Raw genomic sequence first — 288358 nt, 5'->3', positions numbered from 1 at the left:
TCGGGGTCCTGGGATTTGGGTTGGTGTGTCCTTTGTGTATAGTATGCATGTTCTCTCTGTGTTACTGTGAGTTTCGTAGGTTGATTGACTATGATAACTTGTCAGTTCCGTAAAATGTAGGGAACCTCTTTCCTCATTACTCTGAACTTTCGAACATAGCTCCGCAAGACTGCCGACGCCCACATACTGTAGTGCAGAAAAGGTTCTGGGGAGGAAGAAGATTTGTGAGACGTAGTTTTAACATGGTGTATGCTATTACTTCCAATGCCAACAAAAATGCTTATAAACATTGTCTCAAAACAGTGAAGAATACTTGTGACTCATTTTGTTTTTTATTGCTTTATTCTCTGGTGAAATTCAAAATTATAAAACTGAGTTGTCCGAGTTAACTGATTCTGAGCTATTGAGTGCACTCTAAAGTATGATCCCAATCCATACAACATATGCAGGGCAGAAAAAAATAAATGAAAATAAATGTAAATTCTGACCATGAATAATTATCAAACGTTTCTCAATTATTCTTAGGATAATTTTTGAAAATTAAAAAAAATCAGTATACTAATTGTAAAAGTTTTCTCCTGGGGCTTTATAATACTGTATTTAATATACTGTATTTTCTGAATAAAATGACAAGATTCAAATGCATAATCAATCAGTTATCCACTCAGGTCAATCTTCTTTCTTCATATTGAGAAAATGGGCGGGGTGATCAGCATAACTGTCTCACAGATCTAGAGTTTGCACCTACTGTACTCTTATCTGGATGGGTTTTCTCCAGATGCTCTTTCCTACCATACTCCAATACACATCTAACTGACATTTATTCCCCCTATATATTTGTTTGTGATCTCTTTTTCACCTCAGAAATATCGCTAGACTACGCCCTTTGCTATCACTAACTGTGGCTGAAAAGCTGATCAACACATTTGTGTTCTCTCGAATTGTAATGCTCTACTCGCTGGGGTATCTAAATCTACTCTGAACAAACTGCAGTATGTCCAGAATTCAGCAGCCAGAATCCTGACCAGGTCTAGTGCAAGTGTTCACATTACTCCTATCCAGGAGTCCTTGCATTGGCTTCCGGTCAAATTCCGTGTGGACTTTAAAATCCTCATGCTCACCTATAAGGCTCTGCATGGCTTGGCACCTCAGTACCTGTCTGAACTATTATCGCCCTACTCCCCACCTCGCAACCTTCGCTCTTCTAATTCTGCTCTCCTTACTGTCCCCCAAGCCTGTCTACATTGTATGGGTGACAGGGCCTTCTCCTGTTATGCCCCCAAGCTCTGGAACTCTCTCCCCATGGATATCAGAGAGTCACCTTCTCTAAACTCCTTCAAATCCAGACTCAAAACCCTCTTCTTCAGAAAAGCCTTTACTTGACTGGTTTCATTCTTCACTCCTCTGTTTTCCTTAGTACCACCATCCACGGTCTCCTCTGTATATTATAATTATGTTTTATCTTGTGCATTCTTCTTATTTATTGTTGTTGTCATCCTGTAAAGTGCTTTGAGAAGCCACCTTTACAGGCGCTATATAAAATAAAGTTTATTATTATTATTATTTTTATTATTATTATAGCTATTTATTTGTTGGCATGTAATGAGACAGGCATTTTAAAATATGGTTCAGAAATAAAGATACTATATGATTAAAGAATAATAGAAAACAAGATATCTTAAGAAACAGGAAACTATTGTAACATGTGGAGTTCTGTTTTAATTTCCACATGATTTGCATTACTGCCACACTACACTGGGAGCCCCGGTTCAATTGTCAACCAAGACTAGCCAATAGACAGAGGTGCTGTCTGTGTGGAGTGTATACTGTATGTTTTCCCCATGTTCATGTGAGATTCCTCCAGTTGCTCTGGCTTCCCCCCACAGTCCAAAACCATACTGGTACTTTAACTTGCTTCTGGGTAAATTGATTTTTTCAAGAAACAAAAAATGAAAAAATACTGGTATACTAATTAAACAGCTGGAGTAATAATATATAATACATAATAAAGAAATTTGTATGAACTTGTAATTTATAGATATTGATAGTATATTATTTGTAGGTTCATGTTTGAAATGATCATTTGTTTAACATTCAAGTATGGACAGTGTGATTTTAATTATATTTATATTTATTGTTTTATATTTCCTTTATTTGAACTCACAGGTGTGTTAAAATATATTTGGGGGATTATAATCCTGTAGTTTCACATGCATATTTGTGAGACCCTTTTGCATTCCATTTTTGTTGTTGCTTTCTGCTTTTTGTGTGCTGAGTAACAAAGTCTCATGCAGGGGTGCAATGTATAATCTCATTTAAACATATTTGTATTTATTTATTTACTCATTTTTATATTTGTGCATTTATGTTTACTGACATAAATACAGACTCTAAAACACCAGCTGTGTGTGTTCAGAGTTGCGAATAAACCGGCTTCATATTTATTCAAATGTATTCATTTTCACAGTGTAGAAATCTAATTCATTTTCCATAACAGTTTTGAATTTTTACAGATTTGATAATAGATGCAAATGTCTCACCATGCAAGCAGTGAATCTCAGCATTTTTGAATACCTGATTTAAAATTTATTATCTATTGGTTAGTTCCCAAATTATAACTCAGAAAATTGAGAAGAAAGTATTTAAAAAATACTTTGTTTCCTCAGTGGTGTGCAGGTTTTAAACCACTTAATGTCTGTAATTATTGTTGATTTTTCACAATGAATCAAAGTGTATGAGCTCTGATTCGCGTATGATCATTCTTACTGTAGAAGACGAAACAATTTATCAGGGTTAGTTAAATTTGAAGGATAGGAATAATAGGTGCTTAAAAATAAATTAAAATCAAAGAAGTATAATGCTGTTGCATCCCCATGTTTATTTTTAAAGAGACTGTAACACTTCACATACTGTATTTGGGTCGTCAGTAATGAGCATGTATCTGCATGACATACTGGGTCTTTACATAAAGCTCTCAGACAGCCATTCTAAAACCTCTTTAACAATTTGTATTGCTTAACTCTTGAACCCTATTTTTTTTCTTTTATGCATTGCTTCTGACAAGCAAACATTTGTCATCCTGTCAAAATTCCCATTAAACTCCTCTTTCTGAGTAAAATTATCCTGCAGCTCCATTATGATGATTTCATATTACTCCATTAGGGTGCTGTCATGTGATATAAACTCTGCATTGATGTGTAAGGTAACTGTCCAGTGTCATTTTTAACAGTGACAGTCAACCTTGAAACTTGTTGAAACTTGTTTTCACAACATAGGTAAGTAACTTTTATGTCAAGTTTGTTTTTACATTTTTTTTAATAAGAAGTATTCCCAATATGTGTGTTTTCATAATTTATTTATTATATCTGAGATCTGCAATTTCATATTAATACTCTTTAATATCAAACGTTTTATGAAAATTGCAGTTTTTATCTCCACAATTTCTCAAAATTTTCACCAAGCACAAACCACAGAGATTTGACACAAAGGTGTAATGTGCGCATTTAATTTCTTAAAACATCATGAAAACATCACAAAACTTTTTCATTTTTACTATTTTTTATGGTTGTTAGGCCGATACTTACTGTCACGGACACGGACTGAAATCCGTGTCAGGTCTTGTAGTAGACCCTATGCGATGCGGTAAGAGCTGGAGAAAACAGGAGGTGTGGTAAAACGAAACACACAGGGGTTTAATAGTGCACAAAATAATAGTGACAATCCATGAGACAGTGAACGGGGAAGACAAAGAACGGCATCCAAATCCAAACGCGTCCAAAGGCAGGTCAGGGTACAGTCTGAGAGTCCATTAACAAGAAATCCATCCTGGGACATGACAAGGTTAAAATCCCCGGAAGAGGGAACACACGGAGAGACAAGACAAGGAGGTCCAAGGGTGACGGGGCGAGATCCTCCAGACCCCGGGCTCAGGAAGCGGGAGGTGTCGGGGATGTGGCCTATGCCCTCAGGAGACGGACGTAGGGTTTCCTGGTGCCAGGTCGGCCTCGCGACATCCTTACCCTAAAGATGAGCGCCGAGCACTGGAGGAGCTAGTCTTTAAATAATAAAGCTAAGAGGGTACACCTGGGGAGCATAACAATCACAAGGACAATAATGGGAGCCGTGGAGCGTCCTCTAGGGAGGGATGTTGGGCGTGACACTAACATTTCACCCAATACAATATACGCAATAGCAGGACCTATTAGGCAGAAGCCACACCACAGAGCTTGTCCTCAACAATGATGTATCAGTCCATCTATTTAGGGAATAAATCTTTATTTAGGGAAGTGTTGCAGGGAAACCAATATCTATCCTGGTAAGCAGTAGATGCCACTCCAGGACACACACACAGACATAAATACACACACACTCACACCAGGGACAGTTTTTAACAGAAGCCAATTAACCTACAGTACCAGTATGTGTTTTGACAATGGGAGGAGTCTGGAGCACCCAGAGGAAACCCATGGAGAACATACAAACTCCACACAGACAGCTCCCAGGAATTGAACTCAATCCCCAAGTGCAGCAAAGCAGCAATGCTTACCATTGCACCACTGAGTCGCCCTCATTTAAAACCTTTACATATGTACATATAAACCAATGTACACTGTGTGATTGTACTTATATTTGGTTTATTACATAAATAACTATTGGGCTTCTTATGTATCTTAGTCATTTGGGGCTAAAAGCCATTTTTTTTCTTCCTAACACTTATTTTTTCTGGGTTGTTTTTCCTGCTTAGTTTTTTTACTAAATGTTAATAGTGCCTCCAAGTAAAACTCATCTCATCATAATCTGCCTCCAAGTAAAACTCATCATTCATCTTTTTCTAGTGGGGTGGGGTGTCATGAGACTTTTGCCCAGTCTCAATTACAGACATCCATTTATTGTTCTACCTATTCAGATAACCCCAAATACTTCAAACAGCACAGCAATAAATCTGTACCCAGAATTATTTGTTTTCATTGTATTAGGAACGAGCACAAGGCAGATAACTGTTTTCTGAGGGAAAGAAAATCTAATTTTTGCCTGGTTTTGTCTCAGGATAATAACAGTGAGCTGATTTGTCCCATGAAAATTAATGGAAAGCTACTACATGCCTTAGTCGAAACTGGCAGCAGTCACACTTTAGTTAAGTAATCTTTGATGACTGACAGAACTTTTAACGGGGAGTTTAGTATCCTCTGTATCCATGGCAATGAAAAGAAATATTTCTTGGTTGATGTTATTTTAACTGTATTGAACCCAGTAGTATTTAATGGCAGTGGGAACAGTTCAGAACCTGTCCTATGGCATTGTCTAAGGGACGGTTATGATTTAAAATGATTTTCACACTCACATCCTGTTGATGTTGCCATGACATGAGCCTGCTCAGTAGCAAATCAGCTACTGCCACAGTGGCAGCCTCCTTTTGTGGATGAAGCTGTTAGAAGATCAATCTAAGAAAAGTGCAACTTAGAAAAGGCTGGTGTGTGCTTTCTATGAGACATGTACAGTAAATTAACAGACTGCATATGTCTGCTATATTGTGTCCCTGAATTACTGTCATTTTGCATTTGTAAATCTATTGTAAACAATCACGTCCTTACCTTCTAGTGTGGTCGGGTATGCTTTGTCTGAAGGCCATCTTTTTTTTAGATTCCCTTGTACATGGATTGCAGCTTCTAGGCTATTGCTCAAACCATACTGTGGGCTAAGGAGTGACACATGGGTATTTTAATTGGATGACTTGTTTTCATTTGATATGGCCAACACAGGGTATCAAAGGATTTAAACATTCTTGTTTAGTCTATTGGGGGATGGAATAGAGGAATTAAATATATTGGATTGTTGCATATTCCCCAAGACAGTCTTTTCTGAAGGTTAAGCCTGTTAACTGTTTCAAAGTACAGTTATTTAAATTATTTTTCATTTAAGGTTAAGCCTATTTTTATTCAAATCTTTATTCCATTTGGTTTTGTTTTTAATAATTATTTTCTCACTCTTTTGAGATAACATCTGAAATAATTGTCTGTCACTGATTATTCACAGTAAAACAGATGTTATTTTCTTGTAAGAAGTTTCCCCTCCTGGGTTACTGGGGAATCTTTGCAATTGATATTCCCTCCACGCCATCTCTCAGGGATGACATCATATCCAATTTTTTGGCTTATTGAGCCAGCACAATTGTGCACCTCTTTTAAAGCAGTTTGAAAATGGAAGGATGCACTTATTTTTGGTGCCATAATGCCCTTATCTGGAGCAGAAGGAGTGAGAGATCAGCTCCTCGGATCCACCAGTCTCTGATGAGGAGAATGTCACGATCGCAAACCCTTCCTCTTAAGGATGCTCCAGCCCTTCCTTGTTTGTTTCATCTCCCGCACCTGTTCCCTGTTTCAGCCCCTTTTCAGTTCCCCCTTAAAAGCCAGACACTGACGCTAATCTGGGCTCTGCATTGGTTCCTGTATCATGCGAGCCTGGGACCTGGATGCGTCTGGCTCCGTTATGGTTTTAAGTTTCTGTTCCTGTTCCCGTTCCCCCTGCCGTTCCCGACCTGGTTCTGGTTTTTAATCTTCTGTCTCGGATGGATCGCCTGGCCTTGGACTTATGCCCCATTTTTTGATTTCTCTTTGGGCTCATCCCTGGACTGTTTGCCTCACTTACACCTCCCCCGACCACCACCACTCCTTGGACACTCCCCCTTGTTTTTATTCCCGTATTCTGCATGCCTTTTCCCCCAGTGTTTCCTCACTCAACCCTGGATTGTGTCGTCTGCATAGGGTCCGGAAACAACTGTTCCTGACAGAGAAAAGTCTGATGGACAGAAAATTTAAAGGACTGTGCGTATCTGACATTAGAAGCAGAAGGATCTTCACGTGCTTCTGCATTTTCTCCTGCCTCTGCAGCAGGCAACCTATTCCATGTCCAGACAGATGTGTCTCTGCAGGGCATACTGTATACCAATCATACTGTTTAAATTTTTAAGTATTCCTGTTTGCTCTAAAACAATTGTCAAAGAGTCTTGTGTTTTCTTCTTGTTTAATATGAGCTACTCTGTTAAAACAGTAGAGATTAAATACACAAACCAGGTCACTTCAACTTTGCAGAGTCTGGGAGTGATTAAAGTCCCAGTAACAGAAAGGTTTATTGCTTTGTCAAGACTGATGCATTGCTGCCTAGTGGGTCCACAAGTTTACAACACAATGCTATTAGAATTTACAAAGTAAAGAGAAAAGAAGCAAAGATCAAGCCATTATGGAAATAGTGAAATGTCTTCTGACAAAGATAATTATTAAGAAATAATTGTTCAAGAAATAAGGGAAATGGCACTTTTTATTTTACTTCAAGAAAGAGGCATAATACTGTCCTTTTTCCAATGTTTGTTGTAGTTGTACTTATCAAGAAATAAAGGTAGCAAGCACGCATATAAATCAAGAAAATCCTATGAAATCCTATGGATGCAAATTTTATTTTAATATCAAAATGCAATTAAACCTAGGAACTCTAAAGAACAAAAGAGATGGTTTAATCTGTAATACTAAGTTCTTCCCAGTTTTTTCACTCTACCAGTTTTGTCTGTTTTTCTATTAAAGTGTCAAATACTGTACCACCCTGGGACATCTAGCAACATGTAACTGAACAGGGGAGGCAATTATGTTTATTCTTGCTTCAATGGGAAAACACATGATCCAGTTCCCTTTTATTTCTGCAGCATCTATGCAGACAATGTATTATGTACGTGTTAATTTTCACATTGCTTGTGTATTAAATGATTTGCCATAAGTTGTTCATTTAAACACCATTTTATTCTATCCCAAATACAGCTCTTTATATTTAAAGTGTGCTTAAAAATAATGCCAAAAAGTCAATGCAAAAAAAGTTCCAAAATTGTTTTATATTTGAGCCACCAAATGTACCATCTCCTTTAATCATTTTTCTGAGACTACAACTAACTTTGTTCACAGACATTTATAAAGTTGTTCAAATTAACATCTAAAAGGATAAATGTTTAGTTGTGTATTGTTGTACTGTAAGATGGTGGCAGGATCAGACAGGTTCTTTGTAAAGTAGCTGATACACCTATTTTTCATCTCTCTCTTAGGTTTCCACTTGACAAATCAATTAATTTCATGACTGCAATTGTTCCTTTTAATGAGTTGGGTATTCTCAGTAAGGCCGTTTATTGGATTGATTAAATGATTACTGTTTAGATTTGTGGAACCTTGGTGCCTAAAGTGATTTCTTGGGTTTTGGAAATTTAGCATGATGTTAAAAAACAAGTTGTATAAAAATCCACAGCCCGAATTATAAAGAGACAATTCGTGCAAGCAGTATTCACATCCAAAGCTACAGCACAACCTACAGCATTGGCCCCAGAAAAGATGAGAGGCCATCGCCCCTGAGTTTATGTGTATGAAATCTCCAGTCCAGGCTGGAACTGTCCTTTGTAACAAGGCACATCTTACATGGAACACCATTGAACAACCCATGCTTGCCTGGCCCTGACCTTAGGACTGCCTATACTTAATTGTGGGTGTGCCATATGGCATCTGAGATGGCCTACCTTTGCAGTGAAGACAGAAGGTATATGGTAGACCAGCTGCTGTCACACCCTGATAAGCAGGTGCAGGACTGGAAAGTGACATTCCAGGTGATGGAGATTGGCTGTGTTTCCCTAATTAAAATATATGTTTCAACAATTATAATTATTGTAATACAAAAATAAATAATTTACATAGCATTTGCTGTGGCATTACAACATTGGTTTAGCATTTCTGGTCTCAATGAACCTGCATTAACGTTACAGCATACCTTAGATCAGTGGACCCTGATCATTTTGCATGTGTTTTTGAAAGCATCCTGGCAAAAACAAAGCAAAATAATCACTGTGAACCTCAAGGCTGATATTGGCAAAAAAATGTTACAGCAGCAGGTCTCATTCCTTTGTTGTTTGACATTCAGTCTTCACTTAAAATGTTTTATCGGTCTGAATAAAGCCTTTATTCTGTGGCTGCTCAATGCCAGCGTGGGAGGCTATGTTCAAAGCTCTGGTTAGTATCCCTCAAAGTTACAGTTCCAGAGCTCTATTACTGCAGCAGGATGGCTGTGTACTGAGATTTTCCCTAAGATTTAATGTGTAATAAAGGATACAAATTTACTGGAAACTTAAAATATAATTTTGTTTTTTATTGGAAGTAAAACTCGAGTTAATATCTGCGATTGGTTTATTTCTAGAAAGACTAAACACAAATTCAGAGTAATTGGTCTGGACAAATTAACACAGAATCCTCCTCAGTCATGAAAATTATTGCTTGAACATTAGAAATATAACTTTGGGAGGTAGTTTCATCTCTAATGGTTCACATTCCTTAATAATATCAGATAAAAAAAACTGCATTTTCAATGTGCATTTAAGAAATTTCAACTCATCAGAGTTGCCTTCTTTTCATCATGGTATTATTGGCACTGTCTCCATAACCTGCCTTAGACTTCAGCCTATTTAAATTCATTGCCATGAATGATTTAAGAGAAAATGGATTTTCATGTTAACTCCTTCAAAATTACACTAGTAGCATACTCAAATGACAATATTTTTTGCTCTTTTTAAGAGTATACAAGAGGAATAAAGTTATACAGCTGTCCCTTTTTCTGGCTGAAATAAATGCAATTTAATACCCAGTTAGACATTTTTCCCTGCTACTGTGGATATTATAATGGTATTGCCTGTATCTTTGTGGATGCCTAAGACCTGTTTTTTGATACATCCCGTTTTATGAATGATGTCATAATTTGACTGGTAACTGTTTGATTGGCAACTGTCATAATTGAAATGATAACTGTTTGCATTATAAGACACAAATACAGTAATGTTTCTTCATGAAAGATTATTAAACATGAAGAAATGCAATATCAAGATAGCAAGATTACAACCTTTGACCAAACCAAATGAGGTGGAGAATATCTGGAAAGGAGCCCAACACATTCTCAGAATGAGCAAGACTGGATGCAGAGTACATGATCAGATATCTTGCTAGACAACATACGCTCAGCCTGTGGAACACTGTGATACACTGGTCAGTTTTATGTCATCTAATCCCATTCAAGGAAAATAATCATCCTTAACAACTGTACAGTATATGTAGCTTTCATGCACTATATACAAATGCAACAGACTATAGCAATAAACATATTTTCTTAACTTTAGCTGTTGGAGCTACACAAGGAAATAACAAGGCAATCGAGAATCAAGATAATCTAGATTAGAAAACAGCTCCACAATTCAAAATTAAGAAAAAACAAAGGTATTGTTACAAATATGGGTTACAAAAACAGTGAATATCAGGAATGAGCCAAATGGATTAATCAGTAATTAAAATAAATAATCATAGCCCTCAAGGCGCAAAGATAATTTTAGGAATACACCCAAGAAGTTGATATAATTGGAGGCACCTGAGGTCTTTGTTCTCTGACACAGCTTTGTTGAAAATAATTCAGGCACACTGGGTTAAACAAATATTTATAAACAATGACAATACACACACTAAACAACGCACAACATACTATAAACCTCCAACACACGATTTACACTATGTACCAATTTACAGACAAGGCATCCAAGAGGCCTATGTCTTGACCACCCAGAAAACCCAAGACTGCTACCTAGTCTTCAGACTCTTACTGTACATAACACCTATAAAGGCCCAAATAAGATAAAGCTGCCTTCTAAACTAGAGTACAAGCTGTGGTTAAATCTATCTCTGTGTAAATCCAGATGCCACAAAATCTATGGGAATCTACCTCCCTATTCTAAAAATGCACCCACAAATGTGGAGAGGCTGTATTTAACCACAGGATTTTCAAAACAGCAATCCCTAACAACAACAGAATGGCAAACTCTCTTTACAATAATTAATTCCAATCTAGTCTTTCTAGACTCATCTGGACAAGGACCTCTCGCCTTCTGAGAGAATTGGAGATGTTGTCCACCAGCCATGTGCCATCCATCGTAACTGGCCCGGGCAAACAAGTCTGAAGGGTGTTCGTAGGGAAATCCGTGGGGAGGCAAATGTCCTGAGCCGGGTGGTCCATCCTTGACACAGACAAACGAAGTTAAAAGCCGGAGCGGGATCCGGCGAAGGGTCAGGGGAATAAAAGGAGGTAATGGGCCAGGCGCTCCCAGTCCCAGACCTAGATGGTCAGGACGCCGTTGCGAAGCCTATGCCGTCGAGTCCCTCCTGGACACGCTGGTAGGCGGGCTTCTGGGTATCCATGTTCCAAAGCTGAGCCCAGATAGGCAGGAACGTCTGGCTCTTACAGGACGAGGGCAGGAACCGGAGGCAGGTGCAGGAGATCATGAAAACGAGAAAGGGCTGCAGCGTCCTTAAGAGGAGGGGTTTACGAACGTGACATCTACCATTGCTGTTATTAAAAACATCTTCCTATTGACTAGACCAGTGAAGTAAAACAATATTTTATAGAAATCATCTTTAGTAGCAGACACATAAGTTCTTTTGTGTGTAGAATATGTTGTACAGTTTTGGTTACCAGGATACAGGAAAGATATTGTAACTCTGGAATCAGTTCAGAGATGAGATACCCAATACATCCTTTTCAATCATAGTCTGACAGACTAAACGAATCCTTTGTAATCTTTAACATAGATGACTACAAGGTGACCCCATTAAAGTATTCAAAGTCCTCAGAGTCACAAATTCAATTCAGTAATTTTTTCAGAATCAACAATTAAATAATAACAAAGGGACACACATTGCAACAACATGGAATTCCTCATCTTTATTCAGAGTTGAGGGAATATGGAACTAGCTGCAAAGACATTTGGTTGAATCTCATACCCTGGCTTTCTTCAAGAAATGGATAAATGAGATACTGTACCTGTATCAATTATTGATGGAAAAATATAGTTGAGCCAAAATTGACTCCCCCTGTTTCCAGAGTTTCTTATATTCTTTTAAAACACATTCTAATCTTTAGTTTAAAGACTTTTATAACAGCAGATTAAAGCATACAAATGTCAATCCAGACATCACCATCACCATCATCATCATCACTATTTTTTGCTTGGCCTTTCTGTCATTTAGAGAAGCCATACTTCACAGAGACATACAGTACCTACTTGACAGGTTGTAGCGGTAATCTCCTGCCTGTAGCCTTAGGTTCTTACAGTATGAATTCCATAAAAATTTGTTGAGATTGCAAATTAATTAGTTTTTTTTTTTTGCAGAAATGTGTTCAGGATAGTAGTTCTGTTAACCAGACATTAAATTCAATTTACTACCTGCTCTTAATGTTAATGAATCTCAGAGGGTTGTATTCAGATGGTTCCAGAAGGAGAAGCTTTGGTATTTTTAAACAATAGCTCACTTACTTTTTCCACCTTAATTTAATGTACTTATATTAAATATTAATTACATGCAATCTGGAATAGGCCTTTGGATAGTAGTATTGTTTTACCAAAAATGCTGTCAGATCTGGGTTCAGAGGTAGAAGCAGGTAAGAATCGTTTATTACTTTAGTCATAGACCAGCCACCTGCCTGTATATTTTTTTTCTGTGCATTTGCTATTGCCATTTGAACAATTTAAATGTAATAGTCTCTTTTTATTAAATATTGTGACAATCTGCTACCCCCAGCATTGGACTGTACCCATGATATGTTCTCTTTTACCTCAGACTTACCCCTTGTCCATTCCACCGACAAAAACACAGGAGCTTTCATTCCAATATGTTAGGAGCAGGGCATGGATTATTATGGCACCATGCAGGAATAACTAAAATTATTATTTCTATGCCCAAAGTTCAATGTTAAATCGCTGCTACACAACTGGCACTCACCCCCTTTTAAACAACATCAAAACTGCTAAGATATTCCAATTATTTGTGACCAGAATTGCATTGCTACTTGTGTCAGAGTCACTGTTGTAATACAAGAACAAATATCATCATGAAAGCAAGCACTGTTTCTGATGAAACTGGAAAATAAGCAGGAATAATTGAAGGAACATACACAAAGCATCTGCTTTGTTACTCTATCATACATTTGTTTGTGCCCTTAGAGAGTTACTATGTTTATTCATTGTACATTTTTAAGGCAAACACCCAGTTAACACAAGAATGCAGAGAAGTATGGAAGCCTGCCACCACCCAGGGTGTTCAAATTTACACGGGCATCTTTCTCTACTATGTGAGTGAAAGCAGGATGTAGCCGGCCTAGAAAAAAACAGATTTTCCCAAAGGTTCTTAAAGGCAGGTCGGCTCAAAGAATGTTAAAAAGCAGGTCAATCCAAAATTGAAAAATACAAAGTTTTAGAAATGCTTCATTTTATAACTTTCTAAAACAGAAACAAATGGATATCAGTCAGTGCAGCTGGTATCATTGCTTAATTGTCACGGATTTGTCAGTTGCTTTATTGTCACATTTTTATATAGATCATTGTGAAAATACAGTGTAATACAGTGCAACAGAGAGGCATAGCTGATTTCACATGAATGTTCTGCTTTTCTAGTGTGGAGCTCTGTTGTTAGCACATAACATACAGTATGTGATAAAAAAGCAATGACATCTCCAAAATAAATAATCATACATTAGGCTTAAATAAGAACTATCTTATTACATTGGGAGACATGGTCTGGTATTACAGATGTTAGCACTGTTCCCTCACAGCTCTTGAGTACTGGGTATGATTTCAAATTGTGTGGAGTTTGCATGCTCTCCTTGTGAGTGTGTAGGTTTTTGTACAGGACTCTGGTGTGAAAGATGGGCAGTTTGATTTGATTGGCATCTCTAAATTGTGCTATGTGTGCACTGTATGTGTGTCCAGAGTGTACCTTGCCTTGCAAACATTGTCTACTGCATTAATCTCTGCATCATCATAACTCTATATAATAATAATTATTATAATAATAACAACATCACTTTATTAACCCTTTACAATTTCTTGCATTAGGAATTATCTTTTCACATACCCCAGCTTGCTCTCCATGAGACACACAATCACACAGATAGGGAGAGAGCCTGGGGTCAGAGCACAGGGTCAGCCATTGTACAGTGCCCCTGGAGCAGTTGGGGTTAAGGGCCTTGCTCAGGAGCCAAGCAGAGTAGGATTCCTCTGCCGGCTGCAGGATTTGAACCGGCAACCTTCCAGCCACAAGTGCAGATCCTTAGCCACCGCTCCGCCCAACATTAGACTAATATTGTTATTGTTATTGTTATTTAAACATGTTATTTAAACACAATTGTTATTGTTATCGATACATATAGAAAAAATAAAGCTGTTTAAGTAGTTAACATTGTCAATACAGTATGTAGGGACACAAAATGCTATTTTATCATCCTTACTACTTGATCATTAAACTGTAGCAATTAAAAAAATTAATAATTATTAACAATAATAACTCATTAAGTCCTGATTAAGTGATCACTTCAATTACAGGATCCAGGGATGAAAATAGTCAAAAATCTATATGAATGAAGCTTCTAATAATGTTTGTTTTATTCAGTACAGTATATGGGTTATCATAATAAATGAATTACTGGGCAAATGCAGTGGAGAGAAGGTCTGTTCTTGTCAAAAACAAAATTTAAAACATTTCTCAAGTGTGTCATGATATCTACTAAATTGATACACGTTTTCCCAAATTTAATAGGCACTCTGTTTTGAGGCTGCATTTTGAGAAAAAGGTCATGGCACTATCTTGTCAAAATCATAACACTAACCTATACAGTGTTTTGAAACTGAATGTGACAGGTTTCCTTGCAGAAAGGCATCAGATAATTTCATTCATCATCATTCAGTGGAAGCTGTGAGGTGAGCATGTCTGTGCAAAATCTAGTTTCCTTAAACTACAAAATAAACAAGAAAACCTTGATGCTCTGTGCATGTTTTTGATAGGATTTACATAGGATTTAAAGTTTGGTTCAGTTGTTACAAAAAGTACTCATACTGGTAGCCAGAAGGTGTTTCATGAGAACATAAGAAAAGATGTAAAAAAGAGGAGGCTGTCATTTTCTTAATGTTCCTGGGTTTCTGCAATTGGTATTTTAGCACAACAGTGCATATTTTCCTGTATACCACAGACACCATTCGGTCTATCCAACTCATTTAGTATTATAGTGATCAGACGAACTCATTCAGCCATTTCTTGAAAGAAGTCATGGCATCAACTTTAACAAGTTTGGTTAATGTTAAGGTTGCTTGTTGTTCCTACAAAAATGTGTGTACAGTACTTCCTGTTTTCAGTTTCAAATGCACTTTCCTTTATTTTCTACTTGTGTCCTCTGGTTCCATTTTCACCAGTCATGCTGAAGAAGTCCATTGTTAACTTTATCATTATTTTTGTGGATTTTAAAATATTTGAAACATTGCTCAAGTACTCTTCTCAGAGTCTAAAACAATTAACATTTGTTTATTTTAGTTTAGTAATTGAAGGACTCTTCTTTGATTCCAAGAGTGTATCTGTTCATTTTTTATTTAAGTTCTTACCCCTTTGTTTGCCTTTTTTTCTTCCCCTCTTTATCTAGAAAATTATGTAAACAATGATTATGTGTCGCCACGAACATATAAGTCTTTTTATTAAGTAGCTTCTTCAAGCTGGGCATTTCATATTTTGTAGCTTGCATGTTATGATCAGATTACAAAGAGAAGCAGTTACAGTACAGATTCCTGTAGCACTTCACTCCATTGTTCTTACTTGTTCAAAGAACAATGGAGTTCTACAAAGACTTCAAAAAACTAACAAGTTCGTTGAGTAGGGCTATACTTATCTTTTCAGTAGTTCAGTCAGATCCTTACAAATGTGATATAGAGATGAAATTTATTAGAGGTCTGATTGACATAATTTAACGGTCTAAAAGATCTGCATCCTAACCATAAGGATGAGGCTTAAAAAATCCTCACCCCCAATCAGTCCTCACCTTTGCAAGAAATTAGCTACGGAGCTGTTTCAAGGGTGACGATGAGGTGGAGGGATTAATACAAAACACATAACTAAGCATATATAAGAATAGTACAGATCACATGTGAGTAAACATGTACTGTATAGAGCCCTATAATCCAAACATTGTCATTTCAGGTCAGTGCCAATAACTTTCAATACATGCGATCCTCAAGCATAGAAACAAAGAAAGTTACCTGGGATGCACTCAACTTGTAATGCAATTAGCATGTCATGAATTTATACGCAACAATGTCACTTTATTGGTGGTATGATGCGTCAGCATCATGTTTTCTATAACTAGTGAGAGAATGTAAAGAATGTTAGTTAAAAGAGGTTCTATTAAAACTCTAATATGCATATTTGACTCAGAAATATTTAATATCATCAATATATCTTTAAACTGTCTGATGGCATTGAAATGCAATATTTACTGTGTGAACATTTACACATGGATATGGATTTACATAGCTTTTTATTCAAACTCTCAGGAAGGCAAGATATTTTAAAATGAAGCAGATGATAATGTTATGTACATGATATATGTACAACAATATTCCACAAAGCCCAAAAACCAACAGCACATACAGTAGTGTATAATGCAAAGAGCAAACAAAGCAACCAAGCCAGTGAAATCCTGGTCTCCACTGGAGCTCAGTGCCCCCTCAGTGTCTATGCATTGACCCAGACACCTCAAATCTGATTATAGTGATGCATAAGCCACATGAATGTAAAAGCAAGGTTTGTGACAGACATACAATATGTCACACTGAAACATGTAATAATTTACTTTTTAAACACACACACACACATGCAGTGTCAGCCTATCCGTTTCTCTTCACAATGAAAGCTCACAGCACTGTGAAGATAGCAGACTGAGTGCTTCATTCCGACTTAACTCTTCACACAACTTTGTTTGGTTGGGAAGGATGGGAGGGTTAGGATTGGCACTTGCTGATATCATCAGAGTCTTAATTAATGATTTCATGAACATTCAGCTATGCGTCATTTCCCGCAGGTTGAATTGTATATCAATGCAGTTAGCCATTCTATAAATGTCACAGTATGAAAATCCCTAGCAGAAACTGAGTTGTGTAGTCATTATGGTACTGTACCAACTACTGACTTTGCTCAGATACATTTACTGTATACAAGAACAAAAACACAGGCTCAAAAACTCAGAGGTTGTACCATATTTTGTCTGGGAGGATGATTACTTCATAGGATATAACTACGTACTGTAATGTTCCCTCCTATTCTAAAGGATGTGGTATATTCAAATATATTCAAATTGGATTGTAAACTGAACTTTAAGATTCATATCCAGCTTCAATTACTTCCAAAGCCCTCATATGAATTTGGAAGAAATGACAGTAGCACACACAAACTCCAAGAATGCAGTGTCATCCTATGTTGACTTTTTCACACTGAACACCTATACCACAAAATGTCCATGCCTACCACAGGGGGCAGTGATGTGCAGGTTCTAATTATCTGGACCCACTGTACCATCCCCAGCAAAACTTGACCACTGTAGAACACCTCTACGAAGGTCTTGGATTAGTCAACTGACACCTTTATCTGCTTTTGAATGAGCCAGCATTACAAAAGCAGTCAATTTACAATTGACAGTGGTATTTCTGAATTCATTCAGAATAATAATACACTCTTGTCAATTTTGATACCAAGCAGTTATAATGTGGGGCTTTGACATAACCGACATACACTTTCTGGATGAAGGCCAGTTCCAATAACAAATGACAATGCAACAGTTCTAAATTTTAATGGAGTTTTTTAAGGACTGGATGAGAACTGAGTAAAACCTATTCATGGAAAAGCCGTTACGAGACGAAGCATGAAGCGGTCTACTGTACTTCACTTTAGTCAAGGCACTGACAGTTTTTCGGGGTGCACTGAATGCACCCAGGAGCAAAGCATGGTACAGATAATAGGAGGATGGGTTCTAATTATTTTCTACTTATTTTATGCTTAGCTTTCCTTCCGTCTGGATGATGAAGACCCGGTTGCTGCTGCTAGTGTCCCATAAGGTTTCTAAGTGATTTTCATTATTTCCCATTTGTAAAGGCAAGCTGCTTGCATCATTACTATTCTTCTCTCACTTCTGATTTTAACCTAGTGCAATTTAACTCCAGTCACTCATATTTGTGTATGTGTCAGGTGCAGAGGTTCCTACATCAGCTGGGAAATGCCGGCAGTGTAATGAACGACTTGTGATTATCCCAAAGAAAAAAAAATCTCCAGACAAAAAAAGTCACCAGAGATTTCGATTTTCAATTTATTCAGAAGGGCTAAATTCTTACAGAGAATTTGTTTTTTCTTCCCCGTTTTTGTCCTCCATATTCTGTTTACCTTTTGCCTTCTCAGTGTTTTTGATAAGGCATGTTACTCATTTCAAACAACAACAAGGTGCTTCCAGTGATAGTAAAAAAAAGAAAATTAAATATTTACAATAGATGTGTAATTCATAGCTAATCTTTTGAGATTAAACATTGTCAGAAACTTGACTTATTTTGGAGACTGTGGATTTCAGAGTTTGCTGTGACACTAGAAAGCAAAGAGTGCAGTCATTTGACATATTCACAGTATTGTGATTTACAGAGTACTGAAATACAGGATAGAACCGTGTAAGGTTTATTAGACAGGTACTGGCTTTATATTCACACAACCTACTATATACTGTATATCACTGTACATTTTAATTGATATTCCATGCTTGCTGCATTCTGCAGGGGCTGGCAAAATCCACTTTGAGTCTCAAAAATATACAAATGTAATGAACGAAAACAAATGAAAAAAAAATGACTGGCGGCTAGTAGCTAATTAATCCTCAGAATGTCATCCAAACTATTTTTTGAAGGAACGGCAGAGTCCAGTGGAATAATATGTCTCAGTGTTTTGTTCCAGGCCCCCATAGCTCTTTATGTACTGAATTTCCTTTATTGCCACTTATGACATGGAGGCCTTGTTTCATTGTTGAGCTTAAAGTAATCATTTGCACTGTCAATGGCCTTTGAGAATTCTGAATAGTTGAATCATATCAATCTGAAATCTCCTCTTTTCAAAACTGGCAATTCAGTTCAATTATCAGAAATTGATGAACATTTCCAGGGATGCCTAAGAAATTGCAAGGAAGATCCTACAGTAGGTGTCCTCAAGAGTTTCCATCCTCAAAAAAACAGGACAAGAAGTAATGTTTTTATGGAACATATATTAAAAAGAAAATCACCAATTTTAGACCTTTCTAGTAGCACACGTTTGAACATTTCAAGTTCACAGATGTTTGGTAGTTGAATTAAAAAAATAATAATCAGTTTTATTGATCTTTTGTTTTCAGTTACTGTATAGATAATTCACCAGATGATTTCAAAACTTAAAGGTATGCACTAGATTTCTTTTCTGAAATGGAGTTTAAAATAAAGAAATGGTCTTTTCCCGAAACAGACAGAATGGTATTACAATATTTTGTCAAAAGTGTAATTTTTAAATCACCAGAAATCCATCGCTCAAATATATTTTGATTTTAATAAATAATCTATTTTTTCTGTGATCAGATGTTCATTTTAAGAAAGAATATACAATCAGCAAAAATATATTTTGTCCTAGTCTTGTATAGGTATTTACTGTGTCCTCTATTAAGGCAACATTCTGTCACACACAGTTTGTTTGGTTTGATCATGTGTAGCTAAAGAATGTCCGCCATTTCAAACTTCATTGAGATAGCACTGAATTGGCAATGCTGATTACCAATGCTGAGTGTTTTCTCACTATTTGCAAATGATTTCCATAACTGTGTATGCAGAAACAATTACAGCCATAACTATTAAAAGTAGAATTGACATTTAATTTTATTTTGTTTTTTTTTTGTAAACAAAACTCTCTGCATTTGACATATTATGTTGAATAACCCTTATTTTTTAAAAGGTGTACAGTATCAAATTTATTAATGAGTAGAGACATGGTCTTTCAATTCAACAGTAGTGTGTCTATTTTTTACAGCACAATTACTAAGACACTTCATCACCAAATCAAGCTGTATAGAGTAGGTCATGTCTTTTCACTTTCAAAGGAATAAACTTTCTCTAACTGCAGCTACTCAGAAGCTAAACTGAAATCATTAAAATGCATGCAACATCATTAAGTTTAAATAGGTGTATGGGTTCATTCATTTTAGATTTTGCTTTTACTTTTTTGAGTGAAGCTATGCTGCCACAAAAACTGCCTTTTAAGTTTCTGTAATCTTAGAAGGTCTAGCATTTGGTTTTTTTGTTTTAGATATGGTGTAACTTTGTTGTGTCATTCCTTACTGCAGTTATTGATCCCAGTGATAGACTCTAGTGCTACAGTCATTTTGCAAAGAGAGCAAAGCAGCAGACCAATGTGAGACATGAAAAGAAAGATTGCATCATTTGTTAAAGTGAACCTTTATAGTACAGTACATCGTAAACAGACATAGGTGTGTCTTCAATATTTTACAATATTTTAAACATTTAAATCCATAATTAGAATACCGGATGTATAAGAACAAAAATTACAAATAATATTTTAAACAACAAATATTATATCCTGCTTTCAACTTACATAAACATATAACATATATTTATAAACGTATTTTATTCATTTTAATTTTATATTTTGTATTTAATACTGCTGTGCATCAGGGATTTGGACTGGAAATAGAGAAGTCTTTGTTTAGGGTGCTATTTAACAACCTGAGAACAATAAATAGTGATCCAGCAACATAGCAAATATTGCATATTACAGCTCTCGAAGGGAGTCACTGACATTAATCTTTCAGGCATTCTCTACAATAGTCATACTCAGCTTCCCTAGCACCCTTGAACTCCCTGCCAACCCTTTCTAAAATCCAGAACTGAGGCAATATACTCTTAGCTCATTCTGCCTTCTCTCTGACCCTTTACACCTATAGGCAAGACAGCACACATCATAAACACATACACACTATTGCAGCTGTGCTCTAAGTCATATGTCAACAGTGAAGAATGTCTCCTGAAGCTACAAAATACTCCAGGAACCTAAAAAAGCCCTAAATCTACGGGGTAGTCATGACTGCTTAATGTAGACCCATTTCTATGATTGTGTCACAAATACAGGAAATGTACATTCAATATTTACCTTCAGCAAAAGAGTCCTATGTCAACAAAGGTTTCCTATCTCAGGAATGCTTGCTTTCCACTGAGAACTTCGGACAGTGCTGCTTAGGAAAAATGTTTAAGTTCCGTAACATGACTCTCAGACTATCCACACATTTTTTCCTTCACTAACAGTTAGAATTTTGTTGATCTGTACTAGATGTTTTTTAAAAAAAAAAAACAATAGAAATTTATAGAGCTATATTGTATTATCTTTACTTTTTGCACTGTTGAATAGTGAAGCCTTCAAGAATGTAATAGGCTTATGTGATGATCTTAAATCCATTGAAGGTAGATGGGTGAGGTTAACCTTCATCGGTAGACTGGGAAAAGAACTGGAGACAAGGTTGCAGAGGTGAAGAAACCATCAGGCCTTTATCTCAGCTGAAGTTCAGGCATGTTTTTCTCTGACTCTGTCCCACTAGCCAGGTTCCCTTTATAGGCAGGCACAAGCAAGTCTAGCAAAAACCAAAATACAATGGCTACTTCCTCATCTCAATGTATGCAGTTATCCTTCGATTGAAAAGGCAGTTGGAGTGCCTTCTGCTCCCCCTTTTCCTCCTGTCGGACGCTCATAATTTGTAACTGTCAGCAGTCTACATATTATTTACATCAGAATTACACAGACATTTTTTTAACATTAGCAAAATAAATATTAAGTGTAAGTAACTTTTATAGGTACAGTATAAGGACATCAATGCTTCTAGTTAACAGTTTAGGTTACACAGAAGATTTAGGCCTGTTAGCAGTGCTCAGATTACAATTATGTTATATAAAAGATAATCCTTTGCCGTTATTCAGTTAAAGATTACCCAGATACAGGAACCTAAGCTGCATAGCAGGGGGTATATACTTCAGTTCTCAGCAGGTAGGGCACTTGCCTGGGGGGTACTTGAAGAGGCATGTCAAATATCAACTGTAATTAAAAAAATTACTTGTTTTTTGTAATGTTTGGTGTAACTTAAAATTGGAGCCATTCCTACAATTTATAGATGTTCATTAATATCAAGTTGATCTCCATCTGGAAGTGTGACATTTATCTGTGAGACAGCTCACGATGAATTGTTCATATTCTTGATGACATTTTTAGCCAATGTATGTTTTGGGATTTCACGGCTAGCAACTCATTCTGTAGTGTGCAATTTTATCGCAGACTCCTTTCAGCCCTTTATGTCTGCAAGGTGCCGTTGAATACTGTCTTACCCTCTCATCTAGGCTCTGCTCCATTTATTTAAATTCTCACTACAGGAAGTCGAGCTTCTACTGTGTATGACATCCATTCTTCTGTTAAATCAGCACCCTCTCTCCTCACCCTTGTTTTAAGGTATGGGTGACTAGTTTGCTTTTCTGTGTCTGCAGTGACCATGGTTTTGAGCCCCAAATGATCCTTAATAACAGGTGATTAAGCCCATATACAGTAGCCTGTTTGCAGGTTGGTAACTAATTGATCAAAGGATCCCATTCAGGCTTTTCCTGAAAGAAGCCAAGGATGTTGGTTTCAACAACATTGCCAATAAATGTTCCAGACTCCCAAAACCTTTTTAGTTGCAGCGAGTTTTAATCTTCAGCGATCTTCTCATCAAAAGTTTTGTTAGTTTGCATTTTGCTAGTGAAAGCTGTGTCAGGAGGGTTGGATGTTGTTTTTTTTAGTTTCTTCATCTTTGATTTCGTGTGTACCCTTTCACCTTTTTGTATTAGTTCCTTTTTTTTGTTTTGTTCTGTATTTTGTTGGTTGCATAGATATAATCATAATAATTAATAATTTCTTACACTTATATAGTGCTTTTCTGGACACTCCACTCAAAGCACTTTACAGGTAATGGGGACTCCCCTCCACCACCACCAATGTGCAGCATCCACCTGGACGATGCGATGGCAGCCATAGTGCGCCAGAACGCTCACCACACATCAGCTATCAGTGGGGAGGAGAACAGAATAACAAAGCCAATTCATATAGTTGATGGGGATTATTAGGAGGCCATGATTGGTAAGGGCCAATAGGAAATTTGGCCAGGACGCCAGGGTTACACCCCTAATCTTTTCGAGAAACACCCTGGGATTTTTATTGACCACAGAGAGTCAGGACCTCGTTTTTACGTCTCATCTGAAGGACAGCGCCTGTTTACAGTATAGTGTCCCCTTCACCATACTGGGGCATAAGGACCCACATGGATCGCAGAGTAAACACCCCCTGCTGGCCAGCAGCATTATTCCAGCAGCAACCTTGGTTTTTACCAGGCTCACACCTGCCAGTTGTGAGCTGCAAAGTGATATGGCTGCTGGCTAGATATGGTTGATATATACTTATACACAAAAACCCCATATTCATGAATACCTACTGTACTGTAACCAAATGTAAAGGCAAAAATTGGATTAAATTATGGCCAGTCTCAACAAGTCACAAAAATCATCAGCAAAAGTATGTTCATATACTGTACATTAACAGAAATCCAACACACAATAATACTTCATGAATTTTCCTCACATATGCACAGTAAGAGTTTTTTTGTTACAATTAATATAATTGTTTTTTATTCAAATTGGATTTTACTTCTTTTAGGCACTTATCCCTTCAATTGACAAAACTGGTGGCTTTTCTACTCTAACCAACCTGAAGTGTTAGCTGAGATTATCAGTCTCCCCTGGCTGTAGAGCAATGCTCACCTTTTTCCATCTCAATTAATGGGTTTCGAATGTCTTCAAACCTCCAATAATTGCCAAATCTTAATTTAATTTAAAGATGGCTTCAAAAAATCTGTAATGCACCCTGATCTCTAATTGAATGAATACGTTAGGCTTGCTGGTACTAAAATGAAATATACTGTAACTACATCAGTTTTTTGGAAATCACCCTCTACATTTTCTGTGACTATATTATGTATTCTATTCCTTCACTGAAACATACTAGAACCAATATAAACCAATGAGATCAACTTTATTATCAAAAAGCAGTAACTTATTTCTTTGGTGAAAAATGATACATTTCAATCCAACAGAATACAGATAGAGATGTGTCAGGGTATATTATTATTCATCTAATAAAGTTTCTCTACATTATTAGAGGTTATAAAGTTATTCTTCTTTCACATGCTCTGAGGAAATATCAGCTCATTTGTGATTATTTGATTTAAAAAAAACAGTTATCACAAAAACTTTCTATATTAGATTTCTACAATATGAGTGCATTTCTATATGAAAAAGAAAACATAGTCCAACAGCGTTTTCTTCATGGCAAACAAAATGTGACAAACTGAAACCAAGACTGTCTTGAACAATAAAACCAAGTATTTCACCTACTCCCTGACTACACTCCACTTCACAGCTATGAATGCACGCTTACAGAGGTATAGCACCAGCTGTCTAATTTTTATTGAGTACCTTTATCAGTCTTGTGTTTTTAATTAAAAAAACATACTTCCCTTGTAGCTATTCTAGGCTGCCTGATTACTGTTATTGATGATTAACTACTATCATTTAGAACATAAACAGTATGTAGACATTTGCTTGCCACTGTTTAATTTTTTATAAGTTTGTTTTTTGAGGTTCAAGGCATTTTTTTTCCCAAAATGCTATCAACACGATTTTTTGAATAAAACATTGAGTATTTATAAAAGCCTCGATATACATCTTTAATTGTTAGTTTTATCTTGCTATAGCAGCAGGACCCTTTCACATTTCATCAGACAGCTTTGACAGCTCTGAGCTGTCTTCCATGTCTGAATGTGTACTGTGCAGGCTGTCCCAGAAAGGTGTGAGATTGCCTCATGAGTCACTGAAACTCTTCAGTCATCAATTTCATATTTCCCATCACACTCCCTAAAGCTCCTACTAACTAAGCAATGAATCTATTTTCCACTGCCAAAATAATGCTAAAAATATTTATTGAGTTCCAAGTATCTGTTTCAAGATCATATCAAAGTGTCAGCCAGGTGACATTAAACATTCTGTAGGGATTTGTTTTGTACTTGATTTTTTGTTATTATATTTAATGTGGTGTGGTTTATTTCAATTTGTATGTGAGCGAGTCTTTTTGTGTTTTGGCATTTCATTGTGTTGAGTATGCATTAATGTGTGAAATGTTATATCTCACATATTCCTATTCCCGAGCACCAGTAGCCAGGAGTTTGTGTGCTCCTACTAGGTAGAACATCTGCAGCTCGTTCCCTGTGCATCCACAACACAGAGAACAATCACGACCCTGGCACTAGGCAGTCTTTCCTTTCCTGGCGTTTTTCTCCTGCAGTATTTGGTGTTGCAGACAGAGAAGGATTGTGGAGAGCACTGTTTTGTGGTTCTGATTTGTTAGGTTTTTTTTGCAAGCAAATGTATGATGATCACTCATAGTCTTGCTTAATGAAAAAAAGAGGCTTTCAGGGAGTGAGCTGGAGTTCAAAGCTGAGAATACAGTTCCCCTTGAACCGACAGGGAGTAGGAGTTTATGAGATTTAAATTATATTCACTGACGAATTGATTTGAATACATATGATTTTTTTTACCTGTGCATATTTTGTGGTGCACCTGATGCTAATCCTCAGACGTCCTCTTTCCTGTTTCAGTACTGTAGTACTTCTTGATGAGGGAAGATCCTCTGCCGGCTCTAAAGCTGGCAATGGTAAGCAGGTAGGCAGGTCATTGGAGACCAGAGTGAGGAAAAGAAATACTGTCAGGTATACAGCCTGAGTTAAATGGCTGTGGAAGCAACCTCCTTCCTTGAGAGTCCAGGTGGTTGTGGTCAATCATTGAGGGGACTGTTTACCAGCCAGGTTCAGAGGACAATATCTTACAAGAATGTTAGAATGTTTGTGTGTATAAAGGGCTTCACAGTGTTAACTGTGGTTGGAGCATTAGATATCAGTCTGAAGAGGCTGCTGAGTAGTATATCAGCTGCACAATGTCTGCAATAAAGCATGTTGCAACATCTAAACAGCTAAAGGTTCACTGCATGCTGAAAGGTAAACAAAAGAAACACAATGTTTTGGCCGTAGATTCTTCTTCAGGTGTAAGGGAGAGAGGGAAAGTCACAAATAAATAAGGCATAGGAGAACAAAAGACAGAGTAGGTAAGAAGGGCCAGGGGGCAGTGGGGAAATGAGCACAAAGCAGGTGAGAATGAGTGGTCAAACTTGGCAAGAACAAGGAGAAGAGGTGAGTCACCTACGCATGCTGACACAGGTACCTACTCAAATATTACATCCAGTATTGTTCATTATAGGATTTTATGTATTCAGATTCCTTAAGCCAACTTAGTTAAGTGGTCACAAGACAGAGTAAGCCCCAATACCTTCTTACCTTATATTCCAGCTTCCTTGAACATATCAGTTGCAAAGACTCAGTTTACCGGTGTCAGACACCAGCTTGCAATTTGTTTGTGTGCTAGACAGTCATTTGTTCTAAATCTAGTCCAAGAGAAGAGGAAGGGACCAACCACTTTACTTAAAGAAAGGCACAGACTCAACGAGACCTACACAACCTGTACAGCAAATATAAAGATTACATTAATGAGTAAATGATTTAGAGCTGTATTCGGTCTCTATCTGTAATATTTGATATCTGGTTTTTGTAGGAAGTGTGTCCCAGGGACAGCTCTCGAGCCCATTTCTACCTGTAAAAGAGAAAGAGGGAGAGACTAAGGAAGAATGTGAAATAATTGCGATTATCGGGAAAGGTTTGACAAATAATCTGTTCTGTGCCAGCTTTGCTTCTGTTTTATTTGTAGAAATCTTACAATGCCTAACCTCCTGTAACATAGCAGTGTTTGCTAAGTATAAGCTCGGGTTTACAAGGGTGTTGCACAATTTACGAATTTTGTGAAATAATTGCGATTATTATCCGAAGTTCGGGAAAGGTTTGACAACATCAACTGAAAGAAACAGAACTGAAAGAAATGAACAAACATCATGACAGTTGCAGGGAGCCTTTTGAGGTTGGAGAGCTGCTTGTTCAAGAAATTGACCCTGACTTGAAGAAAGCAAACGTGACAAAGGTAAGGTTTTAGCAATGTTGATTGTGAGAGATGCTGGCTTCCAATAAGATAGAGAGCTAGAAAACATATCGTACATGCAGAGTTGTGAAGACCAGGCAAGTATTTATTCATAGGAGAGCAGAAGTGCAAGATTACAATTTGACCTCCTCATGAACTTCTATTTAACAACACCATAAAATGACATGACAGAAATATGAGCTCTAGTTGCACTAGTAAATTGTGCAACACCCTCGTAAACCCGAGCTTATACTTAGCAAACACTGCTATGTTACAAGAGGTTAGGCATTGTAAGATTTCTACAAATAAAACAGAAGCAAAGCTGACACAGAACAGATTATTTGTCAAAGCATAACAATCATCACACTCTGGTCCAGGAGGTCCTCAGAATGTCTTGATTTAAACAGTTGCCCATTAGTACTGGAGCCAGCTTTCTAATACGTTACAATTTGTGAGTAATAAGACTGTGAGCATTTGACACTGCAACTAAAAAAAAAGAGGTATGACACAACACTCCAAACATTTCAATATGAAAAAATGGCAAAAAATAAATTAACAGGTTTTTCTGCCATAATAATAAAAAGGTCATGCCATTATTGGCTTCAAATACATGCAGGTATTTAAAAAAAATATTGCAAGCGCCCTGAGTTTTATTTTATTGTGATGAAATGAGAGAAAGAATAGCCATGTACTCACTTTGATATTAGATGTGATTCCAATTTGGGTTTGATTGAAAAAAATAGACAGAGTCAAATTACTCTTATTCTGCACACTGTCTGGCCTTCGGGCTTCCTGCTGAATACCTCTTTGCTTGATATGAGGCTGGTGCTTGCTGATTTGGTTGTACACAGATCAAATAGCATGCCTTGCATGACGAGCAACTCTTGACTTAATAGCTTTGATTGTAAAGGCAGAACAGTGCCTTAGCATACAGTGCCAGTAAGCTCTTTAAAAAAGCTGCTTGATTTTCCTATTGGGTCGATGACCTCCTTAAAGGTAACAAAAAGGACCGATCTAGCTTGTCTACATTAAAGATTAGATTGGGCACCTAAAGTACAATCCACCTGAAAAATATTATTGCAAGGAGTGCATTCTTAAGCTCAATATGTTATCTTCATATTGTCCAGTTTCACAAGCCACCTACATGACAACTCAATAATGAAAATCATTTTGCACAAGTCAACACTTTATGAATGCTGCTTTAGGTGATCCAGAGAAGATCTCTGGGAAACAAGATGATTAAAAGTCAGTAAAATTGTGTGCAAAAGTTTGCAAAAGAAAACAAATAGAAGTCAGAATTTGTTTTCTTCGCTTAAACTCTGATGTGAATGTGATGTAAGTCATTCCAGTATTTCATTCAAATGTTTCATCCCTGGTACCCTACTAGAGGTCCAAAATTACATTTTGTTCTTGAATATAGAACAATAATTAGGTTAGTAATTTGTGTTTGTGATGTTACCTTTCTACCCACCCCCCTCCCCCCAATCACTAATCATCAATTGTTAATTCTCTCTCACTATGGCCTTCCTATCAGCATGGGTAGTTGGGGGAGGGATTAAGAACCATAAAGGCTTTTTTCCAATACTTGCACCTGTCAGAATGATACATCATTTTACACTGCAAAATCAGCTGGAGGGGTGATGCAGCCCTAACTGTCAACACTGCAAGTTCATGGATTTACAATAAGTTACAAGGGATTTTCTTTCATGTCAAACCAAGGATATCCTTGAGTGCTCAAGCCCACCCAAACCCAGTAATGCTAGACCTGCTGTACAGCATGTCACCACTCAGTTATGATCACATTATTCTATAGCCCAAACACATACTGATGCAACCTGCTGTCTGAACAAACAACTTTGTTGTTTGGGTCTTGTTGAGTGTAAGAAGTATAGTTTTTACCCAATGTAATGTGGAGATGGAAAAACAAAATATTGGTCTCCCTTTTGTTCAGCCTTGAAATATTGTCAAGTGCCTTAGTTCTGTGCAATGTATTTAATATTTAAATTCATTATGTACTAGTAAATAAATGAATTGATAGCGTAATCTGAAACAATTGTGCATAATATACTGCTCTATGGCAGTAGCCCATAAACTAAAAATGAGTAACACCAGCAAATAATGTTCAGACAAAACATGGTGTGTTATCCACAAAAGTATATATTTGCAATTCAATTCTATTCCATTATTTTTAACCTTCAGTTAAAGTTGTGATAAGAATATTATGTCTGTAAGTGGGTGGAATTGTACAGTTTGTTATATTAGTTTTCAATATGATTGAGATCTGTTGTGGCCAAGGAATAAAATTGAAGTCTGCCTTGTGTTACTGAAGCTAACTTTGCACTGCCTGCCACAGCCTATCAAATGAACAAAGAGTTCTTAATTTCTTGGACAGCATAATTCAAATTTGACCACATCAAGCAATCATCTACACAGAAAAAAACAGAAAAAAATAGTTAAGGTCCCGGCATTCTAATTTGAACATGTATTAGACAAATGCAAGTGAAATAATTGGAGTCTATCATTTAGCAGAGAACTCAGGGGGACAAAATGTTAAGTCTTGCAGTGTTTTTTTAGATCTATTCATTTTGCATCAGTTGGACTTTAGATTAGGTTATATTTTAGTGGTTAAGCACTGAAAAGGAGAAAAAAATATTTTTAAAGTACCTTATTCTGTAGTATAATGTTGTTAGAGTATAATAGAACAGTGAAATTGTGTAAATACAGTTAGCACAGAGAGACATGATAAAATATGACAGAAACCATGTGAACCACAGGAAGACAAGTAGATAATTTAAAAACAAATTTACAATGGAAAACCTGCATAAGCTGCCACCACATTAAGAAACGAAGTGTATTCCCTCACATGCAGGTTCATAGAAGCATTAAAGATGAGTCTCAGTCTAACACCAGTAAAAATGTGTTTAAAAATGTACACTAAATCGTCTAATAAATCAGACCTTCTCATAGCTTTACTTTAGACTGGCTATCACAACATAACAGCTCAATAATAACAATCATTTTATCTGGCCTTCTTATTTGAGTTTTTTCATCACAGTTTGGAAAATAAAGTAGACAAAAAATGCTTGCTAGTTTTGTCAGCTTCTGGTAGTTAAACATTTCATATAATGATTTCATACAAATTGCGTTCATTCATTGCACAGCAATATTAAATTAAATCAAATATTTTAATCACAATTTAAATAAGCAAAACTGTACTGAAAGACCAAAGTATCTCACCAAAGCCCATGCACATTAATTCATAAAAGGGAATTATATTTTCATGAATGACTGAGTAACCATCCATCAGCTATGGATCTCAATTTCTTAAACTAAACAACATAAGTAATGAAAGATTACTTTTAAATTTTGTTTCACTCGGATAAGTTTTATAATTTCAGAGGTGCAGAGTGTGACGTTTTGCAAATGTGTCTAACCCTATTTGATGATTAAAAATAAAGTGTTATCTCTACGTCTATCTTAAAAGTGCATAGTAAAAAATCAGTTCACCCAAAGTGCAAACCAGGGCACATAAATAGCATTCAAAGCCCTGCCTAACATGTTAAATTTTTGACCACCTAAGCACTGTCAGATGCCTTTGCATGTGATGCTAAAGGAAAGAGCTTTACCACCATTAATTTTGCTGCCTTAGTGGTAATGATAAATCAATAAAATATAAATAAAGAAAAGATAATGTAGAACTAATATTGTTGAAACATATTTCATTCCCAGCCCAATACTGCACTTATTGGTGTACCTAAAGGAGGAAAGGAAGCATGTCACAGGTATTTGGCATCTTATTTCTCTAGGTGACTGACAGTTATCAAATACATACTGTATTTACAGTATGTGAGTGTTACTATCTGATGCAAAATGTATAGAACTCTTTTAAAAAAAATGAGTGCTAGGTTTACATTCTTAATCCTAGTTTTGATGTATCTTTGTGTAAGAAATACTTTGATGCTGTCAATTCTGACAATTCTGTGTATTGAAGAAAAGCTTGCCATCTCTCCTGACATTGCTGAGCTCCGTCTACATATATTAAAACCTATACATCATTTTTGCATTTAAATTGGAAGTTATCGCATCTGAGATACACCCAAGCTAAGATACACAGTATTTTTAATCCCCTGCACTTTCTTGACTCCTTGTCAAATTAATATTGCCAACTTAATATTAAATTCTCAAGCAGCTGCACTCACAGTTTCATCTGAGCCTCACTTAGTGTCGTCTTATTTCAAATACGTAAATATTTGGCTCAGAGTGTCGCCTTGTTTACCTCAGTAATGAAAATTATTGGCTTACAGCACTGTTGCTCTGAGACAGCATGCATCTCTCTGATGCTGATAATAATATACCTTGCCATAGTCTGCCCCCAGATTTCACATTCCAGGACCCTGTTCAAACATACAGCAGCGGCTGCCTAAGCACAGCGCGAGTTCCATGGGCACAGTGCAGGTGACCTAAAACTGATTAAAGTAACCTTCAGATGCATATCACTGTTGAATGCATTACAATTTCTGGAAACTGGCAAATTGAGACAGACAAAAAAATTCAAGCTTAAAGATTTAACTCCTTGGAGTAGTGTGACTATCTTTCAGGAAGATCATTTCATTCAGATTTAGATATTTGTGTACTGTACCAGCAGTAACAATGATGGCATCCCTACAAAAACTGAAGATGCCTCAGAGACTAACGCTTTAACTCCAACATAAAAATACCGCTTTGTTTGGAACAAATAGGTGCAAATAGGTGAAAGCCAGGATTAAAAAAGAAGCCGATATATGTTAGAAAACAGTTGTCTGGGTTTCCAGTTGAACGCTACAAGGTTAGGAAGGGTTTGAAACAGCCAGGACCTGCATCTTGCCAGACACATGTAAGCTCACAGTTTGTACAGTGTGAGCTGCAAAATTGCTTCTTTCACAGCTAGCTCTTCTCTGGGCACCACAGACTGTGTAAGGAGAAACACAAGTCAGAAAAGTCCTCATCCATCCTCCAGCCTCTACAAGGGTTATAACAGCAATACACATTGATTAATGACTGTCGCAATTAAGAAGAGGAATAAAAATGAGGAGATTTTTTTTAATCTAGAGTATGTTTATTTTCTCAGATTTACATTAAGCTAACCAACAGCATTTACACAAAGGTAAAGTACTTTATATCATGAAATGTAATGTGTAATGTAATGTTCACTGTAAACCACTCCACAGCATAATATTCAGAATTGTGTTACCAGCTTTCTCCACAAATTACAAATACTACCACAATGAGTGACTTTCCACCAATTTCCTTTACTTGGGGATTAAACTTTTGAAAACTGGAAAAACACCAGCTTCCCCAATGAATTCTGTAGTATAAATGAAAGAAAGAAGTACAATAGTAACAAAGGTGGTGCTGAACCTGAAGCACAGGTAGGAACCAGTTCCTGTGGCCTTCAGTCTTCAGCCTTCAGCCATTCACTAGTTACCATTGGCCAGGACCTGTTACTGAAGCAATAATGATTTGATTGAAGGTTGTTATAATTGTTGATCTGCCTATTGTGCAGGTTTCTTTTATAACTGTCCATATACCAATTTCTGACACAGTAGTATAATTATGAGTATATCATAAATATTATAATGTATAGTTTCACAATTAAAATGACTGTGTGTGGTATGATTTAGGATAGGTCAGGATTTGTTACTAGCATCCAAACATATCTGGTGCAAAGGCTGACTATTATCACTATTGTGTCTTTTTTATATTCTATTTATATGCTCTGGATTTATTTCATTTCTAAAATGTTTGTAAATGCCATTTACAACCACAAATCTCATTAATCTCATTAATTTCTTTGTATTCTTATATTGAGGCACCTTTTTTCTAAAATAAAACAACTTTGTGTTTCCTTATTGGACATTCTAAAATTGCCTGAAGCAAATTAGTCACAGCCTGCGTGCAAAGTGTGCTATATAATACACAGAGATTGAAGGTGATTGCCTCTAGGTGAATTGGAAAACAATGAAGAATTAATGAAAGCCCTAAAAATTCCAAATGGAAAGTTATTTCTCCCCTCCAGAATGAAATAAGGGTTCTTTATAGCGTAGTTCAGGTGAATAAATATTGGATTCATCAGGTAATAAAACCCTCTTGAGCTACTTTGGACAAATTGCCCTTTAGATTGTAATTATTCGTATGCTATTATGCTGTAAATACTTTATAGCAGGAGCATGATTTGATGCCAGGGTAAAGCTGAATAATAATTACTGCCCTTTTGTAAGATGGTGCATTTATTACGTTTGTCCATTAAAATAGTTGAAAACCGTTAGATAGTTATCTGTGTAAGAACTAAGGGTTTTGTGATACAGTATAGGAAACAAAAGCAATATACTGTAAGTTTGTGTAGCAAACCCCCTGGGTTCAAAATATTGTAGCTTTGTGTCTTTTTAAGAAAAAGAGTTATGTACAAACAACAATAGTAGTTGTAGTAGCAGTTATAATAATAAAGTGCCTAGGACTATATCAACTTGATGATATATTGAAGGTTGATGAAGGAAGTACAAATGCAAGGAATGATTATTGTAAAGCAGGTTAGAATGTATTTCATTCTCTACAATGGGTGTTTACATTTCCAGTCCAATCCTAGTCTCAAGTGTAATAGAGGCATGATTTGAATAACAGTATTAGGCTTTATTGACATATTCTTGTCATCTCTGAGACTACCTTGTTGAGGCAGAGGCAGAAGCTATGAGCCATACCACACCACCATGAATCAGGGAGCAGCTGCAGGGGAGAAGATGGGGCAGAGAGAGAAGCAAAATGAAACCTGCAACTGAGATAGAAATGTGATACGTACTGTAATTCGGAGGAAGTGGGTGAAAGGGTTGGACCTCATCCCAAACTTTCATTCAAAACTCTATATTGTACAATATGTTCTATACTGTATGTAATAGTATATGACGTGTTGTTACACAAAGCAATCCAGGAAATATTTCCTCTGTTCTTTAAAGTTTGTGCATAGTTTCTAGAATGTCAATGTTACAGTACCTAGATTGTTACCTTTAACACGGCATCCACCTTTGACATTTCCACATCATTGTCATGTCTATGTCTGTACACTAGCTGTTTTTTTCACATTTACAGATGTACTGACAGACCTTATATAGCTGTCTTTCACACAGTAAAGGATACATAACATATATAGTATGAAGAACATGTGTGAGTTATGAGACATACAGACAAGGCTATGATTTCTCAGGAATTGTACAAGTGTCAAGGAAAATGAATGGCAATTTAACCTGGAGAGATTTTCACTGTCTCATGGAAGTGCTCCGAAAATGTGATGTTTGGTTCTTACAGTAGACATCAAACCTATCAATTAATTCTTATTCTGTTTTTTTGTTTGTTTTAATAGTAATAAGCACTTCAGAATATTTTTAATATTTTCAATTAAGGTGTAAAATGGCCTCTTAAATTATTACAGTATCTAGGAAACACTCTCTGCTTTTTAGACCCGCATTCCAGGGTAGAAATGAATAGGGGTGAGCGTGCTTCTTTGTTTAGAATGAGAACATGTGTTTTTCCTATTTTTATGCCATTCTATTTTTAACGCTGCAGAGACTTCTCCAGCTGTTTAACTGCCACTATTCATTGTAAGTGAGAGACAAAGTGCCCTCCAAGGCAGTGGAACACTGTGGTCAGATGTATTACCATGCAGAGTTCTGTTCCCATGAGGGGGGTGCTGGCGGAGTCTGCTCTATGATCCCAGGGCTCCATTCTGGGATGTGCAAGATTTCTGACAAGGCTGCCCATCCACCTGAAGCACTGTACATTGAAACTGGTTAATTGCTACTGTGACTTCAGGCCTTCAGTAAATTGAGTGGTGACATTAAGGACAATGACACGTCGGGTCACAGCACTTGAAGTAACGGCCTTCAGAGTGACAGAAACATGAAAGAAGTGGTAGGTGAGTTTGTGCCTTTATTGTACCCAATGTAACAGAACACCTGGGATACGAAGACATAGCAATGTGTAATTATTCTGTTGTTGTGTTAAAAAGATTATATTTTGATTATAAGTGTTATTCTGCCATGCACAATCCAATGTCTATCTTTATCTCACAGTCTATCTTACACTTTTGAAAAACTAATACTGATATGAATACAATTTCCTCTGCACATTTCTAAGAGAGGCGGTTCACCCATAAAAGCTTTAAGTATTAAACACAAACATAGAGGTTCTCTGTAAAAACATAACTTGACCAGTGATTTTTTTTTCCTGTGGGCAAAATGCACATGTGGAACTTTGATCTAAATAATGAAGAAAGTCTAGTTGTCAGATTTAAGTCTGAGACAAGCTGTGTTTGAAATCAAGGATGAAAGTTTAATATGAGTGTTGCTATTTTGCTTTCTCCAAATTATTAGCATAAACTAAAATATTTCTAAACCATGAATGTTGTAGGTGCAAGTGAATTAACATTGATTGTATTATATAGGCTAAAAAACTTCAGAAAAGCAAAAATCAAGACAAAACTGGCTGAGCTTCTGGCTGTGACATCATTTCAACATCTGTAAAATGTTCCAGGCAAGAAAATTGCTGTGGACAATTCTGATACACCTGCACAATTGAACAATATCTCATGTGTCTAACATGAGCTCAAACTCAAGCATTGAAACACACAGTTTTTCTTTTCAGATATTCAAGCACATCAGATGGAAATTTGTGAAAAAATGTTCTGTTAGTGAGTGGTATCTGCAATTGCTGTTCACTACTAAGCAGGAGAAAAAGAGAAAAAAAACATGGATTTCAATGAATATTTTGTTATCCAAATCAGAGTAAAACAACCTGCATTCTGATTAGCATAAATATAATGCATGAAGTCAAACTGGATTGGTTTTACATTTTTGCACATATTTATGGTAATAACATTTTTTTGTTATAACCAGTATTCCTGGGTTATTATTTTAAACAACTCAGCTGAATAATATTCAGCTCAAAAGAGATATCCCCTTCATTCATTCATTATCTTTACAATTTTGAGCCAAATAATCATAAAAATAAAAGGCAGGGGAAAAGATATAGCAATTAACTGGAAAAACACACTATGGATCAACCAGAAAATGGTATCTCTGACCTGAGAAGTGGTAACAATAAAAGAAGTTTTAAAAAAGTATCAATGCATACTGTGTTTTAAACTCACTTTTTCTTAGTCACCTGTTTCTGCATTACTGTTCAAGTATTTGGTTCTCACATGCTGTAACCAACTGCAGCCTCTAGAGGGCCCTATGCTCACTTTCCTGGATTCCACAACATCCTTGTAATTAGAGGTACAGAGAACTGCTGTTTTTGATGCTCACTTCCTGTGTGGAGGGGCATTTAAATACAGTATATATTGTATATATAAAACGTTGTGTATTTAGACTTAATATGTAGCATATACTGCATGAGTAACTGTTTGCCTGTCCTGTCTCCATTTCTTGTTGTCCACATTTTATATGAATATTTCTTCAATGTATTTCATATTTTGCTTGTTATTTTGAGAACAGTCTATAAGGAAAAAAACAAGTAACTTATCTTGAACTAGAACACATTGTTATTGTATTTCAGTATATTACAGTTCCTAAGAAGGTGTAGTTTGGAAAGGAGGTTGCTACAGCAACAGAATAGATATTTTGGTATGGTACATTTATCATTATATTCATGCACTCTTCTTTCATTTGTTTATTATTTCATGTATGTGATGTAGTGATTATAGACAATGGTGAAGATGAAAATCATCACATTTTCTAAAGTGCAACCATGAAAATGGTAACACAAAGGAATCTGATGCATCAGTTAAAAAGAAAAGATTTCTAATCTTGACCGGGTTGAAAACAATTCAAACTCATTAGTCTGAGCTTCACAGTCTAGAGTTATCAAGGCACCCATTTCTGCAGCATTTTGAAGTGGAGAAAATGACACAGATGCCATGGTACTGTATGTCACCCAAACGGGTGTCAATGTGTTTTCCACAATTGTTCACCCAACGTCACACAGCACTGGAAGAGCCACACAGAATAGATTTCATTGCATGTGCATGAACTAATATACATTACTAAAATAAAACAAACCAAATAAATCAATATCACCCACTTCTTCAACATAAGAGGTGGATTCTCATTGAACAAGTACACCTATACTTTAAATCAAGAAATGGAAAGTCATTGATTACTATTATGCTTTTTGTCTGAATATAGGAAAGAATATTAGTAAAAATGATTTACAGTATTCGTCAAATTCTTCTATTATGACACATATTAAATAATTGTGAAGAATTCCACCCCACCATCAATTTTGTATCTGAGCCACACAGGCAAACACAAGAACAATGACATTTCTGAGCAAGCTTTTAAAATTATCTTCCATATACTCTTTCTGTCAGCTCTTTCTGCTGACAGTCATCCTTCCAAAGTTTGGAGCTTTTTTATTCCATATTCCTAGGCTCTTCCACTATCCACAAAAATAACACAGTGCTCTGTGTATTTTTTATTCTGTTGTTATCCTGAAGTTGCAGACAACAAACAATCAACCATTCTCTTTCCTCCATTACCGATTTAGGAATCTACATTTTCTTGAAGGTTTGCTATTACAATGGCTGTAAAAATGCAAAGAAAGTATACAAATAAAATGCTTTAATAATGACCCCAAAAAAAGAAACGTAAACGTATTACATGTGCTTGCATGCATCTGCTTTTCCACTGTTACTGTATATTTTCTCATTGCTGAATTTCCTAATCTGTGCTCTATTCAAACAATTACACCACTAGTTGTCTCTGGTTATAAAAAAAAGTTATTTCAAGGTTGTTCACTAAGATAGAGAAAAATAACTAAATTCATAATCTTAAACCCAACTGGCACAGCCCTGTTAACAGCAGCCTACTGACAATAAACATAATATTTCAATAGTGAAATAGAAATGACAGAGGAAAATTAACAAGAGAAGCTCAATGAGTTGGAAAGATAGTTTATTAAAGATTTTCACCGGCTTCAAAAATGTTTTGAAACAGGTACATTTGAAACACAGGTTTGACTTTGAAAACTGAAAATTGAGTCAGCGAATGATTTCACATGTAATACGTCTGAAAAAGTCAAGGCTGTGTAAGGAACATTTCAATGGGTTTGATTGTGTTTCCCTGGGAACACATTTTTAATCAACATGTTCAATGTTTATGTCTGCATCAAGATAAAAACCTTGATCTCTTTTGTTACTGTCCTGTACATTGAAAGTGGTATTCTGCCACGCACAATTCAAAATCTGTCTTGCAAATGAAATTGAAGACTTGCATTCCAATATAGCTGATGTATTCGCATACGTAAAGGATTCAGAGTTATGAATCATAGTTGAAGTAAACTTGGCAACTTTTTTAACATATGGCTTAATTAAAGTTAGTTTATTTGGATGTCATTTTATCCAAAGTAACATTTATGAATATTTTATATAGATTATATTTAAATGAAATTAAGGCAAGCATCATATTAATATGGTATACATTCTAATAATAAGAAGTTATTTTGGAATACCATCCTAAATTTTTCCTACAATAACAGATTTAAATATTTTTTCCTGATGAACAGAGAATACTGAGAAGAGACCTGACTTATGTACTTCATAAATCTCATAAGCACTGATAAAAGTAAACACTACGGATTTCTTTAGAATCTCCAGCGACACCAAGCCTATTGTAAGTGGAAACTATGTGGAAATGCATTTCAAAATGAGAAAAACAGGTATTTCTTCATTCAAGAACAAGCAACCTAGCCAGATCAATTAACATGCATCAACATCGAAAGGCCAAGTAACCTCCACTTATTTGTAACCTTTCCTAATTTTTATACATGTGGTGGCTCTGTGACTAAGGATCTGCGCCTGTGGCTGGAAGGTTGCTGGTTTGAATCCTATGGCCAGCAGAGGAATCCTACTCCATTGTGCCTCTGAGCATGGCCCTTAACCCCAGCTGCTCTAGGGGTGCTGTATAAATGGCTGACCTTGTGCTTTCTGACCCCAAGCTTCTCTCCCTGTCTGTGTGTCTCATGGAGAGCAAGTTGGGGTATGCGAAAAGTCAAATTCCTAATACAATAAATTGTATATGGCCAATAAAGTGATCTTATCTTACAGATTTTGGTTCCCATTTATACAGTTAGGTTTCCTAGTGCATTTTTCTCATGCATACATCCAAACCAATTCTGATGTTTTGGGACAAGCATTCCTTCAGCTTTCCATATGATATCTTGAATCGCTGCACTCTCCTAGTGCCTGCACGTTTCTTTTTTTGGGGTCCACTTGTTTCTTTTTGGGGACCCAAGTGTCCTTGTTCTATGACCACGGTGCTGCTCCATAACCAACCAGGTTAAGCCAAAAGATATAAAACTTAAAAGCTTTCAATAAATACTTGCAAAAGCATGATTCTTCAAGTAGTCATATAGCACCCATCCATTTTCTAACCACTTCTAGCAATTCAGGGTCACAGGTGCTTATCCCAGCAAGCAAAGGGTGCAAGGCATGGTGCACCCTGGATGGGACTCCATCATAGGGCAGACACACAGACACAAATACACAACAGGACCAATTTCCCCAGAAACCAATTAACCTAACAATATATTTTTGACCTGTGGGTGGAAACCAGAGCACCTGGAGGAAAACCATACAAAACACAGAGAGAAAACACAAACTCCATATAGGTAACTATGTGGACCCAATTCTGGACCCAAAGTCCAAAACTGAACCCAGGGCCCCTGTGCTTAAAGGTAACAAGGCAGCAATGCTGGCCACTGCACCACTCCATTGTCATATACCTTCAAACCTAAATCCTCTCTGGTTTACAATGGGTCCATAATCCCAGATATTTGATTTTTTTTGTGAAGAATTTCATATAACCACCAGTCACTCATCTGAGCCCCACAGGCAAACACTAGAACAATGACATTCCCAAGCAAACTTTTAAAAAGTATCTTCTACATATCCTTTTCTGTTGCTCACTCTACAGAAATAAGGGTTTCTAGCAACTGGACTATTTCAACACCATTGTGATTTTCAGAGCTATTCATTTTCAGTTTAACCAAAGTTTATTTTCATGTGAATTAGAGTATGTTAGAGGTCATGCTGGCAAAGTAGCAGTAAGAATGGTACAGTATTAGCTGAAATATTTCAAACAAAAGAAATATAAATATGCAAATCCATCAAAGTCAAAGTCAAAATACAGTATATTGATTTCTGTTTAAAAATACTGGTAATTATCAATCAAAATACACTACAAAAACAAGCTTGGAGCTGAAGGGAAGAGAAGTAAGCAGTTGCTCCACTCACCACTTAATTGGATTATCAGGCTTTTTCTACATTATATACAGTAACAATTCAAAATGCAAGGGCTACTTTACTGTAATTCTTCAGAATACATTAACCATGCACTTTCCAGTATCAGAGACATATAATCCCAAGGGCTTGTGACAGGACTTTCCGGATGACTCCTGCTTATTGCTTTTAGGGCCTTTTTCAGCTCATATTGATTTCTGAAGCATCACAGCAATATCAAAATGATGGGCTTTGTGCATGAACACTGTAATGAAGATTTTACTCCCTTTTCTTGTGTGGTTTTTCAGCTTTTCTTGTCAATAAAGCAAATTCCAAAGTTTCCCAGTTGGTCTCAGAATAAATGTCTTGCTTGGTGACTTTTAATGAAAACAATCATATGAGAAGGCAGCATCACATTACACAAATGACTAGACAATAAAAGTGACAAAGAAATGGAGTACAGTCTCATTAATCATGGGGGAATTGGGAATTGTAAAACAGTGAAAAGATTTCCACTTGCATCCTCAGGCTTTATTTTTTCTTATTCTATACTAAAAGCTCTTATAATTTAATAAAAAAAAAACCTTCAAAAAAGCTCTGTGTATTTTTTCTTGTCAACAGTTACCAAGGGAGTAGGTTTATAGGTTTTCTGATAAACCCATAGCCATTTGTTTGTTTTGTCTCTCCCTCCTCCCACTTTCAACTAAAAAGTCAAAACTGATATTCTGAGAATAGCATATAAAACTGTCTCTGTATCCATGTAAAATTAGCTCTTAACATCTATTATTGATGCAACCTTTCTAATCAGTGTCTCCACTTTTACAAATTGCTACCCTCTAATGAAAATGAGAAAAACATTCTCTGGAGATAACAGCTACAGGCCTCAGTGAAGGAGTTCTGTGCATATTGTATCTTTTATTTGCCACCATAACTATTCCCTTTTCCTACTGTCTTGTCCCTGTGACACTGGTCAAAGAGGAATCAATTGAGCTTCCAAATGATTGTTTTTCAACGTACAGTATGTGTAATGAATGCTTACGCTCATATTACCCTTGGTGAATATAAAAAGGTTAAACCTAATAAAGTTTGTCTTTTGATATTTAATTAAAATCCCTTTTGGTTTTTGTACTAGCTAGAAAATGCAGAGGATCTGAAAGAATACAAAGTGCCATTTCAGTTGTCTTTTAGTAGCTGACTAATTTTCACCTGAAAAAATGCAACAAGAGTTGTTTAGCCAGTGCACTACAAAATGTAAGCTTCACCAATATACACCACAAAAATATTAATAATAACGTATCTCTAAACCACAAGTTAATACTGCCAAATCAATTCAATGAATGAACTTTCATCTTCAGATTGCAACTAAACTTCCTTCAATGCCAACATTGTTTATTTTAGTGCTGATGTGTCTTAGAACTGACAAATGAAGAGGTCTGTACTGAAAATACAATGAAACAATAGCTCACCTTTAGGCAAATTGTAGTTATTGCCCTTTGAGGAAGTGCCCTCATCACTGCCAAGTACGTATATCAAATTTGTCCAGTTGGACTACATGATGCTGGCTTGATGCTAAAATTAATCATTATTATTTTGCTTCACTGATGCCTTGACACTACATCACCTGAGAGAAATGGAACCTACAGTAGCTAGACACCATTTCTGCTAAGAGTCTTTTTCATCCCTTTCAGAGTTTTCCTGGGTCCCATTCCATCTCTTTCTCTCCCTTTCCCATGATTTCCAGAGTCTAATTAAGACATCAGGATGGATGTGTGGACAAAGGATGCCCTTTTGAGCCCCTACTGCACTTTCTGTAATCTGGCAAGGTCAGAGTCAGATCATAGATTTATGAACCTAAGGTGGTCTCAAGCTTCACTGCAGGATCACACCTTCAAATGTCAAGATAAATTTATTCTCTCTTAAGGCCTGGATGGAGCATCCATCCTCAATGTGGTATTAACATACCCTGGTGTCTAGATAGCTCCTGAGGCTCAAAGCAGATATGTTTTCCTCAACAAGACTTAAACCTCATTTGCATTGTGTGCACACAGCTAAAATAAACAGTAATAAAAAGGAGGGGGAGGATTTTCAGAATGAATATAGAATCACTGCTCCCCTGTTGTCTCTCTGCCACTTCCACCAGGACCTCTTGGACCTCATTGGAGGTTCTTCATCTTAGCCGTAGTTGCTTACAGCTCTTCTTAAAGTGGGGCAGGGCCTGCAAAGGTGGTCTTCCTCTGAGTAGGAATGGTCATAGATGCAGCACAGTCCCCACAACACCCATAATTTGGATGGAATTACTTAAGGAGGTCACCATCAGTCAACTGTCCATGATGTGCTAGTGTATCTGAAGAATGATCCACTTTTGATTTGACACATGACATTGCCGTGTGTTTCTGACTTCCCTAGATGCAGTGGACACCTTTTTCCTCGCTGATTTTTAGATACCAGGTTTCCATTTCCCTGTTCTCCTTTCCTCCCAATAGTGAATGAGAGATCAGTGGTTGAACCTTCATTGCTCAAAGGTGGAAATGAGGCTTGGAGACACTTCTTGGAGTGGCATCTTTTGCTACATGCTCTCAGCACTCATTGTTTTTCATTCATCATGCAGTGGTGGCATATCCATTGGAGGCTCTATTTTTAACTGATTTTCACTCAGCTACTCCATTTCTTCAGGCTTATGAGAATACCTTTAGTAGGGGGGTAAGGACCCTTATGGCACATACCAAAATCTCTGGAGGTGGGCAAAGGTCTTCTTGTGGCCTGGCATTTGAGCAAACTCCTGCAGAGATCTTTAAAAGATATACATGTAAGGTAGCATTCAGTCCCAAGGAAGAAGGCACCACTGCTGCATCACTTCTATGACAACAAGCACTCCACTCCACAGAAAGCATGGGATGTACAGTATCTCTCCTGATTTATGATCCCTGTATCTGAAGTTTGCAGTATTTCTGACCCTCACCACAGCCTGGCAAGTGGTTGACCTCTGTGCATCCGCAGTTAGTGCTTCTCCAGTGTTTTTCCAATCCCAACCTTTCTTCACCCACCGTTTGGTTTAACCAATCTAACAAATCTTTTATGCCCAACATTGCAATAACCTTTCACTTGATTCAACCACTGTGACTGGACAAATTTCCATTTGAATCTGGATGACAGCAGTATCTCCATCTGCCGTATCCCATCAGGATATTCGACCCTTCAGGACATCCAACCTGATCTGTTTTTCATTTAATTTGGGGATGAAGGCCAAGGTGGTAGGTGAAGAGCCTAGAGATGCTATAGCCCTTCCTCTGCAGATACACTTGTTTAAGGTATTGGTTACTCCCTGTGTCTTTTTCCAAAGAGGTTTTAGTAAAGGATATCAGCCTTTGCAACAACATGGGTCTCACTTACCAAGGTTTTCCACTCCTGTAAGAATTATATGGATACTGTCAGGTTAACCTCTGCTGCAAAGCTGTGAAGTGAGCTAGTGTTTACCATGGTTACTGGCAACTTACCTGTCTCTCAATGCTAGTTACCATGGAAACACGTTCCGACAGGATATCTGCATCACATGCAAGAAAATTCCATCCATGCCCATTGCAGGAGGTGCAGAATATTTCAGTAATGCCCTCAGTCTTCTCAGTGCTCAGATGTAGAATCATGCTCTGAGTAAGTCTCAAGTTATCTTGTTCCTTAGTTCCCTGTATGATGCTTGCTTCAGATGCTCAGCCCGGCCTTGTCTCGACTTTGTCTCTTGGATTACCCTCGGTGCTTTGTACTGTTACTCCCCAACTACGAATCCTGCTAAAGTTTTGGTTTACTTCTCTGGACTGTTTCCCTGTTCTTAGCCTGTCTACCCGCTGCCTGGCTACAAACACAGCTATGTTCCAGGACCACTCCCCTGGACTGTGTTTGCCTTTCCATCTGTGTTTGTTATGATATCGCACCTGTCACTGTGTGCACAGCTCTACCTCTGCTGCATCCCAGAGTCTCTAGTAAGCTACAGTACTTTGGCACCTGTGTTCTATACTCATTCTTTTCTCCTGCCAGCTTGCAGCTTTCAGCTTGGCCCTCTGTGCGTGCACTACCGTCTCAGAGTGGGAAACCATGCTCACCCTGTCCATGTGTGTGCAGCTCACTGCAGTCTCCTTAGCCTGTGAGCTGCTGGTTGTTTCCCAGATTCTCCCAGCTATCTCTCATGGCACGTGGTTTCCTTTTACAAGAACATACATTCGCCCCTGTCTGTAGTGGGGACCGACAGATACAGCATGACCCTCTGTGTCCCTTCCACGGCCCTCAATTTCTTCTCCTCAAACATAATGCCTGCATTTTACCTAAAGGAAACACGAGATCATGACCATAATTTAGTATCATACTCAGTAGAGGGATAGTATTGAGGCACCTGACCATGAGGTAATGACTGCATTTCTTTCAGGGAATTTGTGTTATAATGCCAAGCATTCTCAATAGGTGACAGATATAATTCATGTTCTATTACTTATGTCCCATTAAGTACTTTTTAATTTACTTAATTTATTATTCAGAGGCATTTGATGTTTGTGTGAATAATACAAAGCATCATTCTGGGATTTCAATCTTCAAGGGTTTATGTTCTAACCCTGTTCAGTACTACATGCTTTTTAAGTTTTAATTGCAGATTAAGATTTTAGCATTTTTGCTTATAACTTTGTAAACATCAATAACTGTACATTTTCATATCAAACTGCTTTAATTCCACATTCATAACATCATTTAGACCTATAATTTGCATAAATTGGAAATTGGAAAATGCCCAATATCAAGAGGAAGTGTTCAGGGTGTTTAATCAGAACTATGTACTTTTAACAAGGAATGTTCAGAAACATTCAGATATCCGCCTCTTTAAACAAACATGAAGTGTGTACATTAAAAAATAAAGCACTTTAAACACAACTCTTAAAAACATTGTGTGGAATTACTTGGCAATACAAGACTTAAAGAAGGTTCCTAAACGTTTAGTGTTAAATTATCCATCAGCCTCCTTTCTCCAGATTCATTAATTTGAAATAGCTTTGCAACAAATGTAATTCGTCCTCATAGAGCTTTGTGACAGAGCTCCTTCCTGAAAGAGTCATGAATTTCTCATTAGATCAAAAGAACCAGCCAAGCGAGGGGGGAGGGGTATGCTATACAATTGGTTATGCTCATCATCACATTAAAATGTGCACAATTTTTCTGTAATAACTTACATTTGGGTATACCAGTCAAATAATTTGTTTCCGGCTCTGAACATTGGAAAATTGTTGTCTTATTTGTACAGGTGCAGCTGATGCAATTAAAAGAATATGGCAAATGCAATCTCTAGGTATCACTTCTCGGTGCCAGTGATCCATGCGTCGTTACACACAGCATGTCACTGAAAACAGAAAAGGCCACAGTTGTCAGAAGGATTTCTCTGCAGTGACCTGAAGCTCAGTTCAGATCTCTCTGTAATGTATCCCCTTAAGTACACTTAGTGTCAAAACACAGGAGAAAGCTGACAGTAGGTGTTATTAATCTTAATGATTTTTTTCACTGATCTACATATTTTATTCTTCAGTACTGAGCATTTACCCTTTTTTCTTTTCCCTTCATACAACAGCATCTGCCTTCTACTGTGCTGTGAAGTCATTCATACAGGAATGCAACTAAACAGAAAGGTGTTTGCTGTTGCACTTACAAATGCACTCATTCTAAAAGTAACAACAGTAAAAGCAATCAAAAATTACTTTCATATTCCTTACAAAGAAAACTAAGGCAGTTGTGCATGTCATGTGAGCTGTATTTTATGTTTTCTAGGGACTATGCTGTTACGTTGGCTCAGATTATCAGATTATCCTGTTGGTTGTATGTAGTCCATGCAACTAATATAAAATAGTATAAGAAATCATGTATATCTTACACTAATTCATTCCAATATCTGACAGAAACAATTCTGCACCTACCAGTTGATTACTTTGAACCCAAGACATTATCAACCGTGCAACTCTTAAAACATTACTCTAAATGTGGATAAAGCGACAGGCATGTCATGGTTTTAAAATATCTGTTTTTATTAATCCATCTATTTTTTAACCACTTCATCCTGCATGGGACACCAGTCAGCGGACACACACAGACATGCGTACGCAGTCACACCTTGGCCGAGTTTCCCAGAACCCAAGTAACTTACAAAAAGTCCAAAGCAAAGTCTTTGGAATTTGGGAGGAAACCGGAGCACCCAGAAGTAACCCATGTGAACACAGGGAGGACATACAAACATACAAACTTGAATTCAGGGCCCCAGGACTAGAAGGCAGCTAACCACTGTACCACAGTGCCACCCATATTTTTATTGTGCTAATTCAACTGAATTGGCACACAGAAGACTCTTAAAATTGATTTGGTGATTATTCTCTTAACCTGTGTATAATCAATTACATTTAAAGGATATGCTAAAAAAAACACTAGCCTATGTTGGAAACATTTTCTGTTTTACAGCATTTTGTACTGTAGATATCCAAACCTTTTAATATGTTTTAAGTAAATGGAGTCTCTGTGATAAGGAAGCTGCTAAGACAGATTATGAAGTGTTTGTAACCAGGTATATATCATAAGTTAGCCAACATAGATAGCTTTGGCTCCTATAGGATTCCACACATTACCAGTTAAAACACTTCAATAAAATGATTTCTAGACAACTGGATTGTTTTGATTAGACCTACTGTATCTATCAGTCAGGCTCAAAGGTTTACAAGGAAAACCTCAACTTAAAATGCCCAGTGTAACGCTCAGGTTAGGATGTCTGGGTCTGTCTCCTCAACATTAAAGTAACTCAGATGCTGAAACTTGAGGACCTCATTTCCCCAGCTTGTCCACCCAGGCTGAAGGTTGCGTGCAAACAACTCCAGGCATTTTGCTGCAGGATCCACATACTCTTTCAGCACATCTGCAAAGAGGAACAATGAGAAAGACAAAAGAAAATTCAATCACAGCTGCGGAGGGATTTTTTTTAAAGGAATGTTTCATTAAAAATGGCAAAAAGAAAATTAATTTCAAGGATTTCATCAGCCGGGTTTGTTATTTATAATCACAAATCATGAGGAATGGATGCCCTTGAGGATGGGAACAATGCCTCCACAGGCTTCAGTGGCTCTGACAGATCGGTTTCATTTAAAGGCAGGGAACAGAGACCTCGCCGCCCACACAGGTGACTTGCCTGTCTTTTCATGACTTTCATAACCGTGCACATCTTGAGCTTTCACTTAACTTTCTAAACAGCTCAAACTGCTCTAGGTTTTAATAAGCCTCTGCACTCACCAGCCTCTAGACATCCGTGAGAAATAAAAAAAAAACTAAATAGGCCAAATACTGACCTTATGAAAGTACAGAAAGCACTCCCAACGTCTTAACTTGCCAAGTGTAAATGAAGGAATAAAAGATTTTAATTATTCATTTAACTCCAAACTCTTCAGAGAGGCCATGTGCTCTTCAGGCTTTAAAACTTTAACATTAATACGGAGGAAAGCCAAGACAAGATTTTATGACTAAGTGTAAAAAAAGTGATACATCAAAGCTGCAGTATTCTCTACTAGTCTTGATAGTGGCTCTTCAATTCTTTCTGGACCTGGAATGGATTCCAGGTGTTTAACCCAAAGCCTATTTCTCACAAATTTATTATAGAGAGCAACGTTAGGAACTGGTGCTGTACGTGGAGATGGGATTTCTTGCCTGAGATGATTACAGCACAATGATGTGCAATGTGCAGTGGACGACACATCCAATATTAGAGACGGTATTCATTACCATAAGTGAGATGTCAATTAATTTCACTAAATATTTAAAGTAATAGTTTTGTGCTGGAGTGAATTTATCTACAGCAGAGGTTCTGGCTTCATCTTTCCTTTAATACATTTTTATTTAAAAGGTGTATAGAGCATCAAAAATACAGATTAAATTAGTCATCAACAGCCTTCCATGTACAAAGAAATTTAACCTCATTAACATTTAAGGTGAGTACTTTGCCATGACCTTATTAAGATTTCACCAGTGAAGCTTGTTATCACCTCTTTAACAGCTCACATCCAATAAATTATAGAAAACTGAATATGTATTTATGTGTGCACTCCAATTTTTTTTTTCCCCGAGTCACCACCTAGAACTGTAAGAAAATCTCAAAATTGTCTGAATAAACAGCATTTATGGCTTATAATTTGCTTATTATTTTTACATTAAAAGATTCTTACCTTTTGCATACTAGCATACTAGCTTTGGACAGAGAAATCAAACAGACTGTTTTGTCTAACATTAATTTCTCTTTATTCACAAACAGTTTCTTATTACATTAAAAATTTACCTTGATCCATGAAGTTTCAGCGCACCAATTAATAATATTCCTCTCAGGGAAAAATAGAGCTTTAGACATGCTAAATCAAACATTCTTATTCATACTTTCATTTTGTGGATTAATATTCAAAATCTGGTAATTGGTTTAGATTTCTCTAGACTAAAATATACAGATTTATTCTAATTCTTCTGCAATACCCATTACAAAAAAAAAAATTCATAAGCTATAAAACCAAACTGTATACTTGCAAGACTCTGTGCAGTAACAGTTGCTGATGCATAATTCACCACGCGCACGCAGCTTTGGATAACACCTTCTCAAATTATTAACCAGAAGTAGTTTTCTTATTTGAATGATCCTAATGATTTTCACATTAGATTAAACTATTTAGCATAATACACTGTAAGCAGCTTTTATAATCCTGATTTGGAAAGTTTTTTCAACTACTTATAGTGATATAAATTTTGGACACTTTTAGATACAGCTCTGTCTGCCATGCATTAAATGCAGCTTTGCTAGAGTTTTAAGGTTAAGCCAACTCATTGAATAGGGGAATAAACTGTATTTGTGATTGAACTTGATGTACTCTTATTTTCAGTGGTAAGGCTCAGTCTAAATTCTTGACAGCAAGGAAGTGCAAAAGTCACTGTTCTGTCTGTGCTGTAGAAGACATGCATCTCAAATGTAAAACTTCTGACGTCACGCTGGACTCAGCACTGCGTCAGTCAATGTTTGGTGCTTAAGGTCTTCGGCAAAGTGTGTCATTGGGGATGACATCGGTTCTGACACGCACCGACCTGCATAAGCTTGAATCATTTTTTGGGAAGCACAAGACTACTAAATACGGTAGTAAATTCAGGAAAAGGTACTCTGACAAACATGAGATCTGAATACAGAGCTGGAAACAATATGCAGTTGTGAAAAGTTGTGGCACTTTTGATTGTAAATTAATTTGCAACAGTAGTTGCAGGTAATTTAGGTTCAGGTAAATTGGAAGAAGAATGTTTTACAAATTAGTGAAATCCCTGAAACACACGTTTTCTCAAACAATACTGTAACAATCCCTTTTTAAAATAGCAGCAGTGCTATAAGTCCCAAAGACCATGACAAAATATTTCTGGCTACCTAGGCTCATCATACTTAGGTTTTAAGTGGACTCTAAATACTGGAAGGCTTGACTAAAATTAACCATTTGGAACCTTTAGGTCTTAAAGTCACACCACAGATAATCAACAGCACTTCTGTCCCCTTACCATCTTTTTAGCCTGATCTTATCAGAAGCTATGCAAATTTGGAACTACTCAGTAGTACTCAAGAAAAGCTATCTAAGTAGGTCTGTTGGTGGATCAGTAGGTGGCACTCTTGCATAATGACCAGAATTTCCAAAGCAATGCTCTAGTATCGTGTTAAAACGATGCTGTAGGAGTTGTCATCCAGTCGACAAAACATTACACCAAAGTTAGTTAAAGATACCATGGCACTGTTTGCAAGAACAGGGATGTTAGCCCTGCTGCCCTGGCTAAATTGTACTCTGGGCTTCCAAAATCTGACCCCACCCCAGACCTGATTCAAAAGTTCCTCCTCGATTCAGCTGTTTAAGTAAACGATTCACGTTCCTACCTTATTTGTGTTGTAGTGAGGCTACTCCCACAGGTGCATGTTGTACTTCAGTAATGGATGAATCATGATCTCTCCTATATGTAAAGTACTTTGAGAAGCTAAAATAGTTACTTTCACTTCACACGCTTATAAAATTAAAGAAAGGAAATCTAATTTAGTTACATTTAGAATAAAGAACAGCTTATTTATAAATATGAAGTTTACTAAGGTTTTGAGCTCCTTCTCAAAATCAGTGGAAAAGAACTAGCATGTGATGTCTTTTGCACACAAAACAGTGCGTAGGCTGTAATCATCAGTTGGACCGTGGGTCAGGGAATTTTGATCACAGTGCATGTGTGGAAAAGCACTAAAAACTATCATCAGCATCAGTCTGCTTTGGCTGTTTATGAGTCTACCCTAACTACACCAAAATCACTTCCAGGTTCCTCTGTCTTTTTGGAGGATGAGTGTACTCGCATGCTCATGGCCTTATGTCTGGCAGGGATTGCTGGTTGCTTCTTTCTTTTCTAGGAGAAGCTAACATGCTGACTCACTGCATGGCGCACAGAACTCCCACAGAATTTGTACTTGTTTACAGTACAATGTATATGCTGGAGTAGCTGGGAATTTTATGTTCTAGTGTTTTCATTACTGTTGTCTTTCACCTCATTAAGCTACATGAAGGAGCTCATTCCAGATGTGTGCTTGCCTTCACTGAACATAAGTTTTGGTCAGTTATTCTGATTACATTTCAATCACTCACATGTGAGTTCTTTCTTCGATTTGGATCAAACAAATGGCTTAACAATCTGTCAAACTCAAGGAATGTTAAAGAGTAGCAAGGGAGGAAAAAAAAATATTACTTAACAGAAGTGATTCTCACCAAATGTCTGCTGAGACAGTTTTAACTGTTTTGAAAAAAAAATGTGAACTTTGCACAAAAGACTGCAGTTTTGCAACTAATCTTCATATTAAATAAAACATAAGGACTTATGTAGCTCACACTAGTATTTAAAATACTAGATTTGTGAGTCAACAGGTTTGACCAAAATAAAAAACTTGTAAGCCATCACTATCAAACTGAAAATAATTGCACATCCAATGACACAGCAAAAGAAGACTGTACATAATGTTACTAAAGAATTTGTGTCTTATTTTAATATATTTTGTACAACTTCATGAAAAGTAACACTGTGATATAATAAAGTCCATATTGTATAAGCTCTTAATCAGGCAATTCAAAGAAAAATAAACAAGTGGGTTTAATAACAAAGATGGGCTTTGATTAAGTGTCTCTAGACAGATTGCAGTTATTTACAGTAATAAGGCCAAACGAAATGAGGGAATAAAGGCAATCTGTTGTTAATATTCTAAATTTTAATGAAACAGTTTTTTTCCTAAAGAAAAATTAATTGAAAATGCTCAGTGGCCTATCCGATCACAACATCCCATTGGTTTTCGTGTTGCTCCACTGCACTCTACTGGCAAAATCATGTACTGATCTCTTTTTTCTGTCACTAGACTTCACATTCCTTGATTTTTTTTGGTTTACTATTTATCTATGGGTGTCCTGAGTTACAGGGAACTGGTGCTCCTTCCTGATTAAAATAAAAAACCAGTATATGCTGCTGTCAATGTTACTGTGTCGATTCCTTAGCTAGGGTGAGCACAAAGGTGATGCAAGGAAAAAGGCAGTTATCTAAGTTCTATTAACAATAGAACTTCAATTCTTCAAATGGCCTTGTTAATAAAACTTAGCTCCCAAGCCTTTCTTATTCTGTATGATAAGTCTTTTTATTTTAGCAAACAGATGGTAATCAGAAACACAGATTTTTAAAGCATTTAAATCATACTGGCAAAAAGGAGAGATTATATATTAATATAAACCCTCATGTCCATTATATGTGTCTCATTTGTAGCTTCCTGATCTTCATGTAGTTGTGTGTTACAATATGGTTCTTTAAGAAATAAGTATAAAATCAATCTGCTCTGGGATTCTGACCATATGATTCTCTAATACTTCCAAGAGGACCTACGGTAGACCCAATGTTTTGGAAACAGAAAAAAGTATTATACAAGAAAGAACACACCTGACCAAAACTATTTAAGATCTTATAATGCCACTAGTTCCTATGTAATATATTCAGAAACTACTCTTATCATTTGTCATTGTTTAAATTACATTAAATAGGTCATATTATACCCCAGTTAAACTTCAGGTAGCAGTACCAATTAATCTTCCAGGTTAGTTTACTGTAGCGATTTTTACAATTCTATAGATTGCTAATCAGGTCTCTTGTAATAATTTAATTTTTGTATTTTACATGACTTTATCTGTTACATGTATTTTATGATAAAAATGCATACAGCCTTGAAACTTATTTCTGCTAGACTTTAATATCCAACATAAATATTTTCATTGATAAAAAGAGTTTTTTTACTTGAGTATAGAATTAAGATCCTCATTCTTGTACTTTATATAGGCTGAAAGTCTGAAAGTTAACTATGCACGTTAACTTCAAAAACATTAATTATCAGCAAGTTTTGGTAGGTCCTAATCAAAGTGACACATGAGATTAGGAACTAAACTAGTCAATCAATTTATGTTTTGTGCAACTAGCAAAGCTATACACCCAAGACAGACCACTGATAAATAGGACTCATTGGTCACAATGACAGGCACAGCCTTTACTACAGGTACGGAAGCCAGGATGAAGCTTCTTACCCCTGAGGTTGCAACTACAGACACCGTACTTTCCAGATGATTCTTTGGAACTCTTAAGCTCTCTGATGCACAGCTTCAATATTTTGGATATTCTCAGGAGTGACAGAAAACTGAACTCATAGCTAATGTTAAAATTGTCTGCATCATTCTGGGGACTACGCAGTCTCACCTTCAAACTCTCTTCCCTGTTAACAAAGAGTATAAGAATATAAGTGTGTGGACATTATTAAAGTGGCACAGTACCAGAATCACAACAGCATCAAACAACTGAAGAAAGAGATAACATTTAAGTCCTGTTAGATGGAAATGGATGATTCTAATCAAGAAAAACTGCAACAATGAAATTTTGCAGAAACCATAAACCTGCAGGTGTAAACACAGAAACACGACTTACAGGGGAGAAAGGCTAGACATTTGGCCACTCTGAAATGTAATTGTCAGAGTAGATTTCCTAACACACAAAACAAAACAACTTCACTATGACTGATTCTTTTTCATTTTATTGTAGAATACAACGTATTTAATATTACAAAATGTGTTTGTGTGAGCAAGGCAGTGTAGAAAACAGAATAGGAAGTTACCACCATCAAAGGAACAAAAGTAAACTTCCATATGGCTCAAGAGTGGAATATATACAATTAATCTTATGGAAAGGTTTCAGAAACTGAACCCTTACCTAAGCAAAGGACTGTCTGTACCTCTGAAGGCGGTAACAGGCTTGGCTGGGATTAAGTCACTTAAACCTACTGAAAATACCTCCAAATTTAAGCAAGCAGAGCTTTTACACACGCTTATAACTTTGCAGGATATAAAAGCACCTCTTCCTTCTATGCAAAAATGGAAATCTCCTGTCTTAAATGGTATTCCACCCAAGCTGTTGCTGGCAGTAATGGTTGAAGTCAGCCCTTTTATACAAAATTGTGTGAAATCTGACACTTTTCATAAAGTTCAGCAGCCATATCACCCTCCAACTCACAATTGGCAGCCCGCTGAAGCAAAGCAGGTGTGTATAATAATCTATGATTTGGCTTCATCGTTCTTTCTCCTCCCCACTGATAGCTGGTGTGCGGTGAGCGTACTGGTGCACTATGGCTGCCGTGGCATCATCCAGATGGATGCTGCACATTGGTGGTGGTGGAGGGGAGTCCCCATTACCTGTAAAGTGCTTTGAGTGCAGTATGCAGAAATCCGCTATATAAGTGTAAGCAATTATTAATTTTATTATTATTATTATTATTATTATTATTATTCATGTTCAAATACTTTTTCTGCTTTCCATTAGAACTCTATCGCTATTGGTCATTATAGCTGGTAAACAAAAAAAACTATTTACACAGGCTCTTTTTCAGGGGACCAAACAAGTCTTGATTTTCTTCTGATACTGTACAGCATGCCTTCCCCTCACCAACAGCCACTCTTATGGACGGCTTTTTTAGATGTAAAAAAGGGAATTTGATCTCCTAACTTGCCGATGTGCTATGCTACAATGCTTTGGTGCTATCACTATTTTATCAATATCCAATCTATTTCCTATACAATATTGCAAATGCGTTAGTGCAGATGCACTCAACAGGGATGCCCATCATTATAATTATTGTTTGCTCTTTTGTTAGAAGCACTGAAAAAGGTTATGACACAAATATCAGTGACACTCCCACTGACAGTCCAAACATCACATTTCATTCTGTGCCAACAATTTTTCTCCTGTTTCATTCTGATATTTCTAATTCAATCCCACCATGGTCTATATGATTTGATCATAATCTTGGTGACAACTTTGACGGTAACAGCCTACGCATGTTTCAGGATGCGTGGGAGGCTTATTCACTCTGCTCAGCCCCTTACAGGGTACCACGTGTAGCACTTTACCCTCTCATGCCATGGCTAATCCATTTTAACTTCACATGCAGAATGTATGTAATACAATGCTGTTATTTTTACAGTTAAAACCCTACTATGATTTAGTCCTCAAGCAAATTATCAGCAATAATAATCAACATTTTTCTACGAACACATTTCATATACTGCTTTTGAAAATATTTAGTTTTAAATTAATGATTTTAAGTCTGTTTTAAAATGTTTGTTCCAGTACAGGACATTAAATATGCAAATAATTTGTGGCACACTGACTGCTAAACTTGTACCTGCTAATGAAGGCTTGTGTGAATGCAGAGTTGAAGGCACACTGACTATCAGCTTCTGATCTGGGACTGGAATTTCCTGCTTTTCTGAAGACCTTGCAAAGGGGAAATGGAAAAAGAAAAAATGGGGAATTATGACATTATTTAACCAAAAGAATACATGTACCTCATCACCACATGACCTATACATTTTTTACCTTAATGAAGATTCTTTGCCTCCACTGTACCGTCCCAGCACCAAAATTTCATATGGCTTCTTGTGTGGAGAATCAAGTGGAAATACGTACTCCCCAGAGTTTGTTATCTTAAAGAAAGAACAGAAAGTTACATGCTGAGCCACCGCTTCAAAGACAAAAAATCAATCTTGGAGGCGTGATCCACCTCTAATCCCTCAACAGCTAAAGAGAAGGAACCCTGACAAACCCATGTTTAAAAATCCACAGGCTTTTCAGGAAGCTAAATCAGTGATAATTTGAGAGGGGGTAAATTTTGTGAATTTTTGTTAAGATGGGAGAAACAGGCTATAGTTATTTCTGATTATTTTAAAAAATGAAATTATTTTTTCAGTATTTTTTAATGAACAGGGTTCACAGTATAAAAAAATAAGCCTTACAGTGACACTGTTTACCTGGTTTCTCTTTGGTAAAACAATGGCTCAAGGGTATGATAGAAGCTCCAGGGCCTGAGTGGCACTACATACTGTAGGTGTAACAACTCAAGAAAACATTGACAGATGCCAATGTGTAAATAGAACCAATGTAGAGTGACATTACCATAAAAGTTTCATTTTATATTAAGGGCAAAGCTGCTCTTTCGCTTTCAACACTGAAAACTTTATTTTGGATCTTCCCTGGGAATACTGCTCCCAGACAAAGCTAAAGTGGATGATTTTGAGAGAGTATGGACAATATAAGGAATTAAATGAATGTGCAAGACATTGAAAGGTTGCTAATAATACAAAAACAAAAGTCACATGTCAATGGACTTGATGAGTAAAACACAAAGTAATAAAATGTACACTATTTAAAATAAAAACCTTTTTATTTTTAAATGTTGAAATTTTGGGGATTCTTAGAATAGAGCAAAAAGAAAATGGTTTACAGACTAAAGGCATATTGAGTAAGATATTATTCTCTTGAAAGGTTATAGCCCCAGTCCTTTAAAACTGCTTTTACAGAAATGCAGACGTACTATACAGGGCAAGACAATTTGCCAGGAACTGACAGTTATAATTTAAAAATATCTGGTGGCTAATATTCCTTCATGTGTTACATACTTTTGTCAGAAGCCCCTCACCTTTCAGTGCATAACTGCCTTTCAATAACACAGCTGGCTGACCTTACTGAGCTCTGAAAAATGTCTCCAGACCAACAGAATTAAGAGTTAGTCTGTTCCTTAGTTTTCATTCACACTAGGGACTTTTTACCTTCACCCACAGCCACTCTGCAAGCACCTCAACAGTCCAGTGAGGATACAGCTCCTCTCTGATGAACCGCAAATGTTTTTGTCTGTTTGTCACCCACGTGATCACTAGACAGCCAGGGGCCGACAGGCCAGGGACAGGAATCCTCTTGAGCTGAGAAGCCGGAAGAAAGCTGTACCTAAAACAAGTCATTATTACATTTTGAACAGAAATGTTTTTAAAAGATCTCTGATACCTAAATAAAATTAAAAACATACATAACAGGTTAGTAAGTTAAAAATTAAGAATTTCTTCCACGCTATAATTTATTTTTCCTCTTTCACATTTAGATGAACCAAAAGGCACGGTGTTTCTCATGCAAGTCGCAGCATTTTCAGAGTTCAGCTTCCTCTTCAAAGTTCTGCGCTTTTATGCTTACGAGATGATAATATTATTGAAGTACTACAATAAAGTGATTGAGACTTTCTTGTTAATCCTATCATTAGTAGCAAAAGCAAGAGATGAACAAGCAGTGTTACTTGTGCTTTACTTCTAAAGAAATTCTCCAGGTATTACCTCCATTAACTATCATAATAGTTTTACCAGACAAAGAACGTTTCCAGAAAAATAAAATTAAAAATCCAGTCCCTGATGTTTTTCGTAAAAGATGAGTCTGGGTTGTGCCACATGCAGACTGTAGCTGAATGACCAAGGAGGATGTAATAATGTAAGATGGATTCAGCCTCACACAGCCTCTTTAAATCTGAAGACTTTTTGCTCATCAAGCCCGGCTCTGCCATGAAACAGCAACTAAACTGTTTTGTAATACTATTTTGAATTTTGGGTTTTCCAGCACACACAAAACTATCATTATTCCATGCCTTACTTTCCGAAGTGTACCACTTCAACTATCAGTTACCATCAAAACTAATTACTATAGGAAAAAACAGCCATCCCAAAAGGAAAGAATTATCTTCCGCTGCCAGGACATGAAGCAGTCTCCACTCAATAAATGTGCGCCATTTTCAAGCCATTTTTGGATTTATTTTCTAAGGGATCCAGATTACAATACTCACCTGTTGCTCCTTTTGACAGACTTGTTTTCCCATGGAGGATCAAGAACAATGACATCATACTTCTGGTCTGTAGAAATACAGACACAGGTGTTGGAAAGGTTTGAGCAGCTTAAAGAAGTCTTAAGAGCCAAATGCTGTGTTTTTCTTTTTCGTTTTTCCTTCTTTTGTGCATGGCTTTAGCCTTTAATTGATCTTAGGTGCAGGAAAACAAAAGTAGCAAATAATTCCTAACCCTGTTATGGTGTTAACAGAAGGAAGAAATTCTGTAACTCCACAGACCACCTCCACACCAATAAGCCACAAATGAATGTGTACAATGACATCAACAATTTTCTCAAGTTTCAAGCAGTTTCGATTACAACAATTTACTAATACAACTGAGCTTCACACACCTGAAGAAGGCTCCACGGCCAAAACCTTGTGATTTCTTTCTTCTCTTTTCAGCATGGAATAAACCTATTTCTTGTTCCAACTGAGCTTAGGTGTATAGAAATTAATTTATCAAACTATGATTCATATTGATCATAATACCCTAAACTGTGATCGCAACAACTCAAGAAAAACTATATATGAGCTGTCAACATGAAGTGCTGTAGCAGCTCATTTTATTAACCAATCAATGAAGTTTAATTCATCCCATCTACCAGTCAACAATAAATCAATTAGATTTGTGTTCCACATCATTAATCATCACTTGATATTCTTACACATCTATTTTGTAGATTTAAATTTGATGTACTTTATTACCTCCAGGAGAAAAGAATAATGTTGAATATTTATTAGCAGTGTTTTGATATTGCTTACGGAATGAAAACCACTGAACAACTGTTTTACTCATTTTAACCACTAGATGTCAGAGATGCAATTGCAAGAATTTAGTGAATACCAGAGCTAAAGGTTACAGTGAACACTCTTCTCCAAAAAGTTACATATGGCAGCTACAATGTGCTTTCTCTACTGCTTACCCAAGTAGGAAGCAATAATATGTGGTAACATGAAGGGCTCCAAATGAGTCAAAAATGAAATTTAGTCTTTTGTGACAACAATGCACACACTTAAGAATTTTACTTAAACCTACCCATTCATAGGATATTTCCAGTGCAAACCATTAAAGCCATATATATTTTAGGATTTCGAAGCTACTACCCTGGGTGTTTCCACGTAAATATTTTTAATGTTCTGTTATTCATATTTCTAAAACTGCTTTGTGCAGCAGAAAGTCACTGGTTTGCAGATCGGCCTGGAAGGCTCAAGAGAAGGAAGTGAATACTTACAGTTTAAAAGGGGCTGCATTTTTGACATATCAGAAAGCAGGAAACTGCATTGGGGAGGCAGGAGATATTGCTCTCCCATCAGAGTGACCAGTCTTGAGCAGTCCATGTTGTTTTCTGTGACCCGCGTGAAGAGATCAAGGTGTTCTGTGGAGTTCGCTCCTTCGCCGACTGTCTGCACGGACGTTTCCTCATTCTCAGTCGCAAATGGGAGTTCTTTAGCCATTTCACAAAGATCAGCAAGTCGACTGCCAGCACTAGGACGGGAAACACTTTCTGAGCCTTCGTTTGCTTTGTCACTGTAGAAGTAACCGCAGGTGAAGCCTTCATCGAGTAAAGCTCTGGATCCCTCTAAAATGACTTTCCTAACCTAAACAAAAAAGACACTTTAATATTGGCATAAAATTCAAAGGCAATTTAGGAGAAATCTGGTAAAATGTCCTACTACAGCAGGTTGAAAATCTTTGCGAAAAATCTTTTCTTACAGATATTCTTATATCAGTTTAACACTGACAGTATTTCTACACTGTATTTGAAAACTGCTAGCATGATTCTCCCATAGTTTATAGACACACTGGTAAGATAACTCGTGTTTGTGAGTGCCCTACGATGGGCTGGTATTCCTTACAGGGTGTATCCCGACTTGCACCCATTGCTTGCCTTATAAAAATAATGCCTGGAAAAAATAAAGACTAATACCAGACATATGGTCTAAAGAGTTAAAGGCTCCCTGACTTTTGACTAGCACATTCCACTGACCAAAACTGTAGCGTCCATTTAAGGCTAACACACGAATCATCTTATTAATGATCCATCATTAATCACCCAAGTGACAAATCCAGCAACCACCATCCTTGTGTCCTGCACCACTCCCCTTCAAATTAATTCAAACCTCCCACGTAATTCTCACCAGGAAGTACACATCTGCGCGTACAGTGACTTAGGTTTCCTGACTTGTTATCACATATGCATTCATTTATAAATCATTAAAAACTCAGCTTATTATTCATCTGTCAATTTTTAACAACCCAGTTAGCCTTAAAGGGTCAAACTGAGCCAAGGCCTAACCTGGTAGACATGGGGTTCAATGTGGGACCACACCTTGAACAGGACAGTGGTCCACAGCAAGACATGTGCGTAAACACAGGACACCTTAGCGTCACCAATTAGCCTGGACAGCTTACAGAAGGAAATCAGAGTGTCAAGTGAAAACCCATACATACATGGGAAGAATCAAACTCCACACAGAAAACTTAATTAAGCCCAGCACATACAGTAGTGCTGATCACCACAGTATCACCCCCTGCAGTAAACAAATTGAACACAATTACATGATCTCTGAAACTGTACACTTAATATATAAGGATGAAACACAATCGGCAACAGACATAGCTGCAGAACAGTGCCATACACGAACTATCACAGTGGTTAACAAGTGGACATGTCACAAAATGTACAGACATGGTGCTGATATATCTGCTATTTTCATAATAAATTGCGTGTGAACAACAGAGCGGTGTACATGGAAGGTGAACTGCCCCCCCAGCCACCCACTACTTGTAACAGGCAGTTAGGAGGGACAGTTAAGAGAACCAATGTGTATGGGAGTGTGATTCTGGTCAGCTGTGAACAGCCACATGGTGGAGCTGCACAACTAAAGCAGAACTTTACAATATACAATAAGGAACATACATATATAGTTTTCAGAAATGTAAAATCACCATATATTTTTATTAAATAGCAATTTAATTTGGAATTTCCGATTGTGTCTTTACACCGAGACACTCAGAAACAACTCTTATATTCACATGGGAAGAATAAGTACATGTAGACAGACTCCTCTGAACCACCTTCCAAATGGCACATTCATCTTTGGACACCCTGTAACACACAGACAATTCAGTGACGTGTCCCTCATGGACGTCACAGCAAGCCTGCAGGTCCCCCGGAGGGGACAGGAGTCATGCCAATCCCAGCGGCACTGTGCCTGTTATATGCCGCTGCTTAAGGAATCCTGCTTAGTCGGCACATGACTTGGCCAGGCACTAATTCTCATGCGCTTTGAGTGAGCCAATGAGGAGTCATGCAAGCTATTTACACAAAGACCCCCTTGCTTCACAGGGAAACACCACCCTACAGTATGTGTGTGTTTTTGTGAGGCTCTGATCATTTGATCTTCAGGCACTGGAGCTTTCCCACAGATTTGGATTTGTTTTTTAAAACAACGCTGTACCCAAGACGCTCAGACTACATGTTGAGGGTAAAAAAGTCGTTCAGGTGGGTAGCCGCGTCAGCATGTGTAGGCTGCAAAGGAACAAGTAATAGGTTTATTCCATGCTGAAAAGAGAAGAAAGAAAACAGCTTTTTGGCTGTGGAGCCTTTCAAACTGCCCTATCTTCCTTGCACCCAAAGAAGGCTCCACAGCCAAAACGTTGCCTTTACTTTCTACTCCTTTCAGCATGGAATAAACCTATTACTTGTTCCTTAACAATGAAAAACTGTCTTTTCCTTCTGTACGTGAAAATCCAACTGAAAATACTTGCTCACCTTTTCATGGTAGACCTGCAAATCACTCTCGCCTTGGTTCAGCTCCTTGTGCTTACGTTTACGCTTCTTGAACAAAAGAAAATACAAATGTTTATTTTTTCACAAAGTTGTTTCTTAATAACTAACTATATAAGAGTCAATAGATGTGAGGTTGTCAGCAGACCGGTGTGGTTTTCACTGAAATGTGCATGCAAAATGGTACCCACATAGAATAGTAAAACCATTTAATTCCACTGTCTTTCTTTGCGTGTTCTAATGAAACGTGGCTGCACAGGCAGTCTGAAACAAATGCATGTTAATGTAATGAGCCTTGTAATCATAATGCAAAAATCGTTGTTTCCCTTTCACTGAACTCTTAAGTCAATCGATGCATTTCACTTGCACTCTTTAAGCTTTTCGCTGCAAAAAAAAAGAGAATGAAAAGAAATTGGAGGAGTACGCTCAGGACCAGTAGCACTGGAGTGGGAGATACTGGAGGCATTATGAATTCATCAAATAATTTGTGTATAGCTAAGAGCAACAACGTATAAGATTAAATCAGAGTAATTACAATGGGGTGGATTAGGCCCCCTGCAGTTTCAGTTCTGGGTCCATTCACAGCAAGGTGGATCCAACTGACCTCCTAAACTACCTGTTTGATTGATAGTGTGCACTATTTTCTTGAATGCAATTTGTGATTTTTTTCCGCAAGGATGTTACACCACTTTTGACACACGGATCTAAGGATAAAGTCAAACTTGTTGAGAGTTTTGCCCATCTAGTTTTTTACGCGCCTGATAACGGTATTTTCACCAGGTGACAGGGCCACGACTGCAGGCAGAGAACCACTAACGAGATCCTGCCACAAGTGAAGTGTGGGGGTGCTTAGATTCCGGTACAGATGCTTCTAAAGTCTCGGTGTCCTTTCTAATCAACACCAACCCGAAACAATTAACGCCGTTAGTAGAATTATAACGCCTGCGCCGCCAGTAATGGAGGTTCCTTTTTGCAGGTATTGTTTTGCTCTACTTAGTAGTTATCAATCAAGGTTTATTTATCAATGCACGAACATTACAGCATACTGAGGTGTCGAAATGCTTGAAATGTCGTCAATGAAATGCTTTAAGAAAAAAGAGGAGCACGCTGAAAGACTGTCGTGAAGCCAGCAGCCCTAATCTCTCCGTAGTCGACAGGATACGGGAACATCAAGTTAAAAATATTTTCCTCTTACGTTGGCAGGTAGGACCCAATACCTATCTAAATTACTATTATTATCAATAATAAATTAGCTGTCACTAACGTTTTATACATTGTTTTTAAAAAGGAGGGAAATAATAATGTATTACTTTCTGGACCCCGGCATGTCTGGGACTAGCGATCCCACCTTCACTCGGTTGAATGTTAAACTACTAGACGTGAAAGATCTTTACCTTTGTCGTGATCGAAGGCAATTCTTCATCGGACACTTTCTGCGAATTCGCAGTTATTTTTCTTTCTTCTTGTGCGACAGTTTCTGCGCCCCCGAGAGCGAGGCAATCTGAGTTCGTAAGGGACTTCGACAAAATATGAGGTTTTAATATTTCAAAATATTTTCTTTTAAATCTGCACCTTAGGTTCCGTTTCTGTTGTGGGCTGATAAATGACAGGCATTGTTGAAAACTTTTGTTTATATAGGAGCACTGGTCCAACAACCATCCTTTGGTGTTTTTCAAAACTACAGACATATTGCAGCACAATCCGATTACGGGTAAGGGCACGCTTGAGTGTTTTTCATTTATGGAAAGGTGCCAAGAAGGACTCTGAATTTTGCTAAAACTTTGGGTACTCAGAAAATTAAAACAGCACATCCATAGGGCGCAGCCATATTTCTTGCACCCCACGCTTGCGCAGAACACAGCACCACCTTACGTCATCGATGACTTGAATTAACCAATCAAGGAAAAAGCTAAGGACGTTTTAGAATGTCTTGTAATGTACCTTCTGCTGTTTGCAAATATGAAATTTCTAGATTGCTAAAAACAGTTATGGTACGCACCATAAATCTCAAAAGTGATAGGTGTTAAGTATTTTAATTGAAATACCATGCTTTTTAAAACCAAGGAAGCACATTGCTGCCAAGGAAAAAAAATCCCGAGTTTTATATCAGAACTATGAGAAAATTATCTCGCAATGAGATAGTACATTGTCACGTACTTCATATGATCATCACGCGATAGCACAATTGTCATATAATACCTCCATTATCACTTTCAGTTTTAAGCATTTGAATCGATTGCACTAGTCGTTGTTTAAGGATACATCCTCACGGTTATAATTGTGCTCACATTAGGTACAATTTGCAAAATGTAATTATAACTAAGCCCCAGTAGAAAGTACTGAATATTGTCACGAACACTAAACCCACAGTTCAGATGAGCTATGAATAGTAGCTTCTAGGTGCTGTGAATGCACAATGTAACAGGTTGTTCACTCAAATGATCATTGCTAACCCTTAATTATAGGATAACTCAGGATTTTTATTTCCTGGATGGCAGCAATGTGCTTCTGTACTAAACAAAGCAAAAAAAACACATGTATAAGGTATAAGCCTGTTTTGAGAAAGAATAACGGAACAAACGGATCTTTGTTCACTGCACTTCACTAAAATGGTCAGGATGTAACTTGAACTTGTCTGATGGAAATACGGTTGTCAAGGCAACCAGGTCCAGAACTTAAACTACTGACTCACATAGAAGGTGACCTGCTACTGACGTGGGCCTGGCTCTGCTATAGGGTCTACCACAATACAAATCTAGAGTGCAACAGATGAAAAGGAATAAAGGGATGAGCAGGTGTGCAATATGAACATGTAACAGCAACAACTAAATTCATACTGCCCAAACCTTTGTATTGGTCAGCCCAAAGCTGTGGGTAAAATCCAGGGCCAAGTCCAGAATTCCTGGCTGCAAGTCCCTAAGACAGACTCACTACTACAAATTTGTTAGCAATCTCTCCTTTCAACACATACGGATTTCAAATGTTGAATAGCATGAGTTTATACAAAAGGTGCAAAACTCAAAATAAGTAAGTGTTTTAGATTACAGATGAAGAAAAACAGTTCTGTGCATCCTGCAAGCCTATAGTTCAAACATAAGCAAGTGTCACATTTAAAGCTTACTGGGTACTAGTATTCTTTTATCAGACCAAAACATTAACAAACACAGCAAATCTAGAAAGAAAGATCTGGCAAACCAATAAGATTTAATTTCATAAATGAAAGCTTAGCATGTGGGCAATGCATTTCCAACTCTCCTATTCTTCTAGTGTTCAATAGAATTGGGAGATTTTATTAAGTACTGTACATCATACCCACATACTTCACGAGATTGTGTAATCCTTGTTCTTTTTTAAATACTTTTAAAAAAACATGGTTATAACTATTGGTTCCTTTTATTCCAAATAATGTATTCTAAAATCTAATATCAACGTATAATATAGCTCTTAACTGACAGGTATAAGTAGTTATCTGCATCTGTTGTATTCTCAGAACACTATGGATGAGAAGTATCCCCAAAACATGATGCTATCACTATCATGATACTATCAGGGGTGACAGATGGGAATGGATGTAACTGGCTGTCTCATCTGACCATGACATCCTCTACCATGTCTCTGATGTTTATCGTATAAGACTTTAGATGAGTCTTTTTCAGTACAAGCTTCTTTCTTGCCTCTTGCCCACACAGGCCACCTTTTTGTATAGGGCAGCTTATTATTGATGTATTCACAGTGACACCGGATTCAAACACAGAACTTTGAATTTGTTTAAACTCACGTTTGGCTGTACAGTGGTATTCCTAACCAGTTTCTTGCTTGACCATTTGCTCACTTTGGATGGCTGTTCTACACTCATGTCCAGATAGTCAGTGGCATATATTCATTCATTATAAATGGTGAAATGCAATTTTACCATTGGCAAACCTCTTCTGACCTGTGCCTTTCTATTAATTCATCCCTGATCTGTTTTGAGAGCTCCTTGATTTTCATGGTTCATTTAATGTGATTTGTATCTCAAAAACCAATATCTGCCAAAACATTGAGAAACACATTAACTCTGAAGTCAAGTTTAAGAATTCTTATTTCATTCAGAGATACTGTAATTACACCAAATTCTGTGACCTTTTAACCTTTGATTTCACCCTGAACTGATTTAGAACTGCCTTTTCAAAGATGTTGTATATGTATGCAACTGGGAATCTGCTAACTTTCCTTATAAATCTTATTTACATACCATCAGTATTTTTAGTTTTGTCAGTGTAGAGTAGATTGTGTAAATTCCAGATATAAAGTCTTATCTGAAAGTGTCAGAATTGCAAGCCTCAGACATCAACAAAATGTGGAAACTGTGCAGGGGGGATAAATACTTTCACAAAGCACTGTATCTGGCTGAGTGCCAATATATTACCCCAGTTTGAATCAAGGAAAGAGGAATTACCTACAGTATTAGGTCTTTAGGGTTAAGAAAAACAGGTAATGTTTTCTAAGAATTTGCTAATCATTCCATCAAATTCTAGGCTGTAATTAATTGCAGAATTATTGGGCCAAAATGATAAGGCACAACCATAAATTATGTCTTTAAGATAGTGTCTCTGGGTTTAGGGCTATTATGGGACATTATCACTCAAGATACTAAATGGAACATTAGTGCAACTTCTACAGCACTGGGAGAATCAAAAAGATACTGGGTTTCACACCATAGGCTGAGCCTTTAGTGATTACAACCACAGAACAAAACACAGAACATATACTTTGCAGATCATACTAGTTTTCGTATTCTGTACACAGCAAATGCCCATAACAGAAAAATAATACAATGATTGAAATGGATTTTCATAACCGTTTTCTATAGCAAAGCAAAGAATAGCCTAGCTCTGCAAAAATGCAGACAGCTTCCAAAGACAATTGTTGAAAACAACTTAAAATACTGAAACTTAAAAACATGATAGCAAAAGGTGAAAATAATAAGTCGGTGAAACAATTCAGGCTAAGTTAACACAACTCATTAAAAAACTCCCAAGCATACCGGTTCAAGTACAATATTCTCTTCTATTCAGCAGAACGCTCTAGTCTTGACATTACTAAGTTACAAAAGACAGCGTGTAGCGAACAGTGGGAACAGAAAAAATGATATTCTAGTTCCTGTGATCGATCCTTATAAAAATAACAGCACGAACCACTTTTCAGAGTTTTACTTATGGTTTCAAGAAGCAAAAGAGTTGTAATTCTTCCCCTATAAATACACATTTTTTAAATTCTGTTGTGTATTATATTGTGTCATTTTACCGTTTCATTTCAACGGTATTAACAGGGTCGAAGGCCATTATCGAAAATCATAATGGTTTTTGATTCCTGTCTCATCAGAGGCAGGAAATGACAAAACGTACGAGTCCTTGGTCAGCGCCATGTGCGATTAAACACTGGGGTGTAGTTAAATATCCACATGAAGGATTCTTGAGTAGTTTTTTTTCGTTGTTATTCTTCCTGTCAACACCAACACGTGGTACCAGGCAGTGACGTCTGGGGTCGGCCTGTTCAGAAGCGTTTGGCGGGTTGCGCAGCTGTTTTCAGAAATACAGACTGGCGGGACAATGGCGCAGAATTGAATGGGAGTCGTGCGATTCGGCTCAGTCCATCGTTAAAGATTTGCTAATGCAGAGGGGGATTTAAACACCCAGTTACGCTCTTGCAAGCTGAAAACGAAAGACTCCTTGCTTGCAGCTTTCACCTGCCCGGATAAAACATGGCGTCCGCAAGCAGAAAGCAGGACTGCGACTTCAGTAAGGACTCTTCTCTGCCGGCGGTGTCCTGCAATCCTGGGCTAGCAGTCTCCTTCGGGTTCATCAGAAAGGTATTCGTGTTTGACTGCCGTGGGCAGAAGAATGACACCATCGAGAAGGTCCTGGAGGGTGGGAATGTGTCCCTCGAGGAGTTCATCGCCACTGTTCGCAAGGTAAATACATCTATTGTCACACGTTAAAGATCTGACATGTAGAAGAAAGGCATGCATTTGTTTTTCTTTACAGTGCCGAGTTTATCGCTTCTTTAAAGTTTTCTAAAGCTGACAAGGATGTGATCTGCAGTCGAGCTCCTCATCTCAGCTTTGGAGCCGCACATCATGCTTGTTACTATTGCAGACAGCTGACTAAGTGGAGAGCGATGTAGTTGTGGGCAAGTGTGTGCAGTCTCGCAAAACTTTGCGAGTAACTTACAGTAGAGATGTTTAATTCAAAATAAAAAAATAAGCATACAGTCGCACTGTGGTTCTGTAACAAAATTGAGGGATTCTGTTAATCGGTGTTGATTTTCCAAAAAGCTTATTTAAATTCCCCCCCGTTTCCCACAGTTTCTCCGACACCAAACAACTTCGAGTTTAATGCAATGGTTTTTTTAGCACCCCCTTTCTTAGACGTGAGAAATATTACATTTTAATATTCACAGTTTCTAAAAGCTATACATTTTTAACGTTTTTCGTGAAGGCGGACGTTTTACTAAAAGTGTAAGATAATTACCGTTTTTCCCATTCACAAGAAGATCTCTTTAGATCTTCATGTCTTGAACATGAAGTTGGCCAGTATGCTGTATTCCGTGCTGTGCAGCTTGCGGATGGCGAGCGTCTTGTTCTTATTTTTGCCTCACTTGTTGTACTCGGCCACTTTACAACAGTTATTGACTACAGTTCTGCCAAAAAAGGACTGCGGTCTGCTGATGACAACTCCGACGGAGGCCGTACTTTTCCTTCTTTCCGTTTACCTTCCGCTTTACAGTAATATTCGCTAGTGGTACGTTTTTTTTCCCTTTCAGTGCAATTTAAAGTCGCTGGTTTCTTTCCAACTGCTGTTTTATACATTTAAATTATTTGACCTTATTCAGAGATTCACGCCAAAGGAAAACGAATATTGCGAAGACACGTGGGAGCTCTCACGGGCGTCCCTCGATTCAGCTTGATCGGTTGGGAACAGAAACGGTTCGCGCATTTTCTCTCTAAGCCTGGGATGTTTATATACAGCAGTGGTTTACAACCTTGGGCATAGGGATCACCTATCTCTTAGGATTTTTCTTCCATCCAAGGTCTTAAATTGCAAACATAGTCATTTTGTTTTTGTAGTATGTTAAACACGGTCTGCTGACCCTTGAATAATAATGTTGAGAAAGTTGCAATCTCAGCACTGAAACAACGAAATACAGAGAACACACAATACACCATTTGTCCATAAATAGTATTTAGTGTATCCCCACAGTATCACATACAGGGAATTATTGGAGACTGTTTGCTCACCTTACAAAAGGCTACCAATTAACAGTGTTTACAGTTAAGTATTGGTAATCTGTAAATAGGCCTAGATGATTGTATCAGATATGCAAGTGGCATTATCCACGGAAGTTTTAAGAGATAATGCATCTATTAATGCAACGCAACTAATCAGTTACCAAAAAGATTATCACACGTGGTACTAACTGTGGATTGTTTTCAATTTGATAGTGTCAGGTTTCATTCTGAATCATTCTGATCCTTGATTTAGTTTTACAGTAAATTCCCTTAAATGTGCACATGTAATTTGCCTATTATAATTCTGCTTTTCGCATAAGATGTTTTGGACTTCCTGGTTTGTTTTTGGCACTGGAAGAAAGTGTATAGTGTACTAATACAATATTACTTTTAATCTCTTGGTATTAAAGAAGAATAAGTAATAAAGCCGGTGTCTGCAGTTTATATTGTTCACAGACAAATTCATGGTGAAGAAACATGATGTGTGTGTTATTAGTTTCCTGGAGTTTTAAATGCTTTAATAAGGTATGTGCTGTACTTACTGTAGTACTTCGTTTAAAAATGAATAGTGAAAGAAAACAATAGCAAAGCTACACAATTTGAAGTATTTATTTTCCAGTTCCTCAGAATCTCTGCACGTCTTGTCCAGTTCCTCTCAAGTGATAGTTTTCACTGGAGAGATCGGTTAGGTTGTGTGACAGAAGCGTTATGTTGTGTGAAAGGAAAATTGGGGTATGTCGTTGTTATTTTAGGTTTTATTATTGCAAGTCTAATTGAAGTCAGTTAAATAATAAATTGTTTGATTATTTTAATTTGCATGTAAATATTTAATCCATTTGGACTTTTTCACAACTGTCTTGAAAGAACACAGTTGAAGAACTTACTGTGAATAATCTGCTTATTGAAACCACCACTCTATTTTGTCTTGGGATGTGATGTAGCTTACCTTGTCAGGTCTTGCTTTCTGAGGAACTGGTGTTTTTGAGACCTTAGTATCTGAATAATTTGTTGAAAATTAAACTTTTATGGGACAATCCAGAGCCTGCATTGGTTGTTTGGCTTTTAAGCGAGTCTTGTCGTAATTTTAAACCAAAAAGTAAAAATGTCTAAATGTGAGATCTTTCATGTTTCAAACTTGTCGCACTCGTCATGTTCTTAATGATGTCTGCATGCTTCTCCATAAGATAAGATCACTTTATTGCCCTTATACAATTTCTCGCTTTAGGAATTTTTTTTGCATACCCCCAACTTGCTCTCCATGAGACACACAAGAACACAAACGGTATCGGAGAAGCTTGGGGTCAGAGCACAGGGTCAGCCATTTATACGGCACCCCTGGAGCAGTTGGGGTTAAGGGTCTTGCTCAGGGGCCCAACGCAGTAGGATTTCTCTGCAAATCCCACAACCGGCAACCTTCCAGCCACAGGCGCAGATCCTTAGCCACAGTTCTACCCTCCACTCCATGCAGTCAGTAGTCATACAGTACATAGGTACTGTATGTAGTCTGTTTTGAAATCAACACTGGTTGCATGCACACCAGAGCATCTGTATATGTAGTTGGCATTTTAAAAACTAGATTAGCTAAATGATGCAATTATATTTTTGATTTTGGCAGTGCAATATTCTAAAGGCTAGGTATCCCATAAAAAATTATAGGGATCCTAGAAGGTTGCTGATAAGCCCATTAGCTACTTTTTTCCTTGAGATGTGAGTCAAACCATATGGTTGAAGTGCTTGATCAGTTGATGAGGAGCTAAGTAAACAGCACAGTGGCAAACCATGTCTTGAATCTTGTTTGAGTTTTACTGATAAATTTAATTTAAAATTAATTACAAAGATGGATAATGTAAAAATTACTGCTCAGGTGGCCAAGTTCAAAGAGCTCTAGAACAAAAAACTATTTGGTGTGGAATGTTACATTGTGGGTATTGTATTTAATAATGTGACAGATGCATAATCAAATTAAAGTCTAACTTCTTATTCAAACAGTATAGTTTGTTGCTAATTGAATATTATTTGATTACATGGTTTTGTCTGTATCTGTGGTGGATTGTCTGAGAAAGAAATGCTGATGAAGTTGTGGAGCTTGTGTTACTTGTGTAATAGGCAGCAGATCAGAGCTATGCTTGTGAGATACAACTAGTGTGAATAACCAGCTGTGTAAAAAAAGCTGCACACACAGTCAACAAACACGTCAAAAATACCGTAGATGTGGAGAGAGCTTATCTCAACCTATAGTCACTTCCTTACTAAGTTGTTTGTATCTTTCTTTCGTATTTCCTTATAGTTATTTTTCCATTCATATTACAGTAGGATCCAAACTTTTATCCAGCTGTGATAAGATGACACTGACCTATGTAACGCATATGCTGTGGTAATTATGTAATTGTATGATATGAGAAAATGATAGCAGACCTATGCCAACACCTTCCTGGTTGAAAAGTTGTTTAAATTAATAGAAATTTATCTTCTTAGACATAAGTTTGTTTCCCCTGTTTTTTAGGAGTTCACAATTACTACAGAAGAAAAGTTTGTCTTGACGACAACAGCCAGAGAAGCAGTTAATGACCAGATTTTCGGTAAGTATTATTTGCATAATAAATGTTCACCTGTAAGTAAAATAACACTTTTATCTTTAACACTGAACATTCTGTGTCTTGGTAAAAACTGCCTTTATCAAGTGTCCTGTAAGCACAAAATGTTCATTAATCCACCTTCTGCACATTTGTATGTTCTTATACTATACAATTCTGAATTCCTATAGATGTAGTTTTACCACCTAGTAAATCCCTCCACTTGTGTCCAGTCTTAACTCTTAATATTCCAAATACACAAACATTACAAACATTTATCAGGCTCACATTTTTGCACGGGTTTCTGCAAGATCTCTCAAATGTTTGACATATAGAATACACAGAATTCCCACAGAAATATTAGAATACTAAATTTAATAACATTTTAAAATTGTCTTCTTTCAGTTGGTGGAACAATAAAAATACAAATGTCTTGTACTGTGATTAGGTTTTGACTTGCTGAAATATGCGGAATCTAATAGTGGTTTTCAAGGTTAGTTGGCATTGTGGCAAAAAAGAAAGTAAATTCCTGTATCTCAGATTAACCACTTTGGTCATGTTTAGGAAGTAGATGACTTGCACAGACAGACCGCAGGTTGTAAGATCAGAAGTAGTTGGACACAATTATTGGAAAACCTTGACCCTATTTGTAAAACTCTTATGCATTGAATATCAGTCTATGTATTATTTAATTAACATCAGGGTTGTCAGGGTTGTACTAGTTATTCAAATGGATTACACATAAACACTGAGAATTGTATTCACTCTTTGGTTCAGTTAGAGGTAATTTTTTAGTTTGTCCTTGGAAAAGAAACTGTAGAATTTAGTCACATACTGTATACTGAACTTCATAGCTTTGAGTGTGAGGTACTTACAGTGGATATAAAAAAGTCTATACTTATTGAAATTGCAGGTTTTTGTAATGTAAAGCCAGAAATCAAGATCAATCATGTTAGACAAGAGAAAAACAAATAGTTCATTATTAGGAAAAATAATTGAAATTAAAAAAACTTACAACACCCTGGTTGCATAAGTGTGTACACCCTTTTATAATGGAGGCAGTAGCTGTGTTCAGAGTTAACCAGTCACATTCAAAATCATGTCCAAAGGTAAGTGGCATATACCAGCCGTCAATGAAAGTGATTCTGTTTTACCCCAAATACAAATGAGCTGTTCCTGTAGGATTTCTTTGAAACATTCATGGTTGCATCCTACTGTGATAGCCACAAGGAGCTGACATAACGTCTATGGGATCTTATTTTTGAAAGATACCGATAAGGAGAGGGGTATAAAAGAATATCAAAGGCATTAAATGTACCATAGTGATAGTGAAGACTATCATCAATGAGTGGAGAAAATGTGGCACCACAGGGACATTGCCAATTTGACCCTCCAAAGTTGACAGGACAAGGAGAAAACATACGAGGGAGGCTACCAAGAGGCCTACAGCAATATTAAAGGAGCTGCAGGAATTTCTGGCAGGTACTGGTCACTCCTTGCATGTGACAACAATCTCCCATATTCTGCACGTCTGAGCTATGGGGTAGGGTTACAAGACAGAAGCCATTTCTTGCAAAAAAGAACATCCAAGCCCATCTAAATTTTGCAAAAAATACATTCTATCACCCCAAACCATGTGGGAAAATGTCATCTGGTCTGATGAGACAAAAATTGAACTTTTTAGCCTTAATTCTAAAAGATATGTTTGGAACAAAGACAGCACAGCTCATCATCCAAAGAACACCATACCTACTGTGAAGCATGGTGGCAGCATGATGCTCTGGGACAGGGGCCCAAGATAGATGGGATAATGACAAGCTCCAAATATCAAGATTATTTGCCGCAAAACCTAATGGCCTCTGTCAGAAAGCTGAAGATGAATTTCACTTTCCAACATAATAACGACCCAAAGCACACATTCAAGTCAACCAAGGAATGGCTTCAGAAAAGGAAGATCAAAGTCTTGGAATGGCCCAGTCAGAGCCCAGACCTCGATCCCATAGAAAACCTGTGGAATGACCTGAAGAGGGCTGTGCACAGGAGATCCCCTGGCAATTTGAAGGAGCTTGAACTTTTTTGCAAGGAAGAGTGGGATAAAAAGTCCAGGTGTGCAAAGTTGATAGAGACTTATTCACAAAGACTCACTGCTGTAATAAATGCGAAAGGTCCTTCTGCAAACTATTAGCTGGGGGTGGGTGCACACTTATGCAAACAGGGTGTTGTAGGTTTTTTAACTTCAATTATTTGTCCTATTAATGATCTATTTGTTTTTGTCTTGAACCTTTTTGGTTGCAAGGTCACATTAAAGATGGAAACATGTCTGACATGATTTATCTTGATTTCTGGCTTTACATCACAAAAACCTGCAATTTCAATAAGGGTGTGTAGACTTTTTATATCCACTGTACTGGAAAAAGTGGAGTGTGGTGAAGCCATTCTCTAGATTAAAATCTGGGCTAATCAAACCAACTGCATTTTACGTGAGCAGAAAATAAACAAAGTCAAAATCCCCCACGAATAGGCAGTAACCGATAATAAAGTGGCAATTCTGTTGTCACCTGAAATTACTGGGTAGCACAAAAAGTATGTTTTTTTCTGATGTTTTGTCCAATTATATACATAGAGTTAACCAATAGTAAAAAAACAAATATATATAAAATATTATCACGTATGAGTAATGTTATACTTACTGATGCACGATAATTGCACAATCACAAATTCAAATTTCTTGACTCAAAGCAAAAATAAGGTCTGCCTATGCCGCCCCAACACTTCCAAAAACATCTTATAATAGGCTAACCCTGAAAAAGTAGGTGCAAGGTACATCCTTTGTATATGTGTGACAGAGAAGGTGAGATGCAGTCTTCATTCATTGGGTCTGCTGTTACAGTATTGTGTGCATTCCTCAGTTTGTTTCCATATAAAGATAACATGTAGGGAACTAATGTAAGAGAAGAAAGTTGTATAAAGAAGAGACCATATCCCTTGCCAGTTGTGTAGTGTCGTGACTTGAAACAAACAGGTCAATTAGTGGTGACAGGGTAAAGAAGTGTCCCATGTTACATTATAGGCACAAAATACTGATCCATGTCAGAGATGTCATAAACCATATATCTATATCCTCAATAGTATTAATATTGTTTGTAAGCAGAGTGGGTTGACAAATATCTGAGAACTGAAAGTCAATGTACTTTGAGGGACCTGTCTTCAAAGAAAGCTGTCGACTGTCTTGCAGTTAGCAGTCATTTGGCTTATTTGAAGAGATAGTCGCCTGTCATAAGAGCATAAGTCGCTACAAACGAAAGGAGGCCATTGAGTAGTTGGTAGCTAATTGATCCAAGAATCGAATCCAGATGTTAATTGGAGGAAGCCAAGGTATCTGCTTCAACAAGACCGCTATGTAGCTTGTTACACACACCCACTTGTCTTTGGGTGAGAAAAAGATTTTAAAAGTATTTCCACTTCTCACCTTGTTTGAGTTTCAGTGTTTATTCTCAACAAGGCCTCTGAGTTGAGTTTGTTATAGCCTTGGAGGAGTTTGAATACTTCTAATAGTTCCCCCTGTAAGCTTCTCTAATGATGATTAAAAGGGTTCAGTTCTTTAAGCCTGTCACTGTAGTACATTCCTTTAAAGGGCAACCAAGTCACTATTTTCATGTTTTGGTGGCAGAAAGAATCGGCATTGATGAATGCATTTCAAATCACAATGAAAGTAAAATGTATACAGTATCGTGTAAAATTAATTTACATATCAAAATAGACAACATTTCCAGGTATATGCTTTGCCATATTGCCATTATTGTCTGCAATTCAGAATGAACAAAACTGGCGATGAGGAGAAGCGGCCCTATGACATTGTAAACAAGCAGGCTTGTGAATACATTTCTTATAATCCAATAGAAAATATTGTTCTTGATTGTTTTGCTGACAAATGTTACTTGTTGATGGTGTATACAGATCATGTTGGAACATTTCTGCAGTGAAATGTCTGCTGCACAAACTGATGGAAGTTGTGGATGATCTTAAAAGATGTCTCACTAGTACATATAGTCATCATCTTGACTATATATATATATCATTTGTATGTTATGCTTTAAATGTGAGAACATTACAGTTAACTGATACTTGGCAGAGGTATTTGAGAATATGGTTAGTTTTTTGGGTACTTGCATACAGTAGGGTTGTAATCTTAAACCTGCGTGAAGAACAAGATTGGTTTTTAACAGTGCTGATAAGTTTTAACCTTATTTCTGGTTTGTGGAAGTGAATTAAAGGGACCATCAAAGGGGTGATGTATTCTATGTGGTGCCTGAGGAGAACTTTCTGAATCAAGTGTATTTCCTTGGTTTATTTCCTTTTAAGTAAATAAAGTTCCTCGAGCTAAAGAGATGAGCCATTTTCGTTAACTTTCCTAGGTTGGCCATGTCTTAAGGCTCAAATCCAGAAGAGTGTGCGTCGTACATTGGGTGCCACTGACAATTTTATTTGTATTTTTATTTTGCAGAAGAGCTCAAAAATGGGAACACCTTGTATCTACTTAATTCTGTTGATCAAGTTTTGCCAGTGGCAACAAGAGAGCGTATTGAATTCCTGCCGCACTATGACACCCTTGTTAAAAGTGGCATGTACGAATATTATGCAAGCCAAGGGCAGAAGTCTTTACGTAAGTATTAAAAAATAATAATAAATAATAGCATCTTTGGTGCCTTTGCAGTGATGGTTATGTTTGATTGTTCCTGCCTTTTCCAAGTTTCGAAGATGCTAAAAGAGTAAGCTTGTACAATTACAGTTTATGCAAAAACGAACCATAAGTGTGGAATTTTATTTGCAGCTTATGCCTTTGCTGAGCTGATTGACAACTCTCTGTCAGCAACAGCATACAACAAAGGAGTGAGGAGCATAGACATTAGGTTGGTAAGTACAGGTATTTTAGTCTCTAGCCATTACATTGGATTTGAAATATCTTTTCATTTGTTATTAACAGAATGATATCGGTTTTTCACATCTTTCAGATGTTTGATGAATCACAAGGTAAACATGCTGTAGTCGTGATTGATAATGGGAGTGGTATGACATCAAAACAGCTCAACAACTGGGCCGTGTACAGGTTGTCCAAATTTCTAAGGAAAGACAAAGAATTTGAAAGGTTTGTGTTTAGATTTTAATTTTTACATTGAAAGTTAAATTTACATCAAACCAAAACCTTAAAATATGTAGAAAAATACTGTTTTCAGAAGCAAAAAGTGATGTTGGCTGCCTTAAATTAAGATAAGATCACTTTATTGGCCATATACAATTTCTTGTATTAGTAATTTGTCTTTTTGCATACCCCAACTTGCTCTCCATGAGACACACAGACAGGAGTAGGATTCCTCTGCTGGCTGTGGGATACGAACTGGCAACCTTCCAGCCACAAGTGCAGATCCTTAGCCACAGAGCCACCGCACTGCCCGGTTATTATAAATTAATCTGATTAGATGATTTCAGGCGTACCTGGATGATGTTATCTTGTTTTACTGAAAACTAAATTATTATTTTTTTAAATAGTGACCATGCAGGATATGTTCGTCCTCCTCCAGTGTCTCGCAGTTTGAACAGTGATATATCCTACTTTGGAGTGGGTGGAAAGCAAGCTGTATTCTACATTGGACATTCAACCAGGGTAACTAAGGAATATTAAACTTTATTTATGGTTACATTCAGGCTGAATTCTGGGCTGCACATGAAGGTTGAGTATAATAATTACAGTTATCTTTTAAGACTGTTTTTCAAATGGGATATAAACCATGAAGTATAGATGTTATTTGATAATTAGCACCTTACAATTTCTTACTAAAGCATTTTGCTTCATTAAACTTAGTGAACAAATCAAAATAAACACAGCATTATAAGAAATTTAGTTAAATAATGAGCCACTATACTTCTTTCCAAGCACCTTTGGAGAAGTGTTTTATCGTGCCACTAAGGCATTTGACATGCATAAATGTACAAAGACCCGGTGTTCAGCATTTGACTTAATATCTCTATGACTTCTACTTCAAGGTGCTTAAGAGTGGCTCGTATCACTTAACATTTAAATAACTTTGCTAAAACTTATCAAATGCATACGCTTTCTAAAAGCTACAGAATTGTAAATGTGTATGAAGCTTTTTAAAATGAGGCAGACATCGTGTATAAATATATGAAACTGTCTCAGTATGTGATGGAAATGTGTGTTAGATTATAAGAAAATAAATTCTTATGTAATGTACATATTCATTTGAAAAAAGCATATTGCAGTCTTGACAATTAATTCTACTTGTGTGTCAAATTATATGAGCCTAGACCTGGGATTTACCACTCATGCGGTTGTATAAAATGATGTCATTTCACACCGTTGTTTAGATGATCAGCAAACCACCCGAATCTGTGGATGTTCATGAACTTATTCTCTGTAAAGACGACTTTGAAAAAAGAGAAAAGAATAATGAAGCAATATACAGTGGCTACATTCGAAACCGAAAGGTAAGCGTGTTATAATTGTTATCATGAACATTGGCAAGACCCACATGAGGGAGTTTCCCAGCTGCTCACTTCCCTAAGACAACAACAGAGAAGAGGCCTGACAGAAAATCTCAGCTGTTTGATTAGTTGAACGTCTCGTCATTGTAGGGGTAGTGCTGCAGCAGTCCAAGATGTTACGTTCTTGCAGTATTATCCAAACCTGAGACTGTTTTATTTATGCCAACTTTTGAGGTTAAAGACTTGGTGTTTTCTTTTCCCTTCTGAAGTATTTTTTTAATTTGCTTTGCATTTGTCCCTCCAATAAATGTCACCTTCATCATGTCTTTGTTCTCAGTTAAAAGGGAGGTGAATATTTGCATTTTGGCCCCTCAGTTACATCTTAAATAGATGTAAATCAAGAATGGTAGGCCCAGTCTGTGTGTAACTTGTCGTGGAGTACACCACAGTGGGTTTTGCCATGTTCCCAAGCAGTCTGAGTTTCCATCTACTGTATAATCGGTTATTGTGCTTTCCTACACTCAGGTGACACTTTATTTTTTAGTCTGATTTGTGTTTCATTTCCCATAGTGTTTAAATTAGCCATTCTTCTCCAGCCAGGTGATTCATTTCACATTACGTCTGATGATGAGAGGTTTTTGCACGGTATTATCATGGAGGAATCTGGAAAGGACAGTTTTACAACAGTAGTGATAACTGGAGTTCTGCAAGATCATATCCACTACCTGAAAAACCACTTTCATCTTTGGACCAGAGAGCTTGCGTGAGTTTGTGACTGTGTTTTTGTTGAGGTTTTTTCGGGCTATGTGCATTTAAAGTATGTAGACTTAAAACATTTTTTTTATAGAGATAGGTTTCCCTTCTACAATCTCTCCACCTTAGTCTGATCCATGCATACAAGAACAAAGATTGTTGTTGGCTTTGTGGGTGTGAATTTTGCCACCTGGGTATTACTTTGTGGGTTACTGGTGTACATATTTATTCAGTTGAATCCAGGTTTAGCATCTGGAGCCTGGGTGGACTGATAGGAGTATTGTTGGTTGGTTGCGCAACAGTGATCTCTTTGCAACTTGCTGTTTGCCTATGTTTAACATTATTTTTCTTGTCAGATGCCCCTTTAGGCACTTTTTACTGCATGGAAATTTTAGATCACCTTAACACATAGCAGGTTTGGAGGAAAGCTTCATGTTTTTTTTTTCCTAGAGAGTTGGTACAGTGATTAACAATTTGCAATTAAACTTTGGGGTGTATAAACTTAGAACCACGTTTTTTCTTTTTTTCAGGCATGTTTACCATTATTATGTTCATGGACCCAATGGAAACAATCTGAATGCTACAGTGAAGACAGGTTTTGTACAGAACATTGACATTCAGGTACTAGGAGTGCAGTAAAACTTAGTTTTGTTTGGACAAAATTTCAGAAAATCTCTGTTACTCAGTTCATTTCCCCCCAAAAAAAAAACCTTTTTTACCATTAAAAGTGAATTGAATTAGACCTTTAGAGCTACATTTTTGAAAATGTATGTATCACAAAAAAAACTATTTTTAAAGGCTTAAATGTACATTTAAGAAAATGCACAGTAGAATGTTAAGTGTGAGAAAGTGTCCGTATCAGCTGGCTGTTGATGACTGAAAATATGTACTTTTTTTTCCTAGATCACCATGTTTGAGAAGGGAAAAGTTCCAAAGATAGTTAATCTAAAGGAGATAAAGGATGATATGCAGACTCTGTACATCAGTTCCTCAGTTGACAGTTTTGAGTTCAGGACACGTGTGGAGGATGAAGGGGTTGTCGAAGGAATTATCAGATATCACCCTTTCCTTTATGATAAGGAAACGTATCCTGAAGACCCATGTGCAGTAACAAGTAAGTGTAACATGTCGCGTACAGTATATCAGTGGTTCTCACACTTTTTGGACCAAGTACCACCCCTGGTCAAACGAAAGCATCCACTTACCACCTACACGTCATCTTCTCATAGGAAACAGACCAAGTCTCTGTTTCTCCAAGAATCTCCAAGACCAACCTGAGCGTGCGCGCACACACACATATAAGAAAAATAGCACTGAGCACTTGGACAATTTGGATCATACTGCCTTTTTGCTGTTTTTCTTGTACCCGTTTGCTAACACTAGCAGTGCTGTCTGTGTCAGGTTCAGCAACAGAGCTAGTGTCGGTAGCCGATGTATAATCCTTCTCGTACTCAACAGATGTGCGTGATCTAAGTTGGTCTCAGTACTCTTGGCGTCTATTCCTTTAAGCCATGACAGAATACTTGAATGTGAGGTATTCATTTTCCATCAGTTGTTCTGTTGGCAAATGTGGTGCCGTTGGAGAAATTTTTCCCCGTTTCCCCTTAAAAGACAGTCAGGTGTCCGTCTCAGAAGTTAAAAGAAGTTTTTATTTCATGTGCATGGGAGTGAAACGCACAGAGATGCTCTCAAAGTAATTAACCAAGAACAGTCCTTAAATATTTTTCTGTTATCCATCGCTCTTTCCTGTGCTTACAAGATTGGCAGTGTTCCAAAATCACGCACATCCCCCTACCTCCCTATGTGCTAAAGATAACTTCTTTTAATACAATTGGTCCCTTAGGTTCATAGCAGGCATTCCTATATAATGGTATAGAATTCAATAGTAGCCGTTGTGCCCACTCAAGTATTAGTGCGTGCTGTATCGACATAGCTAAGTACTTGGGCGGCGTATTTGACCCAAACTAATTTTATTAAAATAAAAAATATGAAAACCCGTCTCAAGCTTTCTGAAACCGATTAAGTAAATTCTGGGTGAGAAATCAACTATTTTTAATTGTTAAATTTTGAAATCCCAATTTATCATTGCACACAACGAATTACCAGAGTCATCTGTCGTACCACGGTTTGAGAACCACTGATAGATAAAAAATACCTCATCAAATGTATATAAAGCATGTTTTTTATTCTCTCTGCAGAAGTCTGCAATGACATTTTTTAAATTCTGCATGTACAAACTTAAAACATTATTATTATTATTAAATTAGTAATATAGTCTATCAGGATTAAACTTAGGTAACAGTTAAGAAGTTTCTGATTCAAAACATGGAACAAACTGAATGCTGTAGTTTATATATTTACAGCTTTAATATCTTACATAGGTGTTGCAGTATTGGATTAAATTCAAATTGGATATAATATAAATAGTCAAACTGTTCAGGAAAGTAGATGAACACAACATCAGAAATTTGATTATATGACCTGCAGTGCTCATTGAGTGTAAAAATGTGCTTTTCTAAGTTGGATCAGATATGTGATGAAAACAAACGACTATAATCTTAGAGATGATGTAGGATTCATAAACGTCTGTGTATTAAATTACTTTTGTGCAGTTGCAACTACTTTGTTGTGTTAATTTATTCTTTATTATCTCTAGTACAGAATCCTCAAAAACCTGTGAATTACATGCAGACAACTCTTTAAAAATTTCATGCATTGCACATTGGCCCACACATTTGTGTGTTTCCTTTTTTCCCCACTATCCAAAAGGAGGTGGCCCATTTTGTTTCTGGCTTCACATATTCTCACCAGTATTGTAAATGCTGTAAATTGCACTCTAGCCTTATAGTTTAATTTAAAAAAAAGCCACAGTGTGGCAATGTGTTATACCATTGTGATATAACTCTTGTTGCAAGTTAACTACTGTGTAAATCAAAGGAACACAGTGCTGCTATTTCAGAACGAGAAATATTAAAACAGACTTGTTTTCATACCTCTTTTCTATATTGAAATGCATTTGCTTTTTCTATGCTTAAGTACCAGACAAAAATCATATGACCTGCTTTGTGAATGGCGCATAACTTTGCAGTCCTGTGTTTCAGTTTTCAGGAGATTGTATATCAGCAGTGTTTTGTTTACCCTAAAATGCTTAGGGTCTTCTGTTTAGGCAGATCTGTAAGCCAGTGTATATTCAAGTAAGAATTTTCATCTTATAGTTATATACTGTAGATATATGTAAATATGTATATCTGTATCCCATAGATACAGTAAGTAGATGTAAATAGAGCATATTATATAACATTATGGTGTTATGAATGGATGTATTTCCCTTTTTACCAAAGTTTCACCAAATTACTGTACCTAACTGTAGATTGAAAAATGGAAGCCTGGAAAGTTTTTTTTTTCCTTTAGAAGCACCTGACGTTGATGATGAAGAAGACTGCGTCATCATAAATAAAGAAGCCCGGGGCAAGAGGCCTATATTTGAATGCTTCTGGAATGGGCGGTTGATACCTTACACAACAGTGGAGGAGTAAGCAGCTCATGATTATTAATGAATGAACGTAATACACTATTTAATTTTTCTGCTGTTACATTAATTTTCCAAGTTATTACATTCAAAATTCATTCCTTTCTCAGCTATTTCATTTGGTTAAATATTTAATTAATTGAATTATGTGTTAATGTCATTAACTTTAATGTCTCTATATGTTAATAGTATACAGCTTACCAAATCCTTCGGTATCAGTAATTCATATGAAATTTGATAAAGACGCTTAACAGGTCTTTGAGATCCTGAGATGTTGTTTTGCAGGAACACTGCACATTTTAGTTCCGTAGGATCCTTTCTGAAGTGGCATGAGGAAGAGCTGCCAGGTGAAGAACATGCATTATGTGAATCCGGTTCTGTCTTTATCTTTTCAGCTTCGATTGGTGTGCCCCTCCAAAGAAGAGAGGGATAGTGCCTTTGGAGTGTTACAACAGGATTTCGGGTGTTCTGTTCACCAATGACAGATTTCAGGTGAGCACTAACAAGCTCACATTCATGGACCTGGAACTGAGACTGAAGGACAAGAGCACCATCTTCACCCGGATCTTGAATGCACAGGTACGTTTATGTGAATATTTTTATTCATTCATATTTTGAGTTAATATGGGTGCAGAACTATCACCATTTAAATTGTTTTGATCCTGACCTTGTAAGACGCATATATAAGTAAATACACTTGTGCTCTGCCTTTGGCAGTAGATACATGAATCTGGTTTTGAACTATGTACTCAAATACAAATACATTTGTAGTAATACCTTGGTATAAAATGTAAAAGCATTCCATCAGATTTGTTTTTATATTACATAACCAGTATATTAAAAATTCAGGTTGTAACACAATATTTGCAAATGTTTGGTGGGGGTGGCAATGTGTAAATAATTTCTGAAGACACTGTAATGGTTACATTTGGAATAATAAGCCTAAACGTATTATCCCTAATCTTTTATTTACATTGATTCCTTATCAGTGGTGGTTGAATAATGTATAACTTGATGCAATTCCATATAGACAGTTTTATTTCATTAAAACACTCTGCAGTATTATATGTACAGTATATGTTTAGCAGAATTTGTACCTGTACACTAACCTGAAGTCTACCTGTTGGAAGGGTTTTGGTTGGTATCCATCACTACACATCCCATTGGACTTTGTGGTCATTGTCACTTTTTCGAATCTCAGGCACCACCTGTCCATGGTTCAAAGAGGTTTAGAGGAGATTGTACATGATTCAGAGTCAGGAAGGATTTGACAGAGATTCAAATTGCAGGGTTTTTCATGGAGTTGGTTGTCACCTGCATGCTGCATGTTTTAAAATGGTCATGCGATGAAAGCAACTTGTTCGTGTTTCCCTTAGTGAATGAGAACTGTAAATGCATCAGCTTTGCACTTAGTTTTTTTTCACCAAGGTCAAACATTTGCCTTAGTGAAATGATAAATTTCCAAATTATGCAATTTAAGACATTTTCATTCTCAGTGCAATATCTTATCACAATGTTAGAAATTGTTTTCTTTTAACACTACAAATTTGCCAACAGGCATGGTCAATTTTATGAGGTGGCGACAGATTAGTTATTAGGCAAGAGGGTAGATTTTGTTGTTTTTCTTGTTCTCGTTGATGCAATGCAATGTTTTTTGCATCTGTTCCGATTTTGGACAGGTGTGAACAGGCTCTGAAGATGTCTGCATACTAACTGACATGCTGTTATATTGTATTTTGAAGGAATACATGTTAAGGTGTGTTCTGTGATGAAAGCAAAGACTTGATAGTTGTGAGGGAACTTGTAAAGCTGTTGGCAAAGATTTGGATATTTAACATTTGGATCTGGATAATTATCAAAAATTTGTTATTGATCTTACAATTGACTTAGTTTGCTAGACACAAGTCAGTTTACCTCAATGAAAGGAAATGGAACTAATATATATTACTTACAGTAGGCATAGGACTTTCCATAATATCAAATTAAGGTTAATAGATTACCAGTGAATGGAAAAGAGTTTTGCTGTGTTGTTTATAGTTTTTTAACACAAACTTTTATCAAAATTCTTTTATATTTTGCATTACATTTTAAGACAGAATTGATTTAAACGTTTCACTGTCTTTAAAATGACAGTGGTAAATTAAAAATGACTGCAGAGACAGTATGATCCACAATAAAAATGAGTCAAAGTCAAAACTTAATTTATAAAATAAAGTAGAATATATGATAAGAACTAAATTGCCCTGTTATGTTCAGGCAGTAATAATAATTGTTTACACTTACATAGCGCTTTTCTGGCCACTGCACTCAAAAGTGCTTTACATTACATTAATGGCGACTGCCCTCCACCACCACCAATGTGCAGCCCCACCTGGAAGATGCGACGGCAGCCATAGTGCGCCAGAATGCTCACCACACACCAGCTATTAGTGGGGAGGAGAGCAGAGTGATGAAACCAATTTATAGATGAGGATTATTAGGAGGCCATGATTGGTAAGGGCTAATGGGAAATTTGGCCAGGTTACACCCCTACTCTTTTCGAGAAACGCCTCAGTTTTACATCTTATCCGAAGGACAGTGCCATTTTACAGTATAGTGTCCCCGTTACTATACTGGGGCATTAGGACCCACATAGACCTCAGGGTGAGCTCCCCCTACTGGCCCCGCTAAGACCTCTTCCAGCAGCAACCTTAGTTTTACCCAGGAGGTCTCCCATCCAGGTACTGACTATGCTCACACCTGCTTAGCTTCGGTGGGCTGCCAGTTGTGAGTTGTAGGGTGAAAAATAGTCATCACAATTTTAAGATGGGCCCTGCTGTAGGTAATGTTTGTTTTGTATTAACAGGAGCAGAGAATTAAAATTCCCAAGGAATTCACTCAGTGGCTGAAGGAATGCCATGAAAAATGGGACAAGCAGATTAAATTTTCTGGTTTCAAAGGGATAATAACTAGATCAGATGTTTCAACAAAGAAAATGCAGAGCCCTTGGGCAATATACACATCAATTGACTGGGATGGGAAAACATTTCAAGCAGGTCAATTGGTAAGTATTTTCTGCATAAAAAAATTTGATTTAGGGGAATGCAAGGTATTAAGAAACTTGTTTTTAAGTTCTATAACTATGAACAAGTAAATGTTAATTCAATTCTAAAATAATAGGTGAACCACACTTTGGCTGTTGAGCCTTCTTCAAGTGACACATTTAAATATTTTGTAAACTATTTAAATTGTTTAAAAATGCATAAGCAGTGTTCAGTTTTCAGTAGTATTGTATTGCAGGCATACTATTATGATATTACTTACATGTTCATAGGTACTACACAGTTGTCAGCGATCGCCAGAGAAGTCGGTGATAGATTATATCTGAAATAACCAAATTGAGATTTTGAATTTGAAATGTAGAGTGAGAATGTTTACTCCTCAATGAATTATTTTATTTTTAATGTAGCAACATTTGAACAAGCTTATTGCAGTCTTTTCATTCTGACTTGAGTATGAGTAGAATTGCTTGTAATGTTGAACTTCTGAAAAGGCTGATTTGAGCAGTGTGATTTTATGTCTTGATCACAGCTATTGAAATTAAGTTTAGGCCAGGCTGTTTCTACCATGAATGATGTAGCTTAAAAACGTTGGCAGAATCTTGGCCATTCATTAATGCAAAGGTCTGTATTATTTCTTAGGTGAAATCGATCAAAACCCAGCCGATTTTCTGTGGCAGTATCAATCAATTTCTGCTCTACGGTGATCATGAAGGAGATGTGTATGCCACTGGAGGAGAAGTACAGATCTCCCTGGTAGGATTTCATACTTGTAATTGTGCACCTCTGTGTGACATGAGCGTGATTCAGGCATCTCAAATATACCTGAAATTCAGCACTTCTGAACCATGAAAGACCGATTTGAGGCTAAATATCACACATTGTGTTTCAAATGACGGTCATTTTTGAACATATCCAGGCTTATACGAGACTTCTGATTTAGCACGCTATAGATACAATCTTGTTGTCTTTTGGACTTGCTGATGACTTGACGTGATGTTAAAAATGCACAAGAATGTAATTACTTCTAGGATATAAAAATCCATTAAATGCCCAAATTCCCACTTTAAATCACCAGATATCAGTAATCATTTGAGACAGTAATGTGAAAATATGCTTCCCATGCGTAAATGTATTATGCTGGAGGTGCTGCTGAGATTAGCAAGCAGGGAGTGAGGCGGTGTAAGGACTATCTTTAGTAAAGGTAATGAGATAACAGGTTTGGCTGGTTGGTGGAAGACTGGCAGAGAAAAAATTAAGGAAAAGAATCTCCACTAGATCAGTGTTTGGGAAGCTAGTCAGGTTTGTCACGGTCAGAGACTGAGCTAGCTCTTTGCAGCTCGGTGTCAGAGTGCCAAACCAACAGAGAAAAAAGTTTAAATAGGCTGATTAATTATGTGATCTATTGGACGATTGACTGCCTGATTGAAAAGTAGTATCATTTGCATGTGGCTGCTGGAGACTGTTGCCCTTTCTTGTGGTAATGGGAGCCTGAAAACCACTTTTAAAACATACTCTGTACATTTTACTCTTATTGTGGTCTGAAATGCACTCATCAATACTGATTCTTTCTAACCCTGAAATATAGAAACAGTTTTGCAGTTCCTCTTTAATTTTCTGATTTCATTATGTTAATTGTTAAGTATATTTAATGTATCAAAATATATTACAGTGTACTGTACATTATTGACTACCTATCATGGTGAAGATTGATTTCATGATGATTATACTTTTACAAAAAGTGACACAATATTAATACCCTGTACATTAAAAAATAACATTAATATATCAGAAGTCCATAATAGATGGTTTAACAAATGAATAAGGAAAGTATTTTGTAAAAGATGTGTAATAAAAGGTTAAAAAAAAAGCTGTTACCTCAATGCTGTACTATGTAGGGCAGGTTTTCTAAGATGCTTCTTGTTAAGGTTTTGTTTATTCTTGAGTGAGGAATATGGTTGTAAAAAGTTTCAGATATTTGCAAGATGAAGGACAGGTTTGTTACAGTGTGTAGTGAAATATGCAGAACCCACAACCAAAACATCAGGCATTGGTGCAAGAATCTTATCAAAGTAGGTCATGAAACATTACTCAACGAAACTGATCTAAAATGGTATGAACAGCAACACTTGTGCTGCAAGCGTCAAGTATTTTATTTTATTTTCAATACTGTGTATATATAGTATACCGTACAAAGGAACAAGTAATAGGTTTATTCCATGGTGAAAAAAATAAGAAAGAAAACGCAACGTTTCGGCCATGAGCAGAAAAGGTATTAAATTTCAGGCGAAATCCTTTAGAGATGATACTGTATGTCAATGACATCTGTAAAGGAATAGAAGGTGGTTAGAAAGCCTGGTCTTGGAACAGATAGCTGTGAAGAGACGGAATGCTGGTTTAGTGAGAGAAGTGGGCAAGTGGCCCAGGGAGGAAGAAAAGGTATGACAAAGAGATCTAGAAAAAGATTTAGAGGAAGGCATAGTGGGTCGCAGCAGGTGTAGGCTGTAGTAGTTCAGGCGGGTAGTTGCGTAGGCTGCAAAGGAACAAGTAATAGGTTTATTCCATGCTGAAAAAAAGAAGAAAGAAAACGCAACGTTTCGGCTGTGGAGCCTTCTTCACACCTTTTTTTTCAGCATGGAACAAACCTATTACTTGTTCCTTTGCAGCCTACGCATGCTGACGCAGCTACCCACCTGAACTTATACAGTATACAATGCAGGTTGAGCATTCCTGGTCTGCATTATGTTCTTATTTCATATCTTTAGTAAGGTACCTGATATTTTGGAAAAAAAACATTGTGAACAAGGTGGTAACATCTGTTCTGCACCCTGCTATTTTAATTCTCTTTTCTGTTTCCTGTAAATATGGCTGTTGTCTTGTCCAAACAGGGCAGTTCAATAATAATTGTATTATTATAGAATATCTGCACAGACAGTGCATTTTCCTAATATTGTGCAGCTCTGTTAAACAGCAGGTTACTTAAAGCAAATGTGAAACTTCTAGCACATATCACACAGTGGTTTATTGCTCTCCACTCTTTTTTTCACCTACAGTATTCATTAAGAATGTACACAAATCTAACACGGGCTAAGAATGGAAGTTACAGTGTTTTTTTTTTCTGTTTTAGTAAAAAAAAACTTTGTGCTCTACAGGAAGGTTATTGTTTGCGTTTTACCCAGAAGGTAGAGTCTGGAATGTGAAGTGACAGACGTTTGATACTACATAATTAAGATCATAAAAAGGCTAGACTATTCATATTAAAACTATTCAAACAGACTAATTTGTTTTTCTCTCGGGTCTCTGCAGGAACCCAAGGCACTTTATGATGAAGTTAGAGTTATTCCAATTTCAAAAATTGATAGAAATGTTCATATTACTGTAATTAAGAAGTACCTTGAGGATGAAATAGCAAGGTGAGTAGTGTTCTTTTGGTTATTAGGCTTGTGAGTGTGGACACCTGTAATGATTATAAGGACCTTTCTTCACCTTTACAAGCTTCCAAGATTATAATGAATGTAAACATTTTTTCCATCCAAATTTCAGACTGTGTATGCTCACACACTAGCATTTGAGCTGACAGGTATAAACTAACACTGTTTCTTTTTGGTTAAACTTGTGTTTAATACAAACTCTGAACTTTAGGGGCAGTGTTCTTGTAAATCGCTGAGGCCATCTGACCCAGGTTTTCTCTGAACTTTGTTTTCAGAAAGAGTTTAGTCTAGACAAGTTATAGGTATAGTACAACTGTCATTACATCAAGATTTAATTTCTGATTAGCCTAATATTTTCTTTTCAAAATATTTAGTTTCACACAGCTAGCGCCAATCTTAGCACATATAATTCCTGGAAAAATAGTCATCTTGTTTCAGGCGGCGTCTATTGGGGGAAAAAAATGGTTCACACTAGCAGTTCCAAACAAACACAGAATTCAAATGTTGACAGACTTTCTAAATGACCATTTCTGCATGATGTTTCTATATAAAACAATATGTCTGTACTATTTTAAACACTCCTTCTTTACAGCGAACACACATTGCCTACACTAGGCACCTTTACTGGTACATTGCTTTTCCACAGTATTTCTTGGATAGTAATACTGTATATTCCTAGAATCTCTGTTAACAATGGTCATAGTATGGTTGAATTTATTAAATTCTTATACTGGTTTGATAATACTGTACTCATTATTAACCCCCCAGGCTTCCAGATCGCCTGTCTGTCACATGGCCAGATGGAGATGAACTGGTGCAGAATGACGTTCGTTCTGCTGGGACCCCTATAGGTAGGTTTAAATTTTTAACAACACTTTTCATGTTGAACTGTGTTTCAGTTTTGGTGAAATCATGAGTTGCTCCTTTTTAAAAATTGTTAAGCAAATGATGGCAACGTGACAGAACTGCTTTGTTGAGCCAAATCCAGATGCATGTTTTGGAAGTAAAGTTGTTTAAATGTTAATTGACTTAAATATTCTGGTACAGATTTGTTTATGGGTTTTTTTGCAGTTCATTGGACTTTCAATTCTTTCTTTAAAATTGGAACCACTAGTTATTTTTTCAAAAACCTCCAGATTTGGTTTTGCTGCTTTGCTGTACCATTACCATCTCTCATATGTGCATGGGGGCAAGAGAAATATGCACCATTTCCCTCCTTATTTCTCTACATTTCTGTGAGCTGTCCTTTTTCATTTCATTTTGAATCTATAGTTGATTGATGTAGCTAACTCGCAACACCTCAAGCTCAACGGGATTATTTTGTGGTCACACAAGTAGGGTGCTGCATGTAAGGTGATCAAGTAGTTAACTGCACTATACCATCCTGAATCAAGCTTGCAATTAAACCAGTGAACAGTTTTAACTTTTTTTTCTGTATGTTTTAGGTGCAATGAGGATTGAAATATTGAACAAGAAAGGAGAAGCAATGCAGAAACTTCCTGGGTCTAGTCATGGTTCAACAAAGAAGCTTTTGGTTGAGTTGAAAGTTATTTGGCACTGTGAGTATTCATGATATACCATTGTAGATACCCAACATAACGATTTTCTTTCAAGGATGTAATTTTAAGGCTTACGACCTGCTGTGTTGTACATTTATTAGTGTGGATGTTTGTATACTTCATTTGTTAAGAGCAGGAAATAGTCATGTTTATTAAGCAAAACGTAAAGGCTAGTGATTTACTGACAATGATTATTTTCCTATGTAGCTAATCAATTAATGTTATGAATGGGTCAATATAAGATGTTAATATTATGTTGGTATTTTGAAATTCTTCAACAATAATCATACACTATGATATAAAAATTGAGAATACAGTGTATTGCAAACAGCAATCATCAGTGGCCAAGACAACTTCCTTTTTCATGGGCATTTTGTGATGCAGCATATACAGTAAGGGCTCAACATCTGCTATTTTAACGTTCTTGACTTATGGCCGAAGGGGTCTTGTATGGAAAAAGAGCATAAGATGAAACCAAGCTGTAGGTTGTTAACTACAACTTTCAGATTAGCGGCGCAACAGGCAAGAATCATGAGATGAATCTAGCTAGTGAGTAAGCCTCTCGCTACTGCCTGCCAAGTACCCCACTACCCAGGATTTGAAAATCAGCATGGTCTTGTTTTTTTGTTGTAACAAACACTCCAGGTTCTGTGTCGGCAGCATAGGGAATGACAGGCTGGAGATGAGTTTACAGGCCTCCTGACAGTTTTATTGCCCTTTTCATTACAGTGGGGAGTGTAGGCTGGATGCAGAGGAGAGATTAATGTGGTTTATTTTAACTGTTTACTTAAAGCCAATTCATTAGCACTTTAATAATCATATAGTTGAGTCCAGTATGTAGTGCATATATACTATATACAGTAGCATTACATTACGCAACACTGTAGAGGTAGAAGTATTCAAATATCTATTCAAATTTGGCAAGTTCTCTGGACAAACCTCGTAAATGTCAAGACCCTCCAATGTGTGTGTACTGTATATATGTAAAATACATAGGCAAATTATGTAAATATTAGCTTCAGCCTTTAAACCATTTCAGTTACCACAGTGTTAAGAAAGCAGAACTCCAGCCTGCTTCATAAGTATCGCCCAAAAGTGAACTTGCTGTTTATAGTCAAGATTCTAGGCTGAGCAGTCTGTTGCTGATCGCTTACTGTAAATAAGATATATAATCCATTTCAGTCTGGGTTTAGAGCAATGTATAGTACAGAAACACCTTTTGTTAGGGTTAGTAATGATGTCTGTTGACTGGTCTATCCATTCTTTTCCTCTGGACCTTAGTATTACCTAGTATCACAACTAGTTTTAAAGCATCACTTGAATCAGGTGTCAATGTAGACTGAATAAATCTTTCTAGTGTTTTTCTGGATATGCAGTACATTTTGTTCCTCTCTTATTTGCCTGAGGTCAAAGTCTTCTGGCCTAAAACCTTTACATAGAGCTGATTACACATTATTGTGCTAATGGATGGTTGACATATCTCTGACCTTAATTATGATTAAACAGTATTAAGGTTTGATGTCCTTAACCTTTTCACTGCTTTTCCACTTGTGAAACAGCTCCCAGTGGGGATATAGAAACAAACTCGCACATCAGCCAGCATGGTGGAAAATGGCCTTACTGGTTTAAAAAAATGGGTATGTTAATCTTTTTAATTTGTGATATATTTTTTTCCTCATATTTTTTAAAATATTGTACATGAGATACCCTGAAGAAAAGCTTACAGTGGAGTCTGTAAAAATAAAGACAAAAACAAAATAGTTTAATTCCATAATTGACTTGCCCTTATTTCTTCCCATTCAGAAAACATAAACAAGTTGGGAAAATACACTTTGAAGCTGCAGGTAGTGTTAAATGAGAGTAATGCCAGCACCTATGCAGGAAGATCTCTGCCTTTTCAAACATATGAATTTTCTGTGACAGGTAAGTGTTTTGTGTATCAATGTTGTTCTTAGTTGTGCATCCCAGAATTCATGTAACTGAATATTCAAAATAAAGTTATTAAAAAATCCATTATTAACCAATATGTATGATTTATACCGGATTTATGAGTAATTGCTAGCAGGATGGTTTGGTAGGAATATTTGGTCATGATACAGTATGTCTTCTTACGGTCAAACAGAACATCATCCCATTTTATATTGAAGTCATGGTTTTTGATCATATTACGATTCATATAGTTTAGCAATTGTTTTGCATCTCAATGTGGAATGTGTATTCTTGGAAATGGAAACAGTTCTGCCCGGTATCTCTTTTTTGAATTGATTTACCTGGTCCGGTAGTTAGGTGCAGAGTGGGACTGCAGAACTGTCCTTAGACTCGTTTGTTCAGGCAGTTTAATGTGCACATTACCAGGCAGTGTGATGGATGTTACTTTTTCTTCTTCACCTAGAGGGAAATCCATTCAGGTTCACCCTGGGACCGCTGGAGTCCCTGCTCCACATAGGAGAGCCCTTTGACATTCCACTGGAGCTCCTTGATGAGTTTGGACACCCTACACCCCCGCCTGTGAATCTTGTACCAGTTTTGGAATGCAGGTACTCAATTTAAGTTGTAATAACATTTATCTACAGTCATAGTTCAAGGTTGTCTTCTCAGGCTGGTGCGCAGATTTGTGACTTCCCATACTTTTCATCACTGTACCAGTATTTCTCCTGTAGGTGCGATTGTACTCTAACTAAATCCAAATGCTTAGCTACCTCATATTGCTGCTAAATTTAGGGTGTTTGGTATTTTTTCCTATATATACACCCATGCATTTCTGTTGTGAACATTAAGGTTACAGAGAGAGAAGACCTTTCAGTTTTTTGGGTGCCAGTAGCTGAGTAATATGACAATCTATTTGACAAGAATAACAGCTTTGCCAGATACGTCAGCTAAGCTTATAGTTCTGTAGATGGCATAATACTTTTTCTATTCAGTTTGTGTGAATTACTGCATGTGTGTATAGACTTTATACCAAACATGACTGATGTCAAGCATGATTTTGTGCCTTTTGAAGTAACAAGAAAGAGCATACTGCTACATTTAAAATTGCTAGAGATGTTTTTCTACTTAAAGCACCAGTAAATTCACTAATTTAAAAAATATATTGTCTGATGCACTAGGTAATGTATTTTGTTCCTCAGTGTTTGTCTGTTCTCAGCTCTGTCAATATTATGTATTTCTTATTATAAATAATATAGTTCTTGTTATAAACTCTATTTGTCCTCCTCTGATATACTGTCCTCTCAATTGGCTTGCTTCCAGCTCCTTTTAAATTAATATTTAATTTGCCTCTGAAGATTGTAGCCTGAAAGGATCTTTGTGTCATTTCAGTTCCCTGGATATAAGTTATGAAAAACTTGTGGCAGAGGGAACCAGCTGTATGATTAAAGGTGTTAAAGCAAAAGGCCTCGTAGGCAACTGTCAAGGCAAGGTCAGTATTTACCATGTTTCTTTCCTGGTACTCTTGTGATTACTGAATATTCCGTTTATATAGTATTATATAAATATGTTTTGTTTATTTGATTATAATTGATTTTTTGTTTCTGGCAGAAATACAATTTGAAAGTAACGTTGCCGGGGCTGAAAGAAGACTCTCAAACAGTGAGAGTTAGGGTGTTTCCTGGTAAGTTATTCAATTTTCTTTGTACATGGAGATAAAATAGTTCTTATTATTTGGCACAAAAACTTTTAATTTTGCATTCCTAATGTTGTATACAATGTGATGCAGTGACTTGAATTACCATGGAGTAAATTATTGCTTTTAAAGTATTTTATGAAATTATGTGTTTATGTAATTATATGCTTATATACGTAATAATAATGATGTTACAGTATATTGTTTAGAATCATATAAATAGGTGGTGTTGTCTATCTCCTATCGCCAGTGAGCATTTGCATAGGATTTATCGTCTATGATGTATTTAAAGAGAAACGACCTGAAGATACAATAGGTGGGAAGAGTCTCCCCACACTTCCTCATTCTTCCCCTTCTCAGGTTGTGTTTATGGTCTTGTGCCTAGAAGTCAGAAGCACATAATTAACTATTTCATTCTCGTTTGTTAACAAAAATAAATGGCAATGCTAAATTTAGCAAATAGATCACAAACTATGGTGTCTGTGGTTTCATCAGGGCTATATTTCAGAATGGGTGGCTGTGGTTATTAGCAAAAACAGGTCTCCTGGACATTTGTAATAGATCCTAGTTTTGTTTTTTTTTCCTTTTTCCAGCTGCAGTCTATTTAAAAAAACTGAAAATGTTATAGCCACAAGGTGTCCCCATTAAACTACTTTTATGAAAGCAGCACCATTTCATGCTGTTAAGCATGGCTAGATGAAGGCAGAGAACTGTGCACTTTGGTAAATTGCACAGTGTCTGGAACCTTTTGAATTTCATTTTTGTTGTTGCTGACTGCAGGCATTTAATGCCAGGATTTTGAATAGTAAAACCAAGTAGAATAAAGTTTAGCCTAAAATGTACCATAATATGGTGATGGAAGGTATTAAGAGTTGTGGTGTAGCTGCCATTCATTTGTGAACTGGAAACAATGGGGGAAAAAAAGTCAAATTATTTAAGGATTGAAGGATCATTGATTTTTTTTTTTTATTTAAAAAATGTGACAGCTACAATACTCATAACAGTGTTGGGAAGGGGAGTATCCATACTTTCCACTGAGACTTTGCACTAGGTAGTGCGGAGTCTAGCATAAGTTGTGTATTACAGCTCTCATTGGCAGTGCTGAAAATTGACTAAGTTTCCCCAAAAGGCACTCATGGCACTCAACCAGTTGTAAGTCACTGCTGGCAAAGTACATAGTCTAGACTGACATTGTCTACACTTCAAGGTTCCACCTGCTGTTGAAGGGAGGGCTTTTGCCATGAGTTTGCTAGTAAGAGTCTCAAAAAGTACATTTACATTTAGCCATCTAAATTGAGAAAGATGCATGAGATTTGCTGATAGCTGTGCTGTCATTAATGTGTTGGTTGGATATGTTTTTGTTCAGATATAATCAATCCTATACAGTCAAGCCTTAATGCACAACTATCAATAAATAGTTGTTTTATCATAAGTATCAATAGGCTAATTAAATTTCTGCTTCTAATGGAAAGAAAAGCTTCTTATCTAGTGTGGAGTAGTGGTTAGGTCTGTGATTGTAACTGGAAGGATTTGGGTTATTCCTTAAAATTCCCTGCTGTTTTAATGGGTACAAAAGTAAGACAATCTGGATAAATGCCAAATAAATTGAAGGATCAAACTGAAGGATCAAACTGTCAGTTAAAAGCCAATGCATATATCATTATCATAACTATTGTGGTATTGTGGTATTATTTCTATTGCTGGATCAGACTTTTCAGTTAGAACCCTTGATTTTATTGCTATACATTAATCACTATCACACCTGCAGAGGCTGTATGTTTTTGCCGGAAAGTGTTATTCCTTTTTTTTTCCCTTTAAACACCTACAGTGATTCATTTTGTCTGTTATATAAGCTTGTTACAATTTTTGTGAATTTACATTTATTTTTAAATTAGTATACTTCATTTTTTGAAGGTAAACTGTTTTTGGGATGAATTTTTACAATGTTACTATAGATTTACTGCATTCCTACAGGTGGTTTTAATCTTAAAAGAGGGGAAATATCTTGTTTTTATGGGCCACAGTAAAAATGCTGTTTTGAGACCTGTAAAGTGTCTGTTACCTGAGATGAATGTAACCCAGCTGCTGTGCAGCTATAAATGCCAGCATTTTCCTGGTAACATTGTAGATAATACTACATGGCAATATCCTTGTACAGAACCAGAAATCTTGTCAAACTAACATTTTTCAAAGGGGACCCAAAAGTTGTTTTCCACACTCCAATTGCCAGCTCAGTATAATATTACAAAAGCAGCAGGTATCTCCCAAGTACTGTATATCTAGATGTGCATGTTGACTGATCCAGTTGTGTATATATATATCAATTTTCAGACTTTTTTGTTTATTCCCAGGTCCCCCACATTCGCTGAAGGTTAAACCTGATTCCCAAAAGCTTGTTGTAGAAAATGGAGCCTCTTTTCCTTTCCATGTGGAAGTGCTTGATGATGCAGGGAACATCACAGCTCAGCCAAAATTGATAGTCCATTGCAAGGTAAAATTACAAGTTGCTGACATAAATACAGTCAGCATTTTAGTCAATAATTCATGTGCAAGCAGTTTTCCAAAAACCTAATGTGAGACATTTAGGACTCTGAACTTATTTCATTTGGTTTAATATAAATAGGCATGTTGCAGGAAACGTAAATGTTTAAACTTTTAAATCTGTACAATCCAGATTAGGTACAATTATTTTGATTTATGGTTTAAAAATACACAATAAGCTTTAAAGCTATGAAAAATATTTTCATTGATACGAAATGTTCAATTTGCACATCTGTTGAAACTTCTGTAGATGTTGATACAATTAGAATAAGTCTTATGTTCCAGGATGCTCTGAAGTGATGGAAAACATGATGATAGAAACTGAAGTTCTGATCACATGAGAAAGCAAGTAAAATGTAGGGTAGTAAAACTGCAGTGATTTTATAAGTAACATAAGAGAGATTTTAAACAAGAGAAGACCATTCAGTTCATCTAGCCTCTTTGGTTAGTTGGTATGAGTAATTAATTTAACAATCTCATCCAGCTTTTTCTTTTAAACAGCAAAGGATATAGTTTTTTTCAACTTGCATGAAAGCCTTTTCCTTCCTCATAGTAACAGTATGCTTTTCTCTCAACATCCATTTAGTCAGATGCCCTTTCTACTGCTAAATAAACTGTTCCTATAAAATACCTTATTCTGCAAGAAAAGTTATCTGTAATAAATTTGGACAATTACTGAACACTGCTTGATTCTATCAAGTAATGTAAATTAACTGAATTCAGAGATTTGGTACCGATGTGTTTCTGATTTGATGGTGTAAACAGTTAGATTCTTAATTATATGTATTAAAAAGAGCATTTAATATATATAATTTAAAGAAAATTAAAAGTCTTAATTGGAAGTTTTCATAATATATTGGGCCTTCACTCTTGCATCACATGTTTATCGTTATAGTTTTTCATCTTTAGGAATAACATGATTTCTTACTCTAAGATGTAAAGCATCACAAAACTGGCACGCAAATAATCTTGAGCAAGCATAGCTTGAAGTAACAGGCCTCTGACATCTGGAGATCATTTGCAGAGGATGTTTCACTAGTATATGTTTTATATGGTAATGTTTTATACACTGTTTAATCAAATCCATTGGAAGATTAAAATTTTGAATCTTCATTTGCTGAAGCTACTCAGATGTTCAGGTTACTGTGTTGAATACAAAAATGCTCACAATGAATCTTGTTTTTTAAATTGGTAGCTAGAATCTGTTGTTACTGAATTTATCTAATACCTGTGTTTCGTATTTTATTACAATGTCATTTTTGTGTCTACACAGTTCTTGGGTGTTCCAAACTTGCCAGTTTATACAGTAGACTGTAGCCACACCGGCATAGGAGTATTAACAGGCCCAGCTTTGCATGTAAAGAACATCAAGAAGGATCAGACCATAAAGGCAAAAATTGAAATACCAGTAAGTACTTATGAAATGTGTTTACACCCTTGTTTTTTCTGTTTTATTTTGCAGTATAATTACCTTTACAAATAATATTTACTGAAATAAAAAAAACTATTTTTTTGTTGCATTTCATCATTGAAAAATACTGAATTTTAATGAGAATGTCCTTTCTTTTGGAGGGATATTTATGAACATCTCTTCAGAGCAATATTTTAAAAATGACACGGGCATTAATATTCTCGGAGACGATGTAAAAAAAAAACTTTTTCTTTTAATAGAGCTGCAAAAACATTGAAGCAGTAGAAAAGACGCTGAAGCTCATCCCGAGTACACGTGTGGCCAGATTAGAAATCTTCAGTCTGGATGGTGAGAGGGCAACCCAGCTAAAACAGCAGGATGACATCAGTTGGACTGCAGGGGACACTCTGCAAAATCTCATCTTCAGAATGTATGATGAAGGAAACCGGGAAATCTCCATCACTGCTGCTCTAGCACAAAATATTAAGGTTGGCAGAGAACATGAAATTCTTTCTCAGTTGCACTGATGTCTACTTTAGAGGCCTGATGAGAGACTCGGGTGATGTTTTGGTTTGCTTTTTTGAAAAGTAATCCCAAGTTTTTATAACCGTAGAAGTACAGGAAAATTTATGTGCAAGAAGATGATATCATTAATTGCTCTGCTTTTGGAGGGGGGAATCAATGAGTGTCTTGATTGAGGAGTACAAATGTCATCTTTTAACTGTGCCCTTGTTCTACTTGGCAACATTGTGATATTGTAGGTTAACTGGACACCTAAGGTGAAGAGGGAAGATCTGGTCCAAGGAATTCTACCAGATGTGAAAGTGCCTAATTCTGTGAAAGAGCTGCGGTACTGCCAGGTGTCATTTCAGGATGAGCATGTGTCTCTGGAAAGTTCTTTTACTGTCAAGTACGTTTATTAATGATAATATTCTTTCATTCATGAATACGTTGGTCCCACGTAGTTTTTCATTGAGAAATTAATTGCATAAATGCTTTTTCATAAGACAAAACATGATCATGAAAAGCTTTAAATACTACCATGTGTATTGCAGGCGCTTATGCAAAGAGCTTTCATGTTTGTTATGGTACAATAGGCTGTAATCAGTTTTATTATTTAGAAACAAAGGAAACCTGTTTAATTTTATATTTTCATATTGAACCTTATTAGATTGCTGTTAGTATTCTAACAGCATTTATGTAACCACCTAGTGTTGGTGTATTAGAGCCTTTTCTGGTAAAGTGAGTGTTGTTTTCTTACCTTGGTTAAGGATTTAGTTTGTGTGTTTGTACAGTGGGTGTAGAAAGTATTGAGTATTTTTGTGTTACAACCCAAAAATTGATGGGCTTACATATTTTCTCTTTTGGTCCATACAACATCCTCTACTATATCAATGTGTTAAAATTTTGGAGCTAAAAATAGTTAAAATTAATAACTCTAAAAATCTTTGTTGGAAAAGTATTCACCCCCTTAGCATTAAAACTCCTTAATGAGCTACTAGTTGCCTTCAGAATTTGCAAAATATGTTGACTGGAAACATTGCATTGAAAGTGTTTAAGCTTTCGGATTGGGCACATCTGTTTTTGTAAGGTTAAATACATGTCTGTGTGAGTTTCCACGATTGGACATTGCATACAAAGCAATATGAGAGCAAAGGAGCTTACTCAACAACTAAAGAACAGACCTGTGGACAGTCACAAGTCAGGCGAAGGATATAAAAAGGTTTAAGAAGTACTGAGTATCTCACCGAGCACAGTGAATCAATTATCAGGAAGTGGAGGGCATATAAAACTACTCTGAATCTTCAACTATTGGGTCTACCTCCAAAACTCCAAAACATTGGTCAAAGAAGCAGTCTTGAGGCCCAAAACCACTCCCTGAGACTTACAATGTCTCATGATTGGGAGAAACTATGAATAAGTTGAAAACGGCTCAAGTGCTTCACAAATTTGAAAAAAGTTCACACAAAGTCCTGTCTCGAATACACAAAAAGGTATGTACAGTAGGATCCTCTGTCGGGGAAAAAACAATGACTTTGTGGTGTTATGAGACAAATTTGGCCTTAATATCAAGTTTTATGGCTGGTGGAAGAAGGACACTGCTCATCACTCACAAAACACCATACTCATATTGAAGCATGCTGGCAGCATAATGTTGTTGTGGGGTTGCTTTTCATCAGCAGGGACTGGTAGGCTTGTCAAAATTGAAGGCAGAATGGATGGAGGAAAATATAGGCAGATCCTGGAGCAAAACCTGTAATAGTCTGCAAAAGATTTAAAACTGGGCCAAAGACCTATTTTTCATCAGGACAATGACCCAACCCAAAGCAGAGCAACCCCTGACTGGCTTAAAAAGCAGAAAGTGGAAGACCTTGAGTGGAACAGTCAACATCCAGACTTCAATCCCATAGAAAATCTGTGGCAGGAACTGAATATTGCTGTAAACTACTGCTCCCCCAGTAACCTACAACAGCTGGAGCAGAGTGGGTGAAAATTAAACCCACAAGATGTAAAAAGTCTTGGGCTGTAACTGCTGCCGAAGAGGAGCAACTAAATATTAAATGCTTAAAGTCTCAGGGGGGTGAATTCTAGTCCAAGCTGGATTTTTCTGTTTTCTGTTTTTCATAAAAGTTTCTTTTACAGTAAAATAATTATGCCCCATCCAAATGTTAAGTATGCTTAATTAATCATGCAAAAAAGTCCTGTTCAAATATGTTGTAGTTTGATGTTTTAACACTGCAAAACATGGTAAAGGTCCAAGGGGGGTCAATACCTTCTATACTAACTGTATATAAGAAAACTTCTGTAGTAAGATTTTTTTATATTTTTTTGCTTGCCTGTGAGCCAAAAGCAGTCCTCTGTACCGTGTGCTCAGAGGTTTGTAGCTGTCTGATATGACTTTGTAGATCTGTTGCATTTTGGCTGACCTTTGGCTGGGTTTCATGGTCCTGTAGCTACACAGCTCTGGTGAGACTATACCTTCAAGTCTATAGCCTTTTCCCAGAGCTCGTTCACTCCCAACACTGGATACACAGCTTCCCCTAACTTGAGGGAATGTATATACAGTAAGGAAGAGAGAACCTGCCAGATGTTACTATGCATAATCTTCTCTGAGAGCGGTTGGTTATCGTTTCCCCTCCTTGGAGCTTAACCCTGGAGCTTAGCTTGACCTTTATCTTGAAAACCTTTTTCATTCACGATCTTGCGCATGTATTCCACAGTCAGTTTAGCACTTATCTGTTGGCTCGAAGATGGATCCACTTAAGTAGCTGTTTTTCCTTTACTTACTTAGTATTTACTGTAGTACAAGCAGATGTGTCGAATAAGGCATTCAGAGTTCTGGGTAGAACTCACCTTTACTACTCCCCCATTTCTTTACTATGCTACTTTAGTCCATCCTCCTGGATCTTCTTTCCAGTGTCTCTCCACCTTGAGCGTAATACAGGAGACCTATCTTTTATTTCACTCCCTGCAAACTCTCTATGTAGTTTGCAACTTTGGTTTTACCTGCCTGCCAGAGAACCTTGATCTTGTTACTCTCCTACTGAGGAATCTGTTAAATCCCATCCAGGATTTATAACTGTTTTTATTTCTGATAACCAATCCTGTTAGTTTGTCCCTTTCGGGGTAAATAAACCCCTTCAGTATTTATAACCCAGCGTTGTTAAGCTATGGCTTGCAGTGTGCAAGAAAGAAAATGAACCCCCGTCTGTCATCTTGTTTGATCCCATTTTCCCAAGTCCGCTCTACCATCTGCTTTACCTCACCAGTGGACCTGACACCGCTGCATCTGCGTCTGCTACTGCTTAACTGCTATTACTCCTCCTGATGTTATCTAGTACCTAACCCAAACATGATAGGCCAGCGGCTGTCTCTTTTACCTTACAAGACAGCTTCTTCATACTGTATAATTCCAGGATCTAACTTGGCAGCTTCCGACTAAAGGCTGCTGTCTACCATAGCTCTCAACCCTACAGAGCTCAGTTGAAGGATGCCAGCCTCCCTCTCTACCCTATATATTGCCTCAAACCCTGCCTACGCAGAGTACACAACCCAAGGAATTGCCTATATTTAAAACAGTCCGTTTTTGTAACGGAGAGGCAAGTAGATTTTCATATTGGCTAGCCAGTGCCAGATAGCTGGCTACTGGTTTTTCCTCTTGGGTTCTCCTTGGATCCGACCATACTCCTTTTTTTTTTGTCTGTTTTTACTCCCTTTTTATGTTCTGATAGCTAATGAGCTGGCGCTACAGGCTGCGTTCTCTGCACCTGGACCTGTCTTGACTTTTCCACGTGAATGTGTGTTTTGTAATCACACACATGTTTCTTTACCTCTCTAATAATGCTGTTCCATATTAGTAAAGTACATGATTTAACCCGCACATGAAAATGCATTTGTCTATTTTATCAAAGTGTTTTCTTAATCTCTGTTATGCTGTTATTATGGTGCCAAGTGCATACAGTACTTTACTCGCACTTAAAAATGTTTCGTTGATTGTCTCGCGCATATTTTGAGCTGTCTGTAATGCTTGTAGTAAGTGTGTGGTTTACTTGCACTTAAAAATGTTTGTCTGTCTTCTCACTTATATTTTCTTTTATCTTTTCACAAAGCCATTTCATGTGAAGGGTGTATTGCTCATCTGGAAGAATGTGCATTTATGATTTTCTAGGCTCTGTACAAAACCCTTTTTACGTTTGCAATGCGCATTGCTCTCCTATCAGCTCTCACTAACCAGTTACAAGTAGTAGATGTTTAGATATTCAATCTAAGTAAACTGGCCATAAATTGTTTGAAGTACACTGTATTATGGAACTTTACATATATTGCCAGACATAGCACACTGTTAATATTAGGTGTAGGTGAAATATTGCCAAAAGAAGAGAACATACCGACTTTAAAAATGTGTACCAGTGATCGTTAGGATTACGTTTTAGTGCTGTATATGAAAAGATACATTTAATTGAAACAGTTCTATCTTCAAGTCCACAGCTTGACTAATCTTAAATTAGTTTTCTAGAATATCATAATTTCCACTTTATTTAATAACCTTAAATAGTTGCATCATAGCTATTTAAGTTAATACATATTTTCAGTTGTAGGATGCCATTATTTATCCACAGCTGTATGGAAGGACTTTAGAGATTTAACTGATAGTGTTGCTTACAATGGAGCAATTGAGCACTTTGTCTTTCTCTATTTGACTTATTGGATGAGTCAGCACTAGAATGTGAACTTATGCTGAGAAACATCTGCATTCTATGTTTTTAAGCTTTTTCTCTTTTTTGTTAGGCCTCTTCCAGATGAGCCAAAGCGTATAAAAGCTACACTGAAGGGTGTGTGCTCAGTACAGATGGGTGAAGAGCTGAATGGAGAGATTCGTAAGTAAATGTGTTAAAACCCTGTAGGAATGTTGAAGACATACTGTACTTCCACCTCTTGCCCATTAGTTTTCAACTGTTTTTCAAATTTTCTTGCATTGCTTATACCAACAAATATAATAATTTGATCGTAAGTAAACTAGGTATTTGTGAGGTTTGAACGTTTTAATAGGAATAAGTGATGGGGTTTCCTTGTTTTCTTCAGATTTGGAAGTTACAGATCAGTATGGGAATAAAACAAACACATGGACATCATCCACTGTGGGTTCAATTGGTGTTTCTTCAGAGGGGCTTGACAAGTCCAACTTAAAAATTACCTGGCAGGTAAAGCATGGAATATCTTGTTAGATGTTCCATAATTTTATTCGACATCTGCTTGTTCTTTTTTTCTCATGCTTTTTGTGTTTGGAGACTTTAATAGAAATACAATTTTCAAAGCACACAAATTGTGCTTTATATAAATATCCTTTATCAGCAAGTGCTGTTGTTAAATATTATTGTGATTTGCATTATAAAATACTGTCATGAGTGCTGATTATTTTGTCTCTCTTTTTCATGAACCTAGGAAAACGTGGAAGGAGTTGTAGTCCAGGGAATAAAATTTGTTCCTGGTGCCCCTGGACAAAGAGAGCTATGTTTTGCTTGGCGAGACTTTGTAGAATACATTCGGATTAACTTGACTGCTGGACCCCCAGCACAGCTGAAACTTGAAGGGCTACAGTTAGACAATGTAATGTTTTCCTTTTTCTTCTTCATTCCATTATTTTTCTTTACCTTGAATACAGTTAGGTGGGATTATTGAAAACAAAATCCTTAAATATTTAATTTAAGGAAATAGTATAATCAGAAATGCAATATGTAGATAGTTTAATTTTCCAAATAGTCATAACCTGCAACACTGTCGTCATACATTTAAATTACATATATCAGAAAGTGAGCTTGCCGGTTTTCAGACCTCGTCCTGTTTGACTTGTAATGGAACAAATTTCACAGGCGAGTGAATAAGAGCAACCAGTGTACCTCTTGGAAATAATGATCACTAAATAGATAAGATTAATTGCTAGATTTATACATCAGAAAGCACTTTTCTTTAAAAAGGAAAAGTTAAATACTGATTTTTATTATTGGTTGGTGTGTAGCCAATGCCTTAGAAGAGAAATTATAATGTTAAAATAAACAGATTACAAAATATTGATTTTTTTTCTTCCTACAGACCCTGACTGTGTTTAATGGGAAAGAACTAGAGAAGCCATTTGTTGTACAGTTGTGTGATCAGTGGGGAAACCTAACATCTGACCCACAAGTCAGAATAGCACTTATAAAAGATGCTGCCTTACAGGTTGGTAAAAAAAAACGCCAGTCTTAAGAACACTGGTAGAAACATTGATAATTCAGTGCAAAAAATAATTTTAGCAATGATTAAAATATTTTTACGAAATTAAAAGCATTGTTACCTGGACCATTATCTAAAAAGAAACATGGGTAAGAGTTTTTTGCTCTGTTTAGATGACACCTATGCCACAGGCACTACATGTTGACAAGAATGGTACAGCAACTTTTCCAGTGTGTCGGGTTTCTGCACTGAAGTAAGTACAGTACCGTTTTACAGACCTAATACTAATATATTGTTTGTAATCGAATATTAACTAGAATATTTTGCTCCTCATTGGAGACCACTTAAAATAGCAGGGTAGGCAGTGAAAGTAATGTGTGCATCCATGCAACATTAATTAGAAGGAACTGCAGTTATGTAAAATATTTGGGTGGATTGTTGTTTCCTTTCATTGGATACCTGTGGTTTTATTTGCTGTGCCCATTTTACATTTCATTTCAATATTCTGTTTTAACAACCTAGATATTTTTCTTAATTTGTGCATAAAATGTACTAATTGCTTAAGTTAATGTTTGTTTTTCTCTTTTCAGGGGAGTGTACAACATTCAATTTAAGGGCAAATTCAATAAAACCACTTTAGAAGGTCCAGTAGTGAAGCTGAATGTCCTTCCGGATCCTAACAAGCCTGTTGAGATTTTGGTAGACTTTAATAAAAATGCAGTTTTTCCTGCAGGAGGCTTTTTAACAGGTACTGATACCTCTTGTTCTATGTTTTCTGTCCCAAGTATAGTACATTACATTCATTGCTAATTTTGTTAAGTAACTGGTAAATGGTAACATTTTACTATTTTTCTCTTCAGCGTTTACATACATTTCAAAAGCATGAGGCCCAATTAATAACTTTAAAGTACTGTACTACTGGTTGGAACATTTCTCCTCATAATACTCTTTCATCCCAAAATGTCTTGCCAACCAGGGCAGTATTTTCCAGGCTTTCTTTTGACAGTAAAATTCATTTTAAAACGCTTTATTACTAGTGAGTCATATTTGGTGGGTGGAGTTGCATTAATAGGAAGGACTGTACATTAAAACTGTTTTCATAATTTGGAAAAAGGAAACTCCTTTCTTGAGAGTAATCATTATTTGTACTATGTAAGTACCTTAAGTGCACTTATCAGGCAGCACAGGCTTCCTCCCTGGTTGTGTACAGGGACACACTGGACTGCTGTTTAATATATTATACATTAGCTCTGTAGTATAGTATTAAAAGTTAAGAATCATCTAACCCAGACTTATTTGCTCAGAAAAATTAGTTTTCAATCTTTTTGTTGTAGAATTTTCTAAACAACCCACCATCAACGTTTTAGGACTCATTAATTTCAAGGTTACAAATTATTTCAATTAATATTTTGGTACCTGAGAAATCAGGTGAAACAAAACCCAAAAGACATTAGGTGAGAGCAGCAGGACCACAGAGAAGAGAAGCAATAAATGCTGCCTTCATTCCTACTGCCTTTCTGTTCATTTGGTTTTGTCCAGACTGTGACTGATATCATATGCCTGGTGAATCTTCGTGTTCTTCAGAGACCAGGTTCAGAACCTAGGCAAGTTGGTGTGGAATGACAATCGGGAGTTAATTTGTGTGGGAGCCAGTAAAAGTCCTGTAATCCAGTCATTAGAGATACTGTAGCATCCGACCTAGTAGAGGTAGATAGCCACCAGAAGCCTTTACTGCCTGGATTTTATAAATCGGTTCAGCAGTTGTTTTCCTCCAAGTGATCAAGTGGTTAATTGTGACACCAAGATATACATTTTCAAAAGGTGCAGCACAAGAAAATAGAGAAAAGTGCTCGGTGATCTTTGCAGATATCCATCAAAAGAAAACTCTCATCTTTGCTCAATTTCTCATTCATAAACTCTATAGTGTTTACTGTGACTGTCCTGTCAGAAGTTGGCAAACCCATGAGAAATTTAAATCCAGCTATGATGCTAATGTATATGTGGAAAGGACAAGGTCCAGGCATGCTGCCTCCAGAAAGCGTAAGTTGGAAAATAAAGTTCTTGATATCTATCCTTGTAAGACCATGTCTCCAGTGGTATTATGTAAATAATACTTGTCCTTTAATGCTTGGCTTGACAAGGGGAAGTTCTCACTCTCACTTATCCTCCTGGGTAAGGTTGGTAGTGTTTAGCCTTATGAATATCATTCATATTCTTAGATGAGATCTCTTGATCCTGTCTTTATTAATGTGAATCGCACTTAGAAATTTCATTTTAAAAGATAAGCTTGTACATACTGAGGCAGAAAAAAATCTGTATGTGAAAATTACATAAAAGAGGTGTTGAAACTATTATAAACAAGCTATTACATTGATGTACTAGATTATGAATAGATGCAGACACCTAGTATTTTCATTAGAGGTAATTATTGTAAGACGTTAAATATTTACAGTATTGTTTGTGTTTTTACCATCTCTTTAAATTAGATATAAAATGTAGGTTGTTGATTTTTCTGTGAAGAGTCCTACTGTATGTGTTTCTTTGTGCTTGTTTTTTTTTCTGTTCAGAAAATAAAAAGTTACTTTTAAGGCAATTATTGTTTTAAACAATTGTATTGTTTTTTAGGCAGCTACACTTATGTGCAGCAAGCCAAAGGATAATAAAAAAGAAGGCTGTTTTTACTTCAGGTAAATCTGTTATAAACTTTTCATGGTATAGTATGATTCCCGCTAAGCTGACTGTGTAAATAAAATTAGTTATTAGTACTTTTTGTTAATTAAAAAACAGAAATAAAATAGTCTCTCCTTATTTTCTTTTTGATTTTATGTTTTATTGCTTTCACTTTCATCTTGTCAATGGATCATGTTTCTTAAATCTGGTTTTCTACTTTTAGCTTAATAGATCTAACAAGACAGTTTTCTGAATTGCCTTACTTTATTTGGTGATTTCTTTTTTATTTTGTATAAAACTGAAATTGCCAATTTCTTATGTGGCTTTCAGTGCTGACAGGTTTTCAGCCAGTACCATGTACCATTTCTGTGTTCACGCAAAATGTAGGAGAGATTATCAAAATGTTTGTTATTCATTTTCACTTTAAACTCGCAAGACGCATTAGAAATTAGCCTTTCACTCCAGCTAGAGGTCTGCAGACCTTTTTTCAATCCAACTCTAGCCTGGAGCAGATAGAATGTTTCAAGTCAACAAACATAATTAAATTGGTTTTGATTGGCGGTGGCAAACTTTTAAATTTCTTTGACACAATTTATAACTTAATAAAAAGTAACTCAAAGTGATATAATCTTGTTGCCAAGTACCATGCATACAATGAACAGTAAAATCAACTGACAGACCAAACTCCCCATTTGCAGAACAGGACCACCACCTATTTTAAAATTTGCTTTGAAAGCAATAGCAAAAAGAAAAAAACTTTTAGAAAAATTAAGTTGTCACATATGTTCTGTAAGAGGGAGCTGGGCTGAAAACAAAGCCCACAGAAGTCTGGCAGTCTTTGTTTTAAAAAAAGCCAAATACACAAAAAAGTGCATGTTCAGGGTATGGTCTTTAAGATTTACAGGTTTTACAAGCTAAAGGCTCTTTTGTGTGCATCGTCTGTGCTCATTTGTTACTGTACAAGCAACAGACTTTTGGGTTGCAAATTAGCAAGATTTGACAAGATTGTTGTGACAAGAGTGACAAGATTTTTGTTGTTTTTAGTATGGGACATTTCCACTTAACCAAAACGCCTTATTGGAAAAAATATGAAACCTATTTTCACACAATTTATAAATGACCAGAGTAAAGTTCACAGAAGCTAAAACAGGTGAACAGGTCAAATTTGGAAAACTGTTGCCCTCATAGCAGGATTATTTCCCGGCATTTGTATTTTAACTGTGGTTACTAATGTGTAGTGTAATGCTTCAGTTAGTAACATAGCGTTCTAAAAAGCTTGATATTAAATTAATTTTTGCTATTCATAATTTATTTTTCTCAGAGACAAAATAATTCCTGATCATGTGGGCGAGTACTCAATCCAGTTTGCATTCACGGTGGACAAGGCAAATGTATTATGGAGTAAACAGGTATGCTTCACTTTTTTAAGTGTGTGACAAATCAGTTTAAAACAAAAATAATGTTCCACTGTGTCAAAAGTATTATAGTAATTTGATTATTTGACTGTTAAACTGTTTCAGTTTGTTTGTTTCTATATGTAATTCTAGGGGGAGTCAAGACCAGTTTCTGTTTATATAGAAATATATAATAGATATATCCTCTTCTTGATCTTCGACACTTTTTGCTGAAAATAAATAAAAAGTCAACTTTTTGATTAACAGTGGTGTGACTACAAAATGCATATTTGCTAAGGAAAAATATTTGTTCTGCTCTAAATGTTACATTTTGGGTATTGCTTAAGTTCTGTCGAGTATTGCTTAAGTTCTATTGATATACAAATCCCTTGACATCTAAAATAATTTTCAGTACATTCCTAAACTGAAAGAGAACTTTGGAAACCCTTGATTTTTTTTCTTTTTCTTTCCATTTTAATTATATTCCCCAAGCAGTTTCCTTTTGTTAATGTTATAATCTGTGCAGCCATTCTCTATAAACTGACTCATTTTACCCCCCAGAGTTCTGTGCAATTGCAATTGAGATAACATTTACAATCTTTCATCATAATCTGAGGTCAGTGTATTTCTGGTAAAATAAAAGGTTTTATCATTTAATATTTTACCTCAACTATTTAAAATAGAGGAAATCATCCAGCTTTTTTAAAGTCAAACAATTCATGGTAATTTCTGAAGCAGATCAGGATAGTATCCCTGAGCTAATTGAAATGTTTTGCTTTCAGATTTCCATAAATGTAGTGCCTAACGACCCAGTGAAATTGTTGCCAGATGTACTGCCTCCAACTCCAGTTGTTTCTAATATCCGTTCCACTGCCAGTCGGACCTTGGTTAACAGCCTATGTCTTAAAATCATGGTAACTGGATACTTTGTTTGCTTCCCTATAACTTTAAAATATTGAATATTCTTTGAAGACATTGGAAGTCTAAACATAGACATGACTGTTGAAGAAATAACTGTACCTAGAGTTGTAACCTTGAGTATACCTCAATAAGACCCATATTGTGAGGGCTTTCTGCAGCTAAACACCTAAGTTGTAGAATGCACTACAACATGAAAGAGCTTGTGTCTTTAACTATTTAAAAGTGTTCTTGAAACTCTTGCTTTTCCAGATTGGTCTTTAGAAGACTTTATACAAGTTAGCTTTTGTTTTACTGCATTTCATCTTAACTAGTGGGGCAAGCAGCATAGCTTTTTTTCTTTCTCCACTATTATTTTCAAATATCTATGTTATCTGAACTCCAGATAAAAACCCGTGACATTTGTTCTTCTCTGAAACAGAATAACAGTGGTCCTAAATGTGGTGGAACATGTTATGCCGTGTCCGTGATAAAAAAGTGATCTTCTTAACAAGAATTTTTGGTTTCAATTTAATCGGTAAAATTAATTAAAATTAATATCATTCCTATTATTGCCTTGTATATACAATGCAGTAGCTATTTGAGACATTTATGTTTTTTTTTTTTACTGTTACGAATGTTGTGACAGTTGCATTTAAAACATTTAAATAAAATAATTTAAAAACGCACCCTCTATATGCTTATGGTCTAATTACGGTGCCCAAAGAAGACATATAGAGGTTATCCACTGTACCTCGCAAGACAAAGTGATGGTCTGTCACTTTTTGTTCTTAATAGTTACTGTAAATACAGTTGATTTCAGTTAAGTACTACAGTACCTTTGAGAGAACCATAGTTAGATGTGTCAGTGTCTCAAACTTTTTATCTGTGTGCTGTAAAGAAAAGTCTGTAGAACAGTGTACAGTCTTGTCCTTGATCTGTCTGAGCATCTGTAGTGACTTGATACTCAATACAGTGTTCGATACTGTAAATATTTGTTCCTTTTCTTTCACATCATTTGTGTTTCTCTAACTTATTTTAAAGCAGATTAGATCAACCAAAGTCTTATCATAGAGTTATTTCCGAATCATCAGCATTTTGCAGTTCTTTAGTCCGATCTTTCATTACCACGTTGTCTTTGTTTTATATCATTGTACACCAGGACATCTTTTCTGGAAACTGTGAAAAGTGAGAAGAGATTGGAGTCTTCTTACATATTTGATTAATTTCAGGATGAATATGACAACCCCACTGGTGCAGATCTGAATGGCAAACTTGTTGTTTCCATTGAGAGTCCCAATGAACCCGATACTGAGATCCCTCTGTTCCAAGGGAAAGTCCCAAGGGTGCAGTTTAACCTCACTAAAGGCTGTGCTGAGATTACGGTAAGTATTTAGTTGCTTGTGCTGCTATCCTGACCAAAATATTTCGCCTGATTAAATCTGAAGAAAAAAAATATTTAAAAAGTTATATTTAAGGGCGAGTAAAAATGAAACCTTTATGAAAAGCACATTGGTTCTTTAGCATTAAGTACTGCTGAAGCCAACATCTCGTATTTATTGTAAAGTGCATTGTTGCCTTTAAACTCAGAACTTTTACACAGCGTTTTACACCAGCCTTTAATCTAACATGATTAAAGTTGTTTTAATGGTGCTTTAAAATGCTATGTACATACGTTTTAAGTTCTATGCAAATGTATTTTTAGTAGCTTTTGTTAAATATATGGGTAGATAGCATGAGGAATCGAACAAGACATTTGGATATTTTAGTTATATATTTTTAACTTTTATCCAGACCTGGTGTTTTTCTTTTTCTTTAAAAATTAGTTAACTTCCAATTCTGGGTCTGAAATAATGTTATGAATTAATAATCTATGCTACATGGTGAGCTGCCCATTTGTTCTTGTGTTTCAGAACCTTGTTATTGCAGAAAACAGCCCTGGCACAGATGGAACTGAATACATTCTGATCTTTAATCCAGTTATTCCTGGCTTTGTAGAAGAAAACTGTCTGAAACCATTCAAACTTCCTTTTATGTTTTCAAATGGTGAGCAGCACTTCAGATGTAGATTTTGATACAGAAGCCTTAATGAGTTGTAATAATTGTATTTGTACGTGGCACCTGCTATAGGCTGAAGCAGCAAAGAAATTCTGTACGTATTTAAGAAAATGAGCAAAGGGTTTGGCAATTTATGTGAACTCTGTAAGTATATTGCTGGGTTTGTTTTAACATACAAATGTATATTTAGCAGCATCTGACTTTTTTTCTCTGTTCTGTAGACTGTAGGAAACAGCAGCAAATGGCAACATTGACACGTGAAAAAGACCAGATTATCAAGTCCATTGGAGCTTACAAGAGTCTTTTTGACACAAACAACCAGCTGGTCTCTGAGCTGAAATGTAAGTTATCTTTATAAAGACACAGGTCAAATCCAACAATTTCCTGTTGAATGTGATAGTAATTTATCCTCTGGAAGTGGCTGGTAGATCTGTGAATCAACAAGCCTCAAGAATCTTTAATTAGCTAAATAGACTGAGTGGCTGCTTCCTCCCTTTCATTGCTTTTCATAAGTGTGTATTTGCAGTCTGTCTTTCTGTGAGAAAATTGTCCTTCACGAGAGAGCCCTTATTTCTGGTGGTAAAGCTTTTATTAAGAGTCATTGGCCACTGTGCATCTATTGGTGGAATACACCAATTCCTCACTTAGTTCCTTTTCTATTAGCGCAGATTCATAATGCGTAGCACTCTTTGTCCTTGACTATTTTAATTCCTCTGAATTTACCTGCATAAAAACAGAATATCTGTCTGTGACATGCATACAGATGTGAAGGAACCACCTGGTGCATACTCAGCTGTAGTTGTACACAATGCTTCTATTTGTGCTCATCAAAATGAAGTCTTGGGCCTCACAAAATGAACCGTGGCTTGGCCCATGCTGACAAACGTAGCTCCTCCCATCAATCCCCCTCCTCTGCCAAAATGAAAAAGTGAAGGCAGAGGATGGTTAATCTGTACTTGGAGCAAGCTTGGACTGAGTGTATTGGTACATTCTGAAAATATTTTTTTCTTGTATTTTTATTATATCCTTTGGTAAAAATATCAATGCTTAGAGTTTGTATGTTCTCTCCCTGTTTGCGTGGGTTTCTGCCGGGTGCGCCGATTTCTGGTTTCAGAGACAAGAGGGAAAGAGGGCCCTGGTGTGAGTGCTTGCATGTCTGTGTCTGTCTGCTCTACGATGGACTGGCGTCCCGTCTAGGTTGTACCCTGCCTTGTGGTGTAGGTGTAGGCTCTAGCTCCCTCAAGGCCTAAATTGGATAAAACAGGTTGAAAATGGATGGGTGGTAAAAATATCAGTAATGTCATGAAAGCCCGGAAAAACCCCTGTCATGTGAGGGCTATATGAGATGTAGAGTTTTTTGGGTAGTGTTGTATTTTTAAATAACCATTTTAATTCTTTGAAGGTATTACTCCTTTAGTACATTTGTGCTATATATTTTCTTTGTCGAATGGGTCCCTTGAGAATTCATTTGGCTTAATATCATGGTAGTGATATTAACATTGATGTTTAAAATGAATGGATTTTTCCAGTCAGTTTTCTTTATTACTGAAGCATATTTTTTTTCCTTTTTAGTGATTGTAATTATTTATTCATGGAGATCGTTTTCCTGGTATAATAACTCCCTTCATCTGATAATTGAGGCTGCTAGCTGCCTTGCATCATTTCTGTCAGCCAGTATGATATTAGTAAATTTTTGGAGATCACATTGCTAAAAACATCTCCATGTGCAGTGCAGAGAACAAACTAAATAAACCAAATTTGTCATTGGGATGTATTTACCGATGTAAAATGTGTTACGTTGTATAGCAGAAACAGTCAAATGCATTGGGAGTTACAGCTGCCCTCTGAGACTTAAAAGTGTTTTACACAGACTGGTGAGTGTTGCGATGTCTGCTTCGATGAAAGTAATTACTAATTTATTTTGGGCACATTTTCAAAAATGATAAAACACACCTACAGTATACCATTTTTTGTATTCACAGGCCAAGCTCAAGAAGCATCCGTCAAAGAGGCTCAACTAAAGACTCGGCTGAAAAACATTAATGTTGATGTATCACAACTGAATACCGTGAGTATTTTTCGGTTATGTCATTTTATATGATACTTTTTCAGATTTAATTCAGGGTTAGTTGGGTGGCAAGGTAGTGCAGTGGTTAGCATTGCTGCTTCACAGTGCTGGGACCCTGGATTCAGTTCCTGAGGTGCTATCTGTGTTGAGTATGTTCTCCATGTGTCCTCTGTGTGCTTCACTTTCCTCCCACAGTCCAAAGGTAAAATGGTAGATTAACTGGCTTCTGTAAAAACTAGCCCTGGTGTAAGTGTGTGCATATTTATGTCTGTGTGTGCCCTGCAACATACTGGCATCCTGGCCATGCCTTGCACCTTTGGCTTGATAGAATCCATCTCCCCTACAACCCTGAATTGAATGAAGCAGTTGGAAAATGGATGGAATGAAGGGTTATTACTCTATTTTTTCAATTGTTAAACTGTGTAGGTGTGACACCTGGTATTCACTTTTTAGAAGTTGCTTGTGTTGATGATGTAAATCACCCCATTTATTATACCTGCAAATAACGTCAGGTGCTGGCTGGGGGGCTACATTTTTTTTGGTAATGTTACTACAAATATTTCTGTTTTGAGCTAAATTTCATGTGTTGTTCTTGACTGGAAAAAGAACAACAACTCCTAAACTCCTAAACTATTTTTTGTAGGTTAAGCAAATAGAAGCTGCAATCAAAGAAAAGGCAACAATGCGTGAAAAGATCCTGAAGGAACCTAGAAGAATTTGTATGCTTCCTAACACTTCTAAAGGAAACCCAGATGTTCTGGGAAAGGTATCTGTATAATTACAAGTATAATTCTTAGATAAGTATAGCCACTTTGTGCAAACCAGTGTGAGTGCAGTATAAGTCAAGGACATTGTGATAATTAGGGCTGGGCTTGAGAGATCCTGGCTATGGTCAAGAGAACATTTTTATGATGTGGTGCTGTCACTTTTTGAAGGACAAAAAGTTGTAGCTTTGTTTTTTTTCTCACAAATTATCAGTTTCCTTTGCAGACTTACAGTAGACAGTTAGAATTTTGCTTGTCATAACATGAAGTATTTTTCTTAAAAATTGGGATATAAAGTTTTTTGAGCAATGGGATTGTGTAATTTAAAGTATTTAAGAGAAGATATATGATGATTTTTAGCTTTTGCTTTAATTTAATGTTAGATCACAGTATGAATTTGCAACAAATCAGTGCAATTTAGATGTTTTTATACCCAAGTAGGACACTATCCATAAAGTTACTATAAGCCTCTGTCCAGCCTTATCTTCTATAACTGAATTCTTATGCCTCCTGAAGAATCATGATTCCAGTCACATTTGTAAAAATACCAAAAATAGTGCTTGGTACAGTACAGTGTTCAGGGACATTCCAAAAGACATTTAGTAATGTTTGTAGTCCACAAAGCTATTGCTAAGGGTCCATAGAAAAGCAAGTTTGATGTTATGTTTGATTCAGGTTTAAGACCTCACTCCAATCTAGCATCCCATTTTTGAAGTCGGCAAAACAACACCAACCATCTCGTAAACTTACTCCATATACAGTACATATGTTCATATACTGCTGTATACTGCATAAGATAAGATCACTTTATTGGCCATATACAATTTCTTGTGTTTGGAATCTTGCATACCCCAACTTGTTCTCCATGAGACCCACAAACAGGGAGATAAGCTTGGGGTCAGAGCGCAGGGTCAGCCATTTATACGGCGCCCCTGGAGCAGTTGGGTTTGAGGGCCTTGCTCAGTGGCCCAACAGAGTAGATTCCACTGCTGGTTGCGGGATATGAACTGGCAACCTTCCAGCCACAGACATGGATCTTTAGCTACAGAGCCACCGCACCGCCCTCAAATATGTACTATATTTATGCAGTATATTTACTGTACATATGCATATGTACTGTATATATACTTATTAATTGTTTTAAAATGTATTTGATGAAACAATGAATACAAATTTCACAGTATAAGGTATGTACAGTAATTCACTAAGTGCGGCTTATCTCTTATTTCTTATTTCCATATGTAACAGTATAAAAACATCTGGGGTATTTCAAGAAGTGTTTGTAAATTGAAAGGTATCTATGCACTCAGAAAGGTTGGGGACTGATGGTTATAGCAGCCCAAAAGGCTTTTACCTTTAAATCTTCCTAGAATAGAATATATACATGTATGTTTTTAAAAATAATACTTTTTACATTTAAAGATATTAAGTGGACATTTTTGCAAATCTAGATCTTAACAGATACTGAAATGGGACATTGAGAGGAACTTAAGGCATTAACGATGTGCTTTAATATGCTTCTTAGCCACTTCAGAGTATTTCTAGTTGTCAGTAGTTCATTCTGAATTTCAGCTTAGTAGATCTCTAAAGAATTGCTGAATATTTCTTATTTTTAATTTGCCAAGGAAACTGACATGGGAACTTTATGCTTGCAGTTTTTTTTTTCAGTTATTCCCTTGAAACATGGTCTAGACATTGGTAGAATGCCTCTAATGAGATAATTGCAAACGTCCTCTCATTTGAGACATAAACTATATATTTTGTGATATTGCTTATGCCTTTAATCTGTCACAGCATAAAAGCTATTCAAATAAATCGGCACCAAAACTGTTAATCATCTGGGACACTCAGATTAGGGGTTAGGCATCATACCAGTCAGCCTTTAAAATTGTTTGAGAAGTCATGTTCTTATTTGAAGTTCATTAGTAACAGTAACTCAGCGTTGCCTGACTGCATGGTGCTGTACAGTTTCCCTGCTCTACCAATGCTGCACAGTATCCCAACTCGGTGCACTGCCTGCGCACTTTCCCCTGACTGCACGGTGCTGGGCAAAGCAGGAAATGAGCATTCAAAAGGGCGATATAGTGTCATGCACTATATTTAATAAAAAATATAGTATTGTATTGAGTCAAAACTGGTATTATTATTGAAGTATCATTACCTCTGACTTTATTTCCTCTATATTCTAATTTCAAAATCCTGTACAACAGACATTGGCATGGGCATATTTAATCTATTTTCTTATGTCAGATTTAGCTAATTGGTAATTGCCTAATAATTTTGTGTGACATTTGGGTGTTTAGTTTATTATCCTGTTAGTAAACAGCAGTCTGAACTGTGACATGCAGAATGCTCTTTTAGATGTATGTTGATAAAATGTCTCAGACTTGGAGACATCCATCTACCTACAGTATACCTGTAGTTGTCTCCAACACGTGCTGGGGCAATGTGATAAGGTCTAGTCTTGCTGTCAAAAGAATAGCTACGGGTTGAACGTCTAGGCCTCGCTGATGATCTCTTGGAAGTTCACAGCAGCTAAGGCTCTTCTCTTTGTTGTCTCCACTCCAGTCCTTTGAATTATTTAAGAAGTGTATATCCCTAACTGCCCCTAATTGTCATCTCCATGTGCTATGAACAGATCAGTTCCATCTCTGTAATGCTCTCTTTTTGTATGGATGTCTGTCTAGTATTCCAGGTGTTATTGTCCTAGTATTATGGACTCTCAGCCCCTCAAATTTAATTTGGTTCCATGATTCTTGCTGGAGCACCTCAACCAGCATTTTCTTATGCCATGCACCTCTGCCTTGGCCTATTGGCACTGGCATGAACAAAGTTTATCTGAGCTGATGACCAGAGCTCTAGAATCCATGGAAACCTGGTTGTGCAGTGAGTTAACTTGCAGCAACTATTACAAACTGTCTGTTAGGTAATGGTAGCTACTTTGAAGTTTGAAAGGAAATGTACAAGTTAATTGAGTTGTATCATTTCATTCTGAGGTTACTGCATTCCTCAATGCACACCTTTGGTAAAAAAAAATATTTAGGCTTTTTAAGTCTTTGGTGAAAGCCTGCTTGCAGAAGGATTTAGTGAGCAAAAGCCCATTTGCTAATGGTACAAATGTTGTTTCTAGTAACAACGTTACCTCAGTAACTGCTACATTTTACTGCCTTTTACTTTCACATTTTATTTTTTCTGTGATGGTCTAGTTTGGGAACCTAGCCTCTCAGGAGAGGAAACAGCTGGATAAGAGTCCACATTGGTTCTAAAATAATTGGCTGTGACCAACCAGCTGTCGCTTTCATATTCACAACATGTATGTTTAAATTGATAAACTCTGAAGATTATCCGTGACCACCCCCATCCAGCTTCTTCACTCAGGAAAAAGGTTAAGATGTATCAAATCAAGAACAGAGTAGTTCTGGAAGAGCACTATCCTGAGGCTGTTTGGTCTTTCAGCTCAGCACTGCATCTTTTTGTATTTTGTATTTGATGTGTTATTTAAGATTTTCTTTCTCTTTTGTATCCGTCTTTCTCTGTATCTCTTATTCCAAGCAAACCACAAAAATATCCTAACCTGATTGGATTGGCAATAAAGTTGACTTTTACTTAGAATTTGATTTAGACATAAAGTCGTGGTGGTGGTGGTAAAGTAAGGTAGAGTAAAAGCAACTCTCCTGATTTTATTGTTATGAAATGTCCTGAATATTTAACTTTTAATGTACAGATTGCTCACTTGGCACAAATAGAGGACACTGAAGCTGCAAAAGTCATCTCTTGGCATCTGGCAAGTGATATGGACTGTGTGATCACACTGACCACAGAGGCAGCGCGTCAGATTTATAAGGACACGCAGGGAAGACAGCAAGTTCTTCCTCTCGATTCCATCTATAAGAAGAACCTCCCAGACTGGAACAGGTTTGGCAGAATTAAAAAAAAAACTGCTTCATATCAAATATATCATAATACCATATCTTTTAATGAAAGCAAGCATCTTAATTTGTACTGAACTGAAGAATATAAATATACCATAAATGCTGAATGAAAGTATAAAGTTTATACTGACTGAATGTTAAAATGTTGACTGAAATGCTCACAGATCTAACTCCATGTAAAATAGTTTTAATATTTTCCCTTTTGTGTCAGGCCCTTGCCTCATTTAAGAAATGGAAAGGCTTGCTTTGAACCTTTAGGAAATCCAGTGTTTGCTCGAGATCTTCTGATCTTCCCTGAACATGTTCAGAATTGTAAAATTGGTAAGTTCACAATTTTTTTATTTTCTTTTGTGTCTTAAATTTGAGGTCTGTAATTGGCATTAATCCTGTGCTATTAACTAAGTGTAATTTCTCATTCAGTGTTAGTCCAATAGTAATTCTTATTGGATTTATTGTGGTGGTGTTTGATATGCTGCCATTCTCATCCATCTGTTAATCTTAAAACAATTACCTATTTAGATAAAGTAACAGCAAATCATTATTGAACTTGCTGATGTATAAAGTTCTCCACCCTGAAAGTAATGGTACAATACTTTAAATGGGCTAGTATTGAAACCAACTCCTGAATGAAGACAAAAGTCTAAACAAGCAAGCAGATCAGTTACAGGCACCAGTTAGTACTAGCTAGAATAAAGACACAGTGATCCCTCAGGACCAGACTGAGAACCTGTGTTTTAAGTTGTTGCTTGGGTTTTTCATCCCTAGTAATAGTATGATAATACAAACCTTTCCTTGCTGCCATTTTCCTGTCCTTTCTTCACCAACTACTGTGTTATGTGAAATGGACTGCATTTATTCAGGTTGTCTAAGCTTAGCTTTGTTACCTTTTCACAGTTGTTTAGATTCAAGTCTTTCCCAGGTCTTTTTACTCCACTGCATAGGAGTGCAGGAAACGGTTACTAGTGTAATAATTACCGCTGTAAAACAGAAGGGTGGCATGGAGTAAGGAGGGAAATGCATTAAACCTTGAATTTGGAAAATAAAAAATAAATCTTAATTCAATACCTTCAGTTGTGATTTAAATTTAAAATTCAGCTGAATATTTCTTTGTACCAGATTTCCATTTACTTTTTTTCTGGTGATTTTAAATGCTTGAAAATGTCCATGAAAAGCAGAGAGCTGCCAGTAGTGTATAGTTCCAGCGTAGGCAATGGTCTAGTCAAGGTTTATAAGTTTCTCACGAAATATTTCTTTGCTGCACAACAAACTGGCTTGCTTCCACTATTGCTTTGACTTGAATTATATACTTTATGTATGTTTTAATTATAATGCAAGGGTTATTTTAATGATAAATGTTGATTGTTGTTTGTTTTTGTTCTGGCAGACTTGTATGTATGTGATGTGCGTGTGTGTGGCTTTTTTCCCCGTTGTTGTGGGTGCTTTATTATTTGCCTGATCCTTGCTATTGTTTTCAGTCTTTGGAATGCTCCTGGGAGACACTATTCTTCTTGACAACTTAGATGCTGCAAACCACTATAGGAAGGAGGTGGGTAAACTGATTTTTTAAAAACTTTTTCCGCCTCTCGTCTGTGAAAGGACCTACTGTCCAAAATAGTGGTTCTGGCTTTGCTGTGTAATCTGCAAATTGAATGAATGATCCTTCTGATTCTGTATCATAAGGATAACAAAATGAGGTACAGAAACACTTTAGGAGTTACCCGATAAGCTGTAATAGGCTGTACTCCCTAAGACATTATACTGGATGCTTTGTAAAAAATAGTAGTTTAGTATACCTAAACTGTTTAAAATTGTGTACAGAGTGCAATAAAATACTGTTGTTTTAAAAATCTGATTAAACGTTGTTCAGCAAGAAAATTCAAGTAAATAATCTTAAATTATTTTTGGTTGTAGGATTTTGCGGTGCCTTACAATGATATTCAAACCCTTGTTTCAGCATTGTTGCTTTAAAGCTTGCAGTCACGACAGTTTGAAGTAGCAATCCATATTTGTAATATACGCACCTAGCTCCACATTGGGGGAATAAAAAACCATAAAGGAGTTAATAAATAATATGAAAGAGAAATAAGATTGCATAATTATTCAAATTCTTTGCTATGACAAATCTAAAGTAATTTAGGTGCACAAAATTACCTTAGAAAAGGTAAAAGAAAAGGAGGAATGTCCATAAATCAGCAATATCCCAGCCACTCGACAAAGCTAGCGTGTTTCGCAGAAATGCAAACCTGTTTCAGATGTTAGTTAGTTATAAAGCATTTAAGTGATTTAGTAAACATGGCAAAAGGTTTAATGGTTAGACAAAATGCATTGACCATAACACTGTAGTTAGAACAAACTCAAAAAGTAGATATCCTATTAATTTTATGGAATAAACTTTATCAAACACTTTTTAGGAGTACAGAGGGTTCTTAATTTGTGTGAAGGTTGTGTTCTGGAAACCCGTGCGTCGTGTAAATTTCATGTAATTTCAACAATTTTTTCCTATTTAGAATAATGGTAAATGCTATAGTTGCGTTCCGTATGCAAGTTTGACCCTGTAGATGCGAATGATGGGACGTCACGTGCCATGCACTAAATATCTTCAATGCATCAACTTGTAGCACGTATAAGATAAAAACAGTTTACACAGACATGTATACATAAAATATTAGCGAGCATCAGTTATGTTTACTGTAAAACAGCATCACAGTGCACCAGCGCTCCCAACGCGACACACGCGCCATGTGGCACGCGTTATTTTGACTCGCGCTACATAATTTAAACAAAAATATACTTAAGGGCATATGGCATTATTTTTAAAAACGCGTATTTCACATTCGCGTAAAATGCGCACCCACTGTAATACCTTAATTCTGTAGTGTTAAATTTGTACATTGAATGTATGCCAGAAGCAGTGGGAACAGAAATACTGGATTCAGACAGGATTGGAGTGCGGTCTTTAGTAGTTTATTACCTTTGTCTTTCTAGTTACATGTTCTAAACGTTTAACAGCTGCAGCCTAATTAAAAGAAGCTTAAGGATAAATACATGTATGGACTACAGTGTGGGTTGTTTTTTTTCAGGTTGTTAAAATTACACATTGTCCAACATTATTGACCAGACAAGGGGATCGTATCCGCAGCAATGGGAAGTTTGGTGGCCTACAGAACAAGGCGCCTGCTATTGAGAGGTTACGAGGAATGATTTTTGGAGAACCTTTGCCACAGTCTTACCATACCATGAATGAACAAATAGGTTAGTAGAACAAATAGTAGAACCGTTTGACATCCGTTTCCTTCAGTTGCCTACAGTATAGCTAGAAGTACTTTGAAAATTATACTTCTTTCTATAAATTTTTCACCTGTAAGTTTAAAAAAGCTTGGAATGGAATCTATTCTTGTATCATTGCGTAAGCACAGTGGTATGAACTAATTTGTGTATTCATAAAAAATAAGACAGATTTGAATAGGTGAGTATATAAATTTAGTCAAGGATGTATTTCTATAATTAAATAAATATGCTCCCATACATCAGTGTTTATCGCCGGATACTTACTTTCCCTCTTCCTAACTTATGCCTTCACTGCACACTCTATTACTAAGATTCTCTTATTAACCTATATGGTACTATAGGGCAAGGTATTGCACATTGTCTTAAAGAAAACACCTCTTGCAGTATCGCATGGAATGAATTTTGTCCTTATCCTTTTGAGTGGCAAGGACTGCATTGTACAGTGAATGTTCATTGCTCACAGGGGAGTATTAATGGCATTGTATGTTCATAGAGATTTTAAACTACAGTTGCCAAACTCAGTGTGCTTTATCTGGACAGAAAAATATCAATGTCATCCAATCTTTTCATCATCTGTCATAGATGACTAGCATTTTTTTCTTCTATTAACATTAAAGTTACTTGAGAAAGAGCCCAATCTTAACACTGTCAGAAATATCTTAATATCTGTTTACTTACAATGCCTGAATGCCTACAAATTTTTCAGAAAGGCAACTTGCAAAACCTGCACTTCTAATACGTACCTGTATGATCTGAACCCCTCAAATTGCTTGTGATTTAAGTGCAAATATAATTCACAGTATGTCTGCACACTACATGCTGATTACAGCATTTATGTGCACCTAATGCTAAATACTGCTTTGCATAATCCCATGCTTCAGGGAGAGAAACTCATTTTCCAATATGTTCAGCCACTTCTTTGTGTTGACAGTTATTTCACAAATTGTCTTGCCAAGGTAAAATAGTATTATTGTTAATCCATCTTTCCGATCCCCTGTTCCCCAAAAATGTAATTTGTTCATCCATCAGTATTATTATACATTTCTTTAGCAAACTGTTTTTTTTCCAGAGCAACATATATTTGAAACAGGTTTTACTGCTAGGCATTTAACTAATGAAATTTCAGGCAAGTACTTTGTGCAGAGAGTCACAACTGGCATTTGAATCTTCATCCTGCTGGACCTACTTTAGAATCTTGGGAAATGGCAGCTCCTGCTCTGAAAGCGGTATTAAACTCATGATCGTCCTTCACTTCTTGATTTTGATTTTTAGTGTTATTCTGTGGGATGCATTAGGAGAGGGAGAGGATTGATTTTCACTTTTGGGCATTGGTAAAGATATACATGAGAAGAAAACAATTTTAGTATTGCCTTGCCTACATGTCGAACGCCTGTTTCCTTGCAGGTCTTCTTCAGCAGTATCGCACTGCCATGCTCAAGCTCACAGAGGTGACAGATGAGCTTAAGAATCATATGCAGTACCTCGAATCTCCTGAGATGGAAAAGAAAAAAAAAGAGCTTCTGTCACAGGAGAAGCAGCTCAAAGAGATTGAAGTGAAACTTGGTATGTCCCTTACGTCCTTAAATTTAGTGCACCATTTCAAAAATACCACTGAAGTCTTGAAAACCTAATGCTTTCTGTATTTTTGGCCTGAATTAAATCCAGAATTCAGCCTTCCCAATCTTTGCAAATTTTAGTCTCAAGGTTGCTCAAATTTTTAAACACTAATCGGCAGGATGTTTTTTTCTTTTCGTATCTGTTGAATGTAGTAAATGCATGTCTTAAAAATATGACACAGTATGTTAAACATTATTATAAAAATGTAAACTGTTTTGCTTACCCCTTTAAAAACTGCTCTTTGTTTGGGAAAGACTTTTGTTATCTGTACTTTAAACTGACAACAAATGATTAAGTCGTAATTTGGAGACTTAACATGAGGGTTTAGACAGGGTGTTTGAGAGCTGGGGGATAGCTTTTATATTTTATATTAAATCATTCTTAATAAAGTTTGGATCCTCTTGCGCTTAAGTGGAGTTAATGTACAAAGTTTCTGTGAGCCACACTTCCAGTACTTGGAATCTTCCAAATGAGTTAAAAAGTTACTCCTATGTCCTGTGTCCTCTGAGGGAGCTGATGCTTTGATTGATGCAGTTGTGGATGGCACTAAAAGTGGAAGCTGTTTACAGTATAACAAAGGTTCCTAACAAACTGGCATTTTTCTAAAACAAGTATAATCATGTTTCTAAGCTCAATCGTCCTCTGATGTTTTTTTATTTGGTCAGGTATGACACCAACTGGTAAAACAAATGGAGCAGGATGGAAAAGACCAATATTGCAGACTGGTGATGCCATTCCCATTCATACGAAAAGAGCACGACGAGATAAATCTGCTCTGTATGTATTTCAGGCTTTCTTTTCCATTAACACAAACTGTGGTCTCAAAATGTATTTGTACACCCAAGGAAATAGGTACAAAAAGCATAGAAAGTGCTAAAAAAAATCTTTAAAATGTCATATCGCCTTGATCAGAGCAAATTTTCTTGCCATAAATGAGTCGCAGAAAATAGTACAGGTGGTGAAGAAAATAGTGGAAACCACGCGATGTATGAATGTTAACTAAGGAACTGGACTGCTCTTTGCCTTCAGAACAGCTTCAGCCCTTCTTGAAGTACTGTTATACAAGTTTCGAACTGTTTCTAGTGGGATGTTGGACCATTCTTCCAGAAAAATGGTTCCTTGGGGGATGAAGGAGGTGGAAATCTACTCCGTACTCTACTCTACTTCCCATAAAGGTTCAATGATGTTTAAGTCTGGTGTTTTGGGAAGCCATGGAAGGTGATTGACTTCATCCTGGCCTTCAAGAAACCACTCTTGAATCAGTTTAGCTGTGTGTATGGCGATGTTATCGTCTTGGAATATGGGAACATTGTGAGGAGACAATGTTTCCATCATAGGGTGCACGTGGTCACCTAAAATGGCTTTGTATTCCTTGGTCATAATTCTACCTTGAAAAGTAATTGTGAGACCCAGTGACTCCCATGAGATGGCTGCCTATCCTATAATGGAGGTACCACAATGTTTAATAGTTGTGAACAGGCAGTGTGGCTTATTTTGGGTTTCTCCCAGCATAAACCCATCCCGATTTAGAATAGACAATGACTCACCAAACCATATTACCTTCTCCCAGGGCTCAGAAGTAAAGGTTATGTGCTCATTACACCAGGTCATGTGTTTCTGCACATTGGGCTTAGTTACAAGCGGTTTCAGAATGATATCCCTACCATGTTTACATTGCGGTACTTAGGACACTAAGTTTTTGTTGAGAGTGGATCATGAATGCGTAGTTCATGTTCTTGTGAAATTTTTGAGGCCTCTGTTTTGTTAGATCTCTCGTGTTGCTTTAGAAGCCTGCATATTATAATCAACATTTAACATTTAAGACATCCTTTAGAAATGTATTTGTAATTATTATTTAGATTAATATGAAACATACAATATTTTTTAATTATGATTTAGTTACTTTAAAATATTTTTTTCTTTAGGGATTTCTATTATTTTGTCCACTCCCTGTATATTCACACCACTAAGTGCAATGGAAGCCTCTGGAACTATACAGAGGTTTCTAATGCAAGTTTGTTGAAAACAACTGGTACAGTTTTCTTATTGTTGATGTTTTATTTTTAGCATGGAAGATGTGGCTTTAGGCTTACCAGTGGACAGCAGCCCAGAAACCAGCGCTGGGACAGTAACAAGGAAGAGAAAGGCTTAGGCCATGTTGGTTAACAATTGTGTGGAGGGAACTGTTTTCCAGAGCACATCTTTGTCCATTTTCTGTAAATGATATTTAAAACTTTACTTTTTCACATTTTTATATTGTTATTATTTTAAGCTTCAAAGTAGTACTTGCCTTAGAGTCAAAATGATTCATCATCCCCCTTGTTTTGCTCTTAAATATTTTGGGAAAGCCTTTTGAGAACATTTTTGTCAATTTTAATGAATTTTCTACCATATTTAGCACTCTAATATAAGCAAAGGGTTTATTTCATGTTTTTCTGTAGATGTACGAGTTATGGTTTACAATTGATTGCCAAAGGCTTTCAAGAAAAGAAATATATTACAAAAATAATCTTTTTTTCCTGCTTTTTTAATCCTAAAGTTTCTACCTGACTTGTAAAGTATGTACTGTGATGGAATATAAATATTTTAAAAAGTCTTTGAATTAACTCACTTGATTTTTAGTTTCCATAAAATGCCATTTTTATTTCAGATTTGTTCAGTGTTAATAAAGCCCTTTTTTGAAAGGAGAGGCTGGGGAAAAATTCAGTCATGATTTCTGTTGTTTTACCAAGGTGTTATTGACCTCTCGACGATAGTCCTTATTCTAATGTCACCATTTATCTTAAAAACAGAAAACTGCTGACAGTAATACAAAGGAAAAAACACATTTTATGGATTCACAGTAATATGACTCTACTACTATAGCAGTAAGAGTTCATAGAGTCTGCATACTTTGATATACACACTCCTTTGACACTGTATAAGAATCATTTCAAATTTAAATCAACAGGTCAGTGGAGGATATATTTTAGTTTTCAATATTTCTCTCACTTGCCGTTACTGTGTGTTGAGTTTTAACTGGGTTTATCTACCTCTGCTTATCTTTTAAATTGTTATATTCGCTCATTGTATAGCAGTAATGCATCAAAGTAATGTGGATAAATCCTGTATATTTCAAGTATTTCCATTTAAAAATGTATTTCTTTGTTCTTAGTTTATATTGTAATAACTTTAACACTGTGAGATTGAGGTAAGTGTTAAATGAAAGTTATTTTATCTATTTTTAAAGATATCGATAGTCAGTCATCTATTTTTTTATGTTCAGAGTTTGAATTTTGTTTTACCATGATCTTACTTGTAAATACTCTTTTCCTCTGCTCAATGTACATACGGTATCGATTGGAAAAGTAGAAGAAAATTTTAACCATCAATTCAATAAATGAGTGGTTCCTTTATATAGGACTCATTTCAGAGCACGTGCAGGTAGTACATTGTGCATGCTGTTTTTCTCTTCACACCTGTAGGCAAGTTGAAAGGTTAAATAATCACTTTTTATCATTAAGAGATCAAATTAATAATTAACAGCAAAAGCCTCCTGAGGCCTATAGAACAAAATGGTCCAGTAAGTGTCTTCGTCTACTAGACCTTCTTCGGTTGCAGGGGCACCTCAAATTTAACTCCTGTTGACACCCTTCAACTTGAAGGTTGGAATAAAAATTGACCCTTCTCTTAGCTCCGTGTTTTCACCCTCACCCTGCATTTTATGGTTCATCACTTTACACAGGATTGCTTCCAGTTCAGTAGTCCAAGTGGGACACCATTATCTCATCTAGGTGTAACCAGGAGATGAGGTGGCACAGGAGTCAGGAGTAGTGTCCTTGTGTAGGCTGGCAGGTAGATCCTCTCTAACACCTGTAGTACCACCTGTTCTGTGCATAAGTCTGGAAACCATCTTATGTTTTTCTCATTTTTTAAAAAAATAAACTTTTAAAAAAGGAGATCTCGTGTGAATTCCTTCTGCGTGCACACAACTGACAACCAATCACCCAAAAGTGAAGCTGCCAGCACTGGGAGGGACCTGCAGGACTTCACCACAGACTGGCAGCATAAATACTACTGTAGATCTACTGACTTTGGTGTACAAAAGATATAAGAGTTGTAGATGTGTGAAAACAAGTGCAGGCACCAAGATTAATTTTTGGCATAAGGATAGGTCTCTTGCTCAAAGGGTTTTCTAACAGCTGTAGTATGACCATAAGATTGTTACTTTTGAATTAGTTCTTGAACAGCCTGCATGCTACAGCTGCTCCGTCCTCAAAGGTGTTTGCAAAAGGGGGAACCAACATTTCCGATATAATGTTTCTGGGCCTGCAGTGTCATACAGAGGTTTGTGCTGTTGTGCAACACCTTGGGAATCTTGCTTAAATACTTGCATGGTCTGTCTAAATGGGCTGTGAAAAGTATCCACCTCGTAATGTCAAAGCTCCAGGTTCTTCAATGATAGATGAAGGCTGGTGAATGTTTCCTGATTTTTATGCCACCAGGCATACAATCTTTATGGCCTACTGGCGTTGTGTTTGATACCGGAGTCACTTGACTGACTCTACACATGTCCAGATGATTTTGAGTCCCAGCTTGGAACAGAAGGTTCCAAGTTCCAAATTAAAGAGTTTTTTGGCTTCTATTGTTCTGAAGCCACATTTGGGTATAATCGGGAAGTAGTCAGCTCTACACCTGGAACAATACTATACAGTGTTGAATACGGTAGAGGCTCAGAAAAGGCCTAAATAAGGGAAGCAATGTATCACACTGTATATTAAGGATTCATTTTAGTGCCCATGTACTTCAAAAATGTTTGGGGTGCTTTACAGGTTAAAGAAATCCCAATACCATTGAAGAGAATTTCAAATATAAAATGGGAAAAAAGAAAAGGCAAGCACTAATTAAAAGAACTAAACCGATGTCTTTAGTCTAGATTTAAAAACTGTAAAAGAGTTTTAATTTCTCAGAGCAGCAGGGAGTGAATTCCAGAGTTGTGGAGCAAGCTGACTGAAAGCACATACCCCAGGATACGTCTGCTTCTAAGAAGGTACTGATAAAAGGTGTGCCTGAACAGTGTAAAACCCTTCTTGCTGTATTGGGAGGAATGCAAGATGCTATGTATTATGGGAATTTTGGTTTGTAGGCCTTGAAACTTGACAATTTATGAACAAGGTATTAGTGAGCCATTGAAGAGGAGTCAGAATTGGGGTGATGGGGTCATGGAACCATTGAATGCGTTAGAAGGCATGCAGCTGAGTTTTCAACCATTTGACGTTTGTTTATGGAACTGGTAGGGAAACCACTATAAAGACTATTGCAGTAATGAAGCTCTGATCTGGATTATGATTAAGGCTTGAATCAAGGTTTCAGTCGCAGTGCAATCACGAGTTCGACACTTTATAATTGGCTTTTATTAGGCTCTCAGATTACTCATAGTAGGGCATAATTTAAAGCTGTTGTTTCCATGCTTTAAGTAATTTAATAAATTAGATGTGCCTTCCCTGATTTATGTGCAACACCTCAGTTTTTGTCATATTTAAATGCAGGCTCTAATCAGGCCTGAATTACACTTAAACAATGTGACAGAATTAAGATGCATCAGACAAGACAGAGATGCAAAGCAAAATGTAGCCAGTGTGAAAATGAAATCAGAAACCTTTTTTGTGGATGAAATTGCCTAATGGAAGTAAAATCAGGATTGTTCTTAGGATGGAGTCTTGGTTGACACCTAAAGAGTGGGACAATTTTGGACTTTAAAATTATTAACAGCAACAAATTGACCCCACTTTGACAGATAAGTCTCAAACCATTTCAAAGCCATTATAGTTTTACTGTATATGTACAAGTTTCAAGATGCTTGAGCAAGATGTGATGTCCACAGTGTCGAATGCAACTGATTATTATTTAATAAGACCAACAGAGAATTCGAACAACAGTCCAGGTTTAATTTATTAAAACTTGAGACCAAGGCTGTTCTAAAACCAGATTGAAACTGCTCGTATAAGTCATCTGAGGACAACAGAGATTCTAATTGAATGGCAATTTGTTTCTCCACTTTGAAAGGATGGAAAGAAGACCAATAGAACAGTAATTTGCAAATTCATAGATGTTTGAAATAGCTTTTTTATAAGTGAAGTGGTAATCAAAGCAATTTTGAAACTGGAACTAAATCAGAGGTAAGTGGCAGATATCTTGTACGTAACAGAGGAGGGAGAGTGTGATGCTGACCACATCACCTCCATTTCCAGTGCTGGATGGTCAAGAAAAATGGTGGCCCTTGCTCCCCAATCCCCATGGGCCTTTATGACCTGAAGGGGGACCTACATAATAGAGGAGGGAAAAAAGACTTAAATTAAACTTTACGGGATGATAGGGGATCCAAAAAACAAAAGGTGGTCATCAAGGATAGCTGGGCTATAACAGCAGGAGTACACTGAAAGGGGTGCTGAATTTTTGTACAGTATGTAAGTGCACATGAGGTGCGACTGGTTCTTTTCACAAAAGCAGAGATTGCATTAGTGAAATAGTCCATGAGATCCTGATGCAGAGCCTTAGATGAGGTGGAGAAAGCTTAAGGTGATAGTAACTGTCAATAGCGGAGAAAAAAACGTATTAGCTGTGATGAGCTCATAGAAGTATTTGTCTTCTGAGAGTTTAAGTTCTTCCTGTACAATTCCATCTTGCTAAATCTTTCTAAACCTATTATGAATCTTTTAATTATGAATCTAGTCTATTTCCCCTGTTTTTTGGGCTTTTTTTACCTCATACTTCATAGATTGGAGATCATTTTTTCTAAAACAAGGGGGGTATCTAGAGTCCTTCACAATGACAGACTTGAAAGTTGCTGAAGAGTCAGATAGAGAGGAGAGTGAATTGTTGAAATAATTAGCGCACCTGGGTTTGTAATCAAATCAGATCTAGCCAGGATATTACTGATGTAAGCAGGAATGACCTTTTTCCACTGGCAAAAGCAAACCAATCTGGGCAGTGGCTTTGATGAAGAAAAAACTTACAGTATACATTACTCCCTCAGTGTAAACTCAAAATGTGCTGCATGGCTCTGTGAGTCAACGGAGCAGACATTTCCTATTCTCACGTGAGTAAGAAACTTTCTGGCTGATTGTATCAGTTTGTTCATAAAGGTGGCTTGGAATGCCTCCAATATTCATGGCACAGTATTTGTTTATCACCCAGACTTCCACATGTGTTTCAACAGAAGCCATTGCAAGTTTAAACACATGTTTTAAGGGGATTTGTGCTAATATCTGCATCCATCACCCTTTTCCCTTAGCTCCTTATTCTTCTTACTGGCAGCTTCAAGGTTTGGGTCATTACTTTACTAAACAGTGAAGCGTCTCTTCTCCCTGCACTTGCTTAGGTGTTACACAAAAAGGATGTACAAATATGTTCAGACTTCTGCCACTTGCTCCCAAACTACTAAACCTCTGCACACACTGCAGTTATGAATCTTGCAGCTACCTGCTGTCTTTTCTTTGAGAGAGAAGCAAGCTATTTCTGTAACTGAGCTAGATCTTCCGCTAGCATTTTAGTTTTACTTACATTTTGCTTAAAAAATGATTTGCTTAAAATTATTAATATTAAAAAATGCAATTAATAATAATACTAATTTCTCACACGTGTATAGTGCTTTTCTAGACACTCCACTCAAAGTGCTTTACAGGTCATGCAGACTCCCCTCCACCACCACCAATGTGCAGAATCTACCTGGATGATGCAACAGCAGCCATAGTGCACCAGTACACTCACAACACACCAGCTCTCAGTTAGGAGGAGAACAGAGTGATGTAGCCAGTTCACAGACGATGATTATCAGGAAGCCATGATTGATAAAGGTCAATGGGGTAGCACTCTTACTCTTTAGAAGAAACGCCCTGGGATTTTTAATGACCACAGAGTCTACCTCAGTTTTATGTCTCATGCAAAGAACAGCGTCACTATACTGGGGCATTAAGACCCACATGGACTGCAGGATGAATGCCCCCTGCTGGCCCCATTAACACCTTCCCAGCAGCAACCTTAGCTTTCCCAGGACGTCTCCTATCCAGGTATTGACCAGGCTCACACCTGCTTAGCTTCATTGGGGTTGCCAGTTGTGAGTTGCAAGGTGACATATTTGTAGTCATTTTTCTACAAATGTTTATTAAGGTGTAAATGAATAAGCAGTGAGATCCTTTACCTTCTGTGAGGAAAATATTCACGCATCTTACCTGATCTTGAGAAACATAGTCTCTTAATAAATTCCTCTTCAAGAACCTGAAGAAAAAAAACAAAGGTTTAGTGACTTTGATTAACTGTCGGTCATAAACCAACTCATTACTGTTTGCAGAGGTTCAGTGAGCAGTGGCACTTAATAAACTGCCTTCCTGCCTGCAGATTGTGCACTATCATGTGGAGACATGCCATATGCAGTGTGTGCATGTAACTCTCTAAGTTTTCTGTCTAAACAGTCAGAAAAAAAAATGGAAAAGAAACATTTATTAGGGACTATCACGAAAATAAAATTAATGACTTGTTCCTTTGTTCCTAACAGTTTATACAGGCGTCATCTCAAAGAACAAAGTAACTTGGGTTACAAAAACTTATGTTTGGAGATGAATGTCAGGCAGAAACCAATCTCTTCCATCTGTTCCAAATGTATTTCACAGTACATGAAAGTTATACAGTAATGAAGTCATTTTGGAAGAGTCAATTACTATTTCTGGATTTTTTTATAACTTCATGACCTAACAGGTTTGTGCTTAGCTGCAGTAATTCCATCATCTGTCCCCTGCTATGTTTTGACTAAATGTACAAGAAATAAGTTGTTTTTTCTCTCATTTTCCTGGATTGTAATGTAAATTTGCAAAGTGTTTTTTGGATTATTGAATGAAGATTCGTTTAAAAGTGCTTTATGACATGCTTATTTCTGATTCTTGTAGGCGATGGATGTACTGTAGTTGACTTGAATTCCCTACTGTGGGTCTGTGAGTTCCATTAACAAAGGGGCATGCCTCACTTTTATTGACTTCCCTTCCTGATAACTCTGATTCAATGGCTTCAAGGCCTACAGTGAGACATCATCCTTTCCTGTAGTTTCAATATAATTGTTTACTATTGTAATTATTATCCACCTATTAATTCATTGCAGTTCTCATCCATAGCTTTTCCCCCCTCCCCACTTAAGATTGTTGAAGTTATTGCATTTTATAAATCTGTATTAATTCAATATTAATATACTGTACTGTAGGAAGAACTATTCAGAACTTCCTAGTGCAGCAAATATGTTTGTGTGTTTTTGTAGGTCTGATAAATGCAGCAGAACCATGAATCCAAAGCTTTCCAAAGACAATTAGATACATGCTAACTTTACAATCTTGTTTCCACTTTGTATTTCGAAAGTTTGGAATAATTTGTTATAAATACCACCTTGCTGCTCTTACAACCCCTATGTAGCAAATAACATCATTATTTCAATGTGGGAGTTACTGTACCTATTCTCAAAGTGGCAGCACAGTAGCATTGGTCCTTCTTAAATAAGCTCTCTGTAATGTGCTAATGACAGTTTTCCGCGTCTTTGTTCCTTCCATTCAGAGACAGACATGATTCAGATGTACTGTAATTAATATGGTGTTGGCCAGCCTCACTGGGTGGTTCCTTTTCATTTAGCCCTCCTAGGGCATTGGCTCATGACTTCAGCCATCACTCCCTTGTGTACCATAATCATATAGAACGGGCTGGAAAGTCCCATCAAAGGACATGCAGTTGTTGTTACATTGTTTACATCAGTCATTTACAAAAGAATCAGGTAGGAGCAAGAGGAACCTTTGTATCATTTGTTTAACTCATTCACCTTCTGCAAAGATTGTATTATTTGAACATTATGTTGCAGGTTTATTCTTTCTCACAAAAGACATAATCTCTAAATTACTCATTACACTTGGGATAGGTTTTTTATAGACCTCCATTACGTGAACATGGAGTGCAATTGAGAGAGCTTTACCATAAAAGGGGAAGACTACAGCAGTGAAGTAACTTTGTTTAAACTTCAGAAATATGACATATTTGATTATATGTAAGGGTGAGTTCATGATATAAAAATACAGAGTAGTCTAAGAAAGGGAAAATGAAGTACAGTATACCAAAAGGTAATGATTAGCTTGACAATGATTAATAACCTAATGAACAGTTCTAATGGAAAAAAGCTTATGTGATTCTTAGGCCAACATTAAAACATCCTCAAATAGCAGCATGCTTTTTTGCTAACTTTTTCCATTGTTTTTGTAGAGGTGTATCCTTCCTGTTTTCAAAATCTCTCCAGGTCTTTAAAGAACAGATGACACTGTATATGCAACGCAAAATGTTGGCAGTGGCTTAGGTACTGTCCACAGCTGTATTTTTTCTTTCCTGACCTTCATCCTTGACTGCAAGATCACAAGAAGCAGATTTTCAATGAGGAAGACTTTAATGCTTTCCTGTTACTTTAATATCGTATTTACGGTACATATACTTTTCTCCAAAAAAATTTAAAAATTCAGAAATTGGCTTAATGATTGGACAAAATACACATACAATTTTTCTGGGTAGGGAGTATGTACATAGACGTATTTAACCTTCAACCTGTCCTCTAAAGTAGCTAAAAGGAACCTCATTTGACAAATAACACACTAAAATTCTACTTCAGCCAGCATTCAATGTCATTGCGTATAAAAGTAAAGGCACCCTTTCATTCAGTAACATGTAGCACACTTTTTGCAGCAATGTTTCGAATTAAACATTTCCTGTAAGAGATTATAGGTCTCTCATATTATCTGGGAGGAATTGTTCCCCATTCAAGTAAATGAACAGTTAAAGGTTTATTCCATGCTGAAAAGAGAAGAGAAGAAACAAAGTTTTGGGTGTCGACACCCAAAGAAGGCTCCGCAGCTTCATTAGTTCAGATGCGCCAAATTACTAAGAGAAGTCACACAGTTGAATAGCCTCGGTGTGCAATAATAGTGGTTCACACAAATTCAGAATAAATGCACCAGTCTCTGTGAAATGTTAGGTAATAAGCAAATTTTGCATTTTGCATGCTTTTATCATATCTTCCTATATACTAAATGTTTTTTTTTCACATTTTGCAAGCGATAAAGATCATATCTCGTTAGCAACATGATGGTATACAGCATGTTTATATTATTTCAGGTGGGTAGCTGCTTCAGCAAGCATAGGCTTCAAGGGAACAAGTAATAGGTTTATTCCATGCTGAAAAGAGAAGAAAGAAAACGGTTTCTGCTGTGGAGCCTTGCTGGAGCACCTGAAGAAGACCTGAGCACCTGAAGAAGGCTCCACGGCCGAAACGTTGCGTTTTTTTTCTTCTCTTTTCAGCATGTTTATATTATACTGACTTTTTCAATCACAGGGTCTGTTTAATCCATTTCAGCTGTGGATGATTCCTCTCTCACCTCCTTGATAGCTCCAGACTCCAAACTGAAAAACATTAGTCTGATAACCCAAGACAGACATTTCACATCCATGAGTAACTTGTCTCTCCCTAAATAAACTGAGTGTTTTATGCTCCTAGTATTTTTTTCCTGGTTAAATGGAATTGGATGCACTCTCTGATGCAATAATCACTATGTAATCAATTTATTTTTGCTTCTCTGAGTCACTGCTAAGATATGTTGCAAACACTATGAGAAAATGTTGTCTATTAACTGATGCAGAATTTCTTCTTTAGAAATACATTTGAAAACAGTTTAAGTGCAAAGGAAACTGTATGTGATTTATGTATTTAATCTGAAGGGTGATGGAAGAGATGCAAAACAAGCTGCCAAATAAAATGTACACTGTACATATCCATTATTTTTCTAGCTGCTTTATCCAATGAAGGTTTGTTCTGGGGGCTGGAGCCTATCCCTGCAAGCAATGAGCTTGAGACAGAATACACCCTGGATAGGATGCCAGTCCATTGCAGGGCACACACTCACACCAGGGCTAATTACTCCAGAAAGCAATTAACCTACCAAGTCTCTTTGAACTGTTGGAAAAAAAAATGAAGCACCTGAAGGAAAATTACGTGAACACAGGGAAAACATACAAATTCCACACAGATAGCACCCAAGGAACTGAGGCAGCAAAGTTAACCACTGCACCACCATGCCTAGATCTTACTAGGGTCATCAACATAATTGTTTTTTTCTTCCTTACTTCAGCCTGACTACATTTCAATTTTACTCAACCAAATGTCACAACCACCAGCCAGCGGAGATCATCTCACAAAAGAACTAACCAGTACCAGCAGCGGGTTAATAATAACAAGCGCCGCCGCACGTGTTAATCCATCAGCACACGCTTTACCGTGCGGCAAGCAGCACTATTGAAACTGTAACGCAACGGGGGCTCAGGCGGGCGCCCTTGCCGCATCTGGTCGGCCCCTGCACCGTCCGGGGCTCGAACCCAGGACTTCTGCGTCTCTCTGCAGCGACCTAGCCCCGTGAGCTAAAGAGAGATCTAAAGTGAGCTAAAGTGAGATCTCACTTGAATGGGGAGATCTCTCTTTAGCTCATGGGGCTAGGTCGCTGCAGAGAGACGCGGAAGTCCCGGGTTCGAGCCTCCAGTCGGGATGGGGCCGACCAGATGCGGCAAGGGCGCCCGCCTGAGCCCCCGTTGCGTTACATTGGTGTCAGAAGCGGGGCGGGATAGCCCTTCGCCGGGGACGGCGATTTAAGCGGGGGAGAGTGTAACGCTTACGGCCGACAAGCAGTGTGTGTAAGAGCCAGCGTACCAGAGCGGGTGACGTCACCGCCCTTCCCTGTGATAGCAGGACCACAGCTACTGGGCTGTGGAGAGATCTCTCTTTAGCTCACGGGGCTAGGTCGCTGCAGAGAGACGCGGAAGTCCCGGGTTCGAGCCTCCAGTCGGGATGGGGCCGACCAGATGCGGCAAAGGCGCCCGCCACAGCCCCCGTTGCGTTACAAAACCATCCTAACCCGCTTCCTGCTGTTTGGTATTGAGTCTACTCCTTGAGAGCTCTACCTGGCGTTTATGCTGTACCTCGTGTTCTTCTGGGTTCTGGACTTCCCTTTTGCCTTTCAACTTTGGACCTCGCCTCTCGTTTCGGATTGTTTGCCACTATTTGTACTTCCTGGATTTCGAACCACCTTTCTCCTTTTCACCACGGACTCGCCTTACAGTATGTACCAGATTGTTCGCCTGCTTCGTCACCTACAGTACCTACTCCTGCATCTGCACAGGATCTGTATACCTTTTCATTGAGGATTCCTGACATCAAATGAACCATTTTCTGAGACTGAATGTTGGTAATCTTTAAGTATCTGTAAATATTCCATCAGATCCTTGTGACCCAGAGTGGATCATTGGATTATGGTTTTTTGGATTTATGCTGTTTTGTGAACGCATTTCTATCTTGGTTTATCATTTTTCTTTGCTTTTTTTAGAAACTAAAGCATCTAATATACACCCAAAGTCTAGCAGATCATTTAATATAAATACGTTTCAATCTAACATAGCATTTAAGTATCAAAGTAATAATACTCTTAATGTTAAATTATTAAAGTTCATAGAAAATAAGAGGACACTCACCCAAACTAATTGACATCTAGAGGGGGCTGGGACTGATGTTGATTGGTTTTAGTTTTTCTTTGGTGATAGTGGTGGATTGTCACGGTTTTCAGTTGAAGATTAAATCAAAGGAACAGCCAAAAGTCTATTCCATGCTGTATGGAAAAGAAGAGTTTGGCTATGGAGCCTTCATTAGGTGTCATCCTTTCTCCATGGAATAAATCTTTACCTATTTCTTTGTGGCCTATGCCTGCTAATACAACTGCTGTACCTACTGTACCTGAATTTGATAAAACCTCAATTTCCATTTCTATAAAGAAAAAGAAAGCTGCAGTGGAGACCCCTCTCATTTGGTTGCATGCTTTTTTTTAAAGAGAAGTTGTTTGTGCACTGCAGTGACAACCAGGACATGTTGCAGCCTCCAGAAGAACAATGTCAACCTATGTGCTTTATCCACAAAAAAGATCTGTCCACCTTCCTTAGGATTTCAACAGGACCATCTTGTATAGATACTAAATACATATGATCTGAGAAGTTGGGTTCCCAGCCATTGTTGTAATATGGGTGACACTTTGCCATTTAGACCTACTTTTTCCTTTTGTCAATAATCATTTCAAATCTATACTTCAGCAGCTAAATTAAGAATATAAGGTCTGCAAATGAGAGAAGGAATTCAGCCTGTCTTATTTGTTTGGTAGTTTAGTAGCTAAGTGAATCTAAAATTGTCTAGCTGTTTAACTAAAGGTGTCTCGATCACCCAGGGACTGGAATTATCCAGTAATAATTTTTGTTGCTCTCCTTTGAACTCTCTAAAACTACTATATCTTATCTTTGGTTGGGTGGTGACCAAAACTGAATAAAGTCTTCTAGATTAGGCTTTCTGTGTGTATTCTAGAACTTAAGCATGTTAAGATGGATTTCAATTGTATACTTTTTTTGCAATACCCAAGCATTCTGTTTGTTTTTTTATTGCTTCATCACTTTTTTTTTCACTTTTTCAGAAGTGGAAAAAAATCTTCAGAAAAAAATGCATGTTTCAATTGATGCTTCCTTTCTATTCTCTTGACCTTAAATAACAACACTTGGAGGAATCATAATAAACAGTCTTGGTGGGGTCATTTGGCACTTCTCTGAAACTAATAATTACTGTCAGCGTGGGGCTTGTCTGGACCACCAGACTAGATGCTAGCTATCACTCACTTTACAATAATATCCTGTACTTTGTGTTTCACATTAAGGTTTCACGGGCGTTTTGGGGTACAGAGGCTCTCTCAGGTATTTATAATGAGAAATTACATTTCAGTACTTGACAGTGAATTTAAGGTTGCAATTTGTTGCTTACAGGAGTGGAATTCCTTTCTTCTTTTAAGGGTCTGCAAGCTGCAACTCATCTAATGATACTCAATTAGCCGGAATCCCAACATTGAAGTCGAAGTGCTTCTAACTGAAGTATTTTGTGCATAAACACTTCCACATGGCAATGCTACTATCTGATAAAGCAGGTCATATAAAATGCTACAAAATAGTGTGAAATTTGGCTGCATTCATGTTTTGGTTTTCTTGAACATGTTCTTGTATGTCCACACCAGAGTGGCCCATGTTTTCCTGTGCCTTAAGTTCTGTGTGTTTAAACACTCTCCCCCATGCTGTGAGACGAGCTCTTATGATGTTTCCAAGATAAGTTCACATACTGTAATGTCATTCTTGGGGTCATATTTAATTCACAAAGACAAAGACTGCATATGAATCTGAAGGAAGTGTCCATAACTTCGAAGAAACAATTAATATTTTTTGTATACAAAAAAGACAAAAAGAAGTACAGTATAGAGATAATTAGTATGAAAAAAATGTAACAGTCATGATGGTGTATGTATTCAAACTCTTTGCTATGGCACACCACAAGTCAGGTAGTGAATTTCAAGCAGAGACTCAATCATGATCATCACAGGAGTTTCAAAACAATTCAAGGATTAAAGTTGTATTAATGCATATTGTGTAGAACAGGAGAAGGGTATAATTTATTATAAAGATCCTTAATATGTCTTTGAACATGGTAATGTTAATCATTAAGAAGAGGAAAGCACCCAGACACTGCCTAGATTAGGCTATCCATCCTGAGTAGCCAAGCAAGGAGCAAAGTGTTGATAGATGCTGCTGTGTGGCCAATGGCACCTTTGCAAGAGTTCAGATTTGAGAAAATGTCACTCTCCAAAGTGGGCTTGCATGTAACTAATAAAATCTCAAATCCTGCATAAATCTTTTTTATGTAATGCAAAGCATTATTTCTGATGCAAATCCAACACATGGTAGCCATTACTCAGGCATGGCCATCCTTACTATCAAACATAGTAGTGGGTTGCATTATGATATAGTTTTGGTTCTTATCAGCAGGGACTAGGATATGTGATGGAGCAAAGTACTAGCAAATCCTAAGTCAAATCTGCTAACCTAAGAATGTGTCAGAAATGATCTTTCAGCTGTACAATGATCCTAAGTGCTAGGGCTGGAGTCGCTTAAAATAAGAAAATGAATGTCTTTGAGTGGCCCTATGAGACTACTGTCTGAATCCTATTGAGAATCTTTGGAAAGATATGAAAACTGCTGTCTGTAAGGAATTCACAAGCATCTTGAGAAATCTTTCTGGAGGACTGGGCAAAAACTGCACCAAGCTGGTGTGTAAAGTTGGTAGAATATCACTCTAAAAGACTGTAATAGCTGTAAAAGATGCTTCCAACAAATGCTGAGTTCATTGGTCTGAATTTTATGTAATCAAGATATTTCAGATTCTTCTCTCTGATTTTTACTGATATAACTGTTACTTATTGTACCCTTAGCTGTCTTCAGTTTGAGTTAAGCATTCAAGTTGTGACTAAAATATTAAGTTTAAAGATTGCAGATGCATCCTTTTATAATTTCACAAAGGGACCACCATAGGAGGGGCCTGAATACTTTTTCAAGACACTTTAGGTTCTGGAGATCATAGTGCTTTTGTACAGTAGGTAATGAAGTGGTCAGGTATTTCTTACTGATCTCTTTATTCAGTTAAAGATTTTGGAATTTCACCCTGGAAGTCATGTCCCATATTTCTGTCCCTATACCCCTATAACTTCTGAATCCCTTCTCACATTCTCTCTCTCCTCAGCCTCTGTTGTTCCTCAACCAAAACATTTCTTCCTTCTTCCTACATTTTACCATGGGTTTAACCTCTTCTTATTCTGATGGGGGTAATGTCTTGTATCTACTGTACCATTCTCCTATAGTTTTCATGTTTGAAACAATACTGTAAAGTATGTAGCAGGCCTGGTCACAAAATTTAGTTTAGCAACTGTAGCAAACATGATTTTTTTGGTGTCCCTTTTTATTAGACACACTTAAAAAAACAATTGCTGTATATACCGTACCACAGTTTTATTTTTGCATATTGCCTGTAATGCTTTAAACAATGAACCAGACCCGTTTTAATTTGAAATATGCCAGTGAGCATTTTAAACAGGGTTATGATTTGAAATTATAGTTTGCTCATTCAGCTCATTTAGGTTAGACTGAACCGTGGGAGGGAAAATTTCTGCATCTTTCCCAAGTTAGTCATGTCAGACTCAGTTTAATACTTCCTTTTGTGTTTTTATACCCACAATATATAGGCTGTTTAACTGTGGGAAATTTAACTTTTTGATACACACAACCACAGTTGCTTTTGTCAGTAAAGATGCGTTTACTGTAAAATGAGTAAATAACGTTAAAGAAAAAATTGTGAAAATCTCAGAGTGCTCATTGGTATCTAAGCCTAAAATCATTTTCTTTTATTTATACCAAACTTAAATTAAAACTTAAACCAAAACTTCAGTTCTATTTTATTCTGACCAGCAACCATTGCTAGAGGGAAATAGTAGTATCGACTTTGCACATAAAAAACAGATGCCAAACAGACAATAGCCGGTGAATGATGCGGGAGGGGGAGGGAGAGGGAGAGCAAATCCTGTGGACTTGAGTCGCTACATCCGAGCAGAGATTGAGAAACTCGACGAAACGCTTAGCCTTTAGTCAGTTTGGCCACACTGTGAGAAACAAGCTCTCCCGTTGAACATTGGAGGATCTAGAGCTGGAAAACCTTTTATTCAATGCATGCACTATAAAATTATAAAATGAAACGTTTACAGGCTGGCTCCGGAAGGCAACTTGCAAGTTTTATTTTCTTTCTTACTTGTTCATTACTTTCTGCAACTCCATTTTCTTCAAAATATAACCTGTTCTCACAGGGTGCTCCTTACTCCGGTTCTGTACACAGGCACAGAAATAAGTAAGTAACGTTTTTTTTCTTTCTTTCTTTGGTTTAGCAGTATTTAAACCAAAAACGTTAACAGAAGCGTGTAGTGTGGTGCAGTGAAACGTATTTTCACGATTTTCAATTAAATCCATGCATTTACAACGTGTACATTATTGTTCATCACCACAAACGTTTTTAGTCTCATTTTTTTACATTGTCTTTGACTTCATTTTCTCCCAGTTGCTTCATTTATTAGACTGAAAATGTTTAATAAAATCAATAGTTATCTGTATAGTTAAAAAAAAACTCGCAACTGAGTCTCAATTTATACATTTGGTGGCGTCTCGCTTAAGAAATGTAATAATAATAATAATAATAATAATTATGTGTTTATCTACAGGAAGGGGAATGCTATCAGGATGGTAGTATTACGTGTTTGAATATCATGTTTTATTTTCTTGCTTTTGTGTGGAAAGGGTGTGGTCGGCGTGTTTTAACTTCTTTAATGATCTCACTGTAGGAATTGGTGTGCATATGTTGTGCAGAAGAACGTGACTTGCGCTGTACTGGATGGAACTGAAAGTTACGTCCAGTCCGAGCTTGCACCCTGCCCGGGGAATGCGATGAACTGCGAGCCTCAAGTGATGTAAGTGTCCCGGGAGAGTGGTCAGGGCGGAGTGAGGGAATGTAAGTTTATTGGTCAGAACACTAGAGCAGCTGCTTTGTCGCATCCGAGGGCTTTCTGAAAATATTAAGAGTTTGTAACTGATAAAGTGAAAAACAAAACCTAATTTTTGGGACTTTCTGTATAGTATTAAATTTATGAAAGAATCCTTATGGATTAATCCTTTATTATTGCTCTTTTTTTCAATGCATTTTATTAATACAAGCTTTGTTTTGAATCACTTTTTAGACTGTAAAAATGCAAACTCATACACTGTCATTCCCATAAGGGGAATTAAAGCCAAATCCCTTTTCCAGTTGTCATACATTTTACAGCCTACATACAATCGACAAGACATGATGGCCTTTTCATCACAGTTGAATAAATGTGTTGAATTTTATTGCAGCTGTCCTCAGTGTGTTTTAGGATAAAAAATCTTACAGTAGTTTAAGCAGGTAATGCACCAAAGCATAATATTTTAGAGGACATACTGTACATTATGGAAAGTACTGTAGGAAAGAGCTGCAATGAAAATAATAATTAGGCACTTGAAATGGAAAACCATCTGGAGTTTGTTTAAGTAAATACATTTAATAGCTGGGATCCAGTGCTCTATGTATCATCCCCTAAGCAGTGTGGCACTGATGGATGTTCAGATAAGTTAAATTTCCCTTTGAGGAACAAATGTAATTGATTGTTGTCATCATCTTTTTAAGCTTTGACCATTTGTTTCTGCTATGTCTCCAATACATTATTGTACACTAGCTATGTATACCAATTCAGGTTGAAGTCATATTTGTCCATTGTGCTTTTTTCTTCTTATTTGAGGATATTTTGTTTTCTGTTTTACTGTTTAGAAAATGAAACTAAAGAACATACTGAATGGGCTAACAATAATACGCAGGTAGATCACACTGTTTTCCTGCCAGGAGCTTTAACAGTAGTGCAGAACAGTAAGGGGTATCCCATATCGCAAAGCTGTATATAATGGGTCTTCAAAGGCAGCTACACAATCGGATGTTTGTAAGAACTGGTCCTCCTCTAGTAAATTGAGACTGTGGTGATGTGAAGGAAATGCAAGACTGAACTATGAATATTCCTAGACTAGTTAAATAATCTTCTTAAGAAACTTGGCATTATCTGTTCCCACGTTATAGTAAGTAAGAGTAAGAGTTTTGGGAATGGGGGAGGACTAGCTGGATAAAAGCAGGGCCTGAAGGCGCCCTAATTGAATCTAGACCTTACCACTCCCTGATAACTATTCATTAGACAAGGACTTTCTGGAGTGAGGATAAAAGGCGAATTACTTGACAACAAAGAGTTTACAAGATGATACCTGAAGGTCTTCAAGTTGGCATTTCTGTTTCAGAGTATCATTTTAAATTAGGTAGATTGTTAGATGAAGATTCGAGGAGACATAGTCCTTTGGAATTTGCTCAGGTGTACAAACTGACTTGATTGAATAATCGATTTAATAAATAAGTGTGGAATGGATGGTGTATTGCTGCCTCATAGTGCTGGGATCCTGGGTTCGATTCTAGGCTGGGGTGCCTTGGTGTGTGTATTCACATGGGATTTCATTGGGTACACTGGTTTCCTGCTGCCTTCCAGAGGCACGTTGGTACAGTAGGTCAGTTGATTATGTTTTAAGTAGTTCAAGTAGGGAGCTGCGTCAGCATGCGTCGGCTGCAAAGGAACAGGTAAACATTTATTCCACTCCGAAAAGAGAAGAAAATAAACACAACATTTCGGCTGTGAAGCCTTCTTCGGGTGTGTGTCTTTAAATAGCTTGTTTCATTAGGGTCAGGAACAGGACCCCTTTCTCATCGATTTGCCTTTTAATTAATCAGTCATTGTGCTTTTATTCTTCGCATATTCCCCAATTTTAACAGGTTCAATCATTCTGTGTTTTGTATTCAGTTTTCTATGTTTCATGATTTCCATCAAGTTGAATTTTGGAATTTCTCCACTGGCACTAAATAATTATCTAAGGTTAGTACAATAAATAAATAAAATAAATAAAAAATACTTGACTTCATAGTTTAGATAATCAATGGGTTCTTATGCTAATTTAACAATCGAAAACAACAACAAAACCTATCTGTAGCCAAGTGGATGTCTGTGCATTGCCTAGCACTGCCATCTTCTGTTAATATTATGTATTGTATTCAAGAAAAGTGATTTTACAGTACTTTGCATTTAAACATTTTTATTCTTATTTTCCTGCACCTTGCATGCATTATGCTACAAAAGTACTTTATTTCAAACACAGACATGGACAGTAATATACACAGGGAATAGAATAAGCACATTGTCCTTAAACAATGTAAGCATAAAACTATAATATACAGTGCCATGCAAATTCTGTGGTTTCCCAATTTGTTAAAATTACAAAATTATGCAAATGTGACATTAAAAACATGATTTCAAGAACAGTACATTTTCTTAAGCTTAATGTTATATTAAAAACTTGGATGCTCAAACCAAATACTTCTGAGGGTAAGATAAGTTACAGTTAACATCACCAGAAACTAAAGAGAAAAACTGAAATATGTTGATTGCATTCAGACCTTTGAACTCACAACTTGATGGAAGCACCTTTGTTAGTAATTACTGCTGCAGATCTCTTATGGGTAAAGCTCTACCAACGTTCCTCAATGGTTTGTTACATTGTTTGCACATTCTTCTTTGCAAAGTTGCTCTAATTTGCTTGGGCATAGCAAGGCAGATTCTCAGTAGGATTCACATCAACTTTGACTGGGCCACTCAAGGATATCTATTCATTTGCTAATGGCTTTATCTAATACAGAGCCATGGGGGAGCCGGAGCCTATCCTGGCAAGCAACAGGCACAAGGCAGGATACAACCTGGATGGGACATCTGTCCATTGTGTGGCACACTCACACCAGGGCAAATTTACCCCCGAGACAGTTGTCCTAGTAGTCAGTCTTTGGCAGATCAAAGGAAACACAGAGAAAACAAACCAACTCCATGCAGGTAGCACCCCAGAAACTGAACCCAGAGCAGCAAGGCACCATGCCACCCCCACTAAAGGACATTCACTTTGCTATTCTTAAGCTTTAACTACACTTAATACACTTTTGCTACATTTGTTTTGCTTTGTGGAAAGTTGAATTTTGTCTCCGTTTTTAGTCTGAAGTAGGTTTTCCTCTAAGATTTGCTAGTACTTTATCCATATTACCATCTTTCTTGACAAACCTGCAAATGAGAAGCAGAACTAATAAAGGTGGTGCTGCTCATGTTAATCCAAGTACTCTCACTATTTTGTAGGTATCGGACACGCTTTCGCCCTACATACAAGATTGCCTACAAGACCATTACTGAGCTGGAGTGGAGGTGTTGTCCTGGTTTCCAGGGCTCAGACTGCAAGGAACTGAAGGATACACCATCGAGACAAATGTCACTGGGTCCCAATCGAACCCCAATACCTGCACAAAATGCACCAAGTAATGCACTTATAATGTAATATTATGCTAAATTGATTTTCCTTTAATGAAGGAGTATACGTTCTTGTTAGTAACACCTCTGATAAATGCATATAGCCACATACTGTACTGTCGCTGGTGGAAATTCTTTCCCCCCATAGAAAACATATACCTCTACTTAAATACCCATTGAAGACCTATTTATAACAAATTTAATGAATATTTTCCAATCTCATTATGTCCACTTTGAACTTCGACAGCTAAAACATGAGCTTAATTTGGAGAATATTGTTTGTTTAATTGAATCTGACAGTGTAAAGCCAACATTCCAGTTATTCAGACAGTACTACTGTACATGAATGTATATCATGCTACAGTCCATCTTGTACATTCCTGTTATCTTTTGCAAGTTAAGGTAGGGACTACACTTAATTTAGATACAGTTCACCCCTTTATTATAAAGATATCAAGGACAACGTTTATTGCCATTATAAGTGAACTAGATTTGACCAAATTTAGTAAAAAGTCTTATTTTCTTTCTTTGAAGCCCTGCTTTGTCTTCTACGGAGTCTACAAGTCATCCATCACTTTTAACTCTGTAATCTACACCTTTTCTTAGTATTTTGTTTCTTTTGGAGGTCATTACTGTAAACCTGCTAATATAATGATGAACTTATAAACATGTTAATCTTGGGGTACATTATCTTGGGATCTGGTATATACACAACCGCGGTATAATGTGGGACGTTTTATCAAGCTTGCAGTGCATAAATCATAACACCTTCATAACACGCCAGGCAGATCTCAGTCTTTACAACTAAGAAGGATTTAGTGGATTCTGAACTTAAATTAACTATCAATGAGCAAGCAATTAAAGCTTTTATCAAATTTATTAAATTTAATTAATCTATGCCTGTTTTACACACCTCTGTGTTAATAGTTAACTGTTCTAGGATTTTGAGTTGCACATAACTGATAATTATCATCTTGTTATATTGGCACTCAAGACAAAATTGCACTTTGTGTGACTTACAGTTTGAGTGATGAAGATGCTGGTTGTCTTGCAGAACCAGGGCTGAAAGAGACAGGAGTGCCGGAGAACCAGGAGGGGAAGATACAAGTGCTGGAAGATGAGGTCCAGCGGCTCTCTCAGACCGTTCTGGACCTGCAGGCTGCCTTGACTGGGATGACCGAGAACCTCAGAGTGAACATCCAGGAGGACACAAGCACGATGCTGCTTACCCTGCTGAACAACCTGAAGCTGCCTGACAGTGCAGTGGGCGGGGAGACAGAGAGCATTCATGTGAATGGCTTTGAACACAGCAAAGAGCAGGACGGGATGGGGGATGTGATGTCCAGGTTCAACAATGTAATGGACACCTTGAAAACCAAAACTGAGATGTTGGACGACCTGCACAGCAAAGTATACGGGCATGATGGGCAGCTTAAGGTCCTCATGGAAGCTGCCCAAGGTGCCCATGCTACAGCGCCCCCTTTCGATATTTACCAGGCCTATGTTGACAGCAAGTTTGAGGAGCTAAGAGTGGAGATACTGGAAGGCATGGAGATCAAGTTGGCTGATCTGAAAAACTCCTGTGATTACAATATATTGTCTGTCCAGCAGCAGTGTGAAGAAAATGAAGCCAACTACCTCAGCCTGACAGAGCTCTATGAGACCAAGGAGGCAGGCCTCAGGAAAGAGATTAAAGATCTCATGGTAAAGGTGGAAGGGTCACATGGGGCCAGGAAGGACAATAGCTGCTGTGAGTCAGGTTCCCCTGTTAAAGCCGAGCCAGATGACCTTGAAAAGAAGGTTGATCGTATTGCAGAAGCCCACAGGATCCTCAATGCAAGGCTTGATAATGAGCTGGAACGCTTCGCTACTCTTCAAATTGAAGATGATTCCAGGGAGCGCCTTGATGAGCTCGAGTCCAGAATCAATGTTACAGAGAGCAATGCTGAAGTGCACTGCTTTTACATAGAAGCGAAACTGAGCCAGCAGATTACAGATGAAGTGGATAGATTGAGAGATCTCTTTGATAACAGACTGAACTCTTTGGAGGACCAATTATCCGTCCCATCTTTGGAAACGAGAAACAGCGCTTCCACTCAAATATATGTTGATTTAATAGATAATCTACAGAATGAGTTGATTTCCCATAAGCATCTTGTCCAAAATGAAATGAAACGTCTAGAAGAAAGATTAAAGGCAATCAATAATTCATGTTCTGCTGATTGCAGTTCAAAAGACATCCAAACTTCTCTCCGGGATCTTCAGAACTACAAAAATAACTTAAGGTATATGCATTCAAATATGAATACCAACACTGCAATGCTCACAGCACTTCAGAGTGCTGTTGACAAACAGCTGCTGGCTATCCAGTCTAACAGCCAGAGCATAGCAGGCATGGAGGGTGAAATTGTCTCTCTTAAAGATAATGTCAGTGGTTTAAGGGGTGCCGTTAAAGGTTTAGGGGATTCTCTGAGTAAATACACACAAGATCTCCTCCACATTAATTCTACTTGTTGTAGAAGGGACAACACCTTCAGTTCTGATGCTGATAAAATCCAGGAGATGCTGGATAATCACATGTCCCAGATGAATGGAAACAGTAGTCAATTGGATGAGTTGAAAGACAGGCTGGATCAACTTACTAAACAAATCACCACAGAGGTCAGTCAGTGTAAGGAGAGCACCCAAGACATCAAGAAGGAGGTCTCGAATGTGGACGGCCGGGTGTCCAATGTGGAGAGTGTGTGCGGCAAGCTGGATTCAATTTCTGGCAGCCTGCAGAGGATCAAGGAGGGCCTCAACAAGCATGTGACCAGCCTGTGGACCTGTGTCCATCAGCTCAATGGGACAATGGAGACTCAGTCCCGGGACATCCATGGACTGAAGGACTCCTTCCAGAATTGCCAGAATGAAATCTCTGAAATTGCCAAGAATCTTCAAGATCTATCCAAAGTTACAAGCCCCCCAGGTAAGTTCTGTAATAAACATTGTAAGCTTTACTTAGGTGTGGGTGTTCTCTTTCCAGTGAGACAAAGGGGAACATGAAGCAATTTATTGGCCACAAATGTCTTTTTTCCTTTATTTCTTGAAATTACAGTGCCATTATTAAGAGCTCCTCAGTAACAGGCTGGAAGACTTTACAAATATTGATTTACATTACAGATCTCTGAGAAGCATTATGATGGTTAAACCAATCATTTTTAGAAACTAATACAGCATTATGGCCTTTACCCCGATTAAGATTTATTTTTAAAAATGTAGACGTGAGAAAAGTAAGGTTGAGAGATGTAATAGAAAGCTTTCCACATCTGAATTCAGGTTTCAAATGAGGTAAAACGGTTCTGTTGTGAATTCAATACTTCGAAAAATGAATTTATTTCTGTGCAAATTGAACATTCAAGGTTAGAACAAATCAGAAATGAATAGTGTTGGTTTTCTTCAGTGACATCTTTGACAAATTGTCTGCTACTCTTGCAAATTACGTAATGACATAAATTCATTGTTCCATATATAAAGACAGTAAAGAAAATACTTGTAAATGGTAACAAACGTTTCATTACACAAACTGAGTTAGGACAAAAGTTTGGCCTGCCTTTCCAGGAATGCCCTGAGATCATTTTGTCTCAGTGCAGAATGACCTTTTGTTTTGAAATGTTCTGCAATTATCTGGGAGTTGTCAGACAGCAGCCATACTTATCTCTAAGACTCTTGAGCATGTACTTAAACCTGCCACAGAGAAGTCATGTTACATGTGTGAGTAACAGGAATGCAGGAGTATGTGATTTTTAAACAAGCAAGTCCATTTTATTTTAGAAAACAAAAGGGCAACCAAACAAATACATTACAGCTTGACAACACAACACAACAGACATTTTGTTCACTAAGCAACAATGACCAGGACCAGGATGAGTGGTTTAGCACCATCAAGGGCAGGGTGGCAGTCAGCCAGGGCGTTGTGGACTCTCAGCAACACAGCGCCCCCTGTGGTTTTCCAGGCACTTGCAGGTTCATGTTGCTGAGGGTGAAAGACACGACTCTACCACAGTGGGTGCTGAACCTCTGAAATGGGACTGGGGGAGGAGTGCTATTCGTTGTTACTGATACCTGGATGCTTACATGAGGATAGAAAGTGAGGTGATTGACCATTTCATCTGTTTAAAAGGGACACTCGGCGTCAACATAAACTGACAAGCAAACAAATACAGTACCACTGCCCCGCAGACTCCTTATAAACACACTTGTCGATTGTCTATCTCCCATTCCTCCTAAACAGTGGAATTCTACATAGAATCATTGAAGTCTTATAATATATATAACAGTGAGGCACTGTGCTTGTACTGTATGTGGTCAGAAACAAACCTTTATGAGTGTAACCTCCTGTTGAGGGTCAGCTTTTATATGACTCACAGGGTAACAGTATATTTAGGAATTTTGTAGCTGTTAAATCAGGAGGCTGGCTAAGGGAAAATTCTAGATAAGGGTCACTATTTTTCACATGCTTGTTGTGTTATGCAATGGATATTGTACTGTTACATATGATCTTCAATGCTGCCTTAAAACTAGTACTGGAGAACTTATGTATTAAATGAATTGTTTGTTAATAGCTTAAAATTGTTGCAGTTCACTCAAGAGAATAAAAAAAAAGGTCTTAAATCCCACTCTGCTTATACTGGCATTTTACATATGTGTTCCATAATACTGAAGGCATCATAGCTGGTGAGTATGTCTTTCCAGTCCCTGCTGCAGACACTGTAATGTAAAATAAGGGTTAATGAATCCTGATTTGTAGTGTACAAGCATTCAGACTTCCAGAGGCTTAGTAATGAGAGGGTGGACATGGTTGGATAAAATATTTCTAAACTTGTAGATGACACACTCTAACAGTTTCCCTAAGCAACACAAGGAATAAAAAGCAAAATTCTGGTTTCATTTTTGGTTGAGAACTGAAGTAGCTTATATTTGTCAAAAACTGCTTTAGTAGTGAATAAATTATTGCTTATTTTCATTTAACTCAGTCTCATTATGTTGTGCGAATTATTTTCTGCAAAAGAGAGTGAGAGTGGCCTATGTCAAGTGGATGTGACTTTTTTTAGACCCTCTCAGCCACTTAACTACCAAACAATCACTGGTTATCTTGTCTGTAACCTTACTTATGCTAAGTTATGTTAAGTTGTTTCTGAAATATTATACAGTAAGTACTTGCTTAAGTCATAAACAATTACCCCTTGATAGGTCAGTTGTAATCCTACAGTATCATTACAACAGACTGTGTAGGTTTTAATGTAGAGAAATCTATTCCTCCACAAGTTCTGTTTCAAGGCCATATATCGTAAAACTTATCTGAGAACATTTATTTCAAACAATCACCCTCTTGTAACATAAAGAGCAGCTCTGGGTTGATCTGTTGATCTGGTTTTTATTACGCTTGCTGAAATCATTCCAGGACCCTCCCTGTGCCTCACTTGTTGGGTTTTGACAGCAGAGAGCAGTCCCCCTCAACAGATGTGGGGCTGTATACACATTATGTCATGCCTAATCATTTCCCTAGAGATCCTTTCTTTGGCATACAGTATGCACTTCAGTGGAGCTAGCATGGGAAACTGAAACAACACCGCTGTGTTGATACCATGGGATGGGCTGTCATTTCCTCGGGAAAATCTGTTTCCAGGCTCTTCCCCTGAAGATCCATTTTTTAAAGAAAACTGGCAGTGAAGCAGTTTTCGAATTTCCCTTTCTGGTATCACAAAATGCTTAGGCAGTAATCTTGTCCTCAGCAGATTTAATAGTGCTGCACATCATATTATGGTAAGTTGTATTCTGCATCACTGTAAGCATTTGAAATCAACTTTAGCCAATTTATAAAGCAAATTGGTGTCCACAAACATTTCCATGCTTTGTTTTTTCTTGCAGTTTGACCTTGTCAAATAATGCTACTTCATTTTTCAGAACGTAGGAACAATTACTGTAGAAATAAATGAAGGCGTTTATGAAACCATGGATACCTGGAATATGATCTGTACCTGAAATAAAAATGCAGTTCAACAGCATGTACAGTAGGCAGACCTGGGAACCTTTGATACTCTACAGACCACAGCTTGCTGAATCCAGAGAGAAGAGCGCAGGGCCTGTATCAGTGGGAACAGTGAACTGGAGACCCACAGTAGAAGCTGGCTACTACTGTTAATGATACACAACATGCAGATTGTTTTTTCCTTATCTGTAAAAGATGTACAAATGCTGGCAAGAACCTTGTTTTTTTACTTTCTGAGTAACCCTTGTCCTTTTGCTATCTGCAGTTTTCAAAGAAAGGTCCATATAGAAAATAGGGAAAGATATGTGACCTTTTTCAGTCATAATATTTGAATGTAGACATAACATTTAATGGAAATACAGAAATTAAATAGATTTAACAGAAAAATGAATGCAAAATAATGGCAAAATACAATATACAGTTCTATGTTTTTGAGAAGGAAGAAAGTGGTGTTTTGCTAAGAACATGTAAGAACAATTGTTCATGAACATATCTAAATTTACAGATTTAACTATTTTTTAATGGTTCCCAAAATATAATTGTAACAATTGTCATTTTTATGTGCACATGTTTGTTTCATATTGTTTAATAGATCATTCACATTCTTTTAAATATGTGTCTTTGTTTTGCCACCAGAATGACTGGGATAGTCATTTTCTCAACTGCCATAGTCAGGGAATTTTTGCAGTTTATTTACTGTAGTTTATTTATGCAGGTAACATTAAGAATCCTGGCTTCTTAATCCCTGTTTATTCTGAAACATATTCCACAGACAGCTCAGTCTGACTTAAATGTGGAGAATGTGTGCTTTTTCATGAGGTTTTTTGTTGGTGACCATGAGTAACCAAAGTCTGCCAGTAATCTCCACATCCTAAGCTAGTAAATCAGGCCCATGTAGAGGCTGTATTTTCTTCCACCCCTGTGGGATTTACCTGTCTTGTTGTAATAGGTTCAGCCTGTTAATCAAAATTGTAAAATACGAAGTTACAGTTTGGGCCTACCATCCAAGACTAAGGATTAAGCTCAGCCACATGTAGAAACTCTTTCACCAGTTTGAATTTTGTACTTTCGTGGTAAATTAACATAAAAACAGTTAAGTACACCCTGGGTTTCTGCTCTCCTGACTAAAAGAAAGATAATTTCCTATCACAAACGCCACAGGAATGCTTTCCTCCAGCACATGGTTTCTGCTTAGCTGTGGGGGATATTGGTTGTGTGCTAATTTGAAAGCCTGTCTGTTTCTCTTTCAGTTCCCTTTAATCATAACTGGGGGAGCTTGTCAGAGGCTAGCATTGCTTGTTAATTGGGCTAGTCTTGAGGGCAGAAGGCTGATATTTATAGTCATGCTTCACAGTGCCTTTCCTGGCTGTGTTTATGGCCAGCAGGCAACTCTTCAACATGTGTGACCCTCCTTTTTGTGCTCTGCAGAATGTGACATCCTGGATTTTTGTTTCAAGATCAGCCAGAACTCGTGTGCCTTTCATTTCTTTCTCTCTTCCTGTAGAAAGGTTTACCTCAGACTTACTGTGGTGGGCCCTGGTAAAAGTCAAGTGCAGTCAAGCATAGGGAAGTCATGATGAAAAAACATGTACGGTATATTAAGACATCATAAACCATGATAGAGAAAAGCTAAATCATAAATATAAAAAACTAAACCGAACACTTACAGTATGATGATGACATGTTGTAAAACGTTATTGGGGTTTCATTACCTCTAAATCACTCTTTTGTTTATAAAATGCCTTTTCTATTTTAACATTGTTGTAAGTAGATACATTTTACATAGATTAATGTAAATATTTTTTTCTTTATTCTTTAAAACTGATGTTTTAATGGCATCTCTCATAATCTGAGATGCGACGATTCCTAGGCTTCAGGATTCCAGTTACAGGGTTCCAGATAAAGACAGAACAATGTCCATATCACAGAACCTGACAAAAATGGAAACTGATTTAAAGTGGTTTCACCCAGCTAAAAGGAAATTCTCTCTTAAAAGAAAACAGTTCTTAGTACTAGATATTTCACTATAAGCAATGAACACTAAGGATCATTAGAATTTGTTTGCTTTATTTTATTTATCTCTAACCTGTGGAAAAATATTTACTTGTTAAATATTTCTGAACTTCTGGTTTGAGGATTCTGTGACCTTCTCTTGCCTGATAAATCCCCAGGTCTCTATCCTCACTAGAACTGGTAGAACTGCTATCATGGTCGAATAAAGGGATGTAGTTGGGGTTTGAAACTATTTCAGAGGCTTGTGGAATATAAAGTATGCTATTTCCTGTTCAAGTTGTCCTGGCTGCTCAACACCGAACACATTATTCTGTGAGGTGGCGTGGTGGCAGAGTGCTACTGTCTGAAGTTATACTGGTAGGTTAATTGGCTTCGAGGAAAACTGGCCCTGGTGTGAGCATGGACTGGTGTCCCAAGCAGGCTGTATCCTGCTTTGTGCCCATTGCTTGCTGAGATATACAGTAGGCTGCTCAACAACCCTGAATTGAATGAAGCTTTTAGAAAATGGTTGGATGGATGGCTCTTACTGTTTTGTACTGTGAGTGTAATTTATGTGCAGTTTATTTAATTTCCTGTACTTTATTGCAGAACGTGGACACATGCCTTTGCCATGTGCTCAACAAGTGAATATTTTGCAATACTGCTGGTTTTACAGCCAGCACCTGTTAAGAAATAATGGAACAAACTGTCAGATCTGACACGGTTTTAAAAAGCTGAAAATTTAACCCGAAAACAATTACAAAGCAGGTTTTCCAAGAGACACTGAACATGAAAACAAGCAATATTTTAATTTCAAGCAAAGACAAATCAACACCCCTTGCTTTGTTGAACTGGTTTGTACAGTATATGCTTCAGTGCTATTAAGACTATAGTAAAAGTAAACTTTGCTGTTAGATTCACTTACCTGGACTACGGAGGACAATCTTTGGAAAAGCTACAAAAATAACAGATTTGGTAGCAGACAATGTTTATTTCCTAAAATCAATCACAATGAGGATAGACTGGGAATGGAGAATTGTTAACAGAAGACTTCATTGATCACAATATTGAAAACTGATAATGAGAATGTTCAGCATAAACTTGATAACTGTGTATAAATTAATCCAAAATCGATTTCCTTTTGTTTGAGGGCTTGTGTATTTTAATGTATTAATTTAATTCTGCACCATTGTGCAAAAAAATTGTTTTTATTAATATAGTTTAGTGAGCACCTCTGATTATTTTGTGAATATAGTGTGTATGGGATATTTAGTGCTTATTGGTCAGTTATTGTTATACAAATCTTGTTTTCACCCACCATATTGGAAATATGACAGTTTCTCCTGGGCTTGGATAAGAGAAACACCCATTTCCTGGCACTTAGACATGACTTGCTTCACTTGAGAAATAGAGGGTTGTCAAGAGATCAACTGTGTATTCGACGTTAAAAAAGTCTGAAACTTTATTGGTTGTAATTCATTTCATGTTGTTATAAATTTATAAAGTAATAAAGAATGATCAAAGCTGTTGTATGTAGCTTTGGTAGACTAGGTAATGTGAAATGTCACGCCCTCCAAATCTAGAGGGCAATCCTGCTCTGTCTTGTTCCTAGTTTCCCTGGGCTTACTTGTTCTTCAGGTGTGTCTTGTTGTCTGGGGCTATATATTTCCGGGTCTCTCCTTCCTCTTCGCTCGGCATTAGGATCGGTTGTCAAGAGGCTCTCCTCAACAGGTCGCCCCACGTCTGCTACCTGAGGGCTTATGTCTCACTACGACTTCACCCGATACCTTGAGCCTAGACTGAACCTCTGTGTTTTCTCTTTTCTTGCCGCTATGCATAGGGTCCTTCCGTCTCGCCGGTCTCTCTCCATGGCAGCCCTTGGCTTCCGTGACAGAAATATATTGTGACACAATTGTAAATAAAATGTTTCAGGGAAAACTGAAGATCAAGATGCATCACATCTTGACAGAAACATACAGTAGTCAAGCTGTTGAGCAGGTTGAAGAGCTCTTGTGTTGTGGATGGTCTCTAACAGGGTCCCCCTTTCCTGGTTTTGAAGGGCTGGTATGTTTTGCAGGTTTTCCATGTCTCTTTAACGCACCAGCACCTGAAGAGCTGGGAGAAAATGGTAAATTGGTCAAATTAAACCAATAACAAGCTGAATCAGATCTCCCAGCTGGACTGAACACTGGTAGACACACCCACCATCTGGGACCACGATAGGGGGACCCCTGGCCTATGATTTTACCCTTGCCTATAGGCAAATTGAATTCCAGAATTAGTTCTACCAGGAAAATAGATCAAGGTTAAAATTTGCTTGGATGAGTTTAGCTGGTACTCACCATATTTTATTAAAAAGGAAGTAAGACCTGTCTGTTTAAAGCAGTTTGACAATGTAAGAACATGGCAGACATTCCTTAATAGAAGTTTGAAGTTAGACAACTATTACACTTATGTAGTACATTAGTATTGTCTTACTAATTCTTAAAGGTCATTTGAATTTCATACTTCAGTTTTCTTTTTTGGAGCAGCTTAATCATGAATAAAAACATTTGGGATGAGCTCACGAGTAGATAAGGCAATAAAAGCGTTGTTTGAAGTGAAGGTTGGGTCCTGTTGTTGGGATATTGTAGGTTTTGGGCTTGATCAGTGTTGTTAGACATCTGTGACTGGGTTTCCCTAAGCGCTGGTACTTGTCCAACCACTGCCAGATGGGCCAGCTTCGGCCTGGGATTCCTAAGCTTTCTATGTAAGAGTAACCCCTGGGACCAGGCACCTGCAAGCTTGCAGTGATGTCAGTGAGAGGTCAGTATTCTTTCAATAGTCAGGCAGTGTGAGCTTGAAGCTTGTCAAATAACAACCAGCTGATACCAATGGGTATGTCAAAAAAGAGCTTATGCAAAGCCAGTTCTTATCTGACTACAATACAGTTACAGCATTGGTAAGCCTTGCTGATTAATAATTGACAATGTCTTACTGAATGGGTAAAAAAATAGAAAATTTAAATACATATATATATAACGGTACATATATAATGGTACAATTTAAAGTACAGTACTTGTATGGGTGCAGTTGCAGGGGAGATGTAAACTAGGCTTGCCTTCTGATGCTTCTGTGGGAAAACTAAATTCTTTATCTGTCTTCTTATCTCCAGAAATAAAGGTAAAACCTAGTGTCAGTACGGTCACCAAGAAACCAGCTCAGCCGGAAATCCAGAGGAAACATGAGCCAGACGTTCAAAAGATCCAGCTACCATTCATTCCCAGGAAACAGGTGCCCGTCACCACTCGGCCTCGCCTGCGGCCCACACTCAGGCAGCCCCTGACTAGGCAGCCCGTGGCCAGGCCGCCCAAGGTGGTGATGGAGACAGGGGAGGCAGGCCCACCGGGAACAGTGCAGAAGACCTCTGCTGGTCTGCCTCAGGACACCAACGGCTTTATGACCGACTTCAAAGGAGTTGCCGGAGCGCCAGGTTAGTGCATGAGCAGTTATGTGTGATAGGGGAAGCAATGGAGTACTTTCTATTGAAATACTAAGGGGGGGTGGGGAGAATAGCCTTTTGTCCTCAAATAGATTGTTCCTTCAGCAGGTGTTTCTAACTTTGGTCATCAAGGTTCGCAGTCCAGCAGACTGTTCATGTAGACTATTAGAGATTCAAAATGCCCTCCTTGAGGATAAGGTTTGGGACCCCATGTCCTATAGCCCCCCATATGCCTTTTCACAGTTGACCTTATTAGGATCCTCATCTCAAGAGCTGCAGTTACACAGCTAAAATGTTCCATATCATTGAAGAAGTAGATCCAGCTTTACTGCTGCCACAAGGAATTCTTTCATACAAGACAAGAAATTGAGTTTATTTAACTAACGTTTGGGAGGGATGACAACAACCACACTCAATCATTCCCAGCCGCCAGTGATTAGCAATCACTCCCTTCGTCCTTCCTCCACCAAACACTATAAATACCAAATGGGATATCTCTCTCCCTTGCGTGTGACTTTTGCATCCCACCTCCACCCCAACTCCACCTCTGCAGCTACCCCTTGGTTACCCTGCGCGGAGGTCCTGGCCTCCTCGTCCTACGGCCAGGAGGTCGGCCCTCAGCCAAGCGGGTTAAGCCAAATATTCACTCCCAATAGTTTGTTACGCTTCGATTTTGGGGCGTTGTCATTCCTTGTGAATAAAACTTCAAGCAGTAGCAAAACTAAGAATATTATTCTTAATAATAGTAGTGGCATTGATAGAGAAAAATTATCAACTCTGTTTTAAATGGTTATGTAGCTGTTTTTATTCCTTTCTAGGCTATCCTCCTATTACTACAGTATCATTTGAGCCCAGGGTTGTTTCAGGTAATATTTTTTTTTTCTTTTTGCATGTTTTTGTTTTAATGGGGATACTGAAAAAGAGGACTTTAAATTAAATACTTTTCTTCCTCTGTTTTTTCTGTTATATAGTTGGCCATTTTCCACAGAAGCCTTTGCCTCATAAGCCTGTATTGATCCCAGGTACAGTTTTACACTATATTCTGGCACTGAGGACATCCTGCTCACTCAGAAAACACATAAGTCCAGTAGCAAATATACAAAAAATATCCTTCGTGTATGATGGGGTGTTCAAACTTTTGGATGTTTGTAAAACATAAGGGAGTTTCATAGTGTGAGTTTGTGGATTCTGTACACAATTTTTAATATGTTCACACACATTGGTTTTATAATGGTTTAGGCAATTTTATTTTTTTTTGTTAGCTGTACTTACCCTAACAGCTGTCTTATCCCACCCTTAACTGTAATTCCTCTGTAAACGCAATTGACAACACCCCTTAGCTGATGCATTGCACCCTTTTTTTTCCTTTCACAGTTGACAGAAAAAAGAATAAAACAACTCCCATTTCATTAATAATAACTTTATTATAGTTCTTTTCATCCCAAAGAATTCCAGTGTCTACTATACTGTACCTATCGCTCAGTTTGATAGAGATTCACATTTCCGTAATCAACAGAAATCTGAATTTTACCAAAGAAATGGCACATATGCAGGACTATATGGAATTTCTAATTATATGATCCTTACCTCTTCTGTGTGATTGCAGGAATCAGCACTGAGACAGAACCGTTCTCCTTCTCTGCTGGTCTGACCCAGAGATCCTTCCCTGGTGACTTGGGAGTGATCCGCTTCAACAAAGTGCTGGTCAATGATGGAGGCCACTATAACCCTCACACAGGTGCTGACGCTTCAGAAGAGGCAAAAGTGTCTCTCTATTTGCTGTTGCTGCTTTTTTATCTAATTCCTCTCCTCCATCTCTCTCTCCCCTCTTTTCCTCCTTCACCATCTCCTTCTCCCTCTCTCTCCTACCCCATCTACTATTTCCTCAGCTTCTCTAAATCATTGTTATAGTTCTTTCAGAAATAAATTCAGGTAGGGAGCTGCATCAGCATGTGTAGGCTGTAAAGGAACAAGTAAAGGTTTATTCCATGCCGAAACGAAAAAGAGACACGTTTCGGCTGTGGAGCCTGAAGGAGGGGACACCTGAAGAAGGCTCCACTGCCGAAATGTTGTGTCTCTTTTCGTTTCAGCATAGAATAAACCTTTACTTGTTCCCTCAGAAATAATATTTTGTCAAATACAGCTATCACTTGAAACCAAATGGCTTCAGTGGTATGTAGTCCTGCCAGGCACCCAGGCAACATCCCCTTGCAGCCTGAGACTGGACCTCACAGTATAAAGTACCAGCATCACATACAGTACCTTAAACTCATTGAAAGCAGTTTCACATATTCAGTGTGGTAAACTCAAAACCAAGCATTTACCACAAACAGTGTCTTCATGAACTGTTTCAGCTGGTGTGGAGCTGACCAATCTGGCTAAGGGGCAGCCAGAAGGTGTTTCCTTTCACTGTGGTTCAAGTACATGTTTGGTCCAACTCGGGCAATACAGTACTGTATTTAATTTCCAAGTGGAGCTGAGTGAAAATAATTAAAGTATGAGAGCTTTTTAAATTCTGATATCCAGATTTTAATTTTAATAATTTCATCTCAAACATTTGCAATGTTCAAAGTGTTTGATGTTTGATATTTCATTCTAGTTGTCTTTCTGACACTTTATCTTACTCTTATGGTAATAGAAAGCAAAACTTTTAAGGAGGTTATTTACAAATATATAAACAAACTGAATAAAAATAGCAACATCATTTTATTGCATATTGCTCATTTGTATTTGATTTTGTTCTTCTTTACTAATGTGAGTAATAGCTGAAACCTCCTACATTAGCATTACCTAACAATTAGAACTTGAACTGCAGGTTGGCATATTTAACTATAGCTCAGCCAGAGAGGTCAGCTCAGCTCAAGTCAGTGGAAAAGAGGAAAAAGTGTCCAAATGAAACATGTAGAGGGATAACCTGTCGTAGCTAGAGTTATGGTCTTAAACATGATAATATCATGGTGATAATGCCATTTTTACTTAACCTTCAATTACTTTTATTTTGAAATCAAAATTCAGAATTCGTCACTGCATCATAAAGATATTTGGATGTGTACGCATATCTTTCTCAGTGCATGCTGATGAATGTTGTTGAAGGCTACCTACAGGTGCTCTCACTTGTACTTTTCTAGAGGGCGTCCGAAAGATCAAGTCTTTGTGGATCAGAAGTCGTGTTTATTCAAAATGTCCTTGTATTTGAGCCCCTGACAGAACTGTAGTTCTCAAGAAGAGTTGTGTGAATATGGAACAAGCTACCCAGCCTTGCTGTTGAAGCCAATAGCTTTTTCTTTCATTTCCTTTAAGAAATGGCTGGTTGAAATCCTCGGATCAATTATCTGCTAAGTACCCGACAGGTGGGATGGGCTGAATGACCTGCTCTGTCCTGTAACTTTTCTTATGTTCTTGTGTTTGCAGGTATCTTCACTGCTCCAGTTGAGGGCCGGTACATGATCACTGCTGTCTTGATCGCCGAGCGGGAGGAGAGGGTGGAAGCTGTGCTGTCAGTATCCAATGAGAGCGTCCTGAGGCTCGACACTGCAGGCTACAAGAGAGAGCAGCTGGAATACAGGCCCAGGGGTGGTAGGCCTACCTGTGGAGGCACTGGCACATTCAACATCATCCTCAGCCTGAAACCGGGAGACACAGTCAGTCTTGTTATGACAGCAGGCAGACTGGCCTACTCACAGTCCAATGAAATTTTCTCCACCTTTAGCGGGATATTTCTGTATTCCCCGATTTCCCACAGATAGCCCGCTAAAGAATTGCAAGAGATGGCCAAACATTTTTTTTTAAAGCTAAAGAATTCTGTCAGTGTGGGAGCTTTAATATATTTGTTAATAATCTATATTTGAAAGTCTCCTTTTGTTACCAATTTAAAAATTATTTTTATGGAATAATAGTTATTTTTTATGCAATTAAAAGACATGGATTGTAAGCAACCTCAGTGTCTAAAGAATCTACTGTATGAAAAATGCATTACATTTTCCTCTAAAGTAAGGTACATTTAAGGTGTATATATAAAGACAGTACTGAAATAATACTGAAATTCAAGGGCAACTTTGTTTTCAAGTTTCACAGTGGAAAAAGGAATCAGTCATTTGAATTCACGGAGATATGGTCTTAACATCTCTTGTACAACCTTTAAAGGATATAAATCATTGTGTTCTGTTGACTTGTACTGTAAATTGTAAGAGTCAAAAATCCATGAGACCAAAATTTTTAATAATTTATAGTAACTTATAAATCAGTAACAAAATTGGTATTTTCAAATGCATATGATTTCCCAATTAGGAATAGACAACATTGGCTCTTCCTCTCCATGACACTGTAGCTTTACTTTTTTAAAGCTGTCAGTAGTAGCCAAGGAAACCGTTATGTAAATAGAATAAATTGGAAATGCCATGTTGTCTGCTGTAACGTCACTGTTGTCTGAAATACACATGTACAATAAACTTTTTATATCAAAGGTGTCGGCAGTTTATTCTTTATGGTAAAACAGACATTATCCCAAAACTTTATATATGATTCTGTAAGGACAAATAACTCCATCTGTTATGGGAAGGACAGTTTAAATTAATCACATATCCAGCTCCATATAGGGCACTCTTCATGAGCGTCAAAAAAAACAAATCAAGTCCCATCAAGGCATGTTGAGCTTTGTGCTTTAGAAAAGTATTCAGCTTGTTGCACTAAAAACATCACCCAGTGGAGAACGTGTCACCTGTGCGTTAGCAGGTCACTCCTTGGAAGCTAACACATTTGACAGGAATTTCTTAGTTTAAAAAACTAACCAATGTTTTGGAGGGTAATACACTCTACAGGGGTTGCTATACTATTATTTTATTATTACTATTATGTGTTTCATGACCCCAACCCTTGCATATTTCATTATATAATGTGTAATAGAATGTATTGTCTGGCATTATATAAATGTATTGAACCCATTCATCCTATTAAATGGAATTTAAAATGTTCTCAGCCAATTTAGAATACAGAGTGTAGATGCTTTAGGTGCACTCCTATTTTTCTATACAGTATATATGCAAGTGCATGTGTGTTAAGAATAATAGTGATTACATTAGGATACAGTACATATTTTAATGACACAAAACACATTTTGAAATTTTAATCATTTATAATTTTTTAATGTTTCATGTAAACTGTTTAGACACCATCATCCATGTACTGCAGACACTGCAAATAAATTCTGTACATTTAAATTAAGTGTATGTGGTACAATATAATCAAGTTGTAATGTATTTAAAGGTATATCAAAGTTCTGAATGCAAACAAATATTCATATAACCAACCAAATTATTTACTTCAGGACTGAAACATTGATCAAACAAATGCATTGAAGATTAGGAAAAAATATTTAAATTCTATGACTTTATGAACTACCACAGTAGTCCCATCAGTTTTTTAATATCTATCTATAGTTTAAATACCATTTTTATTCTTAGGACGTGTGTTTCTTCACACAAATATATTACTTTCATAGAAAGAACGGCATCACTTGTTAATATGAAATGCTGAGACAGATTTTCTTTACTTTTGAATTTCATAAAATACTGAATGAAAGATGCTACACTGCAAGTGATAGGAAATGTTACAAATACAATACACACTGGCAGCAATGCTGTGTATCTAACCTTGATTTTAAAAGTGCATGGAATCTTGGAACATGTCAGTCATGGATAAGATTGTGCTTCATACTGTATATTAAGCATATTGTCTCAAACAGAAATACGTCAAAATTCTTGTCTTGCTTACACGTGGATATTTAAACTACTGTGTAAAGGTAAAGATACCGGCAGTGATAGATAAAAAAACTTAGGTTTACCAAATTTAAGTTTCCTAAATGAACAAGAAAATATGCAGTAATTGCAAAACTTTAAACAACTGTTATACATCAATGTCATCGCTAACATTAATCATTTACTGATTTTCTCTTTTCCCTCTCTCCGTCAGCTTTAAAATACTTTGAATGGTTCCAGAATGTGTATATCCTATTTAAGTCTTGACAGTGGCCAGTTACAATAACGGCAATTTTATGTGCAAAAAACTGAGTCAAGTGAAAAGTAAAGTAAGGCTGCTGCATTCCCATACATAAAAAGAAAAATGTTGAAATGCACTGCATACAATAGTTCAGCAAGACAAATAACATCCCTTCAAATTAATTTCTGAATAATAACAAATAATTGTAAATGAGATATTTGCTGTCAATTAAAATAACAAAGCAGGAGCTGCCACTGTTCTATGAGATAATTACCATAGATGTCTTTAGAATACCTATCAGGGATTTTAATCTTGCACTGTGGAAAACAATATGCAACCTATTGAAGGGAAATAGCAAGAACAGAGGAAAGTTGCTCTATTGTGCATTAAAGAATAAACTTAATATTATTTATTAAGATGAACAAAGCAAATCCTATTTTTTTATCTGCTACATTCAAATTACTGTATTATTATACAACATTTCATGAGAAAAAACTTTTAAAACATTTGATGTTTTTGTCAGAACACAAACCAAAGCGAAAATATTACAACAGGTTTCAATCCAGTGCAAAATCGTCCCCTAACAATGAAATCTCTTGATTTTTTTACAAAAAATAAACTTCATGTCACAATCCACACTCTCGTCTATTAAAAACGAGTGACATAAGAGTGTCCTTTATAAACTCCTAACTTTATTAGCTTCAGTGCTAATTAATGATTTGCAAGACAACCGAGTAAAAAAATGTTTATTCCTTTTGGAAGAATCATCATGGCTGTCTAGGCTATTGAAGAAACAGGGTTCAATCCTTATGGACAGAGAAACACTGAGCGAGTTGGTCTGTTCGTCCTGTGTAGTGCCTCCACCGCCCGGGTGGAACTTCCACACGCTGCGGGCACAAGCGTCGGTGAGACTCATTGAGTGAGTCACGCCAGGTCCTCCTCGTTGATCTCCGCAATGGGCTGTCTCCAGAAACAGAACGAGCTGAACTCCGGCGAGCTGAACGCTGAGCTCTGCTCTTTGTTTAGCAGTGGGAAAACATGCTCTACCAGCTCGCTTAGCCTGCTGTACCTGGGGAAGCCAAAGTGCGAGAAGTGAGCGTGCGAATCACGACAAAGACGCTCTTGAGCTAGGAGCTGGAATCTGTTCGTGTCATGATAGCCAAACCCCACCACCATCACTGAAGGTTTGTAAGTCTCTGAAAATAATACCCATCTTAATCCTGGCACTGATTTCATCAATGATTTAAGTACTGTATTCTTACTTAAAACTTAAATTTGTAAACAAATTTAAAATGTTTTATTACACATGTACTGTACCTGTTGGTGGAAAGATAGGGAAACAGACATGGATAATCTAATCCAAACATAAAAAGTCAAACACGAATTCCAAAGAAAGCTTCTCTGCTTTTGGATCAAAGAAGCGATTACTCTACTTTGTATTAAAAAGCTAACTTCATTAATAAATCCTAAATTACTTTATAAGGCCTCCCATTCTAAAACTACGAACTAAAATATCTTACCAAATTAATTTTCACATTCAATCCTTACTCAGTTTTTGACTGAGTATCTTATACTTCCACTTTGCTATTCTACACACCTGAAACCTGACTGGATACAATTCTGGATAGAAGGTAATTCAATGGGTCTGCACTTACGAGGACTTGTTTCCTTTGGTTTGCTCTTGTATTAGTTCCCCTTTTGGATTGACTGTAAATATTCTACAGACTGGGACACCAACCTGCTTGTAGGCAAACACATCCTGGAAACAATAAGGCAATTGAGGTTAGCGTGGGGCTCTGCTAGAGAGAGAATACATACAAAATTAATGGCTATGCTTTAAGCTGCACACAATGGTAATGAACTGTGACTGTCAAGCTTTTAAACTCAACCTGGAATACAAACATCAGTTTCCTGTTTGGTGACCAACAACCCCCTCCATTTCTGCCTCTTTAGAATGCCCAGCTTGAAATTCCCCACACCAATGCATGAGTGGGAGCAGGCAGACAGATTGCTGAACCTCTTCCTTTGATCCAGCTGAGGAACCAGATCCTTCTTTTTCCCATCCATCTAATTTATTCTGTAGACGCTGCCCACCCAGTGAACCAAAGCAGACACAGCACTTGAAACAGCCCTTGTTTAGGTCATTAGTGGTTTACTGATGGAGTCTGACTTTGGGTCACTAAATATCCATCTGCTTCCGGATTTAAGTGCAGCTTTTGGTTCGGTCAGTGGCGGCATGGAGCGCGTGGAAAATTATCACTGGTACTTCCCTTCATTAGTTCAGCTCCTGTCTGGCTACTAAAAGCTAATTCATCTTGTTTCTTTTTCTTTTTTACAAATGCTAATAATTATGTTATACCCATCTGATACTGAATAGCTAATTGTATGTTTTGCGCATCTCGGTCACAGCTACAAACTCCATGAATGCACTCAGGGGAGAAACAGGAAATGGATATAGACTCTCCCACCTTTGAGCAACATCACAAGCAACACAGCCCTGTACCAAAAGCCTGCAAGCTCCTAGGAGGCCACAGAGGCAGAGCCTAGAGAGCCCTGGCTCTAAGTTTGTCAACTCTCAGGCAATAGTGCACTGCCACTTTATGACTCCTGGTCACACTCAACTCGTGACATAACCCAGGCTTGACCCGAGATCATACAGCTGCACTCAGCTGAACAGCTTTATCGCTTGAGCCACACAAGTGGCTGTTCAAAATCTGAGGTCATCCTGCTCACCCAGAATGTTCAACAGGGCTCCGTGCTGGGACCTGTACTATCTGCATGTCTGTTCTTCTTGATAATTCAACAGCTATGCTGATTACACTCAGATCTCAGTTATACTTTCAGACTACATTATGCAGTTTCTAGACTTTACAGATACAGTTTATATCTGTACAGATGCAACAATTGTCTTAACCTCAGCTATGATAAGACTGAGGTCATGCCACACTCTCCCAACATCAACTTCACAACAGCTACATTGTTGCCGTTGATGGTGATGAAATCAAATTCTTGACTACATGTAGATTTTGTGTTGCTTTTCAAACTGTGTGGTCATTTGAAGCATGTTAGGAATGTCACTTTCTTCCTCCAGTATAACATTACTGAATTAAGACTCTTTCTCAGCCTAGCCGATGCTGAAATATGAATACATACCTTTATCACTTCAAACTATGTTAGACTACTGTAATACCCTACTGAGATATCTTCTACAGTACTAAATAGTATGTTCAGAATTCTGCTATCTAGACGTTCTCTTCATGAGTACTTAACTCCCATCCTTTATAATTGTAATATAATTTAAGTTTCCCTTTGAACCTTAGAGAGGATTGTTAGTTCTCCTACTCCCTGTATAAAACAAGCAATGATCCATTTTCTTTTTCCAACATAAATTACAGCCCAAAAGAATGCGTCTTGAATAAAGTACATTACGAGGAGACTCACTTCATACTGTACATTCAACATCCTCACAGGCACTGACAAAAATCAACCTATTGATCGTCTTCAGAATCAACAGGGAAACACGAAGCAGAGGTCAGAAGTGGTTATTAACTATGGGAAATGTATTTAAAATTGAGAGTAGGAGGCACATTTTTACAGAAAGGGTTAAGGGAGTCAGCAACAAGCTAACCATCCAATGTCAAAGCAAGGAATATGGCCATATGGCCTCCTCTCCTTTGTAACTTTGTTTACATTAATATTGAATGTAAGATATTGAATTGAGTATGCAGGCCTGGAGACAGCAAGACCCAGGGACCAGTGCTCTTGGAAATACCTCAATTCTTTGATTTTGTAGGTCTGAGCACAAAAAATTGTCCATCATTGCAGCACAAGTAGAAAGAAAACACAAACATAATCGGAGGACAAGTAAAAAAACAGCACAATTTTACAGGCATTCTTTCCCACATTTGTTTCACATTTTATAATCCATTGTGCATGTTCTGCATGACTGTCTGCAATTTAAAATCTCTTTCATGCCATCTGAACTATGCCATCTCCCAAAAGAAACTGCTAAAGGGAGAGAGAATGGCCAAGAGCAATCCATTACCTATGTTCACACTTTAAAGCATTATGCCTCATCAAACAATGTGTCTTATATATTATATATAACCTTTCCCCGTGAAGTGCTTTTTCAGAAGCCATATACAGTATACTGAAACTTAACTCTGAAAGGAAGATTATTTATGTACAACAGAGAAGAAAATACGACAATATGATATCAAATACACAAAAAGTAAGAAAGCGGAAAACAGAATAAAAGATTAGCAGAAATGTTCTTCTAACACTCAGCAAGGTATGTAATAATAGTACCAGAAAAAGAAAAATTGCTAACTTACATTTGGTCTGTTTCCAAAGGCAGCATAGAAAGGATGTTGGTTTGGATGGAATAAATTCTTGATATCAGTAAGGCATTCAATCTTAAACTTTTCTGGCTTTTTTTCAATCACTTCCCTAGACAAAAAAACAAGGTAAAGTGACCAAATTATAGAGGAACCGCAACTCTATTTTTATATTTAAGAATTAGAATGAATCGGCACTGAAGAGTGTATTTTGAACCACAGCGAAAGTAAGATGTACACAGTAATATGTAAAACCTCCAATGTACAGTTGTAAGAAAAAAGTTTGTGTTATTGAATGAATTATCTGGATTTCTGCATGAATGGCTTCTAAAATGTGATCTGATATTTATCCAAGTCATAATAAAAAATACAGTCTTATTTAACAAACATCACATACAACATTTTACATTGCCGTATCTTTACTGAACACATGGTTTAAACAATCAAGGTCATTAATGGAAAAAGTATGTGAACTCTTATATTTAGTAACTAGTGGAACCTCCTTTATTGGCTTTTTTATGCTTTATTAAGAAATTGTATGATTTTGCAATAGTGTCAATTATTTTTTGTTACTGGAATTTAATTACCGGTCACAGAAATTGGGACTGCATTTCCCCTTTAGTACATCAAACATTAGCAGACATTGATGTGTTCATTTTCCACATTCAACAGTGTGATATAAGTTGTAATAAGGTCACAGCTGCATTTTCAAAGTAAATGACAAGTAAAACATGGCTTATGAACATTTACTTTAAATATTTTGTTCAGCTGTTTCAGTCTTTAAGAAATACAGTCACCGCATGGAAAGGGTTTTAAAATGGCCCCTAATCTCACAGTAATGAAACTGAATCCTTCAATGTATCTTACACAATTTCTCACATTCTAACCAGTGATAGTGCTATCGGAGCCTGGACTAGGGTTCTCCTGCAGGTTAGTGTCTGCACTAAAAGATTCACAGTTGTAGTTTTATTATATATAAACAAACAGTGTTAATACTAGAACATCTTTTTAAGTCTTTATCTGTCCTTGTCTAATTAAACTTTCAGGTATCATGCAAAGGTTACCTGTGAAATGCAGAGAAGAGACTGCTGGGAGACAACATCAGAGGGCCTTGAGGGAGAATTGTGCCTCGGTCATTGACCCAGTGCAGGTATCCCCTGGTCATGTCTGCCATCCCAATCGCTCGAGCCGAACAGTACAAAAACTTGTAGCCGTTCCTACAGGAGTGAAACAAAAAAGAAAATATAAACACGGTACTGACCTTACCTTTCTTTACTTTATGCTGTTAATACAAGTAGTGCTATATTTTATTTGAAATACTTTGATTAATTACCAGGCTAAAATGCCCCCATGTAAAAAGGAACGTAAAAATGCAGTCTGTTTTCTCAGGGTTGTGTATGGCTTTGGTTTTTTTAATCCAAGTTCAGTGTGAAAATACTGCAATTACTTCTGCAACGTCTGGCCTATTTCTGTGCAAACAGATCAGCAAATCAAAGACCTAACTGAAAGAACATGTCAGGTCAGATGGCTGGGCCAGCTCCAACTGTGACTCCACCTGGACCTGCAGCCAAGAGACAACAGTACAATCCCAGACATCTGACATGGGTCACTGTGTGGAAAACAATTTCTAGAGGCTGCAGTAAAGTGTCCAAATGTGCTGCAACCATAAGAAAACGTCAACTGTGGAATAATGGGACTGACAAGTAAAATGTCCACATGGGAGTAAACAGGAGTGAACCACTAGGAGTAAATTTCCATCTACTTACTCCGACATCTGGCACCAAAACCTGGTCTCAATTCTGCCGTCACAGTGCTGAACACAAGATGGTAACACTTACAGTACTGAGACTTGCAAAAGCGGTCACTCCCCTTCAAGAACTGGCCCCATTGATTAAATTGATTATAAGTGATGTGTGCACATTATTTCAAATTAGATCATTTTTAGCCAAATGTGAATGCTCTAGCTCAGACATTACACTTTTAATGGGTAAAAGAAATTAAATGTCAGCAAAAACTCCAAAGAAAAATCAAAGGTGCATCATTTGTAATTCAATAAAAATGGAGAATCATTTGAAGGGGTGAACACTGTTGCGAGGATCTGTGTCTCTCAAGATAAAAAAATGTCAGTTATATTTGTGTCTCCCATTTATGCATATTGCGTTAGTGGGAAGTCAAGTAGACTGACAAATAAGAAAATATGGAAAATGAACAGCAGTTAAGAAAAGTCAGATTAGAGCTTGGTTCTTACTCGTGTACTGAGTGATACAGTTTAGCAATCCCTTGGTGTGTCCAGTCTTTACCAAGCTGGGGGAGAATTTGCCCAAGAGCATCAGACCTGGAAACACAAAAATAAAATAGATTTTTTTAAATTGTTTATTGCAGTGGGTTTTACAGGAGTTTATTACATTTTGTGACCTTCGCGGTTCCGCGCGGTGTCGTGCCCTGCCCCGCCCCGTCCCGCAGCACCTGGGCCACGAACCCGGGTCTCTGGCGTAACGCAACAGGGAACCAGCCGCATGAGCTAAAAGAGACCTCCCTCAGCCCAGGCAGCTGAGGTCTCTGCTACGTGCAGTGAGGGCGCTGACGTCACCATATCCGAACTAGCTCTGCTACAATTTTACATCCTTAAATGCAACCATAGTGTAAATAATAATCCAAAATCTTATGCCTGGCTTTATGCAGATTACTTTGTTAAAGATGCTTATCTTAATAAGTAGAAAATTATATAAGAGATGTTACACAAAATGCACAATAACTATTTAAAAATTATTCCTGCATCATGACAATCCCAGGTGATTATTAAAGAGGATAAACCACTTACTTGACCTAATGTTGACATGTACAGTATAGTAAATCCAGGATAATACAATAGATGTTAAAATTCAGACTGCTACTAATATTAAGGGGGCTATATAGTTTAATCTCAAACATGTAGCAGGTGAAGTCTTTTGAAAACAATTGGAACAATATTGTTCATTCTTACTCACTTCGTGATTGTCCCATCAATGTCAGAAATGATGACTTTGTCATCCCAGTTCCAGAGATAAATAGTTCCTTCACAGCGGCATGTACCTTGATATTGTGTTGTTATGCTAAACATAACATCATTCGGGCCTTCCTTCAGCTTCAGACTTGCCTACATTTACAAATTAACAGAAAGGTGTGTATTTGAATACATATATTCATATTGAAACACAAACAAAAGCTATTGATTCCAAGAATCTTGTTGCATTTTAAATGTCTCTCAGTATAGATTCAGCTCACCCTGTCTGCGGCTACTTTATCTGTAGTCTGATATTTTAAACTGGTTAACCACATGAAGTGATTCTGTCTGATAACTTGAAAAGATTAAATGCAACTTCTGTCACTCCTCTCTAGGGCAAAATACTTTAAACAGAATGTATCTGAGTAACTCCAGAAACAAATGTGCAGGTAGGTGTTCAGTCTGAAAATCAGAAAAAAAATGCAGGAAAAGGGAATATGAATTTAACATCCATATGAGCTCCATATCCACACAAATCATACTGTGCTGTTAAGCCACTATATTTTCTGCAACACAGAGCACAGAACAGGCAGTTACCACCTCGTCCTTCTTCAGTTACCAAAGGAATTAAAGAACAATCTACCTCTTCCAACCCAGCACATGCTGGTACATGTGTCTGTATCAGCATAAAGGAAACAAGGTCAATGACACATCTGTGGCAGTGTTCTCTGAAAACTGGCACAGGTCACTAACCACAGCAGCACACTGTCACCAGTACGGAAAATATTTCAGTCTCGGCTTGCTTAACGTTACAAAGAAACAGAAAATATTAAATAAGGACTCTCTAAGATGAGCTAACACAAACGTTAACACGTTTAAATAAATGTTAAAGCTTTTTCAAACACTTAAGAAGGAGTGTGATTTCTAAATGAAACACAATCAAACCAGGTAATCATTGGCAATCAAGAAAAGACAACAAGGCTCTTACAATCTGATCAGAGGACAGTCTTAGTGACTTCTTGTAAGATGTTGTACTGCACTGGTTGAGACTTTCAGACTGCCCAATATCCTGCAGGTTAGCTTTGTTGATCTCCTTTGACTCCTCATCGCTCGATGAGTCCTCCCTCTTTGACCTGACAGGAAGTGAAATACAAAGAAGTTAACTTTAGTCAACAGCTTTAACATACAGTATATACCCTAGTAAAATGTCAGGGCGCAGTGCTACTTTAATTGAAGCTGTTCTTGTAGAAATATTGATCTATGTATTAGCAACAAGTCTTTATGCAGAATACAAAAGTAAGAAATCAGGTATATGTGCAATCCTTTACCTCAAAGTTGGAATTTCTGTTCCTAATACACAAGTTAACAGTGTCCAGAAAAGTTTTTGCTGCTAGTGATCAGAACAGTGTAGTTTTGCTACTTCTCAGTAGGTGGCAGTGTTTAATCAAGTTTACAGTAGTGGTCGGCGATCCATAAACCAGGAAAATTTATTTTTATGTAGCTGTCATTTTACATTCAGTATCATTTTATATTCAGTATTGAATGAGGTACAGTACAGTAGGTCAATACACTCACTTCACTGCTTTACAATGCTCCTTTTTAATTTTCTGTAAAAGGTTATGGTGTACAGTATTTGGGCAAAAAAGTTGGTGTAATATTTTTATGAATTTCCACTGAAATGAAAAAAATGCTTAAAAGCTAAAACCATTTACCAGATTCAAGAATTAATATTGAATGAAATATATAAAATTGTATATACTGTAGTACCTACTGTATATTTGCAGTTATTTATAACCAATGGTTTCCAAAACATAAAAAAGACAAGATAAGTTTTGGGAAAAAAAACATTAAAGGTGGGCTACAGTCTGTATACTGGAGGTATAGTTTGTTAATTGATTCCCAAAACAAATGGCCTGATGCACTGCAGAGATCCATCCATTCATTTTCTAACAAAATGATCCAATTCAGGGTTGTGGGAGAGCTGGAGCCTATCCCGGCAAACAGGCACAAAGCAGGATACACCCTGGACATGATGCCAGTCCATCACATGACACACAGACACAAACATGCACACCCTCATAAACATTTTCCCAGAAGGCAGTTTACCAAACCAGTATGTCTTTGGACTGAGGTGAACTCGCATCCATGCAGAAGAAACCCACACAAACAAGGGAGAACATTCAACCACCACAGAGATAGCACCCCAGGTCTGGAATTGAAACAAAGACCCCAGGGCAGTCACACCATACACATTATGGAGATATGTCGTCTAATTCAGCCCCGTGAGTCGCAGGATTGTATACGTTTCTGACAGGAAGCTTACCTGAGGGTGGGGTCCTGCTGGGTGAGAGAGGGAGAACTTCCACTCTGAGACTCCTGGGACTCCAGCTTGGCCTCCAGCTGTTTAGGAAACAAGGAACGGAGCAGAAAGATAAGTCGCACTGTGCTGTGATCCTAGTGGGGGTTGACTCTCTTATCTGCTTTGAAAGTACTTTCACTGGCAGACATGTAGTATGTATAAAATACAAAGACATTCTATGGGCTATTCAAATTCATTCAAATTCGAAAAAGTCTTAAAAAATACACAAAAGAATTTCACAGTGAATCATCATTTTTCTACCACATATTTATTCATACAGTGCATGTTATGGGTGGAACCAATCAAACCATTTGCACGCAAGAACATTGGAAACGCCATGCCATTTTGAAATTCCAAACCAAAACCATTCAGAGCAAAGTAAACACAGGTCTTATGAAAAAGCAATGTTCTTTGTGCTCTGTGTGTGTAAATTAAGTTGTTGGATTTAGAGCAAAACAAAAATGGAGGGACTAACAATATTTTCACTGGAAGTAAACATGTGAGATGAAAATGTTAGGTTCAGTTAAATAAACAATGTAATAATGCCCTCTCACTATGCATGTAAAGAAACCATTAAGTTTCTGACAAAATTTTAGTCTAGTGTGTCGCCTAAGAGAACTGTGCTGAAAACCATACCTTGACACTGCTGTCAGCCCTTTTTCGCCAAAACCACCACCTTCCTGACTTCTTTGGCATCTTCTCTTTGACCCAGGCTTCCTCTGTGGTCTAAAATTCACAGAGAATGAAGAAATGTAACCCTTCTGATACTGGAAAATTTACTTTCCAATATCAATGGACATATGGAACCCCAGTGAGAGATTAGTTGAAAAACTATAGATAAAGCATGCTAGACAAGCAGCTGATGTTTACCTTAGGTAAGCTCTTCTGGAAAACTTGCAGACTAAGTATCATAGGGGCAGCCAAAGTCCAGTTGTAATACCTATAATTGTTTTTAAAACAAGTGTGAATAACAAACAGTTAAATACAAATACTTTCCTTCAGCAATACATTTTGGAAAAACAGATGCTCATAGCTTTGAGTATTTTTTTATTTCTATCTCACTGTTGATGTAAATGTTCACCTGTACAGAGGTTACAAAATGTTTTAAAAAATAGTACATACAGACAAGCTGTTTGATACAGCCCTGCAATAATACACTAAAGCTGATTTGCCTGAAAACAGTAGCATTAGTACAGAAATAAATTATTTTTCACTATTTGAGCTAGAAATACTTACCTATTAGCAATTCTTATAACCAGATTGGGGTTGTCTATAATTCCAGGGTTTTCAGCAAATTCATGATATGTAATAAGGTGTTCCAGGAATTTTTCTATAAAAAATACAGAATGGAAAATTATAATCAAGGTTCCTCAGACATTATTTTCTTAAGAAAAGCTTTAAATTTTAAATGGTTTCTATAAACCAAGAAACAACACTGATAGATTAGCTGTGTAAACAGTGCGGTTTATTCTCCTTCCTATTGTAAAGCTTGGAGTACATGTTCTCTTGCTTCTTATTTAAATTTCATAAACTGTCTCCTGGAATAGAAAATGAAGCCCTAAAAGCTCTTTCTGAAAACTGCAGTACTGAACAATATTTTTTTTAAATTATCCCACCTATCTAACTGCTGCACTTCAGAACCGTTCTAGTTCTCACCTTTCGAGATCTCCGAGTTTTCACTCAGCCCTCCGCAGAGGGACAGGGTGACGTCAGGGAGGTCGATGGCAGAGTCAGAGAGGCACTCGGTGCCGCTGTCAGCAGCCATGCTCCCAACAGACTGAGGGGACTGAGAGCCAGAGCGAATGTCAGACTCCAGCCAGTGCTTGGGACCGGGGTCAGACTCACTGCAACACGTTGTGGGGGGGGGGGATACCAACAAAAAAACTGAGATTATATCTACTGTCTCTTTAAGATACTCAACACACATCAAGAAGGCCGTTGCTGTGCCAGGTTTAAGAGAAGTTACCTTTATAAGCCATATACAATTTCTTACATTAGGAATTTGTCTTTTCACAATCCCCAGCTTGCTCTCCATGAGACACACAAACGGGGAGATAGAAGTTTGGGGTCAGAGCACAGGGTCAGCCATTTATACAGCTCCACTGGAGCAGCTGGGGTTAAGGGCCTTGCTCAGGGGCCCAACATAGTAAGATCCCTTTGCCGGCCGCGGGATTTGAACCGGTAACCTTCCAGCCACAGGCGCAGATCCTTAGCCACAGTGCCAACTCTCTGCCCCTATTATTTTATAAGAGGTTTGGAGTTCTTTTTTGTGAAAAACCATTAACATTACAGGAGGGGTCTTTGCTGCCTGATAAAACGAATTCCATCATCACAGAAATCACAGAAAGCCAGGGCAGTCTGTTCTCTGCTTTACAGCATGTAAACGATTTCAATAAGCTGTTGCTTATATTTAATATTATTTCACAACTAAGACATTGTCAATGCACAGTTACCAGATGAAAGAGCAGCAAAACTAGTGTTCTATTTTTCTAAGGAAACTTTGCTTCTGCTTTTGTTTCAATCAGCCATAATATTCTGTTGTATTGGATCCTTGAACCTATGATGACCTTTTTCTCATACATTGGAGATACCGTACATAGCATTTTCAGACTGCAAAGACTCGAAAGGCAACTACCTTTTCGGAAAGTAGCGTGCCGCAACATCAGGCTCCAACACATTCAGGTCATCTAGGTAGATATCATCAGGCCCCTGGTGTTGACTCCTCTTCCGAACACCTATTAGCAAGATTGGAGTGAAAGCGACTCAAATGTCAAAGTATGTCAAAGGGTTGTACAAATACATTTAGTCCTAAAGAGCTATAAAGGTGTACACACACAGCTTGAGATGTACAATTTCACAGGCTTCAAAATCCATGAAAAGTTGGGAAGATGTTTTAAAGATGGCAACATAAAGAGCAAAAATGCTCTCTAGACAGAAAGAAGAGGTCTAGGGTTTATATTGAGTCCTGCATTGGGAAGCCGGGGTGTGAAAAAGTGGTCTCTAGAAGCTTATGCATACTCAAACAGTTATTTCCACAACGACATGTACTGCATATTCTTGGGTATTAAACCAACTTGAAATTAATTTGGTATCAGCATTCTCTATATTAGGAAATATTTCAGCAAGAAAAACAAGAGAGTATAACTTTGAAAAATACTGTAGAATTCTTGTCCCCCCCCCGTCTCTATTTGAATATAATAAAAGCAGGCTTAACAGAATTAATTCAAGATATAGTCCTTTCCCCAGGCCCTGAGAATAAAACCACTTCCTTCCCTTTTCATACCTTTTGCTACAACATTCTGTGTTTCTTCAGGCTGTGCCTGATGTACTCAGTACTGTGCACTTTCAAAGATACTGTATCAGATAATGCACAGTAAAAAAACACTCAAGACTTCAAACAGAATAATTAAGTGCTACACAAGGTACCATTCCTTCCCGTAGAACTGAAATTTCTACACCTGCAGTATTAGATAAATCTGACTTTATATGCAAAATTTCAATCCTTAGCTGTTCTTTATCCAAGAAGCTCACACGGCCTCATTCACCTTTCTTTTTAGAAGGGGAGTCAGTTTTCGAGAAGGTCTTAATTTCAGTGATGCCATCTGCCAGGTCTCCAGCCTGATCCCCTCTCACAGGCAGGTCTGGACAGGGCTCTTGCACTGAGTCAGTACTGCTGGGCGTCAATGGAGTGACAGGGTTTCTGGGTTCCGGCTTTACTATAGAGCAAACAGAATCCACCACAGCTCCCTGGGCTTCTCCCTCTGCGTTCAAAGCATCAGAGCTTAGGATAACACGGAAATGTGTGTTTTCTGATGGGGTGATGGTCACCGTCTTTGGGAGATCAGACTTGTCCTTCTTGCTGACCTGCAACAGTATCATTATTAGAGGACCTACAGTACATTCTGGGTTTGTTATACAACACTTTATCAGGAATTTACAGTACTCATTTCAACATATTCAAGTTTTTTCAGAATATAAACTTTTTTTTAGAAAAAAAAAACAAAGCAAAACAATATTACATTCCTTATCATTTGCTACAGAAACTGTTCATGTTTCTCAGTGACAGAGTCTGTAGTGCTGCTGTGCTGTACTAATGTCCAGGGTTACTATCCTTTCCTACAATTTATTACACTAATTTCAGGACAGTTACTGCACCTCTCAACCCTTCTTGTTCATAGTACTGTGAATATCTTATTACAACAGGGGATGTAGATTCAGTATTATATTTAAGAATGTTTTCATTTTTCTAGAATTTTAATAGGATGGAATCCTATGTGTAATACATTTATACGTGTATAACTAATTCAGCAGCATTTAACTTTGTGAAGGTCAAATACAAATTTTACATTAATTACATTACATGGCATATTACATTATGAATACATATGCTGTTCCTGCGAACAGCAAGGAACTCTAAATAAAGAAAAGCCATCACTTTGATGTGATTTATGTCTTGTGTGACAATGCAGCATGGTTCAGTTTCTTAAACTCTGGACCTCTTATCAGAATATTCTGATTGCTTCCACCAACACAGATGTGTAAACTAAAATTGCTGGAAGGGGTTAACAATGGACAACAGCATCTCATCCAGAGATGTTCCCATGTTCTCAGTTTACTGAAGGCTACAAAACCCACATTTCAAGAGCTTGAGAGATGAACACAAGTGTTAAGGTTATTGCCATATGATACGTTACCCTTGTAGATTCAGGAAACTCTCCCCATGTCCACTGCATGTGAGACTCAGCTCTTAACAGGCTCTCTGAGGGCTTAACCACCAGTTCAGAGTCACTCTTTGGAGAGGAGATCTGGGACATGGTTCGACTGAAATTTGAAACAAAAAAAAGATGTGAAAATAGGCATTGGCAGCATTATATCACTTACACACTGAAGTGCAAAAAGCTGTACGTAGCTCTCTGAACTACTATATGAATAAAATGAAGGCAATAGAATTAAGGAACTGAAACTATTTCACACAGCACGTATTCTTAACAAACCCATGAAAAATATACAAAGAAAAAGGGAAACTCACATGAAAGAAAAAGAGGAGCAAAAAGAGAGGCTAATTAACAATATCCTACAGATAACAAAAAGCAACTGACCACTCCATCACAGTTTATCCACTGTAAAATGCACTTTACCCATACCTCCCTCCATTAGAACAATTACTGCAAGTGAGAGCAGCTAAGCACAGATTAACAGCACTACAAACAAGTACTAGAATATCCCAGTCTCTCCCCATCCTTGTACAACTGATGTTTTTGGCTGCAGTCCCACTTGCCAGAAAAAGACATTGCGCCTGAAAATATTAGACACTTGGAAATCAACATTGAGAAAGAGCGGTCAACAGCCCAGAATAGTCATGCCATATTAGTTGCACTCACTTAATAGACCTCTGACACAGGACAGTCCATGAGCATGGGAAGTAGGCAATTGATACAAATGCAATCTAAGTAACGTTAACAAACAAAACTATACTAACTATAACTAGCGGAGAGAAATAGTAGAGCACTCTGTTATGCGTCTCATTGCCAGATTGATGATATAAAAACCACATGAACTTTTATGGTTTTTAACCATGATATAAAACACACACTGACAAGCCCAAATTAAATGCTGCTTCAGTCAGGCATATCAGTTTTGAGGATTAGCTGGGCTTTACTAGATGGTCTTAAATGGCCACCTCTTATTGGTAGCTTTTCTTGTATTCATAAACAAATATTTCTTGGTGGCAGAATACAACACAGGGTTAATGAATACAATTCCAATTAATACAACGGGTCCCAATCCTACTGGGAGAGGGAGGAGGGAACTCAATTGAACTGGCAGCCCAGTATGTGATCTCCTGTCACAGCCTGAGGAACAGTGAGTCTGTCTCCCAATAATGCTCCATCTGTCTACAGTATATGTAAATATTTTATGATAGGTCTTTGTTGTAAATATCTGTAATACAGTATGTCTGTAGATTTTATTTTACTTTTATTTTTTGTTTTGTTTCATGTGAATTTCATTATTTTTATTTGCTTTGGCAACACTGATTGTACCCATTGGTCATGCTGATAAAGCACCTTGAATTGAATTGAATCCAACACATACCTGTCAGAAAGAGACCAATCTCCATCAGACAAAGGATAGTTATCAATGTGGAGGATCAAAGGCTGATTGTACTCCACTTCCTTTGCAGGGGTGAAGGAAGATCTATGGGATGAAGCAAACAATTCTGTCAATTTAAACAATCATAGAGCTTAAAACCCCTTTCCCTTTGACAAAAAGTATTGCAACTGTGATGACCTTGGAAACCCACTGAAGCTAAGCAGGCGTGAGCCTGGCCAGTCCCTATCAAAATAAATTCACAGCTGGTAAAAGCTAAACACGCTTCACTGTCACAAATTTCATTGCTAGCTATACTGAACTAGGCTATAAAAGTGTTTGCCCATTTGGGACCCAGACTGGCATGACTGATTAATTGCTTTGTCTACGGTTTTACTGCTTTACCAATTCACCAAAACCACATTCGGACTGAGCTCTGGGGGTGCCTTATTGGAAATAGCTATCCATTGAACTAAGATGAGATACTTTTATCTGTGTTGCAGATGTGTTGTATGATTTCAAATGTACCATTCTGTGATCTAGTGATCTAGTTACTCCAGCTATACTATTCTTCAATAAAATTAAGTAATTAAAAGTATAACAAATGCTGTTGGTACCGCTACTCTCTCAGTATAATTACTGGATAGCATTCTATATGCAAAGAAACAATAAAACATACTTTATGAAAATGAAAAAACAGTCCTTTCAAACAATCGCCCTTTACTTTTCAAAAGTACTTTAGTATTGGCTGGTATGTCTTATTAACATACATCTTTCCATTTTCCAACTCCTTTACCCAGTTCAGGGTTGTAGGGGAGCCAGAGCCAATCCTGGCAAGCAATGGGTACACAAGGATACACCCTTGATTAGCATCTCAGCAAATGTTTGGATTACCTTGAACTGTGAGACAGCTGTTCTTCATCAGAACTGCGATCCATTTCAAAAACCTCTTCACTTCCAGGAGCCGGACTCTGCTCCTCTTTCCTGACATCAGTTTTGTGCTTTTTCCTCCTGCGTTTCTTCTTTTTCACGGAGCCTGTGTTGAGCATTGGGCTGTCTGGGTCCATGCTCTTCATGGTGTTCTCCGAGGACTGCAGGCGGTCCTCCTTTCCGGAACTCGCCAGGTGGTTCTCCAGGTTCCAGAACACCTGCTCCTCGGTGGGGATCGGCGAGGTTGCTAGGTGAGCCGGAACCACCTCCTGGGAAACGGGTAAATGAAGACCTTCGATGAGGAAGTACGTGACACTTCAACACTGCAAGGTTGCGTGAATTCAGGAGACGGCTATAATCAATCGGATTTTGAAATGACAGTTGCAGGGAAATCTATAAGCTTAAGGTTTTCCTCACTGTTTTACAGTACCTTTTATACTTCTTGATATCGTTCAGATTTTTTTATATTTCAGACACTATCTCCTATTACTCTAAATATCTTTTGCGGATCATCATACATTTAAAAAATCATTTAATGTGGTGTCTACCCTCCCATTTCATAATGTCAGGTCAGGTCATGTCATTTACCAAACCTCCTTATACCATACAGTGTTGCAGGAAGCCAGAGCCTACCTGGCAAGCAACGAGCAAAAGGTAGGGTACACCCTGGAGGGGACGCCAGTCCATCGCAGGGCAAGTGTAAGCCAATCATACACCGGGGTGCATTGACATGCAATCTTGTAATGTGTGTACAAGAGATGGGGAGTTCACAGTTTGCAGAAAGTGTTTCCTGCCTAGTGCTCAGGTTGCTGGCCACAGCCGGGGGTGGACCCAGTGGTTACAACTCATGTTGCAATAAATGACAAAGGAAAAAGTAGGCTGAATTTTCCGAGAGTGTAAGCTTGCCAACTAAGAGCCAGAATGACTCTGATGATAGCCTTTGGAATTCTTCTAACACATGCAAGCCTAGGAAGAGGAGAGGAAGTATGTCAATTTAAAAAGTTGGCTAAAGGATTCGGGAATTGCCTAAACAAATGGAAACAGTATAGCAGGACAGGGTGAACATAAACCAGAAGTGAGCACATAAAGTAGTTGAGGAATTGCTGAACTATAGAAATGGGGAGCAGAGAGTTCACAACTGGCCAGTTCTGGTGGGATCAGAAAAGTCCATGGCAAACATAAATAAGAAATAAGAAAAAAAAACTTAGTACAAGATGCACTTTTTTATAAGGAATTTAAAGCAACAACTGCAGGATACATTATTAACAGAAAACTATGACTAATAAGAGTAACAAATGTGGCTTGGAGAAGGCAACAGGAACAAATATACCTTTTTTCAGAAAACAGGCATGACATAAGAGGTGGTGTTATGTGACTATACAGTATATCAGAAATAACCTATAAGCTAGAGACCCGAGAGAGCGTACATGGAGTTAAGAATCTACAGTACATGGGCTGAAATGTAAAATAAAAATTCTACTGCCTTAGCAGTAGGTATATTGCTACAGATCAGCAAATGCAGACATGGGCACATATAGTATTTAATGGTGAGTTCCCGAAATTATGCGGCCAAGGTAGTGCTGACATTTCCCTATAGTGTTACTTCTCAACAAATACTGTACATTGATGCAGAATAAGACAAAATTCGCTGTTGCTGAAATGGTAAATGATTGCTTTGACAAGCTGGGTTAAGAAGCATCAACCAGGAAAAACACTCTTATTGAACTAATCTTTTAAACAATCACAATATCATTTAAAGAACTGACATGACACAGCCACTGGAAAATTCTATTTAAGACTTTAGTGCAATAATATGGTAACTTTTATGTATTTTTTTAAACTCTAAAATGCAATTCACAAATTAGGGTTCATAATTTTTGAAAAGCAGACTATGAAGGAATTCGATTTTGCTCACAGGTGATGAAATCGAAACAGATGAATAGATGGTTATACCTCAAAAACTTAATGATAAAGTGTTTATATTAATTCATCCCTAAGACAATGCATAAAAATGCATTTTGTCCAGTACTACAACTAGACTTACACTTACACTTTTTACAACAGTAAAAAGTGGAAGTAAATAGTTACTCAGATTCACATCAATGGGGTGGCTGTTGAGATGGTTAGAAGCTTCAAGTTCCTGGGTACCTTCATCGCTTATGATTTAACGAGGTCCCAGCATGTAACTGGAGCTACAAAGAAGGCACAACAGCGCCTTTACTTCCTCAGACAGTTGAAAAACTTTGGTCTATCTTCAACTGTCCTTACCACATTTTACAGGTGTGCTATTGAAAATGTGCTCACGTGTGGTATTACATTGTGGTTTGGCAGCAGCTCATTGTCTGACCAGAAGGCATTACAGGAGGTGATCAGGTCAGCTCAGTCTATCATTGGAGTACAGCTCCCTCTATTTCAGACATTTTCACAACTTACTGTCTCAGGAAGGATGGAAGTATTGCTAAGGATACCAGTCATCCTGGTTTCTAATTTTTCTCCCCTCTTCTCTCTGGTAAGCGTTATAGGAGCATAAAGGCACATACGTCCAGATTCAGAAACAGTTTCTTCCTACAAACTGTCAGATTACCAAACTCTACCCTTACCACTGGCTCACACTGATGTGTTTTTTTCTAAGATGTATGTTATTTAACTTGTTGTTGCGTTTGTTTTTGGCGTTTCCTTAATCTCTTTGTATTGGAGCATACATGCAAATAAGCATTTCATTGCACTTGTTCATATGACAAACTGAACTGAACATTTGTAAGCAGTTGTGTACTGCAGATATCCACTTTGGACCTATTTCTTTTCTAGTTACATTTTGAGAAGATACAAAAACAGGGGGAATTACAAACAAACATCTGCTGGGGAATAAAAAAAGACTTAAAGCCAAGTAATGGGTAACAAATTGAATTTGCTGTAAGATTTATATGCACAAAATGATCCACCTTGGCAGTAGGAACACACACTGTACATATAAAATGATTGAGTAGGAGCTACAGGAAAATGCAAAGATAGGGAATGAGTATGTAGATTCCTGTATGTCCACATCAAGACAATGAGGAAGCAATTCTGTGAGAAAGAATGATTGGGTTTATAAAAAATCTGTAGAATTTAAAGGGAAGTTGTGCTTTACACTGCAATATTAAGGCTTACAATTAAGATATTATAACAATGAACTTTACAATGCACTAGAAATACCTTACTCACTCAGAATATTGTGTTGAGGTTTGGCAAAATGATCCACCTTGGCAGTAGGAACACACACCGTAAATATACAGTAACATGATTGAGTAGGAGCTACAGGAAGATGCAAAGAAAGGGAAAGAGTATGTAGATTCCTGTATGTCCACATCAAGAGAATGAGGAAGCAGTGAATTCTGTGAGAAAGAACGATTGGGTTTATAAAAAAGGTGTAAAATTTAAAGGGAAGTTGTGCTTTACACTGCAATATTAAGGCAATGCACTAGAAATACCTCACTCACTCAGAATATTGTGTTGAGGTTTGGCTACCAAACCACAAAAAGGATAACAGCTTCAGGGGGAGTTAAAAAAAGCAACAACACTGATTCATGGTCAGGGGACGGTCATATCCAAACAGGTTAAGAGACCACTCTCATCAGGAACCATTATGAAATGGCTGAATAATATTTTAATTTCACCTCTGTCCTCTTGTTTGCATGCTTTCGACATTCTAAGGGGAACTATTAGAACTCTAAAACAGAAGACTACTTCTAAAAAAAGTTATCTCCATATATCTTATAACAAACAGTCCTCATAAAGATGACAAAAGATTCTCGGATTTAAAATGAGAGTTTGTTATGTTTTTCATAAAGTAAATATACAAACAATTAGATTATGATTTAGAGCATTCAAAAGTTAAATAGTCTTAAGGAACTTTACATTTTCTTCGCCGGTTTCTTGTACAAAGAAAGCCTCTCCATTGTCTCCCAGCTTCATGTGCAGGTCCACAGGCTCACCATTAATCTCAATGTCAATCTGTGGATTAGAAAGAGAAGATAACACATTTCTTATATTCATGTGCAGTGGAATCAGCTTTAAAGAAAGAAACCTTTAGCATTACAGTGAAACAGTCGCATTTGAACACTGGCAGTCGTACTTGTATATTTTGGCTCTTTTTGTAATTTCTCTGTTAATATTCTTAGTATATTGCACAATACAAAAGCATGCAGGAGAATTTGTAGTGCAGTCATATTTTCTCTTCAGAATTTGTCACTCATGAACACATACCACATACCACAGTAGTTGATGAAGTATGGTTTATGATTCAGTCATGATAAAACCATTTCCTTGTGGTTGTGGAGTTCATGGCAAAAAAATAACAAGACGTGACATCTTTACTTTGTATTCCAGTAAGTGGAAAAAGGATGTCTTTTTATATTTAATTTCAAGATAAAAATACAGAAGGCATCACAAGGCCTGTTTGGCATAAGACAGGTAATCTAACAGAATTATTTACCTTCCTCAGCTGATTTCATACAAGTACTATATTAAAAGCTTATGAATATCCAAGATACGGAAAGAGAGATCTGTTCTGAAAGTGGTAAGGACATTCTTCTACAAACTCAAGCTACACTCTGAAAACAAATTTGGGAAGTATTTTGTATCCAGAAGACACTACGCTTAACAGTCTGGGCATCAAATTGAGAAGGGATATTTCAATATATCATTTTTTAAGAAAAGGGGCCTAAGAAAGTTGGCAACTACAAATCTTTAATATAGCTAACCTAATGTGTAATATAACCTAGTTATAAACTGTGACTGGAACTTTTTATGTGCCCCAGTTAGTGAGTGGGATGCCTCTCTCTTTGCCGTGTTCTCTTTAAGAAAAATGAAGATGAAGTCAGGAGGAGAGGTTTGGCACAGCTGGCAAGATCTGTAAGGGATAAACTCTCCTGTTCCTTATCTTTTACATTAACAAACTTTCTGGGATTTCATTACACAGCATTGGATTTTGATGCTGTAATAGTAAATGTCTTCATTTAAATTAAAAAGAGATGTAAAGTACAGTAGTCACAAGTACCCAGTAAATCATAAGGTCTTTTCACTTCTTTGGAATGGAAGGCTTTCTGAAAACAAAAACCCTGAATATTTCATTCATGTCTTTAAATTTTGGGCAGTGGAAACATATCCATCCATTATAACATTAACGCCACAAAAAACAACAACATCCAGCTTACATCACTCCAACTGCATATGCCTTCATACTCAGTTCAAACTTTCATTTTGATGCAAATGTGTTTCAATCCCACATGCAAATTGACTGGGAAAAATGTATTCAGCCACAACAAAGAAAAATAAAATGTAACTTCCATCTGATGATACACATTCCTAGGCCTCTGCAGAACACTTCCTTTATTTCTTGAGCTTTGTTTCCCTAAGAGCCTTCACAGATTTCTTTCCCAGTTGCTAAGCAGTTTATGACCACAGTTTGGCCATGTGAATGTTAATAGCTTCAGGACACTGTGGAAATCATTCACAGCTTCCTGCTTAAAGAGATTTCTTGCATTAATGGCTTTTCTCAACAAGTATTTTTTTTGTTTGTTTTAAGATTGATTTAGACTAAATAGTGCAGAATATTATGGGTTTTAGAGTTTACTCATCGTGGACTGTAAGAAGACGGAAAAACAATGCTTTCTGATGTTTTCTTCTTTATTAGGCTTAAATCAAAACGCGTCACCCTTTAATGTCTAAAGCTAAATTTGTTTCAATAAAGAAAATTAAATGTTGCTCAATGACACTTATTTTGTTTATTCTCCGTTTTCATTTTGGATTTGAAATAAACTGCAATGCAAAAAAGCCTATGACTTGAGAGGTTAAGAGGTATCAGCCAGCACAGGTGAAGGCAGGAATGCAGATAACAGTACTATTTGAAGATACCTGTTTTTCCTTATCTACCCAAGGCATTTGCTCACATTACAGGTGTTGTTTTTTTAAAGAGTGTTTCAGCATTCCTAAGCATACAGTATATACTATACAGTATAACAATTTCAATATTTGACTAGAGAGCTATGTCAGTGTAAGGAAAAGCCTCTATCTTTTTTTCCTATTCATTGTTCATTCCTTACAAAGTTTAAAGTTGAAAACTTTTTTTTAAATGTATTTATGGAGCATAGGCGTGTCCTGAAAAACCAAGGTCAGGGTGTCTTCTGTTGTTGCAGGTGATTTCAAGACTGCAATCAATCTGACACACAAACCTGCATGAATACAGGAGGACATCTACACTTACACAACAGATTTATAAGTTTCAAAACTTTTCAAGATGAGCAGAACAAATAAAAATGAGACTTTTACTCAGATGTGAGTGGCAATATGTAGTGATGTACAGCAATGCTCTTTGAAGAACCTTACTACTTGCTTTTAGAAAGCTGTAAACGTTTTAAAAAGTGGTAATTAGAAAAACTTGCACAAGCTCACATGAACGCAGCCTTCTGAAGAATTATTCTCTTTCAATTGACAGGAACTCCAAAGTGATGCAGTCCTACGTCAGTTATTGTATACTGTAATTTTATTTGCATTCAGCTCAACATGCTGAAGTAAGACCTTTTCTCTCCACTTTTAAGACAAATACTGGAATCTGCTGCCATAGCAACTCAGCTGGTTGGATTCAAGGTTTGACTAACAATGTAGATTCTGGGATGAAATCAAAAAGCCTTGCTTCCCTTGTTCATTGAAGAATTTGCAAGGATCCAAATTTATATACGTAACTTAAACGCCTACTTACTCAGAAACAAAAACAGCCCTTGTTTTAAAATACAGTACAGTATGAGCTCAAATATCAACGATTAGCCAGTATATAAAAAACCTCCCCAATTTACTGCATATGGTGACAAATTTCCCACACATCATAAAGTACAAAAGGTAACAGACAAGAAAAGAATTTAATAGGCAGCAAATGCCACAAGCAGTGTACCAGACAAAGAATAGTACAGTAAACGCCAGCAGTGGAGAGGCTTTGAAATCTTCCCAGCTCTTAAAAGCCACGCCAAATCCTGACCTTCTTAATGCATCAAGTTCAAGAAGGTCCTCCAACAAATCTATGAGTGCTTAAAAGAAAAGAGGCAAAAGACGAACCCCTGGAAAACCCAAGAAAATATTGCATCCAATTAGCAAATACAAAATCTTGTTACTTTGCACAACTGCTTCCTGGGTGAAAAGGTTCTATGGTCTATCTCAGCAATTTGGCAAGAGGATCCCTCCTTCTCCACGATGTGGCCTAGTGAATAAGAATACAAAGTTAAATCATGGTCCCTTTGGTCTACTCACCACTTTCTCTTTAGAGCGCAGCACACCCAGCTTGCCAAAGCGCACATGGAATGGAGAGCACTGGTAGGTGCCGTCTTGCTGCCTCACCACGATCACATCGATGCAGCCGGACAGCGTGGCTTGGTTGATCCCTTTGTACAGCTCCTTAACCGTCACCAGCACCTGGCCAGCCAGCTGACCCACGTAGTTCATGGTTTCAATCTGCAAGGACAAAACATTTTAACAATCTGAGCCAAAGGAAGAGTAGAACTATGCAGACTTCGGTGATGTCGTTTGTGAACGAAGACCCCAGAACTGTAGGAAAGACCCTGCCAGGCGACCTATATGTGCTATGTTTGTTATGTGTGTCTGTTTCGGTAAAGAGTTTCTGTTATAATCCCTACCCGGGCTGTAAGGGCCCATTGTCTGAGGACCTCCCAGGAATAGAGTCCTATGCTCCTGTATGCGGCCATGGCTGGCCTGCTTGTTTTTGACTAAGCATTGCCACAGTTTGCGATTACAAACCTTATGTGTTAGCCTTTGGTTGTCCTGGTAACCCACCAGTTAAGGGTTTGGATAGCAATGCACACACAAACAAATCACAAAGTTTACTAGTATAGCAAAAAGAAAATGTTTTTGTTTCATTACCAATCCTCAAAATACATATCAAAAAGGTTCCAGATATTATAGAGTAAAGGACAAGTATTGAGCCCTCAATAACCCATAATCCATCTAAATCATTTTAATGCCTTGAACTTTCAAATGCCAGAAATAAAGGTTACTTCACATTTTCATGGAAAACAAAATTTAACTCGTTATAAAGGAACAAAACTTTTTCAGGCCCCTGATTAAACTTAAGGGGAACTAAATGCGGAAAGCAATGACATTTTAATAACAACAATGACAAAACAGAACATCTTCTCTTGCTTGAGTAGCTGTATTATATTCCCACAATTTATGGAAGCCAAGTATAACAAAATGTCACATGATGTTTTCGTCTTTGGAGGCCCTTTGCAACTTTTTGGCAGCCAGCCTCTGGTGTCTTACGTCTGCCAGAAGAGAGATAAGACTGCAGCTGTCGTCAGGATTGTAAGTGCACCATGGCAGTGACACACTATGCATGCTTGTCCTTAAAGCAGCAATTGTTTTAGAGATGATTGTCACTGATTGCAGTGTCTCATCGTCTCGCCTTTTTCTGCGCTGAAGGTTGGCAAAAACGCCCCGTCTTCACTTGAAGCTTCCTGCTGAAGTGAAAGTATGCAAAGCATAGCCCCTCTACCCCACCCCCTGTTTACAGCATTGTCTGTGCAAGCTCTGGCTTCACTACAGCTACAACTATATGCAGAGCAGACTTCTTTACTTGAAACGATTATACCCTCATCTACCTAGAACATTCACGTCCTACTGGACAAACAGCAGAGAAATAGCTCTCTACAAATGAAAGACTTATCACCCTATCATTTCTAACTGTGCATGTGCTCATGTAACAACAGAGATAGATACAGCAATGGACAGAAATGCGGGACATTTCCAGGAACCTTATTTAAGATATGAACATGGTTTAATTTATACTGTACTTCGATACTACAATAATATCTTTCATCATTAAAACATGCAATGCACAACTATAACTTTATACCATCAGTGTAACTGAAAATGTAACAAAATGAGATGTCCTCATGTAGTTTGCTTACTACTCTTTTTCTTTTGCTTTTTTTGCCTCTGTACACTTCAACATGTTTAGAGTGTACAACTAGAATACCGCTGAAGGACTCTTACATCAAATGACATGTAGACATTCATGATGAACACGAGTTTGTCGGATTTCTCTTCTTTTCCTCAGATTGTGCAATCCCAGAGGGCCTTTCGAGCACTTTTAGTCTCTCAGCTTCCAGTTTAATCATAAAGCAGAATGTTTCACATCATTATCTTGATGAAAAAAATGTCCTGTAAATAACACATTCCTGTCTTTTGTATTGAGGTTTAGAAGAATTGCAGGACTGAAGTGCCAATTTTAGCTGTAGTTCAACAATGTTGAAAATGATCAAAATCAGTACAAATGCAAAATAATCTTAAGGATTTGGAACAAAAAAGGGTTTGATGTTCATAGACACAATTGCTAGAAATATCTAGGCTAATACAGATTTTAATACATACTGTAACGTGATTTTTTGTCTGCATGTAAAAGAAGGAGAGCAGTCAAAAGAGGTCAGTCAAAACATCTTACATTTATTTTAAGAAACAGCTGACAATTTATTGTTTAAAATTTTTGTACAAGCATGTTCTACATTAAGATCGCAACAAAGCTTAAAGATGGGTAGCTGAGAGCTTATTTCTTTGCAGCCCCTGAAACTCTAGTTCATACTGGGTTCAAATCACAGCTGGAATGATTTTGGTCATCTTGGTTAAAAACCTCAGGCAAGGCTGAAGCTATCCAAACAAGAAAGCTATTATGGAACTTCCTGAAATTAATTTGTTCTAAAAATATCTACTGTAGATTAACATTTTAACATCCTTTGTACTTAATTATATGTATTACACTTTGATACTGCTGTTCTTTTTAAATGAATTTTTTCTCTACATCTTTTCTTCAATTTAAATGCCATATCTATCAAGGAGGCACTGCTAGTGCTAATTAGTGGAGCAGTTTTCTAATAACGCAGTACTGGAGCTGCAATAATCAAGCTGCTTTCGGTAAATATTAGCATACTGTACGTCAAATACTTTACTGATCTGATGTGATGTTTAGTGATGTTAAACACTGTAGATTTGATGTCACTATAATCAAGGTTTAATTATTTTCCATTGCTACATCTCCCAGATGTAACATTTCTCATATTATGCTTTTTTATACACAACAGATGGTTGAAACATAGTCCTAGAAACAAATTTCAAAATGTATTAAAACATCTTAAATAAGACCTGCATCACATCAACCATTTCATTAGGTTTAAGATTCATAGTTACTTATTTACTTTTTCACATTCACAAGTCATACAGCATGTAGATAATGGCTCAATAAAAAATGTTTAGCAAAACAGCCCTTAGCATAAGCCACATAATGCTGCTGACACCATCCTCTTGAGTGCAGGAGGAGAAGTCAAAATGGAAAATAAGAGTGGTTGTCATGGCAAAAATAATTCATGACAAAAAAAATGAACATGTGGGCTCGTGACTGCTGTCAGTGATGCAGAATCGTTCTCATACTGTAAGCCCTTTTCAGAAGCTCCTTAAAGACAGAGTGGTTATAGAATATTGAAGTCACCTCTATTAAGAATAACTCTGTAACCAATCTTTTATTCAAGTGGGTGTTTATTCCCTGCCCCTGACATGAACCAATCTAAATACTTATTGAATTTCATGTATACGTTGTAAAGAGAGAGATTCTTCTTTTCAGGCGACTGGTATAACTGTTATAATGTTGGTGAACGATTTAAAAACAAAGGTCAGAATGTGTAAAGAACTTTAAGTTTCCTGAGGTATCATGCAAAACTTGATTTTATTGCACTTGTGCATATGACTATAAACTGAACTGATAAAAGTACAGTAGTTTAAACAAAAAGTAATACATTAGCTGTCACTTCAAATTGATTTACGATCAAACAAATACTGTAACTGTGATACAGCATTTAGATGGCAAGATCATTAAATTAAACTTTTTTTAGCAATCTGTTTCAGCCAATACAGTTTAATACAGCTCATGTGTGCAGGTATCAGTGGCAATTCAGTGCAAGTTCAGGCTATTGACCCAGCCATCTCTGAAAGTTGCCTGAAGGGACTGAAGCACAGTTTCTCCCTCTGTGGTATTACAGTATAATAAGCCAAATGCCCAAAGCCAGAAAGAGCTAATGTGAATAAAACCCGTATTTATTGATGGTCAAAGAAAATAATCTGATACAAAAGTATCCACAAATGTGTAGACTATATGCATAAGACAAAGTAAGAAAAACTTGGAGAGCATAAAAAGGTATGAACAACCTCACCACTCAAACACAAACCAGAGTGGTACCACAGTCTGGCCACAGACACTGGATGACAGAGGCAGACAAGACCTGGCTGCCCAGAGAGGACAGGCTTTGCCCCAGCTTCCAGCTAGTAGAGGCAGAGGCTGTACTGTGCTTTCTGCTATTCTATGGCAAAATACGAAGACTGTTGTATTTTGGAGAAGTGTTTCCCCCAAACTCTCTGCCCCTCCCAGACTCTCTTGAGGTACTGAGGAAGGATCACTTGTAACGGCCCGAGAAAGAGAGAAGCAGACAGACCCACACAGTTCAGGCACATTCTTGAACTGGCCTAATTTAATCTATTCCCCCTATCCCCCTATCCCCCCCATCTCACTTTCTATAAACAATTGCTCATGTTTACATGGGTTTTCTTACTGTGTAATATTTTACTTTCTTTCATTTTTCCTTGTTTCTCAAGGTAGACATTTTAATACTGTAAATACTTACAGTATATGTACTAAACAAATTATATATTGGCAATAATATATAATTTTCCTGGGAAAAACTAAGGTTGCTGCTGGAAGAGGTGTTAGTGGGGCCAGCAGGGGGCGCTCACCCTGTGGTCCATGTGGGTCCTGATGCCCCAATATAGTGACGGGGACATTATACTGTAAACAGGCGCCGTCCTTCGGATGAGACGTAAAACCGAGGTCCTGACTCTCTGTGGTCCTTAAAAATCTCAGGGCGTTTCTCGAAAAGAGTAGGGGTGTAACCCCGGCGTCCTGGCCAAATTTCCCCATTGGCCCTTACCAATCATGGCCTCCTAATAATCCCCATCTATGAATTGGTTACATTACTCTGCTCTCCTCCCCACTGATAGCTGATGTGCGGTGAGCGTTCTGGCGCACTATGGCTGCCGTCGCATCATCCAGGTGGGGCTGCACATTGGTGGTGGTGGAGGGGAGTCCTCATTACCTGTAAAGCGCTTTGAGTGGAGTGTCCAGAAAAGCGCTATATAAGTGTAAGCAATTATTATTATTATTATTAATAATAATGTAAATAATTGGACCAATAAAGCAGCTTAAATTTAACAAATTCTTTTTTATACATAACCCCAAGTAAAAATATGAGCTACAGAATTATGTTCATTGCATTTCCTGAAAGAAGCTGCAGTAATATTTTCTTAGTTGCTACATTTACTAATGTTACATTTTTCCTTAAATACCTCAGCTATTTTTCCTTAAATGTAACATGAAAGAAAAACATTTCTTCTTTCATAGGAAGCATATATTAATGACATTTAAGCAATCTTTCTTTGAAGGCAAACTATTTTCCCCGCTGTGCATACAGTATTAGCTTTAGCACACAGAGAGCTTTTTTTACTCTTCATTTTTAGTGAAGTCTTGCTAATTTAAATATGCAGCAAACCAATGCTATACAAGTCATATGGAATTAAATTACTGACTTTAAGAAAGCTTCTCCCAATTATTCTTTACACTTCATTCATGTACAACTCTCAAGACAAAAATTAAAGCAACATTGTGTTTTTATGTTTTCTCATGAAAACATGAGATCATCATATTAAGATGTATGAAATTAGCATGAAATATATACACAACCCAGCTGTAATACATTTAATTTTCAGCAGCGGACAACTTTAACTGGGTTCATTTAAAATTTGGTTATTTTTTTCAAAAGTATTTTTAAAGAAAATACCATTCCAAGGAAGATTTTAATTGATTTAATAAAAACTTCTGAGTGATTAATAAATGTAACGATGCTGGCCGTTTTATGCGGTTTTCTATTTGTTCTTCATTTTCATCAGTCTTTGAGCTAAGTACAGTACTTTATTACTGAAATCCAAAGGTAACTTTTTCAACACTGTTAATGGGTTGCTTTTCAAATTCCCAAAATGCTTGTGATCTCATCAATGAACTTAACTTTCTGGTCTTAAATTGAAGGGCTGCTTTATTCAAAGAAAAGGGAAAAAAACTTACTCTGGACTGAGCATACTTCTCACACAAGGTTTGAACATATCTGCATCAATCTGCACCAAATTTTACTGGACAAAACACAGGAAAACAGGCAGCTATCTCTGAAATCAACAACTGAGTAAAACTAAAAATGTTCTCTTCTTCTCAAGAACAGGAACATTTATGAGAAAGGAAACCAAAAACAATACATGCAGTACAAATCACAATTCACAGCACTGTATGTTATCTGATACGCAAGTAATGAATAAATATTTTATTTGCATATTTAAAAGCACCTTCATTGGTTACTTTGATCATTGATTGACCTTTGTCTTTGCATGAATAAAAAACACATAATAATAATAATAATAAATAATAATAATAATAATTGCTAACACTTATATAGCGCTTTTCTGGACACTCCACTCAAAGCGCTTTACAGGTAATGGGGACTCCCCTCCACCACCACCAATGTGCAGCATCCACCCATGATAATGGGGTATAATGGAACACCTGCAGTTCTATCTGCCAAAACGATGATGTAGGTGTCCTTTACTAAAAAGGTTCAACAGTCACGCTACTTTTTAAGATATATATCTCCTTAAGAGTCCACCTGCATTCTGGAGTGAGCTGACACACTAAATGTATCTGTTATACCTTTGAATGAGGATACATACATTGCATTTTAGACTATTAGTGAAAGAACAGTTCTTTAAATCATTGATTTAAATTGTTGCTATGTACTTAGCAACAATTTATGTCAGTTAAGGCTCAAGTATTTCTGCAACATTTTCATGAGTAATCTAATATTATAAGAAGGGCTATACAATTGTTCCAGGTGTATTCACTGTAACAGCACAATACAATGTGCTGCTCCAGCAGTCTGTGAAAGGACTCAAGTTCCACCCATCTATATAATTATCTATACAATCCATTACACTGTCTCATTAGACAATACCTCCTAATTAATAAGTAAAAGTAAGGCCATGAACACATATATGGTACACTGTGTGTCAACTTCTTTGCTGCTACTTTGTAACTATTTTTAAGGCAGATAAAGAAAATAACTTACATTTAAAAATGTATGTGAGTTTTCTTATGTCTGTTAAAATGTTCTAGCATGAAAAAGGTAAGCAAACTTTCAAATGATTCTCCTACCTGTTTTTTTCCTGTTAAGTGTATATAGCTTTACCAGGTGTTTAAACAGTTTTAATTAAAGTAACATTCAGTACAGTAACTGTCTGTTTCAGCAGCTTTTACCTCAGTCCTGAACTCAGGCTGCTACTGAAACACGAAATTACAACCATTGAAAATGCTGACTGAAAATGTAAAAAGCTTTTAAAAATGCATGGCTCACAAACATCTGAAGACCAAAGGATTTTTGAACCTCAGGAAATGTGAACATTTAGAAAATAATCTCTTCCCCTAGATTCTGCACCAGGGTTTGATGCTTACTGCAAAGCAGAAATGAAAGGAAACGGAGAGCTAAAGAAATTTTGAGATCCACTCATCCATCTTCTAACCACTTTATTCAATATAGGGTCACGAGGCAGCTGGAGCCTACCCCAGCAAGCAACAGGCACAGGGCAGGATAACACCCTGGATGGGATGCCAGTCCTTTGCAGATCAAATGCAGACACATACCAGGGCTAATTTTCCCAGAAGGTGTTTACCCTCCAGGATGTCTTCGGAGTGTGGAAGGAAACTGGAGCACCCAGAGAAAATGTTATCAGTCATGTGCATGTTGTTGTGCTTTTAAGAATTTAATCACATGTAGAAACATCAATCCTTGAAATAAAGATTATTTAACCAACTGACAATACTGAAATATAACAGCCAATTATAATGTAGCTTAAACATTTCTCCACAGAGTACTTTCTTCTGTGTGGAGTTTGGATGTTCTCCCTATGATCACACAGGCTTTCACTTGTTGCTCTGTTCTTTTAAGAGCACAAAAAAGGTTGTAAATGAGAAGCCATTCACTCCATTATGCATATTTATTATGTATATATGCAAAAGAGAGCATCTCCAAGCTTTGGTAAATCAGAAACGCAGCAGCTAAGGGAAACAGTTTAAGCTGCAGATATTAGACTAAAAATTATTTTAGAAAGTGTATAATTCAGCCCTGCTTCTCTTTTAAGACAACATTCTTTATAAAACTTATTTTTGTAGCACCTTCAGAAAGAAATGAATCCTAGTACAGCAGTTTAGAAAGCAATCTAAATGTAATTGTTGTACAAGGAAGGAGAAGATGAAGGCTTACAAAAAACATTTTATCGCTTTGGATGGCATGTATATCAGGGGAATAAAATCTGCCTTATCTATTCTACAAACTATGCATCCTTGAAGGCACAGGCTCTTAGATGCATACTATAATGGAGAGCAATAAATTCTCAGAGGAGGACCGTAATAAAAATACAACATTTTGGGTCCAATTCTGTCACTGGTTATGAAAGAAGGAATGTGAAAATAAAAACACAACTATGTTCTATTTTTATCATCAGTCAAATGATCACTGTTTTGAGCGCTGCTTATATCAACCTCTTAAGCAAAGGATTATAAGCAGGTGCTTTCCAATAGAGCTTTGTTATGAGTAAACTACAACTGTAAGACAGGGCTTAGTCCTGCAACCCTTTAAAGGTATTTGACATAGAAGTGATCAGACCTTTTTACAAAAACACTGTCATGTGCTTTTTAAAGATGAGATATTTTACAAGTAACAGATTCACTGTTTAGTTTGTTTAGTTTACGTCACAGTCCAGTGCAAAGATTCCTTCAGACCAATAAGAAGGTTAACAGAATTAATATGCTTACGAAATATGCTTAAGAACTTAAAGGAGTTTTTAAAAGATCAAACTTGAGATGAGAAACTTCTCTTTAGTAATTATTTCATGAACCTAAAGCCTGTGTGGCCTTTCTTAATTTTGAAATAATGATTTCAACCAATATGCTTAAAATACCAAAATATCACTATCAATGAAATGCAGGCCCTCGGATCATATTTACTAGAATTGAAAACATACAGAGTGCCACTTTTCCTGCTTACAAAGTCTTACAAATTCTCCAGTCATATACTGGAGGAGCAGAATCTTGGCATCGTGCTGTTACTCAAGACTGACCCTGACCTACACTTATTCGGACAGCAAATCAAAGTCAACACAACGGTACAGGCTTTTCTTTGGATAGGCAAGATTCAACATTAGTAAGCAGTATTCACTCTTGCAGTTTTTTTTTTGCAGCATTGGCTATAATCTTTACAAAATGTCATCCCAATTATTTAGATTGCAATTATTTAAATTGCCACAGAAAATTCTGCTGTGGCCGTATTCCGAAAATATTACAATCCTGACCCCAGTTCCACTACTGCCTGATGAGTTTTATTCCATCTGAGCTCTTAATTGGTTAATAGAACCAATAATTCGATTAATCCGAATCCTTCAATTGTTTCCAGATTGGAATGTTAGGAATTTCCAATTATAATGAGAGACAACAAATGTAACTTTTGGCAAGAGATATTAATAAAATATCATTAATATATCCCTAATTAAAGATATAAGAGGCATCACATCACTTAAAACATCTGTCATTCAAAGCATTATAAAAGTCACATGGAGAAATTGTCAGCATTTTCTGCGGTCATAACAATATTGTTGTACATTCACGTCATACTCAAATTTTAGCAGTATTGGTCTTAAGACAAATTTATTTCTGGAGAATTTGACTTTATATAAATTCTATGGCTGTAATTAGGTAGATTTGGTTGGCTTGGGTTTGTCACATTTTGTAGTACAGTATATATGTGGAGAATACCAAAGAATATAAACCTATTTAAATGGAATAGGTAGTGCAACATATTACTAACACATAGTGGCACACTTTACCTAACTTCATATGTAATATCAAAATTAAAATCATATTGCTCCATTTTCTGTAACACAAAATCTACTACACAAATAAAGTTCCATCAAGCTTATAACATCATTCATTTATGTAAACTATAGGCAGAATGTGGAGTTTTGTATCTCTTAGGAACTTTATTTTGTTGTGCTAAATAAATGCAGAAATTCACCAAGTTTTTGAGGAGATGGTCAAAGACTGTTTAAAAAATAAACAGTCTACTAATCAAAATGAAAGAAGTGTATTGTTTTGTCTTTTACCCATTTTAAAGTAGCTTCTTTTTAAGAAGATAAGAAAGCTCACAAATGAGAGAAAGACATGTGTGGGTTTTATTAACTAATTAATCTGAGGATCTCATCCAGCCTTTCTTAATGAAAAGAGGAGTATTACCTTCAAAGACATGACTGAGCAGTTTGTTTGATCCAGAGACTCACAACCAACTGTGTAAACAATAACCCTGTTTAATAAGCAACAAATAATTCCTTCAATTTTTATAGGGCTTTTCTGGACACTCCACTCAAAGCACTTTACTGGTAATGGCAACTTCCCTCCATGCGCAGCAGCCAACTGGATGATGCAACGGCAGCCATAGGCTGGAAAGGAGCGGTGGCTCTGTGGCTTAGGATCTGCGCCTGTGGCTGGAAGGTTGCCGGTTCAAATCCGCGGCCGGCAGAGGAATCCGACTCCGTTGGGCCCGAGCAAGGCCCTTAACCCCAGCTGCTCCAGGGGTGCTGTACAATGGCTGACCCCGCGCTCGGACCCTAAGCTTCTCTCCTTGTCTGTGTACCTGTGTGTCTCATGAGAAAAGACGAATTCCTGCAAGAAATTGCACGTTTGTGGCTAATAAAGTGATCTTATTATCTTATAGTGCGCCAGCTCACCACACTATCAGCTATCAGTGGGGAGGAGAAAAGAGTGATGAAGCCAATTCATTCAAGAGGCCATGATTGGTAGAGGCCAATGAGAAATTTGGCCAGGACGCCGGGGTTACACCCCTACTCTTTTCGAGGAAGGCCCTGGGATTTTAAATGACCACAGAGAGTCAGGAGAGTCAGGTTTAATGTCTTATCCAAAAGATGGTGCCTTTTCACAGTATAGTGTCCCTATTGTGAAACTGGGACATTAGGACCCACACAAACCACAGTGTCCCCTACTTGCCCCAACAACACCTCTTCCGACAGCAACCATAGTTTTTCCCAGGAGGCCTTCACACACCTGGATTCTAGGTTCTGACCAGAATCACACCTGCTTAGGTTCAATTGGTTCCCAGTTATGAATTGCAAGATGATATAGCTGCCGTCGCATGAATCTGTACTAGATCAAATGCTCTTCTTATTATAAACCAATCATCTTCTAGATTCAGGAATAGTTTTTAGTCAAGTTTGCAGTTTGCAAATGAAATTGAAGAAGACTTTGATCAAATTCACAACTGGACCTACAAGTGACAGATGGCATTTAAATGTATAAAAGTGTAGGGTTTTGCATGCAGGTTATAAAAAAAAAGGGGAAAGCTGAGCTGCAAGAAGTTATTCATGAAAATGACTTATGTTTATGTTGACACATCATTTACATCTTCTAGACAATGTGGGGAAATACTTAAGAAGAGAAACAAAAGGCTAGGATATCAAGTAAAAAGAACAGATTTTCAAACAACACGTTATGTGAAAATTGTATAATGCACAAGTAAGGCCTCATTTCAAGTTTTTGTCCACAGAAGAGATGCATTCTGGGGCTTATGGAAACATCTTGCACAGTCAGGGTGAAGGAACCGAAGCTTTTTTATTATTGAACAGAAGACAACAAAGGGAACTTTTCTTTAACATCCCATTATAATAAACCCTATTGGAGCATTCATCCCTTATCGCTTCCATTGTCTGTCCATTAACTAGTTCTCATATACATGCATTACCTTGAATGGCTATTGCCTGCAGTTTGACACTTAATGTTTTATGATGAACCTAACCCAAAGCTTACTGAAAATCATCACAAACCACATCATATGCTCTGTTTGTATCTATTAGACAAGTTAGTTAAGAGAAATCTGCCTTCCAAATATCCATTTGACTATCCTAAACTGACTAGTCCCTTAATCTCACAGTAATACAAATGGGCGTCTATTTAAATTCGAAATATCATTCCCACAACCGTACAAGTAACAGCAATGTTCAAAGATTGTTTTGTTTCTTTAAAAAAGAGAAACTGAAAGAGAAAGGAGAGTCTGGGAACAAAGCAGAAGCTCTGTGGGGAAAGGAGCCCAGCTGGACACCCACTAAAACAGCTTTTCCCGACTCACCCAGGTCCAGCTTGACTTTGAGAGTGAGGTGTCCTCATGGGTGCTGCTGTCCTCCTCTGTGTAGCTTGCAGTGCTACTGTTCATTTCCTGACACAGTCCATAATCTTACCAGTGCAAAAGGTCGCAAAAGCTAGAGACGCATTTTATGGTTCATCATCCTCTCAGACTGCTTGCCAGAGAAATACCCTGTATTTTCATTTTTTGTAGAACATATCTCTTTGGCATGTAATATCCTGACATATTACAGTAATATTATCAAATTAAAGTTGGGTTCTGTGTAATATGTGCAAAACATGATCCTGGGAGCCAATGAGATATGCCAAAAGCTGTCAGTGCCGAGATTGATAAGAGGTTCTTGAAAAGGGGCTTGCCAGGCTCTACTGATAAAGACTGGAACTTGTACTGTAGCCAGTTATGCGTTATTGGTCCGGCAATTTCTCGTGAAATAACACTAATAGTTAATAATTCTCTAACCCATGGTCATGCGCTACAAGAAAGTAAAAGTTTGCTGGAAAAATAAACATTTAATCTGTTTAAGTATTTTTTTAACTGACCTCAATCACCTGGGAAAAGAAAAACTTCTAACAATTTGCTTTCTTTTTCATTGAGTGATAGATGAGGCTAAATTTGGGCATTGCATTAGCGCCTGTTTATAACAAGTTTATACTATGAGAACATAAACAGAATCAGACCACAGTTACACTACCATACAGTAACAACGCCAAATATTAATGAAGGGCAAAACATACATCTATTTTCTAACTTCCTTATGCAATACAGGTCGCAGTGGAGACAGAGCCTAACCTGACAAGCAACAGGTACAAGGCAGGATACACCCTGGGTGGGACACGTTCATCACAGGGCACATGCAGACACATGTATTCTAACACTCACACCAGGGCTTATTTTCCCGGAAACCAATTAAACTACCCATATATCTTGGTCTGTGAATAGAAACCAGAGCACCCAGAGGACATACAAGAAAACAGACAGGTGAAGATAGCACCTCAGGTCTGGAATTGAACCCAGGACCCCAGTGCTTTGAGGCGGGAATACTGACCATTGCACTACTGTACCAGGGCAACACATACTCAGAATAAACGTCTAATGTTTTGATTTTTAAATAAATTGCCTAAGACATGCACAAAAAATAACTGATAAATTGAACCACGTTTGATCTCTACACCAAGGGTAAATAATAATTTAACAGTGTAAAGCTTGTGTGTATGAGGTTGTGAAAACCAGGACTGACTTAGGTGATCAATGAGAATATTCCGAACAATTCAGAACAAATTCTGGTTTTGCATATGAAATCCACCGCCTCTATATTAGATCCCATTCCTACCACTGTATTTCTGTCCTGTTTCACTTCCCTCTACCCCGTTGTCCTCAATATAATAAATGAATCCTTGAGCACTTTTGTTGTACCAACAGCCCTCAAAACTACTGTAACACGTGCAACATATTGTCAAAACATATTTCTTTCACCTCAAAAATATCGCAGACTACGTCATATGTTATCGCTAACTGAGGATGAAAAGCAGATCAACACATTTGTCTTCCTGATGCTTTAAAATAACGCTTTACTCACTGGGTTTTCTAAATCCACATTGAACAAACTCCAGTATGTCCAAAATTCGACAGCCAGAATCCTGACCAGGTCTAATCCAAGTGATCACATTACTCCTATCCTGGAGTCCTTGCACTGGCTTCCTGTCAAGTTTCATGTTGACTTCAAAATCCTAACTGTCTGAGTTACTATCGTCCTACTCCCTACCTCACAACCTTTGCTCTTCTAATTCTGGTCTCCTCTCACCTTCTCTAAACTCCTTCAGATCTAGACTCAAAACCTTCTTCTTTAAAGGGCCTTTACTTAACTGGTTCTGTTCTTTACCACTCTGCTCCTACTGTATTCAGCACCCCCATCTACTGTCTCCTCTCATTGTGCATATCTTGTGTATTTTTTTATTGTTGTTGTCATTCTGCAAAGCACTTTGAGAAGCCACCTTTAAAAATGATAAATAAAAAAAAGTTTATTATTACAAATAAGGTCCACAAATGTGACGAAAATGCAGTACGGGCAACAGGGTTACTTTCAGCAATTAAGTGGTGCTCAGTATGATGTATAAGTATTTATAGGTACTACTGTATATTGATACATTGAACTACTTAGTTACTATACTGATGGTCATACCTTACATTTGAATGCATTTTATACGAAATACAAATAAAAATATTGGGCACCTACTGTATATTCATTCATTTAACTCTTAGGTTTAACTAAAATGGCTCTGGTATGGACATTACCTTAACTGAAAAGCTGTAAACAAATCAGTGATGCTTAGTGCACAGTACCAATATTTGACAAAAAAGCCAGTAGTTGTGCAAAAAAGCCACACAACGTTTGTTTAAAATGCGGTTGAACCGTGTTTGACATAAAAGACTACTTAATGAAGGTAATGGGTTTTAATAAGTAAAAGTAAAAACAGTAGTCTACCGACACGGATATTCCCTAGGTCAGTGGTTCCCAACCCTTTCTGTCTTATGTACCCCCACAGCCCTTTCAATATGGTTCAAGTACTCCCTCATCCACACTAAACCAGTATGATCCTAAATTTGTTTATTTAAACTGATATTATTAAACATTATTAATAATATTAAACTGGATATTATCATAATGATTCACATTCAACCGAGTCAGACTCATCAAGCAGATTCATCTCCTTGTAATGAGACACCTGAGCTTGTTTGTCTTTCAAAAGTTTTGACATTTCTGGGGGCAGTGTGGCCATGGCCATAATCAGGCTGTTCTCCACATTGAGTCTGTTCCTCTGCGTGGTTTTGATCTGGGTCAAAGCTGAGAAGTCACTACATACACATAGGTAGACCAAAAAGGTAAAAGCTCTTTAAGTGCATATTTCTTCCAACTCAGGGTATTCCTATTCCATATCACACCAGAACTGTGTCAGGGTCTTGTCTGCATGTTTCATCTTCAGCCCATGGTCTGAGGACACATCCAACAGATGTGTCTGGCAGGAAGGCTGCTACTGCTCTCAGTCACACTGAAAGGGTTCCTGACCAAGTCTAGTTTAGCAGACCTGGTTTCAATGTCACTGAAATATGAGTTCAACTCACTGTTAAGTTTGGACAAATGTGCTTTCAAAATTTTCACTACAGCAGCTCTGTCTGTGTCAGTGGTGGTATGGTGGGCATCAGGCGGTGGGAAACAGCTCACATCTGCATCCTCACATTTCCTCTCCCATAGTTTGACCTTCCTTATGAATCCATTCACCTTGTCATACTGTACATGTTCAGGATGTGTGTGTCTTTACCTTGTAGTGATGAGTTGAGTTCATTCAGTTTGCTGAACACATAAGCAAGATGTCAGATGCACAACCCACTCGGGATCCTCAAACAGTGTAGCAAGGGGGTGCAGGTGCTCCTTCAGAAAAGCACATACCTCGATGCGAAGTTCAAACAATCTCACTAATGTTTTGCCACGGGACAACCACCAGACATCAGTATCAAGCAGTAGCTGCTCATGGTCTAATCCAATGTGTTGACAAAGACTTTGAAACAATCTGTGATTCACAGGCCTGGACTGGATGAAGTTGATCAATTTAACTGCATCGTTCAAAACAGCAATTAACTTGGGGCTCATTCTCTTACTGTCCAACGCCTCCCGATGAATAATGCAGTGCATCCACTCTATGTCGGGGGTTAACCTTCTTGACAAGCCCGCACAGCCTATGCGTTCTCCCGGTCATCACTGCTGCCCCGTCAGTACATACACGACTGCACGATTTCCAATCCAGATCGTTGTCCTTGAAAAAAATTGTCTATCACTTGAAAAATGTCCTCACCAGCAGTCTTCCCTGTAAGCTATTTGCACAACACAATGTGCTCCTTTATGTCAGACTCTTCTTTGTCACGCACAAAGGCAATCAGCTGTGCCTTCCCGCTAATGTCTGTTGATTCGTCCAACTGCAACGCGAACTGACCTGCTTGTTTCAGTTTATCCACCACTTGGCCAACAATATGAAGGGACATGTCATCGAACTGCTTTCTTATCAACCATTGTTTCCACCAAAATTATGCCTGCAGGGAGAATGAGTTCCTCGGCAATGGAATGAGGCTTCTGTGACTTAGCCAAAAGTAGTGACCCAGCAAAAGAAGCCTCCAGTGCTTCGGCTGACACGCTTGTGGCTTTCTTCAGTTTGCTCAGACCATTTTCGTTGGAAAAATGCATCAGTCTTACCAACGTAGGAGGGGTGTTTGGTGCTCAGGTGCTGCTGTCGATGGGCTGGCTTCATGGAATTGTTGGATACCACTTCACCACGGTGGGTCCGCAACTGTACGTGTAAAACCATACAAAACATACTGATCTTGGAACTGGCAATGTTTGGTCTTTGTCTCCTTTTTCTTTTTTTCTGGCAGGTTCACCTAAGTTTGAATTTGTACTGTTACTGCCACTTGGAGTGTCAGTAGCCAGACGTTTCAGCCACTTATCTCTACTTTTGCTCGCTAGCTTTCACGCTTCTCTCAATCATAAGAAGTGGCATTACAACTGACACAGGCAGGTGTAAAACTAGAGGAGGTGCAGGCCATGCAATAACGCAGGGATGATTATTGTGATAAATAAGCTACTCTAGACATCAACATCTCACCGATTAAACCTATTTCTACTTTTATTTTGTTCCAAATCACAATTATGTTGATTGAAAGTGAAACAGTATTTGACATATTTTTCCCACATACCCCCTGGTACTGTAACTGCTCACGTACCCCCTGGGGTATGAGTACCCCCGGTTGGGAATCACTGTTCCAGACAATGTGGGGAAATACTTAAAAAGACAATCAAAAGGCTAGGATATCAAGTAAAAAGAGCAGATTTTCAAACAACACATATTATGTTAAAATTGTATAATGTACAAGCAAGGCCTCATTTCAAGTTTTTAAACTATCTGTCCACAGAAGAGATGCATTCTGGGGCTTATGGAACTGAAGCTTTTTTATTGAACAGAAGACAACGAGGGGAATTTTCTTTAACATTCTCACAACCGTACAAGTAACAGTAATGTTCAAAGATTATTTTGTTTCTTTAAAAAAGAGAAACTGAAAAAGAAAGGAGAACCGGGGAACAAAGCAGAAGCTCTGTGGGGAAAGGAGCCCAGCTGGACATCCACTCAAACAGATCTATATTTTCCTGACTCACCCAGGTCCAGCTTGACTTTGAGAGTGAGGTCTCGTCATGGGTGCTGCTGTCCTCCTCTGTGTAGCTAGCAGTGCTACTGTTCATTTCCTGACACAGTCCTTAATCTTACCAGTGCAAAAGGTCGCAAAAGCTAGAGACGTATTTTATGGTTCATCATCCTCTCAGACTGCTTGCTAGAGAAATACCCTGTATTTTCATTTTTTGTAGAACATATCTCTTTGGCATGTAATATCCTGACATATTACAGTAATATTATCAAATTAAAGTTGGGTTCTGTGTAATATGTGCAAAACATGATGCCATACCGTGCAATAACGCAGGGATGATTATTGTGATAAATAGGCTACGCTAGACATCAATAATTTAATCTATTTCTACTTTTATTTTGTTCCTAATCACAATTATGTTGATTAAAAGTGAAACAGTATTTGACATTTTTAAAAATAAACTTCTCTTTATTTTATTTATTTAGTCATTTCTGTGGATTAAATTTAATTCATAATATTCCCACGTACTCTCTGCTCACATAACTCCTGGAGTACGAATACCCCCAGTTTTGAATCAGAAGGGGGTCCGATTTATCATGGGTGTGCCGTGTAGGTGAGTTTAGGTTTATTACAGATGTCAGGATCCACAGTTGCTAGTGGTGACCGCTGTCACCACATAAAAAAATGAAAATTATACAACATAATATCGTTGATGTTTAAGTATAAATAAGTTGAACATTATGTAAAATTCTGCTGAATCCATTACCAAGCAAACAGGCATCTCTATAGTCCATACTGCTCATTTTCTGGTAGAAGCAGCCTTTTCTGAAAGATATGCTGCTGTGAACAGAACCTGGGTACTGCATCTGTCACAAACGTATTTTCGGCTAAGCATCACAGTCGACCTGCACGTTCATGGAATACCTGTGACTTCTATTTCTATACACATGTCCATTGAGCAATAGGTGATCAGGCTGATCCCCTTTTTTAGAACACAGTTTGCATGTGACCTTTAAGAAAGCTTAAAAGTCATGAATAAGGATATTTTTTGACAGAGCACATATGGTTTTCTATATGATTTGCACTTTGCACTCTCTGAGGAAGTTATATGAAGATTTTTAATTTAGGAAAAGGTAAAGGTCATGGGCACGATACAATTTTGCTAGACTACACAAATATTCATATTTGTACTTCATAACTTTTATGACCCTTTCTGCACTCAACATGATAATAGATGTTTTTTAGCTGGCCACAGAGACTGGTCATACTGTAGATCGTATATGGCTTTATTTTTTTATTCAGTTGTGGGATATTCACCTGTCATTCTTCACAGACCTATAACCTTCTATGGATGTAATGTGCTGCTTGTGTAAAGAAAAATATTAAACACACCAAGACTTTGACTGGCTCATGGCAGTCATATTTTTAAAACAGCAACGTATTTGAAACATTCTGGAGAAAACATCTGTTCTTATCTTTGTATACCAAATTCAGTACCTATCAAGGAAGGAAAAAAAAGAGAAAATGTTGTTTGAATGTTTTTGACTAATCCAATATCCCAGCCAAATTATACAACCAATCCAACTTTCTTGAATAAGTATGAATTGAAGATTTGAGGTAACACTGTGGACCAAACATATACCAATCTAAACTACCACCAGTTTAGATGAAGATCTTTGAAAATTATGAGACATTCCTGAAAACCCACAAAATAGAGCCATACCACGTGACCAGACCAATGGGTAGACCCACGTGTGAGCTCATAGTTATAATATAATATAATGCACTGTAGGCAAAAAAATAACAACTTTGAAATTGGCTAATGGCTACTGTTTTTAAGATAGGAACTTGCCACGGTTCTTGACCTACTTTATACCGTAAGTACCATTATTTGCTTTGTTTGGCTTCATTAGTTTAGAAATGACACTGTTCAAGTTTTTTTTTTCAAAGATGTCAGACAAACCAGGTGATCAATCACCTTGCCATAAACAAATTTTACCATGAACATTAAATAACACAATCATGTTTCAGACCTCGCTGATGTTTGGTTTCAGAGCCTAACAATTTTCAAAATCCCTTAATATTTTTTTTCCAAATATTCAATATGGTAGCCAATCCATGTGATCTTCCAGAGCAACTTTTCACTGTGACACAGTCTCCCGGAAGCTTTTACAATCCTGATCATTTTCATACCTTTAACCTTGAGTGGGAAAATATTATGCTTACAGAAATGTAAGTGATATCATTGCTTGTGAAAAACTCCTGCAATAACATCAAATCAGAACAAACTAAGCTATAACCTTCAAGCTATTTCTCTTTGTTTACATGTTGAAAAAATTGACCTGACCTATTTATGTTTACAGTTAATCCCCTGTTCTTTCTGTGTAAATATTTCAGCACACATAAGTACAATTATAGCAATAGGACACCATGTCCAGAGTCCTCCAATGTTATGTAAGCTCATGTGTGTGCATTATGGGTGGACAAATTAACTAAACAAACACAAAGACCCAATAAACATTTCATGGCTATCCCTGCAAGTTCCACTTATGTAAAGAAACAGAAGATTCCCGTTTCAAAAAAGAAACACAGATTCCTGTACAATAAAGCTCTTCAAGTACTAACTAGTTATTGCACTCAACAAACAAAAGGAGCTGTGTGTCTGATATACAGTACATCTGTTATACAGTCACTCAAATAATTTAGTTACCCTTTGGAACTGATACTCTTCAACTGTTCATAAAGATTAATCAACTGCTGTGAAGTAAACTACTTTACAAATAGACTACAACTGTAAAACACATTAAAACATCAAAATAATTAGTATTCTAATTCTTTATGCCTTCTTTGTATGATAGTTCAATAAAGATTTTAAGACCTTCTTTATTGACAATATTCTTGGGTTACTTCCCGGTTAAAAGTTTTTTCAAGGCTATTTCACTTCTTTACAAAACTGTCAGGTATCAAATAACTAAGAGTACTACTGCTGTTATCTTGTGCTTCACTAGGCTTTCACAGGGCTAGAATTTCTAAAGTTTCCCTGGATATCTGACACTCTCTCACACACAAACTGCCGTCACAAGGCCACAGCAGCATATCCCAGCACGCTTTGCAATTAAAAGGCCAGAACTTTAAAGCTCAATTTAGTCACTTTGTGTTTGAAGTGCTGACCTGTTTTAAGCCACACACAGTAGGCTTTACCTGAACTACTTTTTTTCAGTTGCGCATTTGTTGCTATAATCAAAGCAACAACACCCACACTAAAATCTACCATACATGTCTAGAAAACTAGTAAAGTGAAATAATTTAATTAAGTAAACTGTTGAGGTTCAAAACATTCAATACACAGCAATGGCTAACTGTGTCTAAGACGTCTGCACAGCTGTGCATAGAACACAACACCGTAAAATGCAACAGTGCTACATAAGACGAATTGGATTAGGATTTTTCTAATTTCTTACAATTTAGTTTCATATTGTGGCGTTTTTAGTTGGTCTTGCTTTGCTTAAACCATTATTTGCCATGGAGAACTACTTCAGGGCTACTTCACTTATGAGTAGATACTTCCCTGTGTCGCTGTGATTTCTTCTGCAGTTTTACAAGAGACATTTAGTGGCTTTTATTTCGTTATATTTAGCAGGAACAGTTAATTGTCGGTGGATTCACGATGGCTTATGGAGATGCAGCTATAAAGAACAGACGAACTAGGAAATGAGAAACGAAAACCACAAGTACACTAAACGGGTTGTAAGTGAGAAGAATGATGTATCAGATGACCGACTTGAATATTCTAAGGTGTTCACCCCATATCCTGTGTACAAACAACTCCCAACTCTAAGAGAAAGGAAATAGAGACAGTGAGTCATAAATATGAAGCCAACTCTTACTCATATTCAAGGGTACCAACACTTTATCTATAAAAGCCGGACGCACTTCATCCACCACTGAACTGCCTGGGTGACACACTGCGTAACTGATCAGTGACAAAAGTTACAAATTTCACACTAGTTAAATAAGGGGGAACATTTGGGAGATCAGCTTGTGGAGTGGAGTCTAGCCAGGATACCAGGGTTAACAGCACTATGCTTTCCATTCCTAAATGCCACTGAATCTCTAATGGCCAAGTAGTCAGGTGCTCAGTTAAGCGTCTCTTCCACCACCTGCTGTAGGTTGCCACTATATACAGATCAGTGTGCTCTCTCACTATTCTGGGATGCTGGTTCCAAGTGGCTCAAGGGTAGGGTGGGATTAATCGGTCACGGCTCTCTCAGCCACTCAGCAGGCAGAGTGTTGTCACTGTACAGCCCTGTCGTTGAGGGACGTGGCTATCCACCAATCGCCACCAAACCTCCAGGGCGCGGTTGTGTGAACCATCGCACGTTAAAACACAAAAGACTCAAAGCTGGGCACTACCTTGTTCTCCCCTGCACAAAGTCGCAGAATCTGCAGTCGAGACTTGAAAAGACATACAATTTATCAGGTGGGTATAACAACATGCTTCAACAAATAGATTGTGCAAATCTACACTAGAAATTAGGCCCAAATACCAGGATTAACATCATTACTGTTCTGAACGCACTGAATATTCAGGACCTTTCTTAATAGCTCATCCAGAAAGTGGTGCCTCTATCAGCACAGTGTACAGTTGCTATGATCCTTTAGTTTGGACATTTTAGTCCAGATAAAAGAGTGACATTTCCTGGTCCACCAAGACCACTAACAACAGTACCTGGCTTTCCTTGAAAGTCTCCCATTCAAGTACTGACCAGACACAACCTCACTTACCTTCTGAGAGCTGATGAGATCAGGTTAGAAGGTGATAAAGGTACACGTTGAAATCTGGTTTAATAATCTACAAACTAATATTTTTAAATGCAAGTAATAATCAGAAAACGAAAGCTTCTTAATGAGTGTAACGTTAAATAACAGCAATAGAGCGCTGGTTTCCAAACAGACCATGAGAAAATAAAATCTCAGTATCCTTGGTTAAAAATGATCCAGAAGGTTACCCAACTGCAGCCTCAACACAATATCTGTTTTCGCGACTATTATGTTGCAATCTTTATGTGACCCTGTGGTCCTGCTGCAGCTTAGGAAATTCAACATCTGTTTCAAGCTTGACTGCAGCCAGAAAAAAAGGGACTACCAAAAACCTAACTTAACATAAAGAAGAGTTTTGTGTTTAGTGTCTGGTTAACCAAAGTATGTCTCCTTAAAAAAGTGTATGTCCTTGCTCCGGCTATTATACAGGCCTAGTACAAGCCCTAGAGTTTCAATGAGCATTTATGCTTAATGTTATTATATTATATAATTCAAAATACTGTATAGTCAAATTGTAATTGCTTAATGTTTATTTTCATGTTATTTACTGTATGCATTCTACGCCCATACATCTGTACAGCACTGAATTTTTTTTAAAGCAATTGTAAATTAAGTGTATTATTTTGTTATAATGGTGAATCTTATAAGATTAAACAAATGCACACTTTTCTTTGGAAATAACTGCAAACTTTTCAGTCAAGTAATCATTTCAAGGAACACTTGAGGCTTTTAAAAAGTGTAAAGCATGCATTACTGCACTGTCTTTTCAAAACATTAAATATGCTTAAAACTGCGAGAGGACTTCCTCTTTTCAACCATTTCTCATTGCCTAGCCCACAGACCGGAAGGCAGAGGAGCAGGTAACTTCCTCACTGAGTGTATTGTCATGACATACAGTACTAAAAGAGTGATCTTTCAGTCAGAAGAAACAGTTATGTTTGGTAGACCTTCACACAAAAAAGCATTAGACAAATGAGTTACTCTTTCTAGATAACCCTTGGTATAATTTAAAAAAACAATGACTTCAATCAGCTAAGAGGCCAGAAATATTCTGCTTACCATAACCTACATTCATATTCCAGAAATCCAGTACTTGTGTTAGTCTCAAACAAAGGCTGCCTCACACTTGTACACGAATGTGTTTTTAATCACTTCCTGTGTCTCGAGGAAAACCAGAGAGAAGCAGTATTGTAGTACTGTAGACTGTACATAATTTAGTAGACTCCTACGTCAAAAAGTCCCACTTTGTATAAGATAAATTATTTCACAAAATGTATACTTGAAAAAAAAAAGCTCTTGCGAGTTCTGTTTTTCTTGGAAATGAGGGTGAATGAATACCTCTCCTTCAGGTTGAGCAGGCTGTTTCCTGTGGCTCAGGTAAGGTCAGCTGGATTAGTCCAGGTAACCCTTAACACCAGGGAATGCTCAATGACCTGTTTTGTGAAAAACATTACAATTACTATTCACAGGCCATTTCATGGTATTGGAATATTGGATTATTTGCACCGTTGTTGTTTTTTTTCTCTCTTATCATTCCTGTTACCCTCCAAACAAGTCTCTGAAGTCGTGTACACTGTTACAATGTGCTCTAACGGTGCACTGCATTAACACAACTTCAACGTTTCTCAAGATAGAGAAGTGCATCGTCCGTAAACAGCAGCTTAGCGATGGGTTCATTGTCCATTCTCCAGTTTGAACCAGTGCAAAGCCATAGCAACCCAAACAAATGCTATTTCTTTTTAGAAAATGTTTTGATACGACATACTTTTCTTGCTGTCAGAAATTTATATATTTTCATTCAATATTATACACCTTTCTAATGAATTTAAATATAATCTCCATTATTGCTTTTCCGACAAACTGAAAAACAGAGACCAAAACATTTCTCCTGGCCACGTCACGTGTATTGCTGCAGCTAGATCAGAGAGTACCCCCCAAAACGATTTACAGTATGATATTACCATTCTCAGCTGCCCTCCAACACACACAGCACTGTACCTTCTGTGTTTGAGACCGCGTTAAATCACCTGCACCCGGAAACGCGAAAATAACTTTTGTTTTTATTCTTGTACAAAATCACAGGGTTCTCCTTGTTTGTAGAGTGTACTCTCTCCGGTCAGGTCTACAGTATGTCTAATGGAAGCTGTCAACAGTACTGCCTTACATCTGTGCTACTTCTTCCATTCCGAAAGGCAACCAACGGTCTGCATTTCTCAGTGCGTCTGGAGCATTACAGCTATCCGCGATGAGCTGGCACTGGCAGCAGACTTGCAGGCTAGCTGCTAGATGCCAAATCTCCCTGTGGTGGAACGCACGAATCAAAGCCACACCGCTTTTAATTAGTTTGATCTCCCATCTTTAAAGATTAAAAATGAGACACTGTTTAAAACAAATTACGATGCATATCTTATTTTTAGTTACTTATACTGTACAAACCCAATAGGCTACGAAACCAAATCAAACAGTTTTTCAGCACAGCCTCTACTCAGCCTGATCTAAAGTCGTCGCAGAAGAATCTTAGACATACAGTAGGTGCCGAGAAGCAACAACAGTACCGCTGTGTTAAATGCCTTACCTCGGTGAGGACACTCTGTATCGAGAAGGGATGTGTGATGCGATGTATTATATTCCTTATCGTGTAATGGGCTGAGTCGTCCTTCCATTAACCGCTTAGAGATTCACCACGTTCAGCGAAAATAAAATAAACACGGCATCGTAGTGCGCCCCGAATATGGACTGTTGATCTTTTAATGATTTGCACTTTCCAGCACTGCCTCCCTGACTGTGCAAGCGAGGAGCTAAATGACTCTCAGCCATGTGACCCGGCGAGCAACTCACTCACGTGATTACAAAGAAACTCCGGCTCCTTTCTGCACTGAGCCCAGTAATAGGAACCTGTCTTTTCACTATGGCAACATATTAGCGTCATCAAAATAAAATCATTATTACGAGACAATGTTGCTTTTACATCGTAAAACACATTTAATTGTATCCAGAATTATAAGAAAACGTATATTTATAAATGCAAATGTATTAGATTTAATTATTTCTATTTTTGAAGATGGAAGGTCCGTACCTCCGGTATCCTGTCTCATATATGCGACCACTGTACACTGTCAAACATGTTAGATTTATTATATCAACCAACTCCCTAAAGAAATATTTTCTCTTCTCGGGAACATTTTTTTTCCTTTATGTACATCAGTCATCTGTTTTCTTTATCACTGATTTAGAAAACCGAGGGTTTCAGCTCACATTTAGATTTGTCTGACAAGTCTTGACATTTGACTCATGCGCTAGTATTTCACTGCTTAATTTCAAGAATCTGGTTGGTTTATTTTCATGTTCTGAGCGCTTGTGCATATTTCTGTCAGTCTATATAAGAAGTTACTAAGCATTTCTTGAAGCATTTTAATAGTGATGACAGACGTGGATGACCGAGTAATGATTAAGAGAAACAGATTTCATATATTAAATTATTTGACTTTTTTTTATGTGATCAGGGGAAACGTGACTATTTAATCATAATAATTCCTTACACTTAGCGCTTTTCTGGACACTCCACTCAAAGCGCTGTACAGGTAATAGGGATTCCCCCCCACTACCAATGTCCAGTATCCACCTCGATAATGCGGCAGCAGCCATAGTGCGCCAGTACACTCACCATACATCAGCTATTAGTGGGGAGGAAACAGAGTGATGGAGCCAATGACGTGGCTATGACTGGTAAAGACCAAAGAGAAATTTAGACAGGACACCAGGGTAAACACCCCTACTCTTTTCAAGAAACGCCCTGGGATTTTTAATGACCACAGAAATTCAGGAACTCGGTTTTTTTTTACAGTATAGTATCTCCGTCACTATACTGGGGCATTAGACCCACACAGACCACAGGGTGAGCATCTCCTACTGGCCCATCGAATACCTCTACCAGCAGCAACCTTAGTTTTTCCCAGGAGGTCTCCCATCCAGGTACTGGCCAGGCTCAGTGGGCTGCCATTTGTGAGGTGCAGAGTGATATGGCTGCTGGCAAAACATGTCCTTACTGTTTGTAAAGATGTAGTCTAGGACAAGGGTTCTTAATTGTGGTTCTAATGGAACCCCTACAGACTTCCGCACAAACTAATTGATCTCAATTTCCTATTTGAGTCATACAGTATTTTGCAATTTGCTTTCAATTCTTAAAAGGTTTGAGAGAATTTGTATTTGGTCTCAACCCTGTATTAATTAGTGAGTTTCAAAACTGTCTTTATTCAAGTTTGTTAAATGTAACATGACTAGGTGGACACAAAAGGAAAAACACTCACTCTCTGTGTGTGAGATACAGTATCATTCCCACTTGTGTCTGTTCACAAACTTTGTGAATTTCAGTCAGATGTAAGGGGGCAAGTTCTTTATCACATCGTGGAGAGACTGCATAAAGTTCTGTATGCTGCAGATGCTGGAAACAATACACTTTAGTTACTTGTTGTTGTTTTTTTTAATCAAGGCTTTTTTGCTAAAAAAAAGTCTAAACAATCAAATCAGTTTGACTGACATGGTTGGCACCAGTTAGAACTGGTATTTAAGGGCTCAGTTTGGACACAACCCAGTAGACACAGCAGTTCCTCAGGATCAGTGTTGGAAACTGCTGATCTAGAACAAGTGTTCATACTCCTGGTCTTGAAGGCCCACACACCCACTGGGTTTCGACAGCCAAGCTCTCAAGCCAAGAAAATTGAACCTTTCCTCGAATTCATAATAGGATTAATTCAAACTGTTTCACTGTTTTCGGACGATTAAACATGTTGCAAGTTGCCTTTTAACTATTGTATTTCCTAAGCAAAACAGAATCTCAAACTTACTAGTAGAAAAATGGTAAATATTTTAAACAAGCAACTTGTTACATCACTTTAGGCTATATTTGGGTTATTCAGCTCAGGTGGAATGAAAACTAGCAGGTGTGCTGTCCTCCAGAACCAGAGTTAGGAACTTGTCCTTTAATTTTCTAACTGCTTTATCCAATAGAGGGTTGTGGGGAGCATATCCCAGCAAGCAATAGACTCAAGGCAGAAATCATATTGGAGAGGATGCTACTCCATCACAGGCCAGACACACACAAAGATGCATACACTGACACTCTTACCAGAACCAATTTTCCCAGAAACCAATTCACCTACATTACAGTACTAGTACAGTATGTCCTTGGACTAGAGGAAACCCACATGACTACAGGAAGAACATACAAACTAGACACATATAGCACACAAGGTCCAGAACTAAGCCCAGTGCTGTTAGGGCTTTAAAAACTATTGTAATAATATAAAAATAAATGTAAAAAATTTCCTCTGTGCAGTCAATTTCCAAACCACAGTATGAATGCCACTGTAAGGTACTCGGATAATATTTAAGAAACATGTTTTCTTGTTCATATTGGTCAGTATTTTGGAGGATTTCTTAATATAATTCCAAAACAGCAGCACTTTACAATATCAAGGTTTTACTGAATGTAAAGTTATTGCTTTATTTTGTAAATACATATGTCACTTTACAAGAACATATTAGAAGCAATCAACAAAAGACACTCCAGATTATGTATCTATATTGGTGCTCCTTGTTGTGCTGACTGAAATTTCTATTGTATTTAATAGATTATTTATATTTACTAATTTACTGTTGTGCTAAGCTAGAAACTAGATCTGAAATTATTGTGAATGCCCACTTCCTTTTCCCTTCATTTATGATCTGTATTCCATTATTACAGCACATCAAAACACCTTCCTAACTTACAGTCTGGGCAACTTTTCTTGCTACTCATCTTTAGCACTGCACACTTGTAGACTTCACAATGAGATTCAAAATAGAATATCTAAAAGTTTAATAATTAGCCCATGTTTCTATGAAACCACAAGACCAGAACAGCTGAACTGCTGGAAAAAAAAAATCAAATCACACATAAGCAAAACAGTCATTTTTAAATCCCCTCGTGACTTTCTCTTTCTCTTCAGACGCATTTATTTGCTTGTTGGATGTTTTCGGGCCTCTGTCTGCTTCTTCTGTGGCTTTCCTTCCGTTGTCTGCAGGTCAGGGCTGACGCCTTGTTCGGAGACTCCTGTCTTGGCCAGGACCTGTGGCACCAGTTCTTCCTTGACATGCCCTGTGTTTGGCTCTTTCTCATCGGGAGTTTCCTCTGTTGTCACAATCTCTACTACTTGAGGCTTCACTTGCATCGAATCTGCAAGAAAATAATTTAGTACAAGGTTGATCTACCCAGCTACCATCCTGATACTGTACTTATTCAATGCACGTGTACCATGATGGTACCGTATATAAAGTGTTGGCTTTTTAAAGTTATCCATTTAGGGACTGTCCAAAGGCCCTGACACAGGAACTGAAGGCAAACAGAATGCAAGACCAGCCTTGTTGTCTGTAGTACAACCTACAGTAAAACAGGAGCAGTATACAAATATACCACCTGAAGGGTTGACACAGCTCGCATTATTCTACCTGTGTAAGGTCTGCCATGGCAGTTTTGTTAGACTAGATGAGAATACCTCTGCTGACATTGCCCAGACTAGTCTCATTAGCAGTCACCATACAACAACAGTGGAGCATATGGGCTTGTAGGACTCACCCTGAATTGTGCACAGTGTTTTTACCTGGCTGGATCCTGTCTGAATTCTTGACTCCCTGCAAGAATTGTGTTTACTCCTCATATAAATATTTTTTTTCTTTCTTGCATGAACAATAAATCTGAAAGTCCTTATCTGACAGACCATGCTGTGCCATAGGCTAGAATTTGTCCCATTTAGAAATTCTTCCATTAATCAGTAAATGTTACTGATGTGTATTGTGTTGATTTGTTATTCCACGTGCTGGTATGTAATTAAAAAAGAAAAATGCTCTGCTCAGTTAAACTTCAAAGTCCATCCTAGTAAAGAAACAAAGTTTTGTGGGGAATGTAAATACAGAAACAAGATATTCAAAGGCAAAAAACAAAATCGTTCCTGGTTTTGTATTATTTTGGCAATTCTAATAAGACAACAATTGCTGCTTCATCAATCATTAGAAAGCTGCTTATTCATGGTTATAGATGGGACAATCTGGAGCCTATTGCAGAAGTATAAGATTAAAGGCTGGACATCACCCTAGAGAGGATGTCAGGACAGACACAAAGGGACAGTTTAGAACCTCCAATTAACATAGCCAGTATGAGTTTGCCTGGTAAATGGCAATTCAACATATACTCTATTAAAAGGAAAGAGAGTGGTGTTGTTCATTAATCATTTTTACACATTATTTTAACAACTGATATATTTTGTCAAATTGTGGAAAAAAGTATGGCATATTCCTTCAGCAAGCTACAATTAATACAAATTCAGGAATCAACTGTACAGTAGTTATGTCACTGCCACGCCAGTATGCCTAATGTAAATCATTGTAAAATGAGCTTCAAAACTTGAACATGCAAATTTATTTAAGAGACACTTAGGAGAATATGAAATCAGAAACAAATCAAGGAATTACATATTTAGTATTTTCTAGGTGTCTGTAAAACAGGTAGGTGAAATAATGGTGAATTAAAATGCAACAAACCTAGGAAATAATTACCCTAGGTTTGTCACATATTATTTTAAATTAACTAAAATTATTTTCTTATGAATCTAGAGAAAGTGTACACAGAATAATAATAATAATAATAATTGCTTACACTTATATAGCGCTCTTCTGGACACTCCACTCAAAGCGCTTTACAGGTAATGGGGACTCCCTTCCACCACCACCAATGTGCAGCATCCACCTAGATGATGCAACGGCAGCCATAGTGTGCCAGAACGCTCACCACACATCAGCTATCAGTGGGGAGGAGAGCAGAGTAATGAAGCCAATTCATAGATGGGGATTATTAGGAGGCCATGGTTGGTAAGGGCCAATGGAAAATTTGGCCAGGACACCAGGGTTACACCCCTACTCTTTTTCCAAAAAACACCCTGGGATTTTTAATGACCACAGAGAGTCAGGACCTCGGTTTTATGTCTCATTTGAAGGACGGCGCCTGTTTACAGTATAGCATCCCCGTCACTATACTGGGGCATTGGGACCCACATGGACCACAGGGTGAGCGCCCCCTGCTGGCCCCACTAACACCTCTTCCAGCAGAAACCTTCCTACCATCCAGGTACTGACCAGGCTCACACCTGCTTAGCTTCACCAATAGTTCACCGATGATGCATTGAGACTCACTGAAATTTGCATTTGCTCTTTTAATATATTAACTAGTAGTTTATGCACGTAACAAAGCTTAAGGATTTATTTGTGAAAGCAGAAAACTAAATTTTCATCGGTGTGTTCGTTGCTTTTAAAACAGTTAGTACAATATCCACCAATTCATTTTCTGCTTGACAATTGGTGGTTCTTGTGTATTAGCTCTCTATTACTTTTTATAAACAGTATCTTTGATAAAGCAGTACAAACATTTGGATTTGTGTTTTAAAATCCCAGAAATTATATAATATAAAAATAATGTAACATACAAAATGTGATGAAAAAATAAACATATTTTTTTTATTCTAGTGACCTTTTAATAAACATATTTTTTTTATTCTAGTGACCTTTTACACATAGGTTGAGTGTATGTTGTCATTTTAGGGCTTCTTTTTTCAAACATGAAGGGTTCAGCCATTTGACCAAGCCAAAATTCCAGTGCCTAAATTAAAATTCACAAAATGGACCCAGCTACATTCTTTAATCAGGCCAGTGCCAAAAGAAGCAAATATGATTCTCTTATTCATTTCCAACTGCAGTGATCACAAAAGCCTTTAACTTATTGTAAATTAAATATTGTATTTGGATTATGGACCATTTACTGAAATTCTACCTGTGTTAGAGGACAAAACTAGTGTCAAGGCAAAACATTGTAATTGACAAAGTTTTTGTTCTGGGGGGGAGCTGATCTCCTATATACAGGATATTAAGCAATTAATTACAGTATTGTGCTAAAATAATAGCAATAATAAAAAGATTGTATTCAAATAAAAGCAAAAAGTATGTACTTGTGAATTGTGTGTTCAAGGTGATTATGCTGACTGTCAAATTTATGGCATGCAACTAAATTTAACAATTACACAATTGTAATTTCCCCATTTTTGTGAAATAACAATTAACCATTCACAGTTACAAAATGACAACACAGCATTTTTCTACAGGCTGAAAACAGTTATCCAGCTGGATTCTGAAGAAGTATCATTTTGATCATAATGATCATTTGTACATATTATCATCAATCATAGAAACCTGTAACATTTAGAGAGAACAACGATACAACAAAACAACAAGTCTCTCAACACAGCTCTCAAAAAACGTTTTTTTTTTATTTCTTGCCTTTCACTAATGATTTCATAGACTATCCACAAGGAAATCATGCTGCTTAAAGAAAAGGAATAGTATAAATGTTAAAAAAGTGGGTTGTTTGGTTGCTAGAAAATGAATTGATCCAAGGATCTCATCAAGTTGTTGCTTAAAAGAAACCAGGGCATTAACTTCAACATCACTGCTGGATAGCTTGTTTCAGACTCCTATAACACTTTTCCTGCAAACCAATGCCTCTCGTTTTCTTTTTAAAATGCATGTTTCCTTTCCTTTCATTCCTGTCATTTGCATTTGTGTCCTCTGATTGCCTTTAACTACTGATACTGAAAAGTCCACTGGGCTAAATTTGTCTAGTGCTTGAGGAGTTGGAATACTTGTATCATGTCTTCTTGTAGTCTTCTCTATCCAAAACTAAAAGCATTTTTCATATTTCAGAGAAGAACAATTCTTTAAACATGGGAAAATATTTCATTGATTCCAGCAATGTATTTTTGTAACATGTTGACCAGTAATCTATATTCTTAATAAGGTCTGAATGGTAGACCTCCTAGGAAAGCTAAGGTTGCTGCTGGAAGAGGTATTGGATGGGCCAGTAGGGGACACTCACCCTGCAGTTTGTGTGAGTCCAAATGCTCCAGTATGGTGACGTGGACACTATACAGTAAAAAGGCACCACCCTTTGGATGAAACGTAAAACTGAGGTCCTGAATGGTCCTCAAAAATCCCGGGGCATTTCTCAAAAAGAGTAGGGGTGTAACCCCAGTGTCCGGGCCAAAATTTCCTCATGACCTTTATCAATCATGGCCTCCTAGTAATCCCTATCTATGAACTGGCTCAGCATTCTGTTCTCCTTCCCACTGATAGCTGATGTGTGGTGAGCGTTCTGGCACACTTTGACCACCGTTTCATCATCCATGTGGGTCCTGCACATTTGTGGTGGTGGAGGGGAGTCCCCATTATCTGTAAAGTGCTTCGAATGGAGTGTCCAGGAAAGTGTTATATAAGTGTAAGTATGATTTATTATTTGTTATTTATAACATTCATTAATGTAAATTCTGTTCTTTTTACTATATACTCAATTCTGACATAATGTTTTCCTTTCTCTTCTTCCCCCACTTTGTCTGAAGGAGGTAAACTATGCGTCAACATAAACATACAGTATACTGTACTATAAGTCAATTTCATAAGTAGCTTCTTTCAAGGTCATTGTTTTCCATCTTATATTTAGAATTAGTGTCTGTTGTCTGTTTAGAATCTGTGTCTGTTTACTTAAGTCTTCCTGGATTTCCTTTGTATCTTCTATAGTGTTTGTGTTACACCCATGCAAATGTCGGCCCGAATTTACAATTTTTGGATTTCCCTGTGTTTGGTATTTTTGCCAACTGTAATTCGATCCAATTATTGATCACGTCCTGAACAGACTCTCGGGCCTTGATTCCTAGAGTGTTTTTTTGTTTTTTTCCTTCAGATTCTCATCGGCACTGTAATCTCACCACTCAACCCCTGTTTGGCTGAAGTTAAATTTGTTTCATTTTCCTGCTGTCTAATTTGTTTCAAGAATGGCTAAAATGTTACAAGAATAGCCTGTGGGTGTATCCAGCCTCTCATCTCTTGGGACCTGCTACCATCAGGTCAGCATAATGGTTTTTACAGAATGACTGAGCCAGAAAATATGGATCCAGTGGGCTTCCAAAATCTCCTCAAAACACTGGCCAGTCACAGCTCCCCTTTAAGAGCTCAGCAAAGCAGTGATAATGAGCTGAAGGAAGCAGTGCAGGAATGTGCCACAATATACAGCATGTAGCAGGAGCTCTCCTTTGTTCGCACAGTGGCTCCAATTCTAGGCCCAGATCCTGTGCCAGCCCTGCGCTTAAGCTTAAGCCTCCAACTTAAGTCTTCTGAGAACCTCGGATGTGCCTCCTCCCTTCTCTGGAGATTCCAAGTACCGCAGAGGTCTCCTTATTCAGTGCGCCACAATTTTTGTTGTAAACTTCTACCTTTCCTACAGACCAGGGCAGATCGTCTGCAGCAACTAACAACTTGTCTCAGATACATTCCATCATTTTGACAGCCCTGGCCGTAACACAGAGTCCTCCCATCTACTGTTGCGTTTCAATCAGGGAAGTCAACTGATTGCCCACTCTATGTCATATGATTCAGGGCCCTGGCCATTCAGAGTAGATGGGGCGAGGAGCCTCTCATTGCCCTGTTTCGAGCTTGGCTCTCAAAGAGCTTGAGGACCAGTTGGCTTGCAGAGACCTTCCCTACAGCTTGGAAGCCCTTATTGGTCTGGCTAGTTGGATGGAGGGTCGTCTTCGGGAGTGGCATCAGGAGAAATGTTGCAGTGCAACTTCTTTTCCTCGGTGGTGTAAGGCCCCTCCTGTTGAGGTGAAGACCCCTTCTGACATGAGGGACCAATGCAAGTCAGAAGGCTCTCTGCCAGGTTTGTGGTTTTGTAGTGGGGCCAGAATTCCAAGCTCACTGATCATCTAGGCTTGCAGCGCGCAACAGAATTGGTCAGCAGGTACTTCTGGTAGCCTTCAAGGACATCTAATATTGATCATTTTGTGTCCACATGCCCCACCTGCAACAGGGATAAAGATACTAAAACTGCCCCTGAAAGTGACTTTAAGTCACTTCTCACTCCTTGATGCCCACAGTCATCCATCTCAGTGGATTTTGTCACCAGTCTCCCACACTCTCAAGGTTGCACTGTGATCTCAACAGTGATGGACTGGTCAGATGTTTTCACTGGGGAGGTCTTCCAGCTTCACATTTTTCACACTGATAGCACGTCTGACTTAGGCCCCAGTTTGTTTTGAGGTTTTGGAGCACCTTTTTGTGAGTGGTTTTGGATTAAAGTTAGCCTGTCCTCAGGGTACCTCCTTGAGACCAATGGCCAGACAGAGTTGGTGAACCAGGATCTGGAGACTTTAAGATGTAATTTGTCTGATTTCCAAGAGGACTGGGTGCGCCTACTACTGCGGGCAGAAGTGTCTTAAATATTGCTGAACAGGATGACTGATACAGTATGTCTCCTTTCTAGTGCCTCTGTGGGTATCAACATCCACTCCTTGCCCTAACTCCATACTTCAATGTTACTGAGAGATCTGTGCGGGACCTTGAAGGGATGTGGCACAGGCCTCACAGTTACATCAGTGTCCTACTAATCACTGTCAGTAGGACACTCCTCCTTCTGAGTCCACGATAAAGGGTATGGTTGTTCACCAAACATCTCCATCTGCGGGTTAATCCAAGAAACTGGTCTCAAGATTCATTGGCCCCTTCTGAATCACGGAACAAATTATTCCAGTTATGTATTGGCTTGCTCCTCCCTGCCAGATTGAACGTCTCCATTTTGAAGACTGCACTGACCAACACTTTAGCTCCAAAATCCATAGGGACCTCAGCTTTAGGGGTCTCCCTGTGCCTGGTACAATCATCTTTTCAATTCACAAATCATGGAAAGCCTTGTCCGGCCCCCAGGTTGCCTGTTGAGAGGGGGGTATTATAATACCTGTGTAAATGCCAGACTGCACATCATGTCTTTATGGCATCAGACCAAGACTACACTGGGTCTGTTAATTCATCTATCTCCTTAAGGATGAGATATGGGCGGTAAGTGATACCAATGAGGCATAATTAAACCGGCACTTAACTTGTTACCTCCTGGAAGTCCTGCCTTCTCATTATCACTTGCTCAGTCATTGGGTTTTCATACCTCAACCTTGCTAGCTTTCCAAGTTTATACTTGGATTTTGACTCTCCTGTGTGTACTGACAACGGTTTTGGGATTCCACTGTGTTTTGGATTTTCGCCCTCTGCGGTTCTACCCAATTGTTGATCACGTCCTGGACAGATTCCTGTGCCTCACTTGTTCTTTTTGGATTCCCTTTTGGATTCTCCACAGCAATTTCAAACAGCGTCTCACAGCTCGACCCCTGCCTGATGTCAGCTTCCCAAGGAAATTGTACAGTAGTTACACTTTCTCCTGGGCAAGTTGTTTCAAGCAGAGACTATGTGTGGATCTAGTTGCTTGTCTCCTGTTCACTGCTACAGTTACATCAGTGTAGCAGTTTTTTATAGTTTTCTAATCATCCCGTTTTGTCATCATCAACGAACATGTTTAGTTTACTACCGTATGTCACAATTCAGATCACTGCTATAAAGTAGGGAGAGCTGCAGTCCTAATAAGCTCCCTGTGGTACTCCATCAATTACATCACCCCATTTTGAGCATTCACCCTTTCATACTTAAAATAAAGTGTCATTCTCTTCTGTAAAATAATCTACACCTTTTGCTTTTACTGTGAGAATCTGCAAAACAGTTCTGTTGTAGTGAAGGAGCTTACCTCTTCTCACTTGCACTTTCTTACCAGTGACGGACTTCTTTTTCCTGTCAGGAGTACTCATGGTTTCCTCAAGATTGCCAGCAGAATCAGCAACGCACCTGGCCATACTTCGATTTTCAAATGCCTGGGTGACATTTAACTAGCGAAACAAGGAGATCATTGTGGGTTATAAATGTAGATTATAAAAATGTTCTAAGTGTATTGTGAGCACTGAAACTTTAACCGTTGTAGCATCTTCCTTATTTTAAAGGTCTTACAGCTCTATGCTCTCAGGCTCATTAGTAATGACAGGACACTCCTAAAACATCCTAAAACAGGACTATTTCAGTTTAAGAGGGCTTTATAGTTACATACAAAACTGATGTGTGATAGATTTTTGTAAACTATAGAAAATAGAGCAACACAGCTTTTGTTTTTAATACACAATACAAATACATAAATATGGCCCTCTTTATATAATAAATCAAATACATTTTGGATTTACTTACATTATAGACTGATCTTTTTGTACTCCATAAACACAGAGTTTTTTATATTTCTAATTTATTTTAGTTAAATTGTTATTAATGAAAAAAGCTATGTTTTATATTAAATTGGCTGGTCATACCATTTTTAGGTCTAAAGCAAACCATGCAATGCCACACTACAGATCTGTGGTTTCGAGCGCTGTTAACCTTTGTTTTATAAAGCTGTTGCAAAGAAAACAAAGCCTGTTAATGCTCTATTCTCTTTTGATTGTAATTGTTCATCACAATGCTAATAAACGCTTAAACAATGGTCTCAAATTATATCTAAGCTTTCTGGTATTACAAGAAATATTACATTTTTCATTTTTGGCTACTTTTTTTCATTTATTGGCGAATTAACAAGCTAAATGCTGCAAAAGCAAGTCAATCAATTTCACAGACACATTTTCCAATAAATTATGTTAGAAATTAAAGTACTGTACTCTATGTTTATGCAAAGCTGCCCACAGTCCAGTCACTGCTTCCACTGGCAAACAGTATGCAAGGTAAAGAGGTGAGTGGTGGACAGGGCTGTTAGTTCTGTACATGCACAAAGACAAGACTGTCAGAAGAACGTTGAAAAATCACAATCTTTTAAAAGGGTTATTGTACTGAATATAAAATACATTTGATCTATTTACTGTAGGCAATCTACTGTATATTATACTGAACGGAACTTTACATTCTTCAATATAACATTCAAGTTGTCAAGTGACTTATTATGGAATATTCTTTATACATAATGACATTTTAACAATATACTATAGATAATTCAAAGATTCTTCGAGGCTTGATGATACATCCAGATTTGCCTCAATAATTAAATATAACACCAACAGTTATTTGTTCAATAATTAAAGGTATTGATTTTTTTTAAATCCTAAATATTTGTTAGCCATCTATAAACATATTCAAAATATGCCACACTGTTTGCTATACTGAAACATTACAGTGTAACCCCTATATACTGTACTGTCTTTTAAGTTTTACTCATAAATATCCATTTTTAAACACTTCAATAGTTCATCTTCAGGTTTTGCAAAGGTGATAAAAGAACATTCTTCACAAAAGGCAGGTGAGCTAAACTTATTTTGCATACTGCATGGAGCCAATTCAAAATTCATCAAGAATCTAACTTGAGAGATAGTTCATTTGCTTTCAGTAAGCTTGAAAAATTCTTATGGAGCATGAGTGTTTGGAAAGCAATGTCAAAAAATTGTTTTATGTTTACTTTATGTCGAGGACTGAAAAATAAGCAATATTCCTAGAACGAGTAACATATAGTATAAAGCTTTCCATGACCTACTGTCATGGTGCAGGAAATGGCCTGACTCTGAGAGATAATGTTCCTTATTTACCGAGTCATTCAAGGAAATGAGAACCCTGTGCTGTAACACCCATGTCTAACAAGTATAGTTTTAGCCCACTGTCATGCCCTTTTTGTCATATATCAAAATAAACAGTGTCGGTTTCCTTTGGATTTCTATGTACTGTGTTTCTTGTCTGCATATTATGGAACGCCTTTGTGTTACAGTATATTCAATACTGGAATAAGATTTCAAAGAAGTGTATCTTTTTTTAAGAAAAGAGGATTGTGTTTTTACATAATCAGAAGGGTTTACACTGTACAAGATGCTACTGCAATTCTGACAAACATTCCTTTGTTATTAACCTGATTTGTGTTTGGACTCTTGCCTCCTAGCTGGTCAGAGATGAAAAAAATATGCTTTGTTTTTGATGGTCATGGGAATATACAACTGTAATTTAATAACCAAAAATCATAAAGACTCTTTTCAGCTAATGCTGGCAAAATGTACAAGAAAACTATCACTGGGTTTTTGTTGAATCCCCAGTGTACCATTATTAGTGCAATCGTATGAAATATAAATAATGTACAAAGGGCTTGTGGTGATGTCTGTGGTGCTCTTGGCCCTCTCTGATTGTCTCAAAAGGTTGATGTGCTCTATCAAAACTTATTATTCACAGTCACTTCACCTTTGGGGGTTGTTTGATGCAAGTACAAGTGTGGGGAAGTAACTGCCATCCATCCAACCATTTTCTCAGTGGTTTATCCAGTATAGAGAGTCGCAAGGCATCCAGAGCCTATCCCAGCAAGCAATGGGCACAGCATGGGATACACCCTCAGTGGGACGCTAATCCATCGTAGGGCACACATAGACACATTCACACACACCAGGGTCAGCTTTCCCAGAAGCCAATTAACCTACCAGCATGCCTTTTGACTCACATGAACATGTGGAGTTTGACATATATACTGTAGCAATCCAGCACCTTGAGGCTGCAATGCTAACCACTGGATTCCTCAGAGAGTGATATATTAACTAGACAGAGGAGGATTTTATATATTCTAAAAACATGAACATGTTTGAAAACAACAGGTTTGTTGACTGATGATCTCTGAGTGCTCTAAGAGAGAAAGTCTTTAAAAGAGCTTTGTCAGTTTCTCTCATCCATTGTTCCTTAGTCACTGAGTGCCTGTTAGACACAACACTCCATATTGTTTTATACACTCTATGTGTGAGAATGCCTGTGTATGTATCTTCATACACAGAAATAGCTGTTCAAAATGCAATACGTACAATCAGACTAACACATCATGAATTACAAAGCATGCTAGTTTAAAATGTTGTAGAAGGTTAGATGTTTTCAGAGCTTGTCTCTTTTAATTAATAATATATTGTAAGGTATAAGGGAAAGTTTCTGATTTTCATTCCACAAATGAAAACGGAACTAGACCAAACACATAGAATTAGCACAATCTTTTGTGTTTACAAGTCTTTAATAAAGGAGAATTGTACTTTCAGATTCAATCCTTTTAAAACAAATGCTAACAGTGTACAGTAAAGACAAAATAAAAGCTTGTTAATCCCTTGCATGTTTTTTGAGGTGAACTGATTCTGCTAAACCTCTCTCCCATGTGTGGGAGGGGAAAAAGGACTCAAATGGCTTCCAGCTGGTTCTGAAAGTGAGTCAATTGGTATAATTACAAAGCACAGAGCTGAGCAGTAAGTGGGACATAAAATTAATCATCATATGGAGGGTGTTGAGATGTCAATTGTGTTAAAATGCTCTTATCCTCTTATGAAAACCTCTTCTATTTGCAGCTACAGTATATTTGTTTACAAATGAAACCCTAATCATAACCTTCCAAGGAACTTGCCCATTCTAGATTTTAATGTCCATTTCAGCATATTATTAACCATTGCCTGTCTTTGCAGTCTTGCAGAACTGAAACATTGGATTAAATCCTGCACCTGTTACAACTTCAACTGTTAAATAATGGAAAAAAAGTACATTAAGGATCCTATTATTACTGTTTTTAGACTTTTTATAAATTCACTGTTATTTAGCCTTTATGGTACTGGAAGAGTTCTGAGCAATGTTGTTGAATGCTGATGTGCAAGACAAATTCCTGTTGGGGCAACAGTTAAATATATTCAATACCCTGCCTTGTGCCCGTTGCTTGCTGGGATAGGCTCCAGCTCCCCTGTGAAGAGGTTAGAAAATGGATGCATGGATTAACCACAGCCACTCACACAGTCTTCATAGCCACCACTGGGCGAAATTCTGCTTGAAGTTTAACAAACCTCATAGATAGTTTCTGTGTCCTGAAGACAAAGTGAAAGCCTGACCATTTTACCCTGCTTTCCCTGCCTCTGTGTCTCTTGACACTGGATTAAGACTGTCATCACAAATTTCACACTTTTAACCATCCAGAGTAGTGATGTCACCTGAACAGACTTGCTTGCTATGAGTACTTTTACAAAGGCATCCGTACTAGAGAACTGTGCTATACAGAGTATTGTTTTTCACTAAGTACAGCAGACATTTTTGGAGCTTTACACATTGTATCTTTGCTTGTAGCTTTAATTTAGTTTCTTATAATAGCATACTGTTCCCCTCTCTCCTTACATCAACACTAGATACATCTATGATTCATGACTGATTTGAAAAAACTAGTTCCAGACATGACTGAAGTGATGTATGCTTCACGCATACATTCAGTTAAACGTTCAGTGAAAAGTGCCAGTCGTTCCACGTTACAATTCACTCGCAGAGTGAAATCTGGCAGAGATGGAAGATGACCACAGTGACCTCTGCTGTCATTTCATGGTAGTGCACTTTAGTGAATAACTTGAAAACCTAATACAGGGGTTTGCAACGCCAGGATCCAGGAACACAGCAGGATTTCTATGAGTCCTCTCAGCTGAGAAAAACTAAACAGGTCTAGTTAAGCAATAACTGGATCAATGTAACACTTCTCACAGGTGAAGAGCTGTTTATAAGTTAGAGAAACTGAAAACCCTTATGGATTCCAGCCCCCAAAAACCAGAGTTGGAAAATCCTACTTACCCACCCTACAACAGATGATAGAAATGTAACCTGAGATTGAATATCCATTGCTGAAATTCCTGAAATACACATTCAGAACTCAAGTGGCTAACATTATATTTTATAAGGAGATGTTTTACTTTATACACTTTGTGCAAATACTATGAGACTGACAGCTCTTGATCGTCGTAGTGACAGTCATACTTCCTACATAGTCTAAAAAGTCTTTTAAAAAGTGGGAACTGCCAGAAGATGTATCAAACTGTAGAAGGAGGTAGAAAGACAGAAACAGACTTGCTCACACAAGTTCAAAAAGGGATGTGGGGGAAAGAAAGGAGGAGGATGACTTTTCAGTGATTGTACATTCAAACAGCAAAAGTGGCCAGAAAACATAGGCTGTGTTTGGATTACAGTGGAACAGAGAGAGAGAAAGAGTGGTGTGAGAGTGGTTATTGATGCAGGCAGTCAGTGACCAAAGATGAAAAAAAAATACACAGTGAAACAAAGTAGGAGTAGAGATGAAGGATTTGTGCACCATTTATTAGTTAATTGAGAAGTGGCACCAAAAAAGAACAAGTGGTAATCTTTAATATGACTGACTGAAATGGAAGACACAGAAAACAGTGACTGGATAACATCCACTTTACATGAATATCTGCAATGCACAGTTGTAATCTGTCTTATCTGCAACACACTTCATCTGAGCCGTGTAACACTTAACATAACACAAAGTCTCTCTTTTACCTTCATACTTTTAACCCTTTATCTTAAACCTGAATTGCATCAGGGAAGACAGCATACAGTATGCTCTCATGGGCTTTACTGTGGCTACAATAGATCACAAGGTAAGCCACGCAGGTATCATTAAATTCAAAGCCAGAACAAAAACTGTAGGGTTGTTGACCTACTCCTGAACGATTTCACTAGTATAGTGCAATATGTAACCAAATATGTGTGTCTCAGCTTGGCAAACCATAGGGAACTAAAAATAGCATAATATTGTAAGTGGTTTAAGCAGAAGACCACTCAGGGGCACACTTTACAACATTTAACAACCAATGTAATGACAATAAGCCAAAAACAGATTAGAATTTCAGCATTGCACGTGGGTGTAACAGTATTTAGCCAGTTGTTGGCATTTAGTATAATAATAAAATTAATTATACTGGGCTCTACCATATTCAAATGGAGTTCTGGGGCTCCCTTACCAGACAGAATTAGAAAGAACACAATAATTGACCTAAGAACAAACGTTTGGTTGCATTTCGTCTTTGTTTTTTGTTTTGCTATTTAATGTCCACATGGTTCTACTGCTTAACATAAAACTGCACAACAAATGCACAAATTTTTCATATGAAAGAATGAAATCACCTCTACTCTAAATTCAATTTTCGGTAGATGGAGCCATTCATAACCGGTGGATTCCTGGACTGGGCTGAAATAGGGATAAAGGTTCTAAGATTTAAGAGGGGTTTTACTATTATCTACTACCATGCCAGAAAGGACAGTGTGAATATTACTTCCTACTGTTGTTTGCTAAAAGGTGGGAGAAAAACCTTTGAAAACACAAATCATTGGCCTGATTGGCAGAAAGAAATTGATATAAGAAGAGATACAGGTTAGTTTGTCCCTTATTATTCTGGATTATGTCTTAATCTTTTCTTAATTTAAACTAATGACTCTTAATTATTTTTTCTTGTCTGCCTTCTTCAAAGCTTCAAACGCAGCTTTCTCCTCTTCGCTTTCCGGTATGAAGACACTTACAGTGAAGTCTCCGCACTCCGTGCCGTACTTGTTTTTCACCAGAATGCTGTATCTGCCAGAGTCCACGGAGCTGACGGAGGTGATGGTGAAGCTGGCGAATTTGCCCGACTCGAACTTGAGGACGTGTTCGCTGTCCTGGATCATCTCTCTCTCGTTCTTCAGCCAGGTCACCTCAGGAACAGGATCTCCCCAGATGTTGCAGGTCAGGTTAAGTGACTGTACACGGCATAATCAACATATATGACTGGGGTTTAACAACTGGAGGTGTCTTCGAATGAGCTGTATTTTGACCTTTCTCAGTTTATCCCTCTTTTAAAGTTATATCGACTGACAGGCTGCATCTTTTGATGCATAGTGATGGTCTTCAAATACAACTTGATTTTTAAAAGACCATCAGATGAAAATAACTTATTTTTTCACTGTCTTTAACTTACCATTTTTTCAATTACTACACTATTCATTTTTAATGCCGGAAGGCACTATAGGCTATTATTGTTTATTACAAGTAAGTGGGAAGTTATTATAAGCGGGAAGCTAAATCACCTCCTGTTGACTGATCCAATATTAGGACTGCTGTAAAGAGACCTATAAACTATATAAACAGTTTTGGAATTTAATGCTGAGAAATTTGCCTTTTCAATAGTGTGGGTAATTGTATGTGTACGTGATGCCATAATTTCCATATTTTAAATTGTGCTCTTTGATAAGTAACTTCAGTGTAGGAGAGCAAAACCTTTTTTTAAAGATTGACATGACATGGAAAATAAATAAAGCCCAAAGTTTGCAACATGTGAAAAAGCCCCTGAGATGTTTTACCTTGCCTTCTTGAATTGTCACCACATCAGGCAGACCGCCAACAACTCGAGCACGATCTAGAAACAATCAATCACAGACAGTCAGGGGGCAAAGCTGAAGTAACTGACTTCATTGTATGAAAGCAAATTTTTCCATATATTTCTTTTATATTCTAAAACTACCACCTCAGAAAATATGTACTCACTTCTTTCAGCTATTGCAGCTTGCCTGGGGAAGGAAAAGAGACAAAAAAGGTCAGAAGCTGATATGGCAGAAATTACAATGAGCTGTGTTGTCTCCTCTCATTTGAAACCTTCTTTGCGTTGTTCATTTAGAATACATTGTCTGCTGTTTCTCAGTTCAAGACAGAAAGCACTACGTGTCTGGAATTTAGTTGTTCCAAACAGCTTACATTTATGAGTGCTATAAATGGTGTAAGTTTTGTACTAATTCTTGGGTCATATTAAATGGTTACTGGATGCCACTGGGTTAAGTGTCTTAACCCATAAAGGTGCTCACTGAGGAGTACAAATTGAGCACTATAGTCCAGGCTTTGTTGCTTTGAGTCTGGGCTACGTTGTTTCCCACGTGAAGAAACAGGATACAATTAACAAAGTGCCACCAGTGGGGTATCCTTGGGCTACCCTTGTGACATGTGAGGCACCTGTGAGCCAGTAGTGTTCTGAGTGTGATTCACATCACTCCTCCTGCTGTGCCTTCTGTAGGCACTGTGAGACTGTAAGTGAAAAATAGAGGGTAAATCTGACAAGTGCTTGTTTCAGATAAAAAGGCTGTATATATCCTCATCCACCCCTGTCACTAAAGAGTAAGAATGAGTCTGAAGAGTAAACAGAGTATTTTTGGTACTCCGGAACCCAAAATGATGAATGATAAGTTTACAGCAAATTGACTGACTTAGTTCTAGGGAGCTAGAAAAACTGTATTCCTAAACCCCTGAGCTCGGTCACACAAAAGCACATAGCAGTCCTTACAACTACAAAATCAAAAACTAAATAAACATCAATTAATTTTTGAAGAATCTATTTATACATAGATACATACATCTGGATGGAAGCCATCCAGATTTATATTTATATCCATGATTAATTAGAACAATAAAAATAATTGCCAGAAAAAATTATGGATTTGATAATGTACCTTGCTTAAAAAAATCCTAAAGGACATTTTATGTGCTGGAGTAATGGAACACACTGAATGCTCTCCCTATGCCCATGTGGGTTCCCATTGTGCAAAGACTTACAGTACTGGTACTGTAAGTTAATTGGCTTCTTGGAAAATTGGCCTTGGTATGTGCTGTCTGGTGGACTGGCATCCAGTCCAGGGTGTACCCTGTCTTGTGCCCATTGCCTGCTGGGATAGGCTATGGCTTCATGAAACTCCATGTTGGATAAAGTGATTCGAAAACTGATGGATCGATGTTGTGGATTGTTTTATGGGCATCCCTTAACTTGTGGTGGCCATTTGTCTGCAGTCCTTGAAGAGCGGCTCCAGCAATATCCATGCTTGCAGCTTCTGACTGTTTTCAGTTTGTTACCTCCATTTTTACCCTAGGGAAATATTCTGAGACCTCTATAAGGTTCTGGAGGATTCCCCTTGCATTTCCAAATAAGTTACCTGTAGATTTGTTTTGTTTAATTTAAATTAAAGTATTACTTAAAGATGTGAATAAATTGAACATGTTTTCACCAGGAATTGAATTAATTATGCTATAAAGTAAATTACTCATAAAAAATATGCTTTGTGCAATGCTATTATGAATACATAACATTTTAGAATTGATTAAAGAAAGACACATTATCCAAATCATAACTCTTTCTGTTATGAGTGTTTTGCTTCCACTTCATCTGCAGTTTTAATAAACCTGGAGGGCACTGTATGTATGAAAGTGGCAAAAATCATTTTAAATGTGATGCCTCTTTGAAATTTGTGGAACATTATTTTTTAACTTGAATTATCAGCTGTTATCTGTACCAAAAACAGATGGTCTAGAAGACCCGTCAAGTATTTTTTGGAGGTAATCTCATTTCTTTGTTTGCACAGCCTACGGAAAGCATTACAATACATCAAAACAAGTGTTAATGCTTTCCGATAATGACTATCTTGTAAAAACGTCAAAATGAATAAATCTGAAGAAGCCATTGTTAACTGTCATTGATTAAGTACATACTGTCTGGGTGTATCTACACCCCCCATGGAGCAGAAAATTACTGAAGGCAGCATTTTCACTGTCTGGGCTCACAGGCTCAACAAAGCCCTGCTTTGTTGATTTTTTTCTGTGGAACAGCAGTAAAAGAAGGAGAAAATGCTTATGAAAATCTTAGGTAGAAAGGCAGAACAAAAAGAATAGCTTGTGAATTCTCCAACAATAACATCTCACATTTTTGTTTACTTACTTCAACCTCTGGAATTCGGCAAATGCTTCATCAAATGCTGTATCAGAAAAGAAAAACATTAGTGAGGAAGCCAGAGAGGTAGTCTTAAGACAACCAATATCTGACAAATGCATGATAGCTTAAAGATGGTTTTTAAGGAGCATATAAACAATGAGCAATTGTTTTAAAAAATACGAACCCTTTAATAATATTTCAGATTGAATTCTAGCTACAGACGAAACAGCTTCTTTAGACACAGGCAGGAACATGCCTACAGTGATCATCTCCTTTTCTGCTTAAACGGCCCAGCATGTCATAATGGTCACCTTTTTTCTTACATTTGAGATTAAAATCCCAGTTCATTTTCCGTGTGATGATTTCGGTGTCTGTGCCAAACCTGAGACTAGACTCACGCTGGTAAACATTTGCATGTACTGTATAGTATTCCCATAAAGAAATGGAATAGTAGCTTTTGCTCCAGAACACAAAAGTGTCTTTTACAACCCAACTTTTGTTTTTTTCAGAAAGCAAATTCGGATTGAAAGGCCAGTTAATTAGCAAGGCAATCGCCAGCCTAGGCAGCATCCCCCAAAAGATAAGATTAAAAACATGATATATCACGTACTCTATGCAGAGAATAAAACTAACTCTCCAATCCAATGTACATTCCAACAGCATACCTTGTCCAGAGAGGTCCACGGTTTTCTGGACTCCAGTCTTGCCATCGAAGATTTCAATGGCATACTTGCCCTTGTCTTTCTCAGTGGGCTCGTTGATCTGCAGCCAGAGCTGCTCTCCTGTCACTCCACTCTTGACTCTGTCTGTAAAGGAAATCTTAGATTCTCTGCAACAGGAGAGAAAAAAAAAACGCGCTGAAACCCATATTTATAATCGGATTTATATTTATACTATATGTATACTTAAATCTATACTTGGTAAATGAACGAATGTGTCTGTAATTTCAAAAAACTTGTGGAATGCCACATGATGTTTTAACTGAGATGCAGTTATTCTCATTTTTTCTTTTCTATAGAAAATATGAATCCACACTGATTTTTTTTTTCATTTACAGACCCAAATTGGGATTACCTCTTGTTTTCAGGTTTAGTTTACAGCTCCATCTCTACTGCAAAGGGATAATAATATCTGAGAGACATGCTCCTCTGACATGCCCACCTTTTAGAGCATTTCATGATCTGACACATGGCAAAAGTTTGCTCCAAAGCGTGTGAACATGTGGTGTTTGCATGCTAAAATGGCGGGAAAACATAACTTTATTGGCAGATTACAACCAATTTAATATATTTAAAGTTAAGGTTTGAAAACATCACGTTGACTTGTTGCTACTTCAGTAGATAATAAAATGGTTCCTTACTTGTGATGCCAGCCAACTCTGAGCTCATCAGTGTAGTAAGTGACAAAGCAATAGAGTCTGATTCCTTCCTCTGTGCTCTGGATCTTCAGATCTGTGGCAGACTGAGCTGGAAAAACAGACATTGAACTTTACAGCAGGCTATCAAAGGCAAGCATGGTAAAATCACATTTTCATCATACTGTATATCTTTTCTTGGGGCACATAACACCATTTTGAAGTTTTTTTTACAATGAAATCAAATTTAATGGGAAAAGTGGGACAAAAATATCTGGTACATTTTTTTAAAATGTATCTAATATTGTATACAAATACTTACAATACAAAGGTTAAATAAATAAGAGTTCTTTCTGTACATGCAGTTTCTTACCAATAACTCTGAATACATCATTCATCAAATCCCTGAAACCTGGAATACACAACAGTAATACTGTATTAGCATATTAGCATTGTGTCAGTATAACTGTATAAATATGACTTTAAAATGAAAGCAATAATATTATTGATGTATCAAAATTGCTAAAATCACAGAAATATCTATACAAGCCAAGAGAAGATATGATCAATTTCTGATCTTGTTGACCAGGTAAATCCCAAGATAGAAGGAGATGGCTGAACAAGCAAGCATCACTAACATCAACCCTCCCATCCCAGTCATACACTAAAATACACTGGCTTTATCATCTTTTATAACATTCCCTTTCTCTCCATTTCTTTGCACCAGAAATTTAAGGTCAGAAACCAACACAAAGCCTAGAATTGAGTGTTTGGGGAAGAAGAACATTACAGTTAACAAAAGACTCAGTTTAAATGGGGGACAAATATAACTTTGAATATATAAAAAACATGTTTATTATTTATTTAATCTTTTATATCAATTGAAAACAAAGCCGGATTTGCAAAGACAACTTTGAGAGAACCCATTAACACAGCAGTGCATTTACTGGGAAAATCTATATAAAATCTCTTGCTCAAGGTTACAACGGGAACATTCCACTTGGGATCTGAACCCATTAACCTCTGGCCCTGAGTCCCTAACTATTTTTTAACTACTTTATACTGCTACCTGTATACTGCTAGATCAGGTTAGTTTAGTTTCTATGTTTGTTGTACATTTATTTGTACTACCTTAACTGCATACCTCTTTCAGAATACGATAGTGTACTTGCTTTGTTTAGGGAAAACAGTGCTCTAAACTAGTCATGTCACTCTAATATTTCACAGGAAATACAAACATGAATCAGACAGCAAATGAAGGGATGGTTAGTGACCTTGATCAGTCAGATTGAGTGAACTCTTGTCCTTTCCTCTGTCGTCCCTAAGAATCACTTCATATACACCTGCATCTTTCTTTGAAATCTAAGAGAAAAGAGATTTAAATTAAATCGGAAGCAGCACCATTTGTGATATTAATGAAGGGCACTATTGTGTTTTGTTACAGAAAAAGAAAAATCATTATTTTTGAAGAAAACGCAGGTTAAAAGCAGTTCATTCTTTTACAGTACAAGTTGGAAAATATGCCTGTAATTGGCTTACAGCTGTTTACCAATGTAGGGAGTCAGTGTCATGCCCACCGGTGCTTTAAACCTGAAGTCATCCAGCATCATAATGACATACAGCTGACTTCTCAATATAGAGGCTTAAAAACCAGATTCATGGGAGAAAGGGCAAAGACACATCCTACTCAAGATCAATAATGAGTGACACCTCTTTAAAATGTTCCTCATGTGTTCTGAAACCAATATGAGCTTGCTCTTTAACTTGATGGACAAATTCAGTACAGTATGCTTCCAACCTTTATAGCAGAAGCAAGACTACATTTAAAATAAAAATGAGCATTATTTATACGTAGTCAAGAATTGGCCTTGAACTGTCATAGATTTGTACCTGTAATAGGTGTATATAGAAAAGATCAAATCTACTGAATGATTTCCATTTCACTTTGGTTAAATCAATGATAGAATGCACAACCATGAAGTGGGTCTAAAATGATATGTGCACATTTGAAAGCTTGTTTTTCCCGTATAATGATTTAGAAAATTATGGAAAGAGTTAAATGAAGTTAAAAACAGAGTAATAGTATGGCACATAGAAAAGTATGGTAAAGTAAAACCACAGCCAACTGAAGGAAATGCACAAAATAAGCATAGAAAACTACAAAGCATGAAAGAAAACGAGCACTTCACATACGCCAATAACATCTATATCGGCTTACCTGGGAGATCAAAAGAGTGCACACTCCTTCTTTGAAGTCATGTTTGTTGTCTACCATGATCTCCCTCTCATCCTTGTACCAGATAATGCTGGTCTCCTTCAGAATATTAGCCACCTGAAGGGGGAAAAACAGCCTGATTTGCTTCTAGAAAATAAATAACACTTCTTTCCACCCTCATCTCCAGTACCAAATCCCAGCTGGGGTTTCAGATGTCGGGCATAAGGAGATGTTTGGCATTAGGGGCTGATGGCATCTTGTGATGTCACCCTGCTCAATTGAGTGTCTGTTACATAAAGCAGGTGCTGAGAGAAGGTTCAGCTTAATCTAGTTACTGTACATGTCTAAAGCTATTTTTACAGTAATGTACGGGCACTGGCTCTTACGGGTAAGTCTTTATAAAATTGGAAAAATACGAATAAAATCTTTATTCATGTATTGTAAAAGTACATTAACACATTAATCCACTTGTGAGCAAACATTTTTCAGCTCTGGCATAGATGAGTTAGGGAGTCTCAGTAAGTAAGGATGCCTCAAGACATGGAGTTTCATGCCCAGTTACTGGACTGCAAGTTTCAGTTTAAATATAGGAAATCATTTATTTGAAAATTCTGATAACAATATGATCAGTGATCACTGCAATGCAGTTTATTGTTCTTAAAAGCAAAGTCTGCTGCAACCTAGAGGTTTTCACGATGTTTTAAGAACCCCTGTGAAGTCCAGTCTTTAATAACAGGATACTGTATATCTCAAGGCCTTACCTTGCATTTCAGCAACACATTGCATTCTGGGGTAACTTCCCAACTAAGGTATTCTGCAAAATGCGGACCTGCAGGAGCAAAAGAGATATAATTGTCAGGAGAAGCTGCCCAAAACCTATGCCATTAACACCTACACTTCAGTTTTGCTTCTTGGACATTGGCTCTTTGTTTTCCCAACAAAAAAGCTCTGGACACTGGGGAATCTTGCTTTCAGTTCTGATCTTCCACCCCATATCAGAATTTGCAACATAGTCTGAACTTTTACATCTTAACTTAAAACTGACTTCTATGCTCTAGTTTGAAATTCTGTTAAGTTCACAGCTTAATTTGTGCATATCTGTCTCTTTTGTTTCTTTTACTTGTGTAGCACATTGAGATATGAAAGGTTCTATATAAAATTAAAATCATTAGACTGCTATTACATATTACAGCTTCATTCTTGTGTGAACATTTCTAGATGTTTAACTACTTGTTTTCATAGTCCATCATATTGTTTTTGGGATAACCAAAAATTTAGGTTTAAAGCAAAATGAATGCACAACTATTATAATTTTTCATCTTCTGTCCACAGATATTTCCTTGTTTTTTACCTTGCTTTCTGAACCATTCTTGTCTCTGGAATTCCGATTCCTTCTGGAGATTCTTGAACACTGAAAATAATTTTTTAAAAATCTGATTAATCCCAAAGTCTGCACTTTTTATGGACTTCAATGATGGTGCTACAAAAACAAAATGTTGTCGACTTTTAATGAAATACATCTTGATTCATGCCAGAGACACTAATCAGCAATACTGTTGGACTATCTTGCCAGGGCAGCTCTGATACTGGATTGGTGAAATCCAATATTAGAGCTTCTCAAGGCTTTTAAAATGAAAATTGCCTTTAAGTATTTACATTTACAATAAATAAGAAAAAATGTATTGCACACAATTCACAGAGAAATTGTGTACCATAGATCAATTGATAATGGATAAACAGAACAAATGCAATGTGAAATCAATACCAGTGATAAAATACCAAGCTGCTAAATAGGCCATCAAAACTTCAATTATATGTCTGTGTTTGGACTGCACATCAGAATCATGGGAGTAACAGGATTCACATATCAGCAAAGGACTATATCATCTGTGGAAAGAGAATCTAAAGTTTTCATCAGAAGTAAACAGCTGCACCTCCTTTAGCCAGACACTAAAACCCAAAGCAGCAGACTTCCAAGTAGGCAAAGACGCCACTGAAAGGACATTGAGGAGGCTGGACAGATCAGCGGTGACTAATCCATTGAAATTAATAGCCAGTCTCACAGGAGCTCCTTTTCACCAATGAAAGATATCATGACAGAGCTTCCAGACCCAAGCCATTAAACGACGATGAGAAAATTATCTAAATCAAACTGTCTGCTTTTTCTGACAGTTTTCTTATAGCGGCCATGTGTATCCTGAGATAAACTTGGCAGGAATACGCAACAAACAGGGCACTTTCCATAGTTCAGTGAAGAGAAAATGTGTTTTTTGTTAATACCAAAACAGTCACAGTAGTCTGTCATTTTCAGGCTCTGACCACATAGCTCCTTCCTGTTTTAACATTGATATCTACGTCCAGGAAACAGCAAAACGAGAACAGAAAAACAAAGGGAACATTCTCTACTGAGTGACAATGAAGGCATTAAGATTGTGTGTTACTATACCCTGGTCAAGAACTGGATGTGAAAGAAATCTGTTGTATAGTAAGGTGTCTCTTAGTTTTTCTTACTACCCACAATCACTGTTTGACAAATCTGCTGGCTGCTCAGTATTCAGTGTCTGCTGGCTCTTGCCAGTGTTCTCTGTTTGATTTTCTGTTTGATGACACAGCAATCATAATAGGATTTGTAACTTTTTAGAAGTTTAAATTTCTTTTTGGAACTTCCAAAAATAAAATTAACTTAAGAAATAACTCTACGCTGAATTTTTCAAAAAGCTGACATTTCAAATCCTTTGTACTCTTCTTGAGTCCTAAATTGTCCTCTCTAACATGATCAAGCAAATCCTCTGTCTAGGCTAAACTAGGACACTGCACTGGGGTTCATGGCTCAGTGGAGTTTAAATGAAATATCACTAAGCTTTTCGCACTTCAATGGCCTCAAATTCTTCTTGCTTAGAGGGTAGAAAAAAATTATAAGCACACAGTTCTGCATTTTCTGCCTCATGTGTAGAAATACAATATGATTTCTCAACAGGTTAAGGAAAGCCATGATCTTTGACATTCAGAATGACTCAGGAAACCCTTGTTTTAACCTGGGTTTTCAACTTTAAGTCTAAGCTGTATTTTGCCTCCATACAGTGGCAAAAAGATTTGCCAAAAAAAGAACACATACCAAATGTGGCATCTAAAAATGTAACATTCCAAGTGTTTTTTGTATCTTGTGTGTCATACAGTTTAACATAAAGAGTGGCCATATATAACTAAGCAACTAAGAACACTATAATTTGTAAATATATGCCTATATCCACATGCCAATTGTTTTAAGTTTTATAGCACTGTTATTATAGTGCTATAATTTAATACCTTATTATTAAGTCACATGATCAGCAATACAGCACTTAAAATGATGTCCAGTTGATTGACAAAAAAATCTTTATTGATTCAACTAATGCTTGATAAAACGGGTTCATAATATACAGTATATACAGCAGGATGAGTTCCCTTGGAGATCAGTCTCACCAAACATGGCAAATAGCTAGAAATAGTGTTACGCTGCCTCCTAATGGACACTTCACTTGTATCTTGCTCTTCATCCATATTCCAAGAACAAAATAATACCACCAAAAACAAGGAATACTGGAATCCAGCTGTGTGAACTCTGTTTAAAAATAAGCCACAGCTTCCTTTTCCTCTATCACGCTGTCATTAAGTTTTCACACATTACATTACATCCGAGCCACATAATAGATTTTATATTGACTAAAAAGTTGCTGGCTTTCGTTACTAAATCTATTATTTACTCTATGTAAAGCACTTCATTAAGTACTGCATTGCCAATTAAAAATGTATGATGCCCCTAGGTTGGCCCACATTCTCACATATTTCATACCTAAAATGTAATTTGATCTTCATGAAAGACTTAATAACAGATTAAGACAATTTGATTCAAGTATAATACAAAGACATATGATGTATATGGATAAATAAACAAAATCACCCAAATGATCTGTTGGAATACATTGTTTTTTGCCACTCAAAACATTTGTCACTATAGCCAAAATTTCTTGCTCATCCAAGTGTACTGGGTCATCCATGTCAACATGAGACAGACAGACATATTTTTACAGGGCAATGATTGCTGTTTGTCCTCTCCGGAAAACCAATCCTGTTCACTGTTTTTCTAATGGCTGAGGCATGAACACTGACATTAGCCACGACAACAACAGTCTGCAGATACTTAAATGTTACTATGGGGGTTCTTTGTGAACACTGGATTTTGTTCTAGGTTGCTCTTGGGGAGACCTTTGTAGGATGATCAATCCTGAATCAAGTCACTCTAATCTTTAATATTGGTCTCACAGTGAATGGATGGAGCCTAAAATGTTTAGAAATGCCTTTGTAACCATCACTGATAAGCATGATGTGTGTTTTCCCTTGTATATTCCCCTTGCACCAAACTCACTCATTTTCAGGTCATTATTTAAGACAAAACCTTTTCAACCACAGTCCTGGTTTATTTGTTACCCAAATATTTAGCTGCCTCCCTTATTTGTGCTAAGAAAACTAAGGGTTCACTTATTTCACATACAGTACACTGATTCTTATTTTCTTTCTATTTAATTCAGCATCGTGCCTCATAAAACATTGAGCTGTTAAATGTAAACCAGTTTGGTTATTAAATAAAAGACTGGTTTTGATACCCTTATTGGAAGCCTTGTTTGAAATTGTAATTCTCATATTTTGGGGAACAGAATATAACATATTTTTGGGGGGACTTTGTTTCTCTCTAAACACACACTACCATTCCTGTCACGGGCAGAAGAAATCCTTGAGAGAATGAATGAAGGGTCATAGAGTAGGGCTTACCTTCCCCAATCAGAACTAAGCTGGACTGATTGGTAGCTTTTCCATCCTGGAGCTGGAAGGTGAAAGTCCCTTCATCTTCATCCCCCAGCTTCTCCAAGAACATTTCCACGATACCTGTGTTTCTGTCAATATTCATTTTATATTTCTGCAACAAACAGAGGTAGTGGCAGTCAGTCAGTCATACAGTCAGGCTCAAGAGGCTTATGAAATAACACGTTCAGTGGTCTACCAGATAATTATTACAAATTGTGATTTGTGTTTCTTTATTTTTGTTCACAAAATAATATATTTCCTGTTTGTTTACTGCAGATAGTGGGCCCAGATGTTTGCAATTCATTACTAATACATAAATCATGAAATATAACATTCTGTCCTGTCATATTTTTCATGCTAGCTCAGGATCTACTGTACATTGTAAAATGACCCAGTACAAATTTTGAGTAAAGTCCTGTCTAATTTATCTTTCTGTGTATGTATTCCCTTTTGTCTTCCTTTTTAAAAATAAACTGAATTTTGTAGCTAATTATAGGCATCACTAAATATGTTTATCCTGACTCTTTATCCCAGGATACTCAGTTACAGTCATTTCATACCACACTAAATGCAGGGATTTCCAATATGCTTGCACCACCACTTAAAAACACCACAGGGAAGAAATGAATCATGCTATTTAAAGCTTAGGTCCTTGAAGTTCTAAATATTGTATTTTTTATGAACTGGAAAAGCAGAAAAATCTACTCTAACGGAAAAAATGAAGTCAACGTTTGTGAACATCTTATGAAACAAATTCAAATATACTTTCAATCATTAAATGAACAAGGATACAAGTAATCCCAAATAAGGTATTAGTAATAAGGAAAGAGCCAATTATTAAACACTGAAATAATGGTCTGCCATCTGTGGTAAATTTAAAAAGTGTTTTTTAAGCCTAGTTTCCTACTTTGGATCTATTGTTTCTTATAAAACCACATTTTCCTCATTTTAAATATTGCAAAAAAAGAATAAAGGCAAAGAAGAATCCATTGTATAGTACCTCCTTATTTCTATCAAATGGCCTCTAAAATAAGGTCAGACAACTATATTTTTAGTATTCTCCATTTTCCCTTTTCAGGATATTTATGCCTGTCATAAAGCCATGGAAAAAAAATCTGCAAAGCTATAAAAAGAATGTAAAAATCTTAAATATCCCTGATAACATTATGATTCATATCAAATTTAGAATGAAGACATAAAACAAAGTGCATACTTATCATTCTTCTGTAAGACATTTAACTGATGCATCATGTCAAAATGAAATGCAAAACCTATTACTTATGAACTGGATTCACTGCAAGTATTTTTTGCTGTCTTCTGGGTCTGAATCTCTAATTATTGCTAAATGCTCATATTTATTTAAAAGTTGGAAAGAGGTTTTGTGTGAGTCACGTGTTGCAATGCCCTAGAGCTGCCTAACAGCATAGCAAGAGAAACACATGTAATTCATTTGTACTGAGTTGTACCTCTCCTTGGGAGAGTATGGCATCATTAAATACGTAGTTAGCCTTCCCGTTGGCAGACATTTTCTCTGCTTGTAGCCAGAAACGGACACGGCCTTTCTCCAAAAGCTCCACCTCCAGCTCTCTCTTCAGTGGAATAGCTGGCCAAAAAAATGCAGATATTGAGCAATGACTGGGAGCAGCAGTTTTGTCCTCCTAGAAAAGTTAGTTCTTTGTCATGATTACGTCCCTGATGAATGTCGCAGACAATAAACATTTCACAAGCTTTTCTGCTGCACATTATTTATCACATTAAAGGATCAGAGCGAGAACACTGTAGACACTATCAGACAAAATCATAAGGGGGTGTAATAAGAACCTAAACAGAAGGGCAAGAGAATGAAGTAAAGTACTTTAAGACATAAAACAACTGGTGCTGAATGTCATACAGGGTAGTGGCAAGTCATTCAGAGTGTGTCCTTGTGCTACCAGCTGTGCTACTAACAGACAGGTACTTTTCAAGTATTTTGTGACCTTGTGCTACTTAATCTATTTTTATAATATGCCTTTCTCAAAATTCATTCCTACTTACTGGGGAATTTGTGGTCATGGCTGATCTCTAGTAGACGCTTTAGCTCTGTGTGGAAAAACAATAAAGATTATTAGTTCTGGTTCTGTTCAAGTATTTATTTATTGCTTGTTTGAATTGCTTGTTTTAAAGAAGACATGACACGTCCAACAAATTTCACAGTTGAAGATGGGAACCACTCAAATAAATAAGACCACACAACGCCTTGCCTTACAAAATTAAAAATATTGATAGGTATACCTAAACTCAATACCTCTTCACACACAACATTATTATACAATCATTTGGTGGCTCAGTGTTGAATCACAGAGCATTTGAGATTTTTGAAAAGATAATTTGTCCTTTTGCAAGTCCTCCTTTGAGGGGCATTGGGAGGCTCCAAAAATGTCACACAATTCATGAATCACCCCTAACCATGACGTACCTTCTTCATCTAAGTTATAGCTAGCAGAAATGCCATCTGTGTCCGTGACAACACAAGAGTAAATGCCCAGATCTTCAGTTGATGGATCATTAAAGATAACTCTTGACCTTAAAAAAACACAGTAAAATATGGCATTAAATATATATTTATTTCCATAAGCATATTATTTTTCATTATTCATACTTGTGACATTTGCCCTTCCAAAATTACACATAATTTTATTTCATGTGTGTACATGTATGGGCTGTGCTTGGGTCAGCAATATTTTTTATTTGTGAGATGAGTAGTATATTGCATATTATATCTTTATTATTATTGTTTCAAAAGTAACTTGTACATACTAAGTAACTGTACTGTACAGTGCTTAGCATGAAATTATATTACTGTAATGGGAACTTGACTATCTAAAACGTGAAGGTAACCAACCAGCACTGCCGCTGGTTTCACTGACATGATTCACTGGTGAATTGTCCATTATTCATTATAATGTTGCTTAATTCTTTTGGCCATGAGAGAAAGGAATAAGCTGTGTCTTTCAGTCATTGTGAAGTAATGCCAGTAACACACACCATTTACCTGCCACCTTTGGTCTCTACAGTAAGGCGGGACAAGTCAGAAAGTCCTTCATAATTCTTGGACCACACAAATTTAGATTCTGCGGTCATCTCAGAACATTCATAAATCAGCGAAATCACACCATCATCATCAACGTCCACGACCACCTCCTTGGTACCTGAAAGATAACGAGGCTTGTCATATTAGAATGGAAAAGTAAACCTCTTATTTCATGCTTTAGTCAGTTCTCCCTTATTTGTTTTCACTTATTGTCTGTTATGGGATCATCTGGCAAGCACCTAATGTAGCTTTTGAGGTCAACTCATTTTTTACTCTTGCCTCCATCTTGCGATTTGCTTGCAGACAGCTGGGAGAGATCCTCTATAACGTTTGAGTGACATTCACTCCTTGTTGCTTCGCAGCCAAGAAATCTTTCTCCCCCACTACTTCAACAGCCATAATTCAAATGGTGTAAAATTCACAATTCCCTGTTATCTAAAGTCATCCCTCATAAAACAGGACTCCTAGCCCTCTGATGCAGTGAGCTTCAGTGCCTGATTTTCTGATTGGTTTTGAGGGATGGGCACTTTGCTGGAACATATGAAGTATAAGGCATGCTTCAGACTTGCTTTATGCTAGGCAGCCTGGCTAATATACTTCAGCCAGTGTTTCAGTGTTTCACATTCTCCTGATTGGATTAAATGATGCAGCGTGAGTGCAGTTGGGCTCTAGTTTTGTATTGCCATCTCAGGCATACCTTTCTGTCTGTGCCTTTCATCACAAGGATCATCATACGTGCTGCACTAAAAATACAACACCCCTGGCATGAGGGATTCCAGTACCCTTTATAAACCGGGGAAGCAAAGTAACAGGAACGCAAAGAATAAAAATCATACCTGGACGAGTCTCAGCTAAAACTGGCTCGGTCGCATCAGAGGGCTTCCCAACCCCTGCCCTGTTCTGCGCCCTCACACGGAACACATAGGTAGTGCCTTCCTTCAGGTCTTTAATCTGTCGAAGAAGAAAAAAACAGGTTTTAACTGGAGCGTCCTTATGCAAACTGTTGGGATAACAAAAAGCTCTTGTAACAGGTTTGGGGGTTGGTGACAAGGAGTGGTTATTTCCCCTTTACGAGCCATCCTAGTGTAGCAGGAAGCAAAGAGGAGCTGGAGTGGTACAAGTGCACTAAGATGATCAACTGAAATAGCAACATGCAACATGCAAGGAGCTCTGTGAAAATGGAACCCTGAAGTGTTGATAACTTTAGGGTTGCATTAACATAACCTGAAATGCATTAAACTAAAAGTCCTCAGGGATACGATATAACCACCTTCGACCTTCAAGCTAGTCTCTAAGTATTTCTCTTTAACAGGCTCACTCCAGAAACGATGCCTACCTTTATGTATTTATTCTGAATTGCCTTCTCATTGACACTTCTCCAGTGCTCTTCCCCAGCATGTTCCTCTTTGATGTCTACGTAGAACCCATTGACCTCGCTGCGGCCCTGGTACACTGGCGGGTTCCACAGCAGCACCAGTGAGTCCCTGCGCACCTCTGTGATTCTCAGCTCATAGGGGGGTCCTACACAGCAGGGGTGAGAAATGATTGATAGGCACAGCACAGCATTCACAGAACCAAGGTACTAGCCAGTCATGAGGTGAGGGAGGCATGAGCAAAATTAAGAAGATAAAGGCAACATGGTGGTGCAGTGGCTAGCATTCCTGCCTCTCAGAACTGGGGCCTTGTGTTTAATACCAGGGGCACTGTCTGTGTGTGTTTGTTTTCCCTGTGTTCTCGTGGGTTTCCTCCAGGTGTCCAAAGACATTTGGGAAAACTGGCCCTGGTGTAAGGGTGTGCATGTCTATGTTTGTGTCTGTGTGTCTGCCCAGTGGTGTCTAGGGTGTGTCCTGCCTTGTGCCCACTGTTAGGCAGAATAGACTCCAGCACCTAGAATTACATGTAAGTAATTTCATCATTGCTGTTTTGCGCTGTCTAGAATCTAAAAATGTTTAAACAAAAAAATGTGTCTGAGTGCTGGTCAAAGAATCCCACCCAACCCTTGGTGACACTCAGCTAATTGTGCAAAGGTGCCTGGGGAAACCCAGTCACAGTTGCCTAGTGGCATCACCTAGGCTCAAACCCACAAAGAAATTATCTCTTCCCGATTCGAGCTGAGAAGTCATTTCCTGCCCCAGCTGTGACTGACATTAAAATGGTGAATTCTGACGAAATGAGCTCTGACCCCAGTTTCAGTGCTCCTCAGAGCTGGAGTCTGTACTGAATGCTAGATGCTCACCTGGCACAGCAATGGTCCACTCCTCACACTTGAAGGAGTTGCTGGGCTTGGACGGCACACCCACTCCGGCCACATTTGCAGCCCGTACCTGGAACTGGTAGATTCTGTTCTCCTTCAGGTCATTAACCTGGAGCACACAGACAGAAGGAGCACTGTGGGTATGTTCACAGCTGATTGATAGCCAGAACGACCTTCAGGAGGTGTAATTTGGAACCCCCCTAAGCAACACAAAATTCAGCCTTCTCAATGTTGCAATGAGAAATATGTGGTGATGCCAAACAAAAGTACAGTAAGTGCATTATTTTGCATGTTGTAAGCCTGAGCTAGTTAGAATGTAGCACCTCAAATGAGATAGGTAACTCCATTAGCAAAGAAACAGAATGAGAAAAATGCTAAAACAAGGATTTGGACATTTTTAATCTTTACTCTCTGCTCACTACTCGTCGGTGCTCCAGTTTTAAGGCCTTGAAATATAACTCAGCTGGTTAAGTATACAAGAAAACTCATTTTCCTTATTAATTCTAGGGGATAAATGTGCCCCAAAAGTTCTTATATTGATAATCATTGAGTAATAAATTCAATTCATTAATTGCAATTTCCTTGTATGCACATTTTGGTGGAGTAATTGTTTTACAAGTTTACATCTCCTCGTTTCCTTTTAAACAATCAACAAAGAAAGGGGGAAGAAAACGGCTTCTTACCCTGTAGGCTCTTTCACTGACGGCCTTTATGTTTGCCTCGTGCCACTTTCCTGGCACTCCGTCGACAACCTCGCGGTAATCCACAAAGTAGCCAATAATCTCTGCTCCGCCAATAAACTTGGGCTGCTTCCAGCCGAGGACCATGGAGTCCTGCACGCTCTCAAGGACAGTGATTCCATAGGGCGGAGCCGGAGAGGCTGATTCAGGAAAGAGTGGGCGTTACAATCTGATAGGCACGCACTGTCTGCTCTGAGCTGTGAGATTCAAAACAACACACCTGCACAGTATATTATCATTTTACAAAGGCGACAAAGGGGGCTGCTCTGAAGTAAACGTTTCCACATGACTCAACAGGGAGAATGACTTAGTCCATAAAGTAACATAATAGAATTCTATCATTAATTCATTCTGCAAATATTTATATTTTCTGGTGTGTCTCTTGAGTGGTGGGAGGTTAAAACATGTCAGACATCTGTTTTTCGGCAGTGTGGATCCTTTTTCCATCTTTAAAAGTACCAGCTTCTTCAGAACAAGCCCGTATATATTTTTGACGTTCACAGTACAATTCTAAACACCTTCAAAGCTCTTGTTAAGTTAAAATGATGGGTTTTTTCTTTCACTCTGTGGCAGTGCTTAACAGCAATTGTGGAAATGCCATCACTCTGCGGTGACTGCTGTGTGTTAAAAATCACTGTAAACCCTAGCTTTAGAAACTCAGTCTAGAATAGCAGCATAGAGGTGTAATGATTTCATGAAAAGACTGAAATTGACTGTTCTGGACCAGAGGTCAACTTCAAGCTTCTATACATGATACTGACACCAAACATGTCTACAGTAAATTAGAACAGCCTTTTTGTATTCTTATTTATCTCAAGCAGCAGTAAATTATGAGGTAGAAAATGGGAACCCATCTATCACTTTTCTAACCACTTCTGGAGCCTATCCCAGCAAGCAACATGCACAAGGCAAGATACACTCTGGACACACTGACACAGACATCCACACATTTACACCAGGGCCAATTTTCCCAGAAGTTAATTAACCAACAAGTATGTCTTTTGGGCTTTGGAACCAGAGCACCTGGCGAAAACCCACTGGGCAAAACATACAAACTCCACACAGATAGCACCCCAATTATGGAATTGAGCCCAGGGCCCAGAGCTGCAAGGCACCAATGCCAGCCTCTGTGTCACAATGCCATATGGGTAACCATCCACTACATTCTACGCTAGACTGGTGATCATTATTTCCTTGGTTTAATCCTGGTTGCTAAAGCAGATACCAGGCCAAGAACATGTATTAACACTTAGCTTCCCACTCTCTGCTCTGAATGAACACATACAGTAAGTCATTGCACTCTCCATTTATCAGTTTGCCAATAATGTTAAAAACTTACCTTTGCTTTAGTAACACAAACTTATCAAACTTCATTTTTCCCCACATTGCATCTTATGTCCATATTATTGCACTCATGTAGATGAAGGAGCTGCAGTTGGTAATTTTACCTGCAGCTTTACATACAGTAGTTTTTACACTTACCTGTATAGTAAACAAGCAAACTATAAAGTTGAAAATATTGGCCACCTGAGTTCTAAGACATCATTATACCTCTAATTTATGAACATATTTGTGTACTCAAGTTACTTTTATCTCTTCTTCCCTCTGTGATTAGCCATCTGCAGACTAAGGGCAACAAAGGATCAGTTTCCCCTGTTTATTTAACAACATCCATGCCACAAACAAAGAAACCCCCTCTCAACGGATTTATCAGTAATATTTTCTAATTACTGCACAGCAGGTCATGGCTTTTTCCTAGAGTGTCAACTTAAAGATCCATTCTATAATGATGACTTTTGCCAACAGGCTCCCTTACCTCTACACAAATACAATGGGTTCTATCATATTTTAAAGCGACACAAAATTCATCTCTCTTGTTCAGCTACACATAAAGTACACTGACTGACCTCTCAGTGGTCAATGTTTTCTGAGGTAAAGCACAATTCACTGGACTGTTCTGCAGGTTCTGCAGGCTATGAACCTAATTCATAAAGCACTTCTTGCTACACTACTTTTATGGTAGTTTTTTTATAAAATAGGAAAATTATAGTCCTAATATTACAATACGTCAAATACATAAAAGAAAAGATATTTGCTTTATCTGTTAAATTTGCAGCATTAAAGATTTCATTAAAGACAACCCTGGTTGTGTCACTGAAAGCTGAGTGAGCCGAATAATCCCACGCTGCTTAGCAAAAGTCGGCCACAGTCTGGTAGTACCACGACTCAGGCTCAAACCGTGATCATAGAGCTAGACCAAGATTTAGGAGAGTGCGTTAATCATTTGGCCTACAACCAGCCTCTAATGAAGATTAACAGGTATGGGGGACCTGTTTATCATGATCAGAAAAGTTTGGGCCTAGCATTGTAACTATGCCAGGAGGATCAAGCTGGAAAACTGTAGCTGAGCATCAAACATCTGCTTCTATACTGACTGCATGCAGGGATAGTAAGGGGCAATATATTGCTAATGTTTCTTTCACAAAGCTACACATGCCAAAGCAATGCTGTAGTAGTAGAATAAACATATTAGTAATTGCAAGTAGGAAGATTTGGTCCCTTGATTTGATAAAACTTCCATCTACCAAAGCAAGTTAACACAGGGGTCCGATTTCTGTTTTGTTTCTGACATCTCAGATTAATTTTTCTGCCCCCTGATTTGCAATGTGTTTTTGTTCAGCTTTGCATGAATCAGTGGGCTAGCCTTGTACACCACTCATGGTTCTGAAACATCAGGCTCATCACCGCACCATCTTTGCTTCCATTAAAGAGTTGGGAAACATCGGTAGACACTTACTGGTACCTGCAGTACTAACCCAACGAAAGGATTTTCAGAAAGGATTTCTCGAGTTACAAGCAATTAGTTTAGCTGTCACGGATTGCAATTACTGAACAAAAAATGGAAGATTTTCAAAAGTTTAGTTACGTTTTGATTGAGGGTTTGGCCTCATCTTTGAAACTCTCACCTGATGATTGTCTCCGCTGCTTCGTTTTCTCCTGTGAGGATGAACCATCCAGAGGGGACTTACGTGTCTGCTGAGTAGCTACTTTCTGCTGTGAGCTGATACTCTTAGTTCCTTTGCCCTTACTTACTTTGGACTCTGGCACTACAGAGTCAGAGCTAGGGGTCAGCGTGTGCCTGTCAACCTGAGCTTCGCTTTTTAGACAGGTGTCAAGGCCAGGCTGGGAGGCCTCATGCTTGCCTGCCCAGTAAGGTGCGTGCTCGGTTAGTCCACCATTTTTATCACCCGTTTCAGGCCACACACCATGAGGAGTGCCTCCCCCTAGAGTTAGCAAAGAACAGTAAAGAGCATTTTCAGGTGCAAATTCAAACATCAGTAAAATAATTCAATAAATAAAGAAATTAAGCATGTTTAAGAACTTCTTCATATTTTTTTTTCCTTTTAGCAAAAAAAAAATGAAGACAAGATGAAACGGCAACATCTGAATGGACACACACGCAAGCCTTTTTAGTTAGATAGCACACACTTTAAGCTTTGGACCTTAATGAAAATGCCACGGTATGCCATGGTAATGAGGCATTAAATGTACATGAGGCATTTCTCTACACTGTGCCAGTGTGATGTGCTTTGACAGCTTATTAACCTTTGTCAAAGGCGTGTATCGTTCTACATGGTGTACTACACAAAGTGCCTCAGGACAAATGTGATAATTATGGCCTACCTGATTGATTATTAAATAAACTGTGAATAGTTCAATGAAGGAGAAAACAGTTTGAGCCTGAGAATACGAATGCATTTTAAACAAAGTTTTATAAGAGCACTAACGGGCTCTTTTGTTAGATGTACCGTAAGCCAAGTGCTTATAAGATTTTATTGGTAGTGTTTACAAATAAGATCACTATGTGAGTGAGATGCATTTTTGGCAATATGAAGCAAAATGTATCCGTGTATTCTCCATCATATTAGATTTGCTTCTTGAGACAAACACAGACTAATAATTTTGGTAAAAAATAACTGGCAAAAAAATAAGATAATGAAAATTCTGAAAAATAGTTGCTGATCATCTTAGTGTACCATAGAATTGTTTGTTGCTATTGAATAACAAGAGGAAGAAAATCCCATTGGCTGCCTTACCAAGGGTGTTTCAATTAGGGGGAACAATGCATACAAACACTGAAATGACTGGAATAGACATAAACACAGATTTAATTGTTGCGTCATGAGGCATGCTCAAATCACAGGAATCAAGATGTTAGGAGAGGTAGTTTTGCCATGGACTGCAGGAGTATCCCTAATCTTATTGAAACCTTTCTGTTTGATTTGGTAATTTTATCTTGACTGGCCTGAAAAAAATAAGAAGATAATTTCTAGAAGTTTGAAAAGTATTGTTTTTTCTATTTTGTGAGAAGAAAATACACATATGATTTTAAATGTATGATTCTGTAAATGTAAAAGACCAAACAGTTTATCTTTTAGTAAAAGCATTAATTTAGGTGTTATAATAAAGTAAGAGAAACTAGAGAAACTGTAAATCTTTTCTAAATACTTGGAGTTCTTTACATTTTCTAATGTCAGATTCAATGCCCCTGAACAAATCAGTTATTTAGAACCATTACGATATAAAAAACTACAATGAAGCTGAAAGATACAAACAAGGTAATCAGATTGTTTTCATTCATTTAAAGATCTTCTAATTATGTGTGAAATCTTAGTTGTATTACAATTAACTTAAAAAAAATAGCTGTAATGTATATCATATTTGTACTTGCTTGAATAGTGAAAGATACATCTTATTTGTTGTCCTTATTTTATCCTGCCCTTAACTGTAAACTTATGAGATGGAACCTGGGCTCAGTTGTGTTCTTCAAATGTTGTACAACTATGATAAGCATCTCATCTTTGCTGTAGTGGTGCTAATATTACTTGCCAGTACATACTGTACTTGTCCCAGTTGGTTAAATCAGACAGATCCATTTGCATTTGGATGCATGTTAGCAACACCAGTGAATGTTAGCAGTCAAGCATGAGGAAGTACTGGAAGGAGACACCATGCACAGGTATGGCTGTCGGTGGTACCTCAGACACTGGAGAGAGACTGTCAGGTCATTCTCCCCAGAGGGAAGTAGGGGGGGGTGACAGAGTATCATAACGGCTGGTTTGTAACCTCATAACGGATCATAATGACCCAGGCCAGAGGAGGATTACAAGAGCTTTACCACTGTGAGGGGGAGGAGGGGCGGTGGGTCTTGGTTTTGTTACTACAGTGGAGAACGATGTGGACAGTGACACAGGGACTCATGATAGAAAGCTGGTGGAAATAGAGATGCTGATGGCACACAGAACTGAAAAAAACACCTGTCTGAAAACAACACAGAGCACTTTGAAGAAAACTGAAGCTACAATACGTTGTTTTGACCAGCAGGCCATTCCAGGACATTTGTTCCATCACCAACATCTCTTACATTAGGCCACAGGTCTGTCGTGAAAACAGTTAAACAAATGCAAGTTTTGCTAAATGTAAATGACAAAATAAATACTGTATAAACCACCCAGAAAAAAATGATATGATAACCATTTTCAAGACTTACCTTCCTATCCAAAACACTAACAGAGTGCACTGTGAGAGTATATAACCTAATGGAAAGCAGTATCTAACATTTTGAAAGTGAATTGAAAACAAATATTAAATGTCTTTCAGAAGGCAATTCTTGAAAAAGTGATGTTGTGGGTGCCACAAATATCACTTTTTTTGTTCAAAACTAACTTTTATATAGAAACTGACAAACGTTTGAAATTGCTATCTATAGTCTTGTGCCTTTACTCACCAATTGCAGCCTTGACTTCGATGGCCTCTGACTCCTGGGAGAACTGGCTGAGCCCAGCAGCATTCACAGCTCGCACCCTGAGCACATACATCTGTCCCGTGGAGAGGCCATGACAAATAAACCTGGTCACAGAACATTGATCTGTGTTTCAAATGAGTCTCCACTGCTTTGAAATGAGTTCAAAGTTCTGTTTATTATTCTATTGTTATTATGTATCATCACATAACGTATAATTGTATGTTACTAGTAATAAGATGTTATTATGTACAGTGTACGTTTTATTATATATTATAAGCATAGCCTTGTCATACCTTTGTTTAGTGCGATGGACGGGGAAAACAGAATTTGGTCAAATCTGTGGTATATTTAAGATGTCTTTTCTTTATTGGAATGTGCATTAACGGACCAACACAACACAGGGGCCATCGAACTAGCATTTGAGTCAACAGAGTTGCAGAAAAGCAAACAAGGTCAGAACGTTTAACCTGACATAACTAAATATAATTCATACTTGGTTTTCCCCAGAGGTAATTTGAACTAAAAAATGACAACAGTCTGTGATAGGGAAAGTTACTTTTATAAAATAATCATCCATTAGAGTACAGGTTTGAGACACGTGTGTAAGGGGTTAATGTTTGAAATGAGCAGGAGGTTGCAGGAAAAGTGTAAAAAAGGCAGGAGCCGAGAGTACCTCTTTCCTTTGACGGGTTTGTTGTTGCAGGGCTCCCACACTCCGGAGCCCACGATGGAAGCCTCAATGTAGTATCCCACCAGCTCCTTTGCCCCCTTGGATTCTTCCCAGGACACCACTACAGACGTGTCGGTGTTCCTTGTCGGCAACACACGGCCAGGAGCAGGGGGAATGTCTGTTTGGACATGATTAAAAGGCAAAGGATGAATTACAGTCACTGACAAAAGGTATACAACTTTTTATGCTTGAATGTTTACATTTACCAATTAATTCTAATGATAAGCTGTAAAAGATTCATGTGAATTCCCCTGGAATTTATCCAGGAGATGGTCATAGTTATACCCGCATCTTTATAAATACACTTTTGCTTTATTCCCCCCCTTGTTCTTAAAACACACTGAGCTTTTACCGTGTCAAAACGTGGAAGAGACAACCCATGAATTTTACAGCTGTAGGAGTTTCAGAACGACTAGCATAGTCACATATCAGCGCAACCGAATAACTTTGCCCTTCAGGAAGTCATGATCCCTTCAGTCATGAACGTCTTCAGGTTGCTCACCCAGCTTGTCTCCCACGATGGTGGCTTCTGTGGGTTCAGACGGCTCTCCTACCCCAGCCGAATTGCAGCACCGGACACGGAAACAGTAGGACTTGCCCTCAGCCAGGTCAAAAAGAGCAAACCGGGGCGACTTCACCGGGATCTCCGTGTTGACCCTCTGCCAGCTGTCCGTCCCCGCCACACACTGCAGAGAACCGTAGTGTTAATATATACCTTAAGACACACGAGCAAACACAGAGCAAAATACTGAAATAGCACGTTACAGTAAAATAGCTCAAAGGAGAATGAGGTAAATATAGCGAAAGTATAATAAACAAGAGTGAGAAGGAGAATTAAGACATAGCGCACATCAAAAGCAGGCTACACAGACTTCTAAAAGAGTGTCAGAAGAAGGTCATGTCAAACTCACCTTTTCTACATAATACATGATTCCCTCATGGCCCCTCTGACCAGGTGGCTTCCAGCTCAGCACCACATAGTTTCTGGTCGCCTCGGTAACAGCCAAGTCACGAGGCTTGCCTGGCACAACCCCCTCTGGAGAGGCAGAGGAGCCGGAGGTCAGAGGACTCAATCTAGCACTTCAAGTGTGGGCACATGTCCAAGTCATTATTGGGCACACCTTTGCCTTCTCTTTTTGTCCGCTTTTGCACAGTTTAACAATATTATGTCATTATTCACTGCATATACAGCACATCTTATCCCCAGCAAGCTAGAAGAAATCCAATATCACTCAAGAGCAGACACACATTTAGCTAAACAAAATATTCCTTTAATTAATTAACATGCAGTATGCATTGCTTGCGTTTTTACCTGCTGGTTCCTCTTCAGTTACTATAATCTGTCCAGTCCAAGGTGCTGAAGGGTGACCTTAGTAATAGGAAGTGAATAGCAAGTTAAATTACAAAGCATTTCATTTTACACTTTAAATAGGAAGTGACTGTTATATGAATAAAACCATCCAAAGTTACTCCCTGATAATGTTCTTGCTGAAAGAGCACAAACTTCTAGAAGTGTTTGTGCGCTGTGGAGCAAAATTGTCACTTCAGTGTTGTTTGGTCACACATTTATAGGCAATGTGAATGTGAGAGATTTTTTTGTGCGACAATTTAATACATAAAGGTTAAATTTCATTGAGAAAGAAAAAATTAAAACGACTTCTAGGGCTCTAACACAATGAGATGCATTCTATATAGAACAGGAGAAGGAATATCATATGGCAAGAGACAGGGTTTTGCCTGTGTTCTGGCAATACATAAAAATCTGCATGTCCCACTTTGTAGAACTAGCCTAGCACTTCATATCAGTTAAAACATGTCTAGTCTACAGATCCTGTTACTTTTATCCTGTATCCTGTTACTTTTATTAGGAACGTTCAATGTAGTACTGTAGATTACACCCATGTGGGTGCGGACAAGTGCTTCTTAAGTGTCTTGTCCGTCAGTAGAAGTACACCTCAAAGCCCTTTCTTCACCTTCCAGAGCAGCAAGACGACAAGAGCATTTTCCCACCTTTCATTCTCGCCTTGTCAGCAGGGTCCAGTGCGGCCACAGGCTCAGACACCCGCGAGGTCCTGCTGATGCCAGCCTTGTTGACGGCCCGCACCCGGAACACGTAGGAGCGCCCTTCCACCAGTCCCGTCACAGGGAACCGGGCAAACTTGACAGGGGTGTCGTTGCACTGGCTCCAGTGTGTGGTGCCCACCTCACACCTGCATATGGCACACACCCATCGGCACTGTTAAACAATAGTTTGTCCATCCATCCATTTTCTAAGCACTTTCTCCAATACAAGTTTGCAGGGGAGCCGGAGCCTTTCTCGGCAAGCAATGGGCACAAGACAGGAAACGGCCTGGACAGGGATGCCAGTCCATCAACCGGGCACACACAGACATGCACACACTCAGATCACTGCCAATTTTTCCCAGAAGCCTATTAATGTACCAGCAAGTTTTTTAACTGTGGGAGGAAACCCATGAGAACAAGGGAAGAACATATAAACTTCATTCAATCCATAATGATACATTTACTTCAGTGAAAAAAATCACTTGTGGGTAATTTGTTGTTTTGGGGTGTTCCAGTAGATACGCAAACTGCTCAAAACACCTTTAAATGCAGTTAAACGTATTCTTGCCTCTGATGATTTATTCTTGTCATGTATTAGACATCTGACAGAGAAGTTAAGGCCTACGTAAATGTCTTCTGAGAGAGTTGTTGATAGGCTGACTTCTTTGCTCCGTGTGACGCGGAAACAGAGGAGTTTGTGTGTCTGTCAATGCACATCTCCCTCTGTCTCTGTCCATTACTGCAGGAAGAACTCAACAAAAGTGGGTGCTGTTTCATGGGCATCAGAAAACTCCTCAGGTCACTTTTGACTACCAAGTCTTCATTACCCTTAGATATGTGCAATCATGTGATCTGTGACTGGAATAGCCAAGCAATATTTATCACACTGAGCGAGAAATTCACAAAACTTTTGAAATTACAGCAGCTGGTGGATACCTCTGTCAAAATGGTTTGGGGTTTGACTCTGGTTTTGGGCAATTAATAGATATTTAGAAAATGTAGACAGTTAGAAAGAATCAGCATTGATGATTTACTTTTATTGCAGTTTGAAATGTAAATGTCAAAACCTCTAATTTAAATAAAGTTAGAAAGAAGCAGCACTGATGATTACATTTCAAACTGCAATAAAAGTAAAATGTAAAACCTCTAATTTAAATAAAAAACTAGACAAAATGTCCATCTACAGTATGCACAGCACCGTGTTCTACGATTCAGAACGAGGCAACAAAATGTCCGGTGATGTGTGCAGTCCTATGACATTGTAAAGAAGCAGGCTTGTGAATACAATACACCTTATTTAATTCAATATTGCTTTTGGGATATTTTGAGATGGTTTTGGCAACTTATATTACTTACTTGTTAACTCTGCATGCAGATCACTGTTGGAACATTTCTGCTGTGAAACGTCTGCTGTACAACCTCTTACCTTGCATTACATTAGTCATTACAGAGACTAGTGAGCAGGAAGGGCCGCATCACGTCGCAATTCGGGGGAACTCGAATGTGAGTTTGTGACAACATGGCGACTTACAGTATTTTCACAAAGTTGACAATTTCGTGCTTAATTCAAAATTTGTCCTTTTTTTTCCCTGCAACGTCAATGAATATATTTTGTAACGGAGATTTAATAACCGGTCTGAGAAATTAGGACTGCAGTTCCCCTTTAAAACACCTCTGCAAATAGAGTAATGCTTTCAGACAAATAAGCTACAGCCTTCCTCTGTCTAAGCTAGATGATTAATGTATGAGGAATCGCTTTCTCATATGGAATGGAAGGTTGACGGCAGTCTTGTTCATTCTAGCCCTTCTGAAATATGAGGCCTAAGAACAGAAAGATGCTTTTGCAAACTACAGCAGGATTGGAAGAGAGATCAGCGGAGGCTGACCTGTCGATAAAGTATCCAAGGATGGGACTGCCTCCATCCACAGCCGGCTGCTTCCAGGTGACAATGACATAATCCTTGTTGGCGTCTTGGCATTCCACGTCCAGGGGTGCGGCTGGAGCCCCCGCGACCTCGGCATCCGCATCTGACACACAAGCGAAACATTAACACGCCAGCCAGGGTATAAATAGAAAGGCATGCTATGCTATCACTGCCTCAGGCTCCAGAAATGATTTTGTGCCTCCAAAAGATTTCCAGTCCATGGGATCTTCAGGATCATTGATCTCCCTAAGAAAGAAGTCACGTGTTTCCAATAATTTTCTAATAGTTTCCTAAAAGCATTTTCATGTTACCATTTACATGGAGAAATCAATATGCCCAACGTTCGCAATCGTGTGGCTGCAGGTAGTGAAAGTCTCCCAATCAATCTTGCCCTTCAGTGCACAACCCGATTCCCCGTCTATCTCTCAGTTTGGATTTTGTCAGTCTTTCCTTGCATTTGTGGCCTGCCTCAGTTCTGCTGAACTCTGCAAAGTCGCACGATTCTGAGCCAAGAATGCTACTGGTCTTTGGGTTAAGGTTACACCCCTTAAGCGGCCTTTGGCAATTGGGACAGATATAGAAGCAGCATGCTGTATTTCAATGAAATCCGATAGGAAAGGTGCCTCTTAAAGAAACAGGCTGAAGAACATCATGGAGGCAGCAGGCACAGAGCCCTGATACTGACTCTGAACATTCTTTTGCCTATTGTGTCAAGCATTGTGTGTCGCACATGTCTTGCATATGCTACCCTTAGCAGCATGCTTTGTATTGGCTTATAAGGTAAGCTTTGTAGCCATCATGCTTAGGGACAGCACACTACAAAATAGCTATGCTATCTTTCCAGCTGCTTCATTGACTGTTTATTAATAAGCTTAATGATACAAGGTGGCTTTCAGGACATATTTGGATATCACACTTGTAAAAAGCTTATGGTATACAAAAATTTTGCAACTTTGTTCTCATTTCCTCAAACTCAGAAACAATAACTGTAATTATCAGACTGAATATTAACAGCAAAGCAGTATCAGTGGATCCCCATGTCAAGAGCTTTAATGTATTAAATTGCCTTTTTTAATAGAAATGCAAGTCCTTTCACACAGATGTAACATACAAAACAGACTAATCCGGGAAAAGTGATAGAGATGAATTTTACATCATTTGCATTTTCATATCTTAACTTGTACCTGATTGATGCTCTTTATCTACCAAATACCTACTTTGATGTCTACATCAGGAAATTCATCTGAAATAATAATAATAACATGAAATGCTGAACTATCAGGGAATAATTGGTGGAATCAAATCATTCAGTTTCTTGACAATTCACAATGCATCACTGGTACAGTTTAGAAAAGGTCAATGATGCAGGTATGAGTCTAAGCACAAACAACCATGAAGAATAAAACGAAACCCTGGAAACAGAAACTAAAATAAAAGTGAACACAAAGCTGAGATGTGTGTAAATGTTGTAATAAAAGAGCTTTCCTTAATGATAAAAAAGATCCCAAAAATATCTGACTTTTTCATTCCTATTCATTAAAACAGTTTTCATTGTTGTGTTTTTCCTACAGACTTTTGTCTCCAGCTACAGAACTCCAGAGTGCAACTCAGAGTGATAACTCCTTAGTTATCAGTGGCTGAATCACAGGTGGAGATTAATATCCCCGCTTGAAAAACTGCCAGGCAAGGAGATACCATACATGACTATTTTAAAACACAGCTCTTTGAAAATCTGTTGTGGCTGTCGTTGTGGCCCTTAGTGAGAAACATCTGCAATCAGCCTGTCATCCATTATGCAGATGAAAGCAGTGTGAATGTGTGTCCACACATGGGGAGTCACACATCAGAACCCCTCCCCTCAAAACAACCAGAAGTGACCCCTTTAGTGAAGTGGGTGTCCTGCCCCAAAGAATTTGGGATTTCATTTTTTCTTCATATCCAGATAGCAGATAACCTGGCTGGGTGATTTATAAACCATGCTGGGAAAAAGATGTTGTTTTTTGTTGAATCAATCCACCACCTGAAAAACATTTTTTTTCCCCAAAAAGAGCATCTAATGTCAATAAAAAGAAGAAAAAACTATCCCATGTTGAACTCTGTACTCTTTGAGTTGTACTACTGTATGTTGGCATTTTCAGTTTCAGTTATAAAAACAAAGAACTGACAGGATTACAGGGTCACAAGTGCCTTTTCATTATGTTTTCTCAGATCCATATTTCTTGCACAGAATTAAAAGGGGGTCATCCTTTGTAACCCTTGATGACAGGGATAAAAGTAAAGCCTTATAACAAAATAAAGACATTGTCCAGTTTAGGTCCTGCATGTCCCATCCCATGCAAGATTTATTGGCTAGTTCTGCTCAGCCTTAATTAAAACCCGGGAAACGATGTTTACTTTGACTGGTTAGGTATGCAGCTTCATCAGTTAATATAAAGGATGGTTTAGTTTTAAAAAACACACCTAAGATTGTTGCCCCTGTGGACTAGAGTTGGCCTGCATGTGAAATGAGACCCCTGCTGGTCTGAAAGGATTATGGCACATATGCCACCAACAATGGCCTTGTTTGCAGGCACAAATAAAGGAAAGGTGCTCTCTTTTTGCCACACTACTGCTGTCACTCCTGCTGGCGTGCAGAGTTCATATGTTGTTCTATCCTAGAAAGAGAGGATGTAACAATTTCTGCAACAGAAATGCAAGGGACCTAATGATAAAATGTGAAAGAGATATATAAAGGCAACTTAAGGCAGCCACACCATTCTGCCTAATAATACTACCCATGCCAGTCCCTCATTCTTTGGCACTTTACCAACTATATTTAACCTACATAAGCTTTAACTAAAGTTCAACAAATAAGTTAAGAGTCAAGGTGCTTAGGTTCATCTGCTGATTTACAGGGGGAATTAATCAGGCATTTCAGATCGGACAGTGTGTGTATCACCTGGCAAAGCCTTTCTTAGACGTTTCTTATATGTGGGACAAAGATTTTTTGCCCTGGCATTTTAGGGTTGCTAAATTTTGGCTTGTACTTTTTCTCAATGAGCATGCACAGAGGAAATGAGGAGTTTCTATATTCCATGTAGACTTAGCCAACAGAACAGTATATCTCCCAAACTGCAAACAGAAAACACCTTTAACAGAGACTCTGTGTGTCTGATTTGGAAGCAGGAGGCTGAACGATACACAGACAGAAAGCACTCACACCTTTAGATCAAAGACCGCTCATACCTAGGAATAGTTGTACATTGAAAGGCACAATTGCTGAAAGAAGTGTCTATCTGAAAAATAACACTGATGGTGTTTTTTAAACTCACCTCGAACAAACACGTAAGCAGAGTAGGTTTCGTAGCCTGACTTGGTGATAACGCGCATGGTGTACAGGCCCTCATCCTCTTTGTTGAGGTGAGTGAGCGTCAGTGAAGCTTGTTCCCCACTCCAGTGCATCTGCACCCATTTGGACGGATGAAGCAGGACATCTGAGTGAAAGATAGCAATGAAGAGAAAGTATTAGATAAAACACTCTACGTCACTCGTAATTAACTTATTGGAACTGCTGTGGACAAGTTTTCTCCTGACAAGGGATTTCCTCTAACTGTCAAGCACATATACAAAATCACATACAGAAAAAAACAGGGTGCTATACTGTAAATGTTTGAGATTAAATAAAATGGAAACAACAGAATTCTAAATTCATTATTCTGAGACCAAACCTTTGCTTCCTCCTACTTGCATGTCAAAAAACATTCTATACTTGATTAATTGCTCAGAAGGATGAAGTTTATGATGTTAACAGTGTGTGATTCAAAGGTTACTGTACAAAACCATGAAACCTGAAAGAAAATACAGCATCCAGTCATTTCTTCACCACTCTCTCCTATTCAGGAATAGTCCCACAAAGATCGCTCATGTTATTTACAGCTCACAGTGGCTAATCATGTTGATATCTATAAAATCCTATCAAAGAGAACTACAGTATATAACATATATTTTTATGTGTAGGTTTGATTTTTTCTAGAAATTGTCTTATTTTTTAAACATATTGTATGCAATTACTTAGAACTTCTTTCATTCAGTATCGGGAATCTGAATATGGCTGCTATCAGGCCATGCTTATTTGAACAACACATTGAAGTCAGATTTGCATTCAACTTATCCAAAGCAAGTGTCTCCAAACCTTAAAGAGGCTGAATTGAAAAATTTTATAAGCAAAAGAGGAATGAATTAAATAAGCCTAGAGACCAGTTTGAAGAGGCAATGGTTCTTACTTCTCCTGTTGTAGTTCGGCATGCAATGTGTCTAGAGGCCAAAACCTACCATCTCTGTACCACTGCACCTCCGGCTGAATGAGTTTCACAGTCGGGTACACTATGACCGTGCACCCCAAGCTCAAAGTCTCGCCCTCCCTGCCAAAGGACACCCCAAACTTGTCGACAATGTGGACATCAAACTTCACACCATATGCAGAGGAAAGGCCATCTAGAAAAATGCCAAGCCAAGAGAAACAAGGTAAGCTGGCATTATGTCAAGGCAAGTAAAAAGAATAGAATTCTCAACAGTAGGCTCAGCTCCACATAAAGAAATATTCCAAAAAGTTATATTAATTCTCAAATTACTTTTTGAGGGCACTGAATGAATTTGAGGAACTAAATTCATAGTATGCATCTTGGTTTTAACACATCATGAACACCATAAGATCTTTAGCTGTGTGTAATTCTGAACCCTTCAGTGATTAAAGAGCAGCCATGACTGACTACAGTCGGCAGAAGAACTGTGTAGGAGAAACGACACAGTGTCAGAATTTTAAGTATGAAGAAGAAAATGACAATACTCTTTCATTAAAGAATATAAACGTAAGATATATAGGTTTTATTTTTATTGTATGCCAATCAGAATTCAAAATATTTTTCTTGTATTTTCACTTTGACTAGTTCACTTTCACTTTCTTTTATTTCCATAATTACAAATAGTTTCAAAATAATGATTATGTTGAATATTATACCACACTGAATTTAGTTGGCTTTTGTGGTATTTCTAACTAAGTCTTGGGTTCTTGCTTTGTATATCATGGACAACCTCATCAGTTCCGACGAAAAAAGCCTGATTCACCATTTCTGCATGTTTCTATATTGTTAAAAATTAAAAAGCAAAACATTTGCAAAATTCATGACTTACATGGCGGAGGCTTTGGAACAGGAAGAGAATCATCAATTTCTCCTTTGTATCCTTAAAACATTAATAAAAAACATCTTAAGTGTACAGTATTTTACATAATTAAACAATAAAACATAATTAAGCCAAGTTAAACTAGATGCTTAACATTTGGTGTCTCTAAAGAAAGCAACCTGGTACATACAGTATTAAGATAATATCTGTATACCTGTCCCACAGAACAATTTTCTCTGATTTTGCTGTGCTTTCATTTGGTTTTATCATGCCTACACAGTGTCTTATTAAGATAATACCATGCAATAATAAAGGGACACACCTCTAAAATCTCAAATTGTGAGTAATATATAATTTATAATCTAGATATTGATAACAGCAGAACAATTCTGGGTGTGACGAAAATGAGGCAAATGTACCCATGCCAATAAATGTACAGTAATAGAAAAGACTGGGCATGAAAGAAAGGGAAATTAAAAGTATACAGTATGCTTTCAGAGAGAAACTGCATACTCTATGATCAAAGAACGGGCACAACATTTTTTCTGCTTCTTTCCAGACACTGGAAATGTTGCAGTCAGAGCAGAATGGAGATACAATATCCACAACTGTAGTACCCTCACACAGGACATAAACACTCATCCTAATCCTCAAGCACTGATAGTGTTCAAGATCACCACATTTATACAGGTAATGCTAACATTTCAGCTGTCCTTTCCTCTACTATTGTAGATTCTTTCATTTTCTATCATACTTGTAATAACACAGATATTGTCACAAGTAGGTATTTTCACATTTTTTTTATCTTTTTGTATTCAATGTGATCTCAAGTGCCAACCTATGGAGTCACAAAACTGTTATTATTTATTTCATTTTTACGGTTTCTAAAAGATTTAGAAGAGTATTCCCCCTCATTCCTGACCTGAATCTTGACATTTAACCTTTTTCCCTCCCATTTTTTGGAGCTAAAACAACCTGTCAAGAAGCTTGTGACTCAGTAGAATCAACCCATATATTTTTGTGATGTATATATATTCCAAATTGGCATGGTGTGTGTATAACATTGGTTGTAAGTGAGTTAGATCTTTAATAATTTCAAATATAGATTTTTTTCATTTTTATGTATAACTGAACAGAACAAACAACCGAGTCACATTATTGTACCTGCACCAGAAGGAGAGTTGGCACACCTAAAACTATTAAAAAATCTTACTTTTCACCACTATTGAGGCGAAAGCAGAGAGTTCCCCCTTTGCATTCATTGCAGATGCACGATACTGTGCTGTGTCTTCAAAATCACATCTGAAACAAAAGACCAGAAAAAAGGACTGTAAGACTTCTCTAGTTTTTTTTAATAACACAGTGAAATTGAAATAGACTTTACTATGGAATTTGGTTGTACTGGTAGCATTAATATCCTTACATAAATATACAGGGCACTCCTTCAGCAGAAAAATATGGCTTTGTGTTATAACAAATGTTATACGTATAATTTCTTCTATTTGAGAACGATGACAGAAAGAATCATTAGTATGATAATGTTTATGTAAAAGGCCTCAATCAAATTTTAATTTATCACCAAAATAAAATCAATATCGAATAGATACCACTCAGATACTTCTTTATAATGCATGACGTGATTCTGAAGATAAAAGGGTCCCAGACAAAGCAGTAAATTACTAATTTGTTTTCTATTTCTTATTTTCTTGGTACAGAATGTTATATTTTCAGGTTCATACAAGAGATTTTGTTTCTTTACCAAAAATGGCAACAAATAAAAACCAAAACCAAAAAAGGGTCAACTGGATGACTACGACAGTACTACATGTTATATGGCAATATACGGCATGTCTTGATATTTCAACTTTTTAGCACACCATCACAGTCATCATATTGCTTTGCCATAATAGTTTATTCAGTAAAACACTAGCATTTTGCCTTTCTAGGTTTTGTTATGCTTTTATTCTACTATTCTGTTCTAAAGGTCATTCTGAAGGAAAGGACAGCTCCATACCAAAACATTTCCTCATCACAGCCATGAAAAAAAATAGGAAATGTGAACAGAAGTGCCTGCCCTTTATCTTAAGAGAATTCCTGCTGTGGTATTTTTAGATGCCCTCTTTATTATCTAAAGACAGACAGAGAAATGGTTCAGATCACATAACACACTTGACAGCCAGCTGCCTGTTGTACCTGCACACTGCAGTCTTTATCAAGGTGCTGACCCAGAAATTTACCACTGCTCTCAGACTGGTGCTTCAAAACCCCTATGTTCATACTAGTTCTCAGGAAAGGGCATAGCTAAACTATTAAGAACATGTTTGTTTTCCTTTTATTTTACAACAAGATCAAAAAAGTACTTTAAGCTGATTTGCAGCTGCCTCTAGAGGTTTTTTATAACAGAAGTTAAAAGCAGTACCAAACAGTGCAGCACCTCATAAAGGACTGTTAAATGTGGACTATTTTCAGGCTGGACTTTTGACTATTTAATACACCAATAAAATAAAAAAATGAGTTACAACAAAAGGTTTGAGTTTCATTCAACACTAGGAGTGCTTCCAGTTTAAAATTCCTTCTAAAAATGTGTAAGGGACATGAAATACACCTGTTGATCTCCATACCTGTTAATCTCAAGGGTGTGGACGTTGTATCTGCTTTCTATATTATACTTGCCAGGGTGGGCATAAACATCAATGGCCACATTGTTTTTATACCTGAATGTCCAGAAATTGGAGGAGGAGAGACAAGAGGAAATAAGAAGGAGAAGAGCAAGAACAGGTGATTTTGAGAAAACAAGCAGGAAAAGAAGCAGGAGATGCCATTGACAGAGGCCACAGAGACAGACACATAGTTGTGGTTTTCATCTGCCACATATTAGAAAATGAATAGTAGTTAAACATTGATTAACGTAGCCTCAACTACAGTATCTCAGGCTCAGACATATCATAAGACTGGCACAATCAGTTATGTTAGCTAGCAAGCCCTCTGGTGAGAGTCAGCTAAGATTCCTTATCATCTGCCCTGTGGGTTTAAACACAGTAACGCCTTCATCTAAAATGCTGCTCATAACAGCAAGCACTTAAGTTAACAGATCTACTCCTTATTGTCACAGGTTTCAATAGTAAACCCAAATCCATTTAATTTTTTGTGCATAAAAGCCAAAACCATAAGATTAAAACATCAATATAACACAGGTGCTTTTATTTCATAGAACCCCTAATCTACAAAGCAATTATTAAGACTTTGATTTGGTTACTGTGTTTTCCTTATGAATTTCTCTTCTTAATTCTCCATCATAATGCACATCAGAACACTAAAAAGCAGAACACCAATAAATTCTGAAAGTCTGAAAATCTTTGTGACACAAAATAATATTTTACTGGAAACAACTGGAGTTTATTTGGCGTTGAATCCTACCACTGAAATTAAATTTCAAACCCCATCCTGGGACAATAATACAATAGTTTCAAACCCATTGCAATAGAATGTTTAATTGCATTTACCTATATTACCTATATTAGCTCCAACCCAGTAACCCAGAGTTGAGTTGTAGTGCATTTTTAGCCCAGTGAAAATAACATACCTTTAAATAAGCCATAGACCACATCTTAGTATCCTAACTGCACTTTTATGCAAGATAACAACTATTTACTGTAAATATTGTAATTCCTTGTGGTACTGGCAGAAGAGGTTATAGGTGATAGTGACGGTGATAAAAGATGGTTGAAGAGGTTAAAGGTGCAGTAGTATATTAGAAATCCTCTGCATGCCTTTGATTCAAAAACACAACTAAACTGTATTCAGAATCGACTGTAAATGAGCTCTGACCACTAAGATGGCTTAATTTCCTCACAAACTGACCCTCACAAACTGTACCATGTAGTGTCGCTGTTGAGTTTAGGTTGTTTCTTTTTTAATTTTGGTACTGTCAATCATTTCTTATTTCATACCTACCCAATTCCGGGTAGAAAATACTAAAATCACCAAGTATTTTCGGACTCTGCCCTCATGTAATAACTCCTATACCCACTTGAGAGAGAAGGAGACTTGCTGACTTGCTCCTCAAACAAGGAATCTCACTGGTATAATCATTCATCATCTGAGACATCATATGACATCCAAGGTGTCCATAGTGCCTTACTAAACGGACCAGCTGGAGGAGTGGAGCATCGCTCACAGAAGTCACTGCCAGCCTGCAGATGCTCGACAAATCTTAGGAACAGCTGTTTTCCCGATAGCTCAGAGATCCCTAGCCAATACATCCCAAACTTAATTCAGTAGCGCTCCAGGTGAGCACCTTTACTGGAGACATTGAGTATTCCCCTCGAGCCTACTTGTTCACCTGAACACTGCTGATTCATTGTCCATTTTGAGATACTGCGTGCTCAAGGCAGAGCTATCTGCTTTGTATTGGTAAGCATATTATTACACTAGGAATTAAGTGTAAAGATATCTAACGATCTTTCTGTTGACTTTAGTAAACTTTGCCCCTCATAAAGCCTAGTGTAAGTCTACTAATGAAGCTTTGGAATATAGAGGCTTCCATGAAAAGCAGGATGTCCTGACTCTAAAACAAAACAAACAGGATGTCATAAATTAGGTAAATCTTTGACATTTCTGTTAAAAGATTCCAATTCTGGATTGGGACCCCAAACCAGAGGCAATAGTCAATCCTTCAAAAGATGACCATCTGGAAAAGAAACTTTATCTGATAACATCACAACCAATCACCAACAGCTGAATTTAAAAGATACAATACGATTCATTTTCGGTGTTCTGCTCTCTCAATAAAACCTCGACAACTTGACAACATAACCAACCAGGTGATTGCAACCACTGCTGTCTGAGACTTGGGACCTGAGTTTTCTTCAAGATGCCAAACTGACAGTGAGCCTACAGTAAGAATGCTCACACCTGAAAAAGGCTCCACAGCTCCACAGCTGAAACGTTGTGTTTTCTTCCTTCTCTTTTCAGCATGGAATAAACCTATTACTTGTTCATTTGCAGCCTACGCATGCTGACGCAGCTACCCACCTGAACTACGTGAGCCTACAGTATATGTAAACAGAATTCTGTCCACGTTTTCCTTGAAACAAGACAAATGTTGTGAAAGCTAGCCAATCCAGAAACTGATTTGGCTGTTTTTGTCAACAAGTCTGAAAATAAAATATATATTCAGTAACACAGCTCCTGTGGGAGTGAGAATTAAATTGCTCTAAAAATGTTACTGTTCCGATTACTAATAGGTTCAGTGAATTGAACCAATCACTTTGCATCAGTTTTAGAGGATGTATGATAACAAGGAAATATACACATTATATATATGTAGAACAAAAAACACAACGTATTGGACATTTGAAACCTTTGATTCAGTGGATCAAGGGCGCTTTCTCCACAATTCACTTACCAGGTAACCCGGGGGTCAGGCCAGCCAGAAACAGTGCAGTGCAACTTCACATTCTGTTTCTCCCACACTGTGTGAGATCGAGGCTTAATGACAAACTCAGGGGCATGCAGCAGGCTGTCTTCGTTAATCTTCTTGTGAAACTCTTCAGTCTCGTAGATCTAAAACAAAAAAAAACCCACCAGAGCTATTTAGATCATAATGGGTCTCTTTCATTTGTCTTCTACTGATAAGAATCATATGCTGACAACAGAATTAAACTGCTTTTCCCAAAGGCAGTGATCTGACAACTTAATGAGGTTTAGAATGAACTGACTTATGAGCACAGTCTCTTAGAAAGAAGTCAGTTTTCATTGCCACTCTGAGGAACAAAAGCAAGAAATTCTAATTCCTCACAAACAAGAGGATAAATATAAAAATATGGCAGACCCAGGTCAGGGTGCCATAACAGGGAGCTTTCATAATTGGGTTTTGCAAAAACACACACAATTTATCTAGCTCTCTTTTTAGAGCTCGAACTATACTTATCTGGATGTCTTGCAGTATCTAGGCAGTTAAGGTGTTTACCAGCATCAACAACAGTTTCTCTTACAAACTGTTTCACTTAAAAAATCAAAATAACTCAAAGTTCAGAGTCTTGTGAGAGCAGAGGTCAATGACAAAATTAATCCTCTGCTTCCATGTCTTAACGTCTCTAGCACTCTACCAGTTTGTCAGGTGATGGAGGATGGCAGGTGATTCTCCACTGCTTACTGGGAATGTCATTCAGACTGGAATCTTTTCTGAACCAAATGCCTTCTTACATAAGGTTACATTAAATAATGGCAGCATTTTTAGAGATGTCCAGTGATTTGATTATTATTTTCTAAATATACGTTACTTGCACAAAAAACATATCAGGATGCTGCATTTTCTCTGTTTCTTACTGTATAACACAGGTGTTACTCAATCAACCAACCTGAGGACCAAAGCATCATTTCTTCCTTTGCCATAGTGCATGAAGATATGTGTTCTACCTTATTATCAACAATACTGAATGATGTGAATCACATTCCAAAGTGTTCAAAAGCAAGTGAGTGTTAAATGTTATTTGCCACCATCACACATCAAGAGGGTTACTAATCTGTCCTGTCAGTATTTACAAACTGCGCTGAGATGCACCACTTCAGTAATTTTCCACTGCTGCTGAGATGGTATCACATTTGAGAATGATAAATTGCTGACTGACCATTATAAACACCCCTTGAAAAGGAAGCTTCATATTAGGAACAATAGAGTATATTCTGTGTCTGTCTGATTCTGTGGTTTAGATTTCATAAACATTCATGCATTCTTGAACCCTGTTAAATGATGAGGATCTCCTGGTTTAATGCCAGCGACAGAAATGAACAGGATTTCTATTTCAAACCCCGAATGCTCCGCAGTGACATTCATTAACATGTTTTGAATTCCCAAAATCCTTTCTATAGCCAATGTTGCCATGCAGCAGACGTGTTTTCATGACAATAGCAACAAATTAAATGAATACCTATGACTCCAAGATGTTTTCCTTCAAAGACTAACCACCCATCACTAAAAATAAATGTAATTTGAGTACGTAACACTGGATACATTTGGCCTTATCACACATGGAGCTGGCTTGCAGAGAGAACTGCCCAAACGGAACTATGGGGGCACTCTCTGTCAAAATATGTATTTTTAATGACAGCTCATTTAATTTAATAACCAATTCTTTATTTTTTACTGATACTGAGAAATTAGTAAATGCTTTTATTTCCTCAAGGATAGACTATTGCAATGCCTAATTAGCTGGTTCATCCAAGAAATTACTTGACCTCTGGGTCGTGTTTCACTGCTGATTGTGGATACGTACTGTATTACGTCTTTTACCATATGCAGAAGTGTACCCTACGCTTTCACTTCATCATTGATTTTTCATTGTTTTTATTACTATTTTATACAAATCAGATTATTTTCTCAGCTTTGTGATTTTCCCATTGTTTTCTGGCTGATCTATGAAGATCTGGGCTTACTTACCTTCTTATTTAAAGCAATGCGCTCTGCTGACTCTCTCATGGCCACTTTCCTGGACTTCTTCTCAAACCTCTCAACCTCCATTGTGTCTGTTTGGCTGGTGGCCATGAGACTGACTCCTTGTCCAGTGGAAAAGACGTTTTTCCCGCCCAGGTATCCCGCTGTCTCCTTCAGCTCTGCCTCCTCTATGTCAGTCGTTCCATAGGCAAACTTCTCTCCACTGGAGAGAAAGACAGGTCATTAACAGGGCTGCTGTAGAACACTGGGATAGCACGTCAACAGACAAGGCAACCCCAAAGTCGCATAATCAGCTTTATGGAATGATTGCAATGCCCAACTCTGCATAAAGATTCACCGGGATCTTTTTAGAAACAATGATACACTAAACATTGATACACAATAATACACTAACAGTGGAATGATACACTAAATTAAGTGTAGACAACCTAGGTGAACCAAATGACTGCTATTTGCCATAGCATCTATTACACACTGAGCTAATAATAACCTTTCGAAAGTTCTATTAGGTTTTCTATTAACAAGAATCAAAAGCGTATTGTATCTAAAGGCACAAAATCCAAAAAGAAGAAAACCTGTAGAAATATCTTTGGATTATCTGAATGTATCATACAAACAGAAGCATTCATTTAACATAAAAGGAGGACAGACACTGAATGTTCCCTTAACTGTTCATCTGTTACACACTCCATGATGTATTCAAACTAGTTCATATACAGTTTTAAAAGCTGATTTTATACGTACAGTTGCAGCAATTTTTAATGGAGTGTTAAATGAAAATGTTGAAAACTCAGGCTATTGTGTGATATACTTTGTTGTGCGGACAAATAAAACATGGACTGGCATTTTGATGTACATGCAAAATAAAATAAAAAAACTGAAATGGCATGACACTGAAACTATGGCAATACAACTCTACTGCTGGAAATCTAACAAACAACAAAATATAACAGTGACATTACTTGAAGATAATATTGACATTATTATGACTTAAGTATTGTCAAGATAAAAGCAATGAATAACTGTTTTATGTATTGAAAATAACAGAGCCCTTCAAGAATGACTTATGAAACAAAAGAAAAAAAGCTCTGACTGAGTCAGATGCTCACACTGATGATTGATAAAGCTATTCAGTGCAGATTACTAGTCAGGGATACGGATTTCTAACCAAGATTCAAGTCCTTACTGCAGACCCTGACGCTGGGTCCTTAAGCAAGGTAAATCACCCAGACTGCTCCTTTGCTCCTGGCCACCAAACTGTACACATGGGTGCGAAAAACCCTGCGATACATCAGTGTCCCACTCCAGGGGCAATTGTACTTTCCATCCCCTTATTACTCTTATAACTAGGACAAGCTTTGATCTGATGAGCTACTGGACTCATGTACTGAATTCCCTTTATTTACAGTACAAGGACTCAAAAAAATGACAACGTTGCCTGGAAGAAGCCTTGTGTTTCTGTGCAGTAATTTGCTCATTACTGTACACACCGGCCTCTGAACAGTGGCACCACATAACCGATGACTTCGTTGTCTTTGTCCACGGCCAGGTAGGTTGGCTTGGCTCTCTTGGGCAGTGGGCTGAGTTTGCTCTCCTCGCTTGAGTACTTGGAAGCTCTCAATCTGCAGGAACAAGACCAACACAAACGTGACTCAGAACATACTTTCTCAATAGCCCCTGTCATATGGTTTGTCTCAAAATTCCACTGAGAAGACCAGGTTAATGAACGATGAGCATCCTTAATTACAGGGCCAAAAAGATGCAGCTCACTGGAATGGCATAAATCCTGTAGCAGAGATTTAACATGTTAAACATTGGTGTCTCAGAAATAAACAGTTAAACCTAATAAACTCTTGCACAATGCTGTAAGTTTATGAGACAACGTTTGGCTGTTAAAAACTGATGTTTTGTTTTTTCAATGTAGCGACAAGGCCTATTATTTCACTAAGAATTAAGTGTTATTAAAGACTTCTAATAATCTTGTGGGCCTTGACCTGGTGCTATCTGTGGATGGCACAGGAATGTGGCTAAAGAGAATAATATATAGTGCAGGTGGGCTCCAGGCTGATTTCTTCCCAAAACCACAGGTCAAAGGTCACTATCCATCACCCAAAGGAATATACAGTACACCAGGTGAGGTTCTGTAGGGTGAGTACATGGACTGAACCTGATGGCATCTCAGCCAATTGCCAACCTGTGATTTCGCCCTATCTAAACTGGAATACATTTCATTCTCGCCGATTAACGACTGATAAATATAATTCACTTATACGAGACTGATAAAACCTAGGAGCTAGACTGTAACACATTATAGTTGTTGCGTATTTTCACTCTGAAGTTATTAACCCTGTTCTTCAGAATCCCAGAGAGAACGATCAGCATTCGTGTTCACAGAAGATCATTTCACAGATATGTATTCCATTTGTTGCTTGTTATGCATGTTTTGGTTCTATCAATAAACTGTATATTGTACATTTAGAATCCATGTGTGAGACTGTAAATTATTATGTTTGAGTGCTTCCGAAAAGTAATCACATAATCTTACAATTTACTGTTACAAATTCTGATTGTTACAGCAAATGAAAACCCCAATTAACAAAAAAGAATTACACCGATTAGTGATAATACACCTAATGATGCAGCTAATGGCCAATTAAAGTGTACTAAAGCAGCCAAAGATGAAGCGAAGTGTCCCAGAGATGATAACTGGAAACATTTTAAAGATGAGAAGGAAATGGCAAATGTATTACATTAACATTACACTCCGGTGTTAAATACCCAACAGGCTAGTTGAGCCAAATGTCTCACCTTCCTTTCTTCCATTAAGGAAGCATTCCTTCCTTAATGCTTTAAGGAAGAAACTGACAATATGCTTCAGGCTAAGGAAAGACAAGGTTCCACATTTAACTGAACTAGTACAGAAGATGCATGTATGCAGGCGTTAAACACTATAGCAAGACTTCTTCAACATTCACTCAAAACAGGAGTAATATGATCTATCCATCCATTTTCTAACTGGTATAATAACAATGCATTTTATTTTACGTAATGCCTTTAAAAGCATTTTCTTTTAAAAGTGCTTTACAGGAAAAGTAAAAAAAAGCATTTAAAACAAAGAAACCTTTAACAAAGATTGGAGATAAAATCTAAATTTGAACAAATAAACCCAAGGGATTAGAAATGCAGTAGCAGATGCAATGAGTAAAAATATAGTATTATCTATATTGTAATATAATATAATATTATTATTACCAATTATATAAAAGCCTTTCTGAAGAAGGTAGTTCTAAGTCTGGATTTTAACGCACTCAGGGTAGATGGCTGATATCCTTGGGGATAGAATTCCAAAGCTTTGGGCAAGAACAAGAGAATGCCCTGTCACCCATAGAATGAATGAACTTGGGGGACAAACTGGAGACCAGAATCAGATGAATGAAGGATGCAAGGTGGGAAACAGGAAGATAATAAATCAGATAAGTAAGGTGCCAAACCATGTAGAGCCTTCCAGGTGAGCATGAGGATTTTACAGCCGACACAAAACCTCACAGGAAGCCAGTGCAAGGATTCTGGGACAGGAATATTGTCCTGCAACCACTTGGTCTAATACAGGGTCGTGGGTGGCTGACGCTTATCCTGGCAAGCAACAGTCCCAAGGCAGGAAATGACCTGGACAGGACACCAGTGCAACATAGAACAGACTGACACAAACACACACATTCACACCAGGTCGCATTTTCCCAGAAGCCATTGAACCTATAACCATGTCTTCAGAGTGTGGGAATAAACCAGAGCACCCAGGGGAAACCGACACAAACATGAAGAGAACATACAAACTCCACACAGATAGCATCCCAGGAATTAAACCCAGGGCCCCAGCACTGCGAGGTAGCAATGCTAACTACTGTGCCACTGTGCTCTCCCTAATACCCAATTTAATTGACTAGAAAATTGCAACTCTAGCTCCCATGCTCAGACAGGATATCATAACCGAACCAAGTAATTATAGACCAATCAGTCTAATTTATGCTTCATGCATTACAGAAATGATAATTAGAACTCAACTAGAGGAAAAGCCACATGGCACATAGGATTTTAGGAGATATTTAAAATGAATTTAGGAAAGGTGAGTCTGTCAAAAACAAATGATATATGACATAAAACTGTGCTGAGGCCCTGTGTTCAATTCTGGACCTGGGGTGCTATCTGCATGAAGTTTGTATGTTCTCCCTGTGTTCGTGTGGGTTCGTTGCTGGGTGATCTAGTATTCTCCCATAGTCCTAGGTCTACTGGTAGGTTAATTGGCTTCTGGGAAAATTGGCTCTGGTGTGAGTGTGTGTGTTTGTGTCTGTGTGTGCCCTGTGAATAACTGGCTTCCAATCCAGGGCATGTGTCACGTTTATAAACCCCTCTTCTTAAGGACGCTCCAGCCATTCCCTGTTCTTTACTCATCTCCCACACCTGCTCCCTGTTCCAGCCCCATTTTCAATTCCCCTTAAAAGCCAGACGCTCACTCTGTTCTGGGCTCTGCATTGGTTTCCGTACCAGGCGAGTCCCGGACCTGGAAGCGCCTGGTCCCGTCAAGCTTTTAAGTTCTTGTTCCTGCCAGTTCTGGCCCGGTTCCCATTTTTATTCTGTTCGTCTTGGATGGACCATCCGGTTTTTGATTTTCGCCTTCTCTTGGATTCCCCCTTGGACTTATTCCTGGATTATTTGCCTCGGCCACACCTCCCCCAAACACCAGCGCACCATGGACACGCCCCCTGTATTCATTCCTGACTCCCACATGCTTTTTTCCCTGTGTTTTCCTCACCCATCCCCGGATTGTGTCGCCTGCATAGGGTCCGGAAAGAACGCTTTCGTTACAGCATGCCCTTTGATTGTCCTGAACTGGATGAAGTGGTTAAAAAATGGATGGATGAAAGGAGTACTACAGGGATCTGTGTTACAACCACTGCTCTGTCTAAATTCTACACATAATGTAGGGAATGAAATAGTCAACTAGTCATGTTCTCAGATGATTTCCAAAACAAGAGGATTAAAAAGCACTCTAGCTAACAAAATTCTAAATGACTCAGACAAATAGGAAACTAGACAAACACCTGAAATGATTTTGAATAGAGATAAGTGCAGAGTGTTACATGTAGGTAAATAATAAACTACAAACACTGTGCACTGAGCTTCCTATAAAAAGGATTATATGTCTATGTTACATATTTTCATATAAGTAGTTTAATATCCCTTGATTTAACTTTAAATCACAGGACAGTGAGGTACTGAGAACTGGCTTTAAGACAAAAGTAACGTATTGGGCAGACACACCATATCTAACTAAAGTATAGGCATCCAGAAGGAGTAAGATTCCCGATGAAGGGAGAGGAGCAGTTAGGCTCTGTATAGAATTGGCCACTTCCCTCGTGTATAAGATCAGCTCTAGCATAAGAGGAAGGAGAGTAAGAGCTCTGGGAGGAATTCTTAGTACCAACAGGTTTAGCTGGGTTTGTGGGACTCGGGGAGCAAGTGACACTTGAACAATATAGCTGAGGCTATTCTGAGGGTCATCACGAGTATCAATCTCCGGCCCACTTAATACTTGCAGTATATCTACAAATTAAGTTCTCAATGATTAACAGCAAGGTAGAATTCTTCACTGAGTGAGAGATCTCAAGATGCTTTACACAGGTCTATAGTTTCACCAGTTTTAATTGCACCTTGAGATGGAATACAAAATAAAATCAGCATACTTTAGGAACAATCATCAATCAAAACCCGGCCCTTTGTCACAAATAAAGCACGAGACATGGACTCATAAATCAAACGAGAAAAAGATAAATCAAGGGAATAAAGTGCATTGTGCTTTATTTATCCTGACAATGACTCCAAAGTTTTAAAATTAGGAGGTACCACCAGGAAGAAAAAGCATTGTGGGATACACGAGGAATCTCTATGGAAATTCAAAACATATTTAATTTTATATTTGAGGCCAGCCCTCAGTGAGACACAAAGAATGCTTTCTCCTGTGGAGATACCACAATTTTATGCTCCAATGGTTAAGTAGTTACAATAATTAAAGCTCCTTCAAATCAAAGTGATAACGCGTGTTTAACTGCATGGCAGATCCTTTGTTATTATTAGAGATTTTTTCCTTTACTCTTGAAAGCAGAAAGGGATGTTGACTTCATTTTAATCTTTAGTGTATAAATGTAGACTCTGGACCAGGGTCACAGAATCCTGATCTCAGACTCCAGTGTTTCTGCAGCTTTTGTTAGGTGCGTTTAAACTAGCAGCACCTAAAGAGGTACTAACTGGCCCACTTATACTGATAATAAGATTATTCAAATCCCAGATGGACTGAAAGCTTGCAGATACACTGACCTCCCAGGATCAGAATTGGCAACCCTGCTCTAGGGGATTAGACAGTTCCATAAGTGCCATTTTCTGCATTTCATCTTGTTCACGATCTTCCAAACCTTGAGTTTTTTTATTAACATCGAAGCGGTATAACACCAAGCTAACACCGCATAACTTTTAATTTCCTGGTAACAATTGTAATACTGCAAAAATAACTTTTCTGTGGCGCACCGAATTAGTGGCTTTAGTGAATTTAGTAAAAAACAGAAGAAGCCCCCGTGTCTGACTCCTGCAAAAAATAAATTGTCAATAACTTATTTCTCAAAAGATAACTGAGAGATTTCTGGCAATATCATGTGCTAAAAGCAGGGATCTCACACCTCATGCTTGTAAGCCAATGTATCCAATGTTTCAGCCATAGTTGATATGACAAATTTTAATATTTCCTCTACAGAATCGGAAAGATTTCCTCCACTCAGACAAATTTTTGATTGCTGTTTTATAATATAAAAAACATTCTCGAAGCAATCATTTAATCACTCAATCAATGATTACGTGTCTCCACAGCACTGTGGAAGATAAATACAATAGCTTACTATCATATAAATTCCTTTGAAAGATTTTCTTGTGACATCAGGCTCTTGTTGTACACAAAGCTTCATATTTGATATCATTATTTGATGAAAAGAAAAACTAAATCCCTTTTTGTTCCTTCAACGGGAATGCAATGTAGTGTTGACTAGGCAATGTCATTCACAGCTCTGTACTGTACATGAGGAAATGAGTGTGAGAGTGTTTGCTATATCTTGTTACTGGACTGATTAGCAACATAGGTATTAAAAACTCCATAATGCTCCCTGAAGGGTCATCAAAACTCTTTATACTAATATTAAGTAAACAGATCTGAGATCAGAGGAAGATATTTAAAATGGGGTAAAAGAAAACAGAATCCATGGCACAAAATCATAGCAACCCACTCTCCGGAAAGAAACATTTACAAATGAATATATCATTACTTTGGAAACATTTAAAGAAATATTAGAAATGTGTGACCATCATTTTATTAATATAACTGAAAAATGTTTTATTTTATTTTTTTATTATTTTTAGGAAGTGGTCAAACAGCTTGATCCCCCATCCCTGTCACACATTTCCAGAACAGAGTCTGGTTATTCTAAAAAAAAAGTAATTTGTGACATGAGGGAAGTGTAGCATATTGTGCTCATACCTCATGGGGTAGGAGCCCAGGTTCCCAATGCAGATACTGCTGTTGTATTTTAAGCAAGGCTCTGATCCGCCTAGACTCTTGTTCAGACTCTGCTATGCACTGGCATCCCACTCACATATTTAGAGGGGGAGTTGGGTGCTCTATTCACGTATTACCATGGAAACTAAGCTCTAGGCTTGAATATGGGAATTACATTTAACAATCAAACATATTGACTGATATTGAAGCAGACTTTTTACCTTTATTTTAACCATGAACCATAAACTTTTAATGTTGCTTTTTATGCTCTACTGTGCATTATGGTAACTCTCCCCAAACACTTCATGCATTTATTTTGTCTTAAATGGTAACAAGTATTTGTGTCCTTTGATGTTAAAATTGTGTACAGTGTCTTGCTAAAGCACCCAGGCCCTTGCACAGTTGTTGCTTTAAAGCCTGTTGTCCTGACACTTTGACATGGTGATAGATATTTGTTACATCACAATCTACTTCATGTATTCAAAGCAAGAAACAAACAGAAAGAGGAACATATTTAATGATTTTTAAAACTGGATTGCCTGCGTATTAAAAATTCTTTGTTTTGGTGAATCTAAATTAATTTAAGTGCAAAGGAGTCACACGATAGTATGCAGAGGCCTCAGTCAGCTAATAAGCAATGATTCACCCCTGCTGTTTTCAAACTCGATAACTCAGGAATAAAGTTGTATAAAGCGATAGATCAGGAACGGTATAAAATCATTTCAAAGATAAAATCTCTTTGAGCATGGTGAAGTTAATTATTAATAAATGGAAAGCACCAAGAGACTGCTTAGATCAAGCTGTTCTTCCAAACCGAGCATAGGGGGAAGGAGGAAACCAGTTAGTGATACCACCATCAGGCCAACAGCAACAATGAAACAGTTACAGGAGACAGTAGCTGAGAAAATGTCTGTGAGTCAATAATATCCCTGTCACTACAGAAATAAGGGGAACTGACAAAAACATCTCAAATCCTGCATGTGGTTTGCAACAAAGCACCAAAGTGATACTACAAACACGTGGAAAAAAGTGTTGTGGTCAAAAATAGTAAAATAGTAACCTTTTGGTCTAAATGCAAGTTTGCTGGCACATACCCAACATCTGTCAGTCAACACATTCATTACAGTCAAGCGTGGTAATGGCGGCATTTTGTTATACTGTAGTTCTGCTTCTCATCAACGGGAAGTAGGAAGTTTATCCAGATTAATAAGGGACATAGATGGGGCAGAGTACTAACGCATCTTAAAAGAAAAACCTACTACAGATCTAAAACTGTGACAAAAAAAAATACTTTTCAGCAGGACAGTGATACAAAGTATGAGGCCAAATTGGCTTGAGAACAAGAAAATTCAAATTGCTTGAGTGGCCCAGTCAAAGTCCTGACTTCAATTCTATTGAGAAGAGGAAGATTTAAAAACTGCTTTGCCCAAGAGTTCCCCCTAAGCAATGCTAGACAACTCAAGCACATCTACTAAGAATAATGAGCACCAAATACACCAAATCAGTGTATACAGTTACAGACTGATCCTAAAAGACTTGTCAACGTATTGCATTTTTTCTCTTTGGTTTTTGCTGACATTTCAATCAACTCAGTAGTCTTCAGTTTGATCATTTACTTTTGGAACAACATTTTATGTATTTATGATTCTGCAATTTCACAAAATGGAATACCATAAGACAGATCTGAATACTTTTTCAAGTCATTGTATAACTTGCAAATAAATATTTCTGATACATTGGTGACATCAAGACTCTTAAGATCAGGGTTCTCTCCAAAGACCTCACAAAACTCTTGAACACACTCATACATTACTGTTCATATGATGCGGGGCTGTGGAAGAATATGTACTGTAGTCACACATAAGACGTAATTAATTAACTTAATTAATTAGCCATGTGAAGCTTTGTGCTACAGAGAGAAATCTGAACATTTCTGTATGTTACTAATGCTTTATCTTGTTTACAATAGTTTCCTGCAGCTTAGAAAAGACCCCATTTTTAGAACATCTTGAATTATGATTATTGATTATGGGGGGGGTTGAAAAGAGATAAATCAGTGTGAGGAATTTCACATTAACACCCATTCCAGAATGCCACCTGGACATGTTAATCTCCATTCCACATTATTACTGTACTATAAATAATAATTACATCTGCTATTTGCATTCTACCCATTACCGCTTTCAAATTCATGAGATGATCCAAATATAACTTTCATGTTAATATTGTAACGCATACGGCCAACATTACAGGTTGTGAGAGCCGGCCTACCAGTGCGGTGACATCACCGCCCTTCCCTGTGAATAGCAGGGACCTCAGCCGACGGGCTGAGGGGAGATCTCCCTTTAGCTCAACTGGCTGGTTCCCTGGGGAGTGACGACAGAGGCCTGGGTTTGCGCCCCAGCGGTGAAGGGACGACCTGAGGCAGGAGTGGCTAGGGCACATACCCACATGAACCCGAAAGCGCTACAATATAATAGCAAACCTGAGCTCAGCAAGAAATAAGGAGTCTTTTTCCATTAGGCTAACAATAATAAACCAGAGAAAACACAACTTATTTATGTACTCAGCTTACCATGTGACTCATTGTCCCACAGGCCCCATCATTACAGGGGTAATCAACATTCCCATGAACAGTACTTGGAAGACATCTTGGAAACAAAAAACAGCTATTTCAATAGCTTTAACAATACCCATGTGCAAACCATGAGATCATACAAAAATATGGTACCTCATAATACAAATACAAAAGGAAAAATGTCTAAACCAATGACAGCTTTCTGTACAAATTTTGATGGGAGCTACAGTATGTACAATCAGCTTAACAACAGCACAAACTTGATCATATCTCAGATTCATTGTCTATTGTCATCAGGAATTGTCCAGTATTGCCTATTTTTGCTACAGCAACATACACTACATGACACATCTTAATATACCGAGGCCTTCCTCTTAAAGAACACCTTAGTACTGTAGGTCTCCAGAAAGCTTGTAGGAGACTGTTATTGCAACATAAACTGTGCCAATAAAACTGCCATTTGGATGTATTTATAAAATATTTTTCATTTTTAAGCATTATGTAGTGGCCATAATACATACATATTTATATTTTTCCTCTGTTGAAAGATTTATTTTTTGTTTGATAATATACAGTAGATTATGAAAATGATTATCTATATTCTTTAGAATAAATGTATTTAAATATGCATATTGACAAAAAAATGGAACAATCTATTTCTACAATACAAAATACTAAATATTGATAAAGTAAAAGTACTATGGTGGTTAACATTTCATTGATAAGCATAAAGTCATTTTCAGTAGAAATAAATCAAAGTGTATTTGACTGAATTATTCAGAAACTCATTTTCTGAGAGTGTATTTGTCATTTCTTAAACTTTTGTACACCATACATTTAGATCCTGACGGATTTCTTGAAAAAACAAATGTGCATCATGTGGGGCAGACATTTGTTTTTGCATTGTGTTATGACAATGTTTTGCAATAAGTATAAAAAATATAATCTGGCCATTAATAAAATTTCAGGAATAAGTAAATGACTGAATGTTAGACATCAAAGGTTGTTCTCTATTACTGATTCTCTATTACTCCTTATTATATCCCATCTCTCCCTTTCCCTCTCATCTTGACCTCAACACTCAATTTCTTCTGGCCACTTGGTTGTACGTTTCTCTAGAGAGCAACCCGAATAATGCCTAGTTTAAAAGCAATAATGAAGAGATGAAAATACAGTAACTGGAACAGTTATTGCGTTAGTCAGCAACAGAGTTTAAAGGTAGACTTTGATGCAGGTATTCAGCATAGTGAAAACTATTGGCAACGTCATTCCAAAGGTCTACTTTATGCTCAATAGAGAAACAAGAACATAAAGTCATGAGTATGAATAATAACATTTGGAGTGCAAACAGGAGAATCACTTCTTTTTGCAAAGCTTTATCAGTTGCTGGAGAAGATGAGAACGTCAAACTACTGAAGACCATCCTGAAGGGTTTCTTCAAGCAGCAGCTGGATGAGATTCTCAGGTCAGTCAGCTAACTGATCAGCCCGCCTCTTCTCACCAGTAAGTGTTCCAATGTTGTCATTCTCTCATCTCCCAGCTCATTCTCATTCCTCACGTTCCTGTTGTGGAATCAGCTACCTGCAGGTGAATGGAATGCACCTTTTTTTGCACTCACTCTTATCGGAGTCCTGTGACTTCTCCAGCCTCACTCATCAGAATGTATATTCATCAGTTTGTCTTGAATCCTAAAAATCATTATGCCAGCACTGCACTGCTTATTTCCCCTCCTAAGTCACAAATCATCCATTGGCTCTCCCTCTCGGTTGTGCATGACTGTCTTCCGTGAACCTGAAGGGGTCTGACAAGGGAACAAGTTTGATATTTGTAGTCATGGGAGATATCTGGTCAAGGTTGTTTAATGAGGCCATGGTGACCTCTCTTCACTGCTCTCATCTTGATTCCTGGCAACTTTCTGTGTTTCTGGCAACTTTGGGTGTCAAATTGCTGGGCTCCTTCCCATCTGGCCCTAATGCTGCATGTCTTCATGTTTGCTTTTATTAGATTTTTGAAACACGTCTGTTCTCCTCTGGTGTGATTGTCTTGGGTGGGCTAGCTGAAGAGAACCTACTTTAGGACCCTGGAGTTAAACATCCAGACACCACCACAAACCTAATGGAGCTGGTGACAGATAATCACAGCTTTAATGTTTGTGGTGCCTACTTGGGTGAAAACATTGATGTTGGTGTGTCTGTCATCTAAAATGATAAAAAAACAACACAAGAACAGTCCTTCCATCCTTTTATGTGGTTCCTGTATGCTGTAATAGTCCTGTACTGTAAGGTTTGAATGATAACCTCACAGTAGTCTGTCAGTTTGGTTACAGTTTTAGCATTGTAATCCTCAAAAACCTGCTTCTCTTTTTCAGCATCATTTTCAACATCAGCTGTCTGTGCAAGTTAACCCTAAGGTACAGGAAGCACTCCCTATACACCAGATAAACTTGCATTTGAAGATTTCAAAATAAGGACTTTGGTCTTCTGAATGTAAAAGGGACTTTCCATCTTCTCGTGTGCCTTGAAATACAGTATATTACAGTTTTCTGTAGAAGATTTCAGTCAAGGCACACACTGCAGCATTATCAGCAATGGATGGGGTGGTTCAGTTTTCATCTGGAGTCAATGGAGATTAAATAATTCACCATCCATTCAGTAAATCAACTGCATTCCAGCTTCAGCCTTGTCTTATCAAATGGTTTATATCACTCATAAATACTAAAAATAGATTTGTGGCGATGACAGGCCCTTGTTTGACTCCTATTTGGACTCAAAAGTGCTATGCAGTGGATTCATCACTGAGGATTATAGCATATGTACTGTTTAATGATGAAGTAGGTGTTGGATGCTGATTAATTTTGAAGGACATCCATACTTCAGGGGCATTCTTTCAGAGTGGTATAAAATTTGCAAAGTGAAATGCCTTTGACAAAATAATGCTAAATAGTGTTGTTCCTGACATTTAACCTGTAGCTGACAGGATGTAAAAATTGTGTTGTCCGTGCCTCTTGAGGGTTTATACCCATTCTGAGCTTCTGTGTTTTTACAGTCAGCTATCTTCACAGGACTACAGATGGGAGGAGGTAGCAAGGTTTATGGCTCTGTTTTCAAAGAAAATGTGCAGGACTTCTGTCAAAATATTGCCAGGTTTACACACATAGAAACCTGTTATTAAAAGCATTACTCTTTGCAGAATAATTCAAAACACTCTAGAACGTCAGTGTCTGTGGATCATCAAGGCATGTTTACAAGCTAATGAGTGTAATATCGTTAAAAAAAAACATATTATGTTTCCCAGTCCCAGTCCACATGGACTACACACATTTGTAAACAATGTGAATGAAATAGTAACATCCTATTACGCTATCCACCCCAAAGTCAACTATTACTTTCTTCTTCCGAGAAAGAAATGTAATTCACAACTTGGTAATCATACTTAAAATTCAATTTACCAATAACCTAGCAAATGTTAAAACATTACTAAGAAAAAAAATAAAGAGAACTAATCACTCAAACAAACAAACTGGAATACGAAAACCTAAACCTATTCCAATTGGACCCGTCTGTAATGTACAGTACAAACCAGCAGCCCTGCGTATTATGTTGAACTGCGTACAGTAAAAGGCCAGCGGCGCTCTCACCCTGCGCTGCGGGTCGACGCGCTGCTCTTCTGCTCTACATGGTACTGACTGAGGGTGGACTCCACGGCGGTGCTGCGGTACCCGCGGTCATAATGCCGGTGATGTTTCTGGTAGAACGGTAAAGACCCCGAGGACATCCTGAGCGACTCCAAACGCGATCTTTATTCCGAGTCTTCTGCGGGTCCTGCTTCAGTGCCAAGCTCTGCATCCACACCAGAAGAAGATCTCATTAAAAGCAAGAAATAGCCGGAGCTAGATCTTAATGCCACACTCGAAACACCTCAAAGACATTCCAGTACTGTCACTGGGGTTATCTTTTCTTAATAAACCACAAGTGCTATCAATGGCCGCATTGCTGAAATTAGATTTTTAGAGTTTAAATACCAGATCAAAATATCGTTGATGGTTATTCCTATACGCATATACGTTTTGCTCAGATGGCCCCTCATCTACCTGATCCTTCGTACTTGTGGTTTATGTCAAGCGTTAATTAGCACACATCGCATAATAATAATAATAATAATGATGATGAGACCAACTGATAGATTGGTTACAATTTAGGAATCACGAGAGATACAATTTTTTAAATATAAGTATTGCACTTACCAAAGCTAAAATGTTCAAAGTTGCTACAGGAAAAAAAAAAGAAGCTGAACTTAAAACGCGGGCCAACAAACTTTGAATCCTGACAAAGCGGTGAATAGGTGCACGGCTGTGGACTGGACTGCGGTCCACAGAACAAAAATAATGCTTGCAGTCAGTGGAATGTCGAAGCCCCAGTCACGACCTTTTATGGACAGAGAGTCTGATAAATATAGCTGCGAGGCACTGGCTGGGCTATCTCAACGCCCAGACTTTAACGAACACACGGCTTTACAACTACAGCAACATACGTTTCGTTTAAGAACTTTGTGCAAATCCTAACTTCCTAATTTAGATTTCCGTCTTCAGGTTAAAGCAAAAGGTAGACAATATGTATATGGATGGCTTTCCGAGATTCACAAAATGTCATAAATCCCACAAGGAAATCCAATCCAATATTTGGTCGGATTATTGGAAAGCCTGCTTGGAATCTTAAACACTTCTATGAGATTCAATAAAAATTGCTTAGTTATGGTGGCCGTTTATACAAATGAAATGAATCTTTTCGTGAGAACTTTCGTGAAAAATTAAATTATAAGGAAGTATTATTTACGAAATACTTTATATGGCATTTCAATACTTCTAATTTAAATAGTCTGTAAATCAAACACGTGTTTCATGTGAAATGACTACTGAAGTAAAGTTGGTATTTTATCACGAAATAATCGGAATCTCAATAATAGACTACAAATAACTGAAAACTTTGAGCATTATGTCAAGAGCATTCCTACACATTCACTGTATACAGTCCTTGCGTTTAATGAAATAAAGCTATGTGTGAACTGCCAATGCTATATGGTTAGGAGTGCCACATTGCCATTTCTTAGTAAAAACTATTGAAAACAGATGTTAATTTAAAAAACGTAATTTATGTATTGTTAAATTTCTGTTTAACAGCTGAGCTGGAACCCTTTTTAGGTGAATCAATTTCAGGCAAATTAATTTCATGCTCAAATAACCCATATTAAAGAAGTATTACTTGAACGAAATTACATTTAGTAGTGTGGTTCGTTAAATTGGGTTAGCAATTTAACCGGACTGTTTCTGTGTTTTTATTTTGGATACTGGCATTAAGCAGAAAATGGAATGACTATATGTACAGTATTTTGTATGAACACAAAAATATTTTTTTTTGTGAAAAATGTTGTTCTTCTTTGTCGTGAGGAATTTCATTACTTCAAAATGCTATTCAAATGGCACCCGTCTTTTGACACATTTTCTCAAATGATGAAACATTTTAAAACGTTCAGTTTGTTTTTTGAAGACCCAAAACATACAACCAATGTTTCCTAGAAGTTTTTTTTCTCCCCAAAGGGCAGTTGAGTCCACTCAACAGTTTTATTTCAAAAGTATGGTATGAGATGCACACAGGTTATTACAAAAAATAACTTAATGCAAGTTTGTCAAATACAATTGTCTAATGTATGGTTTATTAATGATACCTATAAAGCACACATCCATCCATTTTCTAACCACTTTCCAATCCCTGCAATCATGAGGCAGAGTACACCCTGGATGGGTCACTAGTCCATCACACAGCACACACGAACACGCACTCACACACTCACACCAGAGCCAGTTTTCCCAGAAGCCAGTTAACCTACTGTACCAGGATGTTTTTGGACCTTGGAAGGATACTGGAGCAGCTGGCAGAAATCCATGTGAACATGTAGAGAACATGCAAATGTCATGCAGACAGACTCCCACGAACCCAGGACCCAAGCGCTGTGAGACAGCAATGCTAACCAATGTGAAGTATTAAGTGTTACTGAGAACATGTAATAGGGCCTTCACAAAAATCTGCACTGTACTGGCTAGCCATATGTGTATCGAATGCAACTCATACATGTTTCATAATGTTCACCTAAAATAAAACATTACTATTATTTATAGTTACAAATTCTATGCAGGCAGTGGGAGTGGTGTGACTCTTTTTCACTACAGTGCACTCCAGAATGCAGGGTCTCCAGCCAACTCCAGGTCTATACTCACTGCCCCTGAACTTTTCCCTTTTCTTCTCCTCCATTCAGGACCAGGCTTGGCAGATATATATATTCCCAGCAGCTGAAATGATTGCAGCTGATATAACAGAGCCAAGTCCTTTGACACCTAAGCCTATACATAAATCCCAGCTCTAAGTGACATTTTAATAAACCAGTAATAAAAGAAACAAAAATGTCAAGGTCACTGTAGGTGGGGAACTGTAGACAATGATCTGAGCATGTCCCTGCTGCACCAAAGCTGTCTATTCATTCTCAAGCATAGCCAAGAGCAAGTCCACAGACATATCGATGTAGACACGATGAAACGGGGAGGAGCTCACCACTATCCTCAGCCTTGTCTCTAAGAGGAGATAACACAAGCAGTCTGCATGTTTGTTCACTTGTTCACACCAATAGCAATAAACTACCTTCTTGGCAATTCAGTCCCAACATACATAGCAGGCTATAGAGGATTAAGTATCTGTGTCTGATTGCAATATTTTGTGCTTTACTCTTTTTTTCTAAATTCAATTTAGTATAGTTCTAATTAGTATTTTTTTATGAAGTACTTATTAAATCAATGTCCCTTTGGAACTGTGATGTATTGAATATGGTTTGTATCAATTATTTGAATTCAGATATAGACATTACACAGCAATATCTGTTGATAATACTGTAAAGTACAGTATGTTGTCTTATAGTGACGGTAATATAATAATAGCAGTCTGTTTCTTGTTCACTTTAGTCCTTAGATTGAAATAAGAAGAAATTCATTTTTTTTTAAGAATTGTGTTGACACTGAGGTTTTGTACATACAGAGTTTAATAGAGAAACATATTTAGTGTTACGAGACTGAATGGAGAACCCTGTGCAGGTCGGTCTCGTTAGAAAAATGGAGAAGGCGAACGATTCCAAAAGGGCTAAATAGAGATTTCGCTTCTAGGAGGATCGCTGATAGCAGGCGAGCTCAGGAGACAGAGGAAACTGTACAAACCAAGTGCAGGGGTGTGGACTGAGACGGGTTTAAAAAGCAGGTCACACGTGGAATTTTAATTGTTAAAAATTAACGATGTCCTGGTGTGCCCGTAACAATTCGTCTATTTAGCCAGCTTGCAGGAGTTCCAGACAAAGGATCAACTGGAGTACCATTTAAAACTCTACTCTCAGGCTCTGTCTCCTCTTTTTCTTTCCTTTCAGCCAAGAATTTCTCTTTCACTACCTGATGACTAACCACAGCCTGCTCCTCAGAAATCCAGAAACTCAGATCAGGCCATCACAGCTTTAGAGGTCCAAAGTACAGTACACCCCATGCAGATTTCGGCTGCTCAGCAATACTAACCTTGGCCTCATCATTCCTGCAGTCTCATGCCAACTGTGGGGCATCATCCTCCCTTACAGCTTCTAAAATATCTGTGTCAGTGAATAGCTCTGGATCTGTTACTCACTTTCAGCAAAAATAGTCCATTTCACACAGTAAACCCCATCTGAGACAAAGAACATCATCTTCTTTGCTAATTTAACTTGAATTATCCTTTTCTAAAGGATATGCCCTGTATGCTACACAGACACTTGAGTTAAAGATGAGATTAATTATAAAAAGTAGTTATAATTAATGTAGTGAAGCAATGAATCTATACTTGATCATACACAATACACTTAGTGGGGTTATCAGGTGTGAGCATAATTTATTGCACTGGTATTTTTTAAAATACTTTAGAGTAACCAATTATTTGACTCTCCCATTTTGGAATCACTATTTGTATCTGTCCGGGACTCGCTAAAAGCATACTTGTAGTATTTTAAGTATTGTACAATGTTTACTGCATATTAAGGTGTGGTAAACTAAAACTAAAAACACCCAAGACAACTATAGCGAGTAGAGTAAGATTAGGACTCTGGTCTAAAGTGGGGTTAGGACATTTGCTACCATATTTATCCTTGTCCAGTCTGATTGTCAGTCTTGTTTGTTCCGAAAACTGGTCTTTTAGGGAGTTCTTGTTGCATCTTTATGGCTTGGTTTACAGCAATGACCTTTTCACCTACATGGGGAATATGAGAAAGTGCAGACAGGCTCCTCCGACCCACCTATCCTTTGAGTCATTTATCTTCTGACACACTACAAGCTCTGCAAGGACCTATAAGAGGTTCAGAGCCCAT

General features: G+C 37.6%; 5 protein-coding genes across 11 annotated transcripts; 2 read left to right on the top strand and 3 right to left on the bottom strand.

The window, feature by feature from the left end:
- Positions 1 to 46411: 46411 nt before the first annotated feature.
- mettl4 (methyltransferase 4, N6-adenosine) lies at positions 46412 to 68325 on the bottom strand. 2 transcript variants are annotated; one of them, XM_015354453.2, is made up of 8 exons: positions 67997 to 68325; positions 61470 to 61535; positions 58926 to 59292; positions 57652 to 57718; positions 56600 to 56774; positions 55371 to 55477; positions 55177 to 55268; positions 46412 to 47310 (listed from the first exon to the last, which is right to left on the bottom strand). In XM_015354453.2, the coding sequence occupies exons 1-8, from the start codon at positions 68006 to 68008 to the stop codon at positions 47153 to 47155; spliced, it is 1044 nt and encodes a 347-aa protein (XP_015209939.2). In that variant the 5' UTR covers positions 68009 to 68325; the 3' UTR covers positions 46412 to 47152. The 2 variants fall into 2 exon arrangements, with proteins under 2 accessions (XP_015209939.2, XP_006634415.3); XM_006634352.3 differs by lacking the exon at positions 67997 to 68325 and adding an exon at positions 62879 to 63399.
- On the top strand, positions 66951 to 127049 carry smchd1 (structural maintenance of chromosomes flexible hinge domain containing 1). Its single transcript, XM_015354452.2, has 48 exons — positions 66951 to 67437; positions 71258 to 71333; positions 75832 to 75990; positions 76159 to 76241; positions 76340 to 76473; positions 76875 to 76989; positions 77712 to 77831; positions 78425 to 78591; positions 79112 to 79202; positions 79485 to 79695; positions 81993 to 82113; positions 82506 to 82689; positions 84956 to 85153; positions 85791 to 85904; positions 88455 to 88561; positions 89348 to 89430; positions 90025 to 90138; positions 91698 to 91775; positions 91942 to 92061; positions 92531 to 92675; positions 93457 to 93556; positions 93676 to 93748; positions 96112 to 96251; positions 97575 to 97709; positions 97973 to 98200; positions 98474 to 98622; positions 103002 to 103090; positions 103296 to 103414; positions 103656 to 103820; positions 104304 to 104429; positions 104597 to 104676; positions 105014 to 105171; positions 106348 to 106463; positions 107049 to 107110; positions 108415 to 108502; positions 109270 to 109401; positions 110617 to 110769; positions 111298 to 111430; positions 111664 to 111783; positions 113425 to 113510; positions 114154 to 114276; positions 117999 to 118189; positions 118418 to 118527; positions 119682 to 119752; positions 121287 to 121458; positions 122899 to 123057; positions 123777 to 123888; positions 125179 to 127049. The coding sequence occupies exons 1-48, from the start codon at positions 67228 to 67230 to the stop codon at positions 125261 to 125263; spliced, it is 6105 nt and encodes a 2034-aa protein (XP_015209938.2). The 5' UTR covers positions 66951 to 67227; the 3' UTR covers positions 125264 to 127049.
- Positions 127050 to 140637: 13588 nt separating this feature from the next.
- emilin2a (elastin microfibril interfacer 2a) lies at positions 140638 to 161009 on the top strand. Its single transcript, XM_015354439.2, has 9 exons — positions 140638 to 140953; positions 141441 to 141566; positions 144876 to 145051; positions 146098 to 148011; positions 156221 to 156538; positions 157366 to 157413; positions 157519 to 157569; positions 158154 to 158285; positions 159959 to 161009. The coding sequence occupies exons 1-9, from the start codon at positions 140799 to 140801 to the stop codon at positions 160291 to 160293; spliced, it is 3255 nt and encodes a 1084-aa protein (XP_015209925.2). The 5' UTR covers positions 140638 to 140798; the 3' UTR covers positions 160294 to 161009.
- A 649-nt stretch (positions 161010 to 161658) lies between these two features.
- On the bottom strand, positions 161659 to 211476 carry lpin2 (lipin 2). 5 transcript variants are annotated; one of them, XM_015354441.2, is made up of 21 exons: positions 211203 to 211476; positions 209966 to 210060; positions 186519 to 186719; positions 183135 to 183230; positions 179202 to 179506; positions 178314 to 178415; positions 176915 to 177041; positions 175766 to 176084; positions 174856 to 174955; positions 173877 to 174064; positions 173457 to 173550; positions 173091 to 173160; positions 172857 to 172946; positions 172185 to 172261; positions 170850 to 170994; positions 169866 to 170014; positions 169127 to 169213; positions 167943 to 168095; positions 166876 to 166990; positions 164197 to 164300; positions 161659 to 163610 (listed from the first exon to the last, which is right to left on the bottom strand). In XM_015354441.2, exons 3-21 carry the CDS (start codon positions 186708 to 186710, stop codon positions 163466 to 163468), a joined length of 2658 nt encoding a protein of 885 aa, XP_015209927.1. In that variant the 5' UTR covers positions 186711 to 186719; positions 209966 to 210060; positions 211203 to 211476; the 3' UTR covers positions 161659 to 163465. The 5 variants fall into 5 exon arrangements, with proteins under 5 accessions (XP_015209927.1, XP_015209928.1, XP_006634372.2 ...); XM_015354442.2 differs by lacking the exon at positions 209966 to 210060; XM_006634309.3 differs by lacking the exons at positions 209966 to 210060; positions 211203 to 211476 and adding an exon at positions 198605 to 198987.
- A 2628-nt stretch (positions 211477 to 214104) lies between these two features.
- Positions 214105 to 284336, bottom strand: myom1b (myomesin 1b). 2 transcript variants are annotated; one of them, XM_015354467.2, is made up of 40 exons: positions 284184 to 284336; positions 283578 to 283779; positions 271259 to 271390; positions 269754 to 269970; positions 267720 to 267877; positions 264934 to 265026; positions 263526 to 263614; positions 262322 to 262372; positions 261464 to 261625; positions 260464 to 260625; positions 257114 to 257255; positions 255174 to 255373; positions 254476 to 254532; positions 254075 to 254199; positions 253666 to 253849; positions 253107 to 253281; positions 252416 to 252537; positions 249594 to 249911; positions 246571 to 246767; positions 245870 to 245996; positions 244970 to 245154; positions 244470 to 244584; positions 243595 to 243751; positions 243019 to 243125; positions 242598 to 242642; positions 242030 to 242166; positions 240531 to 240675; positions 237073 to 237132; positions 236483 to 236550; positions 235725 to 235838; positions 234781 to 234868; positions 233880 to 233918; positions 233513 to 233618; positions 232818 to 232981; positions 232159 to 232195; positions 229950 to 229972; positions 229766 to 229821; positions 228950 to 229165; positions 222327 to 222465; positions 214105 to 214841 (listed from the first exon to the last, which is right to left on the bottom strand). In XM_015354467.2, exons 2-40 carry the CDS (start codon positions 283712 to 283714, stop codon positions 214621 to 214623), a joined length of 5070 nt encoding a protein of 1689 aa, XP_015209953.1. In that variant the 5' UTR covers positions 283715 to 283779; positions 284184 to 284336; the 3' UTR covers positions 214105 to 214620. The 2 variants fall into 2 exon arrangements, with proteins under 2 accessions (XP_015209953.1, XP_015209952.1); XM_015354466.2 differs by lacking the exon at positions 249594 to 249911 and having other exon boundaries at positions 284184 to 284335.
- Positions 284337 to 288358: the final 4022 nt, after the last annotated feature.

This window comes from Lepisosteus oculatus, chromosome 6 (genome assembly GCF_040954835.1).
Source record: "Lepisosteus oculatus isolate fLepOcu1 chromosome 6, fLepOcu1.hap2, whole genome shotgun sequence".
Lineage (NCBI taxonomy): Eukaryota > Metazoa > Chordata > Actinopteri > Semionotiformes > Lepisosteidae > Lepisosteus > Lepisosteus oculatus.
The sequence above is the reverse complement of the archived record's forward strand: the minus strand, read 5'-3'. Positions and strand labels throughout refer to the sequence as shown.

Bases quoted from the DNA above. Each gene is read 5' to 3' on its own strand.
- mettl4 (XM_006634352.3), bottom strand. From the start codon at position 63,295: ATGTGCTGTTTTAATTTTCTGAGTACCCAAAGTTTTAGCAAAATTCAG. The intron at 59,293-61,469 runs GTGAGCAAGTAT...TTTTTTGTTTAG, and splicing joins TGCAGGTCTACCATGAAAAG to GTTAGGAAAGTCATTTTAGA. The intron at 47,311-55,176 runs GTACAAGTTTAG...TCCTCTTTGCAG, and splicing joins ACACAAGCCTTCATTAGCAG to ATGTGCTGAAAGAGTATGTG.
- smchd1 (XM_015354452.2), top strand. From the start codon at position 67,228: ATGGCGTCCGCAAGCAGAAAGCAGGACTGCGACTTCAGTAAGGACTCT. The intron at 76,990-77,711 runs GTAACTAAGGAA...ACCGTTGTTTAG, and splicing joins ACATTGGACATTCAACCAGG to ATGATCAGCAAACCACCCGA. The intron at 96,252-97,574 runs GTAAAATTACAA...GTGTCTACACAG, and splicing joins AATTGATAGTCCATTGCAAG to TTCTTGGGTGTTCCAAACTT.
- emilin2a (XM_015354439.2), top strand. From the start codon at position 140,799: ATGAAACGTTTACAGGCTGGCTCCGGAAGGCAACTTGCAAGTTTTATT. The intron at 145,052-146,097 runs GTAATGCACTTA...GTTGTCTTGCAG, and splicing joins ACCTGCACAAAATGCACCAA to AACCAGGGCTGAAAGAGACA. The intron at 157,570-158,153 runs GTACAGTTTTAC...GTGTGATTGCAG, and splicing joins TAAGCCTGTATTGATCCCAG to GAATCAGCACTGAGACAGAA.
- lpin2 (XM_006634309.3), bottom strand. From the start codon at position 198,688: ATGAACAGTAGCACTGCAAGCTACACAGAGGAGGACAGCAGCACCCAT. The intron at 172,262-172,856 runs GTATGGTTTTCA...TTTCCTAAACAG, and splicing joins GGGCTGACAGCAGTGTCAAG to CTGGAGGCCAAGCTGGAGTC. The intron at 169,214-169,865 runs GTGAGTAAGAAT...TTGTGTTTCCAG, and splicing joins ATTGATGGGACAATCACGAA to GTCTGATGCTCTTGGGCAAA.
- myom1b (XM_015354467.2), bottom strand. From the start codon at position 283,714: ATGTCCTCGGGGTCTTTACCGTTCTACCAGAAACATCACCGGCATTAT. The intron at 271,391-283,577 runs GTGAGAGCGCCG...TTGTTCCTGCAG, and splicing joins GCGTCGACCCGCAGCGCAGG to ATTGAGAGCTTCCAAGTACT. The intron at 222,466-228,949 runs GTAAGTGTCTTC...TTGTTTCGCTAG, and splicing joins CGGAGTGCGGAGACTTCACT to TTAAATGTCACCCAGGCATT.